This window comes from Tachypleus tridentatus, chromosome 6 (assembly GCF_004210375.1).
Source record: "Tachypleus tridentatus isolate NWPU-2018 chromosome 6, ASM421037v1, whole genome shotgun sequence".
In the NCBI taxonomy this organism is placed as follows: Eukaryota; Metazoa; Arthropoda; class Merostomata; order Xiphosura; family Limulidae; genus Tachypleus; species Tachypleus tridentatus.
The window spans coordinates 63,985,865-64,248,816 of NC_134830.1; the positions used below are offsets into that span (position 1 = coordinate 63,985,865).

The following is a 262,952-nucleotide window of genomic DNA, read 5'->3' on the forward strand; positions in this document are numbered from 1 at the left end:
AACTATTAACATACCCTGCCACCTTAGTGACCAGCTCTGTTACTACTCTGTAAGTTTTAAGATAAACAGAATGATATGTTTAATTTAGTATTATTTCATGACATTAATTTGCACATCTTTAGGGTGGTGTTGATATTTAATAAATAACAAACTTATTAAATACGTATTTCAGTTTAATTTCACATTAACGAACGAAACATTTCCATATAATTTGCAAGACTTTGTTTAAGGCGTAAAATGAGTTGATTTTTTCTAATTACTTTATTCGGAGGCAAGTTAAAGAACAGTACGCCTAATCAGCTGGTTTTACATTTTAGAATTTATATTACGTTATATGAATATTCACCTATCCACCCACCCTCAATACAACACAATAAATTTACAGGACGTGTAATACTTGCTTGTAATAAATACAAGTGGATACAAGTGAAAAACATATTTAACAAAATTAAAAGTGTAGGAATGGGTGCACCAAAAAATAAGGAAACAAAGCAGGAATGGGCATGGTGTAATGAAAATTTCTTTATATAACCTCACAAGGGGGCGTGTCCAACATCTTGCCCATGCTTTTTTTTTTCTACTCTGTATACAATAAACTAGGTGGACTAAACTGATAAAACTTAGGGTTTTGTTAATGGAATTATAGGAGGCAATACATGTACTATAAAGTCCGTTTGTAACCTACCACAATAATCAGGTATTCGTGTGGACCTATAATTTGCGTTTTTTTGCTTTACAGCTTATCCCTCCTTTTCCAATTGCATGCGAGAGCAACAGAATTTCGTACATTAGCTACATAAGTGTATTAAAATACAATGGTAAAAGAAAACCCTAAAAGGTTTCTGTGTACTGACGTAATTCATTCGTTAATGTCTATGCTAAAGTACAAACTCTTGTATGTGTCCATAAGTTCTAGATTTCATTAACACAGCAAAGCAAAACAAGTGGAAATGAATCAGATTTGGGCACACCTCATTGTGAGGTTGTCCAGAGGAAGATTTATCAAACTATACCCATTCTTACCGTGTAACGTCACGTTTTGATGCATCAATTTCTACACTTCCAATTTTTATTTTTTTTTCATTTATTCATGCACTTTTCAAATGTAAGATGACATGATATTATATATTATTCATTCATTTGTATATATATGCTGTATGTATATCACTTGTATGTATGTGCACTATTGTATTATGGTATGCACAAATAAGGTTGTGTATATTCTCTTCAGTTATGGTGTATGTGCATATTTTAAGTGTGTTGTACATGTGATGGCACACACTATAGTGTGTATTGTCTTTTAGGTGATACAGAATGAGTTGTGATTGTGTGCATATAGTAAAGGTTGATTTAGTTTAGTACACGTGGTTCCTGTGCTATTAGTCTATTTGGTGCATTTATAACTATAGGTAGTTTGTTTTATTCCATTACTAGATTCAAAAGGGATTGTAAGGCTCTTCTCACCTTTCTGTAGCCAGAAATAACATGAAACCATTGACGAAACAGAATGGTGGATAACCTTGTCTGGCAGAGGCTTGGTTAAACTAAGCAGAGAAGGCATGCTCTAGTTAGTTTGACCACTGTAATGATTAAAATCAGTGTCATTAGCGACATACAACACTCTGAAATAAAACCTGGATTGGTCTCCCGCCAACTATTATGCTACAACATTCCATTGGATCTTGGAAGCTCAGTATGAGGGTGCATCTATAACTTGTTCCTGCTCTTGAAGCTCCAACAAAGTCTTGGAATGAGAAGGAACTCGTGTGGCGATGGGTGGCAAATAGTGATGACAAAATTAAGGAGTCATTAATTGGTCATCTGTATTTAGGTAATTTGAGTGTAATGGCCGTGGATTGATAACAGATAATAATCCAAGTTGGCTGTCTGCAGAAACTTGTTACAACTGTTTGCCAATTTACGATGATACGAAAGACAGATATCATTTGGCAGTACTACTTCAGAAGTTTCCCAGTAAACGTATTGGCTCCAACGTTATTCATCCTGTTTCTAGCTGCTATTCTGGATCGCTCATCTGCTAGTATTTTCGAGGGAATTTTCATTTACACAAGAGTCGACGGTTGTCTCTTTAACATTGAAAGACTGACGACTTACACTAAAACTATGGAAATCTGCATCAAAGAGTTGTCGCTTGCTGATGATGCAGCACTTGTGCTTAATTAAATATATAGTCTGCTGGTCATTTTAGGTCACTTTTCCAAAGCATTCACTGTCACGAGGCTAAAAATTAACATGAGAAATATCCAAGTCCTCCGTCAGCTATCACTTAACTCTCACTATGTAAAGACAACTGACGACAAGCTAAGTATCGTTAGCCAGTTCATTTACCTCGACAGCACAGTTGCTAATGGCAACAGCTTCGATGCATAGCTTGACCACCGATCCAAGCAGCATCGACCTCTTTCGGGCGATTATGTAAGAGGGTCTAGAAACAGTGTGGTATACGACCAAGAGCCCATTGCAAATTATTTCCAGCTGTGGTACTGAGCTCCCTACTATATTCAGTGGCGACTTATGTACTCTATCGTTGTCATATAAAAAAAAATTGTCCAGTCTTCAACTAAGAATCTTCAGAATGATCGTGAATATATCTTGGGAAGACCGAATCACTAACGAGAAGGTCTTGAATTCCGCTGAAATGCCCAGAGTAGAAGTTATGCTTCTTAATACACGGCAAAGGTCGTTCAAAAACTTTTCCACTAACGCTTGTACACGCGAATAACGCCATCTTGCTTAGACATTTCCACAAGTCAAACTGCATCAAGTTAAATGCAAAAACAAAACAAAACATAAGGTTTTCAAATATACATTTACAAACACAAATAATACATAACTAATTAAAATGTAAAGGTAAAACCGAAATGCATTGTAACTGTTTGGCAAACTATAACTTATAAGGTGAGAAACACTTGCCAATAGGTACACTTCGAGAGAATAATGGAGTAAGCATACTCTCTATGTCATGCTACAAGTTCATACATATGTAAAGGTTTCTTTAGGCTAAAAGTGAATTGTGCGAAATATCCTATCTTTATTGGTTGTAAGCATGTCATTCAACTTCAAACTGTCACCTAGCAACACAGCTTTGACTTTGCAAGTGGGCGTAACTGACCTTAAGCTTAGAAATATCAGAATTTTATTCCCCTTCGAGAATTTTTTTGAAATTTTCCATACGCTAGTGAAAGAGAGGTGAAATCTAAATTTGGCCTTACATGCCAACAATCTTTATTCTATTCTCACAGTATCACGTATAATAACTCGTAAGGTTTAGATTGTAACCACAAGCAAATCACGTGACAGCAAAACCTTCAGTTTTAAAATAAATGAATAAAACATATATAATATAAAACTTTAAGTTATAACATAATGGTTATTACTAATTTCATTAATATATATTGATATTAAAGTAGCTTGATCAAATTTTGAATGTAACTCAATAACATGAACAGAAGGAGTTTAAAAATGGCGTTGTTGAAATCCGTGGAGGCGCTCTGGTCTACAGGATTAAAAGAGAATTGGTCATGCAATGCGTTTGTTAAGATGTAGACTTCCAAAGATCTTACTTTATGGAGAACTTTGCTCTGACCAGCAGGGAAGAGGAGAACAAAAGATGCCTTCCTTATAAAGACGTAAAGGCCCGCCATGGTCAGGTGGGTTAAGTCATTCGACTGGTAATCGAATATAATAAAAATATTTCAGTTTTAACAAAAACACACTCATATAAACACACTGTGATTTTTTATTTATACTTTTACATTTAATAACAAAACAGTTATATGTACCGTTGTATGTTTATGTGGCCTGGCATGGCCAAGCGTGTTAAGGCGTGCGACTCGTAATCTGAGGGTCGCGGGTTCGAATCCCCGTCGCACCAAACATACTCGCCCTTTCAGCAGTGGGAGCATTATAATGTGACGGTCAATCCCACTATTCATCGGTAAAAGAGTAACCCAAGAGTTGGCGTTGGGTGGTGACGACTAGTTGCCTTCCCTCTAGTCTTACACTGCTAAATTAGGGATGGCTAGCGCAGATAGCCCTTGTCTAGCTTTGCGCGAAATTCAAAGACAAAACAAACAAGGACGTAATAAAACATCAACTGATTACAACTAATATACTTGCTGTCAATCAGGAGTCCCTGATCAACTATAGTGTCAGATTGCACAAATCTATTCAAGACGTTTCAGTAGTTGCATACTAAAAATTAATGGAGATCTTACAGGACCGTCGCGACCGGAGGCACGTCTTGTTTGCAGTTCTTTGCACAGTACAATGTGACATTTATGAAAAGAACTTCTGGTCTCCACCGATCACACAAGCGTTGAAAGCGCAGTCAACAATCCAAGCATTGATAATTTCTTTCTTCTTTCTCTATGTCATCTTCCGTTATCGAAGGACTGCCGAAGACAGAGTGTTCAACAATATTAGTCAGTCAATGACATTGAAAAATTTGTGGGTTTCTCGTGAATTTTCTGTATTTCTTCTGCTGACTTTCTCAAGTGGTTCTACGACTTGTAATTTTTTATAAGGTTTGTTTATTATCTAAGGGTGTTCTCAAATATATCTGATAATTTATTGATTAGTTATTAAATGTGTATATGAGTAAACAGTTTGTATTGCATGTATTGTGTATCCAGCCTATTCCTATTATAAGTATTACTGTACTTATAATAATACAGGTCAAGATTATTCGTTATAGCTATAAGTACGTTTCTGTAAACAAAACGTAACAGGCATAGCAGATAACCAGTTATGGCTTTGCTCTGAGAAAAATCCACCCACACTCAACTGCAAAATAATATTTGCCCTCTAGAAGCACAGTGGTATGTCTATGGATTTACAAAGCTAGAAACTGGGTTTCGATAGCTGTGTTGGACAGAGAATAGACAGCCCATTATGTAGCTTTGTGCTTCTTAACTTCAAACAAACAAACAGTAAAATCCGGGTTTTGATTCAGAGAGGTGGACACAAAAGACAGTTTAACGTGGCTTTGCTCTATTCCAAACATGAAAACAATTTTACAGTCTCTTTGTTATTGGAAAACTTTAATTGCTAAAAGTTTCAATGCATAGGTAAACAGATAAAGCGTTCTTTCTATACATAAACAAATACCTTATTTCTCTAAATATCTCTAAATTGTTTACATAATATTTTTGATTAGCTTACTTATGATATGAAAATATTACCAAATTCATAATTTATATTAATACGTTGAATTCGCATGCAAAGCTCGTGGGAGTAGTTTTGATGCGAATCGAGAAAATTCAAAACAACATGGCAAACAGCTTGTTAACCCTATAATTACCGGAATCAGTATACTAAACATCCAAATGTAATGTTGTTCTACGGCAAGAATGTACACTTTCATTATTAAGATGGTCGTGCATTTCTCGAAAGTGTTCTAAAATCTCTTATAAGAATTATAATTCATTTGCTCGCTGTAAAAGTTATGTGGACAATAAAAATATGAATGGATGGCTTAATGTAATAATGTAAGACATATACATCTCTGTTTAGTATCTTGGTGATAGGAAGGTTAAAGCTTTTTTATATTGAATAAGAGCATTAAGGAAACTATATTTATTTATTGAATGGTTTCTCAAAAATACAGCATTTTGTTACTTTCCATAAAATCATTTCTTGAACAGCTTTCCTCAATGTTAAAACGTTCGCAACGTCAGAGAGGCTCAGCTTTTATTAACGTCAGAGACTGCCAAAACTTTGCTTAGTTTTGGAGTTTGTCTCAACCTTACAGAACTACCAGATACATGAAACTATTGTCTTGCTTGTGTAACATTAATTATAACGGAAAATTAATTTTTGAATTTTCGATTGTGCTTGCATAACTTATAACATACTAGATACTTTATGTATAGATTTAGAATTAATCATAGTTTACTAGCTATAATTATTATACATTCAAACTTTAATTTTTGGTGGAATCGTTTTGTGAAAATTTATTCTTTGCTTGCTGCGACGGTGTTTCTTTTTTGATGTTTTAAATGTCTAAAGTGAAAATGAAACATTAAGCCTATTATGATCCATTCGCAAATGAGTAAATTTAATGAGTTCTGCGTTCCTCTCTGTACTTTCTAAACGATAACTGTTTTTCTCTTCAGATCGAGAAACGTTGGATGTTTGAAACAAATTTTGAAATGGATAGAGTTTCTCACTTGATAATACATCGTCAGAAATAATTAGGGAAGAACAAAGGTGATGTCAGAAACGTTAGTTGCAAAGAATGAGTAATTGGAAATAAGCGTTAAAGTGTATTATTATTATTACAATGCATTATTATAGAAAATACAAAATAACAACGAATAAGTTGTACAGTTATATATACAGTATTCTGTACTTGCTTTAAACTGAGTCATGACCTTGCTTTTTATGCAACTATGTGCTTATCAGTGCATGATTGTGAAATATTGTTCAAAGTGTTTTATATTACTCTCCACACTTAAGTCAATGTTTTGGTTGCCATCTGACCTTCTCAGATTTCATGTGATTGTGAAATATTGTTCAAAGTGTTTCATATTACTCTCCACACTTAAGTCAATGTTTTGGTTGCCATTTGACCTTCTCAGATTTCATGTGATTGTGAAATATTGTTCAAAGTGTCTTATATTACTCTCCACACTTCAGTCAATGTTGTGTTTGCAGCCTGACTTTCTCAGGTTTCATATGAGCTCTTACAGCCTTAATAATATTCATATTTGGACTCTATACAGGTCAGTCCACGGTTGCAAGTGATTCGTTGACCAGCTAATATCGAAACATGTAGTACGTTCCTCCCAATAAAAAAACACTTTTATAAGATTATAAATCGTTGTTTGCCAACTTACTATTATATTACCATAAGGTACTTCCATATACAAGAAAGAAAAACATATAGCTGTTACAAAATGACGCATCTTCACTTAACTCTGGTACACTTTTTTTTTTTTTTTTACAATAGAGGGAGCGCAATAGCATGAAGTTTGCATTTTATAAAATTATATTTACTGTTTTTATAGTTATTTTTAACGCTATACTTCTTAGGTCCTGTGAAGAAATTATAATTTCAGATTCAGAACTAAATTTGCCACGATTAATATTGGCTTACCTGCTGCACAGCTAACAAATGGTTTGCTGTATTTGTTATTGGTAATGCGTTTATTATTATTTGCAAAAAATCCTTTAATTGATCATTTGAACAACACTTCACTCAAACATCTAATACAGAGCCAAATGAAAAAAAAAGTTTTACATATTAGTTTATCACCATATCAAATATAGGCTTAGCTTTTCAACTTTTGCTGTTTTTAGTAGATACCATCTTTGAATTTAATTGCTTGTAATAACAATTAAAACTAATTTGAATTTAACACAATACTGGTTCTACAGCAGTATGCATTATACATCGAAAAAAACAATTAAAAGATAAATTAATTGTTTGTTCATAAACATAGAGATACAATATTGACTAGCTGTGCTCTGCCAAACGAAGGAAGGTATCGAAACCCGATATTTAACGTTATATGTCCTCAAACCTATCACTGAGCCACCAGTGGGCATAGGATATATAATTGATTTTTATGAGAAGGCAAAATCACTGTTATAAAGTAATGTCAACCCTTCAGAGTTATTTGCATTGAAAATCAAATGCTGTATGATCAACCACGTGATTTGAAGTGTAAATAATTTATCATTTATTATATTCAATTATCTCAAGGGATCTTATTCCGGTTGCAGGTTTGAAGTGAATTACAGAGCTTGGGGTGCTCCAGGTTGTTGATAAATCATGGTTAGAGTTGTAAGCAGTCAGCCATGTGGGCGAATGGAAGCGAGACAACTACAGTAGGCTGTTGCGAGTTAACAACAAATTCCTCAAAGTGTCGTATAAAAGTGCAAATTATTTCGAAACAAATTTATAATTGTTCGGACATCTTGACGAGTCAGATGTAACAGGCAAGGTGGCCGCTGTTTGTGAATTCTGTGTCGTCGCAATTAAGAATATTCTCCGATACTTTATTAAATGTCTGAAATCAAACTAAATAAAATTTCAGTGTATGTCAAACAATAAACAGCTTTCACAAGGTTTTCTGTATATCATGCACTCAATGACGGTGCTTTCTGTTCACAGTAAAGCAAAGACTGCCTTTCTGTACTGGTACCAATGGAGTGTGGAACAGTATTGTTATTATCGTTTTACAGATAACTGGCGCTTTAACATGCAGTGAGATATCAATTATACACTCACTTGGAAATAGTCTGGAACTAGATTCCAGTCAACTTTCTTATAATAATGTATGTGACACATACAGCGTAGTGGACGGACCAACCTCTGCTTCTTGCGAAATGGTACTGCTAATGTCAGACGTTATAGGGTTTTATAGATTCACTTGAGTCTGATAAATGATAATGCTCATCCCACTATGCTAAACTAGTCGAGTCATCTTTAGGGAAAAAGGGAACCGTTAGATGAACTTGCACACTAGAGGGACTTGGATGTCGCTGAACGTATGTGCTGTGATATGATTAAGCAATGAGTCGTGTCGAGTGACTTCTGATCATAAAGATGACCAGAAAACAGCTTAGAGTTGTCAAAATTACCTTAAAACCTTGTCAAAACTACGATTTTAAATGTACAGCATTCACAAGCCTCTGCTCTTGTTCTTCATATATCATACTGAAGTGAGATGTTGTGAACTGTAGAGCTGTGAAGCTTTCTCTTTAATAAATGTCCTTTCATAACGTTTGGTTGAATGACAGGTTATCAGAATCCCGATTTTATTTGTAATGGATTTAAAGGCTGATTGACGTTATTTTATAACAGTAGTTGTGCTTTACGATATCTAAAGAATTATAAATTCTATTATCTTTTAACTGCATGATGCACTGTAATAGTTTATTTAATACACAAAATCTTTCATTGGAGTTTTAAAAAGGATCTTAATAATAGTACTTGGAGAATTACTATTAGTTATGAACTGTTTTTATAAAGAAGTCAAGAAAGTGAACGAACAGTTAATGGATTTTCTAACTTTGTCATTGAGAAATGTATAATACGGAAAGAATTTTATAAAATTCCAGCCTATTCTCGTAATCAATGTTCCAGAAAACTAATTACTCTCATTTTACCCTTATGCAAGAGAATATATAGTTGAATGTATAAAAACAATAATTAATATAAGTGGCTATGTGTATCTACGGGTTCAGTTAAGATTCAGGTTTAAAATATCATTAGGACTAAATATTTAGTCACATTCCAGTTTATAAGACCGAGAGTCTGTCCAATTAACTAGGTGGTAGTAAATTTAAATATCCATGCTGGTTCATTTATTATGTGGGAACTACATATGAAATAAGACGTATCGATAAATTTATGAATATTTTTAGTTTCACTAATTATGCTACAAAATTTCTTAACACCAAAGTAAACTTCAGCCATTTTAAGGTGGGCACAGCGAGTAATTCAGTGTACGTAAAAATACTATCCATGTTATAACTTTGTTTTGCTATGTCTGCTTATTGGATTCAACGTCCTGGTGTAAGGGAGACTTGTATTATTCTAATTTTAGGATTACCAGCAACAAGATGCAATATTCTCAAGTTCAAGGTTATGAATATAAAGATTTTGAAGTGAGACTTAGAGACAAGCACCACTAAACTGATTCATATATCACAGTGTCATTTGATAAGGTGTTTATAAACGAATGACAAACATAATATTGACTGGCGTTTCGGTGAAACCAAGTATTCTTTAGGACAACGTTAATTTAATAGGGATGAATAATATTATTTCTTGCACAAACTTAGCAGTAAAACAAATAATAGGTAGAAATAGAGCGATAAATGATAAGGTTAATAAAATTCAAAGTTATGACACTGATGTTGGACCTCAAAAGTAACCATTTATATAAAAAAACAATAAGCCAGGGTTACTCATCTGATCTTTCGAAAATCAGATATCCAGGATTTCAAGAGGTAAAAAACAATCCTTGTAAACTGTTGCTTACAGCAAGTTTTTTCGTTCTTTAGTCTAGCAATTTAGAATCATAATACACATCATACTGGTAAGGAGCCCTTTGATTTTACATATTAACAGTAAGAATACACACTTTTCATGTCCATTTCTACTTTCTTACACGCAAAGAGCCTGTTTGTTTGTCTTTGTTTACTGTCCATTTTAGGCAACAACTTATAATAATAATTTTTATTTCTCGTGTTTGGTTTGTTTTGAATTTCGAGCAAAGCTACTCTAGGGCTATCTGCACTAGTCGTCCCTAATTTAGCAGTGTCAGAGTAGAGAGAAGGCAGCTAGTTATCATCACCCACCGCCAACTCTTGGGCTACTCTTTTACCAACGAATAGTGGGATTGACCGTCACATTTTAACGCCTCCACGGCTGAAATGGCGAGCATGTTTGGTGCGAAAAGGATTCGAACCCGCGATCCTCAAATAACTCTTTCTCGTGTTACGGATTTACTAATGTACATTTAGTTTAATATCGATGTTTGTTTAGGTTAAATATTTATTTAGGTATGCATATAACTTATATTGTTAAGTGATAATTGCGAAAGTTACGCCTATTCTCTAAATTTGTAAAAGATTCTCGTTCTCGGGCGTGAGAATCAACAATGTATGTTTTACGAAACTACTAGCGTATCTTGGAATATTGTTGTCAACCGAAATTTCGAGAACTTCACTGTCAAAAGACAGTTTAATATTGTTGATTTGATACGGCTAATTTTCTATAAGCTTCAGAAGCTATAACTGTGATAAACACTTATTGATCAGAAAAATTTCAAATACTTGACCAGGAAATTTTCTACATTTCGAACACTACAAACCGTTTAACTTCCGTTAATTAACTTCGGACGTTAGTATTTCTACAAAGACACCGTATAACTTTTGCAGAAAAACTCACATTTGAAGAAGTTAACTAGCTTCCCGTCAAGTTAAGTGTACCTGCGTATTGCATAGAATTAATTCGCTCGTGGTGAACCGTCGATAAAATATTCAGTTCCAGATTAGATAGAAGACTCAGTATTGTTTGTAAGTTTGTAAAACTTTTGTAAATAAATCATTATTTGTAATAACTGTCATTATAAATTGTATTGTTGTTTGCATATTAAAATATATTTGTTTTAAGAAAGAAAATTGTGTGTATCAATTTTATTGGCAAATGTCATAAATTTAATACATATCGACGTTCAATTAACCGTAAATTAAAATTAAAATTTCAGGTTATTTGAAATCATAATACGTAACATAATAAATCGGAAACTCGTCCAAGATAAACTATATTACGTAACACTCACAATATCACTACTGATTTGATGTTGATTTGTTAAAAAATTGAAAAATCCGGTCAAGATATTCTGTTTATTAATTATACATCTGCAGAGATGTCAGTGCCATAGGGAATTATGTACTTGTTTTGTAGGATATATATTGTAAACGAAAATGCACGTGTTCCTAATAATAATAAGCTGTAACGTGATTCAAATTTTTTAATTGTACAGGGTTATTAAAGCAAGCAGAAGTTGATAAATATTTAAAACAGTTCATTATTAACAGGAGAGGTTCCATTTGAATAAAACTACAGATGTTAAACAGGAGCCTGTAACGCATAGAAAAATGTATCTGACTTCCTAAAGTTTTAAATTAAACACCAGAATTACCTTGCATGTACATGAATAAAACTTCCAAATTACCAAGGATGTATGCCTGCTATGTTGGTCATAATAACATATATAGCTCTTGCGCTCTTGATTACGAAATTTTCAATAACTTAGCATTGCAGTAATAAAGCGTACGTAGCTTACATTGAAACCATCACTAAAGCTCTGCAAATGTTCGTGTTGGATAACGTAAAGTTAGAAGTGCTAACATGGAAAACTTTACGCCATCATATACGTAACTGATAAAGAACGTGTGTGCAACTTTGTATAATCATGAATGATTTATTTTCCTCGATTAAACAAATTTTAGGGTCTATAATTCCTAAGGTTGCTCTACTAGCTGGTAATGGGTATGGTATTGTATCGCAGTAAGAACGTTAAACACTATAACATTTTGCTTCACCGAATTATAAAATTAAAATATGCGTTTGAACAATATTTGGTCACAAAAATGCACGTGTATTTTAGGTATTTTTTTATGTGGTCATGGAAGATAAGAAAACATCAATTTCATGAGGTAAAAACGCATTTCAGTACCTGTTGGAGAACCAAGCATTTAACTCATGTTTAAGTTGAAAGTTCTGGACGAGTTCTGATTACTGTGAAAATTAGCTCATAGTATATAGGAGTGATTAGGAGACTGGGTAAAGTAAATTTAATGCACTATAATTATTCCAGGTAGGAGAAGATGGAATCTATATTATTTTATGTTTATTCGTTCTTGTTTCTTTAAATATCTTCGAATGTTAGTTAAACACTTTATTTTCTTCATGTACCCTAAATGCTGTTTCTAAAGCCCTATTAATCCTTGAATAAAACTATATTTCTATGTGTGTAAATGAAAACTGGAGGAAAGTTTGGGCCTGAAAAGTGTTTTGAAAGTCAGAATAATATCTTGATGAAAGGTTTGATATGACCAGTTTTTGGTGGATGTGGACCAAGGATTTGATATAGGAAACTTCGTGGTCAGTCCTTGGCCCAGGTGGACTTACAGATTTGTGTGGAAGTCTTTGATTTAGTCGTCTGCAGACATGACCTAAGTTTTTCAGGTATCCGAGAAGCTAAAAACATTTTTTAATGATATAAGTTGCTTTATATATAAGCTAGGTGTTGAGGGCGCTCGACTCATAATCTGAAGGTCGCAGGTTCGAATTCCTGTCACACCAAACATGCTCTTCCTTTCAGTCGTAGGGGTGTTATAATGTAACAGTCAATCCACTATTCGTTGGTAAAAGTGTAGCCCAAGAGCAGGCAGTGGATGGTGATAACTAGCAGCCTTCCCTCTAGTCTTACACTGCTAAATTAGGGGCATTTAGCGTAGGTAGTCCCCGTATATATATATATATATTTTTACAGAATGCAAAGTTCAATTATGTCTCATGTCAAGTGTCAAATTCAGATATTTTTTTAAATATTTAGGTCTGGTTTTGTATCTCTTACTCTCCTTAATATTAACTTTTTCCAACATTTAATGATTTCTGGTTTTTAATATGCGCTTTTTGGATATTTTTTTCTTCTTTCGTCAACCTCGTTTAATATCGTTTAAGAATAACTTTTTTAGTTTCACTTGCCTTAATTTTAATAAACATTATAACACACAAGTATATATTTTGATATAACTGATAAAACAGCTGAGATTAAATAGTTGAAATGTCTTAGTTTTATTATATAAAATAATTTTTTGACTGTAGTAATATTTTTCAAAAACGCTATTATTAGGTATCCGTAGCACATACACCAAATGTCAATTTATGAGATGGATGACCGTAATTATATTTTATATTCAAATAAGTTTGTTCTAATTATTTGTATCAAAAGTACCTCACAATGGTCTTTTGACTTTGTTTAGGCTTGTTTATCGTAGTCTCATACATATTACTATTCTTAATAGCTTTGAAACGTTAATAATGGGCAGATGTAGTAAACACAGGTTGTAAATTATTATTCTGTTCTTTTAAAGTAGGGATAACCAGCTCTTAAGTTCATCTGCTACTCATTAAAACGAGGGTCATCATTCTCGGAAAAAAATAAACGTTTAGATGGCTAAACATAGTTTTAACTGAACACTGATGACACAAAACGGAAACAAGGTAAAAGCGAACACTGAACATGTTGCATTAGCACTATTTTATGAAACCAAACAGAAAAAAACGAAATTATCAATTGTTAGTAAGGACTTTAAATGATCCACCATATAATAGAACAAAAATTGATTAAAAATGTTTTAACGGCTCTAAATAATCTTGAATAAGTTATCTGTCATAAACAGAGGCGTGTTTGGTTTCTTACAGCAAAGTTACCTCTGGATATCTGCTGTGTTACCCGAGTGGAATCGAACCTTTGATTGTAGCGTTGTAAACCTGTAGACTTACCTCTGTCCCAGAGGGGACTAAACATATGCAAAAAAATGTGTTGATTTGAGGATGTGATTTTATTCCACAGTCATAGGAAATACGACATTATATTAATTTTAATAGCCTTCTGTGAAATCTAAATTCGATTTCTGAAAGGACTTTATGCATATGGAGACATTAGTTTGATTTACGAAGATCTGGGGCTCTCGAAATTTTGAAATGCAACACTTGTATACAAATGCATTGCAAAAATACGCCATGATGCGTCAACATTGGCAGTCGATGTATCAGTCCATGCATGAAAAGCTCGCCCTCCTGTGGTACAGCAGTAAGTCTACGAACTCACATCGTTAAAAACCGGGTTTCGATACTTGTGGTGAGCAAAGCACAGATAGACCATTGCGTGCGTAACTTTGTGCTTAATTCAAGATCAACCAATCAAAAATTCAGTGTCATTATTGGCCTTGTTTAAAAGTTCCTAACAATTTAAGGATTGTTTACTCATTTTGCAACGCTTTCTGGCCAGAAATAACAATCACGTACGAGATAAAAAGAAAATATTTACCAAATAAACACTTTGAATTCAAATAAATAAGTCTCATAAAATGATTGACAAGAGAAACTAACTTACTAGCGCCTTTATTATTTGATTTTCCCATAGTTTTTGAGGATTACCTTTGTAATTTAGCAGTTTCCATTTGTTATCCCCAATAGAGAAACTATATTCTCAGGAATAATACTCAGATATTGGTAGCTCCATCCCTACTGTGATAGTAGTTTGCTGAGAATCAAACCCCAAATTAAAGCGGTTAACATAAAAGATATACTATTTCTTATGAGTTTTAATAAACAAGATATATTATCGTTCCGCTCAGTGACACTGACAGTGAAATTCTGTGCTCTTGTACCATTTGTTCCATGAATGGCATCAACGCTTCCACCGTCATCTAATACCACACCTCTTTCAACATCACGAAAGCAACAAATATCCCACACAGAACTGCAGTTGTGCTAATGAAAGGTATGCACATGATGTAGATGCCTAAATAATACTGTACATTTTTTTCTTCAAATACTGAGAAAGTTACCAGAAACGAAAGATCGTTTCCTTTGGACACACTGTTATTCAATGTTAGCTGAAATATCTCCTGTTTCCATGGTGAAATGTGATGAACCAAATGCTTCCATCGGTCATCATATGAACTAATACGTAAGCTTGTGGCTGTGAATTAATACAAACGTTTTTTTTTGTAACTATTTAAGGACTAACTGATGCAGAAAATATACGCTATTTCCTGGTTAACATACATTTCAGTAAAAGTTTGAGGCCGCCATCTTGGGAATTATGACATATGATAAATGATATTTCATATATGTCACTATATATGCTATTTCTCACTATACAAGCGCAAATCTTCATCCTAATCTAATATAAGCTATTTTATGTCCTTGTAGAAATCAATTCTTTATTAATGTATCTGCTGTTACATTATTTTCAGAACTGTTTATTCTGTGGTTACATACAAATAGCTGTAGATGAAGAGTATCTAACCCTTAAGAGTTCTAGATCAGCTGTTTCATTAATTTACTTTTTATGTGAATTAACACTTGCATGTGTAAAAGTTCCACTTAAAGAACATAAAACCTAAGAATACTAATAAGCAAAACATCTGTAGCAGCTGTCTTTACACGCATGAAAAACAGACTAATATAAATCAACAATGGAGTATGAATTACAGTAAAACATCCGCTGTTGCAAGAACTGTTGGATATACAGTAATTTAAAAACTGCTTACACATATACAGAAACGGTGTACTTGTTTATATGTTAAAATCATTCGTACACAATGAAGTTGAACACCTTTTGCTCTTTGGTAGTTAGATCATGGTTATGAAAAAATTGTGGATGAACAGTGGCGTAGCGATAGGTGGGGCAGCTGCCCCATGGCGCTGGTCAAACAGGTGTATGCAATTTTAAACATTGGAACAACGGAGAGAATATTCTGAAGTGCGTCACGCCACTGTGAATGAGTTATATGTTGATCTAGTTTGAAAACAAAATACTTTTATTTTAAATAAGGATTTTAATCATCAGGTGTCACTAATGTCATTTACTGATTGTTTGCGGGGAATAACGTATTCCAATCTTGCTGAAAAAATGGGTATTTTATATTATTGCTAACCTTCCAAAACTATTAAAATATTGGAAGAGATCGTTTTGAAGAGTTAAACAGACTACAACGTTGACATTGTTTTTGTATTTGTTTTATCAAACGTGAAATTTTCATATCGGATATTTTATTCGCGTTAAGACTTCCTTTAGTTAATAAATTTGTTATAATCGAGGTAAATAATATCCTTATTTACCATAGAAACAGTATGAAAACAATACAGCCCGAAATACATTTTACTTCTGTGAAAATCTTTATACTATCTTAGAAAATATCTAAAGTGAAGCAAAATTTGACAGTTTTCATAAATATTCGCTTTCGTTCTTCCATTGCGAAAAATTGAAAGATATAATTAGTAGTGTTATATTGGAAGTAAAAATTAAAGTAATTTAAAAATACAAAGCGTTCGGTATTAAGGTATAGACACACACACACATATACTTACTTGTGATCTCTATAATCAAATATGTGATAATAAAAAACCTGAAATTATAATAATTGCGGTTAGCTACAACAAGTTGTTTTCATTTGAAAAAAGTGTTTATATTCTGTGTCAATCTGTTTGTTTTAGAGAAAAACAACATTATGCTATTTACTTTGTTCACCGAGGGAACCAGACGTTCGTATACTTATTAGTTTTTTACCGAGGGGATTTGAGCCAGTCAAACAAGTATTCAAAACAAGAGTGAAAATACTGGTTTGATTCGATGTGTTTCAGAAATTTGCACAAATATACAAAAGGGCTGTCAGTACTAACTGTCCCTAATTTTAAAGTGATAGTACAGAGAGAATACAGATAGTGAACAGCACCAACTGTCATTTGCTGAGCTACGCTAATCGAATAGAGGAATTTCGTGAATTTTCTACGCGTCCATGGCCCCAAAGTACGTTTTTTGTAACAAAGATCTGCTAACGTTGGACTTTAGAATCGGCAATTAGGTACGCTAATCCAAATCCGGACATTGAATGAAAAGATCTTGATGGCTTGGCAGTAATTTTGAGACCATAACAGCATCCAGAATTTTGTCACTGTAGTGGGCATAGCACATATAGCCCTCTGTAGACTTTGTGCTTAGAATAAACAAACACAAGTTACTTTATATTTTAGTCTTCACAGATTTGCAATAAGAATAGTTAAGGTGGCTTACTTGGATGAACAGTAAAGCACGTTTTTATACGTCAAAGTGAACTGAACCTTCGTCAAACATTAAAAGGCACATTCTTATTAGTTACAAAGAGAAAAATGATATTCAGCAGTAGGTCGAACTACCACAGATCTCTCGAAGTATTAATCTAGTTTAGTCAGTAGTTAAGTTTTATCTTACTTTTTAATAAATAAAACACTCGCAAGTTTTTGTACTAACCACTTTCTATCAACATCAGTCTTTGTAGGATACAATTAATCATAAAGTAATAAAAAACTAAAACATTAATTTTAACTCATACATGAATGAACTCAGAGAAGTAATTTGAAGACTAAAATTGAACTAACTATTATCGACTTAAACTAAACAATAACAACTCCATACATATTTTAGATATAATACCTTATATATATTACTAGTAACTTTAATCTTTCTTGTTATGTTCATTTGAACATTAAATGTTTTTGTGTTATTTTACTAGTCTTATTACCGAAGACGAGAATACGGTTTCTCCCCCTGTAACTTAGATCAATAGTTATTTATATTTCTGAGTAATTAATTAATTCACATTATGTGTTGTTTCATTTAAATTAAATTCAAATCGGGGATAAGTAAAATATTAAGAAAGTGAACGAATGTTAAGCATTTGAAAAGTTTATAACAATATCAAAACTTATAATTAAAGTTTAAGTAACTCTAGCTAGCTTTTAGTTCTCTTATGCATTAGCAACATGATATTAAGAACATTTACTGCAACTCACGGTTTATGGTTTGTTAGAATCTTGTGTTTCCATTAATACACACTAACGTCTTATAACATATATTAATAGTTTAATCTAGCGAAAAACGTCACATACCATGAAAGACATGTAGTGTACTATATCTTCTGGCAAATTCGTTTCATATTCAACTCCGTTGATATGTATATTAAAGAGATTTTTGTTTATTGGCTGTGTGATTTCTGATCATAATCATCTAGTGATTCAAATATCGACCACCATAGTTTTACACTCTATCCTTATAATTTCACAGAAAACAGCAGGGAACAGCAGCCGAAACGTACGATATAACTTGCTGGTAATCAGTATTCAGTTACAAAAAAATGTAGCTAATTAATAATTAGGCTTATGTGACCGTATAGGTTATTAACCACGATAACGATTATATTCGATCGTCAACATCTTACTACAAGTACTTTGTACATTTTCTGTTGTAGTCCTTATATCAGAATAGGTATTCATTGAGCTTTGAATCTAATTAGCAGGAAATAAACAGAATAAATTCATTGGTCTTTACTATTGACACACTCGCTGATTATATGTAATATAAGTTTATGGGTTGCACAGTAAACTGTATTATAACCAAAAGAAAGATCATATAATTTAATTATAAAACAAGCTGGCACTAATAAAGATATTATATGATATTAATTTTTAAAAGTAAGAAGCGTAATCTAACTTTACTTTTGCTATTTATATATATATGTCATATTTGTCATTTAGTCTTTCTGTTTTGAGGAGATGAATCTTGTTTACCTAATCGTATTTGAAATAAAAATCAAATCTTAATGGAAAAGTTGCTCATTAGTTAAAAATTAAATTACTAGAGGTCTTTTCCAAATACGTTTTTATCATTTACTCGGGGGTCTCTTTAAATATCCCCCAGTGGCACAGTGGCATGTTTACGAACTCACACAGCTAAAAACCGGGTATCGATACTCGTGGTGGGCAGAGCACAGATAGCCTAGTGTATAGGCTATACACTAATTAGTCTTTGTGTATTAACCACGATATTAATAAGCGATATTAATTAATTAAGCACTACAGCTTAGTGCTTAAACCCAAACAAACAAATTCTTCTAAATACGTTTTTCCCGTTTTTATCCATAAAATAGCAGTGTATTCTAGATTGAAAAATGCAAATTCACTTTTGAAAAATTTGTGTCGCTCTTATTTTTAATAGAAAATATTTATAATGACAGCTTTCTTACACTCGAGTAGTAGTTTTACTCTTTTTTGTTCCTCAACAGAAAAATGCAACCTAGTTTATACTTAGTAAAAAGTAACCCACCCATATACGAAATTTACTAATTTTTATCTAAATGTTTTCAGATAGATTGACAGGTAATCGGAAATTTGTGAAATTATATTTATCACTGTACATTTCCACTCTACTAAGACATGATAACCCGTTTTTACGTATTTTTAGAGTAATAATAACATATCGGTCCAGCATGGAGGGCGCTCTACTCGTAATCTGAGGGTCTCGGGTTCGAAATCCCATTACACTAAACTTGCTCGCCCCTGCAGCCGTGTGGATGATACAATGTGACTGTCAATCCAACCATTCGTTGGTAAAAGAGTATTCCAAGAGTTGGCGGTGGGTGGCGATGACTAGCTCTCTTTCCTCTAGTCTTACACTGTTAAATTAAGGACGGCTATCGCAGATAGCCCTTGTGTAGCTTTGCGCAAACTTCAAAAACAAACAAACAAACTAATAACTTATATCATAAGACTACGTACGCGCCTAATGAAGAGTGAAAAAACTGCTAAAAATTGTTTCAAATCTTTTCGTTATAATATATCGCTTACTGAAAATGTAAAGACCTAAATCGTAGCTATAACTTAAGGTTCTAAAATTTTGTTATAGAGATAAGCGTATACAAGGTTTGTGAACGTAGCAAAACCAAGAGATAGTGATACCGTCTTGAGATGACAGATAATTAATGATCGTTACAAAATCTACAAAATATATATCTTATCACTTACTTAGTTAATGAACTCGGAAAAGGCTTCGCGCAATAGGAAAGCTTATTTTGCCTACAAAATTAGAAAACATCCTTTTTAAATGCTACCACTTTCAGAAAAGTAGGTGATGTTTCTTTAATCTACTAACAAGAATCTGCAGTAGCGTTAATATATTAATGTACCATTATGATCGTCTCATGCACACGGAATATGAATAACCACATTTAATGAGATACTAAGTTTAAGCGCACTCTACATGAAGTTAGGTTCCTAGTAACATATTGTTTTGTTCTTCGTTTTGAAATTAACTTAATTTCCAAACACCTTTACCTTTCTTCCGGAATAGACAAGCATTATGTAAATATATCACTGAATCTTTTATAATATAATCGAAACAGAGACAATAAAATGAGTACTGTCCAACCAAAGATTAGCATTGTAATGCAATTCTTCAAACTCAAGCCTAGAGATAAAAAATAATTACGGTGCGTTGAGAATTGCATGCAATCATAATTTTGTTCCTTTCACACACACGCAAAAGCTTATCGCTATCCTTGCGTATTAAATTATTTCTTTCTTTCCTAAGTTTACGAATTTTATAGAAAGTTTCAACTTTGCTGGAAGCTTCAGGTTGAACAATTATTAACTCCGGATGCTAAAGCCTCCTGAGAATTTCGTGACTTACGAACTTAGTATCGTACCAACAACCTCGCCTTGTCATTGACCACCAGTGAATAGAAAGCGGAAAAGTACGGATTAATACAGAGAGCACAATTATAACTAATATCCGTGCAAGTGATTAAGAAGAGAATTAGAATGTCATAATTATGCTCTGACTCCGTAATGAGAAATTTAAACCTCATATGAAACGATAGAGACATTAAACACGAAGTAATTTACATTTTGCTACGAACGTAAAAATATAAAAAAGCACACAAACAAATAACACTACAGATAAACACATGCATCAAGAGTTTCCGATCATCTATAGCGCAAATATTAAGATATAAAAGCAATATGTTTTAGTGCGAAAATATTTTTGTGTAGATAAAGAACGTATGATAATTCGAATATAACAACATTATTTTTTAGCCCGCCTTTGTATCTGAGAGGTATTATTATTTTTGCGTTAGTGACTTACTCTTATCAGTCAGTTTATTTTGTGTAGTCAGACAATAAATCAGAATAATGTTTAGAAACTTAGCATTGTTTGATAGCTGTATTTCGCATATTCTCACTTCATGGTTGCTTCGGTTATTTTTACCTTGGAAGTTTTGAGTAGTATAATGGAAGCTAGGAGAACCTCTTTGAAAGTGAAACGTTGTAATTCCATTAGAAAACTGACATTCAAGTTCGTAAAAGAAAAGGACCTGTTGACGTGGGTTTGAGAAAATGGATATAAAAGGCAAGTATTCGATTAAAGGGGAAAGACCAGGAGAGGGAGAGAACGAATAAACCGGGAGAGGCGATGAAAGAAAATAATATACTGCCACCAGTTAGAAACAAAATCTAATTGAAAATTTATGTCCTATTGGTTAGAGTAATAAATAGCAATCTGTTAGGCTTAAACTGGCATGCGTCAATTTTTGATAGAAATCTGTAAAAACATTAATAAAGTTGAAGTGAAAGCCAAGTGTGAATATAGCACGGTAGTAACAAAGCAATATCAAAGTGGTCTATAACAAAGTTCTGATCTATAACATGTAGCGCAGAGAGCCATCGAGTAACTTTGCTTGAAATACAAACAAATACTTCGTTTACACTGAACTATAGATGTCTGTGTTTAAGTTGCTGTAAAGTAAGGTTATATTTCCAAATAAAAAGTTTTGTTATCTGATGTTAAGCGCAAATCTGCGCTGTATGCATTTCATGAATCGAATCCCGCACTTTAGCGTTATAAGTCCCAATCTTACATCGTTCAGCCACCAAAGGATCAATGGATGAGAGCAATAACATATACCGAGCTGTGAGACGTGGAAAATGAGCATCACTTATAAAAAAACAACAACATCCAATTATTATTACTGTTGAAGATAATATTTAATAAACTCCAAAAACAGCAATCTGAAAGCGGTATATTGTATATTTTGTCTAAGCCAAAATAGTGGACTAACTAACAGCCTTTCTAGCAGTGAGACCCAGAATCGGATTTTGACCACTGCCATCACAAAAGGTTCTTTTCAGGCCTTCAATAATAAGAATTAAGTGATTATATAGATTTGTAACCATGACAACGATTTCATTTAGACCACCGCAACATTACAGTAATATTTACATTAACATTTTGCTTCTGTTATCATGATAAGGATTTTGTCAGATCACAGCAACATTACAGTAAGTATTTAACATAATATTTCGCATCTGTAACAATGGTAATGATTTCGTTTTGACCACAGCAACATTACAATAAGTATTTACCATAATATTTCGCATCCGTAACCATGACAGGGATTTCGTTGAGACCACAGCAACATTACAGTAAGTATTTACCATAAGATGTCGCCTTTTGATATGAAAAGACTTGACTGCTGAAGTTATTCAACAACTTATGACATTGTACTGAAGAGAACTTCGACATCTTCTTAAAACAAAGTGCATATCTTTTGGAAAATTGATATTGAACCAGATTAGAATGGGGGTATAGAAATTATAACCAGTTATTTTGATGTTCTATCACACATTTTCTCTCTAAAGAGATAATCGTATAAAATATAAGGTTTTGTTTTCGGTTCTCTCCACTCTATGCTGAAGAAAATGCGTCTGGAAAATAGATTTGACAGTACTATACTGGAGCATATTTTGTACGAGTGATCTATTATCTACGTTATGTTATTGCAGCTTCACCCTACATCGATGATCCTGTTTATTCTCAGAACCAGGATTATGTACCATGTTCAATAGCGCAATTTCAGCTTTAATAGACTTTGGCGAAGGAGGCGAGGGCAGTTTTAAAATCCAACATTTTGACAAAAATACCATGGAAAGCTTCCACTGTACTTTTAACGTAAGCTTACGAACACCTTGCTTGTCAAAGGATACAAAGATATAGAAATATTTTGGCAAAGACGATACGACTATAGTAATTGAAATGACTTCCTGGGTTTGTTTGTTTGGTTTGTTTTTGAATTTCGCGCAAAGCTACTCGAGGGCTATTTGCGTTAGTCGTCCTCAATTTTGTAGTGTAAGACAAGAGGGAAGGCAGCTAGTCATCCCCACCCACCGCAAACTATTGGGCTACTCTTTTAACAACGAATAGTGGGATTGACAGTCACATTATAATGCCTCCACGGCTGAATGAACAAGCATGTTTGGTGTGAACCCGGATTTAGAGAGTTCTCTTTAGCTTAATGAACTCATAAAAGGCTTAGCGGAATGGGACAATTATTCTGCCTTCAAAATTACAAAATAGCCTTATTAAGTGTTGTAACTTTCAGTAAAGTATTTGATGTTCCTTGGAAGTTACTTGGATGAACTTTCTTTAAAGATGAGGACATTTTTCCACTTCCATGTAGAATATTGATATTCTCATTTCTTTTGAGTCCCGCGTTTGTACAGCGGTAAATCTATGGATTTACAACGCTAAAATCAGGGTTTTGACTCCCCTCGGTGGACTCAGCAGATAGCCCGATGTGGCTTTGCTTAAAACATTCACACACTCTTTTTCTTAAATGCCCTGTTTTTTGTCTCAAGTTCTTTTAGTGATATCGTTGAATGAATAGTTCTTGGCCACATCAGCTGTTTAATTAGGACGAATAGCGTTACTGTCAGATCAAACTTTGTTAGTGGCTGTGGTATTCTGATATGAAACAAATATGTAGTTACTGCAGATTATTGGGTTTGGCTAGAAATGTTAATGGTGATTTACATTATATCAATAGAAAGGCGTGCGGCATGGCCTCCTTAAAGTTGTCACATTTTCACAAGAATAATGTTATCTGTAATTAGGACCAAAGCTAAACAATGGGCTATCTGTTGTTTGCCCACCACAGGTACTGAAACACGGTTTATAGTATTGTAAGTCCTCAGACATGCCGCTGTGCCATTGGGCGGGGACCAAAAGAGAATGTTACAAAATTAATAAGAATAATTATTCAAAACAAAAGTGGTAAAAAGGCAGTTAAGGTAAAATGATTTTATTTATTACGAAATATTATACTTAAAGGTTTTAAATAATTAAATTTCACCCAAGCTCTTATAAACTACAAATACTACTGTAACGCTAAAAATTGAGTTTCGATACATGCGGTGAGGAAGATAAAGATAGCCATTTGTGTATCTCTGTGAGTAGCAGAATATAAACGAACGTCAATGTATCTATGATTCTTTAAAACATTTTTCTTGTCTCATTCTGGCATAATTTACTTGAAATCTTAAACAAAATAAAACTGATATAATTTTTATGTATGAAGAATAGAAGAAGAGAACAAGAATCCTTTATGAGCATACTGAATTTTTGTTTGTAGAAAATGAAGCCATATTTTCTAAGTGAGAAGAACCATCATATTCAGATAAGTGTTACAATTTTTACATATATTTAATACCACGACGACCTTAATGCACAAATGGATTTTTTTTCTATATAATTTTATATCTTTCTAAGATTATAAAAATATCGCTCGCACAAGTTATGGTTATATAATACTTCTATTCACTGTGCTTAATTGGAATATGAGTACAGTTCAGATTTTTAGCCTTTAATCACATACAATTTTTTAAAATCTATTTTTGTTCTTGGTATTCGACTTTATGAGAAGATTTTTCTCACGCGTGTAAAATCTTTTATTATTCCAGAATAATTATCATATGGCTGACTTGTTACTTTCATGAATATTGCAAGCCATTAACATCCTATTTTTTTATCTGTATACATCATTGCAGTGGAAGAGTGGAAACGAACAAGAGATTATTAAATGTCTGATCGTTTTAAACTATCTTATTAACAAAACAATTATATGAAAGTTTAAGAAAAACATGTAGTGTCTCTCCATATATACGTATACCGATAAATATAGTAAGTCATCTGAATAACACTTAAATTAACACAGATAAAGATAATTAAATTAATAAAATTATAGATCAGTCTTGTTTGTTGTTTTGTGAATTTTTTGAGCTATCGAGGAACTGCTTATCCTATAATAAGATAGATCAGTACCTGCCTGAGAACAGTCGTCCCACTAAACAGTCTGAGGTACTGATATTAAATAAATTTAAGAATCTGTTGAAGACGATGCAAACATTTGTATATTTTTTTATATCTGCTAAGATATTTTTATTTTTGAATGCATATATTGAAATGAGTTTCTATGCTTCTAAGTATACTTGGTTCACTTTAATTTTGTTAGTGTTGTTGAGTTTCATATTTAAATCCATTCTCTGCATAATAATAATACATCTGTTGGATTTTGACCATTTATAATGTGTGTGTAATAAATATTAAAGATGAGAAAGAATAGGTACTCTTCATAAATGTTTCGGATCCAGTTACTATAGTAACTGTTTTTTTTTTGTTATTCTATGTAAACTTCTGGGGTGACATGATGATTGGTTTGTTTTGAATATCGCGCAAAGCTATGCGAGGGCTATCTGCGCTAACCGTCCCTAATTTAGTAGTGTAAGACTAGAGGGAAGGCAACTAGTCGTCACCATCCATCATCAACTCTTGGGCTACTCTTTTAACAACAAATAGTGGGATTGCCAAATATAACACCCCACGACTGAAAGGGCGAGTATGTTTGGTGTGACGAGGATTCAAACCCGCAACTCTCGGTCTATGAGTCAAGTGCCTTAACCATCTAGCCATGTCGGGCCGCGTGACATGATGTTGGTTTCAGAGATACATTTAAAAACTTGCCAAAACGTCAGTATCAACAATAAATGGTATTTAAAACTGTTGCAAAATTTTCCTGCATAATCCGAATTTTAATATTCGGCTTATATTATGAAGAATAACCGAATTTTTGAAGTAAATAATAAAAAACCTTCCCCCATGAAGTACGCATTCTGTTACCGCTGAAGAAAGAAAAAATACATACATTGAAAGAAAATATGGTGGTTCTCATAGAACCACTTATAAAAACCCATAGAAGCCAAAAACAGTGTAAAACACCTACAAGTTCAGTATATGTTTTCTGACCTTACATAATTTCTAACATGCAGCCTGTACAGAAAAAACAAATTTGATGAAGGACATAAACCTTTCGAACATTACAAAAACGTAGTTCTTAATTATATTTACAAACACTAGCACCTTTATCCGCTTATTGGTATTTAATTTGATATTTATATAGAAAATAAATTATCCGTGATAAATTATTAGTTATCTCATTAAGTTCTTGGTTAATTACCTTGAACTGAGAAAACAACAAGAAATATCATTAAGCAACAAGGAATTCATTTGTTTTAATTTTTAACTAGCTCTAAACATTAGCTGCTATTACATACCTACTTCAAAGAAATATGCAGTACGTGAACATACATATATTTTTAGGCGTTTCATTGATTTCTTTAGAAAATTTTACTAAGATATACTTTATCCATACACTTAGCTAACTGCTTTTCACAAATAAGTTACAGGTATATTTTCTGCCATTTATATATGTATATAACATTGAATGGTAGTGTCATGAACATATTACAACGGTTCATTCCACAGTAAATATTGTTAAATGGTGGACTTATTTGGTTTGTTTTTAAATCTCGCTCAAAGCTACACGAGGTCTATCTGTGCTAGCAGTCCCTAATTTAGTAGTGTAAGACTAAAGGGAAAGCAGCTACTCTTTTACCAACGAATAGTAGGATTGACCGTCATATCATGACCCTCCCACGGCTGAAAGAGCGATCATGTTTGGTATGATAGGGATTCGAACCCGGAACCCTCGAACTAGGAGTCAAGTGCCTTAATCACCTGGCCTTGCCGGGCCCTAAATGGTGGATATTAATACCAGGTCTAGGCGTTAATGAATGGTTAATGTACTAGGTTGCAGAGAAAGTCATCGGTTGGTGCAGTAATGCAGATGAATCCTTCCCCTGTATTTTAAGCTGTGAGGGTTTTATAACAGTGACAATACAATTAACCACATTATTCAGTTCAAAGAGCCCAACAAATAACTTGTGACAAGGTAACTACCAGTTGGCTACTTTACCTTTTTCAGTAATTCAAAACTAGCGGTTCTACTAGACTAAAGTCATAAGGATCTCTGAGCTAGATCTTAAAATGCACGTGAAGTGTTCTTAGGTTTCAATTACATTTAATGCGTTCTTGATATTTTCAACTCGAAAGTCTTATGCGATACACGAATTAAGGGTTCAGGCATAACTATCCCTAACTGGAACATCTGACCATAGTGAGTGTAACCAATCAGCAGCATCCGTCGTCTGTGTGGCTACTCTGGACCGAATAGCAGAAATTGTTTCTCATGATTATACCACCACATAGTTGAAAGTACGAATTATGTTCGTGGTTCGAGCCTTCAAATTGCGATACATTGCCTAACGGGCTGACCACATAGACATGATTAGAATATGAAAATCAATGCTGTTACTAAAACGTGATTGGGATTGAAAATAAAAACAAAATTAAGGATGCAGATTAAGTTTCGTTAACTATACTAATGAAACGTTTTAAAATATCATAATTACCTAAAGTGCCTCTGCTTTGATCTTAACACCAATGGTATGATTCCTTAGCACATTTAAACAATCGAGAAACAGGTTTTCAATACTTGTATTTTGCTACTAGGCCAATCTAACATCGTCCCTAATTCTTAGCTATTGACCAGAAGGAAGACAACCAGTCAACAGCACTCTAAGTAATTAAACTGTTCACGATGTCAGACAAAATTAAGTAGTTTTAATAGGTCTTTATATAAAATGCTAAACACTTCATAACTCGAGCACTTCAGAAAGTTGGACCTTTCTTCATTCCAGTTTGCTCCCTGAAGAAGAAAGGCTTGTCTTTTGAAAGCGCTCGGGATATGGGATTAACTGTTGCTCTTATAACGCGCTTAGAGCTTAAAGTGCGAGAATATTTTATAGCATTGCACGAATCCGAAACCAGTTTGCCACCTACTTAAAGTCAACCCGTAAGTTTTATTTCTTCAGAATTTGTATCTACGTCGTTTAAAGGATATCATTTAGTCTAAAAATTTCTAGTTTTAAAATTGTGTTATTTTTTGTTGAAAAATTGAGTAATCAGCTTTGTAACTCGAAACTCGCAAGCACATGGCAGCTTGAAATCTTTCTATACCATTGCATGTGTGTAAAAATAAATTTATATTTCATGTCTTATGGTTACTAGAAATTTTAGATATATAAACAGACACGAGGTATCTCTGTTTAGGCAATTATAGTGGAGAAATTAGCGGGCATATTCAATCTTTTCAACACATGTTTTTCTTTGTTACTTAACCGAAACTAAATGGCTTATAAAGTTGTAAAAAATAAAATAAAATATGCGATTAATTTGCAGAAATAATATGAAAACAGAATATAAGATATCTTATTTTTCCAAAGTTTTAACTTACTGTCGATAAAATATATTTTTCACAGAATAATAAACACCTGAATAAAATTTCAAATAAAAATTCTTCACCAGTGATATTAGTTCCATATAATTATTGACTTACGAAATATAAAAACAACAAAATGTACGCGAATATTTAATATAGAATAAAATTTTAGAGTTTTCTTTATATATTTGAAACAAGGACCTAAACCAAAATCTCAAATATGTAACTTTACTGTAAAGGTTGTAGTTTTAACGTTTTACCAGTTTTGGAACTTTGATCAAAACTTAAATGTAAAAATTTTACCTTAATTTCGTCCATTTAATTTGAATGAATACCATTTCTAATGATGTTCATCTTTATAAAATCATTGATTTCTGTTCTGTACTTTAATTTTGTTGTTTTGCTTTTGTTCTTTAAAATGCTTTGACGTACACGTCGTGAAATTTAAATTTTAAAACGTTTTTGACTATAAGGTTGTCAGTAATCGTACATGATCAAATTTACTGTTGCTGTAAAAGTGCTCTGTATTCACTACGAGAAAAGGCGTATACACTGATGAGAAATAAAATTCTCCGAAAGTAGTTTTAACCCAATAACACATGTTGACCAAGGTGTAGCTTGAACTGGCTTTTTTTAAACTTGACTCAGAAATTAATTAATTTTCAGAATGCGAAGTTTGTTTATTTAATCGTACATAATGTTATTTATGAAATCTGGCACTCAGACTCCTCAAGTTGTTGCATAGAATAAACTATAAGTTGAAAACTAAGCACATATTTATTAGAACAAACCAATTTTTAGACAACAAAAAACATATCAAAAATTTTATTCTGGAAAAAAATTGGTAAAGAAAAATTAAAAGATTTATTAATATGAATAAAGAAGCCCTGTATCTGTGATTAAGTGTTCAGTCTAGAAAGTGTTCAGGATGAAATATAAAAATAATGCCAAGACAAAATCCATATTTACCTAAATATGTTATAAGGCACGTGTTTAGTTTAAATTAAATTCTAACCAAAGTGGTAAGAATGCCACAACTGACAATAGAACTTAAATCAGGTGAATGTAGCTTTTAGACATAGTAAAGCTGTAACTATTCTATTAATGTTCAACTCAGGGGTTCGATTCCCCTCGGTGGGCTCAGCAGATAGCCCGACGTGGCTTTGCTATAAGAAAACACACAAACACACACATTCCAACTTCATATAGTATCCCACACACTTATTAGCTTTTTTTGTTATAAAAGTGTTAAACATTATTTTTAATTCATAGACAAAGTTGTTATTTTCTTTCGTTAGAAGGTATGTGACAATATCAAAAACTGGACTTCGAAAAACATTTAAAAGATATAACGTAACTAATATGAGTCATGAGAAGATCAGAACACCTAAGCTTTCCAGTTCAGATGTTAAGTACTGTAAGTTCGCTTCACTCAGAAACAGACTTCATCAGGAAGTCGTAGTGTTAAATCTGACCCTCCATAGTGCGATTCAACTTGCTTCAAGAAGGACTAAATTGGTGTATTTCTCCCAAAATAAAATTTGAAAACGTGCAGGATACTTTGATTTCATGAGACAGATTGAGATTTTTTTGGACCAATTGACGTCAGTAAGTTTGTCAGTGAACGATTAGAGAATATTGTTTTTAACTCTCAGTGTTAACATTCAAGTATGAGGCTGTTTTGCACCAACTGGTGTTGGAGATATCTTTATTATTAATGGAGTCCTGGATTTAATATAACTATTCACTCATTCACTATGCTGTTTCTTTTGAAGGTCGTTTAGTGTGTTTGTGTGAAGGAGGATTTTATTTTCCAGCATGGTAATATTCGTAAACATCAAACAAGCGCAGTAAAACGGTATGTAAATAACAACAACTTGGGTGGAAACGTTGTACGCTTAGTGTGGCCTCTGAATAGCTTGGAACTCAATGTTGTTGAAATTGTGTGTGTTAGACTAAATTGATCGAGAAAGACAGGAAAGGAAACCGAAACCTAAAGAAGAATTCTTGGCAGTACTTCAAACCACGAGGAAGTTATTCCCTACCTGGTACCTACATAACTTCGAAGAAAGCGTTTTTCGCCGGTTTCAGTAAAATATAGATTTGCTTTATCGGTTTGATTTTGCTATCATGGATATTATGCAGTTCTCAAATATCTGCATTAAAAATAATTTGCCATGTTTGGAATTTAAAATACAGAAACGTCTCTAATTTATGCAATGTAGGGAAAAGCTTTATTTGTTTGAAAATGGACTGGTCACTGGTCCTATTATTTTTACTTTACTCCATCTAGGCATTTATCAAAATATTTGTTGTTTATTTGTAGCTGTTGAAGTTTTGTTCTTTGTATTCAGATAAAAATTAGATAAGAAGAGCACCTTAAGTTTGATTGTGGTTTTAACTTATTTATTAAGGAGAATGTCATGAGAAAGCACAATGTTTTATAATAAATTCAGTTTGTATCTAGAAAAAGGCTGTATAAGACGGCTACCTCCAGTTTGATTGTGGTTTTAACCAATTAATGGACCTGGCATGGCCAAGCGTGTTAAGGCGTGCGACTTGTAATCTGAGGGTCGCGAGTTCGCATCCCCTTCGCGCCAAACATGCTCGCCCTTTTAGCCGTGGGGACGTTATAATGTTACGGTTAATCCCACTATTCGTTGGTAAAAGAGTAGTCCAAGAGTTAGCGGTGGGTGGTGATGACTAGCTGCCTTCCCTCTAGTCTTACACTGCTAAATTAGGGACGGGTAGCACAGATAGCCCTCGAGTAGCTTTGTGCGAAATTCAAAAACAAATATAACCAATTAATTAGGGTAACTATCGTGTAAAAGTAAAATGTTTTATAATGAACCCAGTTTTTGTTACAAACGTTGTTTGTAATTAAAACAAATAATTTATAGAGACATAGAGTTTTTAGGTACTGAAAACATTCACTGCTTGTTATTGGAACCATTTTCCCTATAAGATTGAATAACATGAATTTCTAAAGTGGAGGTGAAATGGCTCCCATCTAGCTCATAGATAACGCAACTTAAAATAAATGCTGTATTCAGCAACTACATGTAGTTCATTTTAATCATTATTAAGATGCTTTTGGAAGGCATCACAAAGACAGAGTGCTCTGCACAAATTACGCATTACCTGAGTTACGCGGAAAAGTTTTATTTGGAAATTTCACGCAAGGCTACATGAAGGCTATCTGCACTAGCCATCTCTAATTTAGGAGTGTAAATTTAGAGAAAAGGCAACTACTCATCACCACTCACCGCCAAATCTTTGGCTTCTCTTTTACCAGCGAATATTGGGACAGACCATCATAATATAACACCTCCACGGCTGAAAGAGAGAGCATGTTTGGTGTGACGGAAATTCAAACCCGCGCCTTTCAGATTGCGAGCCAAGCATTTCTAACCACCTGACCATGCCAGGCCATAGGCGCGAAAGAATGTGAATATTAGCTTTTTTCTCTTATAATAAACAACCTTATAAATATATGAAAATATAATACCAAGCATTGCTATAAACAGATACTATAAATAAAAATATTATATTTCGGCTGACTTATTCTAAAATTATTGCATACAAAACAACATGTGATTATACGTTTTTATATTGTACTACCTAACACATGTACTTATAAAGGACATAAATAGACCTTCAATTGGGTTATCAACAAGAGCCTATTAGGGAATTGTCTTTTTAATCCAACGTTGGTTTGCCTGCACGTGTCACATTACTTCCATATGCTACAACTTTGACAAATTTAGAATTATGCTTGGTATTAAACAGGCTTAGGCTGTTCATAAAAACATAATTCATGTGTCGTGTCTCAACGAACAAGTAAGTGTTAGTCGAAAGAACGTACGAGAAATATCTACTTGTTGTTTTAGGTTTGTGTATGTAGAGATAAAAGAAACTGGTGAAGAGTGTGTTTGTTTGTTTGTTCAGAATTTTTGCTAAGGCTAACAAAGTAATATATGCGCACAGCTTTCCCTTATTTTCAGCTGTCTTAATAAATATTTGGAGCTTATAGTTAGTTCACTTGTACATAAAGGCTCCAAATTGCAGAAAGCGTTGTGCTGCGACGGGTCGCAAACCATAAATCCTAAGATTTAAAGACTCCACACACTAATCACTAGACCACGTCCAGCCAATTGGTGGAAAGAAACTGGGGGGATAATAAGGTAAATAGATTATTTTTACTTTTATCTTACTTTCCTTTGTGATATCGCATCTATGTCTATCGTTGGAAAAACGGCAAGTCTACAGACACTCAACACTAAAATCCCACGACACAGTAGGTTGCCAAATGTGGTTTTGTTCTGAAATAAATAAACACATAAATATATCACAGCTATAGCAAGTGCTTCAGTTAATAGAGAGGACATACAATCCACTGGTATTTTAGAAAACGGTACGTGAAAAGCCATGACACTATACGCGAACACCATACACAGCTGAACCGAAAAAAAAGTGAGTTTTTACTTGAAACTTACAAGATATTTAAGTGTATTCTGATTATTCCAGATATATGATAAAATATGAAAATATCCCAATATAAAATCATCTCTAGAACCAAAGCATCGGAAATAAAATATGACTTAAAAAAAACAAACACGAAATACATACACACACAAATAGCGAAAATGTGTCCGCAAATCAGTCGTTATCACGGACTTATTTTAGCAGAACTATGAAGAATAATAATATTTATATGTCCACCGAGTTTCATCATAATATGACCGTTTTTGACTGAGTTATACAACAAACATTGTGTGAAAAATCGATCCTCTTTAGGATCTTCGTATGCTTGCCGGAATTTGACCCTCCAAAACTAATCACTTGTAAATTTTGGCATAGTCCAAACGTATACCAATTTTTGTCCAAATCTATTCAGATGTTTTCGAGAAATCTTGCTGATAAACAGACACACACACCACACGGACAAACATATACATACAGGGGCGAAAATATAACCTTCAATGACCTTCGTTAGTGGAGATACTAATATGAATACAGCAAATAAAACGGTTTAATTTAACATTAAGATTGTTGCTTCTAGAAGGTAAAAAGTTTGTTCTCAAAATTTTAAAATACATTTATTTATCAAATGTTCAGGATATCTTTAAAGACACGGCATATCCAAGTTGTGAGGGCCCTCGATTTCGAATCTAAAAGTCGCAAGTTCGAATTCCCGTCACATCAAAATTGCTCCCCATTTCAGTCGTTGGGGCGTTATAAAGTAACGGCCAATCTCACTATTCGGTGGTAAAAGATTAGCACAAGAGTTGGCTGTGGGCGGTGATGACTCATTAAATTGGAGACGGTTAGTGCAGAGAACCATTGAGTAGTTTTGCACGAAATTCAAGAATCAAACAAACAAAATCATGGTATCCAATAAATCGTATAATACATTTTTACTCAGCTGAATTTATTACTATTATTGTTGAAAGCTTTTTGTTCGTACGCACTATGAAAGATAATTTTGATGATAGCTAGATTATGAGCAGTAAAATATATGGTGCTAATTCTAATTTCCTGAGGACATAGAAATTTGTGTAAATGGGTTTTAAACCAGTTTAAAACTTTCTAGTATTTTTTTAAAAACTAAAACGCTTACTTTTACTTGTATTCAAAGCTATTTTCCAATTTGTACGTTCTTGTTAACGTTAACGTCAATGAAACGCTAAGTCTTTGTATAACTTGTGTTTTTGCTTATTTGTAACAATATTCTGTTTTAGTTTTTTTGCTTTTGCTATCTAAAATGGCTTTGGGCAGTAGTATGCACTTAAATAAAATTTTGAGAAATATTTGAGAAAAGGCTCATTACATGGTCTAAGTCCGATAGACACTATAGTATTAAAACGAAAATAATTGATTAAATTTGTATCTTACGAAATATTTCAAACATTTTTACTTTTTCAAAAATTCTATTCCATATATAATTCCTTATTAGGAGAGTTTTGTCATTTTTTCCGAAGTAATAGCCAATGACTTTTCAAGTATTTTTTACTATATTTAACTTTCAATCGCAGTTTGTGTACGTATGTCATGCAATCATCTGCATATTCAAGATATTAATATTGGGAACAAACACAATGCCTTACTTAACATACGTCAAGCTCAGCATATTACAGAGTATTCAACACCTTTATACAAGAACGCTGGTCCTATTTCATTATTTAAAGTTCTTGAATTCCATTCGAATTCCAAAATACAGATCTAATACACCGTAGAGTAAAATGAACATAAAGAGTGAAGGACTGTTTGAAACTATACTGTTTTTTAAAACACACAATATTATTTTACTTTTAAAAATGGTTTCAGCGTATATTACCTGTACAATTGTCATAAATATGGCCTACATAGACTCTTAAAAAAGGCCATGCACTGCCTGATTCTGATAGTTAATATATACTATTCTCTAAAGACTCGTCAAGCGGTTACCTGGAAAATAAGTTTGTATTAACTTTATTCAGTTTTAAGACTTAAGTTACCCTTGGGAGTAAAATAAATAATTCGCCAGGAATCAGATAAAAAACTCTGTAAATTTGATGAAAGAAAAATTAATTGAAAGATCAATAAATGTCAAAAGAGCCTAAAGCACAGATACGAATTTTCAAACACTAGTTCAAATTTTCTATTTAATTTCAAATGTTTAGTCATGATGTTTTTTCTGTTTTGTTTTGGCTGTGAGAAGTTATGACAAATAAACTGTCATTGGCTGTGAGAAGTTATGACAAATAAACAGTCATTGGGTGTGAGAAGTTATGACAAATAAACAGTCATTGGGTGTGAGAAGTTATGACAAATACACAGTCATTGGCTGTGAGAAGTTATAACAAATAAACTGTCACATTCCATGAAGATAGATGCTCGTATTTAGTTTTATGATTAGTTTTAATTACCGAATAAAGAATTATCAGGAAGGTAAAATAAAAATGTTTGTACAATTTGATTGTTTGTATGTTTTAAGTTAAACACGGAGCTGTACAATGGGATATCTGTGCTCTGCCCATCACGCGTATCGAAACCCGGTTTCTAACGGTATAAGTCTGCAGACACTGAGCCACGAGGGGAAGCGTTGTACTATTTGAACCCTCTTACTTGAGGGTCGGTTCTTCTTAAGATAACACTGGGCTAAAGGTTTTATAAATTTCATAAAAACTGTATCTAACCAAATGTAGTGTATCGAACGTAGTATTTTTGTTTAAAGTATTAACGGAGGAGAACTTCTGAGTTCTAAACGATCTCGGCATTATATAACATCAGTCTTTTTTTCGTCATAAACTTTTTGACATTTTTATTAAATCCATCGTTTTTAGAGTATTTATGAAATTCTATATAAGGTACTAAATAAAAAAAGAAGCAATTTTCCGTCTTAAAACGTTTCTGTCTGTCTATTTAAAGATGATGGTTATTGATTGCTTCTTTGCATACGTGACTGCAGCTCAACAAGGCAAGCAGGTTTCTGACAAAGCATAAATTGCAGAATCAATAGAGAACGGATTTACTTAAGCAGCAAAAAGTCTAATATAGGGTTAAGCCTTCTATAAAAAATGCAGGTTGTTTTTAGCGAGTGCGTCGAATAAAGTGATTAGAGTTAATGCGAATTTTATAAACACTAAAATAGGGATATTGGTATTTTCAACCATAATGACACTTTGCACATAGGTGGTCTATGCTGCTTTGTCAAGAATTCTAGGGTTCAGGATAGTCTATACCTGCGTTAGGGGATAATATTATATATACTTGTTATACCAGTTGAATTTGGTGTTTTACTCAAACACAGAGTAAAAAATCTATACAATTCACTGGTTGGTCTAGATGCTACTTAAAGAAAAAAACGCATTCACTATTTTAGTTAAATACGTTAAAACAGGCTATTGCTTTAAAAAGTCATTAGAACGATATACTCAGTTGATTAATCCAGTTGTTTGGTCAAATAGCACCGAAAAAACACATATTTCTGAGGGATAATAAAACTACATGACCAAATTATCAACCAAAGCCATCACTACAAAAGAAACAACATAGCTCGATTTCTTAAATTGGTCTAGAGTATTTCTGTTGAAAGAAAGAGAATATCTGTTACCTCATTGGTTTAGCTTGAATAACAGAGAAAAATACATGTTAACCCTTAATAGCATACCTGTTTATGTAGTTTTATACATAAGAGAGAAAGGTCAAGTTAGCCTGTTACACACACAAACATACAAACAAAATTATCTTTTTTTAAGCTTCATCACAGAAATACAAAGATATATTTCATAAATACAATTTGTTCACAGTGCGTGGATAGTAAATGAACAATACTGATTCGTAAATCAATCTTAACAGTATTATTTATGTTCCTACCGCATAATAATTTTAAGAGCTTTTATATTCCCAAATTTATGCTGTTTTTAGCATGGTTCATAAAATTCATGCCATCTGGAATAACAAAATATGAACAAAGTAACAGCTGTTCCAACTCTTATGTCGTGGTAAGCATACAAATAAATATTTACATAAATAGATACATCCAAAACAGAAACACAACTAACAAATAAGTGCAACTTTAACATGATACGACTGAAACACATAAATAATAATTTAAAATCGTTGTAATGAAATGAAGCATTTGAGGTTTCGATCAAACAAACCTGTCTAAGGTAACATGTTATGTTAATTACAGCTGATTTATACACAAAAGTTCAAAATATTATATTATACTCTTTTTTTTTTTATTAAATTAATCTCGTGAATCATGTTTTAGAGCACAGATGAATGTTTGTTTGTTTCGAAAATTCCCAGACAGCTATAAAACAGCTATGTGCATTAGCTGTTCCTAATTTTGAACTCATTAGCTAGATAAAGTGTAGACAACTAGTCAACATTGTCCACTTCCAGTTTTTGGGTTTCTCTAATAGAACACGGGAGTGTGACGTTCAGAGTACGTGTTTTAGAGAGACTGGACGAGAACCATGGATCCCCAAATTCAGTCTGTTTGGATGTTTTGCTTGCTAAGGCTTGTTTGGAATTAGAAGAGTACCTAATGATAGTAAAAAATGTCCTTCTTTCGCCATTGTCTCAGCAGTAAGTCTGAAAGCTTAGAGCGCTAAAAATTTGGTTTAGATACTCCTGAAGCACAATACAGATAGCTAATGTTATATCGTTATGTTTAACAACGAAGAAACAGTGAAAAAAGTTTCATTTTTTGTTATTACAGTTATAGTTGCTCTTTTGCTAATTAACTCAATTACTTTTAATTTTTCTCTATAAAACTACGGCCCGGCATGACCAGGTGGGTTAAAGCGTTCGACTCCTAATCTGAGGATCGCGGGTTCGAATCCTTTTCGCACCAAACATGCTCGCCATTTCAGCCGTGAGGCGTTAAAATGTGACGGCCAATCCCACTATTCGTTGGTAAAAGAGTAGCCCAAGAGTTGGCGATGGGTGGTGATAACTAGCTGTCTTCCCTTTAGTCTTACACTGCAAAATTAGGGACAGCTAACGCAAAGCTACTCGAGGGCTATCTGCGCTCTGCTCACCACGAGTACTGATTCCCACAACATCATAATGAAAAATAATTGGTAATGTTAAATTAATCGTGAGACAGAACTACAATTTTAAGAGATGTTGATGACTTTCAATGAAAACTGAAATGCTCTTACGAAGAATACATATTATGATCTTCAAGATTTATTCATGTGATTATCGTGTTTGCTTTATAAAGTTAAATATTGTTGTTTGTTATTAAGCACAAAGTTACACAGAGGGCTATCTCTGCTCAGTCAACACGAGCATCGATTCCCGGTTTCTGGCGTTGTAAGTCCACAAATGTACACTGTGCCATAAGAGGACAAAGTTATGGATGATAATTACCTTAAAACAATTAATTTTTATTCATGTGCTTTGTTTGTATTTAATAGTTTTTTTTTCCTTTAACATGATGCATTTATTTAGATCTTTTAGTTGGTTCTATTTTTCAAAACTTACAAATAAATAGTAAAAAAATATTTAGTGCTGTTGTAACTCAAAAATTGTACTAAAATATATTTTTTATTAAAAATCTGTTCATTTTAAGGCAGTTTAATAGAAGCTGATCAAACGTTTTAGAATTTTGATTTCAATTTATAGAGATGAATGCAAATATTATTTTTCTATGGTCTGTAGTTTTTCTCTTTCTCAAATTACTAATATATTATCTCCTTACGTTATTATATAAAAAACTAAATATTTCAATATTTTTCTAAATTAGATACATTTTGCACTTGCCAGAATATTTATGCATAAAAACCACATTAAAATAATTTTAAATTTATATAAATGTTCATTTTACGGCTACTTTTAATGTAGTATTTAATTAATTTGTTTTTGACGCACATATGGTTGTTAAATGAACGGATTACACGTGCATGAATAGCTTGATAACTGAGGTTAGAAACAAGCAAGCAAACAACCTACGTTCGAAACATATGGATGATTTTGACAATATCATTTCCTTCATAGGAATGGTAAATTTTCTTTTTATAATCATTCATTCTCATCTAAACCATGTTAGCCTTTAATTTGAATCGAATGAAAAGAAATAGCCAAAGAAGCCAAGATTAATCTATTCATATTTATTATGTTACATAATACAGTTATTCTCTGTTTCTTTACTGCTTATCCAGTTTACTTTTCCGAATGAAAGGCTGACTTTTAAACTGAATACCTTGATTAAAACTGGAAAACTGGAGGTATTCATAAGGGGAATCCAAAAAAGGAAGAGGCGCAATGTCGGAGTTGTGCTATCAGTTTATTAATATATTTTACTGTTCCATATAATCTATAATTATAACTGTAATTTATTAGTTATTCTTGACTAGAGTCCTTAGGTTATTTAAGATATACAACACTAATATAAAAAAACATGGTATTTATGTCTCTGTTTAATATCTTTCATTATTTAAAAATATTGTGTTGAACTAATGAAAGTATTTTATTAGACAAAATAGATATATGTTTTTAAACTGAAAAGTACAAAAGAATGCTTTAATAGAGTGATAATACAAAACAAGAAATACAGTTTGCACAAGGTCTTTTAGTTTTAGAAAACTTGAAAGATTACGTTTTCAGCAAAATATTTGAAAATCAAGACACACGGTAGGGGGTCGTGTGGTCAAAGCAACCTACAAGACACATCGTATTTTGTTAACAGGAATCATAGTTTAACAATTGTCCACTTTCTTCAAATGTGTTAATACAAACGATCGCTGTTTTTGCTCTATAGTTCAGTCAAAAATGATCAAATTTTGATGAAATTTGGTGGAGGTATGTAGAATAGTATACCTCATTGTCCTATCTAAAATAGCCTATGTCCGTTGATAACGACGGACATAGGTACACATTCTTGTATTGTTTGAGGGTCGGATAGGGTCAACGTTGTGTGAAGTTGGTATGCACTCTACTGGCTTTCGTTATAGCTAACAATGTTTCAGAGGGGAAAAATTACACTAAGATATTTTAAAGAATCTTGTTGGTTCCAAGTAACAGGACTGCAATCGTAAAACTATTGTATTTTACTAGTGAGTATCGTTTTCTTACTTGCTGTGGTTTGTTGGTGTGTATTGACAAAAAGTCGTGATATCAAATCGAAAACACCTGAGGTGTAAAAAAAGAGGTGTGGTAAAAGAAGTATTCAGAGTGCGACTTAAAGGAATGAGATCAAAACTGGCGGCCATACTGATAGATATATTTATAGTATGGATAAGAAAATATTCATTCATTAGTTAGCTAGGTCGCGTGTTTTGTTTTATCTACCAACATGCCCCATGTTGAACAAAACAAACTTGTCCTCGCTAACTAATGAATGCATATTTACTGTAAAGTTCTTATCAGTGGTATACGTGTAGTTACAAGTTTGGCCGCCAGTTTTTGACTTCTTTCCTCCTATAAGTAGCACACTCAATCCTTTTTTGGCTGCACCTTTACTTACACTAAGTGTTTTTGGCAAGACCTTAATCAGTCTTACAATTTCACCATATATTCGGCACATAGAAATTCTTGATAAACTATAAAGGAGACCGCGCATCCTCATGAAAGTAAGCAATAGTTATTTGTATGCACAAAACTTAAAAAAAATAAAATTATCCTTCTTTATTTTAAAGCTGCATATTCTTTTACAAAGAAAGCTTGTTGGTATGTTGTTAAGAGCAAAGTTGTGCCTTCTCTGGAATCGAAACCCAATATTTAACGTTATTAATCTCCGACTTACCGCTGATCCACCGATTGACACGAAGAAGATCTTCATTTGTTAGTAGCATTTGATAAATTATCTTGATCATAATTATCATTTAGAGACATAATTATAAAATCACAAAATTATCAGGACTGTTAAAAATAAACAACATACTTGACAAACAGTAGAAATAGCCCATTATTTAGCTTTACGCATAACAACAACCAAACAGAACGAAATCGGTGACATTTTTTTATATTCTGTAAATCAAAACCTGCATACGATGAAAAAGAAATTTTAAACAAAAAACACAGTCTTATCAGATTAAAACTTGCACTGTTCTCTTGGTGAAGAAACGTTGTATAGTTTAATTCTCAACCCACGTGACTGTAATTTCCTATACAAACCTTTGGGACATCCCAAACCTTGTATTTTTACTTTTTCATTAATGGATGAGTTTTATTTTTGATGTTAAGTCATCTATAGTTTTTGATTAAATTCATCGACTAAAAGCTTTTTTTTTTCCAACGCTAAGTTCCTTTCTCTCACATTTCTCTATAATCTGGAGTAGATGTCCTTTCACTTTATACTGGTTAAGAAACCTTATTGATTCCTAGCTTTAACTAGTGTCTCTTATCTAAACGTCATCCACTTTCTCTTACGCACTAAAATTTTATTTTATTACAATTAAAAATTGATTATGGTTTCTGTTATAAAGTTTTGTTCATGATACTTTAAAACTTTTATTATTTCTTGAGAACATTTCTTTTCTGTTTTTAATTTCGAGTTTCTTTTACTTTATCTTATTCCTATTTTACCAAAGTGACACATGATGGATTTTATTGTTCGATCAGTTTTATCACGTTAGCACTACAGATTTGCTAACGAGTAAACTTGAAGGGCCGTCTCATTAAGATTTTCAAACGTGCATTCTTGTATTTTTATTTTCAGCCTTTATAACCTATTTAATTTCAACCAATTATCCAGTCTTCTAAAGCGAACTGTAAATATGCTTACAATAAAGGAAAAAAATAAACAGTTCTTGTTTTGTTGAAGTTTCAGGGTAAAGCTCGTAATGGATTAATTTATTCTTTGTCCAATACGAGAATGAAACTCTCGGAAGTTGTAATTCAGTAGACTTAGTCTTGACCCACAGGAGACTAAATAGTGATTGACAAAAAAATTTATAAGTGAATAAGAGGTAAAACCACTAAGATGACCTGTATAAAATTATCCGATAAGGTGAGACAAAAAAAAAAGTTGCTTTACCAAAATTAGTTGGAAATTTATAATGAACGTCATAAGAATAATGTTATATAACATGTGTTTGAGTGGAATACAGATTTAGTTTGTTTTGAATTTCGCGCAAAGCTGCACAAGGGCTATCTGCGCTAGCCGTTCCTAATTTAGCAGTGTAATAGTAGAGGGAAGGCAGTTAGTTATCATTACTCATTGCTAAATCTTGAGCTACTCTTTTACCAACGAATAGTGGGATTAACAGTAAGTTATAACGCTCTCATGGCTGAAATGCCAAGCATGTTTGGTGTGACGTGGTTTCGATTACGCAACCCTCAGATTACGAGTCGAGTGCTTTAACCACCTGGCCAGACAGACTTAGAATCAAAATAAAAGAAATGTGTCTAAGATATTCAGAATTCTTGTTATCAATCAGGATAATTGAAAGAAGTAAGCTGTTTCTTCTGGTTATTAATCCTCACAAGCCCGGCATGACCAGGCTGTTAAAGCATTCGATTCGCAATGTGAGAGTCGAGGGTTCAAATCCTCATCACACCAAATATGCTCGCCCTTTCAGCTGTGGAGGCATTATAACGTGACAATCAATCTCGCTATTTGTTGGTAAAAGAATAGCTGAAGAGCTGGCGGTGGGTGATGATGACTAGCCACCTTTTCTCTAGTCTTACACTACTAAATTAGGGACTGCTAGCACAGATTGTCCTGGTGTAGCTTTGCGCGAAATAAAAAACAAAAACAAATGCAACAATAATTCTATTATCCATAGGGTATATTTTTAAGTCTTCTGACTATAACGTTTACTATCGATATTTTTATATTATACATGTACGAAGTTAATTTTGTTTGTATTAAATAACCGATAATGGTATTCCCAGGCTTGAATTAAAGCGTCTATACTTTATCATTTTTACAATGTTTAATAAATTTAATTTTGTATATAAAGTTTCACATTTTAAATGTACTTACAAAAAATAAGTAGAGACTCTAACATTACAAATTTAATGTTAACAGAATGTTACCTAGTTAGCAGAAATTTTTTTTTTGTTCCAATACAGATCCAGGATAAAATGTAATGTCTATGGATGTGTCAACTATTGAAAATAATATTTTCTCTTTTTAAGTAACAAAACAGAACACTACCTCAGAGTAATATATCCCAACGGCACAAGGTGTATGTGAAAGATCCACAGTGGTTGTAATGACGGAAAATATTGACCATTGTACACAAATTTTGGTGAATTAACTGTTATGTCTTACAACACATAATTTGTAACATTGGCTTGTGTTTCAAGATATAAAACTATTTTCTAAATGGCTAAATGGTAATGGTTTATCAGAATTATTTTTTACTCTAATATTCACATATTGTGGCCAAAAGTCAGCTTGGAAACTCAGATAGAAACACTAGGGTGAGACATAGTCGTGTGGTTAGCTTTCCAGAATGACGGAGCACATCTCCCGTGGCTCATATATACATTTATATATGTGTTTTTTTTTAAACTTTATGCCCTGCCCATTAAGCCTGATGTGAATTATGCGGAAAACAAATAAATCTCACTATTCGGTTAATATAGTCCAAGAGTTGACAGTGATTACTATTAGCTACCCGCCTTCTCTTTAGTCTGTTAGTTCATATTTAGTAATGAATAACATACTTTGTGTAGCTTTTCGAAAATATCCAAAACAAATCAAACCAAAGAACTAAACAAGAAAATCGTAGTGTACCTGATGTTTTACCACACAGATAAGCTTTGCTTTTATCTAGGAAAGTAACACGCTTTATTAGCATGAATTTATAATGGTAGCTCAAAGAAATTTCATGTAGTATTTCAACGTTTAAGTTGTATGGAAAGAAGTTTTTATCACTCACGCATCCATCTACGCACACGTACACATAAACACTTATAAGTACATATATCGATCTGCTCAGAAAAATATTTATATTACAGAACATCCTCAACAAGAAATCGAGTTTAGATGTACATAACGGATTCAGGGTCTAAGACTCAGAAGTTTTAACAGAATACTATTTCACTTAATTTCAATCTACACGTCTTACAAAATACAATTTAACATCCACAAATAAAAGAAAAAAAAGAAAACGTGTCATATTTACAAATCTTGTCTTTGGCTTGTGTAAAGAGAAGTATCAGTGATACTAAATTATTCAAAACTAAATCACATTTCTATTTATATTGTCATTCTAGATGTTATGGAACACGTACTTGCATACAGCATGTTACTCACTGCATTGTAATATGTTGGTAAAGACACACATACAAACATTTAAAAGGAAATTAAAAGCGTTATTTGTAAGTACAAAAATCATTCCGTGACCTTCGATGACCCAATAATTAAATTAACAGAAGTTGTATTGTACCTATTAAAAATTGGAGTATATGGTTCAAAACAGTTTTTTTTTTGTGGATGAGCTTTTCTTCGTTTTGAGTCCTATTTTGATTTTGAAACTACATTTTGAGTCCTATCTAAACTATATTTTGAGTATTATTTGCATCCTTCCAGAGCTCGTAATTGTTTCATTCGTAATAAACGTTTTGAGGTAAACTCAAGAGTAGTCAGAAATGTATGGGTGCGTTTGACGGCAAACCCACATAGGAATATCTGTTGTGTCCACCCGCGAGGATTCCAATCCCTTATTTTATGGTTGTAGCTCCGTTACCTCCTGTTATGTAGCTAAATCTAAGTCACAGAAGTGACAAGGAACTTAAATGAGAAATTGAGTGAAGAAAAGTGAAACTGAAACTTCAGAATAAGAATGCTTTCTGAAATGGCGAAACAGAAAACTAAATAGAAAATAAGTTTAAAATAATAATAATAAAAAGAAATAGAAGAGCACACTAAGACGATTTGTAGTAGCAATAATAAGAATAAAGATAATCGATAGCCGAGAAACAAGGTGTAATGGAAACTAATTAGAGAAACACAAACAAAGAAAAAAAACTGTTAAAATGTGATAAATAAAAGTGTTTGTGAAACCCACCGAAAAGTAAAATAAAATTGATGTCGAACTAATTGTACCTGTCTGTGAGTGAAGTTAGCTACGGTCTTAACTGAAGAAAATGAAAGGTTTAATAGGCGGCTTCTTAGATTTGGAATGGAAATATCCAACACAGAAACCAGAAGAGAGAGAGAGAGGCCAACTTTGTTTGATTTGAAGGTACCTTTAACTCCAAAAGGAAAGGAAATTCAGACTTAGCTTTGGGTCTAAAATGAATGCATCACTGCCTGAAGACCCCGTAATCGAGGTCAGTATGGAAACATGTAACGAAATAACAGGAAATACTTTTTGGGTATGGCATGGCTGAAAGACATAATCAGAAAAAAAGCTGGTAGAAAAAGATTTATTCGAGAGAAATTTTTTATGATACATCCACATTTTTACCTACATACATAAAGAAAGGCTTTATATTCTATAATTAACTGCAATGAATTTAGGTCTTTACGCCAAAAGATGAGAAATGATTATAGATGGAAGTTGACAGACAGGTTCAATCTGGACAGTAAGTTGAATACTTTTAAATTTAAGGTTAAGGCATTGTCAAACAATAATCAATGGTACAACATTATGTTAGAAGACACTCTTCATGGACTGGTCAGTCTACGTTTGTCAACAAAACGTTAGGGAGGCAGCAAATGTTTAGTTTTTTTACGAGTAAGAAAATACATAAATATTACTTTTGAACAGTCTACAAGTGTTAGAAAGTTGAAGAGAAAAACTGGGTCGAACTTACAAAGTCAAGTAGACGAATACTAGTCTTGATAGAGCTGGCGAAAAGCAAGAGTGTTAGCCTAAATCATTACTGACAGAAAAATTACTCTGAAGTAGAAACAGCAATATAGAACTATTTCGGGTAAGAAATATTGTAGTGTGATAACTGGCAAAGATAACAAAACATGTTTTTCTGATACTTATGAAAATACGAATAGATGTCGCTGTGAGGTCTGTATATTGTTTGTATTTAGTATAAAAATACTAACAGAAATTGTTGTCTCAGTAGACTAACGGCATTAATGGAAAGGCTAGTAAGAGAACAACATGTTCTTCTCCTTACTTTTGAAATATAGATTTTATCTGAATGAGTGATAGTAGTGATAGAAAAACATATGTTGAATATAATCGAGCGGAAGGAAACAGATGACTTAGGAGTGAAATAAGTGGTTGTAGAGGAGCAGATGTATAAGAAGGATAAGGAATGAAGTGGATGGTTGTGAGGATACAGAAGTGTAAGAAAGATAGGAGTGTAGTAGATGGTTGTGAAGGTAGAGAAGTGTAAGAAGGATAGGAGTGAAGTAGATGGTTGTGAAGATACAGAAGTATAAAAGGTGAAGTAGATGGTTGTGAAGATACAGAAGTATAAGATGGATAGGAGTGAAGTAGATGGTTGTGAAGATACAGAAGTGTAAGAAGGATAGGAGTGAAGTAGATGGTTGTGAAGATACAGAAGTGTAAGAAGAATAGGAGTGAAGTAGATGGTTGTGAGGATACAGAAGTAAAAGAAGAATGGGAGTGAAGTAGATGTTTGTGAAGGCACAGAAGTGTAAGAAGGATAGGCGTGAATTAGATTGTTGGGAAGGTACAAAAGGGTAAGAAAGCGCTTTCTACTTAATAACGAACAACTTGAGCTTTCGATGAAAAAATCTGTTGAAAAAGTAGATATTAAAAGACAGTAATGATGTCTCGGTTGATTCTTGTCTTATTTATACTAATTATGATAACTTCTTTAACTTTAAAATTTCGATTGTTATGCAGTATGTAAAATCATTTAACTGTCCCATTAAAATGAGTGACCTATAATGGAAGATCGTTTGGCTTTGACGTAGTTTCAGTGTTTGGAGTTTTTGTTCGCTGTTTTAATAATGCAAATTTCACGTTCAATGCAAAGAACATGGGAAAATATCTGTATGCTGTCTTTCCTTTTGTAAGAATATTTCTAATATTTGTGCAACAACTGAAATGTGCTCTGGTTTTGAAGTCTTGTAAATTATCCTGAACATTTAGATTAGATTGAGTGAAAATGGTAAGGAGATAATAATTAAAATGCTTAAAAAGTTTACTCTTTGTGTACGTAGGGAGTGAAGAGCTTTGACAGAGTTTTGATTTTTGTGTTTGGTTAGGAATGGTTAACATTAGCTTCAAACGTCTTACTGATAAAGATATTTCCTGTTTATATTTTATCTTTTGAACCTCTCGCCTCTTAGTTTGGGCGCTTGAGTCGTAATTCAAAGGTCACAAGTTTGAATACTTTCACTAAACATGCTCGTCCTTTCAGCTGTGTGGTGTTATGACGTGATAGTCAACTCCATTATTCATTGGTAAAGATATCATAAGAGTTGACGGTGGGTGGTATTGACTAGCTACCTGTTACCTCAAAATCACGCTCTACACTCTAGACCTTTTTGTGTTAAAAAACTGACGGCCATATCTCATTATTTGACCGAGAAAAAGTAGCTGTGGTTACCAGGGACTGTTATTCTTCTCTCTAGTCTATCAGTTCAAAATTAGTGTTAGTTAGTTTCGATACCTCTCCGATAGCTTTGCGTGAAATTCAAACCAAACTCATTTGGGCGTCACAACTTTTCTGTGCTGTCACTTTGAACTTTTTAATAATTACACATTTGCCGAGCGTGGATGACTGAGTCTGCTTTAAGGACTTGTGACACTAAAACCGGGTTTCGATATCCGCGGTGGGCAGAGCACAGATAGCCTATTGTGTAACTTTTTGCTCAACTACAAACAATACAAGATAGAGTCTATAATGTATGTATTGAAACGTATAACCTGCATTTTTATATATGTCCGTTTCCAGAGTTAAAAGCTTCAGTTTTACTAGCTCTATAACTTGAGAATCCAATCAGTCATAAATATCGTGGTTAATAATTAGTGAACGTTGGAGAATGCCATGGCTCCGTCATTTTTTGTTCATAGAAGGAATCTTCAAGTTGTAAACATGATGTTATATGAAAGTAGAAAATATATTCATTAATAAAACAACAATAAGTTTCGTTGGATGTTTAAAAATTGATGTGTTTAAAATTGTTATCTGGTTAGAATTAAATATTAGAATTAAATAGATGGTATGTGTATGTCACATTGATAAAGGCGAAAATGACAAGAATATCTTCTGGTTGAATAGAAGTGTCTTTAAATTCTGAGGAAAAAAATGTGAAATTGTTCGACTGAAAACAGTTGGTACATCAAAGACGAGATTCTATAAAATCAAGGTAACGAAATATCTGTTTGAAATGTTCCTATGTCGGGTTATGTTTTTGTTCTAGTATTTTGTGAAAAGATAAACGAGCGATATTTGCATATATATATTCTTAATGTTGAACTGATAGAAAAATAGAAGGTAAACTGCTCAATACGATCCATCGCCAACTTTTGGGCTACTCTCGACTGACCAAGAAGTGAGGTTTGACCATAACTCTTAATGAACATTCATAACCACAAACGACGAAGCCCCTTTTGGAAGTAACGGGATGTCGACTATGAACTCTAATATTCATCGTACGATATACTATCCACTAGACACGCCCAGTCTATATAGCTATGGAAATCTGGATTGATAGTGAATTGAATTATTGTCGCTTAATTTTCTTCAGAAGTTTTATTGTTTTATTTTCAAATGTATAACTGTGTGTGTTTTTCGTGTAGCAAAGCCACAAAGGGCTATCTGCTTAGCCCACCGAGGGGAATCGAACCACTGATTTTAGCGTTGTAAATCCGGAGACATACCGTTGTACTAGCATGTATAACTGAGGCCATGTTATTGTTCATGTTATTTTCCATTTTTATCTATGAGATGTAGCTTACAATTATAATCAGCTGATTTAATAACATAGTTTGCTTGCTATAGCTGGCTAATAAGGTAATGAAATTGAGGCTGGTTTCAATATTTTGATTGTTTTTTTTTTCCTTTTGCTTGTTGTGTTTTGTTGTTGGTGTTGACGTTTCTAAAATCTTACTTTCAAGATATCGCTTTTTTTAGCTTCATCCAAAGGTTGATCTTCTAAAACTATTGCATTGGTATAAAAATATATAAAATTGAGCTGTGAGGTTTAATGGGTTGTTGGGAAAAAAAAGCTCAGAGAAATACCCGCTCTTTAATTTAAGAAAGATGTCTCTAGAAAAGATTAGTTGCTTGTGTCTTTTAGTTCGAGTTGATCCTCTGCTTCTATTATTTTCTCTATAATTTGATTTTTACTCTGTCGACAACAAAGGGTAACAAGAAATAACTCCTAGCATTTTCCCTTTACGCTAGAAAATACTGTGACGGATTTACTATTATATATCTATTTTAAAGCGATGCTTGTGTAAGTTAAATTTATATTTAGAAATGTACCTAACTTATACTGTTAAATATGTATTCCGAAATTCCCGCCTACTCACTAAAATTATAAAAGATTCTCGAGTGTAAGAGTCAATAATATATGTGTTTACATAAACACAAGTGTATCGTAAGTATTGTTGTGCTGGCTGTAATTTTTAGAAATTCTCTGCAATCCTATAAGTGCCCCGCTGGTACATCGGTATGTCTTCGGATTTACAACGCTAAAATCAGCGGTTCGAGTACCCCCTCGGTGGACTCAGCAGATAACCAACTGTGGCTTTGTTATAAGAAAACACGCACAGTCCTTTAAGTAAAACCAACGCAACACGCCAAGAAACAGTTTATATTATTGGTTTGCTGTAATTGGTATACCACAAACCCAGGAAGTAAATCTGTGATTAGCGCTTATTAATCTGGAACTTCACGTATATTCACCAGGAACGTTTATACATTTTGAAATTACAAACCATTTCACTTTAGTGGATTCACATCGTACATTAGTATTTTTACTAAAACATTATATAACTTCATCGATGACAAACTCGACGCAGATCTGACTAGCTCTTCGTTAGGTGAAGTATACTTATATCAACTCAAAACTAATTTAGTCATCAAGATATCAAGAAAATTCCAGGGCAGATAGGATATTGTTTTCAAGTTTCTAAAACTTTTGTCTATAAATCATTATTTGTAATAACCGTTACTAGAAATTGTATTACCGTTTGTATATTAAAATATATTTGTATTAAGAAAGAAAACTAGGTTATTAATCTTGGTAGCAAATATAATAAATACGATACATATTAACATTTGATTAACTTCTAAATATAAATTATTATCTAACACAGTTTCGTGCTATTTTAAATGGTAATGCGTAACAAAATTTCACACAACGAAAATAGAAAAAAGTAGTTTCCTTCAGAATATTTCTGTATAACATAAAAGTTGTTATATGCTCGTATAGTACAAACTCCTTAAATTTTCTAGAAAATTACATATTAGTAAGGCCTACCAGTATTTTAATTTATTGTTTATCCCTTGCACTTTCAATAAAGTTTTTAAAGCGCAGCTATTTTGATTTACTTAAAATAATAAGAATCATTTATCTCCGTTTCTTGTCTTCAAATTGAGTTTTTAAAATTATTATTTCCTGGGAAGCATTTTTTTAAACATTGTGCTAAAATTATTATAAGAAGTTCTTAAGCGAAATGCTACTTTTAAATTTCCTAACAAATGGGTTTTGTTATCTCAATAAATATATCTGTTATTTTCAGTTCAAGAAAAAACAAAGCCTTTGATATAATGGTTTTTGGTTAACCTTATTTTCTTGACAGTATGCTTCTATTGGAACTTATTGATCCATAGCTGAGTTTCCTAGTAAACGGGCCGTATAATCTGTGGGTTGTTTCTCGTTAGAATGTGCTGGCATACTGCCAACTGAAAAATCCTGTAATAAATTGGTCACCTAAGTCACTATGACAACAACGTTAATCAAGTGAACAATTGCATTGAGGTACAGCCTTTTGGGTTGATTCCCAAAGAATGGTAAATCCTCTAAGCAGTAACAATTCCTTATGCTAAAATAATACATGCTAAAGAAGAGGCGGTAGCTAGTACAGTATGTTTACATCTTGCGAACAACAGCCGTGGGAATAAATGTGTGAAAAATGATTTAAAGCTGAAAAAGCCTCTATTTTCAAAACTTGAATAAAAACGAATTATTTACATAATAGCAGTTGCTTGGAAACGACATTACAGAATAACCAATGTGCTTTTTCTAAACAGAAAAAATACATAGAATGAATTGTCAAGAAAGCAGAATCCAGTGACTAAAGTAATATACTTTAGGCCTATATGCAAAAGAGACAGGTTGTTCAATTGGTACGTGACTGGAACCCTAATATAAGAGGCCTAAACCTGTAAGAACCACAGATTACTAATTCGGATGGTATTACTTATCTATAATACATGTAACAAGCATTCACGACAAGACAAAATAATTTTAGAACAAAAACTATCAAGAGCTCTCTGACAAATAAGCTAACATATGATATTTTAAATTCATATTGATGGAACAGAACTGCAGTTTTAACATCAAAATAAGTGATAAATAAACAACTACTGAAATGTACTTCCACAGAACTTCTAAATACTGCATTGGTTAAACAAGTGATATAATCGGCAGGCACGATGAAACTTGATAGTGTATAATTATATAATAGAAGATCAGTTCATATATTCAGGTAATACAAACATTTTACTCTCTTATTTCCCTCCCTCTTATTACCTTTCAACTAAACAAAACAGTTAATAAGTTTGCTCATGTTTAATGTATTTATTTTGATGCTATTTTAAAATTTATTTCTGCGCGTGTGTCTGCTTTTGACCGAAAATGACAAAAATCAAATTTACAGTCAACTAAAATGAGTGAATGTAAACTTCAAGATAATCTGTATTTTGTGATGAACATGTGACTGAGAAATAGGAATATATTGTTTGTAAAATAACTGTAACTAAATTATAGAAATGTGTCCAGTTTATCAAAACGAAATAATTAAGCACGTAATACGTGGGCGCGGCATGGCCAAGTGTGTTAAGGTGTTCGACTCGTAATCCGAGGATCGCGGGTTCGAATCCCGGTTGCACCAAACATGGTCGCCCTTTCAGCCGTGGGGGCGTTATAATGTGACGGTCAATCCCACTATTCATTGGTAAAAGAGTAGCCCAAGAGTTGGCGGTGGTTGGTGATGACTAGTTGCCTTCCTTCTAGTCTTACACTGCTAAATTAGGGACGGCTAGCGCAGACAGCCCTCGAGTAGCTTTGCGTGATTTTCAAAAAGCAAAAAAACAACAATTTATTAGTTTCCGTCAAGTAAAACACGATAATATATATTAGTCTCCGCCAAATTAAGCATAATAATATATATATATATGTCTCCAGCAAGTAAAAAAAATTAATTTATTTTTAGAAAAAAATATCACAAAGATGTTCATTCTTACGTAAGTTGTTGAATGTGATTTTAACAAGCCATAATAAATCATAAATTTTAGTAATTAAAATATTATTCCGTGTATCTTTGTGTAATATAATTTTACTCTATTGGCTCAACGGCAAGTCTTCGGAGTTACGCCACTAGAATTTGGGTTTCGGTACCCGTGGTGAGCAGAGCACAAATAGCACATAGTGTAACTTTGTGCTTAATTACAAACTAACTAAGAAATATAATTATAGAAAATATTGCTTAAACAAAGTATTGTAGTTTAACGTCATGTATCACGTGTCTGGCCTTACTCCAACCACTGGCACAGCAATATGTCTGCTAACTTACTGCTGGAAACCGTACTTCGATACCCGTGGTAAGCAGAACACAGATAACCCATTGTGTAGCTCTCTACTTAATTTTAATCAATCGATCTATCACTGCGCTGTAAAATGATCATATAATAATGTCAGCCGATGTTTCAACTCTTCCTTTTTTTAACATTTGTTATCACTGATCATTTGAGAGTAGCTTTTAATGAAGCTAAACCGAAATTTTCTGAATCTTCCAAGTAGACTCCAACAAATGGTCAGTTTTTATGTATATTTTTTCACCATAAGCAAAAAAAGATAAATCAGAGTAATTCAATGAAGTTTGGTAAAAGAGTAGCCCAAGAGTTGGCGGTGGGTGGTGATGACTAGCTGCCTTCCTTCTAGTCTTACAATGCTAAATTAGGGACAGCTAATGCAGATAGCCCTCGTGTTGCTCTACGCGAAATTCAAACACAACCAAATATACTCTTAAATAACAAAATCTTGATCAAGCTTTATCTAAGTAGGCTTAAGATAATAAAGTACAATTACAGCTTTTCAAACCCAGCTAAGAGATTTATTATGTTTTATCCATGAACTTATTTTTATACAGAGGTATGCTGAAATTTGCACTAAGTGCAATTCCACGAGAATCATTACAATGTTTTAAGTCCAAAGTACTTATGTCTTTACTATGGCTAATTTCAAAAAGTTTTTATTTAAATTAGTTATCTGTTGGCTTTTACGGAACATTTCGTAAATTCACTGCTGACCAAAATCTTAAGGCCTATGAACATAGAGATAAAATATGCATTTTACGTTGTTAGACTCAACCACTTATTTGAATAGAGCTTCAAAAAATGAAAATAAGAAAAGGGAAAATAAAAATAAAAAATCTTTTTTTTTGCATTCAATAGGGAGAATGTCAACACTATGAAATCAGCCTAAATACTAGCTGGTCAAAAGTTTAAAACCATACCGAAACGAAGCGTTAATCGGTAAATACGTAACGAAATTTAATCATTTGTGTTCAAGCATTAGCGTTGTCAACATCTCCCACTGACATCTCCTGTGTTTCATTGGGTAAAAACATGGCAAAGGCTAAAAAATTGACAGAGTTTGAACATGGCAGAATTGTCGAGCTGGTGAGATTGGGCGTAGTAAAACTGCTGTTGCAAATTTCTTAAAAGACCCTGAGGGATACGGAACGAGAATTTCAAGTGGTCGACCCAAGAAAATTTTGCCGTCGTTGAGCAGGAGGGTTCGACGGGTTGTCTGGCAAAACACCAGCCGATCGTCGAACCAGATTAAGGCCCTTACGAACGCAAAATGCAGCTCCAGAACAATAAGACGGCATCTACGAGAGAAAGGCTTTAAAAATCGTAAATGTCGTCAAAGGCCACGCCTCCTTCCACACCATAAACCAGCTTGGTTAAACTTTGCTGACGTAGAAAAGTGGATGAAAGTTTTGTTCTCTGATGAGAAAAAAAATTAGTCTGGATGGTCCAGTTGGCTTCCAACGTTACTGACACGATAAGGATATCCCACCAAAGACATTATCTACACGACACAGTGGAGGAAGTTCCATTATGATCTGGGTGCTTTCTCCTTTCATGGAACAATGGAGCTTCAGGTTATAGAGGGGCGTCAAACAGAGGCTGGCTACATTGGTATGTTGGAGAGAGCATCCTTATTGACTGAAGGCCCTTGCTTGTGTGGAAATGACTGGATATTTCAACAGGACAACGCTGCAATCCACAATGCCCGCAGACAAAGGACTTTTTCCTGCCGAATAACGTCATTCTTTTAGACCATCCAGCGTGTTCGCCCGAACTGAAACCCATTGTAAATTTTTGGGGGTGGATGGCAAGGGAAGTCTATAGAAATGACGTCAGTTCCAAACAGTGCATGATCTTCGTGAAGTCATCTTCACCATTTGGAATAACATTCCAGCCAGCCTTCTGCAAACACTAACATCGACCATGCCAAAGCAAATGTTTGCAGTTATTCGCAATGACGTCCGTGCAACTCACTACTGAGACCTCTTGTTGGGCATTTCCTACCCTGTTTAAGACTCCTTTTTGGTATGGTCTTAAACTTTTGACGAGCTAGTATTTAAGCTAATTTTATGGTGTTCACATTTTTCCTATTAAATGCTAAAATTTTTTTATTTTATTTTCCCTTTTCTTATTTTCTTCTTCCGAAGCTCTACTCAAATAAGTAGTTGAGTCTAACAATGCAAAATACATATTTTTTCTTTATGTTCATTGGCCTTTTGATTTTGGCCAGCAGTGTATGTTTGTCTAAAATACGCAATGCACAAGATAAATTTATTCAGTTGTGGCTTTGTGCAAGCAGTTTTTACAATTTTTGTATTTCGTGATATATTAACACAATTTACACTCCAAACTTGATGTTGTACCAGCGATTTTGTCACTGATTTGCTAATATGTAATACAAAGAAATATAGTCAAATTTGCTATGATTATCAGAGATATAAATATATAGTATTATAAAAACTAATTTAAATGTCGTTTAAATGTTTATTTTTATATTATCAAATAGTATAAAATACCCATGCTCCCCTGCGAGATTCTAATGTTTTCTCACGATTCGCCGAGGTCTCGATGTTCAAATTAAGCATCTTCGTTATCCTAATTATTTCTATAGCTGCCACAATGCGCTAGTTCCTTAACTGATTGGTCTGTTGCCACTTTCCAAACTTAATACAATTCAACTATTTTAAAACCAACTAATATTATTTGAGCTTCTCATATTCGTTTTTTTCATTCTTGCGTCCTTTGAATGTTTTCATTCTTTGAATTCTTCAATATTCTCTGATTCATATTTTCATTCTCGTTGCTTGTTGCCGTTCAAGAAACTTATTTCAGTTCAATTTTTTTTAAATTATGAGTATTTTTTCCAATGTTTGTGTTGAAAAAGAGTATTTGTCAGAAAACTTCCGCATGCTGTTGAATAAATAAGTGAAAATTAGGAAAATATATGACAAGTTTTGAAAGATCTTCAGGAAGCACAGTTATGGGGCTTAAGTGTTATAGAGCAAAAAGTATAGAGCAAAAGAACTGGCCAATTTTTTTGAGTCAAATCTAAAGAATAATACCTAGGTGCACACCATCAAAATCCCCTTTATGTGAAAACAAAGTTTCAGGTCTTTAGGCTCTATCCTCTTAGAACTATGGCGGTTCCACACGCGCAGATAATATCGTTTATTATGACAGATAGACATAAAACCATAATAAAGAATTTTAACTATCAGGTAGGTTTTGGTTTATTTGTAACAAAATTATTCTAGTTCCTTCTTTAAATTATTTTTTTTCATTATAAAAACAAGTTTCTGAGAGCCATTCGAAAACTTGACGAAAGCACAATAATAACGGCAAAAACGAAAGTTCGATCTCTTCAACACCAGGTGGGCTTTAGAACGTTTTTATTTATAATAGTCAGATGTTTCCCAAGTAGAATCCGTTCAGACTAGATGTAATAGAAATCGTATACCACACGCTTTCAGTACGAACTTTTGCGAATGATTTTTATTCCTGAGAGAAGACCTACTTTACAACTCTAAGCTCACTTTTTCTTGACTGTAATAAGATTATTTAGCCAGTTTCTTTATCAGATATTTTTTTCTCTCAGTGCAATATATTATTGGTTTTCGTGGGCTTTCTCCTCGGTAATTGGCAATTTTCTAACAAACAATACTTACAGAAAACGCACATATACGTTCGGAACAAATCTTATTCTAACACGTCGGAACCTGAAAAGCATTTAAAAAACACATAAACTCAAGTCTCTAGAAAGGAAGAATACTAAATAACAAAATATAAATCATTATTGTGCCCAGTTGCATGTTTATATGTTTTGAAAGAAAAACTGCAATAGTGAAATATTATTTTTGTTGTAAAAAGTTTATAGCTTTTATAAAGTAACATCAACTTAATACTGCATATATATAGATAGATATATTTATCAATGCTTTATGCAAAAGATTTGTGGCTCGAGAATATTGGAACTTTAGAATTAACTGGCAGTATGGAACTAGGCACATTACACGTTTTTATTGTTGAGTATAGCCACAAAAAATATGTACTAAAGCAAAACCACTGACGCGTGTAAATGTTCCCAAACATTCTTAGTACACAAAATATTGTTTCTCCAACGGAATGTGGATTACTCCAACACACAGATGCGTTCTTTAAAAGCATCATTAAAAACATTCCACAAAGCCGGAATGATCTGTATTCTTTACACGCGTACAAACATACTCAAAGCAATATCTTAGCGAAACCGAGAGGTTTTGTGTAAAGCGCTTTATTTCTTGAGCAACAAGGAAACTGGAAAGGAGTTTTCTAAATCTGAGTTGATTTGTAGAATTGTACTTCAAATGTTACTACCACATAAAACAGGAATGTTTTGTAGTTAAAAATGTTCAAGTGTAAGTGCAAAAATATATGTTGATAAAAAACAACAACTAAGTATTAGTTTAGGCGTATATCTTTCACATTATTTCTTCAACATGAAGTATGAATTTTCAACAATTGCAATGCTATTATTATTAGGTTGCTAGCAGTCTTAAATAATAACACCATGTAATGCATTTTAAAATATTTTTTGCTATTTTCATTATTAAACCTATCTAACGTATATAGTTGAAGTTCATTACCACTTGGAGTTTAAATATAACTACACATCTTTAATACACAACTAACTAAAATACTGTTTCCTTTGATAGATTTACCACTTGGGAATATTCTTCCCAAAAAAACACAAAAAAAACAAAATAAGCACAACAACAAGTGCATAATCTCAGTACTTTTAATGTTACTTTAAGAAAACATCAACGTAATAAGAATATTCAAGTTCCGGTTTTAGTTTATAATAGGAACAGTATATATGAAGTGTATTAACTACAACAATTGCTTATCATTGCAACCATAGTATGCTCATGATCATGTGAGACATTACCACTGTTGGTTTTGCCTCCTTAAGAAATAGTAACATTAAATTACGAAAATTCTTCAAACCTCAGTAACATAATATTTGTTTGTTTGTTTTAAATTTTGCGCAAAGCTACACGAGAGCTATCTGCGCTAGCCGTCTCTAATTTAGTAAGTAAAACTAGAGGAAAGGCAGTTAGAGAGCACCACTCATCGCCAAATCTTGGGTTACTCCTTTACCAAAGAATAGTAGGATTGACCGTAACATTATAACAACCCCACGGCGGAAAGGGCGAGCATGTTTGGAGACGGAGATTCGAACTTTCGACCCTAATATACGAGTCAAGTCCCCTGACCACCTGACCGTGCCGGGTCTCAATAAGGTAATAAGCGTAAATACGATTATTTCAACTGAACATTGTGTTAATTTCATTTCGTATTTAAAGTCTCTGCTAACTTTTGTTGTAAAAATAAAGAAATAAATCAAAATATTACACGCATTTACCTTTTGTTCCACTGAATTTGTTAAGTCACGAATAATCGGTTTGAAGCCATTAGAAGTGGTTTATTGTTTTCCTTTGTAGAGGAGCGCTGTTTTGTCTTAGACAGTTATTTGTATATTAAGATCTACGGAGCGAATAAAAGAAAGACTGCGGGGGCACAAGTTGCTGCATGATAAACTATTCAGTGTTACTCGCCAACTTATACCAGTTTCAACCATGACTCTATGATAAAAACTTTCCGGATGGGTATTAGACAAGCTGCTATCGAAATGTCTGACACTAAGCTCCTAAACTCGGACATTCCTACCAATATTTAATAAGCTTCGTGCGATGTTGTTACTGTACTGCATTTTGCATTAAAAACTGGCGACAAAACGGATTAGATTTCACTTGGATATGAGAAAAATACTAAACCTTCTTCAGCTACGTACCCTAAAGTCTTACTGTCTGTTGTACAACTTAATCATGTTCTAGTCAGAAAATCGATAAGTCTTACGGAGTAAGCCCACGTGTCAAAAACACGTTCTTTTCAAGTAATTTATTTCAGATAACAACATCCAGAGAAATGAAATAAGGTTTATTTTTAGTATGTATTAAAATTAAATTCTGACCAAGTACAATGTTATCACATTTGTGAAAAGGTTTCGTTAATGTGTAAATAAAATTGAATAAACAACAATACGGCTTTCAGATATGTAATTATATAAAAGGTTTGTAAGAATAGGTTGCGAATTTTATTTAGTTTCAGTCAGATGTACCTTATAATCTTTACAAAACGTATGGTCATATTGTGATGTATATTATTTATTTACTTTTTAGCTTTATGTTTCAGTCGAATTCAGAACCCATTATAAAATGTAAAACGTTTTGTACTCAAGTATTCTTATCCTTTAATATTTGTTTGTTGTACAGCAAAGCCAAACATGGCTGTCTGCTAAGCCATTGTAGAGAATGAAACCCAGGATTTTTGCGTCGTAAGTCTGTAAATGCATTGTTGTTCCACCAGGTAAGTTATATAAGAAAGGTATTGTAATAAATAATACTGGATGTTGTTTGGTTGTTATTAAGCAAATCCGAGTTTTAGTGTCATAAACCTGCAGCACTGAACCACTAGTGGCTCCCTACCTTTTACCTGCTGAAGTATTATTGTTCTTATGAATCTTTCTAAAAAAAAAAAAAAAGGTTTTCGGGCTTTTCCCCAGCGTTATAGTCCTTACAGAATGTATTTGATGAAGTCAGCTTAACTTCAATTGTATTATTAGTACAGAGGGTTGAGTGTGTGATATTAAAACGATTTTAAATATGTAAATCAGCAAGCATCGTGTTAGCTACGAGTACAGTTAAGTTGTGGTGGAAGATAATGTGTAAGAACTACATTTAGACAGCAAGATATTCATATAATCACGTAGTAAAGACGCATTCGTATTGAAAATTTAGGATTTTCGACACGGTGATATTCCTTGTACGTAATGATATTAGGAAACAAAGGAATATAGATTAGCGTGGGAAGCCAAAACCATTTAGAAAGAGACCTGTAAGAAGTCATACTCCAGTAATGGTAAACAACATTTACCATGGGCATTTTCACTGATAAAAGAATCGACAAACACAAAAGTCAGTAACAAAAGCCGTCAGCGTGCCCCTGGAAACAGTATGCACATAATTATGAGAATTTCGGTCTGGAAGACCAATACAAGTCATTTGTACACAAGAAGCTTCCATTCCTCTCACTCAATCAATGCATATCTCAGAAGTTTCTATTGAAACACAAATTGGATAAGTAGTTTATGAACGTATGTGTGGTCAGACTGTTGAGATGGGCATTGGGAAATCTCGTTTTCCAATACAAGATGGATTACGAAAACCTAAAGAGAAGAGGGCAGCCTTACGACGGAGTCTATTGCAATGGAAACTACATTGTAGGATCGCTTAAAGGCATATGATCCTCAAAAGAAGAGCATATTTAGTAGTAGCGAAACGGATCTAAAGAGGTAGCGATGTACCCAAATCCTTTTAATATAGCATATTAAACATGTGCATAATGATATCGTATTAAATCTGAAAGCCGTTCATTGTTAATGAGTGATTTTTAAAAAGAAAAACGTCTATAAATTTATAATTTTAAAAATTCAGTATTTTATGAATATAGTAAAAATATATAACATGCCAAATACCAATATATCTGCTTGTGATGTATTTGAAAGTTTTCCCGTAGCATATAAGGGTATACGTGAAAACCTTAAAAAATATTTATTTCATTGAAATTTAATATTATTAACACCTAAAATCAATGAGATTCAGAAATATAGGTTGTAGTATGTCAACATCCTGTTTTATCAGAAACAGTTTACAATAAGACATTTCAGTAGGTAAGAATAGAGGCTGAACTTCATTGAAACGCTAAGGATATTAATGTAAGAAACACCTAGGTTTGCAAAACAAATTCTCAAAATAACATGAAGACGTGACACACGTAGTGAAAAAGCACCAATGCCAAGTTAAACTAGGGAGACGCTTGTGTTTCGCATTAACTTAATGTAAAGTTAGTGTAAACTGAAAAAAAAACTTCAGTGTTCAATAATTTAGTTTCTGTCTTACAGCTTATGTTATGGTATTTAAAAAAATCCTCTTGTCTGTATTTGTAAGCAACACATCTAGTTTGCGTTTTGAACTTAATGTTACGTTATTTCATAAATACACTCCTGCCTGTATCTGTAAGCAACATAAATAGTATTAATCTTACAGTTAACGTCAAGGTATTTAATTAACACATTCTTACATCTACACATAACGCGGTTTTGCGTTTGCCAGTTATAAAAACTAAGAAGCGCAAGAGTTGAGTTACCTGATAAAAAACAAACAAACTCGTAGGTAACTCATTGCTGTAGAATCTAGTTTTACAATGAAGATTTTCTACCATGTTGTCCGCCAAATCAAGAAAATAAATATGTATAACATAACCTTGTTTTTCACATGCACGCCACAGCAATAATCTTATGAAACCAATAAATACCTCGAAGCTGCAACCTGACCAACCAATGAGAATACAAATATTTTCTCACTGTTTACAGGTATAAAATTCTAGAATTTCTCACTTCACGAAGATAAAGGCGGGCTTTTCAGTCCCAAACAAAGTAAAAGTAAACATCTGAATTTGCAGTGGATAAAGCTGGAAACAAAAAATGTAAAACTTGCTTTGGAATTCCAGAGTTATATTACCTTTGGATAGGAAAAACAAGTGCATATCATAGTATAAATATCCGAAGTATTTTGATGACAAGAGGCAGTTAGGTGCTGAGTAGCTTACTCTTTTGATTCTAAGTCGCTACAGCTGTGTTTGAAGTAGATTTGTCACAAGTCAGAAAACAGCTTCCAAGAATGTTCGAACAGATGAACGTGACAGAAGGTGACATTTGCTGGTTATAACGGATTGGTAAACTTTTTATTTTCATTTCTTGGATAATGTTTCATACCGACAACAATAATTCTTTCTCCATTAGAAGACTTGTACTTATAGAAAGATAGTTACAAAGCAGTTCTTCATCTGATGTAATCGAAAAGCCAGTATCGTTTTCACATGAAGTTGCTTTATAAAATCTATGAGAAGAGCTCCTTTGTTGCCAGACAGTCTTCTAGTGCTAAGGAACTCTAGACAGGAAAAGTGACCTAATAAATTTTCTTCTGATATTCTCTCGCAGGTGCCATGTTCTTTGAGTAATTTCATTTTATGGAAGTTTTTTGTTTTCCCAATACTTTTGTTTTATAAAACCACACATGCGCACAAACACACAGCATGAAATTAACATAGAATATTTGATATATCATTTGTTTTTCTTAGAAATAAGCATTATTAGATGCACATAAATGGTAAATGCAAGACGACAAAATATGGAGACACTGCGTTGTTAAGAAATACACCATTAAAACAGTTTATGCGTAACTGCTACATTTGTAGAACTACTTCTTTATATATTATATGTAAATATATATGTATATGACTTAAACTAGTTTCAATTGCATCTTTTGACTTTATACATACATATATATATTATATGGTTTATCTTTCTCGTTATTCCAATATTTAGATGCCTCGTTGTGTTATTTTATTAGAGAAAGCTACATTCTGTCGACCGCAGATAATCGAAACCTGGAGTTTTAGCAATGCAAGATTGTATATTATCGCTGATTTTCGAAAATTCATCTTGTTACAAACTTTTTTTTTCCTTTTATGAAACCAAATTGCTGCGCCATCTATTGTAAAAAATATCACAATTGCACGAAATGTAACACCAAGAGACTTTGAAGACGTGTGGTTTAGGTCATATAAACAATAAAGAAAATCAATGAATATTTGATATATATGCATCAGTAAAACAACTCATTGTAATCAATATTTTTAAACAAAATTTTATTAATTATACTTTTTTAATATTTTGAAGCATTTTACAAAACCTGCGAAGTTCAAAATGCATTTCTATTGACGGGGCAGTTTAAGTTGGTTCAGTAAATAGCCAACCATTACTGCTTTTAAAATATTTGGCAAAACAAAACCCACAAAAACAAACTGTGACTAACTAGGGGGTTTTAAATAAGAGCATTCACCTTGTCGTTCTAGCACAGTATTATTCCTATTACAATATGTTTTAAAATAGTAAATCCAGTAGGTTCACTACATTTAACAACAAAGAGATATACTGAAAGTGACTGTGTACAAAACGTGTGAAAATCAAACATACAGAGACATACAGATGTATTTAAAAATAAAGTGTTCTATTAATTCAATATTCATATATTTTGGTTTGCATTATATACATTATTAGTGAAACGAGTAATGTAAACTACTATTTATAAGATAACCAAGGAATACTATAGTAGTTTATCCTTTGTACGAACTCAAGCACAAGATATATAGTAACTGTCATTTGGATAATTTGAGGAAATTTTCGAGACTATCTCAGTAATGTTTTATTTTCTTGACATCTGAACTTTACAGTGTCCATATATTTTCTTCTTCAATACATTGCTGAGGAAACTGTATGGTCTGGTTTATTTTGAATTTCGCGAAAAGCTACTCGAGGGCTATCTGCGCTAGCCATCCCCAATTTAGCAGTGTAAGACTAGAGGAAAGGCAGCTAGTCATCACCACGCACTGCCAACTCGTGGGCTACTCTTTTACCAACGAATAGTGGGATTGACCGTCACATATAACGCTCCCACGGCTGAAAGGTCGAACATGTTTGGTGTGGCGGGGATTCGAACCCGCGACCCTTAGATTACGAGTCGAGTGCCTTAACCACTTGGCCATGCCGGGCGAGAAAACTGTAAGTTGATTTATCTGATCCTACAAGTTTATGTATAATACAGGGATTTTACTACTCGGAATAGGAAAGTGGCATCGTGCACTTATCATCCCAGTTATTAACAGCTAATAAAGTTTATGTATATCACATAATTGGCCTGGCATGGCCACATGAGTTAAGGTGTTCGACTCGTAATCTGAGGGTCGCGGGTTCGAATCCATGTCGCATCAAACATGCTCGCCCTTTCATTCGTGTGGGCGATATAATGTAACGGTCAATCCCACTATTCTTTGGTAGAAGAGTATCCCAAGAGTTGAGTGGTGATGACCAGCTGCCTTTCCTCTAGTCTTACACTGGTAAGTTAGGGACGACTAGTGCAAATAGCCATCGTGTAACTTTTCGCAAAATTCAAAAACAAACAATTAATTCGGGACTTCCCCTGGATTGAGGGGATAAAATGTGTAATGAATTCTATAAAACTGCAAATGTTTCTTAACATTTCAACACATATGTGAGTATCATTCCACAATATCTATCTTGTCGTTGTCACTTGATCTGATATTAAGTTTTCTTGTATTACCAGATTTAAACTTCTGAATCGTGTTTTTGTTTAGAACAATGTGTAGAAATAATTCATTGTGACGTAGAATAGAGTATACTTAATTGTGTTTTTGTTTAGAATAATGTGTAGAAATAATTCATTATAACGTAAATAAACTACATTTAAAGAAATAGAAAAATTCATATTATTGTCTGGACGCTGAACAATGAGCACAAACAGAAATGTTTGAATAAAAATGAAAAAAAACAATATGTACTTCAAACTAGAAAATAAGTAAGTACAGAATATAAACATGGAAATATATCGTTAGACGAAATTGATTAATTAAATATGTTCGCGTTTTATCCTTTTACACATTGTAAACTAATAAATAATTAAGAAAAGTTATGTTTAAAGGAAAAATAATTCATATATATCTCAAAACTTACTTCATCATACTTAAATATAAATGAATGAGGAAGTCATAGGTTTATTTATTATTAATACTTTAAGACAGTTTGGAAAGAAAGTAAGTTTACAGTAATTTTTATATCGTTTTACTCTAGTAATTGTAAGCATTGGGATACAAAGCTGAACACACAATATTTAAGATATATTTGACTTTTAATGTCATATACTGCATTACAGAATAACTTAAACAAATAACCAATAAAATGATTCAGTTGATATTTTGGTTCATATCATTAGACTAAATGTGACGTAAAAGCTTAAAGGTGCAAACATATGTGTGTTTTCTTTACACTTTAAAAAGCGTTGAAAAGTAAGGATATCACAGGTGAAAATCTTCAAGATTAGTCTGAATCAATGAATAAATGTTGGACTGTACTGTTATTTTAAACACTGACAGCTCTCCTTTCTATGTTTCAAGTTCTTTCTTCAGACCAACATGGGTACGATGAAAACACGTTTGATACGAATGTTTTATTAGACTAAAACTTCTCTTTTTCCATTCCAGCTTGAAATACCTGGTGAACTGCATTTTCCTCGAAGAGTTGAAATCTCGCTCGACATGATTATGATTTTTGTTGTTTTTTCTTGTTAACAAGCTTTTGATGAAGTATCAGTAGGTAGCAGGTAAAGTCGGTCGGTGCACAAATTCATTGATGCCTAAAGTAATGTTAAAAATAAAAGTTTTATTTACCTTTCTACAATATATAAAATATGAACAATCCTCAAGTTCGTCAGTGGCCTGGAAAAGTGCTTGTCGTAAAATATCTTCGTGTTATGAAAAAAGAAATCAATCGCTTTAGAAAATAAGTACAATCTTTCAGACACACGTAGTATTAAATATACATAACTATGAAAAGGTTGAAAAGCGAATAATCCCGTATTTAAGTTGATTCAAATATCAGTACTTCTTCTACATATAAAAAATCATTTTTCATGTTTTACTTATGTAAAGATTATGTAAAAATACAGCTGCAACATGATACACAACTTTGATTATTCAAAGATAGTACTGAAAAAAGCAGGGTTATTCTGATGTCTTATTAAAATTGCCTTTTCTAAATGATCCTTTCTGTAAAATTTTTGTGTTAACTAATTATTATCATATCCCTAAATACCCACAAAAATCCTTCAATAAAATCATGACTTGTTTTTTATTATAAATTTTCAAAACTTTCAGTTAACATCAAGTTACTTGCTGTCCAAAGTGAATCCAGTGACCTTAACAGGAGATTTCTGACTGAAAGATTTATTTTTAATTTTATGTTGCTAAAATACTTCCATCAGAAGCTAATTTTATCTTTTATCAGATTGATTTTAAAAGGGTACGACCTTGACTTGTTTGAACTGAAAAGTTTAGTAATTTTTTTGGCTAGTTCCGATATTGGATTGTTGTTTTGTTTCTTCTTACGGAATTCGCGTTTCGCTAAATAATTGTAAGTTTACTTCCTATTGCTCTTTCTAGTAAAATTCTTATTCACGTTAATTCTGTAAAGAGGCCCGGCATGGCCAGGTGGTTTAGGCGTTCGACTCGTAATCCAAGGGTCGCGGACTCGAATTCCAGTCATACCAAACATGCTCGCCCTTTCAGTCGTGTTGGCGTTATAATGTGACGGTCAGTCCCACTCTTCTTTGGTAAAGGAGTATCCCAAGAGTTGGCGGTGTGAGGTGATGACTATCTGCCTTCTCTCTACTCTTATACTGCTAAGTTAAGGACGGCTAGCGCAGATAGCAGTCGTGTAACTTTGCGCGAAATTCAAAACAAAAGAGATCAAACTTCTCTAATGGAATAATCAAATTTTATAAAAACGATTTGTACATTCTAATGCTTTTGAACGTCGCCTCAGATGCGAAACGCAGCGTAATGCACAGAAGACAATTTTAGCATTTACATATTTGGGTCATACCGAATTTCCAACTATCTAAGGTGCAATATCACAGGGTATGATTTAAGGTTCACAGGATTTTTTTGACAGGAGATGCTCTTAATAGTGAAATTGTTAAACAATGTAGTTCCAACACAACACTTTTCCATAAAAGCGAGAAACTTCTCACATAAGGCATGGTTTTTCAAACTATGCTCCGCGGAGCCCTTGGGCTTCGCCATAATTATCTGGGGCTTCGCGAGGGAATTTTAGAATGTTAATATGTTTTTCTAAAACTATAAAATTGAATCAGAATGTTCTGTAGAAAAAAGAAAAATATATATATTTATGTATTTAATATAACACGTTTATCGCGTATTGGGCCTTTTAATATTTTATTCTGCCTAACGTCAGATGATTTTATTTAGCTTTAGAAAGTTCTCGCGGTAAAGTGTTAATACAATCTCAATTAACTTCGATAGTGGCACCACTGGTTGCTAGTTGATATGGCACCATCTCAAGATCGCATGCGTCATTGGAAATGCAAGACAGCCTAGTAATTTTCGTATGAAACATCGGTTAATCCTGGGTAGTGATGTCAACTATCTTTTAAACGTCAGATCTGCACTAGTGGCTGAATCTCAAAAGAAATGAAACATGATGTCACAGCTGAACCTTGTCGAAATTTGAAACATTGTGATGCAATTAGATGCAGTATCAATTGTTTCAATTTCAAAGTATATTTATATGAAGTATAATTATATACTCTTCAAAACAAGAAACGCAAAAGGGATATTTTTGTTATTTTAAAGAGAAATATATGTAATAACTTTAGAAGCTCAGAGTATGTGATGTTACACGTGTTAAGGCACTGATTGTCAGACCAAAATGACAATAAAAGTTGTGCACTTTGGAAAAGGAGGAAAACATCAGATTTTTCGCCAAAACGCATGCGTGTCCAATAAATTTGTTTGAGAGATCTGCATGTTCTGCAAGTGCAACATGTGCAAAATCCCTATAAAAGTGATGGGTTCTCGATTTCCATAGCTCAGTGTTAAGCCACCGACACGCAATACAGTTACGCCAAGACTGACTGAAGCACAACGCAACAACGCTATTGGTAGCTTGGAAGCAGGCGAATCTCGATCAGATGTTACCAGAGCTGTGAATGTCCACCCAAGAAAAAGAACAGCTGATAAAAAATTCAACTGATTGCATCCTAAAAAAACAAATTTCAGCAGGAAGAAATTACACAATCTTGGATTCAAATGGCCATGAAATACCCTGTAATAAGTAACAGAGCTTTGACATTTTTTATGCGTTTTCCAACAACATATCTTTATGAGCTAACATTTTCACTGTGTACAGCTACAATAACCAAATTTAGAAACAGGCTAAATACTGAAGATGACTTGCACTTGCAGATAACAACATGACTCCAAATACTGAACTACTCTGTGAGAAAAAGCAAGCTTATCCGAGCCATTAATAAATAAATAAGTACACTGTACTTTTACTGATATAAATTTTTCAATCAGAAAATTTTGAATAAGTGAGTAGAAGTAAAATATTTTCTTTAAATATTGATATTTTTAATAATTTATATTCTAAAAGCTTGAAGTAAACGTCATCTGGTGCTAGTGACCGACTGATTCTATTTTTAGTGTATTTTTTTTTATCAAGGCTCCGGAATATTTTTTTCTTTCTGAAGTAAAGTTCCGCAGGTCTAAAAAGTTTGGAAACTCCTGGCATAAGGTGCCAAAAAGTGTGAAAGTTATACCTCCTAGATAATCCAACGCTATGGTTATGAAAAAAATTATCCGTGCACCTCAAGATATATTGCAATGAAGCTGTGCATGTGTTCTGTTACAGTTAATGCTATGATAAACGAGTATTTTCACTTGGTGAAAGGTTAAAAGTCTGAAGTTCACATGAATCCAGCAAGAACTTGAAATAAACAGTCATTTTCGTGAGAAAGATGGCAGGGTAAGAATAAAGTGGTCTTGAAAACAGATATCCATTGTCCACTTGAGGGTCATTAGAAAACAACTGTGAAGATGTATGTGCTCTAAGATTAACTTCGTCGTATTTTACAGAACCTTCTTCTAGTGGAAATTGCAATATCGGGCAATAGTAGATAATCATGGCTATCATGGCACGATCAATGACGGACGATGTCGTTTCAAGTACAGTACCTGACCACGAAAATCGTTCTTATAAACTGTGCTTAGTCTTCAGTATAGTCAAGATCCAGTATTACCTTTAAGTTGTATGTACTCCTTTTATTTCTTCTCTAATCTGAACTTTTCACTTCGATTTCAGTTAACACAGAACTTTTCTTTTCGGATAATCCAATAATCTATCTTCTAAGAAAAAAAATTTGTTTCGAGCTTTAAATGTTTGTACACGTATGTATATATATATATATTATAAAAACTGAATTTCAGTCTCTAACCACATTTGTTTTCGACTTTATCAAGATATCACCTTTTTTTAATCAGGGATACAAATAAAATGTTAGAGATCTTTGAAATCAAATTCAGTAATATTATGAAACATTTATGGTTAAAATTAGTTCAAACAAATTATATAGAAACCTGTGCAATAACTAAAACATTTATACATATAATACAATACTTTCTTTTTCCTTTGTATGAAATGAACTTCATCCTGTCTCAGTTCAGGTGAACTAAACAACTGTAAATAAAGGTTTTATATTCAACACATAATCAGAACACACTGCTATCTAAGAGTGAGTGTGCATGTGCTTTTCTTATAGCAAAGCCGCATTACGCTATCTGCTGAGTCCACTGAGAGGAATCGAACTCCTGATTTTAGCATTGTAAATCCGTAGATTTACCGCTGTACCAGCGGAAGACAAACACACTCATGCACACAAGACTTGAGCATTGGGGTGATAAATAGCGAAGCAACTATATGGTAATAATAAATAAACAAACCCATAATTTTGCTCCATCCAGTGATTTTGACCAACATTGTGTCAAGGCCTTTTTTTTTAATAGAATGCTTTGTGACACTAGAAAAAAAAGTATTTTTAAGTATGTAATTTACATGCCATTTTATTTTGCCATCTAAAATATTTTGCTGACTGTATTGAAAAAGAACTATTTTGAAAGGAACACGTAGTGAATTATTAGTGCCTAAATCTTCATTACACTATCTCGTTTAGGTAAGGTAACGCACACGAACTGTGAACGAATTAAATATTTCTCTTAAAATTTGATTTACGTTCCTGAGAAAAAGTGCCATAATTTATTACTAATTAAGATGTTCTTTCGCAATATATATATTTCTTACTTTCAAGAGTATATATCAACATAATTTGATATTATTTTATCAATGTCGCTTGTTCCTTTAAAACTGTTCGTTAAAACAAATATATATATCTAAAACGAATAAATATTCTTTCATACCAGATTTCGATAAGATGATTTATCTTGGACTCATTATTTGCATTTTCTTTCTTGCAAATAAAATTGAGCAAAATGTTAGATAACAATTTGTAAAGAGTCGGTTTTACGAATAATTTTTCATTAACATGTTAAACTGTGGCTTCCAAAGACCTTTCAAGATTAACAGTCCCAAAGGTAGTGATCAAGCTTTAGTTATTTTTACGAATACGTAGATGAACAGTAGCTATGAACTCATTTTCAAAGATGACGCACCCAGGATCTTAAGTGGGTCTAGATCCCCCACCACTCCCAGAGATACCCTGAATCTGCTTGCCTACTTTGATTCTTCTATTTCACAACATGAAATAATAAACGCTTTAAAATTCTACAGAATGGCATCAGGATATAGTACAGAATATGAAGTTTTATGTAACAGGAGGAATAAATTTAGAATTATGGTTGCTAAGGAACAGGATTTACATTCTCAGCTAGTTGTGTGGTATATATATATTATATATTTGGAAAGCTTGTCCTACTATTATATGTTCCCTAAGGCTCGAACTCACAATCCACAGTTACAGTTTCGACAGAAAGTGTTCGTACCCCTGCGTCGTGAGTAGTTTTGTCCTCATAACTTAAAAAGTATCATGATTAGGATAATGAAAGTTTGTGTATTATAAATATTATACTAACACACATCTACATAAAACTTTTATGTAAAGTAAACGACAAATAAATTGTTTATAAACAAATAACCAAACATTGGAGGGGCAGAAAGTGTTCGTGCGACAACTTTAATGGTCAGTTGTGTAGCCTTTCAGATGAATTACTTAGCGCAATCTCTCCTCATAGCCCTTCATGATCGTTTGACAGTACTCGACTGGTATTTTCTTCCATTCTTCTTTACAGAAGGCCTCCAACTCTTGCAAGTTTTTCGGATGACGCTGATGAGCCCTGACTGCGATGGCCACTCCAGAACGCTTATATCATTTCTCTGCAACCAGGATTGCACATATTTCGATGTGTGCTTAGGTTCATTGTTGTGCTGGAAGATCCAACGACACCCAAGCCTCAAGCTCCGAACATCATTTTTGATACAAGTGCCTAATATATCAACGTACTCTTTTTTTTTTCATGATTCCGTTGACGCGGTGAAGGCTGCTTACACTAGAAGAGCTGAAGGATCCCCATAGCATGATCGAGCCACCTCCGTGTTTAACTGTAGGGACGGTGTTCTTTGAAATATTTCGTTTCCCCTTCTTACAGGCCGAAAAGCTCGATTTTAGTCTCGTTTGAACAAATAATACTCTTCCAATATGTAAAGGGTTTATCTACATGCTTTCCTGCATACCTCAATCGTGCTTCTAAATGAACAGGCTTTAAATATGGACTTCTGCGAGGTCGGTATGCTTTGAACCCAGAAGAGTGTAACGTGTTCGTAACTGTAGAGGTGCTAACTTCAACCTCAGTTTCCTTTACTAGTTTCTGTATGTCATTACGTGTTAAACGAGGGTTCCTACTAACTTTTCTGAGAACCTTCCTCTTGGTTCTCTCTGGAATTTTGGTGGGGCGTCCGGAACGAGGGAGGTTAGCAGTTGATCCTGTAAGCTTAAACTTGGCAATTATGCTTTGAACAGCAGATTTTGGCACATTAAGTTGTGTAGCAATACCGGAAAGAGACACACGAGACTTGTATTTTACGATAATTCGGTTTTTAAATCACTGGACAGTTGTTTCCTGTTCGCCATTATGACCAAGCAGATAATGCGTGGACGACGCTAAATTGCCAAAAATACATTTTTTGCTGGCTAAATTCCAATAATTATTAACACAGTGTCCAGTTCTGGAGTGGTATAATGTAGTTTATTCACTAAACTAAACAAATTTTTTACGGAAATATCAGTTTCTTTACACGTTCTGAACTGTACGAACACTTTCTGCTCCTCCTACCTTTGGTTATTTGTTTATAAACAGTTTATTTGTTGTTTAATTTACATAAAAATTTGTGAGATGTGTTGTAGTATAATATTTATAATATATTTTACTTCTATTAGCTTACTCGTGATATTTTTTAAGTTATGAGCAAAAAACCACTCGGGACGCAGGGTTACGAAACCTTTCTGTCGTAACTGTAATAGTGTATGTGTGTATGTTGTGTATTTTTTATAGTAAACCCACATCGAGCTATCTCCTATATTCACCAAGGAGAATCGAAACCCTGATTTTAGGGTTGTAAATCTGTAGAATTACCACTATCCCAGTGGGATACATTTAATAGATCATATCATGAACACTACGTGTTAATTAACGAACTCTAAAAGTTAAGCTAAACTTTTAGTAATAATATATTATTTTTTCTTAAGTGTTTTTTTACACTTGTATTTGTCACGAAGTTCTTTTATATATTATCTGTTCAAGTTAAATATCTACACTAATTCTTTCATAAACGACAATATTATAATGCTCAATTACACACATTTTTATATGTATAATGTCTTGACAACGAACCGTTCCATGTACATATAAAATGTAAAACACACCAAATGTTTGTTTTTAATATTTCGTTCAACATGGCCAGGTAGTTATGACACTCGACTCGTAATACGAGGGTCGCGGGCTCGAATTCCCGTCACACCAAACATGCTCGCCCTTTCAGCCGTGGGGGCATTCTAATGTTACAGCCAATCCCACTATTCGTTGGTAAAAAAGTAGTCGAAGAGTTAGCGGTGAGTGGTGATGGCTAGTTGCCTTCCCTCTAGTCTTACACTGCTAAATTAGGGACGGCTAGCGCAGATAGCCCTCGTGTAGCTTTGTGCAAAATCCAAAGCAAACAAACAATACGTTAGCGTTCATACGTTAAACATATTTATCCATTTTGGTACTGGATAATTTTTATCACTTAGATTCGTATATGATTTTTGTATTTGAAATTGACTACCTAGTAATATGGCGGGTGTAAAGTAAAAAAAAATATTAATAAAATAGTTGTAGAATGCTTTGCTCACTAGAATGTGGCGCTTTGGCAAGCTTATATAGCCCGTGAAGGTTTTTCTTTTTTTTATGGTAGAAAATATTCTGTATAAAAAAAATTAGTTAAGGAAATGTTTGATTTGTTTCATTTGTCCATAAGTATTTATGCAGAAAAAATAAAATTTTATAATTATTTCAAGGACTTTTTAAATGGGTTTGATTCATGATATATCCCTCTCTTCAGACATATTATACTTCAGTGTCGTTGCGAAAATGCCGCAAGACCATTAGGTTCAGTCATGTTGGCAAGGTTTCGTTGTAATTATATTTACTAATCTCATTATGTATTATTCTTCAATGTTCTTTAAGAGCAATGAGTTATTATCTGCTGTCTAAAAACAATTAAAAGGAAAAATGATATTTGTTGCTGAGCTTGGATGGGTTGTGCGATCTCACGTGCTTTCAAATGATTGTATTATCCAACTAATTGAATGTAGAGTGTGTTTTTATATATATATTTTGCTATTTCATTCTAACGTTTGGATAAAAGCTAATCTCCACATTGCACTCAACACACGACTGGTCTTGCTGAATTATGACATTACCTAAAGTTAAAAACTTCATATACCGCGACATCCTCAATATTCCTAATTATACATCATGGAGTACTGCTGATGTCATAGGATCCATTGGAAATACATTTCGAATAACGGCATTGTCATCAGTGTTGTTGTTTCTATGTTATTTAAGGTTTAATACGCTGCCAATTTTACTATTTAGAGAATACATAGAGATGAAAATGTTGTCATTATCACTATAGTTAGACAGTGTAAAATGTTATAAATACGTTTATATAGACAGTATAATAGCTTAATGCTATACAATGTCTGTCTCAAACTTAGAACTGTTCTGGACTCTTAAACTTTGACAAAAATGATAAAGTATTAATTTGAAAAAAAAGGACAACTAGAAGTTATGACAATAGCGTCTTCTGTTATGTGTCAGAAGCTATGTCATTAGAAAACAAATCATTCTACGGAGAGAATGGATCGTTTTAATTTTGATTATGACACAACATTTACAACTCCGACTAAAATATAATCGCATTAATTTTATAAAGATCAAGTAAATAATTAATTTTTTCACCTAATTTCGTGAATAAACCTTGACTACTATTCTTGAAATAATGCAAAATGTATTTGTTCTGATTGTGTATTTCACATATGTATTTGTGCCTGCGCATATTTGTATGATAATGTTTAAAAATAAGATGCTTTATGTACAAGGCAGGTAATGCGTCAAAATATTGAAACTAAGTCAAACTGAAAACGCGCGGTTATAGTGAGAAAATGAGAAAAGATGTGAATGAATATTCAACACATTTGCACCAGGAAACTGATGTGAAAATTCACTTCCTTTTTAGCTGTCTGGAAGAATTGTACTATCCTGAAATGAAAAGTGATATATTTTATTGCCTGTAAGTAAACGTGTAATGATTTAATATGCTAAAACTTGTGGCTAGATATCTAAGCATGACACAGCCTTGTAATTAATGAGCTCGATTCACAAACTGCTGACCGCAGGTTCGAATTTCCGCCACTGAAGAATCTCGACTTTTCATTCTTGGGGGCATTATAATGTCACAGTCGTCGATAGCGGGCGGTGTTGACTTTGTTCTGTCACTAATAAATTTTAGACGGCTAGTGCAAAACAAAGTAAGCCAACCAATAAGCGGAATTGTGTTACGTAATTACACTCTTATTTGTGACACTCTAAGTATAAACATTTAGAAATATGCGCATTGTATTAAAATGAAAATACGTGCACGTACTGTACATATTTATGAGCTTTTCGTTTTAGTTTATTTTCAATTGTATTATTGTTTTTTTCAGTCAGAATACGACCTACGTATTGAGTGGGCCTGGCATGGTCAGGTGGTTAGGGTGCTCGTCTCACAACCTAAGTGCCGCAAGTTCGAATCCCTGTCACACCGAATATTCCCGCCCTTTTAGCTGTGGGGGCATTATAAAGTAACGATCAATCCCACTATTCGTTGGTAAAAGAGTAGTCCAAGATTTTGTGGTGGGTGGTGATAACTAGCTGCCTTCCCTCTTGTCTTACACTGCTTAATCAAAAATGGTTAGCGCAGATAGCTCTTGTGTAGCTTTGCGCGAAATTCAAAATAAACAAACAAACATGGATACTACAAGTAAAGTTATTTATCACAAACTGGTTACAGCAAAATCTTCACTAATGTAATAATTTGTTAGAAACACACTTATATAATAAACTTACTGTTCTGACGTTAACTTATTGGAGCAAAACAAGTTTATAAAAAAACATAATTATTTTAACTTAGAAAATTTTCAGACGATATGACTAAATATTTAAATTACGTTTGTAAATGTAGTCGAGCTAGTCAGAACTGTAATGTGTTCATTTGTTAAATTGATTTTTCGTAATTTAATTCGCTATTCTTTTCTGTTCGTTTCTATGGTAACAACATGTTTCCTAGAAGAAACGTGCATGGTAATGTAATCCTATAAACCACGATAAAAAACTCCAACAAAGATTGAAACCAACGTTGAAATATATAATTTCCAAACGCTGCCGCTGTTACATTGAATTGAAAGCTTCGTTTTTTTTTGTTAATGTAAAAGTGATTGTAATTGATCCCTATGAATACAACCTAAAGGAATGGTAAAACAGTTATGTTGGAAACGTTTTGGCTAAAAACAGTTATGATGGAAACGTTTTGACTAATACAGTTATGTTGGAAACGTTTTGACTAATACAGTTATGTTGGAAACGTTTTGACTAATATAGGTATGTTGGAAACGTTTTGGCTAAAAACAGTTATGATGGAAACGTTTTGACTAATACAGTTATGTTGGAAACGTTTTGACTAATACAGGTATGTTGGAAACGTTTTGACTAATATAGGTATGTTGGAAACGTTTTGACTAATACAGGTATGTTGGAAACGTTTTGACTAATACGGTTATGTTGGAAACGTTTTGGCTAATACAGGTGTGTTGGAAACGTTTTGACTAATATAGATATGTTGGAAACGTTTTGACTAATACAGGTATGCTGGAAACGTTTTGACTAATACAGTTATGTTGGAAACGTTTTAACTAATACAGGTATGTTGGAAACGTTTTGACTAATACAGGTATGTTGGAAACGTTTTGACTAATATAGGTATGTTGGAAACGTTTTGACTAATACAGTTATGTTGGAAACGTTTTAACTAATACAGGTATGTTGGAAACGTTTTGACTAATACAGGTATGTTGGAAACGTTTTGACTAATACAGGTATCATTGGTTGGTGGAAAAAGGTTTAGTTTCGAAAATTCCTTTAATTCTCTTTCTTTATATTGTAAATCTCAAATAAAAGAAACGATTGTTTGGTCATAACGTATGTAGTGTACTTTTTGTTGTTAATAATATAATTAAACCAATTCTTGAATAAAAAAAATCATTTCCTAATAATCTAAAGTTTAGATAATTAATGTAAAGGACAGTCCTATTAGAATTGGTTTGGTTTTTGAATTTTGCTCAAAGCTACACCAGGGCTATCTCCGATAGCTGTCCTTAATTTAGTAGTTAAGACTAGGAGGAAGACAGCTAGTTATGACCATCCGCCGCCAGCTCTTGGGCTACTCTTTTATGAACAAATAGTGGGACTGACCATCACATTATAATGCCCCGACGGCTGAAAGGGTGAGCATGTTTGGTGTGACGAGTATTTCACCCACGACTCTCAGATTATGAGTCGAGCGCCCTAACACCCTAGCCATACCAGGCCTAATTAAAAATAAAGAAAAAACACCTATATAACAGCAACTATACTACTTAATTACATGATGTAGTATCTAATGTAAAATATTTTTTTAAACAGACAACGCATAACAAAAAAACAACAAAAAACAGGTCATACTATTTACCAAATGTAATAATGGTCGTCTTAGCATTACCTTAGTATACTGTATCATAGACCATAATATACTAACCCTTGAGGCCTTGAGAGTGGTCTCTGTCATATTCTGTCTCAGAAAGTTCCTCTGGTTCAGACAAATCTTTGAAATCCTTCAATATTGGTCTGTTATCAAGGATTACGTGAATTCCACTGGCATAAAAGAAGAAAGAAAGAGTATTTATATCAAACATCATAAACATCTTCAATCTTCATTCACCAATGTGTTGTTAACACCAAGTTTTTGATGAATGGATAACGCCGATTACATTTCAGCTTAGCTTCGCAGCAAATAAAAAAATCCTGGATCTTTAGAAATGTTTTGTTCACTTGTAAATCTCCAGAAAACAAATGCACATTTTTGAGAACAAACGTTTTAAAGGAACATTCAATATAAAAAAAAAAACATTTCAGTCTAGATTAAGACAAACTGGTTCACATTGTTAACAAATATCACAAAACTAGTTGAATGATGCTATGCGATATATATATTTATATATCAACTATGATAATAATACGTTATCCATTACAACAGTTTATCTGTGACCTCTGAACAAAGCAAGCTAAGTAATGAACTTAACTAATTAAGCATGTTTCTCTTACTATTTAGGAGTATATAAAGTTATAAAATAAACACGTATTGATGTATTAGTTTGGTATTTTTACTGTTATTGATATTTTTGGTTGTAACTCATTTTTGAACTTGTTTGAAATGAAAAACTTAATTATGTTAACGATACGTAAAAGACATTCCGGTACCATTAAACCACAAAGTTATATTAAGAAGATAAGAAAAATACCAAGTTTTTGTTATATATTTAAAATACAGTTGTTAAGCCTTATGCAAGATCTATGCGATAATTCCATTAGAATTACTAAACCCACAGAAGCACAGCAGAAGATATGTATACAATGATTTGTAATGTACTTCTCAGCACGTGAAAGTATTGATTTATAGATGTTAATTATCAAGTGTATTTTATCCCTTATTGTTAGATCATCACAATAAAACAGACTGTCGTAACTAATATTGTCTATGAAGCTCATAAATAATTGTCAAATTCTCTGTCTATAAACCTGTTCCTAACCCTAGTTTAAGCAGACGGTTCAGAATTTTTCGCGCTAAGCATCACAAAAGGACCTCTGCGTGTAGCTGTCCCTATCTCTAAACTGACATATTAGAAGGATAGTCACTAGTCAAGAGCAACTGTCATTATGAATCTGAAGTTCATGGTGACTAAAATCTATTAAAAACATTAATGACGAACTCCTGTTAATCGTGTTCTACAACTTTCACAATGCAAAAAAACGAAAAACTTCATCTGTCTTCTCGCTTGAAACATCATAAGCAGTGAAAAAAATAATAACACATCAGCATGGTATCACACGAATATTTAAAGAATTAGTACAAGAAAAAATATCCCGATTAGTTTTGACAGGGCAAATTTGTCATTCCCAAAAGATAGGACAAAACTGTTCCGAGGCCAGAGTGAATCGGTCTGGTGCGTTTTGTTTTGAATTTCGTACAAAGCTACACGAAGACTATCGGCGCTAGCCATTCCTAATTTAGTAATGGTAGACGAGAGGAAAAAAAACTAGTGAATATTATGACACCACCATGGCTGAAAGAGCGATCGTGTTTAGTAACAGGGATTCGAACCCGCGACTCTCAAATTGAGAGTCAAGCGTCTTAACCACCAGGTAATGCAACGCTTCACAATGTATGAATAGATGCCTATGACGGGTACAATACAGCATGTTTATATTGATAAAAAAAATTTCTTTCATTTAGAGTAAAGTAATGTGAAGACCAGTGTTGTTGGAAAGATGTTAAAATATTACGTGTTCACACAACTAACCACAAAATTAATTTCGATCAATCAAAAACCTTTTTTTTCACATTAACACATCATGAGAGAATCGATAGAAATATTCAGAAAATATAGAAACATACTCAGGAATGAAACAGTATCTGGTCTCAATCGTATTTGAAAGCAGTTTCTTTTATTGTAACTAGTTTGACTCTGAAAGTACAAGGCACTGTGGTCATTAGAATCTATCTATGTACATAGTGACCGGGGAAACTGACGAGCTTGGTTTGTTGATACAAGTCTAGACTTGTTTGTTTTGTTAATTATTTAATTTTATGGGAATTATTATGCTAATGCTTTAGTGTGAAATAAAATGAAGTTAGACTAACGTTAAAACAATGAACAGTTTCGTGACATTAGTAACAACAAAGAAAAGTTCACGAGTGAACGTAGCTTGAAAGTACCTATAATGACAGAAAGTAAAGGTACAGTACATGTGTTTTAATCTCGAATTCATAATATTTAGACACATTTCTTTAAATTTCGCGCAAAGCTACGCGAGGGCTATCTGCGCTAGCCATTCCTAATTTAGCACTGTAAGACTAGACGTTTTTTTTTTAATTTCCCACAAAGTTAGTCGAGGGCTATCTGTGCTAGCTATCCCTCATTTACCAGTGTAAGAGTAGAGGAAAGGTAACCAGTCATTACCACCCACCGCCAACTCTTGGGCTACTCTTTTACCAACTAATAGTGGAATTGACCATCACATTATAACGCCTTTATGGGTGAAAGGGCGAGCATGTTTGGTGCGACGGGGAGTCGAACGCCTTAACCCGCTTTGCCACGCAGGGCCATCTTTGGAACTTCTACAGTACCTTTGAATAGTGTCTTTGTACTTCGCTTCATCCACTTCTTCTAACACTTTTGGCGGGAGAACAGCTGAAAAAAATCAACGGTTAATATTATGAATTGATTAGAGTAAAAAAGAAATACAGAAATCTGATAAAGACATATATACACAGGTATATATGTTGTGTGTGAATATATTGTGTATTAAGATGTTGTGTGTGAATATATTGTGTATTAAGATGTTGTGTGTGAATATATTGTGTATTAAGATGTCATCCATTGTGGCTGTCTATATTCTTATTTGCACATAAATTTAATTTAAAGTAACCGTTAAAGCTGAAGTAGCTACATTATGTTTTCTAACCATACTTGAGTCAATATGCAGTATTTACGTATCTACTCTTGTATTGAAGTACAGTAACAACACTACAAAACCTCGGTAATAACCCTTCATTATTTTTTCTACGTGAAAAACTATCAGATGGAGTGTAAAGTTTGGAATTCACTTTGATTTAAACGATTGTTTTTGTAACTGTAAACACAGAAGACAGCATATATGTGTCACTGTTACTTAGGATCTAACGAGTCTAATAGATAAAAAAAAAAGAAATTGCACCTGATTTGGGAGAAGGGAAACATAAATGGAAAGAACTATTCAGTTAGACGACAAAGTTTAGTGGCCAGCAAAAGCAAAAGACAAAATAATATAATATTTATCCAGTTTTGCTTTGTGAACTCATCTTGGTATTTTTTTTATAGTAGTAGTTGAAAATTAATTAAAAACAAAGATGAATTTGTCGTTGGCTTCTTACGATATTAAACAATCTTTATTTATTCGCGTCTTAAATTTCCTTTAGGATGTATTACGTAACCAACAAATAACTTACCAAATCTTTTCCTAAGACGCCACTGCGTTAGCTAGATTTATTAATATAACACGAATCTCTCACAACATCTACAGAGAATAATTACGATATATAACAAAAGTAATTATGAGTTCTTTGTTCTTGTTTTCAAGCAAGATGTGTTATGAAACATTCGATAATGTTGGAAAAAATATTTGGAATGCATTTCTATAGTTAAAATTCGTAAATACACTCACACGATAAACGAGGTGAAATTTTCATGATTTTTTCGGCATTTGATATGAATGCCCCTCAGATTTGTTATTTGGGTATGTTACATTCAGCCAATGATACACATGCTAAAACGATACCTATATTTACCTCCTTCTTTAACTGACTTGGAGATTTATAAAAACAAACCTCTAACTCGCGAATGCATGAAGTATATTTTATTGGTTAAGACATATGATTGAATATATTCAAATTCATATTTTGTGTGAAAATGAAATTATTAATTATTCAATGCCCGAAAGGTTTTTTTTATTTTTTACCAACGAATAGTGGGATTGACGGTTACATTAGAACGCCCCCACGGCTGAAAGGGCGAGTATGTTTGGTGCAACCGGATTCGAACGCCTTAACCTACCTGGCCATGCCGGGCCCGCCCGAAAGGTATAACGCTTAAATATTAGTTTATTTTTTGTTTATTGGAACTAATAAAATAATATATATATATAACACTTATTGCATATATATAAGTGTTTTGGTTTATGACTTGAAAATTTTATGGTTATAATATAATTAATCAGAGGTTGGGATTTGCTGTTTTTAACGCAGTCCTTCCTCATGAATTTGTTTATTCATTTAACTTCATTTAGATATAATTATTTAATTTCACTGAAATATACATATATATGTGTTCTGAAAAAGAAAGTAAGTTTTCAGAATTACTTCAATTTGCATCTCACTTAACGCTGAAAGTCTAAAAATATATTTTGAATAAGTAAAAATAAGTGCAATGACAGTAACTAATATGTTACCATACTGTAATCGGTGGGGTTTGATTTGACTGTTACGTTTGTTTGTGAGTAAGCACAAAACCACACAAAGGGCTATCTATGCTCTGTCTACCACGAGTATCGAAATCTGGTTTCTAGCGTTGTAAGTCCGCAAATATATCGCTCTGTCTCAAGGGGACTTTCCTGTTCTGAATGGCAGTTAACGAAGTTTACGGGGGTGATGTTTAAACCTGTTAAAGTTCAGTATAATCAAATTATAGATTTTATTTATTTATACACAGATTTTTTTACTCCAAACTATTGTATATGACTGCAGTCCATGTCTCTGTGAAGAAGTCCTGTTTTCACATGTGCACATGATCATCAAGTTACCTCGGAGTTGTTTTTCATAGACTTGTTCACTGTCATCTCCATGTCGAGAGTTGATCCATAAAATGGAATACTGATGTGCAGAATCTTCGCATTGCTGTAGAGAGAAATAAGTCTATGCTAGCTCTATTTATATGTTACCAATAAATAATTTTAAATATTTCTTAGTTCCATACAATTTCGAAAACTGTGTAATTAAAAAAAAATCTTAAACCCATTGTTTGGATAACAATATTCGTATATTCCACGTTATATTTAGGAATATACTGACAAACGTAGATATAGAAAAAAATATTGTTTTAATTCAGCGAGTCCTTTATGGAATTTAAACACCATGAGTTAAATGATTTTATTTATTAAGTATGTTTATTGTTAATCACAAAACTACGAAATGGGCTATTTACACTTTTCCCACCAAGAATACAGAAATCCGATTTTTCGCTGTATAGATCTCAATACTTACCAGTGAGCCACTAGGGGGCTTAACTAGAAGGGCTTGTGCTTTTTTTTTTAAATTTATTACAGTGAAAGCCATATTGGGCTGTCTGCTGCGTCCACCGAAGGGAACTGAAATCCTGAATTTGGTGATGTAAATTTGTGGGAAGGAATTTAACATGTATAGCGATATACTTACTTAAAAGTGTTTAAAAATTGTTATATTTGTACTCATAGCGACGCAGTTCTTGTTTAATTATATAATATTAAAATAAAAGCGCAATGGTACAGGAAAAATAAATTGTAAAAGATGGATTGCTATAATAATAATGATTTCTTGAAAGAAAATACAATTTTTCGAATTTTTCTCATTGAAATACCACGTATAACATTTTCAATGCATCATGCGAGACTCAATGTACCCACTTGTCGGTGAGGGACATCATACGTGTAGTCAGATGGGCGATTTCTGGCTCTCCTTATAGTTGCATGATTAATTCTATCTCCAGTCTCGGCTGCGATGTGCGTTGTCGCGTATGGAGATGGATAGTATAATGGCTCCCTCTGGTTGTCAACTGCGGTATTACTTTTCGTTTTCCCGTAAGAACTCATGGAAATATTATCTTCCCTTCCTCCTGAATTCCTAGATACTGATGAAAAGTTAAACATGAGAGTTGAAAAATAAATCTGTTTAGTTAGTTTATTTCCAGTGAATAACAACTGTTAACTGGAAAACTAGCAAGGAACATACATCGATTCAAATTACTTTGCGTGTACTGATATCATATTTTGTTTAATTTGTTTAGTTTCAACTGAAATCGTTAATCAGTTTTTATGAAAAGACAAAATAGCGCTATACACTGAGTTAATTTGTAGAAAAATTTAACATCTCAATTCACATAAAAAAATTACGATGTAGTCATGAATCTTTATACACAACATTTGGCGGTGGGTGCTTCTAACTGGCTGTCTCTCCTACTGATCAGTAAGTAAAAATTAGGGACAGCTGTATATACGAATCCTATGAGTCACTGACGTGTCCCTTCATTCACATGCGCATAATCTGAAGCAGTTCAGGTTAAATTTTTCAATTCCTTTTAACACTAGGGAGTATTTGACTTTTATTACCTTTCGCCTATTTTAAAAGCTTATTCCTTGACACATCAAGCTGAAGAACAACAGTATACACTACAAATACTTTAACAGTTATGTTTGCCATTATATAGTGTAAATCTCTAAGAAGCCATAAAGTGAAAATTAAGGTAATAAAAAGTGAATGTTCTTTAGAATTATAAGATCGTTATTATTTCTTTCAAATACTGATAATTATATTTCTGATATACTAAAATCAGGTTTATTTTGAAAAGAGGGTGGAAATTAAATTCCATAATGTGATTTTTCTTTTAAAATTACGACTCAGTCATTAAAGTTCGAACATGCTAATCCGTGAAAAGAACCTTATTTTTATAATGAAAATAGTTTATGCACAGTAAGAAAATTTAGAAACGTTTGTCACGTATACTGTTGTGTGCAATTACCGTTTTGTAGTTGTAAAGATAAGGGCGTGATTAAAACCAATAACTTTCTTTTCCTCTAATATCCGATATTTGAAAGGGCCATTTATTCCCAAGTCTGATGTATCCATTTATTTAAACTAATGGTCATGTATCTCAGAACGGCTGGTATGGGTATTAACATATTTTTATTAACCTGAAGATGACCTAGGAAGGTCGTAATGTTGTTCTCTGCTTATCAATAAAAATGTTAATACCCATACCAGCGGTTCTGAGATACATTTTTATTTCAAGTGGGTTTCTTGTCATTAAAAATTACAAAACGTAATGGCCACTTTATGTCTCACGTTACAGCTGGTACTATTTTGTCTATGATAATAGTCTATCAAGAAAAACAATAATAATAAACTTATATGGCGATATAGAACCTACTAACAAGGCAGCACTCTAAGAATATGCGTTTCGCTAATTTTATGTTATGGCTTCATTTAATGTTTTAAATGAAGCAGTTAGAATTCAATAAGCACAACAAAAAAGCAGCCTTAGATAACCATTTGTTTAAAATATTTTATGGCTTGTAAAATTGAAATTAGTGAAGTATAATTTTTTGTTTTAAAGTAACACAAATTATAGAATATTATAACAAACAGTGAAATCCATAGGTTGGCTCTTAGATCTAATTTTCAATACCAGTCGAATACTGATCTATTCTTGATTCTGAAAGTATTCGAGATAACACGTATTACAGAACCTATAATTTGTTACACCCATGGTAACACTCACCAGCGTCAGATCCTCTCTCACCACTTCCGTCCCTTCTTCTCCACACAATAACAAGAGATGTCACTATGACAATTACCAGGAGGACAAAAATAGCACACACAATGGGCACCAGAATTGCCGGATCTTTTATAAAGGAAGATTGATGAATATCAGCTGCAGCAATAGGTGGTATCGTTGCTGTGCAAATAAAAAATACAAAAAACTTTCACTAAATTTTAATTTTCTAATCCTTTCTTTGCAACATGGAATTTTGTCTTTGAGAATTTTTCAATACAAGTAAAAAAAAACAACGTTTCCTTCTCTATAGGGAATCGAGAAAACGTAAGCCTGTATTTCAAACATTACTTTACAATCGTATCAGTAAACTATAATGCTAAATGTGTAGTTATATCATTTTATCTATGGAATATTTGTCATACGTTGTAATTTGATAATGACGAACTAAGTTTTTATTAGATTCGTTATAAAACATTTTTTTTAAATATATATATATAAGCTAAACAATTTATGTAACTTTTCAAAATTTTGAGATAAACTGTGTAAGTATATGAAAAAAAAACACAACAACAACAAAAGAAAACATTAAGACTGGTATAAAATATTAAAAGATGGAAAGTCACATACCTTTTTTGTCCTTTTTCAAAAATTTTGAAACATTAAACAACAAACTAAAAGCAACTTAATAAATAATTCTTGTTTGTGATGGATTAGAAATGTACAAATAGCTTTTTTTCAGGACTAGAAACATGCTATTAGCTAAAATCAGTGAAAAACATCAGTAAAACTTTGATGCATTCTCTACTTGTCGCTCAAAATTGTACATTTAAGTAAATTTAAGGTCGTTACTATGGTGGTTTCTTCATTCAATAAAACATTACAGGATCAAGCGTTGGTGGCTGTTGCTGGCAGTACTGGATCAATAACTACGCCCTTGACTTGTTTTGGTCTGAAACCTTCTGTGTTTCGTCTGACTGCAAAGCGTGGTTCTCTGTTGTGTGTTATTAAAGTGTTTAATTTAATATTGCTGCTGAAAGAAAGACAATGCACACTATAATGTGCTTGAAAAAATGGCTCTTTTGTGATTATAATTTTGTGAAATATATTTCAGAAAATTATTCTTTTCGAAAAGCAATGGGTTTCCTGTAAAATTGTTAGAAGACAGGCAGTCAAATATACAACAAATAAATTAAACTGATTTTAACTCGTGGATAAGATTGAAAATGTGAATAAACAGTTTTACAAACTTTCAGATAAACTTTTCAAAGAGTATTAATATTTAAATATTTAACTACACTTCTATAAAAAAAATGCAAAATACGATTACAAAAGTTTCCATCTATTAGGCTGTCAGTGACGTAAACATATGATAGTGAGTTTTCTATCGTGACTAAGTTTGTAAAACGTTAAGCCTATTCAACATTTAAAAATAATGAAACGACTTAATGTTTCATTTTTATCAAATAGCTAGACATCCTGTCTAAAGTGTAATAAAGCTTACGACCATGTAGCAGCGTGTTTTTGTTGCATTCAGTCAGCAAGGTTTAGCGGTTAGCTTACTAGACTGTGGATGGAAAATTCTAAGGCGTGAGCCACGATATGCTGTTGAAAACTTTGAAATATGGGGGGCATAATAATTGTAGCAGCATATCCTGACGTTCAGCTAACTGTAGCCGCGTGCGTAGCGGACGTCGATGATTAGTTTCTTTCCCTCTGTTCATCAGTTTTAACTCAGTTATGCTTAAGCTCTTGGGTTCTTTTATTTGAGTGTTTAGCCAATGTATTCACTGATGTGAAAATACCTTTAAGTAGTTCGCTTAAACTTTGCATTAACGTCATATGAATAGTTTTGAACTAATAAATATAAAAAAACACGTCATCAAACATCAGGGGTAACATTTTTAGTTTTTTTTCAATTCTCATTGATTACGCTTCGTTCAATTTTTTCGTTGTAATCAGTTCTTCAGTAGAAAGGAAAACGTTTATTTGTTTTGATTCACATATATCTTAACTACTCTTTACAATATTTACCTCCTGTAAGGGTTAGTGTTGCAAATCGATACTCAGCCTCCGTGGTCCCAGCATCATTCAGTGCTGTCACCAAAAGGTCGTACCAGGTGCCTGGATGAAGGTCGCTTATAGCCACCCTCTTCTGATCTGGAACCACGTGGTTAGATAACAGGATCCACTCTCTCTGGGACTGAGGTTTATACTGAATGACAAAGTATTGTAAACGGCAACCGCCATCTTTCCATGCTTGAAGGTTAAGTGTTGCGGCTGAACTATTCGTTATTATAAAACCCCTCATTTCTGGTGCTTTTGGTTCTGCCAGAAGTGTACGAAAATTACACTTATAAGCATTGCTAAAATTACGGTTCTAAGTTCAAACTTGAATTTTTCTAGAATGTTCTAGTTACACAGTCTTGAGCAAAACAATTTTCTCTCTGAACAAAATCAAACCAATCAAAAATAAATAATATCTGGTGTCTAAATTTCGGCATATTATACAATCTAGACCTTTCAAAATAAATGGTTTCATGATTAATAATACACTATATAAACGCGTGATGATATTCATATTGCGAGATGTTCATTAAACACATAAAAATATCTTTAATAAACACTGTGATGACTGTAATTTGTTGATCAAAACGTGGTATTCTACTTTTGAAGGATGTATTTTACGAAAAATATTATATGCAGCTCTTTGATAAAAACTGTTTATGAACGATCAACCGCCATCTAGAGGCAGGATTGATAAAAGTTAATATTTTTTTATGAATACATTTTGAAAATAAATCGAACTTAAGTAATTTATTGCTTTTTTAAAATAATATTTCCAACCAATAAACTAAAAAAATATTCAAAAATTGACAGTATGATAAACAATAAATACGAGATATACAAGGAGCAGAATAACAAATACATCATCAAATTAATTATTTGTCAGTTTTCAAACGTACAGATACGCAAATATATACAATTAAGCCTATTCACGTGAAATTCAAAATAAAGCAAAAACGTTCTTAATGAGATATCAGAAACAAAAAACATTGAAACAATTTTATCTTTATTACTCTTTAACTTAACAGGTTGAAATGACTTTATCTTCAGGGTATTTTCTGACCAGAGGAATAACAAACTTTTTCTTATGAAAAGTTGAAACTTTTATTTTAATATTTAAATTTTTTTGAAACTTCGTTTTACAGTAGTAAAACACCAGGCAAGGAAGTCTCGTATTAAGGATACTTTTTATTTTCTTGATGTAAAATCGATAACTAAGAAATACATTTTAAAAGTGAATTAACATAATATCGTTCGAAGGTTTCCTATTCAAAATAAAACCGTTTGATTATTTCTTTTTTTAAGATACCTACAATTTGATCTCGCGTTATCTTTAAAGTTTATATATACTCAAATTTATATTTGTTTATTTTTAAGTTAATTTGTCTAAAGTACTCAGTATATTATTCTTTAATACAAAAACTTAAACACATATATTAATAATTTCTGAAGAGAAGATATACAGAAGTATAACAATAATATCAAAGACGTGAAAGGCTTATAAGTAAAAAAACACATTGTCACAAGCTTTAGAATAATAAATGTTTATAGAATAAAAACCGATTTCTTGAATTTCGCATGAAGTAGCGGTTGCATCTTTTATCTGACTAGAAATGCAGGGTTTGTTGTAGATAAAAATAAAGTAGAACGATATTTAAAAGGCACTGCGAGTGTGTTTTACTTTACCATTTCCCTTTAATGTGACTTTAATAACATCACTTGGATCGCTTCTTCCAACGTCATTAAAGGCAGTTAGAAACACCTGGTAGGCTGCTCCACAACGAAGATTATCCAATATATAACTGTTCAAATCAGGTGATATCTCTATATCTTTCCACGCATTAGATCCTTCTTTATAATTTAGGACAAATCCTGCAAATTTAACGACGAAGAAGAAAGTTTAGTTATAAATGAGGTAAAATGACAGTGATATGAAGACCGTGAGGTTTTTTACCTCCAACTACCATCTTTTTTTATGTCGTTCATTTCAATATAAAGAAATGTAAATGAATATGAAAGTTTTCAATTCAGCATTGTTTAAGCCACGATATTTTAGCATTTTTAATTCAAAGTATTTTCGATGAAATATAGTTTATTTACATTTTCCTCAAAAATAAAAATAAATATAAATAAACTATACATTTCATAAACCTCGTAATTAAGTTTTACAGCTTTTTCATCACTTAGTGAATATTATGTATCGTAATTAGTTTTCGATTTATTCTAAAAAAACGTCAATTATAATAAAACACAGTTTTCAGATTTAGCTAGACCTGTAGTTTATGAGAAATAACAACTAGAATGTTTATATATACAGGTCTAGGTAAATTTAAAAAGTCCAGCAATTGTCTTCACAGCTATTTTCTTAGCATTTTAAACTATAAACAACAGCGACAACAAAAACACGCACTTAATTCAAATAGAATGAATAATTTAACCTACCTCGTGCTGGTGTATTTTCTTCTGTTTTCAACTGCCACACCAACCTTAAACTTGTAGAGGTCGAAGCCGCAATACGCAAAATAGGGGTGTGAGGTGGGTCTACAGAATTAGAAAAAATATAACAAAATGAATCATATTTTGCTACTGTTACATATTATAATTTATTTCTGACGAGTCTCCTATTTATTATGTTACGTATGTTAACGTATTACTATTTCATATTATGGGAAATTTAAACTTAGAAGTTAATTAACTGTTCATACGTATCAAATTTATGGTGTTTGCCAATAATATTGATACACACAAATTTTAACATAAATATATTTTAATATACAAACGAGAAGTAATACAATTTATAATAACGGACATTACTAATGGTTATTACAAATAATGATTCATATACAACAGTTTCACGAACTTACAAACAATACTGATTGTTATATTTGATCTAGAACTGAATGTTTTATTGAAGATCCAGATCTACGAAAAGCAAATTAATTTATAGTGTATATTGTTGCACCTTGCTTAAATTAGCTAGCCTGACTGGCCTCACATCTCTATAAGCTAATTTTCCCAGCGATGATATTTAAAGTCTTCGTTGAAATTCTAACGTCTGAAGTAATTCACTGATATTAAACAGTTTGTAATATTCGAAATCTAGAAATTTTCCTAGTCAAATTCTGTAGTTTTTCCGAATAATAAGCGTTAATCACAATTACATCTTTCTAGGCCTATAGCACACTGACTGTAGCTGAACAACTAATTTGTTTCCCGAGGCATCAAATTTTATATTCAAATCACGTAACTTTCTCGACGTTTCAACAATATTCTAGTGCGTTTTCGTAACAAACATTACTGATTCTCACTTTCAAGAATTTTTACAAATTCCAAGAACAAGCAGGACTTGCGCAACACACAGTCAAAATATACGTCACATGTAAAAGAGAAAACTATACAGAAACAAAGTTAGGCATTAAAATAAATGCACAGTAGTGAATCCGTTACATTGCTTTTTGTAAGTCTTTCATAATAAAAAGAAAATTCGTTGTTTGTACGTTGTAGTTTGTGTTTTAACTAAATAACAATATTAAATTTGCAATTCATTGAAGTTAAAGAAATAACTGGACGAAATGTTTGTAGTAATAATATATAAATGATAAAATCGTACATTTAAACAAATACTGTTAATAAATAATTCATAATAAACTAGCTATCATGAATTTTAAAACACACCCACGGAAACTATTGAAGATGAAATAAGAGTTTGAATATAAATACTATTTTTTATTATAACTGTAGATGCCAACTATTATTCTGGCTGACCAGGCATGGCCAGGTGCTTGACTGGAATTTCTGTCACCCCAGTCATGTTCGCCCTTTCAGCCGTGGGGGTGCTACAACGTGACAGTTAATCCCACTATTCGTTGGTAAAAGAGTAACCCAAAAGATGGTGGTAGGTGGTGGTGACTAGTTCTCTTCCCTCTAATGTTTCACTGTTGACTTAGGGATAGCTAGCGCAGACAGTCCTCGTGTAGCTTTGCGCGAAATTCAAAACAAACCATATTACTCTGGCCATCTCATACGTAAGGAACAGACAATAAAATAACAGTAATGTTAGAAAAGCTACTCTTCGTCGGATAGAGCTTTAGTTCTTTACAAGAACGAGTTAATGTTACTTGTTATTGCATGTGGTATATTTGTTAAAATCCACTTATGGACCAACGATAAGTTTACAGACTTATAACGCTAAAATCTAGGATTTGATAAAATTCCGCAGTAAAGTGCAGATTCCTGATTGTGTAGTTACGCCCTATATTAAACACATATTTGTTAAGTTTATTTCTTTTGAACTGACATTCAGTATTCATAATACGAATCATCGAAATTTGTTTAAACTGCATATAAAAATAACTATTTATTTAAACTAGAGAGAAGAACTGATAAATATTAAATAATTTGATATCTTTATTATGTGGCTAAACACGCACACTAGAATAATTACTATAATAACGAGGACACAAATACGTTTTACCACACGGACAATTAACCATAAATATAATTAGAATTTGAATTAATGATAATAGAAATTATTGTGCACAACATTATTTTTACTTATTTTATTTAATCTAATGATTTTCGTAAGGTGTGGATGTGTGTATATTTCAAGTTTCTCTTAAACTAACATTTTGACGATTTAGAAATGATTTTGATATCCCTTTTTACATGAAACAATAAAATTTTCCAGCCCAATCAACAGAAAGGTCTTTAGGAAGTATATTTTAAATTTGTAGTTGAAAAAGTTGCTGAAGTATTTGATAGAGATTCTATGTACTTAGATAAGCGCTAACCTACAGAGTGGGTTACATGTTTTATGCCCACTGAGGGTATAAAAACTCGCACTTCTAGCATTATTAGCCCTCAAGTTTATTACCAAGACATTAGTACAATACAGTATTTGAACCTGAATTAAACTCACAATATAATAAATAACTTATTATCAGTAGTTATGAACAACATTTATTTGTGAATCACGTATGATATTATATTTTACAAAATACATGAACTGGAAAACAATTATAGGAGAGTATCATTATTTAAATTAAACATTTTTATTCGACCAAATTGGGATTACTACAAAATCATAAAACAAAACTTTCTGTCAGTGTTCAAATGGAATATTTTTTCATAGTGGTGATAAATTGTTTTTTAAAATGTATATCTGTTTTTGAGCATTCCGCTTTTAGATGAATAAACGTTGATACTGATAACTGTATATCGTACTTATGGTGACACTGAGTGTTATAGCAACTGATGAAGGCCTTGAATGAACTTCTTTGTGAGTGTTGAAAACAGTTGTTCTTAGGTTTTAGTTTTGATAGGATCGTATTTAAAATAGAGTTTGTCTAGTAGGAATTAAGCACAAAGCTACACAATGGATATTTCTGCCCAGCCAACAACGGGCATCGAAAGCCGGTTTCTAGCGTGGCAAGTCCGAAGACATACCACTGTGCCACTGAGGAGCAAATAGATAAGTGCCTTGTCAAAAATGTGAAATGACATTAATGGGGCAATTCGAAAATATTTAAATATATTTAATGTTTTCCATTACCGAATTCAAATGTTCTGGCAACCACCTCTTGAGACATTGAACCAGGACCCTGGTCATTGAAAGCTTGAACAACAAAACTATACCGAGTCGATCTCCTTAGATTTCGAATAAGTATTTTCCACTTTCTGTCGGTAGAGTTTGCATATACTGTTCTATTCAAGTTATAAGGCCCTTTCTGACCATACTCTTTGTATCCAACGTAGAAGCCATTGATTACGTCACTTGACTGTCCACTCTGAGGGAACTAAGAAGACAATTTGTCTATTTCATGAATAATGATTATGTCATAATTGTATTTTATATTTCTTTTGCGTTTAACACAAGTCATTCATTGTTAAGCACTTGGTTTGCACATAGGTCTGAGATATTTTACGTTTGTCCACGAAAAACAGTCTGCATGCAAAGAATGTTTTAATAGAACTTTTAAAAAACGTTTTTAATCCTAGAACAAGATTTAAGAAATCTTAAGCATTAGAGAGTAATGTTTAGGACATTATTTAAATAAAAGCTTATAAAAATCTATGCGTTAGTTAACTAGAACGACGACTCTATAATCGTACTATAAGTGCACAAAACAGTTATAAACTACATGAAAATCTTGGAAATATTTGGTGCAGTATATGCTGAGGTAGGCTTTACAAGTTACTCATACTATGTCTTTTGTAAACTGTATTCTAATTTGTCTTTTCATGCTATTTTCATTAATTACACTGATTAAAATATTTAATATGAACATATACTATTTCTGTTTGCTTATTATTCAGTATTGTTAGCTTACTATCCGAATTTAGCAATAATCTAAATCTCCTACGCTAGCCAAACCTCGTGAGTTAATATTGACAGTGAGGACACCCAACTGATAAAACATTGCGTTCTAGTCGTTAAGTTTGTGTTTTATAGCTTATCATACGCTAGTTACAAAAAATATTTCCAATTAGTTGTACTAATTATTAGGTTAAGTATAAGTCAGCGGGCATATTGCCGTGCAACTAGGATGGTTGGGTGAGCAGGTGATGACAGAGAATGCAGAGACCTTATGCAAAAATATACTTTATTTTGTATTAAACAGAAATGCTTACATTAAAATCAGAACGTGAGTTTCGGTTGTAAATGTTCGCTAGTGGATCAACAATAAATATACGTACTTATATGACAAAAATCCATGATTCGTTTCCCTGCGTTGAACAGAAGCATTGTAGTTTTGAACTGAGAAAACAATTTGCATTTTTTTTTTCAAAACGCTTATAACAATCAACCGTCAAAATGGTAATGATAAATATGTCCGAAAATGCTATTGTTTCGATGGAGTATTGTTTTATTTTGCCCAGTCTCAGGTTTTGAAACTAATTGTTCGGTATTTGGGAACTACAGTGTAAACATATTATTGCGTTTAGTTTTTTTTTTTTTCTGTAATACGAGTAGATAATTTTATCAAACGCTCTTGATGGAGTCATAACAAATACTCAGTTACAGAAGACTAACTGTGTGTTACGTATTTTCTATCTAATGTAAAAGCGCTTTTGCCTGATTACTTTTGCATTTAGTGTTAGAAGTCCATTGAGCGATTTCAAATTTGATACCTAAGATACAATTTATTTTATCTTAATGTACATCGCAGGTTTACAGATAATACCTTGGGGCATTTTCTGTTATCCTTGAGAATAAAGTTGCTTTAATATAGCGTAAACTGCAATTTACTATTAATTTATATTTGGTACTAACTTTCTTTTGATACTTCAGTGATGTAAAACGACAATGCTAGAAATGAAATTGTTACTTGTTATCACGTATCATTATCTTTATATAACGAGCATTTCGTCAGTAGAATGGTACAAAAATAGTAAGAGTTTTAACGTTAGTTAGGAAAAAGCAACAATCTCATGTTCATACAAATTTACCTAATGGTGTTTTAATCTTCACAATTCATACCTCACACAGGCCCAGCATAGCCAGGTGGTTAAGGCACTCGACTCGTAATTTGAGGGTCGCTGGTTCGAATCCCTGTCACACTCAACGTGCTCGCCCTTTCAGCCGAAGGGACGCTATTACAATGTGACGCTCAATTTTACTATTATTTGATAAAAGAGTAGCCCAAGAACTGGCAGTGGGTGGTGATGATTAGCTGTCTTACCCTGCTAAGTTAGAGACGGCTAGCGCAGATAACCCTCGTGTAGGTTTGTCCGAAATTCAAAACAAACCAAGCAGTTCATATCTCAAGGGATAAATCGCCAGATTTTAGCGTTATTAATTCGTTTTTTTCTTATAGCAAATCGACATAGGGCTATTTGCCACGTCCACCGAGGGGAATCGAACTTCTGATTTTAGCGTTGTAAATCCGTAGGCTTACCGCTGTTCATGCGAGGACATTGAATTTGTAAACTTATTGCTCTCTCACATGGGGGAAAAAAGAAAACAATTAAAATTAGTGAAGAGAAGTTGGATCCCTGGCAAGGTAACTCACTGTTTGAAAAGAAACATGGATAGTAAATTAATGCTACTATAGTGTGACAAGTCATATTCATGCGAAGACATGGTTAGGACTTAAATAAGGGGTATACTATTGCTTTATTAATTAAAAATAATATTTAACATTAACTTTTACATAAAATAATACACCTTCAGAGTTCAGAGCTAAAAATCAACCTATTGACAAGCGTTGGTAGTTATGATGCCCTTACGTTCTTAGTTATGGAGAGTAGAATGCATTACTTTATAGGTTGATTACCTTCGCTGTTAATGACATTTTCCGCCGTAAATCTAATAATATCTCACAAGGTTCAGACAGCTTAGGTGATTTGTCATTATGCGCCCTTGTATTTTTGTTCAGGCTCAAATTAAGATCGTATGGGCGCAAAGTCGACTATTTTAACCATTTCTGTGTAATTTCTTAATGTTACAGTTGAAGTTGAAATTTGCAGAAACTATCAAATAAATCTTTAATGGTACCATGTTAGCACAAAAATAATTAAATGTAGAAATTTAAAACTTACGGTCCAAGACAGTTGCACAGTGCTGGTATCCACAGTAACTGCTGTGACGTCACTTGGTACGCTTCTTGGCGCTAGAGCGTAAATATAAACATCATCAGATAAAATAAATACTATTTACAATTGTTGAAATGTATATATATATATATATATATATATATATAAATATGAAAATATTCATAGCGTTAAATACAAAATAAATCCTACAATAATTATCTGACAAAAACTTTCATATCGTCAACAGCTTTTTGAAAATTAACATTATTTTTCAATTTCTTTGTTCACTTAAAATAAAATTATTGTTGTCATTTGAAATGTTACCAACAGATGGCGAACATAAGTTATTAATTTTGGAATCATGGTGGGAAGTGCAGTTTAGAGATTATATATCCTGAAGCAAAAACAACTAATTTGAGAATGCGATTGGAAAATATATGCTTTTTTCTGAAACCATTTTTATGTTGGTAATAATATGAATCCAATTTCATCTGTTGAGGTCAAATATTGCCCAATTCAATTATGATTTTTAAGTGTAATTTAGTTTTCTTCCTCAGTATAAAAATATACATTTCAGGATTTAATTAATTAATTAATTAATATGTATTGGTTGCTATTTTGAATGAAAGCCCTTAATTAATGGTCAGCAATCATTTTATTTTTATAAATATTCCATGTAATTTAACTTTTAATTGGTTTGTTTTGAATTTCTCGCAAAGCTACACGAAGGCTGTCTGTACTAGTCTCCCAAATTTCGCAGTGAAAGACTAGAGGAAAATTCATCACTTACTGCCAGCTCTTAGGCTACTCTTTTACTAACGAATAATGGGATTGATGGTCCCATTACAACTCTCATACGGCTGAAAGGACAAGCATATTTGGCGGGGCTAAATGGTGACGCCAGGCTTAACTTTTAATTTATTCTAACAATACATTTCAAATGTATTAATTTGCTGCAGTCTTTAGATTTGCGGTTTTGGGAAGAACTATTACTGAGATTTGTACCTAGATCATTAGGAGCAGGAGACTAGTTTGTTACACTTAAATAGAGATTTCCTTATTGATAAGGAAGATCCCTTAACTTCAGTGTTTGGTTTCTTTTGACTTGTAGATAATTAATAGTGATATTTTAAAACTGTATATTAATGCCGATTAGCTCGTAGTTTTCACATAATATATTAATGCTGAATGGGTCATAGTTAGTTTTTTACTATTTCTAATTTTGAATTGTGTATGAAAAATAAACAATTCAATTTTTGCTGTACGCTTTTTACAATGACCACACTAATGTTGTCTTCAGATGATCGTAACGTTATAAATTTGTATAGATTTCTTTGTCAATTTACCACAAATATGTTAAAATCAGATAAATAATCTAAGGTTATCCTGTTCTTCAGAAAATGTAAATGAGTTATAATGTGTTGGGTTACTCCACTTCACTTGTTACCAGGAAGTTAATGTTAAAAATGAAAATGATCTTAATATTTGTGATAAAAATTGAGTGCAATTTTCCCCCGCATTATATGCACTAGAACGTTAAACAACTAAAGTTTGCAAAGCATTTAAAGCTTTAAAACAATAAGTTTAATATATGATAATTAAAGTCGTGTAAAATTGCAGCCAGTTTTTTTGTTATTCCACATTTTTTTTAAATTAGTTTCTTCTGGATTTCAAGTTAGAGCTGTATGGAAGTAATACTTCACACCACCTTTTCTCTCTAATTTGAAATTCATCATGGACAATTAAGATGAACATGGAAAATAAGCATTAACGAGAAATTTAGGCCAACTAATTCTACTGCTTCGTCAGCTTTCAACTTTAATAGCGCCTTAACATGAAACTGAATACCAATGACTATTGTTGAAGACAACTGATAAAGTTAGTGCATTCCTAAGTTAGTATTCATGCTGTGCTAAAAAAAAAACCCAACAAGAATAAAGTGTTAACAATGTTCGTGTTGTAAGCAGTTTTTGCAAATATATAGTAGACGTTGGAGAAAATATAACAAAAATAAATGAAATTCAGATGATACTGGAATGAGATAAAATAATCCTGTATATTAATATACCATCTCTTTCCTAAGGTACATACAAAAGAAGATAACGTTCATTTATGTCGTTGATTAGTCTATTTTGTCAATTGAAATATAAAAGCCTGTACATGAAGCTGTTGTGGAAATAATTACTTTCCAAGCACACATGTTTTAATCCTTTACAAAATTAGTCATATAATATTTAAATGTAAATTCTCTAGTTCGAAGAAACTACTTATTGATAAGTTGTTTGTTCGCTTTGAAAAGAGAAGCCTGTTTTGTTTTAGTGGGCAAATACACTATTGAACGAAACCTGTAAACAAAACTACTAATTATGTTGCACGACTTGCTTAATAGCACAAAGTAACATTAATGCGTGTGTGTTTTGAATTTCGCACAAAGCTACTCGAGGGCTATCTGTGCTAGCCGTCCCTAATTTAGCAGTGTAAGACTAGAGGGAAGGCAACTAGTCATCACCACCCACCGTCAACTCTTGGGCTACTCTTTTACCAACGAATAGTGGGATTGACCGTCACATTACAACGCCCCAACGGCTAAAAGGGCGTGCATGTTTGGCACGACGGAGATGCGAACCCGCGACCCTCAGATTACGAGTCGCTCGCAACATTTATGCTTACATTAAATTCGCGAAAGTAGTTTTGGAATAATTTTATTTTCAGATGACACATCAAACACATTCATTTGCGTTACAACCTACGCAAACTAAATAATAATAACAGAGCACTTTTAAACGCACATATAATAGGAATAATTTAACGAAATAAGATTTCAGTAAATAATTCACCTAAAATGGTCTTTACCTAACAAAAAATAGTTCTGAGCGTGAAACTTTTGTAACTGTGAAATGATATTATAATTATTATTATATTATTCATTTCAGTAACTAAACACGTATTTCATGATGCATGATGGACAATTTCCAATTTCTAAAGGCAAGGACATGTTAACTAATTGAGTAATAGACTAGTTTCAATCAATGTACAGGGTGTCCAGAAAGTCACTGTGCAGTTTTATATGTTAATAAATATATTTCCACAGTGACTTTCCAAACACCCTGTATTTTAGTAAACTGAGCTTTGAATGTTTCTCTATACAGATTAGTGTCAGTGTCATTTGCATCTGATAATTCAGAATTACATTACCTTATTAAAATGATGTATCTTTAAGTAAGACATACCTTTTTCCTTGGAAATTTGTGATTGAAAACTAACCTTCGATTCCTGTTGTAAATTTTACTTCTTTTCCAGGACTGCTAATTCCAATAACGTTTTCAGCTGTGACTGTGAAGTAATACGTCGTTCTGGGCTCAAGACCACTTATAGTCGCTGAGTTCTGGGAAGCAGGTGCAGTTAGTTCCCTCTTGGTGTCGCCCCATTCTTCTAAAGTTTTATGTAAAAATAACTTTTTTTTTTTAGCTGTGTCGTGTTATGCGTGTCTTACAAATAGAGGTACTTAGTTAAGTAGTCATTGTGATAGAATAGCTGGACTAAATCGCAAGTTATAATTCGTCCATTTTGAAGTGTTATACAAGCATTGTTTTCTTTGTATAACTTGTGTGTTGGGTGATTTATTTTTCATATTAAATATTGTCCACTACCGCTTTTTTAATGAAATTACAATGCTTTGTATTTTATATATTAAATCCAAGGTCTTTAAACCAATATTTTAGTACTCAGCGAGTGATAAGATAATTAAGTAGAGCAATACACCAAGTATTTTGTGTGCAACACAAGTATTTAATTGAATTTTGTTTTTACTAATAAAAATTAATTATAAGAGAAATTTTAAAAGAATTAAGCTTAAAATAATTTGTATAACTTTACAGATAATATCAAATTATGTAAGATAAGTAGTTGGAACTGGCCGTAAATCTGTAGTCTACACTTAAATGAATGCTGGTTTTACTTGAAATTGAGTCAAAACAGTTATATGTAATTGTTTTTAGAAAACTGCAACGTTTATCGATGTTAATCACCGTTTTACACTTCCTACGGGTAAAGGAAGTTTTGAAAACCTTTAGAAAAATTTCACGCAAAATCCTTTACTTGTACGATAAACTAGTATCTTCAACGCCAACATTTTAAATCCTAAAACCACTGAAGTTGTCATAGCAACAACAAAATAATGTAAAATACATCATATACTAACTATTAAGGACTGATTCAGTATTGAACAAAGGTAGTACATTTAATGGTAAAAAACAACAAACTAGAAAAAGTTGCAACAAACCTTTGGCAGTTCGATAAGCGACAGTGTAAGAGGTGATTGGACTATTTCCAGAATACGGCTCGGACCATTTTAAAGATACAGTGGTACTGGTTACACGATTTACTTTAATTCCATTAGGTGGATCAGGGATTTCTGAATATAGAGAAATAGTAATAGATGTTTAGAAATGATTATTCCTCTAAACGTCTTGTGTAGTGATAACATAAATATAAACATGATAAACTATAAACAGAAACACTCACTTTATAAAGTATTTTTACCTACACTTTATTGTCAACAAGCAAACACATTCCAAACTGTAGTTAATTGTTTTAAATATTTACTATAACGTTGTTTTTTTAACACATAGTTACACGATGGACTATCTACGCTCAGTCCACCCCAGGAAACTGAACCCTAGATTTTAGTATTGTAAATCAGTAAACTTATTGTTGACCACTGGAGAACCATACCTTAACGTAAGGTCCACTTGTTATCAATAGGATGATATATATAAAAAAAATATGGGAGCATTTCATTTCATGTAACGACATCAGCGACATTATATACTGTATTCGGAAATTAAACTATTTTACTTGAAGTGTATATTGCAGAAACTGATTTTTACTTTATTATAAACACAGCTTGTGGACATTCATATGGAGGAACTGTATAGGCTTATTTATGCTCTGCAATGGAATGTCTGCGGAGTTATACAACTATAAACTGGATTTTTATAGTTGTGGTGGGCAAAGCACAAATAGCTCTTTGTGTAGTTTTGTGCTTAATAACAAACAACAGAAACAAAAACACTTATTTGTACAAACAAGAAAAGGAACTCATTGTATTTATCACACGCACTGCTTATTACAATTCAGTTTCTCATGTTGAAAGATTTAGTTCTAACGACTTTCCGGTTGTTATAAACACTTTTTTTTCTATCTAGTAATGGAAATATGAATGTTTTTGCTGTTTAAATTGATTTCACGTAATAAATTTATAGATGTAGTTGCTTGAACGCGAATTAATTAAATCCGCTACATCGTAATACGAGTTGGTTTGTTTTAAATTTTGCGCAAAGCTACGCAAGGGTTACCTGCACTAGCTATCCATAATTTGGCTCTAATAGAGTGGAGAAAAAGCAGTTAGTGAACAGTATTAGTCGCGAACTCTTCGATACTCTTTTACCAACGAATAGCATCATATTATAAACACGTTCCGAGATGTAGATTCACACTTGCGAGACACAGATTGTGAGTTGAGCGTTCTACCTACCAGGCCAAGCCAGGTCCTAATACCAACACACGAACTGTAATGAATATCTAAGAAGAATTTGTACGACTATGTACCAATAATTTTCTATCAAAGGTACTCAAGTACTATCTGTGTTTAAACATTTCTAATTCTCAACTAATGGATTTGTTTTTTTGTTTTTTTAATTTTACGTAAAGCTACACGAAGGCTATCTGCGCTAGCCGTCTCCAATTTAGCAGTGTAAGACTAGAGGGAAGGCAGCTACTCATCACCATCCTCCGCCAACTTTTGGGCTACTCTTTTACCAACTAATAGTGGGATTGACCGCCACTTTATAACGTCCCACACGGCTGAAAGGGCGAGCATGTTTGGTGCGACGGGATTCGAACCCAGGACACTCAGATTACGAGTCGAACGCCTTAACCTACCTGACCATGCCGGGTCTCAACTAATGAAATAATGGAAAGACAACTAAGCAACAGGTCTTACCGCCATCTATTGCTCTACTACTGTTTTATCAAATATCCAGATTTACTCAATATTCTTGTATCACATCCACGATCTCAGAGTGTGGAACGCGTCTTTGCGTCAAATGAATAGAAGCTATTATTTCTCGAGTTTACGGTGTGAATGTTCTAAGAACTAGGTTATCTCCGGCACCGGAGAAAAAGTACTATTTCAAATCGAAACCTTTTATCGCTAAAAATTTAGAACATTTTAAACTATTTTTGTAAAATTTACTAGTAATTTTTGCTTACCTTTGACTATCACGTCAAATGTTTTACTGTCTGTTCCGTAAGGGTTACTTGCTACACAAGTAAACACAGTTGAGTCTTTTCTTTCCACTGAGGTTATTCTTAACGTTGATAACTTGATACTACCTAGATCTTGAAGATCTAAAATTTTATACCTAGACAGAAGAAGAGAAACTTCATGAACGTATAACTTATTGCTGACCCAGAACTATAACTATGAAAGAAACCAACTGTCGTGAAGTTATTTCAAAGATACATTTCACTATTTAAACAGGCTTTTCATGTCACATTTTTCTCTTTAGAGATTAGTTCCGCTTGCTATCCCTTCTTCTAATATCATTAAGAAGAGGATCTATTGTTGTTCTCTTAGTCCCTAGACACGATAGCTATCTCTTACATCTCGCGAGCAAAATGCTGATCCAGTAACTTAATCACTAATAATCTCTTTTGTAGTGTGCGCGTGCATTGGAATTAGTTATTAAATAAAAAAAATCGTCGTAGGAATATACACACATGGCTAACCGGCCAACGATCGTGCAAAAAATGGATAGATAAAATAATTTGCCACTTCTGTTATTCTGAAAGACACTAATACAAAACCTTAGGGCATATGTAGCACATTAACTCAACTATATGAATCAAATTACCATATTATCTATTAGTTCTTGTTATTCTTTTTTTTTTGTCTTTAGTTGGACAAACTTTATTCTTCATGCAGCTTTTAATATTAAACACTTATTTTAGATCGTCGTATTTGTGGTTACCTTTTTATGCAACTTTTACATATCACTTAATTAAGAATATAATATACTCGAACCTGCGAAAGTATGAATTTTTCTGAAAATGCATGAGTTATTGAGGCTCTTTGATTATTTTTGTGTTTTGTTAACCCACTACACATAATTGTCGTGGTTAGACTCAACTCGTAATATGAGGATCGCGGGTTCGAACCCCTGTCACACAAAACATGCTCATCCTTTCAGCTGTGGGGGCGTTATAATATGACGGTGAATCCCACTATTTGTTGGTAAAAGAGTAGCCCAAGAGTTGGCGGTGGGTGATGATGACTAGCTGCCTTCCCTCTAGTCTTACACTGCTAAATTAGGGACAGCTGGCGCAGGTAGCTCTCGAATAGCTTTGCGCGAAATTCTAAAACAAAACAAACAATACACTAGCTTGTTATGTTGATAGTAAAATCAAAACCGGTGTATACAAACGTACACATATTTCTTTAATGTAACAATTTATTCTGACGTACGTGGACCTCGAAATCTGAAACACGTAACTACATAACATCTGTCTTCTCAACAGCTACGACGTGCATATTACTTTGACCAATGATTCTGATTGCAGTGCCCGAGTTAAGTGTAAAGTCTGGAAATGTGAAGTGTTGAATAATTATCAGACTGACACGATCTGATTATGCTATTAAGTATATAGGAATATTTCATTTATATTATTACGAAAACAGGATGTGGAAAATAAAGATTGATTTTTTTCACACTGGTTTTATTTTAACTTATCGCCTGCCGTTTTATCGTATCGGGTACGGTCATCCTCCTCCAAGTGAATACGACTGTGCCGTATACGGTGTACCACTTGCCAAAATTTCGCGTGCTTTTAGAAAAATGGATTAAAATAACGAAACTCTTAAAAATTAAGCGACTTTTTCTTCAGTCTTAACTCGAATATCATCAAGTTACATTAGACATATCATTTTATGTTCGAACATCTCTAAAAAATTTGGTTGATGATATTTGGATCATCCTTGGAAAGAATGTCTCCTTTCTTGTATGTTTGTTTCGTTTCTTTTCATAACATGGTCTTTTATTTATTTATGGTTTTTAAGTGGCCTTCAATTATTACTTTAAAGGCTCTAATTACGGCTTGGTTAGCTGAGCACTGTGATTAATAGCAAATTATGTGAAGCAACGTCAAACAAAAATGAGCGTTTAAATGCAACGCGTTACAAAGACACCTTTATATCTGATGGAAGGTTCGCGTACTTTGGCTCTAAATAATGAAAGAGAGTGGCCCACACTCCCGCTTATAGCATCACTTTCTAAATAATGGCGTTATATATAGGTAATGCAATCAGTACTATACAACAATGATGAAAAGTTGTGTATACAAATGACTAGAGTAAGACTCAAAACTGAAGCCATTAATCCTGAGAGATTTGAAGTGTATAAACTTATTAAGATTTAACAAATTGGTTTGGTGTCAATTTTGCGCAAAGTTATACGAGAGCTATCTGCGCTAGTCGTACCTAATTTAGCAGTGTAAGACTAGAGGGAAGGCAGCTAGTCATCACCATCCACCACCAACTTTTGGGCTATTCTTTTACTAACGAACAGTGGTGTTGACTGACGCATTATAACGCCCCCACAGTTGAAAGGGCAAGCATGTTTGGTGTGACGGGGATTCGAACCCGCATCCCTTGGATTACGAGTCGATTGCCTTAACCATTTGGCCATGCCGGGTCGTTTAACAACTTACTGACTGCATATATATATAAAACAAAAGTAGATAAATCACATCATTTATCGGTAAAGTAAAATATATACACGTTTTAAAGAAAATGTCTGCAATAACAACACCTAAATGTAATGAAGGTATCCCTCTAATAGACAAAATAATAACTAAAGAAAAATCGCAAATGAAAAACGAGACAGTTATCACGAAAGATCAGGTAGTGGTTATATACTGAGTGCCTCAACGTAAACAGACCCATCACTTACTACTATTCACTCACTGTCTGCAGCCAGTTGTGGATATGTTAGTAACCCCTAAAGTTCTTGTTAAGATTTTGAAAATAGCATCGTAGTGGAAATTAATTTCTTGTTAATAGCCACCTTTAACTTTACCTATCTTAGGCGCCTGATTTTAACACTTGATATAACTTTTACTAAGTATTAACTGGGCACTCGTTTCCTCCCTCCTAAAAGAAAAAACAACAACATGATAACTACCATATTCCATAAGTTCCTTGGATATTAGAACGTTGTGGATTAAAGTACCCGAGAGCTAACCCATTACTGATTATTCGTGAGAGTTACGTCTCGTTTTTCGTTTTCGTTATGTTTGATAGACGGGGTATAGACCCCAAAGCTTTAGGAGGCTGTTACCGCAGGCAATTTTCTTTAAACATTACATCAATCGCATTTTTTTTTATAACTGGGGTAATTTTTAGTTTCGCTTTATATATATATGCATTTGCTGTTTATATATACAGTTATATAGTTATGTAGTTTATACGGTTGAAATTTGTTTTGAGAAGATTCCCATGAGTTTTAAATTATACACTAGACATCCGATTTTGGTTTATATATATATATGCCTATTAATTATACCCATGGACCATCCATAAATCGGTATTTTTATGACATTTTAGTTTGTGAAACTCTTAATTTTTGCAACAAAACATACCATTTGTTATAAAAGAGAAGACCCAATTGGTGACGTGACAATTCAGTGTCCCTTGTCACGGCAGGACAATATTTTTCGTGGTGTATTAAGACATTTCAGTCACCATATAAATCGACTCGCAGATGCCGATTTGTAACTAAAATGCTGGGTCTAGTTGTATTGTTAATTTTAGTTATTGTTACTTTATGTACGTAATTTCAAAAAGAAGCAAAAAAGATTGTACCTAAAATCTCGACAAAAGGTTTCACGGAAACGATTTATATTAATAATAGACCACCAGAGAAAGTATATGCACCAAAATGCTTTAATCACCATATTTTGGAACGAAATAACTTCGTTCATTTTTCTTATTGTATTGACTTACATTGATCGCCCGGAAAAAGTAATATCTACGGTTCGTGTATGACGAGATATTTATTACAGAGTACAAGGACTGTCCGAAGATTTAAGAGTAATGGTATAACGTAATGTCTCGTTATATAAAAATATCTTAGAGCCAGGTATTTTCTCACAATTTTCTCATGTTTTGTGGTGAGATAAATGCTTTAAACCGGCTAGACAACGCATACTTCAGCCTACTTTATTTTTGAAAGGATTGTTTGTTTGTTTGAGGTAAATTACAAAGCTACACAATGAGCTATCTGTGCTCTGCTCATCACGGCTATCGAAACTTAGACGTACAGCTGTGCTCGCTTCTGAAAGGAATACAAGGTGTCTGTAGGTTATGAGGTACTTTCTTTACTTTGTCTTGCTTGAATATAATAAGTACCATACCAAATAATCTGTTGCAGTATATGATATGTAGAAGATCAATGCCCAAGTTTTCCACAGTTATTTAGATGGAGGTTTGTAAAGGACATTGTAAAGAAGACAGAAATACCTATATGGTAATGTTAGGTGCTCGAATAACCAGCTTAATTTCAACTGTTACTTGAAGATGTTGATACGTACACGTACGTGGACAAAATCAATTATCGACTGTACACCCTTCGAGTGACGAAAGGTGACCATGTTCAGATGCTCTAACGACCTCACTGGTCAAGAACAATCTCTGTGTGTTAGTCTTAATTATACCGGGAATTGTTATTGTTTATCTTAGGTAGTTCTCGTTGTATTTAATAAATAAAGCGGTTCAATAAGTCATGAACATTCTGACTACAAAATGTGATATGCGGATTGGTTCGGTTTGTTTTGAATTTCATGCAAAACTACACGAGGGCTATCTGCGTTAGCCGTCCTTAATTTAGCAGTGTAAGACTAGAGAGAAGGCAGCTAGTCATCACCACCCACCGCCAATTCTTAAGCTACTCTTTTACCAAGGAATAGTGGGATTGACCATCACATTATAACGCCTTCATGGCTGAAAGGACGAGCGTGTTTGGTTTAACGGGATTCGAACCCACGACTCTCAGATTACGAGTCGAGTGCCTTAATCAACTGGCCATGCCGGGCCTGATGTGTGGAAATCATGAGATCATACAGCGTAATAAAAACGTTTTAATGAAACAAAACATGGAAACGTCACACAAAGTTCAGACTTAAAATTTATGTTTATTTTTCCAAATTTGGTTTTCACGGTAGAATTTTCAATGCTAAGAATAATATTAAACCTTCCACATTTATTTTTATATCATTTATGATAAGCATAGACCACGAAATTATACATTGTTTCATTTTATTCTCGTTTTATTCATCAACAAAACTATCATTTAATTAATATAATTTAAAACGTTTAACCGTGGATATTTATTCGCATTATAATTCAACAGTAGATGGCAATCGTTAGAGAAAAAAGCGCATAAGTAATACGAGAAAATAGGTTATTAGGATATGATGTTGTGTAACAACACAAGGTCTTCGTTTTTCCCTCAAGCATAAAATTGACATTTAGGTTTCAGAGAATCTCGTTAATCATGAATCAACATAATTTGATTTCTATTTAAAGTGCTCGATAATTCCGTTTTAAGATCTTAATTGGTTTACGTCTAGTTACATAACTTTCACCCATACAGTCAGAAAACTGGAATCATTCGATAATTTATCTCTCAAATTACCAACTTGTTTTATATCGTTTACGACTTTCAGAGTCTGCATATTACATAATATTGAGTAGTTTTCTGTGTTTAGTCAGCGTCAAAAACTGATTACAAATGATTGGAAAATTATTTATTTTTTTGTAGGTCCAACTGTAATCAGTTATATTAATTATAATTATGGTGGTATTATGATTAATTATAATAATGATAAATGGACACACGTGTGGAGATAACCCAAGTATTGTATAGTCGAATGTTTATTTTCAGCCGTAACTTGTGTAGACAGTTAAAATGCATATTCAGGCCTACATACACCTAGCAAGGCATAGTGGTTAGTGGTGTTAAAATGAACTATGAATCCAAAGCTCTTTTGTTCGCTTTATGCTGTCAAAGAATCAAACTAGCACTTTGACGTCGTGGATATGTTATAAGACTGCTTTCGACAGTAGCTGTCTTCTCTCTGGTCTATGAGTTTAAAATTAGAGACAGCTAGCGCAGATGGCCTTGTACAACCTTGCAAGAATAACCGGAACAAAAACAACCTCAGCGTGTAAAATCACCAAATCTCAATTCTTTGAACCGTTATATGGCTTCTTGTGCAGCACAAAAATCCCTACAACAACTAAAAACTATTTTGAAATGACGTTACAGTTATGTCGAAACCTTTCAACATCATTCCAAGCCAAATTACTGCTCATAGTTGTTGAAAGTTGTTTTAAGCCTTTTTAGATAGAAATTGCTTTTTTTTATATAGAAGTTCTGTTTATTACATGTTTTCTGTGTAAAACGTAAAATGTGAAACTATTTAAGTTCTGTGTCAACTTATTAAGTGAGTGACTCAAACGGGTTGAGTATTGCTTATTATAATATAAATAGGGTAAGAGATATTTAAAAAAAAATCAAATTAAATCTTCATCAAACATTTATGTTTACTTCAAGTAAAGTTTATTTAAATCTGTTACTAGGATAATAGAATTACAATAAATAAACATGTTGAAGTTCACGTAACGTTGGTCCAGAACTGGTTAACACGTATCTATAACGAAAACAATAAAACTACAATAAGTCAACGTGTTGAACTTTCCATACAGTTGTTGCAGAATTGTTTAAAATGTGTAAAAAGAATACAACTATAACCAGATCAATATTTCACAAAATATGGCAGGTCATAATTTCGAGTTAGTGAAATAGAGGTATTTTATTAAAAATCCCTAATTTAAAATTAACTTTTTTTCGTCGTAATCTCAAATAATTGTGGGATTATTATGCATAGGACAATTCAATGTGTTTTCTAAATCCATATCTACAAACACAAATTAAATCTGTTTAGAAGCCTATTAAATAGAATTATTATTTTAATTTTCCATCATTAATTCCTCACAACTAATATTATATTGTTGTTTACAAGATCATTCACCAATGATAAGCAAAAAGAAATGTTTATGCTGAGTGTGGGAACCAACTTTTAATAACAACTGCTAAAAACGCCCCCTCCCCATTGACATGTCTGTATGTTTCCGGATTTACAACGCTAAAAATCAGATTTCGATACCTGCAATGGGCAGAGCACAAATAGTCCTTAGTGTAGGTTTGTGCTTAACTAAAAACAAAAACAAAATAAAAACTGTTAGAATAAGCACATACACCAGTAACAAATTATTCTATTAGAATTTGATGTTGGAAACGAAGCTGACAGTTTTTGTACAATAAAGAGATGTGAGGATGAAGTTTAGTGATGGTAAATCTGAATATAGAATCCATCTTCTCAATATTGTTACATTGTTTCATTTCTTAATAGACAGGAGACTCTTGATTTTTTTTACAAACTATTGTTTCTAGTCTGATTATTAGAAGAGGAGTGTATTGTTTCTAGTTTGATTGTTAGAAGAAGATATATTGTTTCCTGTCTGTTTGTTGGGAGGGAAATGTGCCTTAGATAAATATTTGTGAAACTTGAAATTGCGTAGTAGATTTATATAGTATATGAACCAAAAAAGTACACGAATGTATTAATATTAATTTATGTTAGAGCTGTCTCTTTGTTTCGTTTTAGTGCAAAATTACGCAGTAGATCATCTACGTTCAGTCCATCCCCTGAAATGGAATTTTGGATTTTGGCATTATAAGTACGTACATTTTCTGCTGATCTACTGGAAGTCAGCTAGAGTAACATAAGACGTGTGTAATTTAATAATGTGACAAGAAACAATCAGATCCACTTCGAGAACTCTGCAACATTTGTCGGCACAACCTAGTTTCTGTTAATTGTAGAAAGTATGGAGTATATCTACACAGGGGCAAACTAAGATTTAGAAAAGTTTCACCAATTCAATTGCTTTTAAAAATCCTAATATAATTTAATAGAAGTCTATTGGTTCTCTGACTCCTCCTAGGCTTTTGCATTTGGACTTGTCTAACAAGGTTTAATCAACTAGAAATTAGCTCCAGTGCTGGTTGAACATAGATCAATAAGGGGAGGTAGTTATTTATAGTACTGATGAGATTTCACCAGTTTCCTCTTTAATTACATGTACTCTATATCTTAATTGGCATATCTGGAAAAAAACAGCAACACTATTTATATTCATTAGTACTTAAACGTTAACTCTAAAATTGTATTTCGTTTTCACATCCTATCAACAAATTGAGGGATTTCTTTTTTCACACACTGTTTATATATACTTTCATGATAGACACATATCAAGTGAAACGTTACTTATTGCTGTTTGATAAAAAACTGAAATAGAAAATACAATGTTGTTTAACCAACCAAGCCAAGTGAACTAAAATGTTATTATTATGTACTTTCAGTCCTTATATTTCCACTGGTATATTACGGAAAAACAACGACAACAACAAAACATTCATGAACCTCTCACTGTGTATCGCACGGGCACATCTGCTTCTAATATAAAAAACTAAAACAAAACACGAAATATGAACATATTTATGGTTATGTTCACAAAGCCGAATATAACATAGACGCAGTTCCTAATTATTCATATATTTACGTCGTTGCTGATCAGGTGGGGGTAGAGACATGTAGTCTTTTTTTTTTTTTTAAAAAACTTCGGAATGTTTCTTAAGTGAGTTAAGATAATTCGTCATATCAACGTTATATCATATCAAACATTCGTTAATGAAAGTTATTTTCATGTAATGCTCTCATTGATTATAAAATAAAATGTTATATCGGAAAATTATTTTAAAGCCCAACTACACACACGCATATAATGTGTTTTACTGCAAAAGTCTTTCCGCTGGGGGACCTTTAGGACTTAATAAAATAACATCCCCATGGTTGATAAAGTTTCACTGAGAGCTCACAAGCTGCTATTCAAGTACTCTAAATGTGCGGTAAGGAAACTCGGCTTCGCAACAGGATTAACTGAGAAACGTTGCCGATGTATGAAGATTTTAAAAACATTTTTGAAAATTTAAGTTCATTTATTTATGTGGAAATATTTAGAGCGATTTGGTTAGAATCATAATAATAATATATTTCTCTCCACAGTTTCTTATAACGTAATAAACCGTTCTTAGACAATTCAGGTAAATCACTGTCTAATAAGTACATTACAGCAACAGTAATGCTGTGACAATTACCATAAAAGTATGTCCTATAAAGTAAGATATTATTTGTGTACACTTGTGTAATAGGGGTGAAGCATAAATTGAATGGAAAAAAGTGATATTTTTTAATTGGATAATTTTTGTGTACATATGTTCAGATTAAGCAACAATAATAAAAATGTACTATAAACAAAGAACAAACATTTGAATGAAACTGCAGTTGTCAACAGAAATAGTTTGATAATACGTCTATATTACGAAAATTGCTTAAAGAAACTAAACAATATGCAGTACACTCTTTACAATGGGACATATGTCTCCTGCACTGTTATTACTATATCCTTTATGCAATGTAAATATATTCGAAAAGAACCTATATTGTCATATTAAAGGAAAGCGACAAACAACTTCATATAAAGATTAGGAAATCTGTGATTCTCAAATGTCTTAAAAAAGGCGTACAAAAAACATTTATCTGAAGTTGTTTGTCGTTTTCCTTCGATGTGGTTTCAATATTTCAATCAGCAATGAAAACTTTGATTAATAATATAAGAATAGAATCGCTCAGGTGCAAAAATAATTTTCCAAAAGTAGATCTACATTTCTTTTACCAAAATACTTCATTGTGCTATTGTGTTGTATAATGTAACTGTGAAAGAGGTAAATGCTACAGCTGTCTTTTTATATATTATAGTGAAGAGATATCTTACCTGCTCTCGGGATATTCATACACAGCTTCTCCATTCTTGGTCCAAGTCAGAGCAAGTGGATCGTCTCCATAGCTACTGCATGAAAGACTAACTTCTTTGGACTTCTTTACTTCTATAAGCTCACTACCTCCTTCGATTCTCGGAGGAACTGATATCCAAACCAAAAGAAAAAAGAAACTGTTAAATCAATAAATCAACCAAAATCAAATAACAAGGAGTTATAAAAATAATTCAGAGAACGCAAACCTTAACTTAAACAGTGGGCTTTCTTGTTACTTTGACTTTTGAACAGTGTTAAACTTTTCAACGAAAAATTATTTTGTTGGCAATTAGACAATTTTTTATGATTTATAAACATCATAATTGTAATCCTTTTATCATAAGATTAGCCAATACTGAAAATAAAGGAAGGTTTTAGCCAGATATTTGAATATAGTAATTTTACTTACGTAAGTGTAAACAAATATAGAAATTGTTTCAGTATAATCATTTTAACGTTAAGAGTAGAGCACAAATTACTTTTACTTTGCGTTTCTTTATATTTAACATTTTGTTTTTTGACGGATGACTAGAAAGATTAGTTAAGCCTAATGGCCTTCTTTACCACGTAGAAACTATTTTAAAAATATATATGAGTTTTTTTTTTAGTTAGATTGTTCTTAAACTATACAATGAGTTATCTGTAGTGTTCCTACTACGGCTATCAAAACCAAGTTTGTAGCGTCATAAGCGTGCAGACTTATTACTGAGCTACTGGGAAGGGGGGTAAAATTATAATAAATATAAACAAACATATCTTTATATATGTTGGAACACAACGTAGATTAGTTATGAGAAAGGCAGGCATCCATGGAATATATTTCATTATGTTAGAATAACCTTTTTTTGTATTTTCACATACTTGATTGAAAATATAACCACAAGCTGAAATCCAAATCAAGTTGAATAAACTTTAAGTATCTGATTCATTACTGTATTTGTATAATGACCTCTTGATATATAAACAGTATAAAGTTTCTGAGGTGTTGTTTAGACAAGTAGATTCTTTTCTGTAGGCGTTTAGCTCCTCGATGACTTGGCGGTAAGTAATTTCAATTTTAGCCCTAAATATCGGGCTCCGATATCCGCGATAGGCAGAGCACATACAGTCCATTGCATTGTTTGGCGCTTTACAAAAGACAAACAAGCTATAAGAGTTTTTAAGTAGATCTAAAGCAATAAGTTGTTTAATATTCCAACATGGAAATGGTTCTAATCTGCTAAATAGTGAAATTCAGTTTTGATCTGAGTCGATTTTTGTAAACAATGAATCCTAATTACTTTTAATTCAATTAACCATTCATAACCTATCGTTTTTTCATCTTGAATGTTGCTCATGCACACACGCACATGCACGTACATAACGCCCCTAGTGGCATAGCGGTGTGTCTACAGACTCGCACCGCTAGAAACTGGGTTTCGATACTCGTGGTGGGTAGAGCACAGCTAGCCCATTGTGTAGCTTTGTGTTTAATTCCAAACAAACAAGGTAGGTTTATAAAATTATTACTATTTCATGCTCGCATAAAATTGGTATCTTTACATGGTAGAATTAAAGCGATTAATCATATAATCAGTCAACAACTAAGTCGTTTCGGATTATGTTTACTGCCAACCATGAACTTGGAGCTGAACAGTCTCCGTTAGCGGCGATCCCACACCATTGTCTGCCTCGCACAGGTAGTAGCCGTAGTCTGACGTCATAACTCCAGTTATACTGAGAGAACCGTTTTCCAGTACGTGCTTATGTGGGCCGCTAATAACATTCTCATAATCTGGAGAGTTTTTCTCTGAAAAAGAATAAAAACTAAAATTGTACTTGTCTCCAGCGACAAATGATTCATTCGAAGTGATTAAAACAAAAAAAAACACAATCACCCGATGTACCAACACAATGAACATTTTAATTGTTGCAGTATTAGCAAATAAATCACAAGGGCAAACATGTTTGGTGTGACGGGAATTCGAACTCGCAGCCCTCTGATTACGAGTCGAGTGTCCTTAACCACCTGGCCATACTGGGCCTAGTTTGTGAGAGAACAACAAATGAATTAGTGCATCGCAAATTTACTGTTTATATTCTAATGTAGATACTAGAAGAGCATACAGACGTTTGAACTCCAGCCATTAATGACATTTCTCCTGTTGTGATAACAATCACAATATTGCCCAAACTATTTCACTGCTATATTTAGTTTATTCGTTATTATTGTCCACTTGGCACATTTTCTTTCCACTAGATGATTGTCTTAATATAACTAAACAAACTTTTAATTTTGCCAAAAATATGCTAACACAGTACATCTTTGAGAGATGTATTCATAAACTACATGCAAATTTGATAAAGTGGTTGAGGATCAGTCTATACGTACCTAATCAATTTTTGGTGGAAGTTATAGATAAAGACAAGCTTGATAGTTTTGCAGCTTACACTATGTGTTGAAATAGAAAGTTGCAGAAACATACAACAAAACCTAAACCTGTGGTCTGAGGTTACGATGAATAATTTTAATATAAAGATCATGATATGAGGGTATTTGATCTAAGGAGGTTCTTCATGATTTATTTAGGACTCAGTTCTTAACTTACTTTATAAGAAGAGGGTTTCTGTTTACTAAGATTATTTGCCGTTTAACCTATGCGATAAGAAGAGGTAATTTGTGGCTACTGAGACTCTTCGGTGTTTAACTTATGTACAAATGTAATCGCTAATAAGTTAAAAGAAGCGTAATGAATATTAATAGTAGGGCATATTGCCTTAATCACCCAAAATGTTTTTTGATATGCGAACGTCTTACGTCAAAAACAAAAGAAAAAAGGTAAAGACTTCGTCTTTTAAGGAGGATAACATATGCATTTTTCACCTACGTAGAAAGCACATAGGACAATTTTATGGGTAGACAGTGAGCGACTTCCTTAGTTTGGGAATTTTGTCCTTAGCAGAAAACAAAATGAAGAGTCTAAAAGTGCTCCTGCAAACAATGCTGAGAGTAATATGAAGAAATGTGCTTCTTAGAAGCTGAAAAAGTTTATCTTTTAAAAAAAAAATCTTCAACAAATTGAGGCAGAACTGAACATACGATTAGTTTTTAAAAAATCTTATCATTTGTTTTTTATGCTTTTATTGATAAAATGAAGAGGGAAGCCATATGTTTGAAGAGTTTACCGCATTTTAGAGTGTCCTATGTGAAGCAAAGATGAGACCCTAAAGAGATGAGGAGCACTTGATGTTAACATGAGATTTAGATTTCTTTTGATGAAATCAGGAACAAAGCTTTCAAAATTTCTATACAACTCAGTATATTCATTTTTATAAAACAACGTCTGACATTAAAACCATTATCCAAAATGAGTGAGATATTCCACTACAAATGTTTTACTTCTTTTTATTCAACTTCTGATAATAAACATGTCTGTAACGAATCTTTTGCCATTAACATAACATGCTTTATTACTATAGTCCAGACTTCTTCAATTAACCTGTTATTGATAAATTGGTTTGAATTGTTCGTGATTATTTCGTATTGAAGTTAACATACAAAAGAGTTTCTATGCTAACCTCATTACATAACCTATAGCATAAGAATAACGGAATTTCGTTTTTTGGAAATACTCACTACTTGATGTATTGAACAAGGAAACTGAGTGCAGTGTGGTTCCTTTCTATTAAAATTCCATTCTGTTTTTATGTATATATATATATATATATACAAAAAAACAACCAATAAAGGTGTCTGCATCTATTCATATCATCCTTCTTTTAATTTTTTTAATTGCCCATTTCCAAAGAAATTCAGAATACAAGTAGACCACAAGCTATTAGAAAATAAATGGCATATGTAAGCATTGTAAAAGTATCTGCAATGTGAGCATGGACAATAATTAAAAGTGTCCCATTTTTATATGAAAATATTGAAAACTCTATCTTGTACTGGCAATTGTATGATTATAGTATTACACACATCAGTCTCTTAGGCCCAATTGTTTTTTTTTTTTAAAAACTCATTATTCGATGGACAAAAGGACAAAATTTTACACAGATACTTTTTTGGATCCAAAATTCAATATCAGATATGATGCTACTTAATTGGGTTTGTGGAACATTGTCATTTCCTTTAAGATACATCAAGCATTGAATATGACTTTAATGTTCGATTTTACTGTTCAAAATCGTGTTTTTTTTTCTATTGGCAGGGATACCTTTCAAAGCACAAATAGCGATAATTGGTGAATTTATCTAATATGTAAAGTCAAAAAAGTTGATAAAATTCAGAACTCGGAGGCCACGTACACATGATCTAAGCTATGAGTAAAAAATATAACAGAACATTTCTTTTATTCTAATGCAAAGAAGTATTTTGTCTAGGAACAGATTTACTGTTAGGAATTCTACATGTTTGGACATAAACCTGTACATCCGCTTGTTTGTCCATCATCTTTCTGTTCGTTTAGTGACCATCTATCCAACGAGTACAAATAACATGTCAATGCTACACTTTAATTGTATATATGTTTTTAATTTAAAACATATAAAGCTTCAAAGTAGTTTCAATACTAGGTTTTCATTAGGTAATAGTAGACTTCGTAGATATGTGAGTTAGAACAACTAGCTATGCATTTGTTAGGACTTTAATAGACTGACTAAGTTGTTGATAGCTGGGATATTAATATCTTATATATATCCATGACTGTAAAAATGTTTAAACCAACAACTGTAAAAATGATTTGTTTCAGATGTAGAATAGAAAAAGTGTAATAGATTAGGAAGTAAGTGTCATTTGCTTGAAAGGTGGCGGAGACTTTAGGTACTCTGCAGATCCTCAGCAGTAAAATGTTTACATAAGTTTCCTTCAGATTGTTGAATAATTCAAGAAAGTGATACACTGCCTTTTGAGGCTGGCTTTAATGGAGATGATACATCACGATTATTTCAAGAAAATAAAAGGAAATGGCAAAAGTTTTTCTGTCTAAAATTTGTATCTTTTAAGTTGCAAATAGTCAGAGAAAACGTGGAGAAGGAATGGAAGAAACAGGTTTATGATGAAAGTCAATGAAAGTTAAACACTAAACCTATATGTTCTAGAAACTGTAGATGCAAATGTAGATATATAGAGCTCAATTTGTTAAATTATTCCTCACAGCTATGGATATATTTCTTTCAACTCATTTATGTGGCACCTTTTTAAATATTTTTTTGTAAATCCAGACACATCAAATATACATCCTTGCAAAGCATCATTTATCAGACTTTCTAAAACTTTTCCCACAACCAATGTAAGACTAATTAGTCTATAATCACTGACAATTTTTGTCTCCTTCGAAAAGAGGAGTAACATTAGCTAACTTTCAATCCTCTGGTACCTGCCCACTATTCAAGGACTGAGAAGAAATAGTAGAAAATGACTCAAAAATCTACTCTTTGACCGTCTTCAAAACCCTCGGAGGAAATATTATCTGCCTAGCAGTCTTTTTGTCTTTTAAATTTACCATTTCTTATTTAACAAGCTCAAAATTAATGCAGTCTTGTACAATATTGTTTCCATCTTTCAACTGTTCAAGAATACTGCTTATGTTAGTAAAAACGTTAGTAAAAACTAAAAAAAGCAGAATTTAATAACCTGTCCATTTCATAATTATCAAATATGAATCTTCCTTTATTATCCCTCAAGAGTTCTACCCCATCCTAAAATTTTATTTACTGTTAATATATTTAAAGAAATCCTTACTGATATTTTTTACATTTTCAGCCAACCATTTTTTATACATCCTTTTGATGTTTTAATTTTCTGTTTGACTCACTTTCTTGACCCTCTATAATCTTGTAAATCTCCTGTCATATCAATCAATTTAAATTCCTCAAATTTATGAAGTTTTCTATAACTTTATTCCATGTACTATTTGTAAGTCAACCCGTTTTCTTTACTTGTAGACACCATTTTATTTCTAAAAGACCGTATGTAGTTGATTACTTTTATTCTGACGTTGAATAAATGATAAGTCGGCAAGTTCATGCAATGATGCATATTTTTCGTAAGTAGTTTTGTTTATATCTCCATTTTCCTTTACGACTGAAAATAGCAATCCCTTCTAAGATGTCTGTATATGCCCCAAACAATATCTTATGCTCTTGTCCTTCGTGGAACAACTTTTATTCAAAGAAACCATAACAATAGTTCCTAACAAAGAAGACAGCAGGGAAACTTTAAAGGTGCGAATATTGGACTGTATAATGTGTTTCAACACCTTTGCTATATGTATCAAGAGATTAAAGTTGCATCAGAAAGTAAACAAGTTTTTTTAGTCGTAGCTTTGGACTTTCCATCTTTAAGTGTACAACAAGGATTATCGCTCGAGGTTTTAAAAATGCTGCTACCTACCTTTGCTGTATTTCCAACGAATCACAGGATTCGGCTGACCACTGGCTTGGCACTCCAGTCTTACCATTTGTCCCAATACAGTGGAAGTTCCTATGGGTTTTAACCTCCAGCGGGGTGATGCTAAAATAGGTTGTATGAGCAAAATAGAATATTATTATACTACGAAAAGTAAACACACACACAGAAAACGTATTTTTTTATGCAATGTATATTTTGAGCTTACATTCATCTTATACAAAGTAGATAATTTTTTGTAATACCTAAAAATTGGTATTTTGGTATTTGGCATTTTGTACAAATCGGCATCCATTTGCAAAAGTGAAAGACTAAAGGTTTGATGGGAGGACTGTAGAGCTATTCCATCCACAGCCTTCTAAACTGAATCAGATAAAGAGCAAACAGTCAGAAGCACTTTCCGCCACAAGGGTTTTGTTTGTCTTCGAGCCAATAAACGTGCCTAACGTTGAAAATATGGAACGTGTTTCACGGCAAGGACGGCGAACACGTAATAACATCCTAAGCCTTTCGATCTACAGCCTTGACTGTCAGTCACTGGACACGCCCGGCCCACTAATTTGTTTTACTTTAGTAATATGAGGACTAGTAATATTAATAACTGTGTCTGAAAAATAAAGTAATCAACCAGTCAAGAGTAATTCCAATATCCATTTATGTTACTCGCATGGAAAGCTTGTAGCTTAACCCTATTATTTTATTACGCCTTATGGGATATATTTAGAACAAAGCATTATGGAATAGTTATGCACATGTACCTGCTTTGGGGATAATGTACGGATACAGCGTATTCAAAAGCACAATAAGCATGGTCTAACCCTCCTCAAGCTGGCTATTATTTAAAATATCATTAGCTTATGGTCTAATGTTCTAATCTTTAGATGAAATTTCTTTAACCACATTTGTCTACGTTATTTTTAATCCTCTGAAAAGATGGCTGATGGAAGAACTGTAAGGCTATTTCATCTAGAACCTTACTTATAAGATATTGTTTGAAGAATAACACCTATTACTTCTACGTTTTTGAATACAGACACCCTTTTTTCCCCTCCTTAAATTGAAATCCAACTGAGTCAAAGTTAAAATCGTTGGGATGGTATGTTTGTATCTGACTTTAGGCTAAAGTTATCAGTTGCCGCCACCAGAACCATATGGCTGAGGAATTCTTCGTTTTACGAAATTTTCTTCTTTATATTCATATATAAACAAGGTTTCTAAATGTTTTGGGGTTAGAATATCGTTATTCATAAGTACTGTAATATTACACTTTTTTTCAGTCGCTAAGGGAATCCTTTAGGATCCTACAGTGTATCCACTGTCTTGCTGTTTGAGAACAACAACAGTGAAAGAAACTTTGCAGCCGTACTTGTGTTTTGCATCATGCTCTGAGCTCATTATTGATGCGATTTCACACCTTCTACAATGCTTAAACAATTTTATGATTCGCTTTAGGGCAATGCTACATTTGTTTGTAGTTAAGCACAAAGCTACAGAATGGGCTGATTGTGCTTTACTCACCATGAGTATCGAAAACCAGTTTTAACAGTTTAAGCCCGCAATGCTAAAAAATATGCTATCTGTATTACAGCTGTCTCTAGAATCGAACCTCGAACTTTAGTTTTATAAGTCTGCAAACTCACCGCTGACCTACCTGAAGACAACAGCAGTACAGAAAAGGTGACGTAATCAAGTTGCTTTAAGACCGTATGTTTAAAAATATTTTGTTAAAATAACGGATATTCTGCAGTTCCTACTGTTCTGATAAAGTTAGGATTAGGTTTTGGGTTTATAAGTATTAAAGATCCAATGTTTCAGTCGGTTAGAACTCGAACGGTTAAAAGTTACGTGATCTCGAATGTCGATCAGATGTTGAACTCCTTCAGAAACTATGAAATAAGAATATATTAAACATTACACTCATATTTTCAATATTTTCATCCCTCATTAGAGAACATACTGAAATTCAGGTACAAAAACACAAACACAAAACAGAAAGTTTGGTAATGTATCAATGATTAAAAAGTTTAGTTTTCACTGTAGTAAACATAATATTTGTTTAAAGACTACACAACTGATACTGAATAATATCGCAATTATCTTGTTCTTTATTACTTGAGTAATATCACAATTAGTTTGTTTTATATTGTTTGAGTAATATCACAATTAGCTTGTTCTATATTGTTTGAGTAATATCACAATCAGCTTGTTCTTTATTACTTGAGTAATATCACAATTACCTTGTTTTATATTGCTTGAGTAATATCACAGTTAGCTTGTGTTATATTGTTTGAGTAATATCACAGTTAGCTTGTTTTATATCACTTCTTACCTCGTACAATCATACTAGCTGTAGTGTTTACAGATGCTGCCATGTTACTTGCAATGCAAGTGTAGTTACCACTGTGCCGTCGATGGACGCTATCCACTACTAAGGAAATGATATATTCGCTAATAGTCACTACTCTCGTATTGCCATCATTATGTTGTATAGGTTGACCATCCTTGAACCAAGCTAAGCTAATTGGTGGATCACCCGCCAAGACTGTACACGTGACTGACGTTCTCATGCCTTCTTCTAAATTTTTAGGAAATGAGATTGGACTAAGTACTGGAGCAGCTGCAAAAAAACAAACAGAAGGCATGCACAATAAATATGTATTACTTATGTATTAGTGGCTGTAATCAACTTGTTTTGGCAAAGGAGAAAAAACGATTTGTGTATCATTTGCTTATTCTGGTTTAAAGCAGTATATTTTCTCATCCCTATGCCTTCTAACTAAACAAAGCATTATCATACGTTTCGAAAACAAAATAAGATATGCTATGGATCACAAAATTGACAGAGAATTTACATTGCGATTCACAAAAAAAGATTAATAATGAATAAATATGTATATTTCATAAGTCTTGTATGAGTTCAACAAGATGATCAAACAAAGAAATAAAGTACCATTTTTAAGGATAGACTACCAGATCTGTGTGTTACTTGGATGCTTTAGTCGATAAGGTTTTTAGTCGTTCTGCTCATTGATGTGCTTAAAATTCTGAGAAAAAAGAAAGTTAAACGGATAAACGTGATTAGCCATATATCTAACAATATCCACGAACGAGCGGTGTTTTCTCTTTGTGGAAAGGACTTTGATCTTACAAGTCAACATTATAAACTTATTGTAAAGGTTTGCTCTTTGGGATAAAGTTTATTTATTTTTTTACAACTATTTACAACTTTATTTACAACTAGCATTTTAAGTAATCTATAATGTAAGTTTAAAACATAGTGGATCATAAAGTCTTAAATGTATTTCTTAACGAAAATATGAAAAAAGAAACAAAGGAAGACTAAAGTCAAAATCAGATTTAGAAAAAAATTCATTTATAGGGTGGTAGTACTAAAGTTAACATTTTATGAGAGCTACTCCATATTTCATTTTGAAGTTATCTCCTCCTTTGTCGAACGTGATTATTGTTTGTTACTTCAGTTCCATTGTAACCAGCTTATGTGAAAGACAAGACAAAGACAGTTAATTTCATATCACATATTTTGACAAAATTCCGCAGATCCTCCACTTTCAAGAGCACGTTTAATTGGATAAAAAATACTAAATTCTATCACAATTGCACTAGAAAACTTGACATGTATGTGAACGAATGTGGATTGTAGTGGCTCCAGTTTCTTTGGACCTTTTTTCCCATGAAAAAATATTTAACTTCGTGACATGGCTGTAGACGTTCGACTTGTAAGTAGTTTGCCAACTACAAACAATTAATTTCATATTTTGTTAATGAAAGCAAAAAGTGTGTCTAGTTTTTTTTTTGTAGAGGATTGTTTTGGGAAAGAGTTTTCTCTTTCGTAAATACCTCATTCACTTTGTGCATGACGACATTAGTCTAGGTTCTAACAACTCTGTTGTACGAGTATTTTCCCACTTTTTTGGAAATGTTTAATGTTTATTTTCTAGAAACGTTGTGTATTTTGAATCAACATCGTTTAGAAATTTGACTGCATTAATAATCTCCTCGGAAAGATTATTGATATGTTATTTCAGTCATAATTGTACTCAAGGCCAATGCTGTGAAGTTTGTTGTGAACTATAAGTATATAGGCAAGAACATCTAATCAGAGGGAAAAATGCGTATGTGGGGTGTGTGTCTACCTCACTGTAAACTTGTTTTTATTTAGAAAAACGTTTCTCGTTTCGTCAGTTCTTCCCTACTTTATCCCCTTTTCGAAAAACAAACAAACTAGGTGTCCATATATGCAGGTGTTAAACGTTGTCCCACCGTTTTAGCACATCCAAACTGCAAACTGTTTTTATATAGTAAGATGTATTTATAATTGTATACAATGTTCTATTGTAAAGTAGTTCTACTGCTTTATAAAAATAGAAAACTTTCCCTAAATACCATAACTTGATATAGTTGAATTTGGATAACTGTTACCTCTTAATAGTTATATTTGTAGCTCTGTCTTTAGAGTGGGTTTACCTACTACTGTATATGCATGGCAATCAAATCGTGCACTATTATAAGACGCCAAATCTGGGTTGGTGTTACGAATTCCTGTAATATTTTAGCTCATTCTTTCACACCCAAATATAACACAAGTCACGTATTAAGTAAATGAATATTCAATGGAAATATCAGTGTAAAAAATACAATAATAAATTGAATAAGTCCAAAGTTAAGTAAATTTTAAATATGTTATCGGAAGAAAATGTATTTCTGGTATTAAATCCATTAACCATGGCTTTAATGAGAGGTCACATCTATTGTTAGTATATTTATAATATAGAACAGTAGATATTTTGCAAATCAAATCTATTAGTGATGGAAGTTGATATTTCTAAATTTAGTTTTTATTTATTTTTGCATTACTCTAGAATGATCTAAAAGAGGGCACGTGCACGTTTTTGAACATCCATATGACAAAAGTCACGTCATATGACGTCGCCAAATTGTATTGGCTTAAGATTTGCTATTATGAAACGGTGTTTTACCCTAGAATTGGAACTTTCGTGGTAATATCACCTAGAACGTCTAGAAGGTAAACAACACGAGTGTAAGGTTAAAACACCATTATTACCAAAACTATGTGACTCATTGTGAAGTAATGAGTTAACGAGAGGTTCAGAAAACGAAATACGAATTTCACAGAAAGTTAAAACGCAGCACTTTCTATGACACTGACACTCGTCCAGTTTAGTTTTTTATTTTCTCTTTAATCGAACGGATTTTAAGGATAAAATACACACTTTAACTGGAAAATAACCGCTGACGTCATTGCTTGTCACGATAAAATTATTTTTCTTACTAAGTCGTAATGTATTATGAATAAAGTATATGGGTATAAATACACGCCTACATTATTGCATTTGAATCCACACATACATAGGGTAAATCCAACAACCAGATTATAGCCAGAAAAATTGCACTTGTATAATAGATAAATACAGCAAAGACACAAGAGACGAAATAATTATTGGGTTTTACATAGAATACTAGATTAGAACTACATAAAAATATTTCATATGTAGTAAAATTAAATACAAAAGTCCTTCAGTTCCTAACCTTCCATACCAAAACTACTAATTATAATTTACAGTTAGATGGGAATGATCCAAATCATGATCATAGCTAACATGATACAAAAACATTAATCTAGCTAACATGACTCTAGCTAATATGATATAAAACATGACTCTAACATGAAACAAAAACATTAGTCTTGCTAACATGTTATAAAACATGACTCTACCTAACATGATATAAAACATGACTAACTAACATAATATAAAAACATGACTCTAACTAACATGATATAAAAAGGAACAGAATGTAAGACTTTCCCCCCTCATTCCAGTCCACTGTATGTATAGAGTAACAAAATGTAGAACTTATCTCCTATTCCAGTCTACTGTATACAAACAAAATGCAGAACTCATTTCCCAGTTCTAGTCTACTGTATGTATAGTGTACTTCTTTACAGAATTGAAATAATTTTTCTCTGAAAAAAGTATTCCCACGAAGTCATTTCAGGATCTTTGGTGCCTTCTCATTTCTTCAGTTTCTGGCCCACAATGCGTAAAAATATTAGTTTGTGTTTCGTTACTTACCAACAACATTCAAAACGAAGCTTCCTATTGCGCTCTCTCCTTGTCCGTTCTCAACTACACAAGCATAAACAGCAGCGTCCTCTGTTCTTACGTCATGGATTATTAGAGACTGGTCTCTCTGTACCATGTTTCCATACGATGATGGAATGGCTTGACCGGCTATACAGGTACCAAATAAATAATCACTTTCATTTTAACGAAATTATTCTATGAAAAACGATTCTTTTAGAACAAGGGGTTAATAAGATTAATTAGGAAACCATTTTACCAAAATAAGTTACACAGTAAACCTAAACGTAAGGAAAGAATTAGGTATTGTATAACGGAATCAGCCAGGTACAACTAGAGTTGCCAGATTTTTTATTTAAATATTATATTTGATACCGTCTGAATGTAACAACAATTCATGTTCTACAAATGATTAAAAAACATAATAGTTTACACAAGTGTTTCAAATTAAATACTAAAAGTAAGTAATTAATTCACCGTAGAAATTGCAACCTTTGGAATATATTTTTTGTAACAATAGTTATAATTAATTTTTGAACATGTACTGATTCTTGAAAATTCATCTATAGGGATAGTTTCGTATCAATGGTTCGTACATACTACATGTAATTGAGAAAAATAATAAACAAATATATGAAAGAAAATGACTAAACAACTTTAAAATGAAAATACATAAAATACATATTTGTAAAAAAACAAAAATAAATTAATATAATTGGATTTAATAATAAAGTTTAAAGTCTAGAACTTTAAACAATAAGAAATGAAGCTTCGAAATAAGTTCGTAGTTACATGTTAAAACTATCAAATATAATTATTGAAAACTAAAGATATAATATGTTTCAAATAGATAAAAATATCGCAGTTTTTCACCATTATATCTTGATAACTAGGAAAATGTTTGCAAAAAGAAGAAGTGAAAAATCTGGAAGTCTCTGTAGTCAATAAATAAATAAATATGTATGTTTATATAGTTTACATATGGATGTAAACTGATTTACCGAATGAAATGGAAACAAAAACAGGTAAGGTATTTCGTATGAATTTTGCCAGTATATCCATGTTATTATAATCATTAAAAAATATAAGTTTCTAAAAAGTATGCAAAAGCAATTTGCAAGAGTTTATTAATAATTAACCAGGATATTTTAAATTTATTGCTCAAAATTAATGTGTTTTTTAATTAATCATATTGCGCAGAACGTTTACCTCTGTCGTTAAAAATAGTGTGTTTGTGTGTTTTCTTTTAGCAACGCCACAGTTGGTTATTTTCTGAGTCCACCGAGGGGAATCGAACCCCTTATTTTAACCTTGTAAACCTGTACAAGCGGGGAACTTGAAAATAGCGACCTTATTTCATTAGAACAAAGTCGATGTTTACACAGAGCCAGGGTTCGAAGAGAGCTCCTTGTTGGTCGTATTATAGAACTATTCTTAACAATAAATTAAAAGTGAGTGAACATGATATACGAGGTTTCTGATCCATAATTTAATTGTTGTCTAAAATATTTCAAAAGGAAATTTAAGGAAATATATAGTAAAGGGTATCGTGAAAATATGATATAGAATTTTCTTCTATAACGTAATATAAAGTTTAAATTTATGTTCTCAAACTATAATCCCAGTCTCAATTAAATTAATATCCAACCTTTTACCGCTTTTTGGCTCAATGATATTGTAACGAAGACTTCAGACGCTCAAATAATAAAATCTTAATAAATGATTCAGTGAATATACTATTCATGGGGCTTTGGCGTATTTGATGTGAAAGCACAAACCTACGTTAGAACATTTCAGTTACACATTAGCTTGCGAGTTTCTTAACCCTACGAAACGTGAAATCATCATTTCACAATTTACAGTGCACTCCCTAAATGTTTCAGACATTGAGTTGCAAGCCGGTTAAAGAAGAGTGACATTACAGATGCAGCCTACTGGAAGCAGTATTGACTAAAGAAATTAAGTACAGTTTGTAAGAGTAAACAGAATTTAGGGATTTAATTAGGTTTTTAAAAATTGCCTTTTACGCAATTACCACGCTGGATTTAACTTAATTAACCAGAAGGAACGGATATGGAGGCTGTACTGTTTTCAAACAAAGTCACGTAATGATTACTGGTTATTTGCCTTCAAATTAATTCTAGTAGACAAACAAATTATAAAGACTTGATTTGGTTCTGCATTTCATTAAGCGACGTAAGTTCAAAGCTCCAAATTCAAAGTATAGATCTCTTGGAAAGCTAGTTTCATCAGAGTAATTTAGAAAATAGCCATTCGATAAGTGGTTTAAGTTCGTAAGAACTTATTCCTTCGAATATTGCATAATTTATGTACTTGTATTGAGCTCTTGTTTGTTTGCTACTTAGGTGTCTTTTGATTTAGACTTGAAGTATATGTTAATAGTATAACAAATAATCAACATTTATGTACAGTATATATACATTATATTACATGCACAAATATATATGTATATTAGCCTTGTTTATTTACGTTCGTAAGTCTTTAAAAGATGCATAACAATTGTATCGATTTTCTACATAAACCATTTGGTTCAAGACAATAGTAATATTAAAATAGTTTTATTATTAGAGCTGTTTTACTATAATAATAAATTTTCGAATACATTTTTTCATCTTTATTACGAACTTGATTGCATGGCTTTATTTATGAAGAGGTTTTGTAATAACTGACTAAGTAAGATTCAGAAAACAGTCATATTTTGTATGCTATAAGTTTAAACACGCATAGACGTGTACCCTGCAATAAACAGAAAATAAAGTTAGTAGAAGATAAAACGTAGTTTGTATTTAAATTAAATGAGACATTAATGTCCTGCGATGAAAGATAAAGCCAAGAATAGTCTCAAAACAGTGGTTTTAGAAATTGCATAAAATTATAGTTAATTATAACTGTCAAGAAATAATTCATTTTAATCAAGTTATAATGTTTCCACTATTTACTGAAACATTTTAAAATTTGTATTACTGTTACTTTATATATATATACTACATACATGTGTGAATAGAAGTAAAGAGTTAAGTATAACTTCGTTTTTCAGATTCATATGTTACGTGTATGTGTAAAAATTTGAAAAGTGAAACTATAAATGAGATTAATTAGTAAAATGTCTTTGCACGAACTGCCAAAAATAATTTCACTTTTCTCTGCGGACGTGCTCACGGTTCGTGTGGTCATTCTAGAATGAAAATAGGGAGTAAGCATACCTTTCTTGAAGTAGACCTTCTCAATTGGGTATCCTGAAATAGGGCATCTGACTTCAAGATTTTGACCTGTAACAACAGTTAAGTTTTTCATTGGACGTATATACGGACGTCCGATCACATCAATTCTTGCCTCGTGGTTTGATATGCCAACGTCATTCATGGCTTGACACTGGTAACTTCCTCCATCCTGAATTCTTAGGTCTGTGATGTTAACATAACTGACAAGTGATCCGTCCATGTGGACGAAATCTCCAGTTTGTATTCGACGATCTGAGGGCAGAGGGCGCCATCTATTGTCCATGACACCTGAGGGAGAGGAGATCCTGTGGTCACACACTTGAGAGAAACCGGCTTCCCAGGCATAAGTAGTTGCTCGTGAAATATTTTGGTCAGTGTAGGTGCTTTTTCTAAAGAAAATACAAGTAAGATGTACGTGATTCTAATTTATAGCATAGTTACCTTTCAGCTGATAATGTGAACAAAAATGAAACCTTTAAATTACATTCATGAATCACAAAATTATACGCTTGTAAACTATAAGAAATAATTTCATGATTATACATGCACAATGGTTATAAGAACATAAAATTACATATTGATTTCCAAAAGTTTTGAATAAAACAGTGAAAACGTTGTGGTGCAATTAGTTCAACACACTTTTAATGAGACTGGCTCGGTTTCTACTTACTTGTCTGGATAAATCTATAATAAAACATTTCATTTTCACATCTCTGAATCCTTTACTTCAATACAGTTTGTGGAAACACATTTAATCAGTGTGGTTCTTAGATTACTTCCTGAACATAATGTTTCACAAACATTGACGTTTTATATATATATCTTGACAATTCACGATGCGTTTACTAAATGTTTGCTATGTCACACAAGTAATACATATACAAGTAGGTTGGCATATATGCTCGATATAATGTCTGCTTCTAAATATACAACTTAACTAAACACACGAAGTATTCCTTTTATGATAACCAGCTCTATCGGTATTTCTTTTGGCGTGAAAATGTAATATCACAGATGAATACCAACGCTCTTTTGAATACTTGTTTTCCAATGCTGACGTCGGTAGTTAGTATGCTTGTCTGCCGTTGATCCCACATTAGTTTTGCTATCTTGCTCATATATTTTTTCCTTTGTACGAAAAACCAATTACGATTATATCTGATGTCTTATAATGAATAGCAGAAAAGTCAATTTTGTAATGTATGGTAAATTTGACAAATATTGAAGACTATACATCTTGGAAATAAAGCAAAAATCGAAGATTTGAGTTAGAAATAGCCTTACTTTAACTTATTAACGTAGGTTTGAGTCTTCTTTGGAACTATTGTATAAAACGTTAGATACATGGAAACTACAGTAATGTATAAACGATACATTCCTGTTCAAAAGCTTATAAATTCAATTAAGCACCAGTTAGTTCTCTTTACACCACAGATTAAGATGTATCGTAAAGCGTCATAAATACATTACTCTTATAACACTTCGTTAAAACTTCCACGCGGTGAAATGACCACAAGGCGATCTTCTTCAAATCGTCTACAAGTTTTAGTGAAAGATGCTTATTAATTACAAGTGATATTAATATTAAAATCAATAGTTTAAACTGCATATAATTTAGATTAACAAGATATTTATGAAAAAGGTTTTAAAGGGCAAATATAACGGAACAAACTGTAATTTACACGTTCCATAATGACAACAACACTATTACAAAAAGCAAGTGTTATTTATCGAGCACCTCGAGTACGTGTACAAAAGTTTTACTCTCAATCTACTGATTGTGTTCATCATTCATTGTGGTTCATAACAGCAAAACACGACGTTAAACTAATTTGCTTAATGTGTGATATATTTATGAGACCAGCAGCATCAAACTCATGGCTAACTGCATGATATAGTAAATATTTACTTTTCACTTTGTGTATTTATTCACATAAGAACTCCTAACATTAAAACCTTCTGAAACTGTATTCTAAAGACGCCTGATATGGATATTAAAAGTTTAATTAAAAGAAAGTGCACATTAACGTTTCGACCTTCTTAGGTCATCTTCAGGTTAACAAAGAAACTGACGCGTTTGGTAGTGAACAGTTTCGTACGTAAACACATATATACATATATATGAATTAATACGTTACAAACCATTTACAAATAACCAATCTCATATAGATATAAAATATAAACAGATTAAAGCACTATTTAAAATTAAAACCTATATTGAGTTCAACTCGTGTTTATCTTTTATTAGTATATAACTATTCTAATAGTTATGAAAGAATATTTAAATCGAGAGTACACTCATTGGCAAATACATTATAACGATTTAACATCCTGGGTGCTTAGCAGACATCACTACTAGTGTTATTGTTATTTCTGTTAATTTGAATTTCGCGCAAAGCTACCGAAGAGCTATCTACGCTAGCCGTCTCTAATTTAGTAGTGTAAGACTAGAGGGGAAGGCAGCTAGTCATCACCACCCACCACCGCCAAGTCTTGGGCTACTCTTTTACCAACGAATAGTGGGATTGACAGTCACAGTATAACGTCCCTACAGTTGAAAGGGCGAACATGATTAGTGTGAGTGGGCCTCAAACTTTCGACCCTCAGATTACGAGTTGAGCGCTCCGATCATCTGGTCTTGCCGGGCCTACTACTAGTGAAACCAGCGATAATCGAAACATTGTGTATTATTTTGCAAGGCCCGGCATGGCCAAGCGTGTTAAGGCGTGCGACTCGTAATCTGAGGGTCACGGGTTCGCAGCCCGGTCGCGCCAAACATGCTCGCCCTCCCAGCCGTGGGAGCGTTATAATGTGACGGTCAATCCCACTATTCGTTGGTAAAAGAGTAGCCCAAGAGTTGGCGGTGGGTGGTGATGACTAGCTGCCTTCCCTCTAGTCTTACACTGCTAAATTAGGGACGGCTAGCACAGATAGCCTTCGAGTAGCTTTGTGCGAAATTCCAAAACAAATAATTATTTTACAAGGCCCGGTATGGTTAGATGGTTAAGGCACACGATTCGTAATCCGAGGTCGCTTCCTCGAATCCCCATCACATAAAACGTGCTCGCCCTTTCAGTCGTGGGGCGTTATAAAATGTGACGGTCAATTCCACTATTTGTTCGTAAAAGAGTAACCGAAGAGTTGGCGGTAGTTGGTGATGGTGACTAGCTGCCTTCCCTCTACTCTTACACCGATAAATTAAGGACGGCTAGTGCAGATCGTCCTCGTGTAGCTTTGCGCGAAATAAAAAACAAACAAACAAAACAATCATTGGTTCATAAAAAATAATAATGAACCAATGATACCGATCGATTATTCTCTAATCTGTACTTGCTCAAGTTTTTAAACCAATAATATTTGAGGATTAAGTTAATGCTTTTGAACTGCTTAAGCTAACAGACTTGTTGATGTAATATTTCGTACATAATTATGAAATATTCCTATCAGCAAACATCGGAAAATTATGAAAAAAACTAAAAATATTAACCAAGTGAGTGATATGTAGTGTGCAGACTGCTTTTAGAGATAATCTCATATTTAAGATATTACATCTTAAACACAATAATTATTAGAGTGTTCTAGAGCCGTTCTAGTTCATCCAGTTTGGAGATAACAAGACCTTGTCATTACGAAACATTATAAACTGATGCATATGTATGGTCAGAAAGGAAATAACGGTATCGGCTCGGGTTTCAGAAAAGAGAATATAAAACTAGAGTCCAACTAAGAAAAGATGACTAAGAGATGTGAGAAAAAAGAAATAAACTGAAATAGGCTAAGCAAGAAAGTAATAGACACTGCCAGGAAACAAACAGAACATAATATTTTTTCTTAATATTTCGCGTTATTTATAATAGTGACAAACAATAATTCGTTATGTTTTCATCGGTAAAAGTAAATTTATGATGGAAATACACAGTGTAAATAAAGTTGATGACCATAAAATGGGAAGTGAAATGCTAAAATGCGACGATTGTCAAAATGAGTTAATGTTACAGTTCAAGTGATCTTTCCGTTGGTTAGCGGTAGGTATATTAATTTACAATGCTAAAATCCGGGGCTCGATTCTTCAGGATATAACACAGTGGATAGCCCGATGTGGCTTTGCTCTCAAACCACCAAACCAAATTGAAGAAAGTAGTTGATGAAAATCCTACAGTGCCTCATAACGCATAAAGCCTATGTGTGTGTGTTTTCTTATAGCAAAGCCACATTGGGCTATCCGCTGAGACCACTGAGAGGAATAGAACCCCTGATTTTAGTGTTGTTAATCCGTAGACATACCGCTGTACTAGCGGGGGCAAAGCATAAAGCAGCAAGTCTTAATATTATCACAATGTCTTTAGTTTAATTAAACCAATATAATAAAAATTACGTTTTTTAATTTTTGTCATACATTTGAATATGTAATGCCTTTCATACATTTCTTACTTGTTTTTCTATTTTCTAATTAAGAGTGCTCTAATGTCACTTCACAAACTTAACATATCGACTGGTCACGTAGTTTGTGTTAGACATTATTTCTTTTTAATTTCATTATTTAATATATGTATATATAGTTGGACTGAAAAAAATATTTCTGGATATTGAATTATATTTAATCCCTCAAAAACTAAAAAATAATCTTTGTAATATATTTCATTAGCATACAATCACAATATTGTATTTCGTTTCAGTTTGAAATAAACTCCCAAAGTTTAATTGTGTTCAGCTATTATACGCTTTATGAAAACGTAATTCAAGACTGAATTATTGAAAATGTAATTGTTTGCTGAAGAACAGCTAAACCTTCATGGTGATATTGTACAAAGGCTATACGATTGAAAGTGCAAGTACATTATATATGCATATAACACATGTATTTATGTAGCTTTTGCACGCCATAGGGGGGTTAACAACGCCCAAATGTTAAAGCCAAACGTTAGTTGTGATATATATATATAATTTTGTATAGTAGAGTTGTTATTCAAAGAGTGTGTAAAAAAGCAAAAATGGACATGGACGTATTGACCACTATACATAATTATAAATGCCCGTATTTTCTACAGAAAAGGGGTGTGTGGTGGTTATATATTTGTCATAACAGACTTGATATATTTGTATGCTACACATTTATTTTTGATGAAAGGTAATTTTATGATATGTCTTAGTTATGTTTTATTCACATAACACAAAATGTTTCAAATAGAACACTTGGCAAGAAAAAATTATTTAAAATCGTATTAAGGAATTTATTCTAGATTTTTTGTATGTTTTATTACGACTAAGCCTTTTCAGTTTCTGAATATAATATTTTACTACTGGATACCAATATCTAATAATTTTCAAAATATCATCAAACCAATGTTTCCTGTGACCTATATTTCAAATAAATCTCCCCATTCCTTTTCCATAATTAGGCCCAATATGGTAAGTTTATCGAAATACAAAGCTTACTTATTTGTTCTTAAGTACATAGTTTCACAATGGCTTATCTGTGCTGTTCCACCGCGGGTATCAACATCCACTTTTTAGCCTAATAAGTCTTTAGACGTTTCGCTGAATCACTGGAGGGTGTCAATAATAAGTTTCTATTTTCAGTTTGAATTTGACAATTTAACAACACAACAACAAAAATGTATGTTTTCCTAACGACTTTAAATTTAATTCAAAGTTAATTAGCGAGTACGAAGGAGTTTTGTAATGGCACAGACTAGTATACTTAGCTAAAACAATGTTTTTCATTATTTAATTATTTACAGTTCTGCTGTAGTTGCGAGTTTTTTTTTGTGAAACCATATCTCGTTTTCGTAGGGTAATTTGTTCGAAAGTATGTTAGGAGGAACTTGAAAGAATACACCTCTTACTTTATCAGAAAACATCAAATAATAAAATATTACTAACATAAGCTACTGGTCGATTAGTTCGGCTCTCTCATCCATAGTTTCACTACTAAATAGAAACATTATTAGTTTTTAATCGCATCATCTTAGTTCGTACTTGTTTTTAAAGTCTTCAAGTGGTAAATGTTCCTTTTTATGGCATTTAACCACAGTTTTAAAGCCTACAAAATACAAATTTGTTAGTTGTTCCAAGTAATGAATAAACACGCACTCCTATAGTGTACTAAATAGTCTTAATGACTCTTTCTATAAATATCGATGCCTCTTTCTAGACGTTTACTGTTAAAATTCATATTACGAATATGCGCGTACAACTAAGTTTATCGATCAGGTGTAACTAAATAACCACTTTTATACACCTACACTAATCCGATAATGTAGTGAGACAAGGTTGGTTTACTTAGAAAGGTTTGCATACCTCATGCTTAATATACAGTGTCTGGAAATTCTGTTTTAAAAATTTATAAATATTTATTCGTGAACGTGCTAACATTATTTCCCAACTGCTCGATACATTTATTGAATGGATACTGAATTTTTATCGCTGACAAGAAGTAAAACCATTTTTACTTTGTACCACCTGATGAATCCGAAATGTTAGACAATATATTAGTCGCCAGTAACAATATATGTTTAATCTTAGGTCAATAACAGATACTATGACCTCAATCAACATTATTACTTGTTTCGAATTATAACTGTGACAAGGCTTAAAGTAGTCACAAACGTTATTATGTGAATGATTCTGGATTTGAAACAAGCAAACAAACAAAAAACGTCATGAACCTCAAATAACATATAAAATTATTATGTGGCATAAATGACTAGTGTATATGCTTTTTTTTACAAAAGTAGTAGTGTTATGTAAAGTGTCTAATGATATTATTGCATGTTTTAATTTCAGTAAATTAATAGGAGAAGGTAAGGTGTTCATTAATATAATTTACCTCAAATGGTAGCTGGTTCTATAGCGTGTGTACAATAATAACCATGCATCATTTTCCGCTATGCCAATGGTACAGCCAAGATAGTATTAATATTAATCCCCTTGTTGTATATGAAACATATAAATTGTGTCTGATACAGTAAAAACGTTGATTTAAATGAAAAGGTGCAAGAGCAAGCACCATCGCATATATACACCGCTATAGGCACAATGTTTGTGTTATGTACGTATACCTTAGCCTGATTATTTATTATATCTTTTAAACACCCAAGAAAGAAGAAACATCACTGATTCATTGAATTTATTAATAAGAGATAAATGCCCTAAACGATATTAAACTATAAATGTGGCTGTCATTTTAACGATGTAATTTTAAATTGTCATCGAAATACGCAACGGCAATAAAAAAATGCAAAACTAGTCTTAGTTTAGTCTGAAGAAAAAGTGATCAGTTTTTAAATCAAGTTGAAGGAAAACGTTACGAGATTTGAGGGTTTTTACTTTTCTTATGAATCGATACCTAATTTGAAGTAGCTTTGTCAGGTATTTCAGTGGCTAATTAAAACACAGTTATCGTAGTCGTTGTTTGAATCAATTTTCAGGCTATTACATTAATTAAGATAATATAATTAAATAAATTTTGTACAATCTCTGCAGCTAAAATTACAATGCTAGCGTCAGTATGTTGGTGGCTAAATTATTTGTCGAATTTCGCGCAAAGCTGCTCTATGGCTATTTACACTAGATTGTCTGTTTGTTTGTTTTAATTTTTGCTCAAAGCTACACGAGGGTTATTTGCGCTAGCCGTCTCTAATTTAGCAGTGTAACTCTTGAGCTATTCTTTTACTAATGAATAGTGGGATTGATCGTCACGGCTGAAGGGACGAGCATATTTCGTGTGAGGGGAATTCGACCCTCAGATTGCGAGTCGAGCGCCTTAATCACCTGGGTACATTAAACGTCCATAATGTGGACGTCATATACTAGAGGGGAGGCAACTAGTCAACAACGTTCACCGTTTATTCTTTATCAACGAAGAGTGGAATTGACTGACACATAATAATGTCTCCATGTCTGAAAGAACGAACATGTTTAATGAAGGGTTTCAAGCCCAGGGCTTGAACATTTCGCGTCAGCCTTTGGTGGCTAAATAAGATTAATACATGATATTAGACAAAATATGGAGACAAAAACACTAGTTTTAATTGAAAAGTTAGAGTACAGTTGATTTCATATGACAGACATATGCGAATTATCGTTATTACTTATACATCAAAATTTATGTTTAGTACTTTGTACGTTGAGTTTTTGTTTTTAATTATCCGGATAAACAAACTCTTATATTTAACCAATAACGTATTCGAATTAAAAATAATAATAATACATAAATCTATGTCGTTAAAATATTATTTTTCATTTGATATTATATTCACAAGTGTTCGTACAATCACGTGCCCTGAGGTTCTTCTTACGGCAATCTTTAAGTATTAATGCCTTTTGTTTCGTAAAGGAAATTCCTGTCTGTTGATTTCGTTTTTCCTTTTGTTTTTTAGCATTGTTTTTACAGTGTGTCTCTTTATTCTAAGTTTCTGGAAAGTTGAGTAGTTATGATTCAACGCATGATACTAAATTCTAAACTAAGGTGATATTTGGTGGCTACGTGTGTGTTTGATAGCATATAATTCCCATGGTAATATCACTGTTTTGCTTTACCTCTACATATAAAATATCAGAAACACGTTACCCATGTGTAGTTGTTTCAACTTGATCTCTGAATATACTAGTATAGCGTTGGTGTGCTTGTGCTTGTTAGTGCATACTCTCGGATAGTGAATTCGTGTTTCCTTTAAGTGTATGATTCTGTAAAACATCAAATAACATAACCTTAATACTGAAACGTCGACTAATACACTTGATAAAGCACTAATGTGCATTTTTCCGTCCGCACCTTATCTTAGCAAATAAAAGAAGTGTTTAGATGAAACTTCCCAGGAAGGAGGCGCTTCGAGCAGGCTGCATTAAATTGTAACGTTAAGTGGTGAAGGTCACGTGGAGAAAATATAGATCAATCCGCCAGTCGTTCGCACATAGGAATTACACAAGATATTACCTCGCAATAATTTTAACAGTAATTTAAATTACAATCTTCATTACTGATCTAGTAAGTTTTGAGTCAGATTGTGAGTTACATTACTGGCTGCCATGTGATTTTACACCCATTCCTATCTAGCTGATCATTATTCGCCAGATTAAGCGTTGCACTGCATAGTTCCTTTCGTTTCTCTTCAAGTGGTAAACATGTGATTTGACAACCACATATCTATTTCCTTTGCTTTAATGTGATATGTAATGACACCCCAATCTCTCGTTCATTAATCATGAAGGCTTGTAACACTAAAATATTCGGCTTGATCTGTGTAGTATATAGCCTTCTGCTTAAAGTAAATAAACAAATGATAAGTAACGCATACTTATTACTTGCCATATACGAAATACTTCCATAATATATGCATAGAAAATCAATTCGTCTTTTTTTTCCAACGTATGTGCTTGCATGGGAATGCTACATATCAGTCTTAAGAATATATTTAAATAGGAAATGTTACAGAAAAACTTCAAGTGTTGTATACTATATTTATCTAATAAATGTTTTATAGGTGTTAATTATTTGATTAGTTGGATATTCTTTGATATGTTCAATAGTACCATCTGTATTAATTAAAACACTATTTTGCTGTCAAGATATTCATCCAAAATAAGTCATAATTTGTTATTGTTTTTGTACTTAAACTTACAAACTTACTTAAAATATCGTACTTGCCCACATTAATTTTATAATTTTGACAGTTTCTTATTAAATTCTGATACTGTAAGCGATAACACAACATTTAATTCACGACTCATGCCTGGTATTGACAGATCTCACAGTATGCTAGCAAAAACAAAGACAGAAACGAAGTCACGCAAATATAACATGAAACTTGCAAGTAACAGAAAAACCAGTACATTAACTCATATGCATGATACGGTTAATTTGTTTGGGAAATGTTGAACGTGCTTTCTAAGACAATGTGACATATTTTATATTCAAGTTTCTTAAGCTTCATCCCAAATTCATCAGATGGGGCTTGATTTTTCTTCTTCTTCAAAACTCTATTTTAAGTTACCCCATTAATGTCATTTAACATTTCAGACAAGGCACTCAGCTATTTGTTCACCAGTGGCATAGCGGTATGTCTGCGGACCCACACCGCTAAAAGACAGGTTTCGATACCATTGGTGGGCAGGGCATATATAGTCCATTGTGTAGCTTTGTGCTTAATTCTAAACAAACAAAGAAACAAAACTTAGCTGTTTCTGGCTTTTTTTCCCTACTTTGATTTCGAGTCGGCCGGTAATGTTTGTAACCCAAAAAATGAGAGTGTCCGGTGACGAAAACTCGAACTTGCGACTTAAAAACCCTAACAACAGACCATGCCAGGCTGACTTATTTACCTGTAGTTAATAACTTGAAGAGTAAAGCAACAATAAACACTGTGTTAAAGTATTATTAATACCTATTAACTGGCCATGTTTCCGTTAGGACAGCGGCACATTTAAGGATTTACAACCCTAAATTCCGGGGTTTGATTCCCCATGACTGAAACAATAGATATCGCAGTGTGGCTTTGTTGTAAAACAAAGAAACCAACCAAACTGACTGGCTCTTTTACTGGCTTACCTTCTTGTAACTCACTCCATCTGCTTGCATGTGCTAAATACACTAATCATGTGACACATTAAATGATTGGTTGAGTGATCAGAATGAGTAATATAATGGCCAATCTGTAAGAGCAGGGTCCCACCTAATTTTAACGAAGATAAGAGAATATAGTTTCAGCAATCTGCAGACAAGAATGAGTAGAAGCATTTCATGTGATCTGCTAAGCCATCCTCTGTATTTTTGGCAGATTAAAATTACGAAGAACTAAAACAAAGGTTTAAGAAACGGTTTTACAATACCGAACTAATCCTTTGCTTTTTTTAGGATGGCAAATAATAATAACATTCGCAGTCCATCTAAGCACTCTTGCTCATAAGGCCCATCTCACAGTTCCATAGATTTTTTTTTTCTTTTTGATAGTCAAGAATCCTACCAAAACGATAATGTAACAATTTACGTCACTCAGTTTGTCTGAAATTAACTCAAAGAATATGATTGTGTCTTTGTCTACTTCCTCTTAGCACAGCAAACATAAGATATCAATTGATATGTACGTCTTCGGAGTGAACTTTATTTCTCGTCTTTGTAGTCCTTTGTCGACACTTTTGAACTAATTTCACACAAAACTACTCAACAAATAGACTTGAAGTAACAAGGCAACTTCTAATATTTGACGGAGTTTATGTCATGTCGACTGGAGTTTTAACAGTGGCAAGTCAACATACTCAAATATATATGAGTAAATTTGCCATTTTCACTTAAATGTTTTTATCATTTCTAATTAGCGTTTATTGACAAAATTGTAGTCTAAAAAACCGAATCTAATAACTGGACTACTATAGTGAGTTTTAATCATTGCTATAAATAGTCCACACTCTACACGATTTCTATAGCTTTTTACAAATTTACTTTTAGCTTCACATATTTGCCCTCTATAATATCACGTTTCAGTCATTGGGTATGTACTTGCGCACACCTAACTATAAAACAATTTGTTTAGATTCGAAAAAGCTCACGCCACAAATCATTTTCGTAAATATTGGGTTTGGTAGATTTCTAACTAACTGCTCACACGAATCTAGTAGTCGTGGAAATATACACAACAACTATGAACGTTTCTCTAGAGGTCTTAATTTAATATAACTGTTATTGTTTGTATTAATAAAATAAACATGCTTTTAGTTATATTTGTATGTTCTATTATTGATTATCAACCTGTCGTATTTGTTTTAAATAAGAATGTTTTAAACAGAAGTTTCTGTTTTAAACTGTTTAAAGACACGCACAATTTGAAAAAGTTCGGTCCTATGTTTTTTCTATTTCATATTTCTGACACGTTATACGATACACGCAACTTTCTGGTAATAACAAGTTAAGTAAAAACACATTTTTAAACATGAGGAACATGCTATACGTTTAAGTATTAAGACATGAGAACAACTATATGTTTTACGTTTTGCAATAGTTAAAAGAAATTTTAATGTATAAACAAAGTATTGCTCAATTGTATTGTTAACATAATAGCTTCTTTAAGTTAGTCATATAATGACATAAGTTTTGGTAACGTATTAAAGTACGATCACCTTCAGTTATAACTACAAGCGGTGAAACTTTGACTGTGATATTGTAAATACCTACAGTATAGATGGTGTTCAGTTATATATATATTACCAATTGATTACTGTAATACGTCTTACATATAAAGCTTTAATAATAATTAGAGTTACCGATGCTTAGGAATAGCGGTAAATCTACATAATATGGTTAGTAAAGAAAGCGCATTACTCCCTTGTGCAAATTAATTGAAACAAATGATCATTTTACAATATTTTCAGCATTTTGGCCGGTGTTGGTTCGCTGGACCAGCTGATTTCCTTTAATAGTCATTTTTTCACACAGACGGCGTCATCAGCTGTGTTTTGCAGTATGGTCGATCTATTTTTGGGATATATGACGAAATTTTGAGGAATATTACGTCATTTGAAATTGCGTTAGAAGGGCAAGGAGACCAGTCAAAAAACAACTTCTTACCAACTCAATGCAGAAAAAACAGTATCGATGGGGTCTGAAATACAAGAACTGGACGCACGAACAATGGAGAAAGATGTTATTCAGTGAAGAAACTCAGTTCTTCGTACAGGGTCAAAGAAGTCTGCATGTTCGCAGATCTCCAGGTGAGAAACTTCGAGAATCTCACATCAATCAGTTCGTAAAACATCCCTTGGGAGAAGATATTTTGGGTTTTTTCAGCTACTATGGCGTCAAAGGCTTACATATCGTAGAAGGTATGATGCGAGGACCACAGTACATCGAAGTTTTGCAGAGAAGAGTCGTTCCAGAATTGAAAAAGAGATTTCCAGATGGATCTAGCATTTTTCAGCAAAATTTGGCTCCGTGCCACACATCGAAACTTGTGAAGAAGTTTATGACTACAACGCGAATAAAGGTGCTGGACTGGCCTGGAAACTCTCCGGACTTAAATACTATTGAAAATCTTCGGGCGATTTCCAAAGAAAGACTTCGGGAAAAAGACTTATTACGAAAGATAAGCTAATTGCACACAATATTTGAGGTGTGGTACCGCGATCCAAAAATTAGTAAAGATTGCAGTCAACTCGTAGACTCGATGCCAAAGCGGATTAATGATCTTCTGAAAAATAAAGGCGCTCATATCATGTATTAATTTGTGAGTAATTTTTGGATTTTTAGAAATAAAACGTAAAAAATTGAAAAAAATCGTAATTTTCCATCTTGTTTCAATTAATTTGCACAAGGGTGTAGAACCAATTCTAAATTACATTTTATGACTATTAACTAGTACACTGCTTTGCAAGCAGTTGTTTGTTTAGTGTGCTGTTAGACAAAAAGCTACACAATGCCCACCGCGAGTATTGAAACCTGATTTAAACGTTCTAAACCCTTAAGCTCTACCACTGAAATGCTTAGAGGAACATAGTAATAGAGAATTAGTTACTAAACGTAAAGCTAACAAAGAACATTACGTCCATAAAAAATAGCTGTTCATTTACTTTTATGTCTTGAATAAGAAAATGTGCAAAACAAAGCACCGCAATCATATATTTTATAATATGTAACTAATTAAAGAGATTATCTCATGTACTACTGGTAAAATATTCCAATAATTTCGATTAGTTATTAGTTTCTGTGGAATTATAAAACATCCTGTTTCATAAATCAAGTTCAAATATACAAAGGTTTAGCTAGATCTCATAATTATTCAGTTAAATAGGTTACTAAAGAAAAATGAACAAATTAGTTTACTATTACACCCATATTTAGATAAACAATAATTCCAAATAAGACAAGAAAGTATTTATAATTTGTATCATTGTTTCAGTTTATTATATAGAAAAACAAGTAGAAGATAAATAAATATTATTTCTTGAATACAAAATAAATCTTTTATTTTAGTTTTCAAATACTATATGAATAAAAGAATTAGAGCTAACACATAGGATTACATTTGAAAATACCATAATTCTACCATGGCGAGGATTTTATGCATTCTAACCTAATCATTACAGATTTTAGTTTTTGTGTTCATTGATTTATGATAATTAATACATATTACACATAATTTTAAGCTACATTTTAGTTCTGATCTAAAACGTTAACTTAATTTTGATCAGAAATTCTTATTAAAACAACTGACAGATATTCTAGTCGTAAACAAAGCACAGCAATGAAAACATAGTAACGAATGTTTGCCATATTTGTCATGAATTTGTGAAAAACATTCCAATTTTGATAAACTCTTTCAACAGATATACATTTTGTAATCAAATATGCAATTTTTATAAACATATCTAACAAAGTACAATTAACAAGGGAGTTGTTATGGAAAGAAAACATAACAGGTGTTGAGTTGCTTCTTTTCACACATATGAAAAATAGTTTCTTCTGTTTTCCTGAACACACCTTTGTATTCATGTTTCGTAGCACACAATCTCAAACTGTTGCTGGTAGGAAGATTATTTTTTCAAGAAAAATAGAATGAATTTGAGATGGAATGTTAAAATATTTAGAAATTATTCAGCTCCCTTAGAGAAAAACTCAAGCTAGTTTACAGAAGGTTTTAGTGACATTACAGACTTTGCTGACAAACTATTTCAGTTTATCGGATTTTATTATGTAATACTGCTCACACGTGCAACCGAGTTTATTAGAAAAGTTCTTTTTATTACTATTGATTTCCATACGTAAAACAAGTACGATACTGTAATACATAAGAGCTTTTATATCTAGGCAAACACTACTTCAATCTGTAAGTACAGGTACAGTTTAAGAAAATGCGAAATGGACGTGAACGTTACTTCACTTTTTTGAAGTCTTGACATTAGTTTAAATTATAGTACTTGATTTAGCTCACCTTCCAGCTTCAAAGCGATGAAATGTTGAGCAGAATCCCGATTATTCTGTGCATAACATTGATATATTCCACTGTCCTCTTTTTCGAAAGACGAAATTTCCAAATTGTGGTCAGGGACTTGTCTTACACGATAATTTACCGGAAGAGGGCGCTGATCTTTCACCCAAAAAATGGTTTCCACAGGATATCCACTAACGTTACAGTTCAATAACACTCGTTCACCGTATTTTACAAAACGTTCTCTAGAAGACCCTGCTTTAACTTCCACTTTCAGGGGTGCTAGAAAAATTTCATAAGCAGACATTATTGTTTGAGAATGTCTGAATAAACTAGGGAATAACTGATTAAAAATTTTAGCCCTCGTGTAATGCATTTCAGAAGTAAATATGGAATGAGTAAACAAGAAACAAAAAAATTGAAATTTTTAACTCTTGAAACGCTCTTTGCTAAAGAAAAACTTGATTTTATAAAAAAAAATCACACCTTTTTTAACCTAAGTAAATTCTCAGTTAAAACCACAATCTAAGGAAAAAATATAATACCTTTCAGGAAGACTAAAAATACTAAGTTCAATGGATATTGTTGTTGATAACAAACAAGGTTAGACATAGCTTGTACAACTAGAAAAAGCTAAAATCAATAACATAGAATAAAATATACTGGTTTTGAGTTTTATTGCAATCAGTGCTACGTATATAATATTTCAGAAAAAGCGTGATTTCAGTTATTTCTAGGGCTAAGAATAAATACTATTAAAAATTTCGTAGTGATATTTTGCCATACTTCACTGTCTGAAGAACTGGATATTAACGAATTTGTGTTGTGATTTTTTGCCATACCTTGCTGTCTGAAAGACGGAATTTGACGGATTTCTTAACGTGGTGTTTTAACATTTTTTTTTGTCTTAAAGGTGGGATGCTAGCGATTTTTCATTGCGGTGTTTTAACATAATTCTTTTTTCTTAAAGGTGGGATGCTAGCGAATTTTCATTGTGATTTTTAGTCATACCTTTCTGTCTAAGATGCAGTATATTAGCAACTTTTCATCGTGATTTGTTTTTCATATATGACTCTCTGAAAGGTCTGATATCATGCTAAATTGGCTTCGTACTTCTACATTAGATCCAAGTATATCAAACTCCTAGACATTTGTATCACAATGTGCAAACTTGCGTTTTTACTTTGATGAAACAAAGGAGTAAGTACAAATGCTCAGTACGTAACAATGCTTGGGTTATGAAGTCACTTTATGTATAATATATATCATTATGCATGCACTGAACCTATATGATATAAAAATACTGCCTACGTCAGCTAGCTTAGTCAGCTCATGTCATACGTTATTCAGTTTTCTATGAATTATGCGTCGTCAAGAAAATGTGACTTATAGAACTTTTCTTGCATGTACAATATGCTTCAAAAGCCATACACGTGGAAAGTACCGCCCATAGTTTCTCTAATGTTATCGATTGTTTCAGTTATATTTTTTCATATATCCTTGTCTTACTAGATAATCTAATCTATTTTTCTTTGCTAAACTTGCTCTCGAAGTTCAATGTTTTTTGTCAAACATTGCATATTTGAAAATGAGCTCGAGTTAAGAGATAAGCTGAACGAAAAACTTTTTACCAATACAGTTATCAATTCGTCAAAATAAGTTTTACCAGGAAAGTAATAAGTTTGTTGAAATGTCTTTTGTCAGGACAGTAATCAGTTTGTTAAAATATGTTTTACCAAGATGGCCGTCAGTTTGTCAAAATATCTCTTACCAAGATGGTTATCAGCTTATTAAATAAAATATATTTTATCAAGACAGTCACAGTTTGTTAAAATATGTTTTACAAAGATGGTGAAGAATTTATTTTAAAAAAATATTACCAAAATGGTCAGCAGATTATTAAGAAAACGTTTTATAATGATATTTATTCATTTGTTAATCCACTATTTACTAGTTTAAAGGTAGTTTGTAAACAAGTTCGTAAGGAACGTACACCAGACAAGGAAAAAGATGGCTAAATGAAGTATTATTTCAGAAAGCAGACAAGTTAGTAAATAAACTTAGTATTCCGAAAACTGTTTAATCTCGAAGTCTAAATTCAAGGAAGGCCCAGTTTAATCTAAACTTTGATCAACGTATGTTACTGGGTTATACAATTTTAGGAGAATTTCCTCCTCATCAGTAACCTCGAACACAAGGTAAGCTGAACATATATATATCATAGTGAAAAGTATCATACATACTGTTAATGTGAATGTGCTTTATAGTCGCTATGAGAAAAGTCCATATGTTTATCAAAGTATAGATTGAAATGGACCTCCCTTGAACTTAGACTTCGAGATTAAACAATTTTCGGAATACTAAGTTTATATATTACATCTGATATTATGCGGCTATATAATGTGAAGAAACGAATAGTGTCCAATGACGTTTGTTCTTTCATTCGCCTATCTAATGTGTAGGTGTTTCTCGTAATGAAATCACGTTCACACCAACAGTATGTTAAAAATACCACTTGTTTTGTATGACAGTGTGAGAATTCATACCATTAAAACCGCACATTTGAAATAAATAAAACTTCACGCTGCTGTTACGTATCTAAAGGTTTGAAATATATAAACAGAATGAATAGCCATGCAAGAAGCACGTGTGTGTCTGTATGTGTTTTCTTATAACAAAGCCACATTGGGCTATCTACTAAGCCTACAGAAGGGAATCGACCCCTGATTTTAGCGTTGTAAACCCGTAGACTTAACTCTGTGCTAACAGGGGCAGAAGCATATGAAAATAAAATAATAATAATAAACTTAACTATGTTTCTTACTTTCAACTAATTTATATTAGGTATGAAATTTTATTAAGATATTTTTTCAAAAAACTATAAGCACAGATAGCGCTCGAGTAGCTTTGTGCGAAATTCAAAAACAAACAATCAAAAGATTGTAACTTACCCAAGTTTATAACTACGCTCATTTTTATCGTCTATGCCTTATGTGTGTGTGTTTTCTTATAGCAATGCCACATCTGGTTGTACTGAATCGCTGATTTTAGCGTTGAAAAATTTGGTTTGAATTTCGCGCAAAGCTACTCAAGGGCTATTTGTGCTAGCTGTTCCTAGTTTAGTAATGTAAGACTAGAAGGCAACTAGTCATTGCCACCCACCGTCAACTCTTGGGCTACTCTTTTAACCAGTGGGATTAACCGTTACATTATAACGCCCTCACGGCTGAAAGGGCAAGCATGTTTGGTGTGACGGAGATTCGAACTCGCGACCCTCGGATTACGATTCGAGTGCCTTAACCACCTGGCACGGTATGGTCACACTCGTTTAGTTTAAGAAGAGACGGGTATGAATTACATCCTCCAAGGTCTTGTAGTGCTGATACAATACATGCACCCGAAATTGTACGTTCACACATTTCATATGTATTTGCTGTGTATATTCTTGAGGGTATAAATTCATCACAATCAAACCTTTCATTTTTATACAATGAACAATCCAGCGTATGTACAGCATACTTTTATTATTTTTAATTATTAAATGGTGTTGTAAATTGAATACCCCAAAAGGGATTTATTTTTGAGAAGCTAAAACAAAATTATCCTGAACAAGATTAGGGTAATAAGCATATATTTAAAGCCAATATAAAAATTATAAGGGAGCGCAACCAATATACTAGTTAATTATGATAAATAATCTTATAATTTAATGACATTTTGTTTGCCATTACAAAAAATCTCACCTCTGACTGTAAGAGTTCTTTCTGTTCGCTGCTGTCCCTGGGAATTTTTTGTAACACATACATAGTTGCCACTGTCACTAATACTTGCATCTCGTAGTATCAACGTTCCATATAACTGGGTGATTCTTGATCCTAGAATAACCGGACTAAGGGTGTGACCATCATGATGATACCAGTTATATTCTGGTGTTGGATATCCATGCGCCACGCACGGTAACTTAGCGATTTCTCTTTCGTATATTTCCACTACGCTGGTTTCTTCTTGGATTATAGGCGGAAAGGTGCTGCTAGGTTCTGAGAATTATAAATGTGTAAAAATACAGGTTTCTCTTCCTCCATTTCATATAACTAACTTGCTGGATTAAACATTAAGAGCCAAATTATTAAATAAACCTCAAAATGAATCCATACTTTAAGAGACTTGGTATAAGTGGAGAGCATGATGTAAAAATTACATTTTTCACTGAACGAAGTGGATAAAAATATACTTTAGTGTGGAAGAACAAGGAGCTAATTTTATTAATATTTGAGGTCACGTGTTTGTACAGCTTGGTACTTTCTTACATATATATTGTAACTTGTGAACATAAAAACTCACAAAGTTTGCATAACTTTTGAAAGGGAATTCTTTACAAAAATTAGACTTTCTCATTGTTTCGTAACTTTTTCATTTTATACGTGGCCAATAATTTGATTATGTTATGGAAAATGTTATTTACAAATAAGGAAAAGAACGAATTTAACGTAAAGGAGACTAATTAATTTTTGATCGAGACTTTTATTATAACGTAATATAAATTAACTTAATTCAATTAAAGGTGAATTTTTCAGCCGTTTTATCTTGTATATTTTTTAACGATGGAGACTACGGAATGAAATAAATTATTACTAAAAACTTACTTGTAATAACGAGTTTGGCCCATGATAAACTTTCTGTTTTTTCTCCAGTTAGGATATTTTTCACCTGACATTTGTAACGACGTTTCTCGTCTGAATCTTGAACGTTATGAATATGTAGTTCTCCCGTAGGAAATGCCAAATACTTCTTGCCTCCAAAATCTGAAGAGTAGTTTAATACACGTACGCACATGGAACACTAGTGCACATTGTTCTAAATATATATATATACATATGAAATGTTCGATTTGTTTATGACAAAGGGAGCATACTTATGTAAAGGGTTTGCTATATTTTCATGAAATGAAATGCAGGTTGAATAAATCTACTGTCTTTGCTTTAACGGACAACTGTTGTTTATCTGACAAGGAATACATTTCGTAATAACGTATTGTGTATATCATACTCGGAATATGTTGTAGAGTCTCTGTAAATTACCTATGGAGGTGGTAATTTTACATTGTGTAGCTGTTAGGCCTATTGGCTACACGCTACTTTATTTCTCCTTTCATAATTTTAACGAGACATTCGTGGCATTAAGAAGTCTGTATATAATTTATTTGATCAATAAAATCCATAATTTATTTTGGTTTGGCTTAGAATGTTCTCGTAAAGTAACACCCTCTCTCCAACTCTTGAGCGAGTTCTTTTTTCTGATCGAATGCCGGGATTTGACAGTCACTCTTATACCACAACCATGGCCTTAATTTGTGGAGTGCACTTCTGCGGCAAGAGAAAGTTAACGTAAGTTTGCTTTTCGGGTTTAGAATATATTTGTGCAAAGCTATAATGGGGTTAACTGGGCATAGCCGTCGCTAATGTTTGAGCTGATAGACTACAAGGAAGGCAGCTATTGTCAAATAGCACCCACTTCAGCTGCTTTTGTTTGACCAAGTAACTGTTAATTTTCTGTGACATTTACGGCTCTATTTCACGGAGCGCGATTTTATAGCAACGGAAATATAACGGCCTTTTAAAGTGAAGATTACATAGTTCGTCAGTCTGTGCAAACACCACACACATATATATATACATGTTTGGGTGTGTGTGTGCATATATATATATTCGCATATAGCAGTATAAATGGTAATAGTACATAAAATAATAATTCAAGGTATTCTTTATGCCTTATCTGTATTTAATTTCTTTCCTACTTATGTGCGTCAAAGTAATATGAATGCATATTTATGTGTTGAAATGTTTGTTGCCAAGTTATAGAACATTTAAGAAACAAAAATGAACATAAAGAACGCTCTTGAAGAACAAACGTTACCAATGAAGTTCGGTTACAGTGAAGACTTAAGTTTTGAATCCAGTATGATGTCAGATGTTCGACCTCATTAGAATATATTAAAAATTAACATTAAAGACATCAGTGTTTTAAAACTTAATGGAGATTCCGAAAGTTAAATATGAATATTAACTAGCTTAGAATATGTTAAGCTTTTGAAAGCTTATGATACTTTCGCACTGCGCGTCTGATACAACTTATTGACATATTCTTTTAAGTTGAATATTTTATTAGCTTATTAAAAACTAGTTGTGTTTTAAACCAAATAATTTACTGTCTTTTCAGAGTACACAGTCTTGTATTTATAAAGATTATATTCTTATTACTTTGAATTTCATGTTCCTGTTTGTATAGAGATATCATTTTATATAATTGTATGAGAAACACTGTATTAAAAACCCATATATCGGATTTTGTAACTAGTGAAGGAATTAGTAAAAATTCAACATTCATATAATCAAATAGAAACAAATCATAGTATAAAGAAGTGTATTACACATGTGATCTATGCTTTAGATATATTTTTATAATTTCAACGGGCATTTAATGGTAGTTAATGGTGAAAATATTTGTTTTTCGTATGAGAATTCAACAGTACTTTTAAACATACAGCAAACAGTGAATCTTTAGCGCCACATTGACTATTGACGTCTTCGGAGAAGGAAAAGATTCACATTTACCTAGAACATCTGTATACCTGACAATGACGCGCATTTATTGCACTTTAACCAAAGACAAGAAGGGACTAAATTTCTCTGCCCTCGATATACGTTGAAACTTGGAATGCTTTGTTACGAAACGTTATTAAAATGCCTCTCGTGCAACGAAATATAGTCAGATATATTTTAGAACGACTAGTGAAACTTTAAGTTTATATGTATGCCTACATTATTTTGTTTTTCTTATGTTCCAATAAGCTCTTAAATCGTGGAAATAAACACAGCACATTATAAGCCAAGTAATTTCGTTGTAATGCCCCTTATCGTCTCTTCATGAACCTTCTAAGCACTGAACTCACATTTACAATATAATTTGTTTAGTTTTCAGAAAATGATTGGGAATGCTTTTTAAATTGCAACCGTATTCGTTACTTGTTATCTTATTGTATCAGACCTATATTTTAATTCAGACGGTGAAGTGGCGTAATGGCGATAAGACACACTTCGCTTTTTGTATGCAAATATTAGAGTACCGTTTTATGTTCTTGGGTTATTCGGTATCAGTTAAGTGGCGTTTGCTGTTTAGATCACAAGTAAACGATCGAGAAACAAAGTAACAATCAACTATTTTAACTTTATATTTTTTATTAGATCAAAATGATAGCTATTTTGGACATTCTGTAAAACTATAATTCTATGTATAATGTTTGAGATTAAAGTGGGCTAACTAATCATACTATAATTGAACTTTTGCTTGAATGATACTGGAAAAACTTTTTTATTATGCGATGTGCAACCCTTAACTTCGCAAAATTTTTGTCCTGTGTGCATGCAGATTTCCAACAGGGGTCACGATTTTCCTATTCGCCTCCGTTTCTTATCATGGAAAAAATTATTTTTGTCCAATCTCAAAGTGTAGATACGATGTCATGAATACATTACACGCAGATTTAATGCGCTGGTGCCATCTGTATAAATATACTAGTACTGTTTGTTGTACGTCCATGTAAATACTTTGCCGGGTGTAGATGGATCTTCACCAAATTGGTATTAGGTCCATGGAAAGTACACACAAATTTTCAATTTTGCTTTTTGCGGTTTTTCTTTACCACTACTTCGATTATGTTGATGGATCTTCACTAAATTTGACATGCAAATTTTCGGTTTCATATTTTTGTTTTGCTGTTCTTATGGGTGTTTTTTTTTCAAAATTATATATAAAACAAACAACTTTTCAAGTCTTAAGATAACCTTTCATTAATCATGAATTTACATAACTTCACGGTCACTCCATTTAGTACGGATAACAAAGAAAACAAAAAATTATGTATGTAAAATTATGTGTTTAAAAATTAGTTGAATTATAAATAAAAAAAAAATCTATTGCATTAACAGGAGTAATTTCCAAATTATTAACTTCCGCTCAAAACAGACTATCTGCACAGATCAGAACTTCAAATTAATTCAGTAATTAAAACAATCTATTCACTTAGATCAGAACTACAAATTAATTCAGTAATTAAAACAATCTATTCACTTAGATCAGAACTACAAATTAATTCAATAATTAAAACAAACTATCAGCATAGATCAGAACTGCAAATTAATTCAGTAATTAAAAACACTTTTTAACGATAAATTAGTTCTGTAATTAAAACACTATCTGCACAAGTCGGACGGACAAATTAATTCAATAACTAATACAACAGACTCAGTATACTGGCCTAACTATAAATATTCAACTCTAGAAAACAAACACTTTCGTCTTTAAATGAGTATAAATATATATATAAATTACATTGAAGAAGGTAAGTCTTTATTTATCGAGTCTTTAATTCGCAATTGAGCTGAATAATATAAATATGCCCTATTGGGAATTTAAATTCTTTTGGTTTCATAACATACACTTTACACCTAAAATAAAATAACTGACAAAGCTAATAAAATGATGGATCTCCAGATTTTTTTTCACAGAAGACAGACGGATACAGTAATCGAACTAAGCATGTGACGAAAGAGGTTAAACTAACATTGAAAGAGATCTTTAAATACAATCTATAAAGGTCTTTTTAATGGTTTGCACAAAACGTAATTTAAGTCATAACCTTTATTTGAATCTATTGGAAATTCGCTCAAAGTTACACCAGGGCTATCTGGGGTAGCTGTTTCCCTAGTTTAGCATTGTAAGACTAGAGAAAGGACAACTAATCATCACCACCCACCTCCAACTCTTGGGCTACAACTACTCTTTTAACCGTATTCGAACCCGCGACCCTCGGATAACGAGTCGAGTGGCTTTTACACCTGACCATGCTATAGCTTGAATTTGGGTCATGTATTTTAATACTTATGAAATGAAGGCGTTTATCCATAATATTGTGCATGTGCGAGAATAAAAAAAAAATAGAAACAATAAATCGTAAAAATTATAAAATATACATACAAAAATACAATTTTACTATTATGCTATTTAGTTGATATTTAATATATACAAAAGCAAACATTATGTATATTCTGAAAGACCTAATGTAAGTGATTATTAGATCCATTCAGTTCTGGATAATGGAAGAAACATGAAATAAATTAATTCCTTGTAATATACAGTAGTAATAATATATTACCGAAAACTAGGATTATAGCCTATTCATTACGAAGATAATTATAAGAGTAAAAGGCTTATTTAATGCTAGACGTTCTGTTCGTATGTACCTGCTCAATATTTTCAAATAGAAAACGTGTTCATTATTAGGTTTTTTTCTACTTTTACTTAGAAGGATAGTTATCTCTATTGCATTGATTTTCAACCAGATAGAACCATGGTAAGTTTGCACTGTTATTACTACTTAACTTTCTATCAATATAAACGTTAGTGGTATGCGAAAAGGATAAAGGCCCATATTAATTTTACGTTTATAAATGAAACAGGCTAATGAAAATGTATCTTATATAACATATATATATGTATATAAAAATACATAAGTAGATACTTTAATTAGTTTGGGATTTAAACATTTGATTGAAAAACGTTTCTCCCACTGAACTGCTCATTAGTTTTGTGTACAGTATGTAATATTTTTACGACTTTAATTTTGCGACGCATTAAAGTTATTGATAAAAGGAAATATCTGATGTTAAGTGCTTAATAAGATGTATCTTTCACGTTATCGAATATATGTCCTAACATGAATCTGCGAAATTTCGATTTGGTAAGTGCATAAACTTACGAAAAGTCAAAATAATTTTGCTATGATGTTTGTACTTCGTCTTTTTTTTATCATGCATTCGATCCATCTTACCTCGCTGGTTATATGTAAGATTTTGCATTTTATCCATACCGGAATATCCTGCAATTGTATCTCTAAGATAGTTTCCAATATTGTAATGAAATTCAATAATACAATAATCAGTTGTATGACCTTAGCTTAACAGAATATTTAAAAGTTAGCCTAAGCTATAACTTCGATTTACAACAAAACTGCCAATAAATAAGTTTTACAACGTTTTAGGTATTTTAATTCATTAAGATCGCCTGGATCTTAATTCTCTTCTTGGTTAATTTGAAACTTTATACCAGCCTATTCAGATTTTACTGCTCTATGATTCCATAGTTTTGATACATAAAACGTTTTTCCCCTTCAGAATTTGCAAAACAAAGTTCAATAAAAAAATTAAATAATTAAATTTGATGACACTGAAGGACAAGATAGTCAGTGTTGAATAGCCAAATAATCTATAAATGTTACTATTTATCATATACAAAAAAACACTTTTAAAGAAGTCAGTAGAGAAACAATTCACTCTGTGTCACGTTTGTCACCATATCTTGTTGTGTACACGTTCCGAAGACTTGAAAGGTTAGCTTAAATCTCTATACAGACCACCATCAAGATTTCAGAGAATGCTTGTAGAACAAAACAGCTGTAGCTACAAGGATGTGGTACAATGATTCAGTGACAATCTCTGATGAAACTGAAGAGCTGAGTAAACAGACCTTTTTGTAAGTTTCGGTATTTTGTTTTTACTTCATGCTGCTAGGCATTGACCACATTCTTTCGCAGTTAAAGTTTAATTTTTTCTCAATTTTTTTGTCTGTTTGCTTTCTTTGTTAAACAAAAACTACAGAATGGGCTAACTGCGCTGTGGTCTCTATAGGCATCGAAACCAGATTTATAGCGACATAAGCCCTCAGATTTTTCATTGAGTCATTTGGGGGCTTTTAAAAAAATTACAGTATCACAATTAAGTGTACGAATATATAAAGTTCAGTTAATTTTTTAAATCTCTGTGTTATTTTAATTGTCTTTGATCAAACAAATAGTGCGAAAACATTATACGACGTCATTTGATGTAAGACCTGGCATAGTCTTGTGGTCAGAGCACTCATCTCGTAATCTGAGGGTGGAGCTCAATTCCCCGTCACTGAACATGTTTGCCTTTTCAACCGTGAGAGTATCATAATATGACAGTCAATCCCACTATTCGTTGGTGAAAGAGTAGCCTAAAAGTTGATGGTGGATGATGTTGACTAGCTGATTTTTCTATATTCTATCACTGCAAAATTAGGAAGGGCTACAGCAGATAGCTATCGAGTTGTCCTCCGTGAAATTGAAAAAAACAACAAAGAACAAACTTTCTATAGACTGGCATCAAAATTTTTTAGCTGCGGCATTGCGGCTCATCGAATGGATCTGAGTTGTTGTTTTTTCATGTGCAAAGTTTCAGCTTATAGCTCTGTCATCGATTTGACCGATTTGAGATCTAATTACAGTTTTCAACTCAGGAGATCAAACCCTTTCAACTTGTGTATTTGATGAAGTCTAAGGTCTCGTAGGTTAATTTACTGTAATCTTTCCTAAAAGAATTTCCATTTTAGGGAAGGCTTGTAGAGATCTTGATGAGCAATAATCGAATAGGATATGCACGGGACCCACGCTCGATACTGCTGGCGCCCAAAGTATAGCAAATAAAAAAAGAGAACAAAAAGTCCCATAGAATATTTACACTAATTTTACCTAAAACAGTGTAAAATGCTGCGGCTATTGAAGATCTCCTCTTGTTTTTCAATTTTAAACTTTTAGTTCACAGTTCCATCTTTTGACCGTTTTGAGATCTAATAACAGCCACGGCTATTGAGGATGTTCTATTTTAGTTTTCTTGAGAAAACAACAGTTGAGTTATAAGTTTAAAATTAATAACGATAGCCTGATTACTTTAAAGACTTTTTAAATCATGAAATAGCATTTTGATTGCCAAAATGAGTACATTGTGTAGTCACAGGGATAAAAGTTGGTCCTTGCCTAATAATAATTAATTAAAAAATTTCACAGAGATATTTCTTTAAATAATAAAACGAGGCATACATAAATCTAATACACATTTTTGTTGCCATGGTTAACAGGAGGGTTAATAAGATGACGTTTAGGCGAAGATGGAACGAAAATGACATACAACGTTATTGATTATAAAATCATTAATATTATGTATAATTATAAGTGAAGCACTATCATGACCGGATTACTGCTTTCTTCAAAATCGTACATGGAAATCTTTTTATTTTGTTGGCCGTTCTTTTTGCTATTGTTTTCGTTAGTTTTGCTTCAGTAGTCAAGATTATAAAAAGATTAGATACTATTAGTAATCGAATCATGCACTTGTAAGTCAAAACCCAATTATATAAACTTTGAATTTTTTGTGTTTTCTTTCTTTTTATTAGCAAAAAGCCGCACTAATGTAGTTTGATCTTTCTTTCAACTTCTCTCAAACATTATAAATCATTAATTTTCCATATTATTTCATATAAAATTTCTTTTCCCGCTATTATCTGATTCTCTTTTATTTGAATGTTCTTGGAAAAATACGGATAGCGCAAACACTTTAAACTTAAACGGTTAACTGTCGATTTAATCTATTTGAGATGTTTAGTCAAAATAATATTTTATTTGCCATTGGCAACTAACCAGCAAGAAAAGTTAATTGATTTTTCTCGAATTTCGTGCGAAGTTACTATGAGGTTATGTGTACGAGGAAGACATCTAGTCAATATCTCCCAAAGCTAGATCGTACGTTACTTTTTACCAACAACAAATACAACTGACAGTCACTTTATAACGCCCCTAGAGCATGTTTGATGGAGAGGTTCGAACCCAACATCCTCAGAATGCGATTCGAGCACCCTAATCAGCTGGCCATGCCACGCCAACAGAAGTGAACACGACATTAATATAGCGACATGCCACGAACAGAAGAACAAAAAAGTAGTTATGAAACATGACAGTGATGGAAAGAATATGTCGGGAAAATCGAATCGCCTCACTGATCCACAAACTACGATGAAGATAATATCGTAAAGCTGTCTCTATACACAGTAACTTGAATAGAACATTCAGACCATTCAATCACAAGCCATTACGATATCCCACAATGGTAATGTGTATAAACAGGACGAAACGATGATAGCTTTTGTTGCAAGTGAACGTCACTGACGTTGAGAAAGGACCAGATGGGATTATGGACGAATGGATGGATGAGTGTGTTTGTTTTTTCTCGAAGCAAAGTCACATTGAACCCCTGATTTTAGCGCTGTAAATCTGTTGTACCTGCGGGAGGGGGGGGGGGGGCTGGATAGATGAGTAAAAGGAGTTACGAAGGTTAGTCCACTACAAATATAAACTTTTAGGTTTTAACTAGTGAAATAGAACAAACAATCGTTTAAATAAAAAATAAAAACCCGACAACAAGTAAGTTCTCGAAGCTCGTTTTTGTATATTTTATTATTCGTTATTTAATAATTTTAGATGCTCATACATTTTCTTTTAAAATGATGTTGATTACATGGTATTTTTAACAAGTTAGTTTAGTCAACTGCTTTAAAGTAAAATACATTTGGGAAAGTAATCTTTATGTTACAGTGTCACGTGGTCGATTATTTACTGCTCTGTAAAGTATCTAAATATCACACTGTAACAATAAAGCTCACACTCACAGGTCGATATTTCACAACTTATGTTAATAGGTAAATTCAACATAGGCAATTATTAGATATCGACCTCAAGTTCTCTTACTTTCTCTGTAAATTTCTACAGAAATTTGACCCTTTGTCCAAGAAGAACTCGAACAGTTTAGTTTGTTTATCGTAGTTAGAAAATAAAACTAACATACTGCTAAAAAATTAAAGGAACAAGTACATATTTCAATATATTTTTATCATAACTATATTTATGTATGAAAAACATATCAGTTCGTCTACAAGTGCATTTTTTAAGGTTGCGAGTAAAGTTTGAAGCAACTCAAATGAAACTCACCTCACTCAAGGAGAATACAACTCAAGGTACCCTATATAAGGCTGTTACGTGAAACTATGCATTTCTTATTATTTCTCGAAAGAAACAACAACATGGATCTTTTTCGGCTCGCTTTGTCAGTGTGTACCTTCATCTTGTGTATCCAAGCAGTCAGGAGCCATCTGACAGAGAACGAGGTGGCCAGGGCGGTCCAGATGCTGGAGGATGGCCAGACCCAAAGGAGGGTGGCATAGTGCGTCGCTGTGTCACCAAGCGTGATCAATCAACTTTGGCGACGCTACCAGGAGACGAACTCGTTTGCTCGTCAGCACCTGGATTGGGAACTTCGTCAATGAGTCATTGTGCTGTGGACAGACGAAAGCAGGTTCACTGTGTCTCGTGATGATGGACGTGCAAGTGTTTGGAGATGTTGAGGAGAGTGATTTTCCGCCTGTAACATTATGCAAGTCGATGCTTATGGAGGAGGTTCTGTCATGGTCTGGGCAGGCATATGCTTGGGTGGCCGCACGGACTTACTCATACTTGACAGGGGTGCTCTAAACGCACGACCAAATAGAGAAGAAACTGTGAAACCCATTGTGAGGTCTTTTGCCGGTGCTGTCGGTGATGGGTTTATTTTCATGCAGGTTAACGCACAAGCCCACGTCGCCAGAATGTGTATGGACTTCCTTGCCGAGGAAGGAATAGAGACTTTTGAGTGGCCAGCCAGATCTCCAGATTTGAATCCCATTGAACATTGTTGGGATGTGTTGTCGAGGCGTGTTAGTGAACGCCAACACCCTCCTCAAAATGTACAGGAACTCCGACAAGTCCTGGTAGACGAGTGGGCTGCCATACCCCAAGATAACATCGATGGACATATTCGAAGTGTGCCAAATCGGTGTCAGGAGTGTTTCATAGTCCTTGGAGGTCACACTAGATAGTGAATGTTTCAAACATTTCTTGAATAAATGCATGTAAACTGTTTAAAGTATTGTTTCATATGGGATATAAGTTTTAGTGATATTGGTCATTTTTAAGAATTTTATTCCTCCATGTTTTACCGTTCATCACACATTAAAAAATGGATACAGATGGAACTGAAATTAGGCAAATTAGCTAAAAAATAAAAATATTATCGCATTTGAAACACTGAGAAAAAATATATAAGAAAATTTACTTGTTCCTTTAATTTTTTGAGCATTTTACTACAGTGACATGAGATAACCTTATATCCCTCCGTTGTTAACTTGTACAAATCCTTTGATTCTCTTTTATTTGTTTTTTAACTAGTAAAATTAACACGTGGACGCAGATGGAAAATCATAGATTTTGGTATGAGAAGGGACTTTTACTGCTGCTACAGTAATAAAGATGACCAGTTTGCCACGCATGACAATTTTTTCATCCAAGTTGGAGGTTCCTGTTGGAAGAAAAGAACCTTACTACTTTCCTATGACCAGGCTATTTGTCGAATATGAATCTTATCAAGAGTGTAAGATTTATCTTCAGTTGATCCCTGAGGAAATCTCGCAAACTACCAACAGTTAAAGCCACACTCCTCCAAGTTTTTCACAATCCAATGGGTCTGGATTTATTATCATACATGCACAATGTGTAATCGTGCTAATGCAAACGACAGCTACAACTTAATACAAATACTAATCTTTTACTGCTTGTTTACCTAATAAAACGGCATTTGTTCTGGAATGGACGTATGTTTACCTATAATAATAATAAGACTAAAATTTAAAATAGTTTTTTCATCATCATTCTTTGTTGTCATCCTAAGGAGTGATGATGAAAGTATTAATTTGACTTTTAGTCTTATTATAATGTTGTTTTTGTTTTGTGTCACATTCATCATTGTTTTACAGTCATATTCTCAACCACCTGTGGATAATTAATGTATTTCATTTGATTAGATATGTTGATTTATATATATATATGAGTGTGTATGTACACATTACATAATTTTTTAATCTCTTTGTATTAATTCTGAATGGAACATTAGTTTTTATAAGTTATCACAACATTTCTAGATCAAAATGTTACAGATGAGTCACAGTGAGATAGGTCTGTTTCTGGTACAGAAGTCACTCAGTATACAAGAGAGACCAAGGGATAATAAAACCCATAGTAAATTATAAGCATCATAAAAATGTTACTTGCCGAGACCAAGTGTTGAAAAGACTAAGACATATAATACACGTTACAGTTTTTTATTTGTAACAAAATGTATAAACAACTAACTTTACCGATCCTAAAGACTACCATTATGTAATTGTTCTTCCTTTTTAATAACGTTTGTGCATTGTATGAAACAAGTATTAGCTACAAACATCGAGCTACATAACGAATGTTCTGAAAGTTACAGATCAAACGGATATTAAATGGTAGTTTGTAGTAACTGGCTGGAAATTTTGTAAAATTATGTATTTCTTTAAGCTTGGGTCTTCCCCAGTGGTATAGCGGTATGTCTGCAGACACCTACCGCTAGCAACCAAGTTTCCATACTCGTTGTGAGTAGAGCACTGATAGGCCATTGTGTAGCTTTGCGCTTAATCCTAAACAAACAAAATCCTTCGTTAAAATTTTGGATTTAACTGATTGATATGATATATCAAACTTTTTACTTCGTGATATTTTTATGTACGCGCGGATATTAAATCTGAAAGTAGGCTTAACTGGAATCACCAGCGCTGTGTACATGAAATACGAGTGAGGCTTCGTTACGAATTACTGGCATCTAATTACCATACTTGCAACGGAAGTTAACAGTTGGTTAAAGTAAGAAAAAAGAAATACACTTCCTGGAATTATATGCTGAACATATTCTGTCATTAATCAACCTGTGATACTATATACACAGTTATAATTACAGGATTTATCAGTTATCGAACGCAGTCAAAGTACAGAAGTTTGATGCATATTAATAATATACGAGCGTATAGGACCAGAACACATGATACTGAAGAAAAGATATTTTAGTAAATTTACGTTGCTTTACTTTTGAATACGTTTTAAACTACAATAACTCGATTACTATGCACTAAATATTTCTATATTACGATAAAACATTCACTAAAATAAATAACTAAAGTCTTTAAATTGATTTTGATAAATAATTATGGTTAAACTCAAAAAACGTTTTTATGACTTATCTCAAGAGATTAATAGACACTATTATCAAATACAAACTATCTTTATATTTAACTTTCAATCTTATCATCGTAATAAGAAAAACTTCAGTTTCAAGAAAATGTCTTTAAAAACATAAAAAAGGAAGACTTAAATTTTTCATGGTATTTTATGTTAAGATACGAAAAAATGAATAATTAAATTAACTAGAGTACTTAAAAGTATTATTAAAATACAAGTCAATGAATATTTAAATTAGCAGAATTTTATAATGCAAAAAACAAAACTACTAATTTAAGCACACCCAAAACAAACAGAGAGTTAAGTACATTATATTAAAACGATTTAGAAGCCTCACTACGTCGTATGGTCCATTTTGCTACGCTTTTGGTCATATCTGACGGCTATGCATTTTCACAGTATTCCTGTAAAAAGAATCTGCCGTAAAGCTGTCATTTCCAAAACACGACATTCCTCCCATCTGGCTTTCCATAAGCTATCTAGTGTATGGAAACGAGGGTGTCCTAGCGCTTGTTTCAGAAGTCCCATCTGATGACTTGACTGTTATGGAATATCATGAGAATCCGTTTCGATATCCAACTGCTTGAGATGTTTGACAGTTGAACGAGAATAATAATAGGAACCTTTATTATTACGAAACTGTTGGCTTCGTTTCAGTACAAAGCCAGTATTTCTGTGCAGTACAAAATGATCCGGAACATCTTAACCCTTGTATCTACTACCCTGATGATTAAATTACTTCCACCATAGTATACAGTAATCATCATGAGTCCTTTCAAAATAGTTTCACGATACACCATTTTTGAAATTTTTTCTCACTCTTTAACTGGTATAAAATGATAAGAGACTTGTCAGAGTTACCAAGGTACACTTAAGCTTTGTCGAGAGTCGCCACCTATTGTAAATTTTCCCGCTAGGCACTGCTCTATTGTTGATCTTTTTTTTTCTCCTGGATATGTGATGAAAGAGGTTGTGTACACGTAACTTGTGTCACTTTTTCAGAAGATCTGTTTTAGTTATGTTGCGTACTTTTGCCTAATACAAGCGATTACTTTTTTCGCTGACCTTTATGTTCGTGGATTATCATTTGCTACAAGAGATCATACTTTTCTTACCACGACTGGGTGCGACGTTTATGCAAGTCTCTTTCTGGATAAATCTGGTGCTTCATTATGATCCATATTTCTTTGTTTCCAAATGTTATTAAGTTCAAGGTGATTTTCATCTTGGAAACTGAAAATTTCCAATTTGAACACATCTTTACTGATTGATTGTATGGATATTTTGCGTAGGAAACAGTTGTGACATAAAATTTCCAAACGACATGAATCTTTGGTAGCACCACACTACCTACGCAACGTTAAACAATGTCAAAATGTTTGGTTTGGTTTGTTTGAAATTTCGCGCCAAACTACACGAGGGCTATCTGCGCTAGCCGTCCCTAATTCAGCAGTGTAAGACTAGAGGGAAGGCAGCTAGTCATCACCACTCACCGCCAACTCTTGGGCTACTCTTTTACCAACGAATAGTGGGATTGACCGTCACATTATAATGGGAATTCGAATCCGCGACACTCGGATTACGAGTCGAGTTCTTTAAACAAATGGCCATGTCAGGCCAACGAAATGTTGTAGATGTGATATATTATGTTCCATAGCGACATTGTATTTGTTGTGTTTGTTACGTAACTTATTAATTTGTATATTCAAAATCATTTTAATGTAACGCACTAAACACTATGTAGTTTGAATAAAAAAATATATTCAGCCGTTATGTGTAAACGAAAAAAATTAACAAAAACATTTACTTTTATTTTTTCAATCGTAAAATAAATTGTAACACAACATTATTGTGACGTAGATGTAACCATAATAAAACCAAATATTCGGATGTATATTTTGAATGAATTATTTAAATTATAGCCCAGCCAAACTGACTTAAGCCTGTGTGTTATATGAGATAAATATACACAGTTTCAACTAACATTTGTAGCTTTTCATGTACTTGTTTGTTGTTTAGATGAAATAATTATTTTCGCTTATGTGGACTCATTAATCCAAAGGTTACCTCCATCTCATGTAACCGGCTATCGGGTATTCACGTTACACGTTATCAATGCTCAAATGTTCATCTTTTATGCGTATGAATCTTGAATAAGTTCTCCTTGAAGTAAATAGCAGATTTTCGAAGTTAATTAGTTTAATAAGTTGCATATATTAATTTATGTGTACATGTTTTGCTTTCAAATTCGACGTAGGACATATATCTGCAATATGTTATAATCGATTACGTTATGTATTGCTTCTCTTCACGTCGTTACAGTAACCTAAAGGTTGGTAGAAACCAAAAAAAAAAAAAAATCGTACTAATTTCTAACGTACAAGGTCTGGCTTCATTTTCTAATGGATCTTATCCACAAGGGGAATGATTTTCCTGCGAACTGTTAGTTGATTGAAGAAAATGTTGCCTGATGAATTGAACAACTCGTTAATGGAGTTTGAATGTAAGTATAATTAACCAAATGAGATATTTAACATCAGGGAACTTGCTGTCAGCAAATAGATTATTCTCCAAAATAATTTAACTTACTACCAATTGTAATTGGTGAAACAGAACTATGTTCGAAAAAATACACAGTTTTTTTTTCGCACAAATATACACGAGGGCTATCTGCGCTAGTCGTCCCTAAATTTGCAGTGTAAGACTAGAGTCATCACCACCCACCGCTAACTCTTCGACTACTCTTTTACCAACGAATTGAACGTAACTTTATAACACCTCAACTTCCGAAAGGGCGAGCATGTTGGGGCAATGGGGATTCGAACCTTCGGTCCTCAGATTACGAGTCGATCGCCGTAACCACCTGGACACACCGGGTCGGATACAAAGTGACTAACCCAGCAAGGTGTAGGCGTAAGACAGGAGGGAATTTGTAATAGTAACATATATGTTTTGTTAGAAAATAAAGAAACCCGAGTTCACCTGTTAATATTTTCAATTGCAACTTATTACAAGGTATTTTTCTGTTCAAGGAGAACTGATTATATACAACCAAAAACGCTAACATCAAAAACACTAAAACACAAGTGATATTGGATAAAATTGGAGATAGAAATGGTTAGTAGGGTTATCAGTTGCAAGCTAATACTGTTAAAAATGATTAACATGTTTATTATTTTTCGTATTAAAATATGTTACCTTTAAAACTACTATTATTTTCAATTAAAGATATATAATCATTAGCTATGTGAAGAAGATTGAGTAGTAATAAGTTATGAAAATTTTAAGAACATAAAAATATAACATTTCAGGAATTTAAATATACACAATTAAAATATAAAAAGGCCACTTGGTGACTCATTGTACATCAAGCAACACCTGATGACCCAAAACGTGCAAACTATCAATTTCACTCGGAGACGAATTTCAGATGAGGTAAACAAACATATGATGCTTTCTATTGCTTTTATACAATTATAACAATTTTATAATACAATTATAAAAATAACAATTATACAATTATAGTACAGAGCACTAGATTTGGTCCGGAATATACTTCTTACAAAATCAATATTCCAAGTATTTTTATCATGGTAACTTGATATGAGATAGAAGATAAATACGAATATAAAAGTTGTGTTTTTTTTTGTTTTGTTTAAGTGTAATAAATTTAATATGAGTAATAGATAAAGTTATGAGATTTTGTTGGAATATTTCTTTGAGTTTTTATAAGTTCGAAAGCTTGATATTTTCGTATTACGTTGTATTCTTACACCTTAAATAGTTCCTAGAATTCCACCCTTTTTAACAAACTAACGTATGACTTTTCTCAAACAGAAGCATAATATACATATTTTGTTTCTATTTCTTATCCTAAACGGCTCAAATTCATGATGCTAGAAAAACACGCATGTTTGAGATATCAATTCAACACAAAGTCCACCCATTCTAATGGGCCGGTATAGGAACAAAATCATATATGATGACTTAGAACAAAAACAACAATGTGATGTTTATAAACAATATTTACGGTGTCTAATTCCTATCATTAACACCTTGATGAACCATACAGTTTGAAGGAAACAAACGATAACTGTAACCATTTCGTTCCGTGTAGAACTGTTGTAAACATATTGATTTTTATCAAAACAAGCATTTTACATAGATCAGAACTCAGCGTTAATCCAGTGATGAAGTTAGCTAATTAGATATGTTGTTATTATATTCTTACTTGTGAAAATTATTGTGTATTGTTTCATGAGTTTTGCTGCATGGTTTCTTTGGGATAACTATATTTGTTTTTTTGTTTGATTCTAGTGATCCATATGGCTAGTTTTATGATCTTTTTACAATGATATAGTTTATAAGAAACAAATATTTGGTCAATTCTAGTAATCCGTATGACTAGTTTCCTTATCTTATTATAGTGATACAATTTTTTGTTTTTTTGCAAATACACTCTTTTATATTCGTCATGGTTTTCTACCTGTTTTACGTTCATTAAATAAATAGCTAAATAAAAATATATATATTTCTTGTGTGTGTGTGTCTGTCTGTCTATATCTTCAAGATGTCTCGAAATATCCATAGCATACCTTATAACATAGTGACGTTAGTAAGTGTGACTACATCACGGTCACAATCACTTATATTAGTGTCACTTCAAGATCTCTAACAGATATTAATATTCGAACTTATAACACTATAGTAATGTTCGTGAGTGTCATTTCCTTCACTGTGTTAATCACTTGTAGTTTCTAGAAGAAGTCCTTCCAGATCGTTGATACTCTGCAAAATAACGTTGTAGTGATGTTGGTGGATGTGGCTTCAGTAACAACCTTTTACATGTGGAATTCATTTACAAAAAACTTACCATTTACTAGCTTCCAAGTTGAGTCAACTCAGGAATATTCAATTTATATACCACGTAATGAAAACATTATGAGAAAAGAAAGACGTATCCCAGCAGTTACCTCATCATTCAGTCAATTTTTACTTGATGTAGTATTTGATTTCATAATACTACCGAAGGAAGTGAGAAACACTTTGTTAGAACGCTCTGTTCTATACTAGGAAACGTTTACTAATTCCTACAGCTGAGACTATTTCCTTTTGAATGAGTAAGTATTTGTGTTTAAACTTAAAATAACATTTTTAACGTAATTTCTATAGGTTGTTGTAAATTGCACTAGGGTGTGTGTGTTTTTCTTATAGCAAAACCACATCGGGCTATCTGCTCAGCCCAACTAGGGGAATCGAACCCCTGATTTTAGCGTTGTAAATCCGGAGACATACCGCTGTACTAGCGGTGGGCAATTTCACTATGAATATTCCAATAGAATTATTCTCTCAGTCTTTTACATTCTAAATCCTATCATTATGTTGTTGGAAATTGAACTGTCGGAAAAGCCGAGAATTCTATTTATAAACCGATCGTGACTAAATTTTTGAGTAAACAGCTTCAGGTCTCTAAAATTTCTTAAGTAAATTTCCATTCCAAAGGTCCTTGCATTAAAAAGAAAAGACCGAGAAACGAAAAAAATGTATTTGTAAGTATTCTAGCTTATGATTAAATACATTATAATTATTAAGGCTTCAAGTATTTATCTTGATTCATTATATAAAGCATTAGTTAATTTGTTATATGGGACATTCTTTAATAAGTAGTTATTTTGTAAATCTAATGTATACAGTTAACTTACTTATGATAAAAGTTGTTAATAATATATGTATGTATAGTCACCTATAAAAGAAGTATTATAAATAGTATATAAAGTTGGTTCTTGTTCTATTCATTTGTGTAAACATTCGAAAATATTTTGTACCAAAGGTGAATGTGGTAAAGAATATTAATATTTAGAATTAAACGTACGATAATAATAGATGAACAGCTAATCTGAGGGTTGTACGAAGATAAAAATGTGGAAACGCAACTTCGATATTTAAATAAACATGTTATACTAGGACTTTAATATCTACTGCGGTTTGAGTAAAGATAAATGTAGCGAGGAGTAGCTTTTGAATTTACCACATATTCAGATTTTGTTTAACCAAATAAGTCTTAATCATGTGACTACGATTTAAATAATACACAAATAGTCGAGACAGTTATTACGTATACAACATCAATGTCACCCTCGTCATCCACGATGAATGTTGGCAAATGTTTGTTTAGGTCGATATGCACCATTAGTCTCCTAGTCGTGTACCGACTACGAACATTCTACACACTCGTCTAAGTACTCTTATAAGACCAGATTAACAGTACGTTTTCAGTCTAAAACGAAAACCATCATATGACACTAACGTATGTATATGTATAGATATATATATATATATGTATACGCATTTTAATAACATTTCATCAAAATCACAAGAAATGTTTAGTACTTACAACTTAAAATCTTAAGGCATTTTATATATTTAATACGTAATAAAAGAGGCTACGCAAGGAACAAAATTCTTAATCAGTGTTTACTAAAAACGAAGCTATCTTCTATGTTCCTTATTACGAATTACGACTCTATGTATTACATTATTCATTAGAAAGTACGATGCTACTAAATTAAATGCACCCACTTGTTTCTCTTTCTTTTATCTGTAACTATTTTCCATGGCGCTTTAAATATAGCTTAACGTTTGCAGAATAGATAATTTAGTGTGTAAATAAAATTGTATTTTAAGGTATAATCGTTTTTAGTTAATAGTTTTGAGTCGCCTCTGAACAATAAACTCTTCTTCAAACTTCTGTTAGTTCGTAAATTTCAAAACAATAAAAAGAATATTTATAAGCCTAAGAAATAGAATAAGGACAAATTAATAATGTATTGACATGTGGAATAATAATTTTATTATTTACAAGTTAAGGTTCATTTTAACTCTTCTCACTCGAATATACTATACTTAGCTGAGTGTTTTATATCTATATAAATATAATAGTACAGTCTGTCGTATGTCTGTGTAACTACTTCGCAGCGTGTGGATGAATCTTCTTGTGGAAGTACAATAGATTTACGCGGATACAAAGAAGTTTTCAGTTTTGCATTTTGCCTTTTCCAGTTTTTTATAGGCGTTCTTTTTACAACTACTTCGCTCCCTGTCGATGGATCTTCACAAATATATACATGAACGTTTGTTGGATCTATGCAGAGATACGTGTAAACTTGTAGTTTTACATTTTCTGTTTTGTAGATTTTACGGGCGTGTTTTTACAATTACGTATAAAGGACCAACGTCTTATGTTCTAAGATAAACTTTAATTAATTATGAAGTTAAATACTCCAGCTGTTACATTATTGGATCTGTAAAGATTATGGTGGTGTTTTTTCAAAAGGCCCAACATCACCAGGCGGTTAGGGTGCTCGACTTGCAATATGAGGATCACAAGGTTCGATCCCCTGTCACACCAAACATGGTCGCCCTATAAGCCGTGGGAGTGTTATAAAGTGACAGTCATTCCCACTATTCGTCGATGTTGGTGTTTTTTATAGTAAAAGTACGTCGGGCTGTCTGTTGAGCCCACCAAGGGGAATCGAAACCCTGATTTTAGCGTTGTAAATCCGTAGATTTACCACTATATTGGCAGGGGGCTATTCGGCGGTAAAGGAGTAGCCCAAGTTTTGGCGGTGGTTAGCGATGACTTGCTGCCTTTCCTCTAGCCTTACACTGCTATATTAGGAACGACTAGTGCAGATAGCTCTTATGTAGCTTTGCGCGAGATTCAAAAACAAACAAAACAAACAAATTGCTTTCAAATTTCAAAATATTAAAACACAGCCTAGAAACTATCATGAATCTATTTTACTCCATGAACATTTAAGTTTACACTTTGTTGTTTATTGAACACTTATTGATTTAATATGGTAGTAATAACCAAAATCGTATTATACAATCAATTTTTGATGTCACAATAAAAATCGTTTGGAGGCAAAAACAAAAAAATAATGTGATTTAAGCTATTTACACTCATGCTATAGCCTGGAAACTTAATAAAAAATTTCTTTATACTCGTCTATTCAAATACATTGTAAATTTCTTTGGAGCAAGAAACATATTTACTGTTTGTTACCTGAGAAAAATAGCTTCTTCTGAGTTATAAACAGAGAAACTTACTTGGGTCAGCAGTAGGAATAATGGCATACCGGTCATCGCTCAACCAAGCAGATACCGTCACGTAATGGCTCGTGCCTGTGGGAACATGGCATCTGATCACAGCGGTATTGCCTGTTGTCACGAAACTGTCGAACACGCCCACCTGGTACAGCTCCGGTACGACTTAAAAAAAACCAAAACAGCAATTTTTTCCCCACAAAACTGTCATATTGTCTTCAAAACAATTAATTTTCTTAGATGTAGTATCATTTGCTAGCAAACAATAAAACAATAACAAGATAAATATATATATTCTGTATTTAATGTTCCTCTATTTTTCTCTTTAATTCTGCATCTATTTTTCTATTTAATACCTATAGATATATATTTGCTTTACTTGTTTGTATTACACCCATCCATCTACCTAACTGTGTGTTTCTCTCGGGATACTCATTAAATCTCACGTTAGGATAAAGAATCTTTCTAGAATACCGATACATTATACTGTCTCACATAATAAAAATGAATTGTTAGCTTCATTGTATAAACTTTACCTTGAGACATCGTAATCATTTATTTAGCTAAGAATGTTTTAAAAAATAAGTTGGCCTTTTTTACGAAAAGTATTTCTTCTTGTCTACTATATATTCTAATTGTATTTAGTAAGCCATTGATATGGCTTACTTTCAAACTCAAAATATAAACAAGACATTACAGGTGACACTTCTGTCTTACTAAAGCATAAACAGCAAAAATAAAGTGTATGTTTGTATAGAGGGTTAGTTAATCCCACTTTATAAGAACGACTAAAAAGGTAATGAAGTGATGCGTCGTCGAAAATTCGAATCATGGAACCAGTGGTCATATACTTAACATCTATAGCTTGGTTCACTTTGAATTTCCAACAGTTTGAGTCATTGCTTTTACGAGAAAAAATTATGCTTAGAGAAATATATTAAAGGTAAAAAAGAAATACATTTCTAAAACAAGGTTGCTGAACCATACAGAACTAAAGGACTCAATATTTTCATTGTTAAACATGAGAGTGAAAGAACTTGCACAACAAACTGTTTAATAATACTCTAATCTTATTCAGAGCAACGCCTTCATCCATGCAGTAAAGAGTATTGTTACGAAAGAGGATCCTCTAACCCATGAAAACCATTGAGATGGAGTTGAGCATATCTCGTGACAAAGTAATAATAAAGATAACAAATAAGTAATGCTATTGAAAAAGGTTAACATGCTTTCAAGTACATCTGAAATAAAAAAAATATATTCATAGAAAAGACGGCCGAAGAAAATGAAATAGCAACAATTGTATTCGACCATCCACCTATAACTCTTACCACTCAGTTCCAGCAAACTCTATACCTTTGGATTGTTTAAACGCTATAGTGGAAGCTGTCGTTAACAGAATGTGAAATGGCTATGAAAATTCTGTTATAGTTTGCAAATCCTCATTACTAAGAAGCGTGCTGTAACAGACAATACTGTGTAATCATGATTATCAGATACGACTTGAAAGGAAGTAGTGGGAAGTAGGTAACATGGGGCTCAGAACATCACCCTTATAAAGTGCGATTTACTTTGGTATATATTTTGTTATTTTATATTAATTACTTCTATATTTTTATTTTTTCTGTTAATTTAATTACTGACACATATTAAGATTGTTGTTGTTTTGAATTAAGCACAAAGCTACACAATGAGCTATCTGTGCTCTGCCCACCACGGGTATCAAAACCCGGATCTTAGCCTTGTAAGTTCGCAGAAATACCTCTGAGCTACTGGGGGGCACATATTAAGAACATGTAAGTAACTTGTAATAGCAGTTGTAGCATATTAACACTAATTAAATGTTTTATTATTCTTTTTAATATTCGACGGTTATTAAATATTTACTACGTTTTGTGGTTTGAAAACCACATACTCTATTTTTTTTCAATATTTGAATAGCAAACGGTGAGTTTTGCACGTCTATGCAATAACGGCGAAGCGAATTTCTTTTACGATTTGTGTAATTCATTATTCATAACCTTACCACGTATGTTCTATGATGTTTTAAACCAAAAACTATTCGCTCTTTTATCGGAAATAGATATAAACCATCTGTCTCCCCAAAGGCATATTTTCAATTTAAAACTATCTTAACTGGCAAACTACATGCTGCGAACTGATTATGATGAGAACTGCGAAGTGTCATTATGTTAGTTCAGCAATTCAAGTATTACTATTGCACACTAATTTATAAACGTAATCTGAATAAGTTAAATTTACGTAAAATCTGGTTTGCAATTTGAAACAGTAAACTTGCCGCGGGAATGATTCATAAATATAACCTCTAAAAACAACAACCTTGAAGTATTATTATATTGTGTTATCGAAAGGTTTTATGGGGTGAAAAAAATTTTGAAAATAAAGTAGGAGTATGAAGCTGTCTTTTAAAAGCTTTCACACGAAATTAGGCATAGTAAGATTAATTATGGCGTGTAATATTTTAAAAACACATGTGGTGGTGTTATTGTGCGTTTTGAAAAGAAATTGTTTGTGTGTCGACTGAAATAGCGACATATGTCTTGTTCGAATTAAATTGTAGCTTATATGTTTTAAAGAGAAAGAGAGATAGAATCCTGTTCATTGTTTGTTGATATTGGAAGTAGACGCATTCAAACTATATATGTTTGTTTGTTTTGAATTTCGCGCAAAGCTACACGAGGGCTATCTGCGCTAGCCGTTCCTAATTTAGCAGTATAAGACTAGAGGAAAGACAGCTAGTCATCACCACCTACCGCCAACTTTTGGGCTACTCTTTTACCAACGAATAGAGGGATTGACCGCACATTACGACGCCTCCACGGCTGAAACGACGAGCATGTTTGGTGCGACGGGGTTTCAAACCCGCGACCCTCATATTACAAGTCAAACGCCTTAACCCACCTGGCCATGCCGGGCCAACTATATATGTAACACTTGGATTATATATATATTAAAGGATAACGCACTTCACATATTAACAGTGAAATTACATTTATATGACAATCTCAGTATATGTCCTACATATACATATATGCTCTTGTTTTTTTTAAATAAGCACAAAGATACTTAATGGTTTATCTGTGCTCTGCCTACAACGGATATCAAAACCCTGTTTTTAGTGTTGTAAGTTCGCAGGCATACCGCTGAGCCACTGGGGGGCATATATATAGACTATGCGCATTTACATAATGTTCATTAGTATTTATGGTAGAATTTATAATCCTATTTTACAATAATGAAATAAGTTAGATACGATATTCAGCTGCATGTTTCTGTAGAGAACATACGCATATCACTAGTATGTGAAACATGCCAGATTTCGGTCTTTCTTTTAGTTTAGAAAGGTGAAAACTTTTTGTTCACTAGAATGTTTAGACATTTTCACGCTTACACGTGTTGAATCCATGGCGTGCAAATAACATACTCTGGAACACGGTCTTATTGTTGTCCTAGTAACACACACTGCCAAGGATCATTCCTCTTTTGCGTTTTCTGAACTTTATGATAGAAGGTAGCGCTGGGAAAGTCATAAGACTTTTGCCAATGAGCTATTTACAAGTGTTGAATAAAGTAGAGAATTAGGAATACCTAAAGGCTCCGTATTTCCTATTTTTGAAATTGGGATGACAATGAGACGTGGTGGCAAATACGCTCTGGAGAACAGACCCCATTCAAGGAATTATATTCTGGTTGATTCTCTTAACCATATTTCCCTCGAGATTTTCCATATAAATCTTTCTCCATTAAAAGAACGGCCGTCCTGTGTGTTTTGCACACGTCTCGCAGTGTTATGTTTGTCTATCTTGTGTGTTCTAAAAATAATATATTTTTTGCTGTTGTTTTTTTTTGCAAAAGTTATGCCCATTCTCTTCACTGTTCAATTCTGTCAGATCATAATTTAGTTTAATTCCTCGTTAAAGTTTCTGCTGTACCAATATTTCAGTGGTTACTGCCCTTATTTGTAGAAAATTGGTGCATCTGAGAAAACTACATATAATGAAGTATCCATTAATATTAAATAAATAGTGAATAAAGATCGAAAACAGAATGTCATTATTAAATCTATACTGGCTCGATGTGGCCAAGTGGGTTAAGGCGTTCGATTCGTAATTTAAGGGTCGCTGGTTCGAATCTCCCTCGCACCAAACATGCTTGCCATTTCAACCGTAGGGACGTTATAATGTGACAGTTAATCTCACTATTCGTTGGTAAAAGAGTAGCCCAAGAGTTGGCGGTGGTGGGTGGTGATGACTAGCTGCCTTCCCCTTAGTCTTACACTGCTAAATTAGGGACAGCTGACGCAGATAGCCCTCGTGTAGCTTTGCGCGAAATTAAAGGAAAAATATATTATTCCATATACACACAGAAAAACGTATGCAAACAGAACAAGAGATATTTTCGTAAGAAGTACGTCCACAAATACAAGACTTTTTTCTTCTCTAATAAAACAGTAAACGTTATTCTTTATCATTTTATAAGCAAATTTCCTGTTTCGGTGATTTTTCGAAGCTTTAATTTCAATGAAACTTGAATATATTTAAACTAATTGAGATCAAAGTATATTTTAAGATGAAAACATTACATAAAGTACTACATCATTTTATGATAGACGTTTTAATATTCCTACAGTTGTGCTAAACAAAACAAACAACTGAATTACACAACGAAAAAGCCTAATTTTCAAGTAATAACATTTTCATTAAGGTTTTTCGCTTTATGAAATTATTCTTTTAAAACAAATGGATCTAGTTATTACAAATTTTATTAACAAAGTACTATTTAAAATCATATTAGGTATATATTTATGAAATACTTTGAGAGTTGTTGTAATATACGCACAGGAACAATTGAACAAGCTGATTTACAATAATTAAACATACAAAACATTGAAAATAAAAAAAATATTTCCGTCTTCCACATAATAACCTGCAATGTTACGATGACTGTGTTTTATAAAAAAAACAACCAAAAACTCATTGACGGTAAAAGAGAGAATGATGTAAATAATTTTTACAAACAACACCAAACAAGGCATTAAAACAGCATCTTTATCTACGAAAGCGTAATTACAACATTTCGTCTTTTTAGAATTAGAATGTGACATCTTTACTTGACTCACACGAACCACGTCAGAAAATTATAGCTTTATAGCAAATTTGTCTTTTAACGAACAATGCTATTTGGATACTTAATTAACTAGTTTTGTCAGTTTTCGGCTACGCCTAGAAGTGATATTGATCACACCAAGGAATGCTCATCATATGTTTGTTTCCTTTTTGTTCATTAATATTTCATCTTTATTATAGAAGACATAAACTTCTATAGTAGGCCCAAAAGACGGCTGTTATCGATTAAATATTGACATTAAGCGCTCATGCTCAAGTTGTATATTAAAGGACGAAACAGACAAAGGTACCTCATGTCAAACATTTAAGTAACGAAAGTTCGAGAATATAAAGAAAATGAATGTAATGTACTACTTTTAAACTCTGATAGAAATTGAGTTGAGTTTAACCTTGATAAAAATCCTACGGATTGCACCAACAGACCATATACTGTTTTCTCATATTTTACTTTTCGTATCTGCGTCATATTACATTGTTTTTCTTCAGTTTATTTTCTTACGTTTTCAAAGAAACCACTAATTACTCCACTGTTTCTTCCATAGGTGGCAGAGAATATCAGTGTTCTGCCAATAGAGTTGTGCTTTCATTGATATAGGAAGCTTTCCTTAGGAGCTTCTCATCTTCTAATTTAATATTGCGTGGCTTAGAACATGCATCCAGATGACAGTCTTATGATGCAGTTGTTTTACTTCCTTCTATTTATCTGAGAACTAACTATTTTGAATTTTGTGCAAATTTCTTGTTGGTTGGACTGTTTGTTTGCTTTTAATTACTTTCAGCATCACAGAGAAGAGCTTACTTTTCGGTTTACAGCTTCATCTTTGTGCTACTTGTAGGAAACGTGAATTCTCCATCAACTGTAAACAAAATGTTGTTGCTTCAAGGGATGATGAATGTTCAATCAGATCTATTGCTCTATGTAGTGTAAGAATAATTTGTGGCCTTGATGACTGTTTGTTATGGTCTTTAACTAAGTGCTTACAAGTTTTTTCCTTGCTTCATACTCTTCCCAATCTTTGCATTATCTGTCTACGCTGGTTTACACAGATCACAATGCTGCCAGATGGTTATTTTACATACGGACTTTTTCGCTCTAGTGTAACACATTTATCTCAGAGATATTTGTAGATCACAGTTTTGCACATAATTTTCTTCCGAGGTACCTCTAAGTCAACTCTTCGGTTGGTTGAGGTTTCTCTAGTTATTTTGCAGCTGGAGTATCCCAACTGAAAAGAGCAGTGGCTTTATGATTGGAATGCATGACCTTAATACTTTAAGATCCAGGTAAACAATTTTCACTTGTAAGGTACTTTGAGGCTTGCTTATGTGAAGAGTTGATGAAATACCTCCGTGAATATGAAACAGGTGTTTTTATCTCTTTTTCGATACTACCTAAAGTTAGAGCACTCAGCACGACCATCGTTAATACATAATACAGGATAGAATAGTTTAGCATAAACAGTTTTCTTATTATTTCCTATTAAAACTTTCAATGAATCAATACCTTCAGTAACTATGGTAATTATGGAGTTAACGTGGGGTGGTGAAGTCGGTTTTTTGTTTAAGGATATTTCTCTAGGCACTTCATCACCCACAATAACTTGTAATGTTTTTGTCCTCATCTGGCATGTTTCTTGTTGATTATGTAGCGCATGGTTGTGGGTTTACCAGGATTGATAATCATTACTGTGTCATTACTTCATTTATTCACTCACTACGTGGTGATCCTTGTTATGGTTTGTTTTATATTTCGCACAAAGCTACTAGAAGCCCATCTATATTATACGTTTCTAATTTACCAGCTATAAGTTAGAAGGCAATTAGTCAACACTGCCCACTGTTAACTCTTGTGCTACTATTTTATCAATAAAGAGAGGTATTGACCATCATATTATAACGCCCTATTACTGAAATGGAGAACATGTTTGGTGACTAGTATTTAAATCCATGTAGGATTGCTGTACCATCTTTAATGTACATAATGGCGGTTTAGATGTGTTTGTAGATAGCTATGGGTGAGCTATTTTGGATGGTTTGTAGCTTGCATAGTACTCATAATGTTTGTGTATTTGTGTAAAACTCTAATGACCACTCCAGTCTCTGGGTCATTGTGTCGTCTCAAGTTAAATCCAGTATGCTCCTTAGGATCTAAGAGTTTAGTATCTTAAATGAGTATAATTTCATAAACTTCAGAGATTCTCAAGGAAGTATTTGTTTCCCCTCATCTTCAACCATTGCAGGAACCTAGTGTAACGCAAAACTGATGGAGTATGGCGCACTTTTTACGCATGCATCATTTATGATCTCGGTTTTAAGGCTTCGGTTTTTCTGTTTTTCTCCTTTTCCCATTCATCTGATGTCCCCTGCTGAACGTAAAGGTCTCCTTGATCCTTCGGGAATCCGTCTGGATGCTATGTTTTAATGTATCACCATTTATAAGAAGTACATTAACTCCAATCTGTTCAAATTTTGTTGACTGCTATAATAGTAGTTTTTTAGAATGGGAATGCCATTCTTAAAGTGGGGACACACTGGTTAACAGGATATAATGATACTCACCGACAATCGATAAACCTCCTAGGCATGGAACTTAGGTTACTTAGCCCTGATAACAGAGTATGGCGTAATGTCTTCTTGATTTGATGATCGGTAAATTATCCAGTGCATGAGCCATTATATGCTACAGACTGTGTTTGCCATTAACCTCATATTTCTAAATTTCACCATTCCTAATTCTGCATGCAATTAAACTTTAGCTGGTTTTATTGATCTTACCAATATAGTTTCTTGTCATTAGCACCTATTGTCTACAATAATATATTCAATATGTCAATCCTAATTAAGGAAAATTTATAATTATAGTTACTACAGGTGTTTATTTTATAAGTGTTTTATTGTCAGAAGTGTCATTTTTTATAACTTCTGAATGATAAATAACTTATTTAAACCATTAATAACACAGGTCTGTAAATTTAAACTTCATAGTAGTTGTTTTGGTTTTAACAACGGATTTTTCATAATTCAGCGACGCAGATTTCAAAAATAATGTTGATTTTTTTTGCTATCACATAAAAACGTTTTAGAAATCGGAAAGAAAGAAAACCTTTACTTAATGCAAATTATTATTTCGTTTGCCACAACGAACATGTTTTATTATTATGTTTGTTAACAAAAATACAAACAAACTGAAGAAAAGGGAAGAACAAGTATGTAACTTCAATTATCTTAGGTTTTTGATATTTATATCGTTTAGTTTGAAAAATACGTGTTGTGGTTTTTATTTTTTGCTTTATGACGTTATGAAAAATTCTGTACGTGAAAGAGAAAAATGGATATCATTTTTCTGATTTTGCGTTCAGGAATCACTGTAGAACATGTAAAAAATTTCAAAACAATAAAACCATCGTAGGCCTGTGTTATTTATATTCGAATAGCAGGACGTAAGGATACTTTTATTGAACATAATCTCAATTATTTTTGTTTTATATTTATATTAATAGGGAAAAACTTTTTATTTGCTTTATAGTTTATTTTAAGAAACTGACTACCAGGCAAGCAAAAACACTGGCTAAGCATTACTATTAGTGTTATAATTTTCGAATATAATATTACCAGAGGTTATCAAACTCTGTGAGAAGAGCTTTATATCACTGAATCCAATAGAATATTTGCTAAAAAAGAAATTCCTGTGTTAGAAGTCACGTTAAGTTTATTTTTAAACTCATAAGACGAGGATATACAGAAATAATATACATATATATAACGTTATACTTACACATAAATCAGTAAAAAGTGCCAAACATTTTATGATGTTTAAAACTGTTTATATAGTTTATATTCAAAACAATTCTGAAAAATAAATACAGCAGACTACTCTTGTCGCTTTATCTGTGAGAGATCATAATTATAAGCAAGCCTAGTTTTGGAATATTTTGAGATAAATAATTGTTATCAGAATTAAAATAAGATTAACCAGTTTAAAAACTATTAATTATTTTTACTCTATATAGAACAAAAATTAGAAATAACAATATAAATTTTCAGAAAACGATTTAGATGAAATAGTATAAATTATATATTTGATATAAAAGTACTGTATTCGTGAAAACTAAAGAGTTGTATTCACATTAAGAGTTTTCTACAGTTTCATAAAATAACTGTAAACGGAGATACGAAATCCAGTCTGCGCTGTAGCATTTCGAAACTTTTATTATATGTAAATAAACAGATTCATAGAAGATATATATATATATGAGTTATCTCGGTAGCTTCAGGATATGACAAACTTCACTCTACACTTGCCTTTAGCTCAAGCATACTCGATGGTAAGCCAAAAGCTCGTGAATATATGCCAGCTGATCTAGCTGTTCTAACCTAATCTATTACCGCACCTGCCAACTTCAGCTTTGTGGGAGACGCCATGTCACACACCCCACCGGTGCTCGTCAAGAATTATTGGACTAGATACTATAGGCACTAGCTTTTGTTGGATTCTAGAAAGAAGTCTATTACCGTCACTGTCAACGTACATTTGTCATCCTTATCTCCTCGTACAAGTATTAGGGTGGAGAAAATGCAAAATTACTGAATAGCAATGCATAAAAAACGTAACAGAAGATTCTTTAGCATTTTTCATAGTTTGGATTTAAATAGGGAAATTAATTTATTTATATACACGCATTATACTGTTTTTTTTGTAGATTAAACTATTTACAAGTAACCATACATTAACTTTGTAGGTTTGTTTCTTTTGACTGTATAGTGAACACTGTGGTTACATTTCATTATATTTCGGATTTCTTTAAATATTGCTAATTTATTATTTCCACCTGATTATAAAAATTTATTAGTGAATGTAAAGGAAAATTTAATATTATGTCAACCATACCGTAACTGTTATGTCTTGTGCCAACGAGTCCTATCGCCAAATACCAGGGCTTTTAAAATCAAGTCTGGTACCATAGGTATATATACCGGTCGAAATGGTACTTATATCATTAGTTACCTGAATAACAAATATTTGGACGTGAACTAGATTAAGTTGGTGAGTTGTAGTTTTATAAATTAGTATTAGTCATTACAAACCAAGATTACTTGGATAATTTAAACTCAGTGTAGCTCAACTATTACGCATGAAAAGATGTTTCATTATTTATACAGCATGTGATTTTGATAGAAAAAATAGATATGTATAATTCTAATGGTTAGGGATAAAGATGTTTAGATTACAGAATTTAGCATATACGTTAAAGTGTATTCTGGGACAGCGATAAGTCTACGGATTTACAACCCTAAAATTGGGAGTTCTATTGCGCTCGGTAGACAAAGTAGACAGCCGATGTGGCGTTACTATAAGGGAACACACACACTTAGTTATAGAAACTGAATAAACGCTTTAAAAGGAAGATTAATTTAAAGCGCTAAAATTATAAATAAAAATATATTCTGACGAGAATAAATCCATATAGAACTTACAAAGTACTTAAAGAAACTTGTCTAGAAAACAAACAGTTGTAACTGTTTTGTTCAGAAAATGACAAAATTTAATTTTGTTTCTTACCTTTGAGGTTATAAATGGCACTTCTTCAATTATTTTGACAGTTAAACCTAAACCTGACAAAAATGTATTGCTTGGGAATTTAATTGTCTCTAAAAGAAAAACTTACGAAACTGAATATACGTTTAAAAAAGCAATAAGGTACTACGAAACATAAAAAGAAGTGTTTTAATTACATAACGTGTTTACATATTACTGCTGAAAAAAATGTTAACAACATTTCTTGCAAATGTCAACATTTTCTATAGACTTAGCGGACTTGAAATGATTTCATATAATTAAAAAACAGCAACTAATCGCTTTGATCGTTTTTCACTAAAACTTGTTACTTGTTTTTGCTTTGCCTTCCTTTCGCTGTTTTTATTTTTATTTTGTTAAATTAATTATATTCATGATGTATACATTCTTGAAAATGCCTATGAAGGAGAGAATGATGAATTAATAGAAGATTATCCTTGCGGTATTGATTTATAGCATCAGTTTGATCCTTTAGAAATTAAACTTTCCCGAACACGTTAAGCATCTAAGTTGCCGAACTTGCTAGAGAATCCGGATATGAGAAAAGACAAATGATTACTAACAGGAAGGCATATCAGCATACTGAAATGTGAACGTCATGTGCGTCAGAATCAGTTTGTTGTTTAATTAGTGTGTTATTATTCCTCGCAAGCGGAAAAGATTCCTTTAACGAGCTTTTGCCCAATACAATGCACGGACTCATTACTCATCTTGCTCGACTAGGTAGGTTGCCTTAAGAGAGATTCTCGTCATATAGAAACACTTCTGTTTGCTGAGAGTCTTACGAAAGCTTGGGGTTCTTTGCGCTAGTGTTTGCTTTACAGCGAGAACTGAGTGCCGTATCCTTTCAGTTTGTTATTCAATTTATACCTTCAACAATCTTGTTGTCTATAATAACGTACGAATCGACAAAGCTAACAACTGAGCCACAAAAAAAAGAAGTAATTGTTAGGAAGAGAAAATATGAGTAGATTGTTATTGAAAAGAAACAATTATTCCTGATACATCTAACGTTAACAATAAAATGGGGATACGTATATATATATATATATAGCTAAAATACCATGTACACGTCAATTACCCATTGCAGTTTGGTGAACTGGCGAGCAGAGCTACATTATTAATCAATAGAAACACTTTTACAGGGTTTGTGTGTTTGTATGTGTTTTCTTATAACAAAGCTACATAGGGCTATCTGCTGTGCCCACCGAGGGGAATCGAACCCCTGATTTTGACGTTGTAAATCCGTAGACTTATCGCTGTACTACCGGGGGGGCTTTTTACAGGGTTATGTACTCATTTAAAATTCAAATTACAACATTCTATGTTTTTGTTATATTACATTTTAATACACGTCTATAATAAATATATAATTACATAATATTTGTATCACTTTACTGAAAATGTTAAACAGTTTAGAATTCACAACAACTGTGGCAGCTTTTTTATGCCCAACTATTGTTAGAAAACGTAAGATGTACGCGAACAAACCTTTAGAGAAATGCATACACTATTAGAGTATTTCTTTTACTAATTTGGCCCGGCATGGCCAAGCGTGTTAAGGCGTGCGACTCGTAATCTGAGGGTTGCGGGTTCGCATTCCCCTCGCGCCAAACATGCTCGCCCTTTCAGCCGTGTGGGCGTTATAATGTGACGGTCAATCCCACTATTCGTTGGTAAAAGAGTAGCTCAAGAGTTGGCGGTGGGTGATGATGACTAGCTGCCTTCCCTCTAGTCTTACACTGCTAAATTAGGGACGGCTAGCACAGATAGCCCTCGTGTAGCTTTGTGAGAAATTCAAAAACAAACAAACTAACTTTTACTAATTTATTACAATTTCAGCGCCACGTTTCCACTGCTGTAGTTACTAATATCACACGGCAATTGTTTATTTTTTAATTTCAAAAATATGATTTTTAGATTTATTAAGGGTAATAAATATGGTTTGTGTCCAGTGGACAAATGAAACGGAGTAGGTGATACAGCGAGCCAATGAAATGACTCAGTAGACATTTGCAGCATACGTTTCTGTAGTACTCTACATGTATTATTTAAAAATTAAATTATCAAAGGCATATGTGACTAATAACGTTCAGAGCACTCAGTGACGTATGATATATAGTTATATCCGGTGTCTGGACATCCAACTTCGCAAAGTGCATCTATTAAATACTACAGGATAAACATTTTGTTCAAGTCTCGATAAAATTGCTAGAAGAACTTTATAACACTGCGAATTTATTTTCTAAAACAAACTGTTATTACACGAGTATTATCCGAAAATTAAAACATCACCAAAACTGAAGCAACCGCTGTATGGATTCACGCTTAAAATGCATCAATTTTTTCAAGGAAAAAAACGTAATAATAATATTTCCCGATATTATTTAGGTGATGGAGTTAAGAGGGTTTTCACCCTGTTTTTTGTGTGCACTCAAATAGGGTATTTAATTCCACTGTACTTTCAGATCAATGCAAACGCTCACTACAAAACAGACTATATAGTAGTACGTCTTTATTACCTGCCGCAGCTCAGACCTTCTAGTATAGCGTGATGAAACCTCCAATGACAGGGTGTGGCAGAACTCGTGATATGATAGATGAGCTTACACTCTATCAGCAACACGCTACGGAAGGCATGCTGTTTCCCGGGCTGTCCGTGCATAATCTATTCCTAGTGCGTGCAAAGCTATCATAGCACGAGCTCAGCAAAGTGCCTCATGGACTTGCATTAAGGTCGATTCTTATTTCACTTCTTCAGTTACTTTTTCCCCACACATTTCTTTATAACGTCTTTCAATGACGGTGAGAAAGAATCATTTGAAATTTAACACAGTTACGCCTCTATAAATCAAAGAGACGGTTGCTATACCTCGACAGCTACCGGTTAACTTATCTCAACGCTTGGATGGTTGATAGTTTCAGCCGCCAAAACCTAACAATCAGCATCATCGTCTTCTTGGTTGGTGACTTCAGAGAAAATCACCAGTTGGGAACTCATTACACCAAATCGATATAGCCTTTAACAGACTTTAGAAAAATATAAATTAGAATTCTAGACAGAACGGAAACTGTCTTTTTGCGTCGCTATTAAAGTTTCAGATTTAAAGAGAACTATGATAAACCTAAAGATTAATATTTATGTCAAATGCTAATTTTGTCAAATTGTTTTTTTTTCAATAGTTACTCGGACAATTTATTTATTCAGTGACCTTACAAAACAGATGGTCTTCTTCTAAAAATAGTTTCAAAGAATAAAAAATGTGAATAAACTATTATTTAGTAACTTACATGAAGATAAGTATTAAAAATAACTTTTAGAACAACAACAAGAACCACTGATTTACTTAATAGGACGATATATGTGAGTTAAGCTTAGTTATTAATTTATTCACAAGATAAGCAAGTCATTGACAACTATTTCACAGTTTTGATATTACGCAGTACTATGGTATTAATAAAATACAAATTTATATGATATATATTCAACCTTTAGTTGAGTTTTTAATACAGTTTATAAAAATGAATAAATATACTAACCTGCTCTAACTCGAACGTTTCTTGATCCCACACTTCCAATTATGTTGCTGGCAACGCACCGGTAGATGGTGTTGTGTACCTCCGGCCTATAATCACCTGGATGAAATGGCGGAAAAAACAGTGCTCCATCCGATCGGACATAACGAACACCAGGAATGTCTACAACTGAAGAACCGTCAGTTTTTGTCCACGTCACGATCGTAGATGGACTTCTGGTCACTATGCACGAGATGCCCTCTCCACTGGAATTGAGAAAAGTCACTTGGCTTGGCGGTTCTGTGATAAACGCTGGTGGTTGAATTTCATCTTTTCTGAAAACTAACAACTATATGTAAGGTATCTGAATTAAATGCCCGAACGGATCATATAATAAAATATATCTTATTTATCAAGTTGTCAATACCCTGCGTGGATTGCGTGACTTTTAGGAACTGCACCTGACAATGAATGATAGGGTACTTTGCACTTTACTACAGTGACCTGTTTTTATTTACATGCAACTAAGTCTAAAATAGTTATGTCATTTTATTAGTAATGTTTACGCCAATTGCTTTGTTATTCTAGCTTTAAGATGCTTGCTGGAGATATATGTGTTTTTATTTTGCGTGTTGTGTTCAACAGTTTCTAATCGGGGTAGACAGTTTTACCAAAAACATAAGAATGTTTATAAACAGTTTTTCCTCAGTATATTCTGAGAATATTGATAGCTTCAAAAAGAGGATAAGAAATGAAGCATAACTTTCACATTATGAATTGCTGTATCACCCGTTTATCACCAATCCAATAAGATCCGTAACTTATAACAACTTGTCATTTCGTTAGAGAGGAAAACAAAAAATCTTAGTTAAACCTCTCTGGAGATTCCTTGCTGAGTGTGATATATTTCATGCATATACTAATATTAATATACATTTAATGATTACCACCATGTTACCCGTTTGCACCATTCAGAAAAAGACAATAGAATAGACCAAACAAAGTTACTTCAGTGTTGCTTTTTGAGAAAAGAGATCATGTTTAGAATAAACCACTAAACAAACAAATTAAAGAGTCTTTCTGTGACAGTTTGTTGAACGAGATTATCAATGGATTAAATACAGAGCGAAAATAATGAGAAATCAACGTTTAGCTACATACAATGTAATGTAAATTAACTTACCTTTTTCAATAGAATGATGAACCAATACTAACACAGCTATAATAATCTCAGTTCTCATAGTGTTTCAACAAAGGAAGAACTAGTTGTTTAGGAAGGAGACTTTCTGTGGCGCACGCTAACGACCATGGTAACTACAGATAAACTGAATCGCTTACGTAGGTGAACTAGTGACAAACGTTGTTCGTCTTCGAATGGTAGCGCTCAGGAAAATCGACTGCGCATGAGAAAAGTTTCGAACGACACTAATGTTTCAGAGGAATGAATCTTTACTATGTGCTTACGTTTTGCTATTTTTCATTTGTGGTTGTATTTGGAAGGGAGAAAACCTCTAAAACTTTATATAGATATATATATATTTGCAATCATATTTGCGCAGATTAATTATGCAGTTGTAGAAATATTTTCTATGGTGAGGGCATCGGAACATAAAGCTCTTATGAAATGTAAATACCAATCATATATATTACATGGAAATTCTTTCGTTGCGAGTTTAAAGATTATTTATAAAGAGTTGGATACAACAAATTTGTTATTTTTACAGTTTATATTTATAAAGTGATAATACTTACTTTATAAACTTAGCTACAGTAAAATCAAGAAGGCTAAATCTTTGATTGGTTGTTTTAGCACAAAGCTGTACGAAGGGACTGTCCACGATCGGTCCACTACCTGAGATAAAACCCTGGCTTTTAATGTTGTAAGTCTGTAAACTTACCACTGACACACTAAGAGACGAGATGAAAAATATATTAATATCGTTCCATTATTAACGATAAAGAACATGTTTCTTTAGGTTAATTATCGTAACTGTAAATAATGTTTCTTCAATAAATGATGAATGTAATTACGAACTACACTGAAAGCTTAAAATAATAACGTGATTATAAGTGTTTTACTTTTAAAGATTTAATTAAATCAAATACATTACACTTATTAATAGGAAAAATAATAATTCCTGTATCTTTGTATTTCATATTTTGTTACTCTGTTTTGAATAATTGCTGTAATTATGTTGTTATAAATATAATTTTTATGCCTGTATCATTAATAATCGTTTCTCAAAATAATTCCAAATAATTATTTTGCAATATTTTTTATCTATTTAAAATTTGCATATAACCTCTTGTAAACAATTAAGCTTGTAAAACAAAAATATGCAACATAAATGTGCGCTATAACTTTCAATGTTTCACAGATGTTGGTTGTTCCAGAGAAAGTTCAGGGTTTCTCCAAGAACACGAACGTTCAAACTGTCCAAGGATCAATGAAGTACAGTCTGGTTCACAAAAACCGAATGGGAAAGTTTACGGATGTTAGGAATGAAAAGAGAACTAGGGCATGAATTTTCGATCAGCTCACGAACAATTGTGAAGTGAGCTGTGTTTATGGCCACAGGAAGAAAATAGCACAAACAGCATCTTCACCATGTAAATCACCGGGAAACAAAAAAGTATTAGAGAAGTGTGTATCGAAATTTGTGCTACTCCACTGTAAACGTAATCACAGCAACAATAAACTGAGATAACATACATTAGTGAAGATTTTGAGGATTTGTTTAACCTAGTCAGACTAGAACACTGTATGTATGCGTGTGTATGTGGTTTGCTTTATAAGTATATTCTCTAACGCTAAATACTTCTCGTATGTTCTTAATAAGGATGCCAACCATCGTATAAGTTACAAAAAATCAAACGTGTAAGTGAATGCCTTCAGTAACACTTGTTGATTACACGCTATTCAAACCTGTTTTATATCGACTGAGTACCGAAAAGAGCTGTCTGTGTAGAGTCAATTAATATATTACATTGCTATATGACAGTTCAACAATAATGGTACTTGTATGGTTTGTTTAACACAGACACTCAGTACGCAGCACGCTATTACGTATACCGACATTACAAAACGATATTGGTATTATTTTACGAGCCTAAGATCTGTAATAACACAGACTATTATCGATATTCCTAGTTTAAAGCTACACTAGCGATGCTGTGTAGTTCCATTCACCAGAATAACGGAGAACAGTATTATGTTTCCAGTCATAAGATAACCACATAGATAACGTCGTATGATATCATGCTCTCTAATGACGTGGTTTTATATTGTGTTTTTGTATGTAAGCATACTAATGATATTTCTGTACCACGGGCTCTAACGGTGTAGTTTACTATGAGAAAGTATTAAGTGTAATTTTGATGTTAATGAATATTGACAGAACATTCTCTAAAACAGATTATGTTACAGAATGCTAAAACGTTTTACTCCAGATATGTTTCAGAAAATTAGTAGCATATGCTATAAAACAAGTCGTCTTTTAGCGAGTTAATAATATATCCTATTCAGCATGTTACATTTTAAATACTGATATCATAAAGAGTAAAGTAGGTTGTATTCCACATTATGTGTATGTATTATATAAAACAGGTAATGCTGCAGCGAATTAATAACCTATTATATTCAGCATTCAACGCTTTACGTATTGATACCTTAAACTGTAGAGTTGGTTGTATTCAACACGACCAGTGTGGTGTAAAACACCCAATGCATCTCAGGGCGGCTGGTATGGGTATTACCACTTTTATTGATAGCAGAGAACAACGTTTGGATCTTCCTAGGTCATCTTCATGTTAAAGAGAGAGTTTGCAACTGACCTTAGGGACGAAAGTATAAACAGATACAGGTGCAGGAAAACACCTAATGTTCTATAAAACTGACATAGTATACAGGACACTTCCTGTTTCAGAGGGTTATGAGATATTATGATGTAGAATAAACTGTGTATATTAAGATTAATGCTGCTTAGTATTGGTGCGTTTTAAAATATCAACAATTTAAATTGTACCTTTCTAAAGATCAACCCGGTGCTCTGTATGGTCCAGTTTTTCTCCACAAAAATTGTATTCTACTATACATTTGGATGTGCTTCTGGGGGTATAAAACACCGTAAGAACAAGAAAAGAATATTGTCCTGGAACATCCATAAGACAAGTTGCTTCAATGATCAAGAGGTGTATTTCGAATGACAGTGTGTTACGTTGTAGAGTATTTCCATTGTGAACCATGTTGTGGAGATGGCTGTTTCTCAGGAGACCAACACATGTATCGTAGTTTAGTCGATATCTCACAAATTCAACGTGTTGAACTATGAAGCAGGTTATGTGCTAGTATCACTGAACATGAATATGGTTTACTGTAGAACACATGTAAGACACAATGTAAAATAAGGTACGATGTAAAATGTACATATACATATATGCGTGTTTGCGTAGCTTTTCTTACGAAATGAAAAAAAACAAAACTGTATAGTGTTGAGCAGGATATAAATTCCAGAATATTAATACAACATTGATATTCTGAAGAGAGATTTTGTTCAAGATTTTATACTATGAGGTTCATTGTGTTCAGTAGATGTATCATAAGAGTATATTGCAGGTTATGTTCCTTAAGATCAGAATTTTACACCGTACGTCTGTCGTGTTCAATAAAGTATCAACAGATAGAGTACTTTTTTTTATAAGATCGACCCTGTACGCTATAAACTTAGTCATCTCCAACAAATTATTATCAGAGTATATTTCAGGATAGTGTTTATTTCGGAAAGTTAGTAGGGTATTTAAAATTTGTTTGTTTGTTTTGAATTTCGCGCAAAGCTACACAAGGGCTATCTGCGCTAGCAATCCCTAATTTAGCAGTGTAATACTAAGCATGTTTGGTGTGACGGGGATTCAAACCTGCTACTCTCAGATTACGAGTCGAACGCCTTAACCCACCTGGCCATGTCGGGCTGGGTATTTAAGAACAATCTATATTTGAGATAGTTAACGTAAGTATACTATAACTAGGTTCCGCTAAGGTAAATCAATAAGTTGTTTTGAAAAAATACGTATAAATTTACATTATATATATTGTAGAGGGACCGAATTTCTTGAAGATCAACAGGGTATGATGAAAGGTATTTTTTGTAACAAATGTTCCAGGGTATCAACTACAACGGTGGTTATTTTCTATAAAACCGTTAGAACGAATTAAACGTAGTTTAGGTTACTAAACCCCAGTCAGCGTTAAGAACTTTCACATGTATAGAAGCCTGTTACACAGTGATTGCAAAAAATGTTCTTATATTCCGCTATTTTTCAAGCAGTATGTTGTGTCCGCGTTTCGTCAAATTAGCCTTGTTACCTTTTGCATCTGAATCGTTTTAGTCAACCATTAGTAGAAGTTTAGAGGATGTATACTTGTTAATCGGAGCATTATGTTGATGGTATTCAATCGCCTAAATGAAGATAAAAAAGTTTAAAAATAAAATGATAGATTATTACTTTAATGTTGTGATTTGTTACTTTAAACACAGAGAAGCAGTGAAAACAAGTCTTAATATCGTCCCTGCTATTTTTCGTTTATTTTTTCAAATTCATCTAAATTAGTCCAGTTTAATCTTGATCGTCTGGCACAAAAAAAAAACAGTGAAGATAACAAGTAACTAACAGATAAAAAAATACAAGTTTTGTTTATGGAATATCGATTTAGCTCACAAAGTACAGAAAAGCTATTTAATGTCATCACATTATACGGAAGTGAAGAGCTGTTGCCATCATATACAGCGCAGATAGCCCTCGTGTTGCTTTGAGCGAAATTCCAAACAAGCTAAGCCATCATATACACATTTATTCTGATTTATTACTGAACTTGTGAAATAGTATTTAAAAAATTTACAGTAAAAACTTAGATTTCAGTGCTTGACCGTGTGTAGAATTGTGTGTATCATAATATCCTAAAGAAAGTGAAGTATGGTATTTTTATTTCCAATCTATTGCTTGCTTGCGTAATAGCGTCGATTACGTTTGATTGTTTGTTCTTGAATTTCGCACAAGTCTTCACGAAGGCTATCTGCACTAGCGGTCCCTGAGTTACCAGTATAAGACTAAAGGGAAAGCAGCTAGTCATCACCACCCAAAGCGAACTCTTGAGCTATTATTTTACTAACTAATAGTTGGATTGGTCGTCACATTATAACGCCCCACGGCTGAAAGGGCGGACTAATTTAGTGTGAGTGGGACTCAAACTCTCGACTTTCAGATTACGAGTCGAGGGCTCTAACCATCTGGCCATGCCGGGCAACGTTTGTTTGTAATTAGGTACGTATCTACACAACAACCTTTCTCCACCTCCCACATACGGTATCGAAACCCGCTTTTTAACGTTATAAATCACCAAATTACCACTATACCACTTGAGAGAGAGGAAAGCGGTAAAAATACAAACGTAAGATGCTAAAACCTGGTTTGAATGCTCATGATTGTCATTTAAGAACAACCAAAATGAATCTTTAAGTATTAAACAAATGGAAAACGTCACAAAAAAGTAAATGATTCGTTTTATTTTAACCAGCCCCAAACAATGTTTCACACTTTAAATTTTAAAATATTTTTCATTCTTTATTAAATTTAGATAAAATATTCATGCCTGTCAAGGAAACTTACACGCTGTATATTTTTGAATGATGGAAATGGATAACTAGTATATTAAAAGAAGAAACACAATAAAACTTATTTATTTTATAGAGAGTCAATCTAATGATTCGACTAGCTATCTTTCATTGGCAGCCAGTTTGAACGCGCTCACACCCGAATCGTTAAGATGGTGTCTTTCATTTTTGATACTGATGATGCGTGTGGTATCAGCCAACAAAAGGTTCAGCATTAGCTTACGTAAACAGGCCCCAATCAACGATCACTTCGACCTCCGAGAAAAAAAAAAGGAGAAAACCGATATCATTGAAGTTCTATCCTATAAGTCATTAAAGCAAGAGAAGAACAAAGATCATCAGGCTCTGTGTCGATATTTGTTTGATTCTTAGACATCATAAGAATTAGGAAACTTGGGATTGTTTTTTTATAAATTAGGAGATTTTTGTACGAAAACCATCACATATATGACTATTTTACAGAATAAAGAATCTCTTCCGTACTTTATTTGTTTAAGCATCTATATAGTAAGTTTAAATTGTAATCGTGTATCTAAATTTACTTGAAGTTTGAATTCCCCTACATTTTTTCACAAGAGAGATTGAAATTTCACGTGCAGACAGACTGTTAATACTCGCGGAATATAGAAAAATCAAAATGCAGCATTCAGAGAGTGGGGGTTTAAGGATTCTTAAATTTGACTAGCCACATTGTTAAGACCCTTCCATGTGTACAAGTATACAGTTATAAATCACTTCATTAACTGTATATTAAACAGACCAATGATGAGTTGCTAGAAGACTGTTTGAACACTATATAAATGTAAGGTTATAATGATATCCTGATTAGTCTGAAAAACTAGTAAGAGCAAGGTTTTCTTAGACTTTCAGGGAAGCATATATTTTTCTAGTAAGAGTCTCTTTACGAAAGGACGTTATTTTGATTGGCTATTTAAAGAGTCGATCAAAATGGAATTTTGTCTGCACTTGAAGAATATTGTAGACGTCAACTGGTAATAACTCTCTGATAGAAAAGACAATTGGAAAAGCTGGTAAGGCACGTCAGAGATTACACCGTGTTTCAATTAACTGGAGTTTACATAATGTAAGAAATATTTCAAAAGACTACCACATGGCAGCCGACCTTTAGTTTCAAATACACTTTGTCTGATGAATTGGGTTTCAGTTTTTTTTTTTAATATGTAACAATCTACAGAAAGTTCCTTACTTTCCTTGTGTTTTTCCGGTATTGCAGGCAGATGGTAGGGACAGTGCCTTCTGATTTTCTGTAGAAGAGAATAACATCCATAATGTATTCAATCACACCCATCACACATATTGTGGCATTTTTATACTGATCGACGTATGGCTGTTCCAGTACTACAGTACAACAGTCCGTCTACTTTGTGTCATCCAACATATTTTGAAAGAGCACTACAGTGACAGACTTCTTTCATCTTTCATGATCGTAAAACCTGAGTTCAATGCAATTGAGCATATTTGGGATAAGCGTGGATGTTGCTATTCACTTCCGCCATTTATAAAATCACTTGGCTACAAAGTGAGAATTGATAAGTGTTATTCAGGATAGATTAGACATGATTAAAGATATTTAAAAGTTGTCAATCATTAAATCAAGACATTTCCTGAATAAAACTACTACAAGCATCACCTTACTACACAGTGTTCTTTGGTTCTCGCACGTTGTCAAGATCCTTGCTACAATGACCTATTTAATATTTTTTGAAAGAGAGAGAAAATAATAGAAATAAAATCAGTACTAGTTTGCAAAAAAAACAATTTAAGTGTGTAGTCTAATATTGGATTGAAACTTTACAAATTAAACCTATGATTCTCAAAGTGCTTCTATTGAAATTTTGTTCCCTTAAGACAAGTCAAGTAGTTACTAAAATACAATTGTTTTAGATATGAAAGTTTAATAGTCATCCTCATTTTGTTAAAGCAAAGGAATTATTACATTTTCTTAATTTAACTTGGATTCATTAGCCATTCAGTAACAAAGAACATATTAGAGTGTTTATTACTATTAACGTTTTAAAAATATTAAGTGGTTCTGGGTGAAATTGCTTGCGAAATATTTGTGTTCCCTTATTATGTTAGCGGGGTTGTTTATATTGAGTACAAAACTAAATTTCAATTAAAGGAATCATATGACAACTACATTAATTCTTATAAGCCATCTTTAAAAATAATGTTTCCATAATAAATTACATTTTTGTTATAAAACGTTAGTTCATTTTATTTATATCGCTTAATGTTACTTATATCGAATTACACCGACATATTCTCTGAAACGTGGTTCCTGAAAATATATCTATGTACGAAACTAGCATTAAACGACGCTAATTTGTCTTCCTAGCCAACGTAATTGTAATAATTGGAATTGTTTCTTTATGAAATTAAATCGTTTATATCACGTAATTATTTATATAGAAATCCATCGGCATTTTTTTTCCAATTAGAAAATATATAAAATAATTATTAAGCCATTCTAATTTGTCTTCCAGTCAACGTGAATGTAATTTTTAATATTACTCGAATTAAACAACAAAAATAACAAAAACTGCTTTCAGAGATTCTTGTTATACAGTTAATAAATATTCTGATCATTGGTATACGATACATGTTTAAAATTCTTGTAATACGATGTCAACAATCCGTTTTATTCAACAGACTCTAAATATTTGGTTATTAAAATGTCATTGAATGGCCACGTGGTTAGAGTTAGGGGCTTTCGACTCGCAATCTGAGTGGCGCAAGCGGGATCTAATCAGTGTCATTCTTGGTAGAGTTGGTGATGGGTGATGATCATTAGCTGCCTTATATATAACCTTACGTTTCTATAATAGGGAATGTTAGTGCTGACAGCCCTCGTGTAGTTTTGTGCAAAATTGAAAAACAAATTGTGCAAACAATTTATTTACTGTCCTTCTAATTATTTTGTGAAGTACCTACTGTTCTTACTAGTGGTAGTACGACATCTAGACTTTAATTAGGTATGCTGTTGTCGAATCAGCTTACTATGACTATCATTCACTGTCACATATACATTTAAATAGCATAACGAGTCTATCATGCGAGATGTCGAAACGTTTCTATCATGGTGTCATGTGTAGTGTCATTATATGTGTGTGAATGTTTTCCTGTTTTGCTCATGTTGAATGGTCTCTCATATTTTTCATAGCGTTATCACGTGAGTGAATGTCTTCCTGCTTCTTCCACGTATCTGAAATATATTGCCCATACAGAATTACTCATATAAACATATACGTAACAGAATAAACGTTACTACGTAATTTGTGTCAGTGCTAAAAGACTGCTAGGATAACCTGAAAACTTTGAGCTAACTTATGCTTTACTTGACGAAATGACAAAAAGATGCAAAGTTGGTACATTAGATTAGCAATAGTTTCAAGTAGTCATTAACTTCTAAGAATACATTTATTTCCGTCAACATTTATTTAGCTTTATGTTATTCTAAGATATGTTTTTTCTACATACAAGGTAGACCATATCGGAGTTCGTAATAAATATTAAAGCATGCTAATTCTCTTATATTTCACTTTTATTCCAAGTGGTAATTGTAATTACTGAAAACCTAAGGTAACAGCGACACCTAGCAAGTAACCAGCAAATAGACTTTATTTACAGGTGCTATAAACATGAGATGTTATGAAGTGATGGCACGAACATAAGAATTGTGTAAAAGTTGTTATTTCATATCGTGCTTAGCACAGTGTAAATGGGGGAGCACTTGATTATAGCACATCCTATATGTTCACTGCATTACAAGTTATTAAAAATATTAAATAACAAAATCTTGATATTCATTTAATTTAAGTTTTATGAGCTCTCATAATTAATACTACATTTCAGTATATTGGTGAAATATGGTGTAGAGTGCAAGGTGTATTTGAAGCATTAAAGGCACTACTTACCTGACATCTACTTTACTATATCTACGAGTTTCGAAGCTGTTTCATTTTGTTTCATATTTATTGCAATTATAAAAAAAATTATTGTTTAATAAAAACAAAAAAACAAAACAAATTCATATTGGGGGATTAACACTACGATTCTTCTTTCTTCAAAGAAAGAAAAAATAACAAAAAGAGATGTTAGACGTGACAATAATTAGTGGTCATAATGTTTTTTCGCCGAGTAATCCAAGACAAAATCCATTGACCTAAAAACGTCTATTTTTCTCTGCTCTAACTGATACCAAAAATTTAATTAACGTATTGGTATTGGGATGAAGAACTAGAAGTGACCCATAAGAGTAATTACTCTATATAATCAATACAATTCCAATAACTTCGATTTCGTATTCTTTATCGATGGGAGACCATTTATCAGTATTAGTAACTATAATTCATAAATTTCATAATGTGGTAATAAAATGTTGTAGATCTGTTCTTTTCGTTTGTAAGTTTTTTCTTTTCTTGTGGCAAAGTTGCTGATCTGAATGATATTGAATAAATTTGCTTGTCCGCTGAACATATCTTCAGTTTAAAAAACAACAACAAAAACATAAAGATGTAATTATCACTGTTGAGAAAAGCCATTTATTATTAGATGGTCCATAGGATTAAAGTTCTATGTTTCTAAACTTATAGATAATGAAAAATGACGAGATAAGTCAATGCAGTTAAGTAAAAAAAAATCTTACATAGATAAAGGACACATTTCATTAAAAACAAAATTATAAAAATTTCGTTCTAATTGCAAGGACACACACACACGTGCAAACGATATTTTTTCCCTTAAACTGGCTCACTGTGACGGTTGAAATGTATTTGTCATGTATGTTTCTGGATTACATCATTTTTATTCGTAAAAGGATTGTCAGACATTTTTATTTGCTGTTTTTACATTCTATAAAATTCCACAAAGTTCTAACCATGAGAACTAGGCATATTGTATTTGTTACCTTTAGTTCTTGTTTCGCTATATGCTTTCATGAACGTTTGTTATAGGAAAATATACTCCAAGAAAACCGTCTTTGTCGATGTTTACTTATGCATTTATGGATGTTCTATAGTGTTTTTAAAATGTTATTTTAATATTATTTCGTCGAGGTCTCCTACGAATAGACTCTCAAATGTTATACGTAAATCTTGTAAATGTTGTATATTCCTTTCTATCACAATATAATATATAAGTGCAGCATATGTATATAGTTTTCATTCACGAATTTATTTTAATGGATCAAACTCTTAACTTTCATTTACTTTTGTAAGCAAAAAAAAATGTGCTGATATACTTGAATTTTAATATCTGTTGATAATTATTGTGGTGAGATGGGGTACAGTTTTTGTTTTCTCAGCTCTTTTGTGTATTACGTTACTAAACAAAAACGTAACTGTTTTTGTAATTAAATGTACAACATTTTCAAAATGCCATCATGTGAAGACATGTTATTAGCTCATTTATTTATATATGATGTGAAGGGGTTTGAATTTATTTAAATTTTATATTTGTACACGTCAATTTCGATATCTAAATGAAACAGTATAATAAGTGTTGCACTGAAAGATAAGCGAGACAATTTAATTAAAATCAACGGAAACTGAGTACTCGGATGCTTTATTTTATGGAACACCAATTTCATTACGATTTACACAAAATCAAAAGGGAACTTTAAATATATAGAACATATTTCTATATACTAAATTTCAATTTTTCAATAAATATAAACATATCAAAATATTTATAGCCACTCTCACAATTCTATGAGTCATTTCCGCTGTCTGTGTGCCATCCTTAGGTTTTTGGATTGTGGTATACAATCAACTTGCAATGTAGTTGATCAAACCTTCCACACACGGACATCCTGGGAACATTTACTTTCTTTTGCATTTGCAGGACAGCGAGTCCATTAGATCATCTATAGTTGGAACATTTTCCATCTAATCAGTGCCAACACTTGGTGGTTTCTGTTGCATTGTCCATCCTCTGTTGTGTAGTTTTGGTGGGTTGAGATGACCCTCACGACCTTTTGACCAAATGCCAGTCTGGTGATGTTATTAGTTGATAATTATTCACGACATCCAGTTTTTAATACCATTTTTGTTAGTTTGAATACGTCTGCAATACCCGGATCCACCGTTGATACAATGGTACGTCTGCGGACTTATAACACTAGAAAACAGATTTCGATACCAATGGTAGGCACAGCACAAAGAACCAGCCCATCGTGTAGCTTTGGGCTTAATTATATGAACAAACAAATGTATACAATATCAGAAAATATATATAGAACATTTAGGATTATGTTTTTAATTTTGTTTGAGCATTCTTTTAATGTTTTCCCTATGTTTGTAGCTTTTGCGTTCAATCCAACAAATTATTTACATCAGATATATTAAAATTAATTCGTGAATTAGTTACAGTTAGAGTCAATTGCTTTAACTTGATTATTAGCTTATTGACCTGTTTTTCAGTGTCTGTTGTCTGAGCTCTATAAGAGTATTTTTTTCTCGTATAGGCATATAACAAGAGTAGTGGTAACAAAAGCTTGCTAACACTAACTCCGTGCCAGTAGTACCAAAACACTTCCTTCATTTTTCTCTATGACATATTATTATATTATAAAAGGTAACCTCTAGTCTTCCTCCTTTAGTATACTTTTATGTAGAAGTCATTTGTCCTGTCGACCCTTTAGCTTCTATAAACTACACGTAGAATTATATTGGTCAGGAGCATTAACAATTTGTTCTTCAAATTGAAAGCCTTTTTCTTGCCTTGTGTTACACCACTTTGGTGTCATAACTTCAAAACTAAGAGACTCGACGTTTAAAATCTGCTCTGTGGTTTCGTGTCTTTGCAGAATTCACTAGATTCATCAAGAGACTTAGATCCAACAGATGCACAGTGGATCATATGGTTTGTCTTGGTTTTATTTAGTTTGCTTGTATTCCTTCTAACTTGATATGCTTAATTTATTTCATGTAATAACTAGGTATATTAATAAATTTAGATTAGTTATTTACCGTTGAATCTTCATACGTCTGAAACAAAGGAAAGAAAATAACAGATTATTGCAAGCCAATAGTTACACGAAATAAATCATAGGACTGTTATGACTACATGTATGCTTATAGGATTAGTAATGGTAAACGTGCTGTCCTTTATATGTTTTCTACCTGACATAGTACGGCATAGAAATATGTAGAACTTAGAGAAAAGCAACTTTTAGGCCTAACGACATGTATCAGGCTAAATCATGACATTGTGTGACATTTTGCGGGTAATATGATGTCACTAGAAAGTGGTTACTTTACGAAAGGGTATGTAATAGCTTTTTCCAACGCAAGATATTCGCAAAATCAAATCATAATTATATATTAAGGTAAAAGATTTAGTATTATCAATGTTGGTATATTCCTTATAGCTAGTGACTTTGAAAAACAAAGAAATATAGACTAATTTGGAACATCAAAGCCATCTAGAAAGAAGCCTACAGAAAAGTTTTGTGGCCTCCATGTTAAGGAAGGATGGTGGTCTTATAACATGTGAGAATACTGGAACACAAAATTCTGTGGCAAAAACCATATATAAACATGACACAAGTTTGTTTCGGTGACATGTCCATTTAAATGTTGCATATCAAAAACAACTTCACCCAAGTGCTGCAGCGATATGTCTGCGGACTTACCGCGCCAGAAAACAGATTTCGAAACCTGTGGTGGGCAGAGCACAGATAACCCATTGTGTAACTTTTTGCTTAACTTCAAACACAAATATCTGAACAACTAAACGGATATTTATGTTATTTCACATGAAAACATGTTAGTCATGTTGCTGATTGCAAGTGCCTAAGTATATCTCAGCAATCGGTCTTTTGAAAATTGCGCCTGTAATCAGTTGTCCTTGTATGTTTGATGGGTTTTATAAAGCAGTCTTTATAATTTACATACATGAAAGATTTAAAACGGAATATCTTGCAATGAGCTGCAGAGCTATTGTGACGATGCACGATCACTAGATAAAGCATGATTGAACACTATGGAACTACAAAACAACATCAATATAACGTGCTATACTTCTGGAGTACGTTTGTTTTTAAGACATAGCACATCAATTATCATAACATTAGAGCTACAAACAACAACAAAAAGCAATAAAAGTCCTGAGAGATGTAACGTAAAACAAAGTCTGTGAAGAAAAGACTATAATATACTCAGTGTTTACACTTCTTAAGTGGCTTCATCTAGGTTCTCTAGCACGTGGATCATAACTAGAAATGTTAATTTAAATTGGATATTATAATTTATAATTACTGTTTATTTGTAATACCTTATTATTTAACATATTATACAGCCAAAAGTTGAGTTTCTATACTCACGATGGGCAAAGCACAGATAGCCCATCTATAGTTTTGTGCTTAACAACAACAAACTATTTCTAACAAAATTTACTTCAGTTTTAAGTTTTTAGTTAACTTGTATTTACCAAGTTAATCCGCCTCATCTTTGTTCCACTTGTTTTAAGATTCCTATTTCATCTGTTGTTTCTTCGATGGCGAAGTCCTGTTCGCATCCAAGTATAAAAAGCAAAAATTAAATCATATCATGCGTTTGTATTGAAGGAGATATTATGACAGAAACATGCCACAACTTTTCTTTCCTTTATTGCAGGTTCTTTCCGAGTCAACGTAACTTTAGAGTTTATATCTAAATTAAATTAATGTTCACATGAAACCCAGAGTTCAGGATTTAACTTACGCACAGATGCTCGCTAGTACCAGAGAAATAATAACAACAAGCACACTACTTAACTTTTTGTTTAGAAATTTGCATGAAGAAAATTTTTATTGAAATGTACAACAATGGTAAAAATACATCAATCCTCAACCTTCATTAATCGTTATCAGGACACAAGTCAGGTTTTAATTCGATCCAGACTTATAAAACTGGATTTCCCGGTGTTTTCTTTTCCTCTCCTCCTCTCACACACACACCAAAATTTTTAGTTATTAGATCTGAAGATCTCAGCCTCTGCATTTAGATTTCTTGATTCCTGTCAGGCTCCGACAAGGTCAGCTTTTATGATAATATGTCTGTACGGGGACCTGCCTTACCTTCACTCCTGTGGCCTTCACGTCTTGCTCAGAAATTTCTTACTTTTTATCTTAAACCTAATTTCTTCACAATCGACCTCTAAATTCACCAACTCTTCTAACAAGTGTTATGATGAAGTTTATTTGTAGTTAAACCCAAGGCTGCACGGGAATGAAACTCCTCTTCAAGCGTTTTACGTCTAGAGACATACGGCTGTTCCAAAGGGGGTGAGTTGTTGTTTTTTTGCTAAACACAAAGGGCTGTCTATGCTCTGCTCATCACGGGTATCGAATCACGGTTTATAACAGTTTAAGTCCGCAGCAATTCCGATGTGCCACTGGGAGACAGGGAGGGTAGCAATGGACAGTTAATTATTTAGGAACTTTTATTACTAAAATAAGTACCAGATACATAGTTTTAGAATCTATATGAATTAGGCAAGTGAAAGTAGGATAAAAATCTTGTTATGGATGTTGAATATTTATTTTAATAATTACTTGCAAAAATCCAGACAATTATTTATGCTAAAGTTAACTTTGTACTACAAAATAACGTTACTATTTTACAAGAAGCATTTTTTGTCAATCTGAAAATGTTTATAAATATCCAGTTAACAACTCTCAACTTTTAGACACTCCATTTCATTGCATAATGGTTTACCACTTACGTTAATATAAACAAAAAGGGGCTTCACATTTTGAGTCCATGAGTACCCTTTTTCAAAAGTAATGGTCGAATCATACTATTCGATTATATTTATTGCAATAGCTAGCGTTGAGTTCTGTTGAGTGACAGCCATATCTCTAGTCCGTCTTTTTCAAAACTTGGGACGGCTATTCCAGATAACCTTTATATAGATTTACAGGAACTTTCCAAACAAAGTGACACCTTTATTGTAAAAGCATGAAAAAAGTCCTTAGCTGAAAATTCTCTATAAACAAGTTTGTGTCAATACATAATTTGTTTCTTTTAATAACTTACTGGACACTGAGTCACAAGCTGATGTTTTACTTTGTGTAAGCTAAAAATTCGATAAAGGTTTCCTATTAAACAGTAAAATTTAATTACACATTACAACATATTTTAACCTTGACAGCATCACGCTTGAAAATTCGCTTATTGATGAATAAAGCGATGATTTTTGAACAAAGTTTAATTGTGATGACGAGAAACCCAACCGAAGTAAAAATGTGTCCTCAAGACGGGTATTAAAACTTTAATTAAAATAAAGTACAGAATAACGTTTCGACCTTCTTTGGTCATCTTCAGGTTAACAAAGACTTACCAAAAGTTAACATTTTAATTAGCGTTTTAATACCCATACCAGTCGTCTTGAGAATACAAAGTTTGTTTTGAACTATAAAAAAAAATATATATATATATATAATGAAGCATACAAAGAAACATACAAGGAATAGGTTATTTTTTATAATTTTATACAGAAGTAGGATATATATAATGACCACCATAATGAAGCTGCTCATGTTACAAAACCACATCAGAATGGTTTAGTATGTTTCATAGCTGCTTAAGTTTAGCTCTACTTTGGCTTTAAAAATAATTTTGTTTTAGTTTGGTTGTTTGGCATTTATTGGCGCAAAGAAACTAGACTATCTTCGCCAAACAACCAGTAAAAATTGTAAAAGTAAAAATGATCAAAAATAAACCAAGTAAAAAAACAATGTCCAAAATTTGGATAAAAGATTTAAATAGAATTAAAAAGGGCAACTGCTCGTAAAAAAAGTTAAAACATAAATAAGTTAGACAGTGTCCCCATCGCCAATGTCACTGCCCAATGTTTGAAATGATGCCGTCGCTCACAGTCGTAACAACAGCAAGATAGTAACTCGTGGGCTGTGACTTTATTGTCACAAAGGCCACACATTGGTGGATCAAGTCTCAAGTAAAACTAAACGATGTGTTAAAAACTCTGACCATTGCGCAGCATAGCCAGGACAAGTTCCTCCTTCCAATCCTTACGGAAACAAGACGGCCAATGAAGAACAGAAGGTTTGATCTAGTAAAGTGATGTTGTTTGCTTCAAGTCGCCTGCCAACTGGCGCAAAGTCGAGCCTTCAGTAAAAGACCGTAGTCCATATACGGAATAAGCACGACTGTAATGGCACCAGAGCACACTACTTAGCCGTGATGTCAACGAGTTTGTTCCTGCGAATAGCGACGTGACCAAGTATCCAGAAGAAATGGATAAAGGTAGTTGGTAAAGAAAATTGGGCCAGCTGGTTTTGAATATTAACTAGAACAGAATAAGAACGAAGGTGAAGCGATTCCAGAGCTGGTAGGGAGCTAAGTGAGTCGGTTTAAATAGTACAATCTGTGAACTGCATAGATTCTACGTGATCCACGGAAAGAGAAATGGCATAAAACTTGAGAGTGGAAACAGAAACTCTAGAGTGGGATCAGTGAGGAACCACCGAGCCACAACAAATAATGGCAGAACCCGCAGAGTCACCTGATTTCGAGCCATACGTATAAACGGGAATAAATGGATTGTTCGAAAGATGTTCAGTCAAGAGAAGACAGTGCTTCCAATCAGGAGTATCTTCCTTCCTCAAATGACTTATAGGAAGGTCAGAGGTGGGGACAGCAATAAACCATAGCGGAATGGGCTGATCAGTGGAGACAGCGAATGTTATCCGATGACACACCCAACTCAGCCATCTGCGTCTGGATACGAAGGCCAAAAGGAAGAATGGCAGATAATCTATTCCAAAAGAGCATAGCTCACTGAGGAAGGAAGACACAATTTCAGGTGAGATGTTGTGTTAAGGATCGGAGCTTAATGACATACTGCAAAGAAAGTTGTAAATGATGGAAGAGAAGAGAAGGTTTGTGGGACCCAATGTACAAACTATGGACTGGCGAAATGTGGAAAGCATCCTGTGCACAGACAAAGACTTAGACAGTAAATGGTGTTCAGCATCTTCATGACCGATTTTCTGGCAGAACCATAAAGTATAGTCGAGTTTATAGCAAATAAGAGCACAATAAATCCTCAGTATAGAACATTTATCCACTCCTCAAAAAGTAGAAGAGAGGACACTGAAAATGTTAAGTGCCCTTAAACACTTGACACGTAACTGCTTGATGTGAGAAATAAAATTCAACTTGTGGTCAAAGCTAAGCCCAAAGGACTTTTTTTCAGGGACCACTGGAAGAACAATATCACCCAGATGGAGCTAGAGAACAGGGTGTATATCTTTCTGGCGGAAAAAGTGCATGCGAATGGTTTTGAAGAAAAGAAAAGGTAAAACTGGTTGTTATTGTCCACTTCAACAAAGGATTGAAAGCAGAATGAAAATGCGACTCAATAAATTTCATGTTCAAGACCCACACGAGATGTGAAAGTCGTCGACGTAGAGCCAGTTTGCAACAGTAGGAGAATGTTGCCAAAGAATATGGAAACAAGGTGCTCTCTCTTGAGGAAAGCTTCCTTGATCGGAGTTTCAAGTCGAATCTGGTGACCCACAGTAGAGTACTGTCGACGGAATCCACACTGCGTAAGTGGATTGTTTGATTCGAGGAACCAAACAAGAAAAGCATTCACCATTGTCTCTAAGACCTTACAGATATAGATAATCAAAACATACACATCTGAGTAAAACATAAAGTAGCAGAATCAATCATTATTTCCAAAAACTTTTTTGTTTTTCAATAAATGTAAAAATGGTGCCTTAGATATTCAACAATATTTTCTAAGCAATCCTGTCTGGCTCCTTGTTCTGAATAAAACCATCTCAGCAACTTCATCAAGCTATTAATATTTTCCTTGGAGAATCGGAACGTCAAGCAATTAAACTGATAAAAGCTGTTAGTATTTTTATTACCGAATCTTCTTTTTGAAATTATTTTGTTTGTTTGTTTTTTGGAATTTTGCGCAAAGCTACACGAGGGCTATCTGTGCTAGCCGTCCCTGATTTTGTAGTGTAAGACTGGAGGGAAGGCAGCTAGTAATCACCACCCACCGCCAACTTTTGGGCGACTCTTTTACCAACGAATAGTGGGATTGACCGCACATTATAACGTCCACACGGCTGAAAGGGCAAGCATGTTTAGTGCGAAAGGGATTCGAACCCGCGACCCTCAGATAACCAGTCGAACGCCTTAATCCACCTGGCCATGCCGGGCCGAAATTATTTTAAATTAATTTAGTTCTACCATACGAAAAAGGTTTACAAATCTTTGATATACACACAGCGGATTAATAAATAGGTAAGAAACCTAATTCTTGTTCTTGAAACAATCTAATTATAAATATCTAAAACAGTAAAAATAGTTAATATACCCGTTGTATCTATTAAAGTATATGAAGACGATCTATTGATTTTATAAAATAGTTAGTATGTTGTTATGTTTGTTTAAATTCCTCAAACTCCCTTTCAAATGTTTGTAAATTATGACAAACCAAATAAGACAGTACTGTTATACTCTTCATGATCATAAATAGCTAATGACTACACATCTGTCAAATGCGGAAGACGCTGTTAATTCGTATGTAATGCTGTTTTGGCTTTTATTTCAGCTTCTCTTCTCCCGGTGGCTCAGTGGGTAAATCTCACGGCTTACAGTTCCAAAAATTGGGTTTCATTGCCCATGGTCGGCAAATCACAGTTAACCAACTGTGTAGACAATAAATAGCTTTTATTTTATTTTTTCTCGCGGGAAACGTTATTAAAATATTTTAAGGTAAGCTCAACTTGAGTTGATTTGAACAACATAAAAATGCACGTTACAGGTTTAAAAATGTGGAACTAAAATTATGAAATTGGTGTAAAGGTTTATTCAATTGTTTTTCGAATTACACACAGAGCCTCAAACAGCTTAACTACGCAAAGTTTTTCACTAATTTTAAACTAACAGACTTACGAAAATCAGTTACTTAACCTCAAACTTAAGGAATACTCTCATCTAATCGAATTCTCTCTATTACAGATCGCTGAAAGCTCAAAGTGCAAAACGAGTTTTTGCTGTAACGGAACGCGAATTATGAGCCCTCAGATTTGCAGTGCAGGTACATCAACCACCAATCAGTTTGATTCTTGGTGCAGGGGGTGTTGTTTAATGTTTTTGAATTTCATGCAAAGCTACACGAGAGCTATCTGCGTTAGCCGTCCCTAATTTATCAGTGTAAGACTAGAGGGAAGGCAACTAGTCATCACCAACCACCGCCAATTCTTGGGCTACTTTTTTACCAACAAATAGTGGGACTGACCGTCACATTATAACGCCCCCTTAACCACCTGGCTATGTTAGGTTGTTGGCGGAAATAGATGAGTTTAGTGAACGTTGCAGCCAAGCGATTAAATTTTAGTAATGTCTTTTATTCTCAGACGTCAAACTTTATAATGGAAAATAAATCAGAATTAGGCCTTACTTGCACACAAGCATTTAGAAACAATTCTAGTTCAACTTTGCTTATTTCAGAAGTTTTTGCAATAAACAATTTAATAATATTTATACAAATCAGGCTGTCTGTGAGTTTATTCGTTTTGCATTCTCCATGGTGCTTTTTCTTATACAAATCTAAGGTTTTAAAGCCATAAGAGGAAATAATGTCATGTGATGTCGAAAATAACTGACATGCGTGATATGTATTGATACATTCTAAATGCATAAGCCACACCAAGTCACCGAAAGAAGGCGTCGATCACGAATAGGGAAAGTATGCTTGATAGAGCGGAAACAGTTGGGTAATTGATGGCAGTTAAACAATATGTATATATATATGTGTGTGTGTGTGTGTGTGTATTTATTTAAACGGAAGAGCAGGGAAAGTTAAATTCCATGAAAGCAGAAAATCTAACTATATTTGGTACCTAATCGATTGTTTGTCTAGGCTTTAGCTTATCAGTCTTTTGATATGTTAAAATGTTCAAGTGAAGCAGAAAAGAATACCATTGCAGTTCGTTGCGTTAATTTTTGGCAGAATCTTTTCTAAACGTATAATAAAGCAATAGTACGATGTTAAAACGGCTGGAGCCTAGAACTCTTTCATTGATATTTAATCGAATTTTAACAAAAGTAAACTAGCAAATAAACAGGGTAATGAAAGAGTAGGGTTCTTACTATCTTACAATTTATCACCTTTTTGTACATATTTTAGACAACATAAAAAGCTGAGTAAATGTATACTTCTTTAAACCGTTTTCCCTCCAGACATGAATAATACCAGGAGAAGATACATTATTAACAACAGGCTTGACTTTGGTTATATATTAGAATAAAAATTCAGTAAAAGCGTCATTTAGGATTTTTTTAAACCGCCTTATTTATCAGTATCTCTATAGTACAATAAAATGATGGTAGCTGTGATTCATAGTAAATACACTGTTATAGCATTGATGTTCTAGGCCTCCAAGCACTGCTGTTCTACAAAACTATTTACAATGTAATACGCTTCTGTGATAGTCGACGAGGTTATGCCATAGGTACAAAAGTTTATTCGAGCTGAATGGGAAGATCTGATGAATATGTGACGGAACTGAATTGTTACAAGTTCATTTTTTCTTTTAGCTATCTTTCATGAAATGAAGATTTTTGAGCCTTCAACGCCAAACATTATGCTCGTTATTGTGTTAATGTTAACACGAGTTATAATTACCAGTACAGTATTTGCATTTTGGGTCAGAGGGTGCTCTTTCGTATCTGTAACATTCACTTTGAGAATTAACACTTTGCTGCAGATTGATTTACAGTGTGGTTTTGTCTTAAACATTTTGATGCAGTTTATACCTGCTTTCACACACAGAAAAAAGCGAAATATTACATCCTTTGGCTTTCAATGTTTAGCAATCTCTCTTTGCTTTATGAGTAATTGTTCTATGAAGAGGTTGCAATATAGCTTTACAGTCATAAGTTATTTATGGCGCATTGCATTATGAAATGATTGGAATAAACTTTGAATCAAATACATATTTATTAAATGTTTCATTATAGCAATTACAGCAGCTTATAGATCGTTCTTATAAAGTTCAGATGAACGTCTAGACAGTTTTGTGTTTAAAGAATGTTATTAGTTTTCATTTATGTACAAATATGAAAATGTTTGTTCAATTTCCCACCTTTAGACATACAGTAGAATATCCTAATAGAATGTTTTAAGCAATCTACATGTTTTACCGGTTAACACCAGCTGATGGTAGGTGAAAAACCGATAAAAATCTTACATATATAAAATTATAATACGAAATAGTTTATTAAAACTGCATAAATCATGTTTAAAAATAAGTAGGCTTTTCTTTCTCATGTACATATATATATACGTTTAATTTGAGTAAAGCGCACGTATTTAGTTACGTGTAAAAATGTATAACTTCTCTATCACATTTAAAAACAATAGTTATGTAACCGTATAATACAGTTATAAAACAAATTTTTAATCAATTTAAAATTAAACTTAAAATTAAATATTATCAGTTTGTGAAGAAAATATTTTATTTAAGATAAATGATAAACGCCTTCTTTGTTCCTAAAAACATTTAATGTATGTTATGTAGAAAATAGAAAAAATAATGGGTAATTTATCTCGCACGAATTATTTTTTACAAAGTAACAACTTATGAAAACATATTCAGAAAAGGGCATATATCTACTTTTACGACCCCACAGTGGCACAGCGGTATATTTGCAGTCTTACAACGCTAGAAACCGGGTTTCCATGCCCGAGGTGAGCAGAGTCCAATAGGTTTTTGTGCAGTTTTGTGCTTGCCTACAGATAGATCCTTGTGGAGCTTTGTATTTGACTTCAAACAACCAACCAACTTTAAACACGGAAAAAAATCAAATATTAGTGATGAGTTTATTCTATGAAAAACCGATTAATCTAAAGTTTTAATAATAGTCTAAACATTGATATTGTCAGTGATTTTTATTTTTAAATTTCTCAGAATTTTTTATTTCCTTCCATTTTATGGGTTGATTATTCCATGCCATTACAGAATGTAAATTTCAACACTATGGTAATGATTTGCTGACTGCTGTTGACAATTGAATGAAGGACAGGGTGAGAATACTTATAATTCTATAGAATTTCCATATACTTATACCATGAGCATGTCATGAGGGTTCTGGTTGAACTAACATACTGATAAAATTTAAGGTATAAAATAACTATAATGATACCCCATGTAGTGTCTTAACTATATAGAAATAAGCTAGCATGTAGCCAGCATATGTACTGTAGTTGCTAGAAGAAATCAGTTTAATAGTACTCCACACACATACCTTGATAAAAACAGTGTTTAACGCTACACATTAAGTTTTGTTATCATATCACGGCTAGCAAGTGTAGAGGATTGTCAATGGAGCAGATAATTTGCATAACAGCTTTACGTGATACTGGTTGGACTCTCCAACAAATTGCTGCAGACTTGAGATATTCCCCAAACACTGTCAAATACACACAACATCTTGAGATCCAGACAGGTAAACTTTAAAATAGGAAAGCAGGAGGAAGCAAAACACCTAAACTCAATGATACTGATGTTAAGTATCTGCGTTCATACAGTTTTTGGACACAGAAGAAAGACTGCCACTTATCTCAAGCACGAGATAAAAGACCACGTAACAAATGACAGAAAGGAGTCCTAATCTACCACACAAAGAAGACTCAACGAGAATGTAATATTTGGTCACATAGCAGTTAAAATACCTTTAATTCGATTTTCAAATATCGTTTAAAAGATTAAAAATTATTAAAAGGTACACAAACACTGGGCTGCTGATAATTAGAAAAGGGTGTTGTGGACGGACAAGGCCAAATTTGCAATATTTAGTTCAAAGCGAAGGTTGTACGTCCGGCGAAAAAAAGATGATGTAAGGTATATTTATTTCAATGCACAGCATCTACCACAAAGCATGGTGGATGCAATGTAATAGGTTTGAGGCATTTTTCTGCTGAAGCGACGGGAGACATTTGTAAAATAAACGAAATAATGGAAAAGAAGAGCAAGTAACATCAGATATTGATCTGTCATGGTTAACCCAGTGGTCAAGGATTCTGCTAACAATAAGTTAATGATCGCAAACACTCATCCAAACTATGCAGAAATTAATTAGCTCAGAAAAAATCAACTGGAGTCATTCAAATGATACAATGGCCTACATAGAGCCTCGCTCTCAACCCAGTTGAGCAGATCTAGGATTTAATAGATCAATAACTTGACAAATCAAAAGTTACTGCTAAGAAAACTTTATGAGAGCGTTATAGAGACGTTTGGAGTAAAATATTGAGGAACGCTTTGATTAAGTATTGTGCAGCAATGTCTGAGAGGCTGTATGCAGTTATGAAAGCAAAAGGGGTACACGAAATATTAACTGTTTGCTGAACTCAAGTTTTTTACTGAGTTTCTGTTATACTAAATATGAAGATTGATAATATTTTGACATTTCACCTGCGAAACTTTGAAAATAGACTAAAATATATGTTTTTTATTTGTCCTAACATATTTGCACAGCGCTGTATATAACAAATTTGATATACAACAAGGTTCCTTCTTTCTTTTGCTTAGCGCAAAGTTACACAGAAGGATATTTGCAATATGTCCACTGTAGGAAATCAAACGGCAGGTTTTATTTTAGTAAGTTCGTAAACTCTGACATACTGAAGGGCTGAAAAAAGAAGAAAGCACAAAAAGAAATTGAAATTATCCAATGAGAATGTACAAACCTTTCATTTGGGGTCTCATATGATTTCGTTACTAAAACACCAATTGTGTCGATGAACATTCAAGACTCATTTGTCAAGTGATATAGTTATATACAAACAATTTATTTTAAATATACCATAACTGTAACAGTTATAGTCACAAAGCATTTACAGTGCTGAAAAAAACAATAATAAATGAACACTGTCTAGCAGTAGGTGTCCCTGGATTGTGAAGCCGAAAATTCGTGGTCTGCACCACATTGTCGCCAAAATATATTGTGTACTTGAGGAGTATAGTTACGCTACGAGAGTGAGGACCGAATCCCACTATTCAATCAGACAGTTATAATACTAGGGCTGTTTGTGAGAGAGGACGACTAGCTAGGCTGTCACTTCAAAATAACGGACTGCTATCCGAGAGTAACACTTGTGTAGATTTGCACAAAAATCTGAAATATGCTAAAGGAGAAAAAAAACTGACATAAAGATATGCTTTCCCTGTAGCACAACCAAACAGAGAAAAGGCTGAACAAAAGAAACAACTCTCTTGAATGTATTAATTCTTACAAAAATAAAACTTCAAAGTGCTCTGTTGTATGTTTGCAACCCCTCCTTCGTGGCATTACAGTTGAGAACACCTGCTTATATTATTTTTTCAAAGTTGCTGGTCTTGAATAGTGCTGCCATCTGTTTTTTATTTGCATAGAAAATACTTTTTTACGCATTTGAATCTATTATATATTGTTGCATTACAATACATATAAACGTTTGATTGAATTTCTATTCTTACCGTAAAATATATTTAGTTTGCTTATAATAAATAAACACTTTTAGAGTTAAGAAAATTTGAAAGTATAACGAAATGATTAAAATAAATTTAAAAGAAGAACATGGAGCGAAAGTTTCAATTCTATGAAAATTATTTTGATAAAACGGCGCAAACATACTCCATTTTACCTTGCTGGAGATTTGCCCATTTATTTGGATTTTCTTATTTGAATTAGTCAGTTGTGTGTCTTTAAAAATAGGTTTAAACTTCTGTGATAGGAACCGTTTCTCATAAAATAATCTGTTTTTATATGTTTAACAGAAATACTTGAAATGTACAAGGAATTTGTGATTATATTTCAAGATCTGGTTCACAATTCTAAACAACTAATCAAAGGATTAGAAGATATAGCAAACAACTGAAATAAATCATCCACAAACGGCATATCAGAAGTGGCTGACAGTCTATAAGGCATGGCCAGGAGGTTAAGGCACTCGACTGGTAACTTGAGGGTCGCAAGTTAGGATCTCCGTTGCACCAAATATACTAGCCCTTTTAGTCCTGGGGGCGTTAAAATTGTGACGATCAATCCTGCTCTTCGTTGGTAAAAGTGTAACCCAAGAGTTGGCGGTGGATAACCCTCGTGTAGCTTTGCGCGAAATTAAGAAAACAAACAGTCTATAAGTAGAAGCATTAATTATTTGACTTAATAATGTCTACCAGAAGAGCTGTTGAAATTCCACAATAATAATTATAATTAATCTCAACTGAGAATAAGACACGAGCTACAAGAAGCCTGTATGACCACTATTCTCTAGCCCTTATATATATACACGCTTATGTGTTTTAAAGTTTACAATGTCCAACATACGAATAATGCTTTTGAGCTCGCCTTTTACGTTGCATATTTCTATGTTTGAACCTCTTATTACAATAAATGAAGTACTAATGCTACTAAACATACACAGATCTTGTTTACAACAGGTTTTTATAAAGATACTGTATTTAAACAGTAACACTGAGAGTTAGCTTCCTAAACTCCTCTTGTACACATGTTATAATACATGTAAAATCTGGTCAATTTCTTAAAGTTCATTTAAAATTGAAGTACTTTGAGGTTTCCTTAAAATTTACATAGAATAAAACAAACACTTCTTTTGGCACGTTTTAAATCCAGTAAATCAAGTTGTTATTGCAAGAATGTTGCGCGAGTATTGCACAGTAGTAAGAGTAGCCTAGCAACAAAAACAACAAAAAATGTTTTTCTTTTATTTGACATTCTGCAGTTATGAATGTTTTCTTTATGTTACTACTGGTTTTTAGAGAATTTCTCAAAGTCGTCATTGGCTATGGTAACTATTCCAGCTACTGTCTCGGCGAATGGGGAAAAAACTTCTTAGCACTTCTACATATTTGTATTTTATTTACTGACGTTAATGAGTAATTCATACTTACGACGTGTTAAAATACATTGTATGTAAATTTGTTTTTGGCAGTTTTTAGAAAACCTAAAAGTATTGGGTTTTTTTAGTGAAGGTTTTCTCATTGTCACAATGGTTTGATCTCTCTTACTTTGTCTTTAGTGTTTATTACGAACACTTTAGAAGCATGTAAAACGTGACTTTAATTTGAATATATTTTAAGTAAAAAAAGAGACCAAGATTTTGTTTTACAGCACGTGAAACTCCTTAGTTTCCATGGTTTACATCTAGCTATGAACATGCATAAGCCATTGCAGCATTACTTCTATGGAATTATAATTTGGTTTAGCTTACTCAAATAAACTTGTAAGTGTATTCATTTTCTCATGTATCTACCATAATATTGATATACAATACTTCTTTTAGAGCAAAACCATGTTGGACTATTGGCTGTGTCCACCACGGGGAATAAAACCCTAAATATTTGGTTGTAAGTCCTTAAATTTACTAATGTTCCTACAGGGAGACAAAAGTTATTATAAATCCACTTTTGGGTATTGTTTTAGTCGTTTGTTCTAGCACAAGAGAAAATATTGTAGCTTTTGCGAAAATAAATTTCAGACTTAACTATCAGGAATATTTTAACTTATAATAAATAAAGCTATTTTTTTTACTTAATATTTTTGCAGTGTGTTATTTAGTATCAAAAGTTTTTACAAATTACCTAGAATTGTTTATGAAACAAAGAACTATCAAAAATGGAAAATTATGAAATCATCGTATTTCAGAGAAAGTGTTTTAATTTGTACGCATTTTTTATTAAGGTTTTAAATAGTGCTGCCATCTACTATTAGGGTCGACCATGAAATCTATAATTCACTAGTTGTTGTTTTCTTACTTACTTTGTTTCAATGGATTATTTATAAAACAAACAGCATTATCTCATTCTTACATTATAATATTCTCTGAAGTATAAGTCTAGTACTATAGAGGTTTTCATAAATAATGGGTAAAATTATTACAGTTGAAAACTTTGACACAACTTTATAATGTGTGTTTTTATTGCAAAGCCACATCGAGCTATCTGCTGAGCCCACCGAGGGGAATCGAACCCCTGATTTTAGCGTTGTAAATCCATAGACACACAGCTGTGCTACCGGGGCAACTTTATAATGAAATTAATCTTCTTTTAATTAAAACCATTGTGAGTTAAATGTTGATATCCTCTTAGTTGTTAAAAATGGATGAAAAATATATGAAATTTATGATTATGGCACACAAGACAACACATGATATGGTGAACTGTAGCATGTCTTGTAATAAAACAGTGTTATAACACGCTTTTCCTCACCTAATTTATTAACTGGTGAAATTTCTCATTGCGCCCCTCACCCGCGGTGGTTGAACTTTAAATATGAGGGCATATGACAATAAAAAATGAATTTCGATACCAGAGGTGAATGGAGCATAGACAACTCATTATGTAGTTTGTGCTTAATTATAAACAAGCAAATAAGCAGTTGCAAAGTCAAAAAGAAATAAGTTAAACAAATAGCAAACTGTAGTTGATGACATTCCAGAAAGAAGTTTAATTACAAAACATAACAAATAATACAATTTAGAAATGTTAACACAGCTGATTGTTAAAAATAATACATGCAAAATCGTTGAGCATATATGTGTTAACCATGAGCATTTGTGTGGTCGATTATGTTATTGTAATAATATATATTTATCATGATATATACCGTGAAGGGCCCCGGCATGACTAGATGGTTGAGACACTGGACTCGTAATCCGAAAGTCGCGGGTTCGAATTTCCATCACAATGCTTGTGGATAGAGCTTAAAACGTGATGGGAAAAGAAAGGTTATTTATAGGTAACTGATAATTTCAGTATTTCAGTTTTATTTCCTCGGCTCTGAAATAACAGATAAGTATTTTTTTACTTTAGCTAAATGGTAATCCTCGTAACGGTTGTTAGTAAGGTACTTTTTGATAACTTAGAGTACCACATAAAATACATTTGTATCATTGTGAATTTCGTAATGATTGTTTAACAATGTCAACATTTACAAGAAAGGAAAAATAAAATGTAACATTTATATTTCTTAAAAAATGAACCTTATGTATGTATAATTTCGTTGATTTATATGTTTTATATTTAACTAAAATTAAAATCAATTTACGTAGAAACTGACCGTCTAAAGGTTTCTTTCCATTATTGTAAGCTATGCATGTGGTTACTTATGAATGGGTTCCGACTATATTTCCCTTCCGTGTTAATTATATCATTTCAATCGATTAAGTTTCACCTTAGGTAACAACTTTTTAGTTTGTTATAAAAACAAAATTTCAGTAATCGTAAGGACGATGTAACAATGCCTGCAGTTCTATTCGTACGAAAGGAAAAAGTGGACATAGAGGACTAAAAGGACATTTTGTTGTGTATATAAGTATATCTGTGTGTGTGAATGCCCTAGATTACAAAGCAAAGTGTGGTTCAGATAATTGTGCAGGATGAGCTCTAATACATTCACAAAACTGAAAAGTGTTTTGTTATTAAGGTTTTACTTCGACATACGACTGTAGTCACATTATGAGGACACAAATGTTATTCGTATTCTAACTATTTGCAATAATTTAATTATTGATCACTTCTTAACACGTATAAGCAGTTATTGAAGTTTTATAGTAACGTATGACACTGAACAACAAGGAATTGTTTGGTTTTTTTCAAAAGTTGTTCTTATACACCTATCTTTGAGTAGAGCCAAAATATAAGACTGGCTTTCATCATCCACTATCCAAGAAGTCATTTATTCCATTTTTAAAACACCTGCAAATTGGTGTCCTCAATTACTTGCGATATAATATGCTTTTATAATTTAGTCACACCGTTGGAAAACTAAAACTGTCTCAATTGGAGCTTATCTCGTCTTTTCCAAATCTTAACTTTCTGTCTTTTCTTATTATTATTTAAAGAACATAGCGCAAATAAATTAGAATATTTTATCTGATTGATTATCTGAATAAACTTGTAAACTTCAGTAAATTCACCTCATACCTATCTTTCCTGAATATAAAATAAGTTAAGATACTTTAGCTTATCCTAATATGGCGACCCTTTGATCCCCGGAATAAACACCTTATTAGTTTTACCGCTTACTAGTCATACTGTTTCGCTTCGATTGCTTGATTGACTTATTTTGAGTTATGCCAAGTTCTTGTCTTCAGTTTATTTGTTGTTAAGTATTAATCAACATGATGGGTTATCTGTCTGTACCTTCAACGAGTATCAAAACATGAATTTTATCATATGTTATTCTAGGCACAGTTTTGATAACATTTCATTTAAACCTTGGCTCCTGCTAAGTCGTTTCTTCCACATTTTGCCAAAAAGAAACAACATGTCCATTTTTATTCCTGAATTTCAGAAGAAGTTCTTTGTGTCATTTAAGCAACTATTCTGATTTACAATTTCCAAAATTATTCGCTTCTCTGCGCACTATAAAAAGACTATTTCTTGATTCCAGCATCTAAGCTGTCAATATGCTTAATAATTTCCTGTTTTTTAGTACCTCACAAGTGAATCCTAGTCCTAATCTTTCTGTGTTCTCCACAACAAATGCATCAATATACTTAATAATGATAGAACATCCTGAGGTTAAAATATATTAGAATCTGGTACCTGCCATTTGAACCTGTCTCTATAACCTTAACATTTTTACCTATGTGCACACTTGAAAACTCAGCATTCATATTTATTCTCTCTTAAAGCAACCCTTACTTTAATTGTAATTTGTGTATTTTAGATTTCTTCTCCTAATCTACAGTATTTACTCTATTAATAGCGCTGTCTTCTCCAAAGCTACACCAACTTATCATCAAGTAAACCGATTCCACAAATCTATAGTGTAAACTGTGGTTTAGGGTCTCCGAAAATTATCAAATGTTTCATGTTTTTGCCTTTTTTAAAAGGCTCAAAAGGGGCAAATACAACATTTTTATGCCAAGTTGTTGGACGAAAAAAAAATTTTTTATGCTAATTTTCAACTTCATTGCCGTTAATATAACTACACAGCAGCCCAAAATATACATTTTTGGGTTGTTTAACTTTACACCACATTAAATCATTAAATATACTTAAATAAAAAAAAACTGTTGGTATTAAACCAAGACATACCAACTTTCAAGTCAAGAAATGAAGAAATCATGATGGATTATAATGTAGTTAAAATAATAAGAATCAATAGAAAGACAGAATCCAGACAAAATTGGACTTTATTATTAAAGAATGCCTTTCTTTCTTCTTTTAAAGTACAATCAACGGTGTCTTATTATCCAAGTATTCGTAATGTCTACGATTGAAAGCACTTAACTAACGAAACGACACAGTTTCTATACAGCTTTTACGTTTTGATCATGTGGTATTTTCCAGGTAAATTATCTAAGCACTATAAAGAGGATTTCAACAATGCGTACATACAATATCGATCTACACGTGTATTATAATGACAAAAGTGAATGAAAAATATCACAAATTGAGCCCTTTTCACATACTTTTCTGAGTATTTGAAATCTAAGATGTTGAGAACACAAATACATTAATAGCTATTTTTAACGTTACTTCTGTTACACTATTCTTGATAATGAATCACATTGTTATACAAATGTTTATAACAAATACACTGATACAACTAATTAATATTGTAACATACATCTTGAACAAAATATTGATTACTCTTTGTGTAAAAATATTACATATTCGCCAAACAAATGGTTGTCACACCTGCTTTTGAAGCAAAAATACCATAAAGAAATTCCTGCTCCCGCTATCGCATACTGACCGTTTCAGAACTGTAAGATGTTAAATTACTAGTGTTTAATAAAACATAAAATATTTCGTTATTAATCCATTGTATTAGTCATTACAAATCAAGTATGGAGCTCAATCGTACAAGAGGTTAAATGAAAAATAATTATTTCTTAACATTCGTTATAACTCCGAATTAACATTCTAATTTTTCAGGTATATCTATACATATATTTAATGTAAGATTCTCAGAGATGTAGATAATTTATTCCTTCTGTTTTTTGCAACAAGTCTCTGATTTAGTTATAATTATTTCAGATTTTTCTTATGTAATCTCTAAAAGCAGCGTTATATCACGCCGGTTGTAATTTGTGCCGAATATATATCGTACTTAGTTTCAGGTTTACAATTATTGAATATATTATATGATACACGAATAGTGTAATATAACAAGTCTTATTCAGGTTTTGGGCCTTGAAAGTAATTGGTTGCGCATTCTACAGTCTACCTAATGATTAACATGTAACTGATCTTTTATTAGTTTCTATCAGTTGTAAAATGAAGTTTAGACTGAGTAATAAATTATTAAATAAATCAGTCTTGTTGTAAACTTTTAAAATTCCTCTGGTCAACTAACTATTTAATTTTAAACGCCTTTATTCACGTATTGAAAACTGTTTGTAGAATATCTCCTGATTATAGACAATGTACTAGTAGCATTTATGATTAAATCGTCAAGACTGAATCTATTCCATTAAGATCTACCTTGATAACTTGATATGAACGAACTTGAGTGAACTGGGATTTGAACAGCACAGCAGAACAATATTAAAGACTAGAACCACGTTGTAAGTTAACTCTGATGTTTCAGCGTCATTTTGACGACATGAGTTTGTCAAACTTAGGTGTCTTAGATTTCGAAATATAAATATACGGACATGAGCTACGTTTTAGATTTATCATGACTGTCAACTAAAGAACTTATATGTTAATATGGGTTTGTTGTTTGTGCATTAACATATTGTTACCAATTTCTAACTACAGCTTCATACAAGGACTGAATAAATTTTTTATCATACATTGACAGGTTAAGGTATTCAGTGTATTTTCAAAGAATTAATGAAACTTCAAGCTTATAGTATTTTGTTATGGTGTGGTATATCCTATTTTAAACACGTGTTACACTCTCCAGCTTATAAGAGGAGTGGAGTGCCATACCACAGTATAAATATACACTTTTTTAATCATTGTTTATGTTTCTGCTATTAGGAATTACATTTATTTTTTTGGATGGATAATTCCACTGTTGAAAGAAATACGTGGGAATTTTGAAACAAAAATACAGCAGTGTTCTTTACATGCGTTAGTTTTATCAGTTTTGTACCATAATTGAAACTAATGGCTGTCTATTGGTTTATTGTTATTTTATTATTAGGATTTAAAAAGCTTTCTCTCAGCTTGCGGTATTACTCATCAAAATAAAATAACTTTGTACTTGGACTCTTGATTCGTGATTTTGTAATTCGCATTAAATGTGGTAATTAGTTGATCCAGGTAGCAATCTTAGTCATAGCATTGTCCCTCGTTTTAATGTTATTATCTTTATATTGGCTTCCTATCTCTTTCTTATAAAGAAAAGTAAAAAACAACAGCGTGAGACAAAATTACACATTGAATAAAGGACCATGGCATAAAGAGTGTTTCTTTACATTAATTATGCAAATACATTTATTTTGTATTTAATTATTCATGAGCAAACATTTACGCAATTGCGTTAATAAAAACTCTGACTTCAGTTTCACAACGCCAATTAGCTATGAATGCTAAGATTAATATAAAATAAAGGGTTTGTATCAATGATTTATATCTGATATTTAGGAAAACAATACGTTAAACATGTTTGGATTGAAGTTAAAGATGAATAGATTTAAAGAAAATATATCAGATTCTGGATTTCCTGGCGTTAATACTATACTCGATTTACAAGCTAAGTTCAGGTTCCACGATAGCAATATTTATTAATTGTTTTTCACTGTTTTTAATGTCTTTATATATACATATATACAATCATGAAGTGAACAGTTAAGTAAATCTAGATAACTAAAATTGCTTCAGTAACAATTTATTTACTAGAATTATTAGAGTATCAATAAAAGACTAACGACTAGTGACATAGAAACAAAAACATATAATAAGTTTATTAAGTTAAGAGAACATGTAAGACATCGCTCAACACAAAATCGTGTGATTCATGACCTGTTGTAGTTCTATTGTCAGTTACTTTTTCCGCCTATTTATGTGATTTTATAAATTTTTGTAAGCTTACTTACAGATACACATACGTATGTGTGTTTGGAAGGTTCTGTAGATTAGTTTTGACAGTTGTCTTTGTTAAATGCTTCTAAATTAATAAACTTTATAGGGGAAATAGTTCGATCCAGCATGGCCAGATGGTTAAGACACTCGACTCGTAATCCGACGGTTACGAGTTCGAATCTTCGTCACTCCAAACATGTTCGCCCTTTCAGCCGTAACAGTGTTATAATGTGTCGGTCATTCCCACTAATTCTTGGTAAAAGAGTAGCTCAAGAATTGGCACTGGGTGGTGATGACTACTAGCTATCTTCTCTCTAGTGTTACACTGCTAAATTATGGACAGCTAGCGCAGATAGCTCTCGTGTAGCTGTACGCGAAATAAAAAAAAAAAACAACAAGGTGAAAGTTGTTATATTTGAACTCTTATATTACCATGGATTCTCATTATATCTAAATACACACTAAAGCATACACTCTATAATTGCTGAAGTAATTTATGATTTCTTAATACTATCATTCATTATCTCTATTGAAATATAATATTACAATTTTATTTTGTGAATGGATATCAAGAGTCAACATCATTCGACCAGTTTTAATGAAAATTAAGTTATCTTGAATTCAAATCAAGACATAGATAATAATTTAAAAGGACAATAGAACTGAATGAAGTACATTTAAATAATTTGTCTTGTATGAAGTAAAATGAGCTACAAATGGAAAAAAATAGACCAGAACTACATGTTGAAATTATTTCAAGTTAATATGTTACATAATATTTCTTTAAATTTATCACTTTTGGAGACAGTAAGTAACAACCCTTTCTAACGCAAGATATTCAAACACTCGTATCATGAAGATGTGCTGAGGTCAGGTATTTAGACTTTTCTATTGGAAGATACCTCCTGTATTAAAAAACACTGGAAAACAAGAGATTATGAATCAATTTGAGGAACCAAAACCATCCACAAATAAACACACAAGACGTTGTATTCCTGCTAGGTAGGCAAAGTGAAGTGTATTATTGCAGATGAGAAGGCAAGAACGCAAAGGTCAATGGCATAGCCGTCCGCACTTAAGGTAGTAACAGTATGCAGTACACTCAAGAAGGATCTCTGTCGGGAAATGTAAAACTAGTTGCTTTTACGATATTTATTCAACTGTCTTATACCTCAAGCAGCTCCAGAATTAAACAGGTATTAATAATATTGAATCCGAAGACATATTAGGTAAATCGTTAGATTTAAAGCCTCTGAATTTTTATGCGATCTGATTGTTCTTCTTTATTTACCAGATGTATTATGGAAAGCGTAGAAGGAGTAGGGATATGCTTTTATACAACACTAGATCTGTTATGGAAAGTATGAAGGGAGAAGTGATGTGCTTTTATTATGATTACCTTACGATGAAGCTTTTTACAATGTATAATACTCTACAAGAAAATACAGCCATTAGGTCGAGTTCGACTGGACGTAGCGATATGGACTGTTAATTTAATACATGACATTATCTTAGTTTTAAAAGCCAACTTACACATAAACATTCTCATATTTCCTTCATGACATTAAGAATAGAAGTAGGTTAGAAATGATATGAAATGATATTATTAAAATATTCTGTAAATAACATTAGACGTACACAATAAATTTTCTTGTTATTCATATACTTACACGTCTTGGCATATCCTGGTAGTTATATGACGATTGCGGTTAGAAACCTGACACTAATCATGTTTGCCTTTCAGCTGTGAGGGCGTTATATATCGACAGTCAATTCACTTTTCTTCAGTGAAAAGTAGTCAGTGTTGTCAACGGGCGGTGTAGATTGACTACCTGCCCTTTAAACTCTCACCTCAAAAGCAGGGTCGACTAGCACAAATATCTCTCGACCTCCTTTACGCAATTTTCAACAAACAGACAGAACTTATACTCAAATGAATGACATGAATAATGCACTTTTATAATGTTTTAGTTCTGATGAGAACTGGTGAAGAGAAATGTAATGAATGACATAAGTGACTATTTCATTTTTAGGATAATTTACAAAATATTCCAGCAATACGGAAAAAATATGTTTGTAAAACATATGTAAGATCAAATGTACTGTATGAAAATAGAACTAACGAACTTATAAGTTTAATAAAATTGGTGTGATATTTATATATTTTCAGAGAAAAGGAGGACAGATCGTGGTGAAAGGCCTGGCATGGCCTAGCGCGTTAAGGCGTGCGCTTCGTAATCTGAGGGTCGCGGGTTCGCGCCCGAGTCGTACCAAACATGCTCGCCCTCCCAGCCGTGGGGGCGTTATTCCCACTATTCGTTGGTAAAAGAGTAGCCCAAGAGTTGGCGGTGGGTGGTGATGACTAGCTGCCTTCCCTCTAGTCTTACACTGCTAAATTAGGGACGGCTAGCACAGATAGCCCTCGAGTAGCTTTGTGCGAAATTCCAAAAACAACCAAAAAAACAAGATCGTGGTGACATGGACACAAAATATTTTTACCCTTAAGCTTTTCTAAGAATGAAGTAAATTTAAGTATAATATGGTATATTCAACTAAACATTTATAAACATTAATATTTTTAAATTCAACTCTGTAGTTTATTTTGTTTATTCGTTGCGTTTGTTATGTTCAGCGGGTTTGTTTTGACTTATGTGTCCAGAAATATACAGAAAACATTGCGGCTGTCAGGTAGTTATCTTGGGTTCGTCTGCTGCTTAAATATTTGCAACACCAAAAGCAAGAGTTGGGCTTGTCTTACGTCTTTACATATGCAAATAAACAAAATAATTTTACAGCTTTTACAATACTGCAAGTACATGAATTACAGGTGGCTTGAATCTGACTTGGTGGTTTTTCTCTCTTGTGTTACTTTCTATAAATATAAAAAAGCGCTCTTCAACGTTCGTTTAGTTACATTTAGGATACAGAACAGTAATCAAACACATTATTTGTGGTCATATGACAGTGAGAAATTAGCAATGTCAAAACACACAACAATTATATTACACTGATGATGTTTTCATCACAAGGGACAGGGAAAACTATTACTTGTTCTATGAAAATATTTGAAACTATACGACAATAACCAAAATATATCACATGTTCCACTGCACAGATTGACAATATCTGAACTAACTTTGACACCCAAAATGTTAATACACGTTAATTATAAAATATACGAAATCTTTCAAGTAGTACAGATTTATTAACGATAGACTGAAGTTTTCTATGGTTATAGTTTCTCTAACGCTAAGGCAACATTTCTTTTGGACTGTAGAAATGACGTAACTGCTGCAGAACAGTTGATATTTTTAATTACTGTAGTATTTATATTTACTGGATTTTAGGTGCACGATTACTTCTTATAGCAAGCCAGTGATTAGGACACTCGATTCATGACATAGGGATCTCGGATTTGTATTCCATTGTCAAACACTTTCAGCCATGAAAGTATTATAATACTTTTTTTATGATAAAATAATATACCAACGTTTTTAATGAAAAATTATTCAAAAAATGGGAATATTTTTTAGGTCATTCATACTTATAATATATGTTGACAAACATAATGTTAAAGTGAATCTAATTATTTTAATAAAAAACTAATTTCAATTTGATCACTTCCATCGCTGTTGAGTGCTGTTTTCACTTTTGCAAATGAGTTTTAATATTTTAGTATTTCACTCCTGAAACTTTAAATTGAAAACCACCAGGATCTAACCTCCAGAAAGTTTTACTCAAATACCTTGGGAAGTTATGGTGAATCGCGTGACTTATTTTTTTAAAAACATCTACATGTCCTTTCTGGAACATCAGTACGTTGTCAAGGAGACCAAGCCTTCCTCGATGAAAAAAAATAAGGAATCAAAAGCAGAGAAAATCAAATCGCTTAATTTAAAAAGCTATAACTGAGAGATTAAGGCTACGTTCAGTTGAACGTGTTATCTCAGTGCAATTTGGACTTGAATTTGGATTTTCTTTGATATTTCCTCTTCCAAAAACAGTTCACCAATTCATAAAAACTTGTTTAACTTTAAATATATTTATATACATTTTAAAATATTTCAACAGTTAAGGGAAAAACCCAGTTTATATTACAAATATGATGTGATTAATTTATATGATAGAAAATCGAAATAACGTTATAATAGCTTTCCTAAAACGTAATATATCAAATAAATAAATGCAGTATAAAAGCTTTTTACTCTTCGTTCGTTTTAAAAGTAGTTAGAGGTAAAAGATAATTGAATAACGGTACGTTGGAGAAGTTTATTATTACAAATGATACAGAGAATATTAACATAACTGGCTGAATACAGATAAGTCGAGTAACTTCCACTAGTCAGTCTTTACGTTAGAAATAAAAACATATTAATTTCTGTAGAAATCAGTCGATTCTATTGTCATTTATAGAGCGTGGAATCGTCTACATTTATCATCTATCATTTTCCAATATATTTAACACACATCATGTATAAATAATGGCCTCAGATAGGAATATCTTACATTACTTAATGAAAATATAGAAGTATCAGTGTGAGAGAAAACAACGTCTACTAATAGTAAGTATGAGATTGTTATCATTTATAGATACTTATGTACATTATTTAACCTTTAATTTAAGTAATCTTGACAACGATGACAAATTAAGCACATTTAGCTAAGCAAATAAAAATAGAAACTAAGTTTTGCAAGTTCTTCAAATGTCTACAAACAGAATATAAAGAAATTGCAAAGAATTATAACTTCTGACAGATCAAAGGACTAAATCCAAAACTTAATGCTAACCATTCGTGGGTTGAGTTTCTTTTTAAAATCAATGTCAGATTAATACGAATTAAAATGATAGTGTCCGATACTGTAAAACTGGAATAACACTTAAGTAAAATGTGAAATTAAGTTAAAACCAGTTCTTTTCAAATTCTTTAAATATGAGCTTGATCTTTAAAAAATAGAGAAAACACTGAACATCTTGCAAGTAATCAATGGTACAGAAACACAAACACCTTTATGTTGCTAGTGAGCGACATGTAGCCGCAAACATTTTATTAATACAAGTTTTTATTAAAGAGAATATGTTGTGAAGTATCTGGTTTAATCGCTCAGTCTTTAGTTATTATAACACAATAACTGACCAACATGAGTGTGTGAAACTAACAGGATATGCAACATTAATGATTTTAGTCTATTAAATATCGGAAAAATAAGTAGTCAACTACGTATCTTTCCATACAGTAAATTACGCACCGCAAATAGTTTCAGCAAAATACCATACAACAGAAGGAACGTATTCTTTATAATACTATATGAGACATTTTTCTCTGATAAGGATATGCAGTAAAACCGAAACTATCCGGGAAACTATCAGAGAATACGTAGCTATATACATAAGCTGTGTGATCCCATTATTGTTGCTTCCCTACGGATTTACAACGCTAAAATCAGCGGTTCGATTCCCCTCGGTGGATTCAGCAGATAACCCGATGTGGCTTTGCTATGTGAAAAACACACTATTGTTAAAGACGTTGCTTAGCAGTAAAGCTTCTATTTAGTATGTATGTTAAGAAAATAACACATTTCTGAATCTAGAAAATCATTTATTTTGCCAGTCAAAAACAACCATAAGGAAAACATATTGGCGTTAATCCTTTACATTCTAGTCGGTTTAATTTTATGAGATCTCTAGGAAGTAGTAAAAAAACTACGTGTCTGATTCTGTTAGTGTGACCATAGGTTTAACTTCGACTTCGAAAACATAATTTTACCCCCAATTGTTTATAATGTAGATCCCTCGAGAAACAATTTGCTTTGCTCCCCCAGACTGTTCAATTTCCCCGAGATTCAAGCAAATCTCGTGTGTTTAAAGAGGATTTCCTATCAACACTGTTGAACTAGAGCCGGCTAGCTCAGATAGCCTTCGTGTAGTTTTGCGCGAACTTTCAAACAAACCAAATACCAAGTCGATTACACTTACATAAAATAGTTTCAATCACATTTTTATAGTCAGAAAAAATACTTAACATAACATACCTTAAATACCGATAATTTATCCTATCATCATATCCTGTTGCAACTGACACTAAAAAACTCTAGTTAATTTTATATATTATATGAGAAATATGGATTTATAGAATGTAATATAAAATTAGTTACTGCACTTATCATCGCCACCAAAAATGATTATGATCTATTTATTAATATTTTTTGTAGTTATGAATGGATGTACTACCTACCTGGTTTCTCTCTGCTGCATCATTTTATGTTTTTTATAAGTGTAAATCATTGACAATTGTACTAATTAACGTTCGTTTTCAAAGTACTTGGAAGGTATAGAAGCACCCAGAGGTAAAATAGAGGGTCAAAGAGAAACGTCGATTTTTTATGTCATTCCCAGAGTTGGTGACAATGAATCCAACGATTTGACAGTTATAACTAGACACACACACACATATAGAGATTTGTGAATTAATAGATAGAAAAAATAGTCAAATTAATGAAGTTTTACATCTTAAAGATCTGGACAAATGTACTTCACGGTTTCACCCAATACATCAAATGTAACTTAACTTTCATACAACAGCAGCAATTATTTCACGAGCTAGCATATTAGAATATATATTTAATTTCCTTTTCATTTAACTATCTAAAAGTCTATGTATTTAGAAGTTTAGGTGTAGAATAACATGTATACATCTGGTTTGATCATCACATAGAGACTTAAGTTGCACTCTATATTATGGTGTTACAGAAAGTTTTGTTATTCCAAATGCCTATCAAACTATTATTGAAGGCTATAAATCAGTAATAAAGAGGTTTCCAAACCTTGCCCAAAATTCAAATCCGCTATGTTTATGCTATCTTTGTTTAGCTTTGAAATAAACATGAAATTCGCACTTTAATGACATCTATTAGAATAATTTAAAACATTAAACGACTGACAGGTTTAGTTAACCTTTTATTTTTAGAAAGATTCATAACTTTGGAATGAACCCTATTTTATAGCCGCGAAATGCTAAACCTAATCCTGTCTGAACAAAAAACACAACAATTTGATTTCAGTTTTTTCATGAAGAGAGCTTTGTAGACCACAACAATGTTAATGATAAAAATGTTGTAAGTGTTAAATCCTAGCTTTCCAATAAACTCATGCAAAATACTGCTTCTACTGTACTTCAATTGATAATTTCCAAACTTAGAAAATTGTAACTCTCTTCTACTATCAACTACAATGTTTAGTTTATTCCTTTTTATATCCTTCGTTTCTTTCCATAGTGTATTAGTTAAAACTTTTAATGTATATTACTTATTATGTATACTATTTATTTGTTCATATGGAGGATACGTTATTAGCTCTAGTGTGTTGCTTTAGAACTAACCTAATCTCTTAAACCACCTAATCTTTCTAGGAATTTGCTGCAAATATGACTGACACGAAAAATACCCAACAGATGATTTAATAAATAATAATATCCTTAAAAGATTTTGTTTAATGACATTGCATACTTATATTTAGACCAGTGAATTAAATTATCTAAATTATTTACTAGATTACATTTTAGTTCTGAAGCATGTACATAGCTTGCATTGATCAAACGTTACAGACAATTAGTTAACACTTAAACTGTCATCTTTTTCCTTGTAGAATATTTCAACTTATCATGACAATTCAAGACTAAAACGTTTTCTCTGGATATCAAAGTACTCGTATATACCATTTCAATTGTGTAATTTATTATGAACAACAAAAAATAAAACTAACTTGAAAAATATGCAATCTAATTCTTTTGCTTACATATTTTATCCTTATGCTATTTAAGGATCTTTAATTCCATTTGATTATTCATTTGAAAATGTATGTATGGATTTTCTTATAGCAAAGCCACGTCGGGCTATCTGCTGTGTCCACAGAGGGGAATCGAACTCTTGACTTTAGCGTTGTAAATCGTAGACTTACCGCTGTCCAGCGGGGAACTACTTTCTGTGGATTTTTATTATCTGATATTTTGTCCTTTCTTATTCATCTCGTGTTACTTCATAGTTATTTAACTTTCAAGTCACAAGTAATTCATTCCATAGTTTTTATAACTGTGGATCCTAACAAAAAGTCACAAAACTTCATTCAGAGCTATCTATTGGGCATAAATAAAAACTTAAAATGTATAATTACTTTCAGATATTTGGTTTTTATTCATTGAAAATGATAAAAAGAAATGCCTTCACCAACATTTTAAGCTACCTGAATTATTTATTTACTCTTTAACTCCTTTCGTGATTATAATTGTTCCAAGTATCAGAATAATTGTTTTCTTTTCTTCTTGTCGATGGTCAGTTTGTTAATCAGGATTGTTTCCTGAACTAAGGTTTTGTGAATGATATAAAACAACAATGAAAAGCTTTTATTTGTTTTATTTAAATATTTCTAAAGATAGTTAAACTTGATATTTTCTCAGGCCCATATCGATCAAAAACCTTATTCTTACCTAGACGAGTCACACAGTGAGACAGCAGTAAGTCTTCGGATTTACAATGTTAAAATCAGGGCTTGATTCCTCTCGGTGGATTTGCTATAAGAAAACACACACATACTAGGTAAATGTCGAAATGATTGGCCAAAATGAACTGATGGCTTTACCTTAATAAGTATAGTTTCTTATACACGTGAGGTGAGGTTAGTGCCATTTTATGTACATTGTTACAGTGTTCATACTTTTAAAATAGTTCTTTACAAACATATTAACAAAATAATAAAAATTTTCAAGTATTTTTAACTCTCTTACCAGTAAAGACTGTATTTTTCTGGAAATGTTTAAAAGCCCAGTACTTCAGTATGATTTATTAATTGCTGAGACAGAGAAATTTGTAAACGTGAAGTGTAGCAACTCCAGCTTTTTAGTTTGTTATTAACAGAAATAGAAGTTTAAGTCCGAGAACAATAAAGTTTTTTTTATGCAGTTCATTTTGCGTACCAATGTTATAACACAGCTTAGGAAGTTAGAAGCAAAGTGAGTAGTTATGAAAACGTTTAATTGTAGAAAAACGAAATAAGGCAAACATGGCAAAATTTAATACACTTAAAAATTTAATACACAAAAGTTACTTCACTCAAGAACAAGGAGGTCAAACGTATTAATACACATATTATACGTTACTCTTTCACAACCTATGTAACAGTAAAGCAATTGTAACGATTTAGTTTTACCAACGAATAGGATTGACCGTCACATATTAACGATCTCACGGTTGAAAGGGCGAGCATGCTTGATGTGACATGAATTCGAACCCGTGACCCTCAGATGAAGAATCGAGCGCCTTCACAACCTGGCCATACCAGGCCTGTTAAGTTTGAAATAATTCAATAAAATCACATGATTCAAAAACAGCAATTTCTTAGATTTCTTTCGGTTTCAGGGAGTCATGTATATCTATTAGGTAAAACCTAAGTTCAATTTTAAAAATGTTTAAACCATCAAGTACGTTTCATTGTAATATCTTCTTGTTTACTGAAGATTAAATTAAAACAAATTGAGAAATGTATCGTATAGTACTAAACTATTATAATGTCTTTCAATACCTTACTGTAATCTGATTGTTCTCATAAATCTTTCACTTATAAGACTCAACCTTACCTTCTACTGAAAACCCAACCAACCTATTAGTGAGTACATAAAAAAGTTCCCCACGATAGAAGCACACCATAAAAGTTGACGATACAATAGAATAGAAAAATAAACAGAAAATTATTTATCCGTTATTTCGTAAAAGTAACATATATTAATGTTATAACGGCTCTTCTGGCCGAGTTTTCAGTATAACAAATAAACAAAATTAGATCGAATTAGCTTCGACCAAAGCTTAAACTGAGCAACATCTATCTAAGTTGTTTTTTTTATTTAAATTATTTATAGCTATGATTTTTTTCTGTGCTAATGTTTCAGTATTATAATTTTAACACTATTCCTAACAAGGTGAAATTGGTAACGTTATACCAACACGGCAAATTCCTTTAATTTTTTAAATAAATAACTAAGCCTAATCTGACACAAACACTTACAAGCATAGAGAAATATTAGCAATAGCACATTAATGACTTTACTATCAAGTGCTCTGACTATCTTCTAATGAATACACGAAAATGTACCACTTGAAGCTAGTACTTTCGTGACCTGTAGGACCGTTTGTCATCCATATTCTCATAACAGGAGTGGGGTGTCAACTTAAGCAACATATATTTATTGCGATACAATAATAGCATATACTTTTGTTATGTATTGTTACACCTTAGTTCCAATATATTTCCATACTTTTTTGATGAACAACTAACAAAGCGAGTAACAATGTTTTCCAAATAACTTGAATGATACAAATCAGTTACAGTTAAGTGGTGTAATAGCACAGCATTTTTCTAATCTAAACAATAAGCCAGTTGTACATGGCTGGCAGAATATTATTGTTATGTTAAAGTGTGACTCGTTTAGATATTAAACATCTTCAAACAAACAAACTATTCGAGATACACGGTAATGCGATATAGCTGTGTTATATTTAAGATTGTAAAACATATATTACAGAAAATTTCCCCCGTTCGTACAGCGTTAAGTCTACAGATTTAGAACACTAAAGTAAGGGATTCGATTCTCCTCGGTGGACTCAGCAGATAGCCTGATGTGGCTTTGTTATAAGAAACACATACACACATTACACAAAATTTTGATTTTGTGGAGAAAGGACCTTCCACACGATCTTCTCTCGAGTATCTAAGAATTATATGAATGCACGTTAAATATTATATTAGGAGATATATTTTGGCGATATTGCTTAATATAAAGAAATAGGATCTGTTTGATTGACATCTTGTGTGACATCACATCAGAATAAGACTTGTGATATAATTATTACATCTTTCTTCACCAGTTCTACTACACTTTTTTCATTAAGAAGAGTGTAATAATATTTCAACCGACAATTTTCGTGTTAACACTGCTATGGTGGAAAGTCTCACCCAATACTACAGCCGTTAAAACCGACTATGTTACGTTATACAAAAGTTCAATCGATACGTTATTTATATCTCTCATTTTTACAGGCATTTTTTTAGCTGTGAAAAACTCACGTGTGATCAACGAAGAGCTAGCTAGGTCCCACTTAAATGAATTATACCTATATCAACTCAAAATTAATTCGTTTGTTGTTAATCCTCGAAAAGATCTCAAGGAAGTTCCGGATCGGATATGTCTTATGGTTTATAATGCGTTATACAATAAACTATTATCTGCTTGATCGAAATTATTTATTATTCAAAGCACAAATCAGTTTCGGAAACTCTTGTTTCCTTACAATAATTAAAGGCAATTTCTTTAGGCTTAAGATATGGCCAAGCCTTTTGATAAATGATCAGTCTTTTTTCTCTGACATGTAGATTTTGTTTAAATCCCCCTAATGATAACCACTTCTTTTATTTACTTGATCCTTTATCTGCTGTTGTTCATATATATCTATATTTAATCCCTAGTCTTCAATAACCAACATGTTTATCCAAACGAACTGTGGATGGTGGTAGTTTTAACATAAATCTTAGCGCAAAGCTGTAAATAATTTCAAGGTAAACAAATCATCATTCGAAATTGTGGACAGAAGCTTCACGGTAAATCGTTGATTCAAAATGATAGCAGCTTCAAAGTTACTCAGCAGTTCGAAATCGTGTCTACTCTCTTCAATAATAAATAACAAACATCTCAGAATCGTACATAATCATTTTAACATAAATCATATTTGAAATCGTGTTGACAGATTCAAGGCAGTTTAACTCTCAAAGTTGTGGATAACAGTTTTAAGAAAACTCATCAATTCAAAACCATCTCATGAAATTGCGAAATAACACTATCAAAATAAATCGTCGGTTCGAAATTGTTGATATAATAGCTTCAAAATAAATTATTAAATTATAATTATGAATAATAATTCCCAGATAAACCGCCGATACTAAACTATGGACTTAAGCTTTACGACAAATAGTTCTTTTTACGAAAATAGTAAAATTTCACCATATCTTAATAAAAGAATAATATTATAAACAGGGTGAAAGCTATCAACAAGTACGAAAGCTGGTAATACAATTATATTATTACAATATCTTAAAAAAAACAGTAAGTTAATATTTATAATTACCTGTACTCTTTGATTTATATCTTAAAAACCATAATTACAAACGCACCTGTAGAATGTTGATGTTCACAGTTTTGAAACAATGCGTGAATTCACAATCATTTTTTAATGTATGAAAATCTAAAACAAGACAATTTAAAATACACATTACTGTATCACACTTGAATCAGTATTTCAAAGTTCGATGAGTAATTACAAGTTGTGACAAATTTACTGTTAAATATTTATTTTAATATCGATGTTTCTTTTAGTTAAAAATATATTTAGAACTTCACGTAATTTCTAATGTTAAAATTGTATTGCGAATCTCCTGCTTATTCACTAAAGTTTTAGAAGATTCTCGAATACAAAAATAAACAATGTATTAAGTGTGTATGTAAATACTAGTGACTACCAATATTGTTGCCTTATTGGAATTTCTAGAACTATATTCTTGAGCTTATAAATTAACATTGTAATTATAAACCGTTTAACTTGAGCGGATTAACATCGGGCTTTAGTACTTTTATGAAGGCATTGCGTAATTTTAGCTGTGAAAAACTCACGTGTGATCAACGAAGAGCTAGCTAGGTCCCACTTAAATGAATTATACCTATATCAACTCAGAATTAATTCGTTTGTTGTTAATCCTCGATAAGATCTCAAGGAAGTTCCGGATCGGATAGAAGACTCAATTATTTGTATAACGTTTGTCTATAAATCATTATTTATAATAACTGTTATTATAAATTGTATAATTAGTTGTATATTAAAATATATTTGTATTAAGACTATCATTCTTGTTAGCAAACATCGTAAGATTAATACATCTCTACATTTAATTAACTTCTAAATTTAAGTTTCATTTTCCGGCTATTTTAAATTGTAATTTGTAACATAATAAATTAGAGAAAATTTAGAGTATGTAACAAGGTTAAAACTTCACAACTATTTGAAATGGCGCTGACAAGTTATTCGATTGAGTCATGTTGTACTAATTTTTACTAAACGCTCATGTCAGAAGAGATTTGATGCACAACTAGTTTGTTCTTGATTTCAATGTAAAATGAAAAACGAAGTGCAAAACGGAAGACTAAAAAAATATTTCCTTGGCTTCTTAGCCTAAACTAATTATTCAACTGTTTCTCTTGTAAAAGAAAGAAAAATGAAGTAAACACTGCCTACTATAATATTTATCCAGTTTTGAAAACAAAGTAAAAAAATATTGACAATATTATGCTTAGAATCAACAAAATATTTTCCGTCTCGGCATTTTTTTTTCAAAAGAAACGTTAATTTCTTTGTTGATTCTGTCTTAAATTAAATTGTTTCAAATATTAAGGTAAGTATATCTTTTCTGCTTTTTAAAATACAACTGTCGAAACCGGAGAAAATTTATCATTACATCTATTAATAGAGCAATATTTTTTTATTTCATTTGTAAAATGCTTTATTTTCAAACCCTTATAAATCAAAATAAAATTAATCACACTTTTTAAAAATGTAAACTAAAAATTAATATTATTACAAAATGATGGAATATGTTATCTATATACTACTATAATATTGCACAAGTTGCTGAATAAGATAAGATTTGTTGACATTTATTGACCTTATAATCAAGTAAATTTTAGATAGCTTATGCAACATGCAACACAACTGAAGTAAATATATTAAGTTTACATAAAAGACTTCTACGGAAAACATGTTATAGTAATCAAGCTTTACAATGCATAAACGTTTCTAGTCAATCAGCAAGATGTTTTGTTATTGATTCTTAACTTTAGTAGTCTATATAGTAAAACAGTTTTGACTTTGTTGGCTAGTTTTCAATTTCTTAATAAACTACCATTTGGAAAATGAATGTTTCACATTAACACGTAATCTTATTACATGTTCGCGTTAAAATCTATTCAGTTTTTTTAATGTTTAAATAAATAATTCTGTATATTATAATATGTTTAAACAATGAAATAGGTGGCAGTTATTTGTTCCAAAAGTTTAAACATGACTTTCGTAACTTCACTCTATTGTTCAAAGACAAGCTTATTTATTTACAGCGCTAAAATTCTGTGTTCGACACCACGTTGCTGAAAGAATGAAAAATGGTCTTTGTGCCGTTTTGCGCTAAAATTCAACAACAAAGAGAGACTTTAATAATATTGACGATGTGATTTCTATTGGTAAACTATATTTCTATAAAGACTTGAATTTATCCAGATAATTTTCTAATTACTGAAGAGACATCTTATTACTGAGATTTAGGTATTATTTTGAAAAATGTTCAGACTGAAATATATGATAAAAAATTATGAACTTAACTTTCGGAGTTTTAGTTTTCTCTCGCCTAACACTGTAAATCCATATAATTTTGTTAGATGAAAGGTAATTTTGCTGTTAATACGTAATGTTTTAATGAACAATAATAAATCTTTTAACTTAGAGAATGTTCTCTTTGGAAATGGTTAGTTAATTTTATAGTTGGTTTCCATGTTTATTTTTGTAACAAACAAAATATATTAAACTTTCGTTTACGTGTATCTTTAAATTCCATTTTCAGAACATTTTAAACAAGATATCTTTTTCAGAGGGCACTTTACATCCAAAATATATTTTTAGTGCTTTGTGAATTTTTTGTTGGGGGAGAGCACAAACTGGGCTGTTTTTAAACATTTTCAGTGTTCATTTCTTACTAATCTTTTTCATTCTTATAAAGTGAAATTTTCACAAAGCAAATCAATGAGCTGATAATACTTTAATTTGTAAAGAAGACCTTGCCTCTTCAGTGGGAGTGTATCATAATATTATAATAGTTAAGAGCCAACCACAATAGATCAAAATTTTCCTTATAGCCAATCGGATAATATTCTCACAATAAGAAGAAAATAAGCAAGTTTTATTGATTTTTCATGTGGGAGTTTATCCTTAGTCATATGTAACGCGCGTGATATTCTTAAAAGTCTCTTTCACAGGGATAACAAAACTGGAACGTATCCCATCTCCAAAGTACAGTAGCTTAACTCATGGCAGTCATTATTTATACTGCCTCATCCTTCTTCAAAAATGTGATTGACCGATTTGTCTAGTAATCTCTTCTTTTTATTTGTGAAAATAGTCTGAAATGAAGAAACAGAGTTGTTGTTAGGAGTACCAGAGAAATGATACGTAAAATACGGATAATTTTTAAAATAAATATAATTGTATATGTGTATATATTTTTCATTTCACCAGGTTATGAGTGCAGATTTAGGCCTTTCTCTAGCATTGTTAAGCTTTTTTCCATTAGTAGTTTTTCACCTGTGTCTGAAAGATAATTAGAGAGAGTTGTTCCGAAACCTTTTTGAGTTATTTTATTTAAGCTATCTTTCTAAATAGAACTTAGGTTAGCATGTTGGATTATTGATCTAAGGTTTCGAAATTCGCGTCTTATTATCGCAAACAATAAAAGTTACGCCTTACACTTAAGGAATATAGGTGAGTTATGAGAGTGACGGTCAAATCTAACTATCACAACTGGAAAATCTAGATAAAATATTAACTCTTTTAGCTAATTTTCTTTTCTTTCAACAAGTAAGTTATTAAGTAAACATACTTTTTAAAATATGAATGAAAATAACCGACAAAAGCGTTATTCACCAGGGGAGTTAATATGTCCAAAACTATCAACTCATCGACTTCTTAATATTAAAGTTCTTATTACAATTTATTCCATGTTAATGACATACACGCATATATATATATATATATGTATACCCAAACCTATGCATGAAATAAATATTACACATTTATCCAAACTCCGTAACAACTAGTCAGTTACACAGTATATAATTAATAATAAATGATTAATGGCTTAACAGATAGTCCATTGTGTATCTATGCCCATAACAACAAAACAAACAGATGTTAAAAAGCGCTCAAATTTCGTTTGTAGTATTCTAAACAAACAATACTTTGCTAAGTATGGGTAACATATTAAGGAAAATACAATAAGAGTTAACATGAGCATTGTGAATTTGTTATGAAACTTCTCACTTCGATAAAGATTTGTATTTCGCATACAGACGTTCTATATATAGTGAAAATGTTATTGCTTTCAAAAACTTTGTTTTAACCTTTAATAATTAATAAATAAATGAATTTAGTGCTGGATAACTCATTTAATTTAGAAAGGTAGAAACTAACGTGTTTAAACCAATTAATAATCGATAGAGTTTTAAGTAATAAACGTATTTCAAACATTATTATTTTTGTATTTGTTTACACAATATGATAGCAATAAAAATAATGAGATTCGTTATGGAAAATAGATTTTGTACTTTAACAATTGCAACTAAGTGAGTGAAGACGTGAATTTAAATGTACAATGTGTTTAATGCTGTAAATACTACAGACAATTAGATTAAAAGACTTTTATTTTTAGATAAATCATTTTTTTTCTAGATTTACAGCAACATCACATGTTTTTCCAACAAACGTATAACATTGTTCTCAAGAACTGTCTACTTAAGTATATGCTGTATTAATAGATGTCAACTTAATATAATAGACACACAATAATAGTAGTAGGTGTCTAAAATGACTAATGATATTACATGACACAAATCTATAAACTAATGCCCATGTGCAGCTTGACAACTGATAATATCGTAAGAAACAAAAAGTGTCACTTCTATCGCAAGCCTCACAGAAGAGTAGAACCATCTACCGTCTTTAAAACAACCAGGTTTACTTTTCTGAAAGTTTTATTTCAATATTACTGGTTTGATTTCCATGATGGATACATTGAGAAAATCTTTCTTCGAGTCTGCAGTACGTGGATTAAACACCAAATGCCATGTTGAATCCTATATCTGTAAAACACTTTGGCTTATTGTTTTCTTGTTATTAGGGAACAAAGCATTCAAAGACATCTATTCCATAGTTTCCGACTACTGGAAATATCCTGTGACAGTTAGTCTTAAAATGATCACTTTTCACGATCTGTTGTTTCTCACTGTGACCATATGCAATTTATAATTCACTAAGGGTAGATAGCATCTGTGAAAAACCCTTAGGTATTGAATTGCCTCAGTATTTGGGAAACGTTTAATCCACACAAGTTGTGTGTTTGTTTGTTTTTCTTATAGCAAAGCCACATCGAGCTATCTGCTGAGCCCACTGAGGGGAATCTAACCCTTGATTTTAGCGTTGTAAATCCGTAGACATATCGCCGTACTAGAGGGGCGACCCCACATAAGTTAAGTAAAGATAACATTTTTTCCCGAATTTTATCCATTTACCGATGACAAGTACACTTGTAAAACAATTTAAAGATTTACAGATTAGTATCCAGTGTCACATTACTAAATTATTTTAAATGAAAATGCATAACTAAGAAATGTATTAAAGAAAATATCCATATCAGCTAACAAAATGTCATTTGGACGACTTAGTCTGATTATAGTGTGAATACATCAGAATAGAATTAATAGAAGTCGTTTTGGTTTATTTTTCAAAACACTTTTGTTACAGTAGTGTGCTTAGCTTCAAACAAGATGTTAGGTTTTACCAACTTACCGACACTGCGCTGTGTACCAAAGAAGGCTCTCGAAAATATTGTATACGAATACATTTTCCTACTTTATTTATACATACATAGTATGTTGAATGCCTATATAGAATAACTGAGATGAAGTAGTTTGTGCCCATCCGCTTAAGTTGGTATAATTACGTAACGAAACAATGTTCTCTAAGTTTGTTTATATTGATATAACAGATTTCTAGATGGTTATTATTCGCTGGTTACATAGTTTTTTGTTTTTTTTCACACACGAATATTTGTTTCACTGCAAGCATAACAAAATGAAAGGAAAAAATTAGCGTTTTATTATAAACTGTAAGTTTAAAATACTTAAATAAACTAAATTTTAGCTAAAATGCAATTTTAATTAACTTCTGTTGAAATATGTCATAATATACTTTAAGGCTAAGACACTGTTCACTTAATAGATTGTTACTAAAATTCCCCCAAAATAAAATAACTCAACAGTAAGGTTTAAAAAACACTTCAAATGCAGCCTAATTTTAGTTAAGAAGAAATCCACTTAAAATAAGTTTATTAAACCATAATTTAATTAACCAATAAAGTGATTGCGACTTATCATAGCATTCGTTTAACAGAAGGTATTGGTTCTTTGTGCTGAAAGGAAGAGATATTTATAACCATTTAATTTTCTTTGGAAGCTTTGCGGACACTAAGACTTAATAAGAAATTAAATATCTCGCATTCCACTCACTAGGAAAGTAAACATCTCGCATTCCCCTCACTTACTAGGAAAGAAAATATCTCGCATTCTACTCACTTATCAAAAAAGAAGGAACAAAGTTATGTTTGAGGGCTGGCCTAAGGTCAGTTTTGAGATGAAGACCAGTGCACGACAAATATGAGATTTGTTATCCCTTTTTATCCTGTCAGTGATAGACTGAATCATGAAGAAAACAATGAAAGAGAGAAAAACAGTAAACAATAGAATATGTGGACCAAACACAGGCAACCAAAATACAGAATAAAATCACGAACTCAGAAATAAGGATACACAGAGCTGATGCAGTATAGTAGCATTGATAACAACCCAATTCTCTTGAGAGAAGAACCTTTGGAAGAAGTAAACACCTTCACTCACCTTTCTAACGTCATTATCAGGGTTAGCGGCAAGGAAACAGATCTCATGGTCAGAATCAGCTAAATGAGATCAACATACGTTTAGAAATACGTGGAATTGAAAAGAAAGAAATGGCTGTTCGAAACTAAAATTTTCTATACCAGAGTAACATTTGTGCTCTTATACAGGTATGGAGGGTGACAAAACAATCCTGTATAAAATTTTAAGTATCCAATATCACGATAAAGTCAGGAAAGAATATTTATTGTACTAGACTAACCAAGAGTCTATTGATCATCAAAGTTGGAAAGGATATACCCTAAGGAAGGTAACATCCAACATCATATGGCAGTTCAAACGTGGAACCCACAAGGTAATCGAAGAAGAGGAAGACCTGGCAAAGAGACATGAAAACAGAAATATAGAGAGCTGGGTACATCTGGAGAAAAATAGAAATGAGAATCCGGACTCGAGGTAAATGGAGAAGAGTTGTAGATGCCCTGTGTTCCATATGAGACAACTGGCTTAAATAAATATGAAATTCAGTAATTCAGCCATCTCATTATAAAATATTTCGACACAACTGGTATATGTGGAAAACAAATGAGAAAATATCAAACATAGTTTGGTTGTTTAGAATTTCCTGTAAAGTTACACGAGTGTTGTCTGAGCTAACCGTCCCTAGTTTAGTAGCGTAAGACTAGAGGAAAAGCAGCTAGTCATCGCCGCCCACCGCCAACTCTTGGGCTACTATTTTACCAACGAATAGTGGGATTAACAGTTACATTATAACGTCTCCACGACTAAAAGAGCGAGCATGTTTGGTGTGAAGGGGTTTCAAACCAGCTACTCTCAGATTACGATTTCAGTGTCTTAACCGCCTGGCCATGCCGAGCCTATCAAATATAGTATGAAACTTCTAAACAGATTGAAATATGAAACTTCATACTGCATATGAAATTTAATAAAAGTGGATGGCCGAACATAAGATTGGGTACGTAACGTTAAAACTATTTTAAACAGTCTATTGAATTGGTCACGTGACAACCACAGCTGATATAGAGTTGCTGTAGAATAGTGTACATCAGAAATGCATTTTGACAGTGTCGAGTGTTTGGTAAGTAGTGTAATGCAACCAAAAATGGAATGTATTTCCGATGTAAAATATTTATACACTCAGATTATAAAGATTTATTTAAATCTGGGGTCCAGAATTTCTAAAACAAGAATATCTCTTGTGTTTAATAACATTGAAAAACAAAAATAACAAAGATAAACTCAGGATACCAAACACATCTGTAAAACATTAAATACCAAAGTGAAAGCTCTAACGCTGATTTGAATAACCAGACAGTTAATACAATTTGTAGGTTCCTTGTATAGAAGGCGCTAAAATTTACGATTTTTTTTACCCGTAGCAGATTATACTTACTTATAACTCAATTGGTTTCTAAGACTAAGTTTAAAATAGAAATTAAAATTATTTTGTTTGCTTAATACAAATAACTGTACAAATAAAAAGAAAATGAGGATGTACAATATTATTTTACACAAATTAGTTGTTTCTGTAGCTTTGAAAGAATAGTTAAGGAGGTTGGAATTTTCATTATTTTTCGGTGTGAAAAGCTCGCATACTTTCTTACTGTTACGTGTTTTAGTATGTTTTGAAATTATTATGAACAAACCAGCAGAATAACGTACGAGGTAGCGACGTGAGTGCAAATAAATTGTTTTCAGATAAACGTGACAAGAGAATAGACTTATTATAAAGAAATAACATTACGTTTTTTGTAAATGTTTTTTCACAATAGCAATACGTAAAAAGTCGCTTTATTTCTGCTTATATACTTTAAGTAAAGGGCACAGATGCGAGAATTACTACATATACAAATGTCACACAATATACAATGTGTTATACAACACATATATATAATATATATTTTAGTAAGGAACTGGAAAAACCAATTTTTATGAAATTAGTAGATGAACTCAAGTGGATCCTCCAATGAGATACTTGAAAGGACAAACAGTTGGACCAATGGTTAGTTTTAATTTTTAGTGTGTGAAGCCAATGTCGAACGAAAGAGACGTTGATACTGTGCGTATCATGGGTACCCTTGCTTCTCGCCCGTATTCGTGAGAAATAAATGGTGAATGAAACAAACAGTTCTGCCATCTCCTTCAATCTAATGGAACAAATCCCGCGTAAAACGTAGTGCATTTGCTACTATTAATCCAACCTCTGAAAGTTGAATTTATAACAAGAGCTGAAATATCTGATGAAACACAAATGTAATGTTATTGGAACTCTTCAAGTGAAAATTATCTTTTGTAGAACGAAAGGGACATACGCTTTATTAAACCTGCCCTAACTCTCTCAAAATTAAATTATTCTAATTAATCACTATAATGATGGATTGATTTGATTCTATCACGGGTTAGTTCAACTGTTTGTAAACGTAGCTTATTTTGCAGCTACAGAAAGAACATCCATCCGTAATCAATGCTTTCGAAGCTTCAGATCATAATAACGGAAATAATATTGGTACCGAAGACTTAAAGCATTACAATGAAATAGTAAGACAGAACCTCACAACCTGGCTGGCGTAACTTAAGCTTTGTAATAGAACACTTATGGAGCAACTTGGTCATCAACTGGAAACGTTTATATATCACTGTATGTTCTTACACAACAGTTTCAAAACTCCAGGTCGGCGTAATATTATTATAATTATAACTTGTAGGTAAATTTATAAATATGCTTCATAAGACTTAATTTAATGATAACGACGTAGAAAATTAAATGGAAATAGTCAAATTCTATAAAATTACACATATATAATCTCTTAAATAATCAATATTTTATAGATATCAGGAAGAACACGATTGTGGTCATATTTTAAATTACATAGTTAGGATTTATAATCCAACTCAGCAAATAGGAAACATTTTCTAACAAAAACGCATTATCTTTATCTTCTCAGCTGTTTAGATGAGACTTACTGGATAGAACACTAGATTGCGGTCTGGGGTTCCATGGCTTGCGCCTGTAACCACACTTTGAGGCCGAGACTGCATTATATGAACAAAGAACGTTTCGCTCCATTAATGTTGACAAGCTGACTTCCGTCTAATCCATAACCTCAAAATTATGAACGGCTTATGGCTTGTTAAGATTTTTTTTTTATACGAACTGAAGGAAAACTAATAAACATTAAACCTACATTTTAAACATATCATTTATTTCTGTTTTAATATAAATGTTCTTCTCTGTCTAAAGAAATAATTGTTATTTATTGCTAACTATAATCATTTCTTACTGGAAGGAGAATATAAAAAAAAACCTCATCAATATCGAACAGCATTACTGACATTTCAGTTTCTATAAACTGTTATTTAATGTTCTGTAATGTTGGAAGGTATTTATGGTACACAAAATCTGTAGTTAATGTTTCGTGTTTTGCTATGAAACTTATTGTAGGTATGTTATTACATGTAATGTATTCCGAATAACCTTAAACTTAAACCAAAGAATATATATATTTTAGAAAATGGAAGAAAATAACTATTCGACCACATAATGACATATACAGATATAGATGTGATGACGCACTTAATGTCTTAGTAACACGTTTATTAATAAGCTAATATTGCTTTTACAATTCCAGTTTCTATTAGTAGTATACTTGAGTAACAAAGTAACTTGTTTTTTCTTAACTAAAAATATATATTTTTTCCATAATCCATTTTATCCGTTTTAGTAGACCATTTGGAGAACAGAAAACTCGTGTTTTTATTTCATTTTGTTTTCCTATCGAAATAAAAGATTTTTCTTGTATATTTATATGATCTTAAGTGAGAACAAAATAACTTATTATGAAAAATTTCAGTGTAGAAAATATGTACATAAAAGTATTAAAAAATATTGCGATACCCGTGATGGGCAGAGCACAGATAACCTCTTGTGTATCTTTGTGCTTAAGAACAATAACAATATATAACGTTACAGCTGCTATTATAATGACTACTTTATTTAATGTTGTACTTTCGTCTTATATGACAAACCTTTTGTTTGATTAAATTATATTCTTATTATAGGTAACAAAAAAATCTTTAAAGCACTCTTCTGTCTGGCTATATTTTAAATAAATGATGAGATGTCAAAAATAAATACGTTTCTCTAACATCTCAATCGTCCTAGTGAAAGTGTCGCATGTTCACCTGGTGCAACTTGCTCACTTGATTAATAAAGGTTTATCAGTAAAAGTTTTATTAACCGATTGAATTTTCAATATATGAATTTCTTCTGACATTATATTCCTATGATTTAGCGACTTTATAGTGAATCCAACAGCCACACAAAGAAATTGCTATACTATTAATTCGAAAGTTGGACACAAAAGTTAATCGACACGAGTATCTCAAACTGATTCACATTATGGTGAATAAAGTTTGTAATTTATTATATATACTAATGTATTGGTTTAGCAAGAATTATGTCTCCGCGATTCTGTCAGCCTATACAATAAGATTGCATGCACATATATACATACAAATATATTAATTTGTTATAACTCAAAATCAAGCCGAAACAAAAACAAATTAAACAAAAAACGCAACATTAACTGAAAATATCCCAGGGTACAAGCTACAATGTGGGATTATAAAATATGTGTGTGTATGTTTTTTCTTATAGCAAAGCCACATCGGGCTACCTGCTGAGCCCACCGAGGGGAATCGAACCCCTGATTTTAGCGTTTTAAATCCCGAGCCATACCGCTGTACTAGAAATGGGCATTATGAAATGTACCCTAGGTTTTGGAGGTGATTGAGTAAGTAGGACCCACATTATAGCGGGGATACACCGTCTACCAGTCTTAACCTCCATTCGTCAGTCTCACATACGAAATAGAGTAACAATAGATATAGAATTAGAAATAGAAATTAGGAGAGCGATATGTGGGTGCTCAAGCCCACAACGTCTTACATCTATATCACCCTTCACTGCTTGAAGAAAGTTGTCGGAAGGTGACTGCTATTTCGAATAAAGAATTAATTGGAATGAAAAATTATAAAGGAAATAAGGTACTGCCATTTGGAGGTACGTAAGATGAGAATTTGCCTCTTAATGTTAGCATTCCAGCCCTCAATATGAGAGAAAGGCACTAATTAACAGCACAGCAAACAAACTGTACCAGCATGAAGCGTCCCATAAATATATATATACGCATCTCCTTCTTTGTCTTATCATAATTTTATCTTTGGAGCATTATGAAAACTATATTAATGCAAATAATGAAATTGGACGTACCAGATATAAAACTGTCGTATTCTCTACAACCAGTTTTAGTAAAATTCTTCTATCATAACCCTGTATTACTGTTGAATATTAATAAGTATAAAGATATGATTACCTTAACTTCTACAGGAGTAGCTAATATTTGGTTATGGTGTCCATTGATTATCAGGGCCATCTTCGCCTAACATAAGGTATATAGCAGAACATAACGGTTCTGGAATGAGATATTGGTAAATATTGTCAAGTGAAATGTTAGTGTTTCATTATTTTTGTGTTTTAGGTGAGTGAAATTGGAAATATTTCTTTAAAACCTAAAGGTGAAACAATAAATTTTATTTTGAAAACAGCTCAATATTTGAAGGACTTTTGTTTCCAAATAACAACAATATAAATAGATAATTGATGATTTGTCGATTTTACATTGATTAGGTTTTAGAAACGTGATTTTACTTTTTATTAAAAAGGAATCTCCCATCTTTGACTTGTGAAGAAGTGAAAATGTAATTTGTAAATTATTGGACATTTTTTTCTTACTATCAACATAAAAATGTCAATGCTCAATATTCAAAGTTAGTGCTTAATATGTAATAAATATTAAACATTACATCAGATATATGAAATAAACATGCATAACTTTCGAATTTCTTTTTGTCTATTCTAAATTTAGACGAATTATAAACTATATATTTTGCCGTTAAAGAAGACAGCTTTCTTTACGGCTTACACTTTATTCAAAATAAAATGGTTTACTTCTGCCAGGAATAACTCTTTAATATGAACGTTGTTTTTTTTTTCTAATTTCCCGCAAAGCCTCGAAGGCTATCTGCGTTAGCCGTTCCTAATTTAGCAGTGTAAGACTAGAGAAAAGGCAGCTAGTCATCACCATACACCACCAACTCTTGGGCTACTCTTTTACCCAAGAATAGTGGGATTGGTCGTAACATTATAACGCCCCCACGGCTGAAAAGGGCGAGCATATTTGGTGCGACCTGGATTCGAACCCGCGACCCTCAGATTACGAGTCGAACGCATTAACCCACCTGGCCATGCCGGGTCTTAATATGAACGATACAACGTGTTTTCATCACTGAATACAATATAGACCTCATATAATAGTAAATTCTTCAGCACTCATTTTATATTTAGAATCAAATATATCAGTTAACGGAGGGAAAATGTGTAACCTTACAGCTTAAACTTTAATTTATATAACGTTTTCTCAAATCTATTCTGCTTAAAATAATGTTCTTAAAAATATACGTATAACTTCTGGGATTAGACAAAACAAATTTGTTTGTATTCTGTTTCTAGTGTATTTTATTTATAGGGACTAATGAAAACGTGCATAATTCATATGTTATTAGAATTCACCCAAGAGTGTGAGATGTACATGGTTAATAATGGATTCTTTTTACACTCGACTTTAGTTTCTTAATAATTGAAACCTGCCCTACTTTTGATATCGAACACCAGTAATGTTAGATTATTTTATAGAGAGCTAGTGATATTATTGCCATATGATAAGATAGTATATCGACTCTATTATATCTTTAAAAACTGATTACGAGCTATAGTTATTAAAATCTCATGATCTTTTATTTTAAGCTGTCAGTTTTTAAAATATTATTCACAAGAAGATAATTTTTAAAGATAATTCATAGTTAATTTGAACATGTAAAAATACAGTTTCAATCAATTTGCTCGGTAAGTTTTGTTCTTAAATAATTACTTCGTTGTAAATGGATCATCTAGACTCTGTAAGACTATGGAAATAGTACATTTATTTTAAGCGGATCATATGTGAGACAGACTTCTGTTGAATTTTAATATTACTCAGATGCGAGTTAGTTGTAAAACGTTCTGCTGTTACAGTACACATCAAACAGATTGATGTTAGTTAATACGGCGATTTATTTAGAAATCTCGACATAAAGCATGAAGGTATGGCAGATGCATTGTTTAGATTTAGTTTTAAAGTCTCTATATTTAAAATATGTTCACATAACTTAAGATGGGAACGTAGTACATATTCCATATCTAGACAGGGAGTTAATTTATTTGCTGAAATGGTTGGAAATTTTAAAGCAATAAGGATGTAAGCATATATCTTTTATTCACTAATGAGATGGAGTAGAACCAGTGTTGTTCATGATTCATGACACCAATTTTCGTATTTAATAACCTTGCTCCTGATAATTTCCTCAGCAATATTGTTGCAGTTATTTCATGTATGGTAATTTTCAAATGAAAATAAGACCTAGAATTGACATATTTCGAGAATGTAAAAGTATACAAGACATCAAAGTTTATAGTTTCGAGGAAAGGTGAACTTGTAATGTTTAACAATGTTGGTAAACAAGGGAAGGTGACATTACAGATGGTAAATAAGAAACAACAGGAGGGAAGTGAAAAAACGTATAGTGAAAGTAGTTCAAAAATACATCTCGATCTTAAGACTGTAAACACATAATTCAAAAAGGATTTAGATCCACAGATGTGATCCAAGAAACACGATCACAAGATTTCATTAACTATTGACTGTCAAAAGCAATACAAATTGTACTTGGCACGATGTGTGCCATCCTGTTGGACAAAATGTATCTTCGTTTAAGTATTCGCAAAAGTTTTGGTTCTCGATTATCATTCTGATATAAAACATTCTAAAATATCACAGATGATTTATCGTGGTCACATACTATGGTTATAATGGTCGGTTAAAAATCCAAATAGACAATAAAAATTCCGCATTAGCTCTGCACACTGTTAGCTCAAAGCGTTGATAGCACTATCAACCTATCATATACATTTTTGTACAGAGGGAATGTCAATAAGATATGACTTCATCAAGTGAAAGCATCCAATCGTATCTGCACATCAACTCTAGTGTCTCTAAAACATTAAACTACAAACTGACATTAGTAATATACCTCTTGCAGACATCTCTCGTGTATTTTAGTAAGAAGGAAATAAGTAAAACTTTTAAGAAGTTTCATTAAGCCTTAATAAAATAAAATACAACTTAAATTTAGATTAACGATTGGGAAGAGCATAATATCTAAAAATATGGTGTGAAACTACCACTTGTTCTGAAAAGCGAGGTAATCTATTAATGCAGTTTTCTTTAACCTAGTAATATTTTCAAATGCACAGATAATTTAGATATTCAAGCCTTAAAGTGAGGCTTGTATTGAAATTAAATAAAACGTGAGTAACGTCACACATTACAAATTTATACTTGGTAAAATAATTGTAAATTTTCGAATTCATTTGTATTTCTTTGCAATTTAACAGGTTTTAACAATATGATATGTAATGACAAACACATATGATTAATAAATCTTATTCTTACATTCAGATCATAAAGATATATTCATATCTGCCATTTAGGTTTTTCCAGCCAAGAATATCCTCTGTTGTTTAGGTCATTAGCAAAGAAAAAGACAGAGATCAACTTGTAATACCAGAATTATCCAGAAAAAAGAACTACGCATAGTTCTACTCCAGCTTTGATGACTAAATTATACCATTTTGTAACAGATAAAAATGTAAGATTAGAGGAAAATCCGCCCACATACAACATAGAACAACAAGAAGCTAAAGACAGAACTTCTTTTGGACACCAGTTACTTCTACAACAAATCTTTTCAACGTCACATACTTCAAGCAGATAGAGAACAAAACAAATATTCATACAATTCTGTTCATATATTAACCACCAACTTACTAGACGTAGAACCTTCGAATATTAAAACAAGTGCTAGAAAGCAGCATCGTCGTATACTGAAGGACTTGTGAAAATTAAAAATTGCTGGGAATTTTACAATGGTACTCTGCTGCAGGACCATTGTCAAGATTTACAGCAATCAAGTAAAACATTGACTATATAAAACATTGTGACGTTCTAAAATAGGTTTAATATAGTGTACTTCTCCCTTTTCTCTCTCTGTACATACACACACATATATATGAATATAACCTATGTTAGCGATATGATAGAAACAGGTATTACCAAAACCCACACTAACTTTACAGATATCTCAAAAATAAAACAAATAAAACAGCATCCCTTTTTTACTCTTTTGTAGTGAACTAGTTTGTGTTGTTGTGTACTATCAAACACTGAACTCAGAGAAAAACAGTCATTAGCTGAAATACACAATAAGTACAATACTGTTGTTTACCACAAGTATCAATTTAGAAACAATTATCACACGTTTTAATATGAATGTCTTTTTCATTTTAACATTTTTCGGAATTTTTAATGTATTTTATTCTTTTAGTAAAAATAAACATTTTAAGGAGCTAGTCGATCAGAAAGTACAAACAGTTTTCTCTCTTATTTTTCAGGAGGAAAGCCTATGTAGTAGTATCGGAGGAACTTTGGAAATGTATATCGGATACTCCTTCCTTATTATGTATGAATTTCTCGATATCATTTTTGGTAGTTTGAAAAACGTGGTGCTCAATCGTAGTATGGTACATCCTTCTCCTACAACAGCTCTGTAACTTGTGTTATTTGCAAACATGTATTTTGATTTTTGAACAATTTGATTCTACAACTGATGTGTTCACTACAATATATACAGAACAAACTTTATTTATCCTTTTTCTATTCTATTCATATTTCTACTCTATTACACTGTTTATATAATTCTGCATAACAATGTTATTTAAACTGGTTATATATTGCATGTTGCTGATCACATGGAATCAAATTTCAATGTCTTGGGGAAACATTTGATTCGCGCCCAACGCTGTATAAGTTTTGAATAGTTACAACATTAAATAAAGATATTTTATTCACCTGTTTGTTAGATACGAAATTTGTCCTAAATGTAAGCTATCACATTTTCATCAAAATTATTTAAGTGAAAGCAATTACAAGTGCTTCATATAAATATGAAGTTTCCTTACAATAACACTTCAGCATATTAGTTTTTACACTTCACAGTTATCTGATTTAGTATTATGCCTAAAACAATAATATTTTAGAACGTAGAATGTTTAAACTAGAGTTCTTCAAACCTTCAGATAGTGTATTTTCTGTCTTGGTTATTTTTAACATGTAGTAATTAATAAAACTTTACCAAATTCATTTTGGAACTACTTTACTATTTGAATTCTTCATAAACAAGTCAGAATATGTTATAATTGATACTTTGTTGGCTATATGAATATTAGATAATAATAAGTTTCAAGTCCTAATTCAAATGTATGAAAGTTAAGTTTTCATACAATATGCAGCACTAAAAAATAACAATAGTATTAAAATATTTAAAATAAATATTTTCAACGTTACCAATAATCTAAAAATCGGTAGAATATAGGTGTTCAGACATAATTATGTTTTCGAGGTTTTGATTTTAAGGCATACCTAAGGTATAGTAATATCGATTAACAAATACTTATAGATAGCAAGAATAATGTGTATTTTTCTATTGTTCTGTGCAGTTGTTTATTTTGTCGTTAAATTTATATAACATCTTCGAAGTCTGTGAAAGTATTTTTTTATGTTTCTGTGTATCTATTACTGTATATATCTCTAATAAGATATGAAAAATTTTAATTCTTACTTCACAGTCTATATAAATATGTGTATTTATGGTTAGAGTAAAAGTGTACATTTCGCATTCTTTCTTTATTTCACCTTTACCTTCGCTTTAGTAATAGCTGCATCGTGAATAATTATGAAAAAAAATGCAATGCTTAGTTGTAATTTGATTCTGTTGTGGAGAAACTCAAAGACCAGAAATATAGAATACATTATTTTATTTACTTACTTGCTTGCATGTTTGTAAACCACTCAGTTTAATTTTATTTCGAACATAATTTACTATTATGCAAATCGTTACCTATTTTTTATAATGTTTTACACTTATGCTTTGTGTCAAAATTACCTAAATGATGGCTATGTTTTTAAATGGGTTAAATAGCATTTTATAATGTAAAAAATAAATTTTCTTATATATATACACAAAATAGAGATATTCTTTTATTTGTTTGCAATGATGAAGTCATATGTTTTGTAAGGAAATGACAAAATCTATGTCTATTAACTATGTACACGAGCTCGAGTACCTTCTAATGATAAATTTTAACTGGATAAACAGTTGGACGAATGGTTCTAGTTTCAGTTTGTAGTGTGTGTAAACCCAGTGCTAAAGGAAAGAGACGTTAATGCAGTGCATGCCTGTGAGATATATATAATAAAGGAAACACACCATCCAACAATCTCCATAAACGCAAAAAATAAACTCTGCATGAGGTGTGGTCACGTCTGAAAGTTCTGAATTAGTCCCTGAATGTTTTAGTTAAAACATTTTATGTGACATGTGGTGAAAAAGAGAATTAATGTTGCTTGAACTCGTAATCCTGATTCATTTTTTTTAAGCTAGAATTATTTATGGTAAAATAAAAATTACCTAAGCTTGGTTAAGCTTGCCTCGCATTCTCAAAACTGAATTATTGTATGAAACAAGTACCATATGACTATCTTTGCTCTGTCCACCGCGGGTACCAAAATCTGATTTCCGCCCATGTAAGTGTGCTGATATACTGCAGCGCCATTGGGGGCACGAATATTTGTAATAGGTCAAAATTATACTTAGCAGCGAAATAAATACTTGAAATGCAAAGATTAATATTCACCCAATGAAAAGCTTATTAAAACTGCCAATGGGTTTTACTTTAAAACATCCTACATGTTTCATATTTTAACACACATAGTCTTTCTTCGAGAGTTATTTTTCATAGAAGTTGTACTTTAAGCACATTATGAAGTATTACATTTCAAAGTTACTTACATAAATCACGTTTCAAAAGTTACGATATATCATGTCATACGCCACTCAAGTGACTTAATTATCCTTCATTTTGATGCATTTAAAGTTCCGTCTATTATCGATAATAAATATAACAAGTTAAATATACTTTTATTGTGTTCTTATTTATAAAGGTTAGAAAGTATAGTTTCAACAATTCAGTGTTATCACTGTTACAATAATTTTGGCAGTAATCATAATACCATCTCAAAGGTATTGGTAAGATCAGGAGATTTAGGTTAATTTTAAACACATATATTAAGTTAACAGAGGAAAACAATATTTCTAATTAAAGTACAATAACAGAAAATAATAGCTGCTCAAACATGTACTGCACCAGTTCCTGTTGGAAAGATAGTCTTCCATTATCTGTTTTCGAGGCAAACAACGAACACGAATCAATCCTACCATCAGTTTTAACAAACTGGAAACGAGAATCGTCTGAAAATATGACATGTCCTATTGCAAGTTGGCATGGTGTCTTGCCCACGAAACGTGATGACGGGAGGTGAATAATCTGGTTAATATCAGTTTGCAGATAGCCGTTTTATGCAAAATAACTTTGTTTGGTAAGTCTCTTATTTACTCAATTCTCTTGAATATCCTAGAACAAATGTATTAATTCCTTTTCTGTCGTAAGTGGTTGCAAAAAACATCTTTCGACCCTGACCTGTTAATCCAATCAAAACAAGATCATCTCGCTTACCAGTAGGATTTCCTGCAACAACGTTTCCTGTAGTTCGATAGCACTTCAGGATTCAGATGGTACCCTTCTTTTCTGGCATTGTTCATTTGCTTCATACCATTTCTGGATAGCCAAACAACTTGACGCCATGTAACTTCTGACACCAGATAAGGCATGACTCTAGAACTAGTACAGAGAAATTGTCTGAACAAAGGGTTGACCTATTTCCAAAATGATTATATCAAAAATTAAACAGACGAACATAACCGTTCTTACATGTTTGTTCATTCATATGCTACCTTCTCGGGCATTTACTCAGTAATAACTCCACACATTTAGATAATAACATTCATGTAGAACAATGTGAAAACATTTGGTCAAGTTTCTAGTTTTAGAAATGTCTTAATCCTGAATGATAAAACCTACTCTTAAGACATTTCAATAATTTGTATTATTTGCAAAGGTTTTGGAAACATATAGTTTTTTTGAACAATAATATTTTGACAATGATTTGATCACCACAAAACATATAAGGCAAACACTATGCACATTTGATATTTTACACACAGATTTCTTCTCTAATGTGCATGTTATAATGAACAACTAATTACACTAGATTATAGTTTCATTATAATTCTATAGAAAAATGTTATTTAAAGTGGTTTAATATTGCATCTTTTTTTATCACATAGATTTGCATTCTATACCTCACGGTAGCATTTGCTCCACGACTAATGTTGTACATGTTCTTAGGCGTTTTCAATCGGTAGTGTAAATTATTTATTTACGTGCTTGTTAAATATGAAACGTTTATCAAAAACAAGTTATCAAAGATATTTAACGTCAGTATTATTGAAGTTAGGTGTTCTGCCTCTTTCTTTTCTATTTTCAAATTTACTAGTCTCGGTCTCACGATCTATTATATACATGACAGTGTTTGGGGAACATGTACAACATCAAGCAATTTGTCGGAGGGTTTAACTAGCGCAACGTATAGGTTTCATGCGAACTCTTTGCTCTACTGACAATTCCCACACTTTCCGAGTTGTGGCATGACAACAAAACTTAATATGTAATGTTAAACACTGGTTTTATCAAGGTTTTTTTAGCGCTATTAAGTTGATTTCTTCCAGTAAAAAGAAGTATCGTATGCTATACAGTTATGACACCGCATAGAGTTGCATGACAGTTATTTGAAACCCAAAATTTGATCAGTCTGCTCATTCAAGATAAAATAAAATAAACCAACTTTATTGACTGAGAAAAGTAAAAGGTTGTACGACTTTTAAAAACAAGCAAACCTTTAGATATGACATATCAATAATGTTAGCAAAGTTGTGCAAAAAAGATAACATTTCCACTAAATGAGTTGACAAACTTTTTAAAGATAGGAGTATTTCCCACATTCTGTGTATTGTTATTATAAAAAAATCAAGTTAAATGGCATGTTTTACTGATTTTCTTCCAAGTTGGCTTCCTCAGTCACAACTTTTGAAAGATGCATAATTTAGATGGCACGAGATATTTTAAGAAATTGAAGGCATCTGACGAGATACGACGCATCCCCAACGAGTGTTACATGTATACATGATGAAACTAAAGTTCCGTGCGCGTACAGATTACCTAGTTTGATTAATTTCCTGTTGCTTAAGAAATGTGTAAACAGTCTTCCCAAAGTGAATGATTGCATCATCTATTAGAACAAAATCGGCGCCATTTACACCAGCACGTGACACAACAAAGAGATCTCTGGTGTAATCGCTATAATGTATCTCATTAATAGTATCTTATCGCAAAACGTATATAACTCAGTACGTTCCCTCATTTCTCTCCCTGCCTACACTGTTTTTCCATTACCATTTTATTCTTGTATCAAAATGAGAATATACATGATTCCATATTCTGTGAAAATAAATATATACCTGTTATCTGGCCATACAGTGAAGTGTGATTCATTTGTAGAACGGATATTGCTTCACATATTCACTGGACCTATATTGGAAAGCTGTTGCAAAACAAAATGTCTAAGGTTTATTGCTATGAGTGAAATGCCTTTGGCATGGGTGCTTGTCGTAAAGAACGATACTGAGATGTTTGTTTTCAACCATTTGTAAAAAGAAAAGTGTCCAGCTGCTAGGAGCAAGTACTCTATGATTGCAGTAAGTCAGAATCAGTCCATAGTGGCTGTCTATTCCTTGTTATTAATAATTTCTCTTAAAAGAAAATCAACTACACAGATCAGATTTGAAAATTCACCCAGTGTTGAGAATGTCTTCCAAGTATACCATTAATTTAGAAATATTCCCCCATTATCTTAAGACACTCAGCTTAAAATGGTCATATCCTGTTGTTAAAATATTTTCTTATTGGTCGGTTTTAACTTTATTTGATGGTTTTGCACACGAGCAAAACATCAAAACATATTATCAGAGATTTAACGAGGGCTCACGAACAGTTTGATTTACTACACAAAATATATTCACTTCAAAGTGATATGAGGCCCAACACGGTCAGGTGGTTAGGAGGTTGACCGTAATATGAGAGTCGCGGGTTCGAATTCCCGTCACACGAGACATGTTCGCCCTTACAGCCGTTGGAGAGTTATAATATTACCGTCAACCCCACTATTCGTTGGTAAAAGAGTTGGCAGTGGGTGGTGAAAACTAGCTGCATTCCCTCTAGCGCAGAAAGCCCTCTTGTGGACTTGCGCGAAATTAAACAAAACAGAATCAAACAGAAATTCTGCTGCTTTTTTATAATGACAAAAACTGTTTTATGGACTTTTTTATTGTAAAATACTTAGCATATAGATCTTAGTTTGTACTGAGGGAAAATAATGAGTTACGTTTTGACATCCAAATCACCAACTTGTACGTATATATATATATATTTCAACGAATTAGGAGCATTAACATTTACATTTCAACTAATGACTTTGTTTTAAAACGATGTAACTTTTAATGGTTGTTTTTAATTGTGTTACCTAAATACATCGTGCAGGTATATCTAAAGTTTGTTTTGTTACTTATAAACGTGTGCTTTGATTTACGCCAAGAATACTGCTTTCTCAGTACAAAACTGCATATTGGATATCTCCACCGCGTCTTCACTGGAGAATGGAGCTCCGGAGTTTGGAGGTATAAGTCCGCAAACATACTACTTGCACACTAAAAGACAATTAAAAATGCGAAACAATTTTACTTATTATTACATTTTTCACTAACATTATCATATGCTCGGCATGGCCAAGCATGTTAAAGCGTGCGACTCGTAATCTGAGGGTCGCGGGTTCGCATCCCCATCGCGCTAAACATGCTCGCCCTTTCAGCCGTGGGGGCGTTATAACGTGACGGTCAATCCCACTATGCGTTGGTAAAAGAGTAGTCCAAGAGTTGGCGGTGGATGGTGATGACTAGCTGCCTTCCCTCTAGTCTTACACTGCTAAATTAGGAACGGCTAGCGCAGATAGCCCTCGAGTAGCTTTATGCGAAATTCAAAACAAACAAACTAACACTATCACAATAGTTAAGTGATATTTAATATTTTCTCCGTATTTTAATGTGTTGTGGGTGCATTTCTATCGAACATTTGTCATACTTGGAAGAATATATCTTTTCAAAAGGCCTACTTAGAGTATTTAATGAAGTGTATTTCTGAGACATGAAACTTATTTTATTTTCATAAAAAGCGACATCTAGTTTATATTGCCTTTAACCTTTGTCGGGCCAAAATTAATCTACTTGTTTAATCTTAGTCTGATTCTTACACTCTATGAAGGAAATTACAATATCACATCTTTACAATATTTAGACTTACATGTGAATGCTCTTCTTTTCACCCAAACGTGTAATTTCAATGGCGAAAACACGAAGTCCGTGAATGACCTTATAATATAAATAATAATAATAACCGTAAACTTTGATGTGATTTAAATCGTTTGTTGCTTCTATAACAAAGTGTTTTTGTGACCACTTCTCACCGTAAAGAATTTTAATGATCCAGAACTATGATAAAAATTATGATAAAAGTGCGAAATATAGCAGTAAGTCTTCGATATCTGTCCTTCCATACACTGAATAATAGTTCAATCCACCTAGGTAAATCATCAGGATTAGGAATTGTCTTATTAAATACCCTTGTTACCTACAAAATCATCTTTTGTTGAAACATTCTGAATAAGATGTAATTTTATGTATGTCACAGTCTTTAAGCTAATTAATTTCATATGTATTATAGTTCTTCACAGTGCTAAATCGACATAATATAAAACATTAAATTTCTTAAATAGTATTAATTAGGTTGGTCAAATATCATAAACATGGTGCATAAAGTTTTCCATTTGACAATTCTACTTCGGTGGGTAATAAGCCCAAATGAGTCACGACTTGTGAGATAAAGGCCGAAAACGGTAAGGATACCCAACAGACCAAAGACAAGACTGTCATAGAAAGATGTTTGTTGTTTTATGTTACTCATTACATTATTAACTAACTTGTAGTTAAAAGTAATTGTTATTAATAGTATATTTTATTGAAGATGTTAAGCAATCCTTCTCGTAGAAGTTATTACATCACTGTAAATGTAACCTTCATGTAACCACAAATAAGGCCTGGTTTTAATTCTCTAGATTTAGAATAATATAAATAGAATGGATTAACTTATTTTAAAATCAAACAACCACTTAACTGGTTTGAATCCTACCGGAAGTGTCTAAACAGTTAATATCATTTATATAAAAGATACAATAAATACTTAATTTAAGTCTATGTGTTTCTTTTATGGATATATGTCCCAGAAAGTGTACAGTTTTGTTTTATTTCTTTGTTACAGTTGTTTATCGAACTTATCACAGACAATTCATTGTGGACAGTTCATTAATGGAAGAGTCAGAAGTTGTAAATTTAGTGCTCGGAACCTTCATCTTTCTCTGTGAACACAACATATAGCCCGTTGTGAAAATACACACGGTTCGAACCTTCAACAGTAAAAGTGATATGGAAAAGGCAGAGAGTAATTCCACATTAATTGTGTGTGGATATATATATATATAGATCTCTTGTCGTTGGTTTGATATGCATAAGCAATAGCCTCCTACACTGTAAGGCCTTTAAAATTTTCAGCTAAATATATCACTATATATATATATATATCAAGATAAAGACTGAACTGTTGTGTGCTATACGTAAGGACAACAAAATTCTATAAATTCCACAAAGGACTTCAAGTGGTGAAACAAGTTAACGACGCTTTCAAGCCTGGGATGTCAAAAGTATGGAACCTGGGATGACACTGGTTAAAGAACAACACAATCAGGGTTAAATATTCAACATTACTTGATGTATTAGGAAAAACAGAGAAGAGGTTATGAAGTTTTGTGTAAGGAACATCAGTCGAGGTTTATTGATGTTTAGGAACGTAAGATTACAGTACTCTGAGTCTTTAAAAATTACTGGAGAGAATAACCACCTTTATTGTTTAGCTATTGTGGAGATTACGCATCTCCTTATGATTATGATTTGGTTTGAATTTCGCGCAAAGCTACACAAGGGCTATCTGCTCTAGCCGTCCCTTATTTAGCAGTGTAAGACTAGAGGGAAGGCAGCTACTTATCATCACCCACCGCCAATTCTTGGGCTACTCTTTTACCAACGAATAGTGGGATTGACCGTCACATTATACCATCCCCACGGCTGAAAAGTCGAGCATGTTTAGTGCGACGGGAACTTGAACCCTCGACCCTCATATTACGAGTTATTATATGTATATATTATATATACCTCGTATCCAAGCACAGATCACGTGTTTTCAAATCTGAAAGTAAATTGTGATGCAAAAGTCTCTCAAACAGAGTGACTGAGAAAATTACACATTAGTGACTTTTATTTGTTTTGTTATTGTGCGAAGAACTACACAAAGAGCTTTCTGTGCTCTGCCTTCTATCAGTAGAAGTCCGCAGACATGCCACTGTCCGGGTAGGGATGGTGTACTTAATTACAGTTTAGTGTTAAAATTTTCTTGTTGTTATAAGTCTCTACACCCTTGTGCAAATTAATTGAAACAAGACGGAAATTTACGATATTTTAATTTTTTGCGTCTTATTTCTGAGATTCTAAAAATTACTCACAAATTAATACATGACAAGATCGCCTTTATTTTTCAGAAGATCATTCATCCGCTTTGGCATTGAGTCCACGAGTTGACTGCAATCTTTACTAATTTTTGGGTCGCGGTACCACACCTCAATTATGGCTTTAATTAGCTTACCTTTCGTAGTACAGTCTTTTCCTCGAAGTCTTTTTTTTACAAATCGCCCAAAGATTTTCAATAGGATTTAAGTCCGGAGAGTTTCCAGGCCAGTCCAGCACCTTTATTCGCGTTGTAGTCATAAAATTCTTCACAAGTTTTGATGTGTGGCAGATCCATCGGGAAATCCAAAATGCCAGAACCATCTGGAAATCTCTTTTTCAATTCTGGAACGACTCTTCTCTGCAAAACTTCGATGTACTGTGGTCCTCGCATCAGACCTTCTACGATATGTAAGCCTCCGACGCCATAGTAGCCGAAAAAGCCCCAAAACATCTTCAATGGATGTTTTACGAACTGGTTGATGTGAGATTCTCAAAGTTTCTCACCTGGAGATCTGCGAACATGCAGACTTCTTTGACCCTGTACGAAGAACTGAGTCTTTTCACTGAATAACACCTTCCTCCATTGTTTTGCGTCCAGTTCTTGTATTTCAGACCCCACTGATACCGTTTTTTTTCATTGAGTTGGTAAGAAGTTGTTTTTTGACTGGTCTTTGTGCCCTTCTAACGCAATTTTGAATGACGTAATATTCCTCAAAATTTTGTCATATATCCCAAAAATAGATCGACCGTACTGCAAAACACAGCTAATAATGCCGTCTGTGTGTAAAAATGACTATTAAAGGAAATCAGCGGGTCCAGCGAACCAACACCGGCCGCCATGCTGAAAATATTGTAAAATGACCATTTGTTTCAATTAATTTGCGCAAGGGTGTATTTTAATATCGTTTTCTTATCTAAGTTATAGATATTAACCTTGTAATGTAATTCTGTAACAATGCAATAACTGAAAATTATGTCATCTTGTATACAATGTAATACTTCGTCATTGCTAAAATAATATTCAAGCTAATGCTTTAAACTGTACATACTTCTGTAATCAGACTAAATTATACCGCACGTTTGGAGAGATATTTATGCAAAAATAAAATTTTTATTAATTAATGATTTATTTAAAACTAAAAACTTAAAAGTGAGGAAAAAAAGCACCTTTGGAGAAAGTAATATTAAAGAAAATGTAAAATGAATGAAATCCAATCAATTACACAATCTGACAAACGATTATATTTTCAAGTTAAAAATACTTTCAGATAGCTTGAAATGGTTAAATTATTTAACATATAAATAAATATTAGGTTGTCCAGAAATAAGTGCCAGAATTCTTACGATGACGTTTAAAAGCTGAATATTAAGTAACTTGTTGTTGGTTGGTTGGTTTAATCCAACGTTTGTCGCTCACAAGGTGTCTTAATTGTTTGCTGTTTCAACTCTACTTAGAGTAAGTTTCGCAACCCCAAGACAGCATGGACAAGAAGGACTTTCGTCTGATTTTCCTCTACGACTTTAAATGTTGACGAAAAGCTACCGAAACTACACGAAACATCAACCAGGCATTCAGCCATGGATCTGTTACTGAACGTGCAGGTTTTGACATGGAGATGAAAGTCTTGAAGACCACGAAGGTCATGGAAGGAAGCCATCCTTAGATGAAAATACATTAACGGAAACAGTTGAGACAGACTTTCACCCAAGAGTACCTGAGCTTGCAGAAAAGCTAGGCTCGTGCAAATCAACCATTGCCAACTACCTGAATGTGAGTTGAAAGAAGAAAAAGTTAGTTCCGCATCAGCTGACTGAAGATCAACAAAATCGGCGTTATGAGATTTGTCAAAGATGATGCTTCAGAAATTGAACGAATTGGGAAGCGAGGTTCTGTCTCATCCACCTTATTCCACAGATTTTCACTTTTTCAAGCACTTTGACAACATTTTCAACAATAAATACTTTCAAAATCAGGCAGCTGCAGAAGAAGCTTTCAGGGAGTTTATTGACCATATAAACTCTGATTTCTGCAGCAGAGACATAAACAGTATCGTTACACGTTGGCAAAAATGTGTTTAAGCAAACGGTGCTTACTTTGATTTAAAGCATGTTTTACAACAACAGTGGTTGACACTTTTCTAAATTTCGTAGTTCAAACCGACATTTATTTCTGAATAACCGAATAAAACAAATTATTTTAAACAATGTAGAACAATCTCCTTTGTTTTAGTTGTTTTTACTACGAATTCATTTGAGCATTCTTTATAAAGTCCAACCAAATTTGTTTGATTAACTTACATTTGTCTAATCGTTCCTAAAGTGATTTCTATCCATTAGTAACTTAATTTTAAACTGTTTTTCATGTTATTTTTGTGTAAATCTATCTAAAAGTTCCCTTATTATAATTTTTAACAATGTCAGGTTTGTGGCAGTCTTTTTTTCTTGTTGTTGTTACTGCATAACCCACATTCCTGAAAACTTTAATTGCAATTGTGCCTGACAGCTCATTATAATTTGATTAGTTAGAGATTTAGAATTAAACGCTCCTGGGAGCTAACGTCATGAGTATATGTTTGTTAAACACTTCGTCCATTTCAACAAACAAAATTTCAGCCTTCGGTTATGGCTAATTTCATTATACGATTGACAACCACCTAACGGTGTTAGCCGACAAATATGTAGTATGTGAAGCTCAGGAGGATCTGAGTTAAAACTCTTCTCTCCTTTCTGAGAGCTGGCAAACAAAAGATGAGACGTAAACACGAAACTTAATCATATTACTGATTTTGTATAACAATACAATTCGCACATATTACATAAACAGCTTTATATTTCCCGGTATATAAAGTATTAGATATTACAATGTTAAATCACATTGTTATTAAACCAAACATTAATCACTTCGAAAAGCAAAAAGGTGACGGTAATTCGAATTCAATATTATCTTACTTGTGAATCTACAGAAACAACAATAAAATCGAGAAAAGCCTTTATGTAAGTAGCACACTACAGGTGATGATACAGAACAAACGTTTTTACACATACCCATAATTAGTTTGTCTAAAACCCAATGTACCTAAAGTATTTATTCATAGAACACAAAACGGCTCTTCTGAAACACGCCATCACAGTTGAAAATTCCGTCAGTGCTGGTTTTAAACGCATCTACATCTTTTACTATCGATTCAAAGACTTGATATCTGTTACGAACAACGTAGTCCTTTATAAGCATTTTCTGAAATTAAACTCTTGCAACAAGCGAACACTGAAACGGAATGGGATTTGAATTCCTGAATGCGTATTGGGCAGATGCTTTAAACAACCAAGAAACTTTGTCTTTAGTTATGTAACTCCATTCTGCTTCTTTACCTTATGGGTATAACGCTTAATTTGGGTTTCAGTACCTGCGATGGACAAACACATATAACTAATTATATTATATGCTTAAAAATAAATAAACAAACTTTAATTGAGAGGTTCAAAATTAAGCAACATTACTTCATAGGTTTCTAAGAGTAAAATGTAACAGGATTATCAAATATTTGATATTCGTCTTGTAAATCATTTCCTGACATTTTTTGTTGGAAGTGTCGAACTAAGAAATTAAACAGATAGCACAATGTGAGTATAGCCCGATAGTAACAAAATTCTGACCAGTAACAGTCCTTAGACGTAGGCCCAGGATCGAAGTAGTAGTGACATAATTCTGTGGCTTTTATCCATCTGTATCATTTTCACTGCTCCTGTTATGTAGCTTCTACACATCTGTATTACTTTCACTGCTCCTGTTTTGTAACTTCTGTATCACTTTCACTGTCCTGTTTTGTAACTTATATACGTCTGTATCACTTTTTGCTCTTGTTCTATAGTTTCTATACATCTGTATCATTTTCGCTGCTCCTGTTCTGTAACTTCGATACATCTGTATCACTTTTACTGCTCTTGTTCTATAACTTCGATACGTCTGTATCACTTTTATTGCTACTATTCTGTAGCTCTATACATCTGTATCACTTTCACTGCTAGTGTTCTGTAGCGTTTATACATTAATTATTTATATGTTAACTAATTTAACCATTCCCAGCTATCTGAAATTATTTTCAAGTTTACGCTAGCGAGTAACACAACTCTGGTATTTAATTGTAAGATAAGTTTAGTTCTATCCTAAACAGTAAACATAGCTTTAAAATTATAATCATTTATTAGACTATGTAACTTTCTGGCCTATATGATACTAATTACTTAAAGCAATACTTCGGAAGAACCGCCGAAACAGATTAGCACAGAAAAACTCGAACCCTTAAGTATAGCTTTGCTTTATTGCAAGGAAGATGTATTGCATTAAAACTAATACAGAAGATGGCCAAGCTGAATAAAAATAGGCTTTCAAAGGTTAAAGTATGCTCCTTCATACAAGTTAAATTTTTCGAAGGACATTGATTTTCGTTTCAACAACACAAGTTTGGATATTTAGGTATCGTAAATTCGTACTACAGAAGTTATAATTGTGTGCAATGCTTGTTAAAATTAAAATGCATTTCAAGTAATTGCATGACGATGGATTATTAAAGTGGAACGTTTTTAATTATAAATTATGATATATTTATATTATTACTTTGTAGCATACCACAGTTTATGTTTTTCAGAAACAATTGGGCCCGGCATGGCCAGGTGGTTAAGGCGCTCGACTCGTAATCTGAGGATCGCGGGCTTAAGTCCCCGTCGCACCAAACATGCTCGCCCTTTCAGCCGTGGGAGCGTTATAATGTGACGGTCAATATGAGTAAAAGGGTATCCCAACAGTTGGCGTTGGGTGGTGATGACTAGCTGCCGTCCCTCTAGTCTTAGACTGTTAAATTAGGGACGGCTGGCGCAGATAGCCCTTATGTAGCTTTGCGCGAAATTCAGAAACAATCATATATATGAACACTAAAATGTTGTCCGTGAATTAAGACAAAGACACAATATTCGTGTGCTTTTGAATAGTTGACTATTGTTCTTCAAGAAATAATATGTGTTCTTGACATTTTTGTCCTGTATTTTAATGTATATCTCTGCTTATGGATATGTTGCATAAGCACAGATATACAACATTTCAAACATCATGGCATCTTCGTCTAAGTTTAATAGTTTTAAATGTAATTACTTATTAGGGGAAAGTTATGTGGAAAAACACAATTAATGAAGATATATAGACACTTCAAGAAAAATTTAAGGTTTAGTCAAACTATCCTACAAGCATGTCCTATTTCATAGTCAAAGAAGAAGACAGACAGTATCTTGTACTATTCTGTATAATATCTCCAATATCGTTCATATATTCATATACACACACATATATGTGTATACACACTCATGTATTATTATAAAATTAATGTATTAGTAACAACGATAATCGCATTGACAATAGTGATAATGTGACATTATTTTTAAGTTGTTAGTATTTCTTTGTCCACGGCGTTGTGAAAGCAGTTATAAATACCGGAAGTAGACAAGAATAATATTTTCTTGTGCTGCCATCTGATAATGGCTATGCTAACAAGATACCTCATTCTAATGTAGGACTTTAATGGAAGCAAATAAATAAAACAAATAATGAGTATGGTTCCCATTCTAGTCACATTTTCTTACGTTAATTAAAATGTTAGCAAAGTACTGAAAGCAATGTATTTTTACTTTTCAAAAATTGGGAAAACACTCTCGGTAGGAGCTAATAAATCCAAACTAATACATTTAGCCCTACTTAATAACGCCCTTCTGTAATTTATTCTATTTTAGTACTTTTAGAAATTTCAATCACAGGTATGGCAGAAAAAATTATCTTAGGATTAACTGCGCATCGTAATAGTCGAATAGTTTTTGAGTGGTTTAACTGTACGTGTGCATTTTAGTAGGAAGAATAATAGTAACATGTTTTGATTTGTGTGCTTATAAATATTTTAGTTTCGTGCTTTCTTTTCAAGCAACACGCTGGTAGAAAACATAAAAATGAATATAAAGTGATTTATACTGTGACTTTTGATGAGTCATAGAAGAAAATGGCAGTAATATAATACATTTAACAGATAAACAGTCGTATAAACATGCAAACGTTAATAAAATACTTCAGAGAAAGTATTCACCTGTACAGCTTAGTTGTATTTTGAAAACATAAAACACACTTAGAATTATGCTGCCATTAAAAAACAGGATTTATTTTGTGCTCTAGTATATCTCTACCCATGCCAAAGCTGCAAACTTAAGGACATTAACTCCGTCACCAGGGGGCTTCTCTAGAGATACACAGAACATTAGAGATTAGAAAACCTGCATAGTACAAACTTCAGTAAATACATGTTTGAGAATAGCAGTTTAAAACTACATTACAAACCAGCAATGAAAGTGACCAACGAGCTTGGGAAACCATCGTCACTCGACTTAGAAAGTTAGCGGTCAATAGAAAACACGATATACCTTAGAAACCTAGGTTAGCCTTGTCTACCATATGTTTCCATACTAATGTTCTTCATCTTTGCTTTTCCTTTTGCAGGACTGCAGATATTTCAATGTTTTAGTATGATTTTCAATGTGATAGTGCAACAAACTGTGCTCACGTATCAGAAAATTAGTTTAAATAGTATTATTTCAGTCGTTATTCTGAGCTAACACATTCACCAGAACTTGGTTCGATATGTATACATTTCCTGAATAATAATGCCCTATACGGTTTAAGAGATAATAAATTACTTTCTACACGTTCTGTTGTAGTAAACAGGATATGAACACCACACTGAGCAAGGTATGAATGCCTGGGGTTCTCTACTCGACTCTGATACAAACGATGTAGGTTGAGAGGTTGAGGTAAGCCCTCTTAGCTATAGAGTCCCCCGCTGATACAGTGGTAAGTCTACGGATTAACAACGCTAAAATCAGGGGTTCGATTCTCTTCGGTGGACACAGAAGATAGCCCGATGTGGCTTTGTTATAAGAAAACATACATCTTAGTTATAGAACTGGACACAGTCTTTCTATTAAGAAAGAAAATTTATGAAGAAAACAAGATAAACAAATTTCTGTAACCTGACTTAAGAAAGTTACAAATATCATTTAAAGTGTATTCATTGTTTTTACTTCTGACTAAAGTTTGTTTGCTTGTTTTTGAATTTCGCGCAAAGCAACACGAGGGCTATCTGCGCTAACCATCCTTAATTTAGCAGTGTAAAACTAAAGGTAAGGCAGCTAGTCATCACCACCAGCCGCCAACTTTTGGGTTATTCTTTTATCAACGAATAGTGGGATTGACCATAACATTACACCACCCCCACGGCTGAAAGGGCGAGCATGTTTGGTGCGAGCGGGATTCAAACCCGCAACCCTAGGATTACGAGTCGAGTGCCTGAACCACCTGGCCATGGTGGGCCCTGACTAAAGTGCAATAAAAAGTGACGTCCAACCTCATTAAGTATTTATGCGCCTAATCTGAGCGTTTATTAAAATAAAAAGTTGTAACAGATTATCTTCGCAGTGATTATTAAGATTAAAAACTAGTGACTTGTTTAATATCCAAGAGATACGATAAACACTTCCTGACTCATGAAATAGAAAGCAAAAGGAAAAATATATTTCAATTGTTGTAAGGTAGCAGTATAACTTATTTATAATAGATGATGAGTAGTGATTTTTATTAAAAAGATATTTTTTTCAAAGCTTCAATCATTAATAAATCGTAATTTGAAGTACCATTTCCTCAGAACTGCATTCAGCAGATTTGATATAAAGCAACGTTTTATTCAGAATGTGATGTTCTTGGAACTCAAAAAACTTTCGCACTCCGTTTAATGTTTTGTTTTGTTTTGCCCAAAGCTAAACTAGAGCTATCTACGCTAGCCGTTCCTAATTTAGCACTCTAAGTGAGACTAGAAAGAAGGCAGCTAGTAATCACCACCCACCGCCAACTCTTGGACTACTCTTTTACTAACGAATAGTTTGATTGACTTTAACGTTATAGCACTCCCATCGCTGAAAGGGCGAGCATATTTGGTAGGACGGAGATTCAAATCAGCGACTCTCAGGCTGCGAGTCGATCATCCTATCCACCTGACTATGCTGGGCCCATTCATCCTCTGTAGGAAATACGTATAAATGGAAATTTAACAATCATCAAACAACTACTACCGAGTCACTTAGTGATATAGTTTTGGGTATTTTTAATTTAAACAAACGTTATGTGAAACATAGTTTAAGAGATCAGGTAAAAAAACCTTTAATGTTTAATAGTTAGTCATTCCAAACGTAGATTTGTTGACAGAAGTAAGGTGATCAGTCAACACACCAGCTGTCCATGTAACTTCTCGAAACCACAGCTGAAAGTGTGAAGAGTGTTTCCAGCGGCCCATCATAGTTCGAGTCCAATAGATTGGGAACAATGAGAACTTTAAATTACATCAAAAAAGATAAAAGAGAAAAATGAAGAATACATGCTATTGGTTATAGCCAAGTTGTGAATTGGAGGTTTCGAATTTAACTGTCGCAAAATCACGCTCGACGATTTGAAGTCGTGTGTACGTTTCAAGTGTGGGCAATCAAATCTCAACTCGCTGCTTTTCCTTTTGTCTGTCATTTAAGTATCATGATCTCTGACCTCTGAAAGTTCTTACATATGTTTATGGAAACGTTCATAATAAACAAATAAATACACAGAGAAGAAAAACAGAAATTGATTTCAGAATAATTTAAAGAAAAAATTATTACGTTTGAGAAATCTACTTTTGGGAAGCTGACTTCAAACAAATCAGCAGGAAATTTGAGTCCCGGATTGTATAGTTGTAGGTCCATAAATCTGCTGTTCATTATCCTGGGGACAATATATAATCTACATAAAACAAAGAAAATAATTATCTTGGTGTTTATATTTTTTGTGGTTTGTGGTTCGTTTACTGTTGTCATTCACTTAGAATCATTTTTAAACACGCAATATTTATTAAAAAGAAAATAAGATTTGCAGTTTTTACGTGCTTTATTCAAAGGTTGTGTAAGACATCTTATATATCAATAAATCAATACTATATTTTCTTCATTAACAACTCTTCGATAAATATATATATATGCTTGAATAATGTTACAAGTAGAAGACTAAAGTGTTTAGTATGTATTTGTTGTATTTTACATTATTATTTTAATATTAAACCTGTTAGATATATTTAATTTATTTCAAACTTTAATTTATGATACCTTTATTTTGGCTAGCTAAAGGCATATATAAATATACAGTGATCGATAACAACTGTCAAAATATCATGTAACTAAACAACCGAAAAAATCGAAATATCTGAAACAAACATAACAATGAAACATTCTGACAAGCAGGGAATGTAAACAGACACCCATAAATATCTGATTACTTGAGAATTTAGTTCGAAGAATTTTATATTGAATAAACGTGGCTGTAAAACCACAATTTTCGGCTAAGCCTAAATATGGATTTTTTTGAATTAAAAACTCTTG

The 262,952-nt window shown here is 32.7% G+C and overlaps 1 pseudogene across 1 annotated transcript; it reads right to left on the minus strand.

Annotated features, from left to right (window-relative positions):
- Positions 1 to 64,615: 64,615 nt before the first annotated feature.
- On the minus strand, positions 64,616 to 182,423 carry LOC143252690 (cell adhesion molecule Dscam1-like; annotated as a pseudogene). The gene is made up of 26 exons (XR_013029106.1): positions 182,222 to 182,423; positions 181,063 to 181,380; positions 166,804 to 166,965; positions 146,303 to 146,461; positions 145,403 to 145,696; positions 141,663 to 141,941; positions 126,724 to 127,130; positions 123,491 to 123,649; positions 119,707 to 119,994; positions 117,363 to 117,482; positions 112,602 to 112,775; positions 110,947 to 111,094; positions 101,202 to 101,353; positions 99,211 to 99,342; positions 98,193 to 98,360; positions 94,935 to 95,005; positions 91,945 to 92,188; positions 88,836 to 88,934; positions 88,080 to 88,265; positions 86,361 to 86,654; positions 84,333 to 84,509; positions 82,462 to 82,685; positions 81,604 to 81,697; positions 79,394 to 79,457; positions 76,745 to 76,860; positions 64,616 to 65,138 (listed from the first exon to the last, which is right to left on the minus strand). The product of XR_013029106.1 is annotated as a cell adhesion molecule Dscam1-like (transcript).
- Positions 182,424 to 262,952: the final 80,529 nt, after the last annotated feature.